The 288,358-nt window shown below is 38.7% G+C and overlaps 2 protein-coding genes and 1 pseudogene across 2 annotated transcripts in view; 1 reads left to right on the forward strand and 2 right to left on the reverse strand.

The window, feature by feature from the left end:
* Positions 1-47,878: 47,878 nt before the first annotated feature.
* Positions 47,879-163,546, reverse strand: NXPH2 (neurexophilin 2). The gene is made up of 2 exons (XM_063648455.1): positions 163,133-163,546; positions 47,879-50,393 (listed from the first exon to the last, which is right to left on the reverse strand). Exons 1-2 carry the CDS (start codon positions 163,181-163,183, stop codon positions 49,650-49,652), a joined length of 795 nt encoding a protein of 264 aa, XP_063504525.1. The 5' UTR covers positions 163,184-163,546; the 3' UTR covers positions 47,879-49,649.
* A 119,903-nt stretch (positions 163,547-283,449) lies between these two features.
* Positions 283,450-284,095, forward strand: LOC129031545 (transcriptional repressor protein YY1-like; annotated as a pseudogene).
* A 3,098-nt stretch (positions 284,096-287,193) lies between these two features.
* Positions 287,194-288,358, reverse strand: part of LOC129031546 (adenosylhomocysteinase-like) — a 1,562-nt gene continuing 397 nt past the window's right edge. Inside the window, 2 exon segments of the mRNA XM_054478117.1 lie at positions 287,194-288,152; positions 288,155-288,358. The exon segment at positions 288,155-288,358 is cut by the window's right edge and continues 397 nt beyond it. Coding sequence (XP_054334092.1) covers positions 287,194-288,152; positions 288,155-288,358 — 1,163 coding nt within the window.

A 288,358-nucleotide genomic window follows, 5' to 3' on the forward strand; every position in this document is an offset into this window, starting at 1 on the left:
CAATATCAGGGATAGGGTATGCAGGGTGGGGTGGGCAAAGCACCTGAGGGGTAAGGTATGAAGGTCAGCATATCTGGTTGCCATGGATATCTAGAATAATGGGCCATCTGGTGGTATGGCCAGCAGTAAGAAGACTGTAAATCAATTGTGTAGCATTCCTGCCCAAGGTAGGACACTCTACAAACTTGGTTCACAACTGTGGTTCCATCTTGGATCTCCTAAGGCTGGTTTCTGAAATTCTTTAAGTAACAAGTATGGTTAAACATTATGAGAGCACAGAAGAACAACATAGACTGGCTATTTTCTTTTCATGACTATTGATGGGTGTGTTAGTCTGTTCTCACACTGCTATAAAGAACTACCTGACACTGGGTAATTTATGAAGAAAGGAGGTTTAATTGACTCACAGTTCCACAAGCTATACAGGAAGCATGGTTGAGAGGACACAGGAAAGTTATAATCATGGCAGAAAGGTGAAAGGGAAACAAGCATGTCTTACCATGGTGGAGCAGGAGAGTGAAGAGGTAAGCATAACACACTTTTTTTTTTTTGAGATAGAGTCTCACTCTGTTGCCCAGTCTGGAGTGCAGTGGTGCGATCTTGACTCATTGCAACCTTCACCTCCCGGGTTCAAGAGATTCTCCTGCCTCAGCTTCCCGAGTAGCTGGGACTACAGATGAGTGCCAACATGTCTGGCTAATTTTTGTTTTTAGTAGACATGGAGTTTCGCCATGTTGGCCAGGCTGATCTCAAACTCCTGACCTCAGGTGATCCACCTACCTTGGCCTCCCTAAATGCTGGGATTACAAGTGTGAGCCACCACGCCTGGCTGGTGTCACACACATTTAAACCAATCAGATCTTGTGAGAAGTCACTATTGTGAGAATAGCAAGGGGAAAATCTGCCCCCATGATTCAATCACCTTCCACCATGTCCCTCCCCCAACATTAAGAATTACAATTCAACACGAGATGTGGCTGGGGACACACAGCCAAACCATATCAATGGGTATGGCATCAGTGAGGTAGTGGTGTGGGTTTGTGATCAGTGGGAAAGCATGAAAGAATGCTCAAGTGGGGGTGAGCTGAAGTCAAGCCCTACCTCTACTCAGTCTCATTACCAGCCTTAGGATTTGAACTCAGGTCTTCTTATTTCCATTGTTTTCCCTTGAAAAATTCCTTGGACAAAGTTCTTGTTGGTGACTTCTGCAGCTCTCTCTTTGCCTCATCCCAAGGACTCACACTTGCTTCTCACAGCAACTTAAGGGTCAGCTGGGATGATTCTATTCATGTGGGTCTTGCCTCCAGGCTCAGCCACCTTGATAGGCAATAGGGATGAACTGAAGACAATACATTATCTTTGATCTTAAGGGGAAACAGTGTAGGTGAGTTGTTAAATGGGTGTTTGACCTTAAGGGGAAACAGTGTAGGTGAGTTGTTAAATGGGTGTTAAATCAAGTTTAGCCTAAAGCTGCCTCCTTACATATTTTAAGTTTGGCCTAAAAATTTCTCTGTACATAGTGAACTATAACCTAAATGAAATTGTATGCAGACTATAGCCTACTCTTGTGCCAATCACTGAGTTTTGGCCAATCAAAGGTGGCCAACTGTTCAAACCGTGTTGAAAAAAAGGCAAATGCCAAGCTGCAACCAGTCTGGCTGTTTCTGTACCTCACTTCCCTTTTCTGTATGCTACTTTCCTTTTTCTGTCCATAAATCTTCCACATGACTACACTGGAGTCTCTGAGCCTACTCTGGCTCAGGAGGCTGCCTGATTTGCAAATTATTCTTTGCTCAATTAAACTCTGTTATACTTAATTCAGCAAAAGTTTTTCTTTTAACAGGGGAAGACCACAGATAGCCAGGGAAATGAAAAAATAAAGACATGGATTTTACAGAAAATTCTAATTTATCTGGTAACTGCCTGGGTCATGACTTTTGTGCCTTACTTCCAGGGCCTGGATATTTAGAGGGACAGAGCCAGGGCAAGCTATCCTTTTTCTATTCTGCCCCTCTCTGTTTTCACTTAACAACAGCTCTGAACCTCTTAAGACAGTGGCTCTCAAACTAGTTCCAAGGTTAAATTCTAACAGTGGCATGCATTTACATAAAAATTAAGTTAATTTATAGAATTTCCACAAACTAAAGTCTACCTCCCAAAGTGCTTTTTAAACTTTGATGTCTACCATTGCTTGCCTGTCACTGAGAGCTAACAGATGGCAAACCTAATGAATATATAGCAAAGGAATATTTATGCAAAACTTAGAAGCAACTGATCCTGCTCAGGTTTGCAGCTTGTTTCTTTGTGGACCCGTGGGCTCACAGGTTTATGCTGCATCCTTACAGTGCAGGCTGTCATAATTCACATAATAATAAAAAGAATAGCAATCTTTATGCTTATATATATGTAGAATATCTCTGTATTATTGCTAAGAAGCTTATAGTAGTGGTAGTGTCTGGGAAAGATAAAATGTCTTGGAGTAAGAGGTGGGAGAGAAACTGACTTTTTATTGTATATCTGTGTTTATGTGTTGACATTTTTATCATGTGCATCTCTTCAGTTTTCAAAGAAATTAAAATTGAAATACATGTGCTTTAAATATCTCGGTGCTGGTATCTCACTCCACAGATTCTGATTTAATTGGTCTGTGCTGTGATCTGGGCATTGGGGTTTTAAAAAACTCTTTACCGGCTGGGTGCAGTGGCTCACACCTGTAATCCCAACACTTTGGGAGGTTGAGGCAGACAGAGCACTTGAGCTCAGGAGTTCAAGACCAGCCTGGGCAAAAAATACCCATCTCTACAGAAAACTCAAAAATTAGCCAGGTATGATGGTGTGTGTCTGTATTCTCAGCTACTTTGGGGTTGAAATAGGAGAATTGCTTGAGCCCCAGAGGTGGAGGTTGCAGTGAGCTGAGACCGTGCCATTGCACTCCAGCTTGGGCAACGAGGTGAGGCCCTGAGGAAATTAGAATGTGCAGCCAAGACTAAGAATCATTGCTCCAAGTTATTATCAGAACTTTTCTGCTATCATATATTGATAATTGTAAATTGTGTATGGCAGGCATTCCTAGCTTTTTGAGAAGGGCCTCTTGAATGTCAAAAACATTCACAGTACCTTACACCAAAGCTGACACATATTTAGTGTGTGCTGATTGAGAAAATATCAAATGTCAGAAAGTTACTATGAATTAATCTCAACAAAATTGATGCGCATTTGGAAAATCATAGTATGTATATGCATATAGGTAGGAATCAATACCAATGCTCTCTATAGGTAATTCTCATACTTCTTATATAAGATTTGTACAAGGGTTTCTTGTAAAATCCTTGGTTTCCTAGAAGTTCACAGTCCACAAGGTAGAAACTACTGAATTTAGGAATTGCTTTTCCTGGACAAGACTGTAGAGAGACATTTTGACCTCCTGGGCAGTAGACAGCAAACAGTAAGCATTTTCCTAGTGTTGACTTAAATTCTGCTTGTTTCTTTGTTATTGTTTTATTTCAATTTCTACTCATGTGCCAATATTCCCCAGAACATAAACCCTACCTCTTCCCAATCTTATTATAAGACATGTCTAAATATGCAGCAGGCTTTTCTCTCTTGGTGACTTTCCTGGGGCTATAGGCTTTGTTTAGAATGATAGCAGAGAATAAATCCTGCTTCTTTCTGACCTAAGCCTCCCGCATCATGATGACACCCTGCTCAACCTAGCTTTAATGGAAATCATCTCTGCACCCTTTGTTCACATAGAGAGGTAACTAGCCCCTTAAATATTAGAAGCCAGCCTGACTTTTCTCTTTGAAGGTAAATATTAGGAAATCTCTTTGTTCCCTGGTGTTGGAGGTCGGTGGGGAGGGACTTAGTGGAGAGGCACTATGGGGAGCTTCTGAACTTCTTTTTGTAAAATAGCAGTATGAATATCAGACTCTTATCAACAGCTCATTAAAGACAAGAAAATTGCCAATCTCGAATGCTCCAAGCTTTGCCATCCCCAATTTTTTGTAGTCATGAATTACATTTACTCTTTTTTTTTCTTTTTAACCTCCAACCAATGATCAAGTTCCACTCAGCCAAAGTCTAAAGAGAACTATTAAGTATACTGTATTTGGCTTAGATATATCACCACGCCATAGTATGGTTTTTACTAAGCTGGCATGGTTTGCACGGTTGGCATGGTTTTTACTAAGCTATACACATCTTTCTGTCAGTCCTGAATACTATGGATTTTTGTCCTCCCTTGTGAATACCTGACTCTGCCTTAAAGTGAAAAACAACTAAAGAAACAGAAAAACACTTGACTCTTTGAATATGTAATAAATATAAGGTTCAAGTTCTACCCATTTTGCAAGCAAGTAAGATTCCAGGCATCAATCCACCTGTAGTAACTTTTACTTAATTGTATTTCAAAGGCATATAAGGTGAGAGTAGTAGCAGAAAAAAAGTTGGTCTCACCTAAATAGCCACATCATATCTAACAAATAATGCCAAAAGATTCTTCTAAGTCCACAAGAAAGATGGCTTGTTCTTCCAAAGAGCTTCTTCTTTGGTTTTTCCTTAGCCATCCTTGTGAAATTCTGTATCTATTTAATAAAGTTTTCTCTGCTTTATTTTTATATTCTTTCTAAACATGATCACAAAAGTAATATATGGTTATTTTAGAGCATTTGGGAAGAAAAATATATATTAAAAATACCTTAAAATCACCTATACAATTCAGAGAAAACCATTCAACATTTGGTTGAATTTCCTTTGCTTTTTTTCTCTATGTAAAGTATGTGTGTATTTACACAAATATATACATGAATTTATAAACAAAATAGGAATATACTGTGTACATACACGTTTTTGTATTGTGCCCTTTTCTCTTAAAATCTATTATGAGCATTTGTTTCCCCATTCCACACGCCCCCTTCTCCGTTCTTACATTCACTGCCCCAATTTCAGATCTCATTTCCTCTGTTCTGGCTTATTACAGCAGCCTCCCTACTGGTAGTTTTCTCAGTCCTCACTGAGAAATCCGTCCTCAATGGCTACTGTCAGAAGCATGATTCTACAATATGGCACTGATCACATCATTCTCCTATTTTAAAAGCCTTTCATATGTTGCCTCTCCCCACAAAGTAAATTCAAGTTCCCCTTTGTTTCCTCATGACCTTCCCCCGCTTACTCAGGCCTCTCAGTCACACCCAGTTGTGCTCTCCCTCCATATATTTTATGCTATTGCAGCATTTCTCAAAGTGTGGCTCACACCTGCTTCAGAACCACAGGAGAACGTTGAATAATGCAGTCTTAGGTCACACGCCAGGCACCCTGAATCAAAAACTCGAGGCATGGTCCCTGGACTCTGTATTTTTTTTTTCTTTTGAGACAGAATCTCACTCTGTCACCCAGGCTGGTGTGCAGTGGCTCCATCTTGGCTCACAGCAACCTCTGCCTCCTGGGTTCAAGCGGTTCTCCTGCCTCAGCCTCCCGAGTAGCTGGGACCACAGGCGTGCACTAACACGTCCAGCTAATTTTTGTATTTTAGTAGAAATGGGGTTTCACCATGTTGGCTAGGCTGGTCTAGAGCTCCTGACCTCAAGTGATCCGTCTGCCTCAGCCTCTCAAAGAGCTGGGATTACAGGCGTGAGCCACCGCGCCCGGCTGACTCTATTTTTAATAAGCTCTCCAAGTACTTTTTGAATATTCTAAAGCATGGAAACTTCTTTTCTAAGGCCACCTAAAAGAAAACACTAACATTGACTGTTTAAAGGCATTTCCCATCAATTATATACTTCATTTGATCCTCCCTGCATTGCTCTGATTTTGGTTATATCATTTATTCTACTCATTAAGCAGATGAGAAAACATGCAGATGATCAAAAGACAGTAAGAGATTTGTCCCATCCACATAACCAGTAAGGTCTGGAGATAAGATTCAAGTCTGCTTTTTCCAAATCCAGATTCCATGAGCTTTCACTTCTACAGTAACCAGCTTCCCACTTTGCTCTGTAAAGAGGGTGCTATGTGCTCTCTGGAAACATTTGATCATTCTTTAAAGGGGACACCACAGGTGCTCTTACCATACATATTTCCCTCTACACACCTTTCCAGTGCATGCGGTTGGCGAGCTTAACCTTAACCTTAGATACTTAACCTAAGATTCTCTGCCTAACATCTTTCTCTTGGCCTGAGCAAGGGTAGATTAGAAGTGCCAAGGAGTTGGTGACTGGAGCCAATGACAAATGGGAGCTGGGGGATAAATACTCCAGCTTCCTTGCCTGGAATGGAGTGAGAGGACACTGAGATTTGTGTTACATTTTCTTCCTAAGTTCCCAGGAGAGTTCACAGTGATGTATTGCTTGGTAAAACTTCCATTTATCTTCTTCCTTCCTCCCTGTCTCATATTCCCACTTTCCTCCCAAACTTCCTGGGATCACCTTCCAAGGAAACCACTTGAACTTATCCCAGACTCAAGGTCGGGCTCAGGGAGCTCAGTTTAAGACCAAGACCCAGCTTAAACAAGGATTTTGAATTTCAAAAGACAGAAACACAAATCACAATGATAACAATAACAACAACAAATATTAGTGCTCCCAGAGGTGAGAAGCCCAGGTATAGGCTTGGTTTCTGGTAGGGCCAGCTGAGTGGATGGGAAGAATATCAGTCTCTCTCTCTCTCTCTCTCTCTCTCTCCCCCTACACACACTTTCACTGAGAGGCTCTGGCTCTGTTTCCCTGCCCCTTCCCTCTCTCTCTTTTGTTTTTCTTTGTATAGATTTATGCTCAGTAATCGGTATTGTGCTAAGCCATGCTGGAGCCTGAAGCAAAAACAAAAATGATTCCCCATATACATCTTTTTATACATTTTTAATGGTTAAATTTTTTCCAGGACTAGATTTTAAAAATATTATTGATGAACTTACTGTAATTAACATCAAATGATAATAAATTCTGTTTTCAGTATATATAAAATATTTATACTTAAAAAATAGTACTACAAGTTTTACTATACCCACTTTTTAGTTTTTATAATATTTTTACAACTACTTTAATATTCTGGAAAAACTAATCACTGAGAAATATGGAAAAACATGTATATAGAAGGTTAATTTTTCCTTTAGCCTCAAGCTCCAGTGTGGCTTAGCATGACATTGTTATTTAAAATTTCAATATTTTGTTCATTATAGATTATTTTCATCACTTTTTATTTTTTAATGTCAAGTTAAGCTATTGTCTATCTTTATTTGAGAGTTTTTATTTTTTAATTGGCAGCCTCTTAAGTTTTGTGCCCAAGGCCAAGGCCTCACTTGCCTCACCTTATTCCCAAGCTGTGTGTCAGCTTAGAACTGAGGGTGGGACCCTTCTCCAGCACTCTTACTATTGCTGTTGTTAAATATCATGGAAGGACTCTGGCCCTGATTGGGTTCCATTTCTTGCCCTTCACCTAGTAACTGTTGTCAAGCAGACAAAACCCCATGATTTGCTGATACCTGATGTAGAGAAGATGCCATGATTGACAATCCCTCTGGCACCACAGGGAATGAGGTTGTAGCAGTTTTGTAAAGAACTAGAAAAATCATATGTTCACCACATGAAACCTTTCCAAATGACCCTTCTCATTTGTCTTCCCAAAAAATTTTATACATTATTAATTACTGTTAACATCACATTGTATTATATTTAGTTGTTTATTTATCTCGCTGCATTGATAGAATGTGAACTCCTCAAAGGTAAGATTTGAGGGGATGTGCTCAGAGGACTAAATGGGATAGGGTGTGTAGAGTGCTTAGCAGAGTACCTGACATAGAATGTATGCTTGATAAATATGAGCATTGTTATTACTCTTTTCTTCTTTAATTCTTGGCCCTTTGGCGTTATTTGTTGAATAAACAAATTGTTTTCATACAATATGTTTTTATCTGTGCAAGCTACAAGTCCTAGGCCTGGTGGTACATTTTTAAAAAATAAGTAAGTTACTCTTTGCTCATTACCGGATCAATAGAACCACCCACATCACTCTAATGGCAAAATCTCTCCTAATTAGCCCGTTTTCACTCTGCTGTAAGAACTGCCTGAGACTGGGTAATTCATAAAGAAAAAAGGTTAATTGACTCACAGTTTTGCATAGCTGGAGAGGCCTCACAACATTTACTATCATGGCGGAAGGGGAAGCAGGTGCGTCTTACATGGCAGCAGGCGAATGTGTGTGTGAAGGAGAAACTGTCAAACACTTATAAAACCATCAGATCTTGTGAAAACTCACTATCACAAGAACAGCATGGGAGAAACTGCCCCTATGATATAATCACCTCCCACTAGATCCCTCCCTTTACAAGTGGGGATTATGGGGATTACAATTTGAAATGAGATTTGGGTGGGGACAAAGAGCCAAACCATATCACTCTCCAGTGGTTGGGTTCTACTGCTAGCTTGGCCACTGTCTGTCTATCATTGGTTAGCAGCTTAGTCCTCTGCTGATGAGGCTATTGTAACCTCCCCGTAAGACTGTTGCTCCCAAATTCTCCTTCATGATATCTGGACACTCACAACTTAATTGGCATTAGGTAACCAAGGAGATGAGATCTCTCCCTATAAAATGATGTTTGAATTTTTTTGCATAGAGCTGGTTATTCCAATAAAAATATTTTATCCCAGGACTCACTCCTCTTTTTTTTTTTTTTTTTTTGACAGGGTCTTATTCTGTCACCCAGGCTGGAGTGCAATGGTGCATTCTCTGCTCATGTGCAAACTCTGCCTCCCAGGTTCAAATGATGCTGCTGCCTCAGCCTCCCAAGTAGCTGGGACTACAGGCACGTGCCACCACGCCTGGCTAATTTTTGTATTTTTTAAAAATAGAGATAGGGTTTTGGTATGTTGCCCAGGCTGGTCTCAAACTCCTGGACTCAAGTCATCCACCCACCTCGGCCAACCAAAGTGCTGGGATTACAGGTGTGAGCCACTGTCCCTGGCTGGACTCACTCCTTTTGAGGTGCAGACTTTTCTACATGGGGACCAGAATTATTTAAATGGTCATATCCGCTCATGACTTAAGTGTCCATTTATTCCCTTCCTTTTGAACTCTGTATTTAGCCCAACAGTCCTCAGAATACTCAACAGTGGATCCATTAACAGAGGTAATGACTAGCACATTGCACTAAGCCAATTTCCCAGTGGAATTAGGCATGCTTCATTCATGGGATTACTCCCTACACATCCAGGACCACCAGGCAATCCAGTGCCTGAGGCTACTCTCCTGGGGCCTAAGTGAGATGAAGACACTCTGAGTTTGCCTTTGAGAAATGCAGGCTGCATGCCATGACAAGTCCTGCTAACCATCTTCCCTCTCAAAGGCAGCTGTACTTTCTAGAATTTGCCATCCCTGGGGAACTCCCTTTAGTTTTCTTAGATGTATGATAAGTGAGGATATTTTAAAAATCAATTGTACTTCCATATACTAAAAGCAAACAATTAAAACTTGAATTTAAAAAATAATACCACTTAAGGTATAATAAAAATGGGAAAATATAAAATCCTTAGGGATAACTCAGATCAAAGGTGGATGATAATAATATATTGAAACATATAGAAGGAAACATAAAGAAGACCTAAATACATGGAGATGTGTGCTGTATTTATGGTACAGAAGAGTCATTATTGTTGAGAAGTCAGTTCTCACCAAATTGATCTATAAATTCAACACAATACCTTTCAAAATTCCAGCAAGCTTGTGTGTAGACATTTAAAAGCTGATTCTAAAATTCACATTGAAAGGCAACAGACCTAGAATGGCTGAAAGAATTTTGAGTTCTTAAACTCTGCAACTACAAAAGTTATTATAAAGCTACAGTAATTGAAATAGTGTGTGGTATTGGCACTATGATAGACAAATTAATCAATGGAACAAAATAGAGGGTAAAAGGATAGATCTAACACATATGGTCGACTGAACTTCAATAAATGTCAAAGACAATTAAGTGAGAAAAGATACTCTATTCAACACAGGGTGTTGAAATAATAAGATATCATATGCAAAAAGAAAAACCCATGCATATCTCATACATACACAAAAATTAACTTACAATGGATCAGAGACCAAAATGTAGAACCTACAACTATAATATATCTAGAAGAAGACACAGGTGATAATCTTTGTGAACTTGAATTGGAAAAGATTTTTAGATACACCAATAAAAGAATGACCCATAAAGAAAAAATAATGTTAAACTTCATCAAAATTAATAACTTTTAATCTTTGGAAGATACCATTAAGAGAACAAAAAGCTAAATCACAGACTGAAAGAAAACACTTGCATTTGAAAAGCATATATCTGGCTGGGCGCGATGATTCAGGCCTGTAATCCTAGCACTTTGGGAGGCCAAGGTGGGTGAATCCCTTGAGCCCAGGAATTTAAGACCAGCCTGGGTGACATGGTGAAATGTCATCCATACAAAAAACACAAAAAGTAGCCAGGCGTGGTGGTGCATGCCTGTAGTCCCAGCTACTCAGGAGGCTGAGGTGGGAGGATCACTTGAGTCCAGGAGGCCGAAGTTACAGTGAGCTGAGATGGTGCCACTGCACTCCAGCCTGGGTGACAGAGTGAAACCCTGTCTCAAAAAGGAAAAAAAGAACTAATAAAGAACCTGAATTCAGATATTCTCTATACAGCTGATTCTCATTATTCAAGGTAGTTATGTTCTATAAAGTCACCCCAAACATTGAATTACTGAATAATTGCTGCTAGGGGAAATACATGATTAGGTTCCTCTGAGCCTCTGGTCACGTCACAATTTTCATCACTGAATCAAAACATAACTTTGTTTTATATGTGATTTTGTTTAAACAAATTTTCTATTTAATACATATTGCTGATTCATTAACACTGAACTCACTGCTAACATCACCGTAACTCATGCCTGAATGAAGCTTATGGAAAATATGTATTTTCTCCATAAGGCACATGACAGCCTTCTTGTGATTAGGAACACTAGAGAGGACTTCAACACTAGGGTTAGAGGCCATTTAAAACAGTGACAACACTAACAGAAACCACAAAAATGCAAAAGACATGATGCAAGGTAGTCTGTGAAAAGGACACTTGCTTAGAGAGTACACGAGCTTAAACTAGAAGGCAGAGCACTGCCTTGTTCAACCTCAGCTGGGAGAGAATATGTGCCCAAGCCACACAAATTTTTTACCAGCCTATGCATGTCCATGAATGACTATGAATGTGCTGTAAGTACTGATTTTGAATTTACAAATACATTTAAGCAAGTAGGAACATTTGCAAATACAGAATCCACGCATAATGAGAAACGTATATTTACATTTAATAATAAGAAAACAACCACGTTTAAAAAAAGACGGCAAAATGTTTGAACAGACACTTCATTAAAGAAGACATATGGATGGCAAATAAGCACATGGTTATTTAACATTAGTCATTAGAAAAATGTAAATTGAAGCCAAAAATTTATACCATTACCTGTGTATTAGAAGAGTTAAGATTAAAAGGACTAATGAACTCATCAAGAAAGTGAAAAGACAACGTACAGAATAGCAGAAAAATTCACAAATCATATGTCTGAGAGAGTCCAGCACCTAGAATATATAAAAAAGATTACAGCTAAACCACAGAAAGGTTTTAAAAACCAAACTAAAAATGGGTCAATGACTTGAATAGACATTTCTCCAGAGAAGATACACAAATGGTTAACAAGCACATGAGAAGATGTTCAACATCATTATCCATTAGAGAAATACAAATCAAAATCACAATGAGATATGACTTCACATCCATGGAATGGCTATAGTTTTTAATGAAAAATAAGTGTTGGCAAAAATGATGAGAAGTTGGAATCCTTGCGCATTGCTGGTGGGAATGGAAAATGGTTCAGCCACTGTGGAAAACAACTTGACAGCTCCTGAAAAAGTCAAGCAGAATTACCACATGATCCAATTATTCTATTTACCAAAAAATATACCAAAAAAGATGGAAAACAACCATTTAAACAAATACTTACACATGAATGATTTATAGTAGCACTATTCACAGTAGCCAAATGTCCACTAATGGGTGAATGGAGAAACAAAATGTGGTATATCCATATAATGGAATATTACTAAGCTGTAAAAAGGAATGAAGGACTAATCCATGCTACAACTCAAAAACATTATGCTAAGTGATAGAAACCAGACACAAAAAGTCACATATTATATGATTATATTTCTATCAAACAATTAAAACAGGTAAATCCCCAGAATGACTTCCCCATGGGCATTGTGTTTCCTTTGAAGGTGATAAAAATACTTTGGAACCTAATAGAGTTGGTAGTCATGAATGTACTGATTCAGCATTGTGAATGTACTGAATGGTACTGAGCTGTACACTTTAAAATAGTTATGTTATTTTATGGCAATTTAATTTAAAGTAGAAAAGAAGAGATTGACCATACCGAGTATTGTCAAGAACATGGAAAAAGTGGAACTCTACAAAGCTAGTAGAAATGTAAAATGGTTCAACGACTTGGGAAAATTTGGCACTTTCTGAAAAAGTTAGATATTCATCTACCATATGATCCACTGGTTTCACTCCCAGATTTTTACTCAAGAGAAAATAAAATTTACTAAAGAGAAAATATAAGTCCATACAAAGGCTTATACCTAAATGTTCATGATGGGTTTACTTGAAATAGCCCCAAGCTGGAAGCAATCTAAATATTCATCAAGTGAATGGATAAACAAATTGTCTTATATCCATACAATGGAATATTACTCAGTATTCAAAAGGAATAAACTGTCAAAATATGCAATAACATGGATAAATCTCAAAATAATAATGCTGAATGAAAGAAGCTAGATAAAAAAGAGAACATATTTTTTATTCGAATTACATAAGTTTCTAGAAAATGCATATCAATCTATAGTATTGAAAACAGAAACCATGGTTATGGGTTGGGGGATGGGGATGGAAGATAGGAAACAGAGGGAAGAAAGATTAAAGGAGGAATAAGGAAAATTTGGGGGATGGTGAGTGTGTTCATTTCCCCTCCCTACCCCCACCCCCATTCATTTAGCAACATTTACTGGGTGCGTATACATACAATGTGGCATAAACTGTATTAGGCACAAGAAATACAATATTAAGTGTACATGATATCATTAAAATGAACTCAATGATTTAGAATTTCCCTTATGTCAATCATTGTTATTGGCACTTTATATGCATTATGCCATATAATTCTCACAATAACCTTATGAGGGAAGTACAATTATTCTACCCATCTTGCAGATGTAAAAAGTGAGGATAGGAGAAATTAAGTATTTTGCCTCTAAATTTACACTCTCAAAAGTGGTAAGGCAGGAATATGGACCCATATGTCCTAGAGCCTACAGTCTGTGCTTTTGGTATGGTCATTATCTTGATTGTGGGGATGGTTTCACCAGTGTATACATATGTTAAAAGTCATATTGTGCGCTTTAAACATATGCAGTTTATTTTATGCCAAGTTAACCTCAACAAGACTTTTTAAACCAACAAACAAAAAGACACACAGCATCTATCTCAGGGTATTTTAAACCAGACTTCTCTCTGCTTTTTAAAGGTTTTGATATTTCATATATACTATTGGCATACTAACTAATTCACTCAGTTCATTCCCCTTCCATTTATAGCAGGGCTCAACACAAACTATGCTATTCCTGAATATGTGTCTCAGGAGATCTGAGAGAGGAAACTCTCAAAACTGGGGATCACTGTCATTCTTCCTTGAATCATAAGAAAAGCCAAGTGCCACTGCTGCCTCCTTCTCTAAGAAGTAGTATTGGCCAGGCGCGGTGGCTCACGCCTGTAATCCCAGCACTTTGGGAGGCCGAGGAGGGCAGATCACAAGGTCAGAAGTTTGAGACCAGCCTGGCCAACATGGTGAAACCCCTGTCTCTACCAAAAATACAGAAGTTAGCCGGGCATGGTGGCACGCACCTATAATCCCAGCTACTCGGAAGGCTGAGGTAGGAAAATCACTTGAAACTGAAAGGCGGATGTGGCAGTGAGTTGAGATCACGCCACCGCACTCCAGCCTGGGTGAAAGAGCAAAACTCTGTCTCAAAAAAAAAAAAGTAGTATCTTGTATTCATAGAGCACTTTTCACTTTTTCAAATTCGTTAAAACATATTAAATTCACTGGTTCTCACAACTCTGAGGAAGTCTAAAGCAGTACCCCTCAAGTATGGTCTGCAGACGTTTACCAATCCACAACAAGGTAGGTATGAAAACAGAGAATGAAGGTACAGGAACTGTTAGAGCAATCTGAAAGAGCCATTTTGGATTTATTTAATTTGATAATGACAATTGGGGGCTTTATTTTATATGTTATTTTAATTTTACTTTTTCTATTATTTTCTCAAGTTATAAATTATTTTAATGAGAACTATATTACCTTCTATTTTGCAGAGTAATTGAATTGAATATTGACATAGAAAAACATGTAGTGCTCCAAAATGAATAGATTCTCTGTCTCTCTCTCCTCTCTCTCTTTAACGTATAAACCTTCTGAACTCCATATGGAAAAGATGTTTACTAACCCAGAAAGGAATAGTTGCTGTTTAATACAAAACGTCAACAGTGCTGCCTCTGACTTCAGACTATTGTGCTTTAATTTCTGCCTCTCCTACTTGCTAACTGTGATTTTGGGAAACTGTCTACTCTGTGGCTTTTTTATTAACTGTTAAGTAATAATAATATAATCTTCATCAATCCTCTCTTACAGGGTTTCTGTGAGTATATAAAAATTGTCTACAAGAGGACCTTGCACATAGTAGGCACTCAACATTAATTAATAATTTTAAAAAACAATTAGCCAAATCAGGAGTAAAATAAAACAACCCAGATTTTCTTATGTTAAAATGTTCCAATTATTTATGATTATTAATTTGAAAATGATCTTCTTAACAGCAGGGCTGTACCGTATCTCAATGGTGGGACTGTGCTCTATCACTCTTTGCAACCCTTGAATCCATGCTAGTACTTGGCATGCTGTCAGCACCTGATAAATATGACTGGAACACCCCTCGCCAAGAGCTGGCATGCCCGGCTCTTCTCAGTGCCCAGCCATCCAGTATCAACTTTCAAAGTCCTGGCCTCAGAGACTCATTCAGGCACCATCCAGTTAAAAAGCAGCTCATCATTCTCTGTCACTGTCTGGCCCATTACCTGATTTATTTTCCTCACATCTCTCATCGTCGCCTCAAATGATCTTTTCCATTATTTGTTTACTTATGTACTATTTTTTTCCTTCTTGCTAGAATATAAGGGTCATAGACTCAGGAAACCTGCTTGTATATTTATTTGTCGGATCATCACCTCAGGGCCCAATATAGTGTCAGGACCATAGTTCTGTAGCTTTTGTTTATTTTTTGTATTGTATTTTAAGAAAGTCTCAATTCACAGTTTAAAATTGAAAATTTAAAAACAGTAAAACACAAGTGTGGTCCTTCACCACGGATAGTTTGAGAGATGCTGGTTTAATGGGCTTATTCACTATTTCCACACATATATAAACTGAGCTGCAGGGACGTTCAGAAACATACCCAAAGGCTGATAAGGGTTGACAGCATAGAACCTGAATAAAATCCAGGGCCATGGACTCCTGGGCTCCTGTTCTGTGCTCTCCTCCTGCTGCTAAATCCCTTGCCTTTAGCAGGATAATACATTGAGCCTCTCAGGCTGTATAGATATGTGAGTTATTAATGTTTTTTATTGCAGGTGACCAGCAATGCGCCCCATTCTGAACATTTCCTGATACCAGTGCAACAGCTGACACCTCCGAAGTTGCGCTGAAGCAGTGGGGGGTTCTATTGCTGACTCTGTTGAACCAGGCCAGGATTTTCATTAGTACTGGATTTGCCTTGCTAAATAAACATGCTTATTTGGTTTTAATATATTAGGCTTTGCTATTCAGAACTAGATTAAATTGTCAATCATCTCCCCCATATTTCATGCTGTTTCCTCTGGGCAGGGGCATGTGTGATGTTACACATGTCTCGCCAATAAAACAGCCCTCTGGTTTGAAATCTGTTCAGGACATATAGCAAGATGTCAAATTAATTGTACCGACATAATGAGTTAGCACCAAATGCTAATTAAATATTGATGAAAGTCATCCTTTCAATTATCTTCATTATGGCCCCATGGTTTATGTTGGCATTAAGTGCTTGCAGTATGGGTACGTCTGGTAATTAGCTGTGTACTATAAAAAAAAACCCAAGTTATCGCCCTCCATATTAAAAGCACTTAGAAACCACTTGGAAAATGGAAACTCTGAAAAGAGGCAGCACTTTTTTTCTGAAATTGTTTGAAATTCTATGAATTCAGTATTTCCTATTTGTCTTGGGTACAAATTTCCTAAAGTACTAAATAGTTCTTGATTTATTTATTTATTTTTTAAACTGGGTGCATTAGAAGTCGGAGGGCCACTGAGGTTCTGGATGAACTCTGCTGATTCATGTTTTTTGCTACTCAGGTTAACTTTTGACATCTTCTTAAACACTTCTACTGCCTTTTACTTTTCTCCTGCCTGTAGACCAAATGGCTGCCTCTGGCAAATATGATCATTATTATCATCTAGTGAATTATGACTATGAAACTTCTCACAGCACAATCTCGGCACCACCAGCATTAGAATCATCAGGGTTAATAATTAATATGCAGATGCCTGGGGCCCCACGGGTGAACCAACAAAGGAGAAATCCAGAGATGCGGACAATAAAGTTTGTCTAGCAATATATAACTCAGTGCTTCTTTTTTTTTTTTTTTTTTTTTTTTGAGAGGGAGCCTCGCTCTGTCGCCTAGGCTGGAGTGCAGTGGCACCACCTTGGCTCACTGCAACCTCTGCCTCCCAGGTTCACGCCATTCTCCTGCCTCAGCCTCCCGAGTAGCTGGGACTACAGGTGCCCACCACCATGCCTGGCTAATTTTTTTTTTTTTTGTATTTTTAGTACAGACAGGGTTTCAATGTGTTAGCCAGGATGGTCTTGATCTCCCGACCTCGTGATCTGCCCGCCTCAGCCTCCCAAAGTGCTGGGATTACAGGTGTGAGCCACTGCGCCCAGGCAACTCAGTATCTTTAATCCTGGCTGAAAATTGGAATCAACCTGGGGTCTTTGAAGACATTCTGATTTAATATGTCTTAAGTGATGCTGGAGTATATATGTGTATGTGTGGAACATGTGCACACACAAACTCACACACACGCATGCAGGCACACTGTCTCTTTTTGGTGATTCTTTTGGCTTGGGTGGGGAATCACTATGGTAGGTTCTTTAGCAATAAGTGCAGGAATATTATTCAACCTTAAAAAGGAAGGACATGCCGACACATACTAAAACATAGGTGAAACTTGAGAACATTATGCTAAGTGAAATAAGCCAGTTACAAAAGACAAACACTATACAGTTCCACTTACATGAGGGACCCAGAGTCATCAAAGTCATAGAGACAGAGAGCAGAATGGTGGTGGCCAGGGATTGGGGGCAGAGGGAAATGGGGGATTTTTTGTTTAATGGGTACAGAGCTTCAGTTTTACAAGGTGAAAAGAGTTGTGAATATTGATGGGAGGTGATGGTTGTGCAATATTGTGAATGTATTCAACACCACTGAACTGTACATTTAAAAATGATTAAGATGATACATTTTACACTTTGCGTATTAGGCAAAAATAAAAAATAACTGAGAAAAATGAAAACAGTATATGCACTCTGCTATGCTGTCTGCTTGGAAGGAGGTTCTTCCTCGAGAGAGCCACGTGGCACATCCCTTCAGCTCCTTCAGATCTCAGTTCGAATGAGGCCATCTCACAGAAGCCTTCCCTGACCTCCCTGTAGAAAATGGCAGCACCCTCCACCTGACTCTGGGACTCCCTATGCCTCTACCATGTTATAGATTTCTTCTTAGCCCTTATGACCGTCTCAACTGTGCCTAAAACAGACCCCGTTACATAACAAGAACAAAATATTTCTTGAATGAATAAATAAATCATTTCATTTCACAATAATTCTGCAAGGTACATATTATTATCATTATTATAAAAATAATCTCAAAACATTTAACTGCAATCATGTTGTGGAGTGTGGACTTCAACTCAAGTGTGTGTCTGGCTCCAAATCTATGCTTTCTTCACTCATGATGCTCCTTCTTTGGTCTTCTAATTGCATCTTCCTTTGGCTGACACTCATATCCCCAAAGAAGGAGAGTTAGCTGACCAACCATGTGGGGGAGTTTGAGGGATCCCCAAAGGTAAATATGACCACCACCAACTCCTTCGCCTGTATGCCTTCAATGTTCAAATGCTTTTCACTTCAGATAGGCACAGATATCTTCTTATATAAGAGCAAGTCCACAGAAATGAACCAGATTTGCAGAATTTGGCATATAGAGATGAGAAATGAGGTAGGATTTGTTATCAGTGAGAACTGTTGACTGAGGAGTGAGGTAATGTCATCTCTTCTGAGGGTTATTCATCTAGATTGAGTTATGGTTGAAAAGAAGGAATGGACTGGAAAATTTCTGAAGGAAGTGTTCTTGATTCCTCTGAGGAGCCAGAACCTAGTCCCATTCCTGCCATGTATCAGTTGCCATGAAAATTTGAGATGGCTGCACCTTTGGCTGTGAGTTGATTTCCATCACACGCTGAAGGAAGGTGCTTGCTTGACAGGGTCCAAGTTTCCCCCAAATGTTGGGAAATTGTATCAGGATGGAAAAACAAATGGATCTGGGTGTGAAAAACTGTTTCATTAAGAAGACTTCTCCAAATAAGCCACCTAGAGAGGAATGTGATCAGCAATTATGCTGCAGAAGGACGAGTTGTGGGTCAATTCACAAGTTTGGGGAATCAGGCAGCGGGGGCAAGGGGTCTTTGCAATTCAAGTGTCCAAATTTCTCCTACCCTCCAGCATTGCAAGGTCAGAAACTCCACTCTGGGTGTTTGCTCTTCTAGGTTAAGTGTCACTCTCAAAATCTCCACTTTTAAACTATTAGCCCGTGGGATGGCACGAACACTATGGGATGATGAAAAGGGTGTCAGACTGGAGCAAGAATAGCTGAGTGACCTTTAAAAAGGTATTTAGGGGTTTTGTGTGTGCCTCGTTTTATTTATTTGTAAAAATGAGAGCCAAAACATTTGAATGGTGTAGGTTAGGGGCGATGTATAAAAAGTGACTGGCACACCAGACATGTGATTGATGCACATTTGGCAGTAGCTGCTTCTGTCATTGTTACACAAAGAGATGCCAGGGTATTTGGAGTTTGAAGGATAAAAACAAGGACTAAGTGTCATTCAGGGGAATTGAGACTCATGGAATTTTTCTCCATTGAAGAGATATATTCTGGTAAATGATTGCTGCCTGGAAAATTAGACCAGTTGGAGGTGTGTCATGCAGTTCTAAAAAGCAACCCTTACCTGGCCCGGCAAACAGGTGATGACCTATGCAATGTGAAAAATTCCTGCCAGAAGAGTTCCCTGCCCTCAAACCGCACTCCTCTATTCGTTGTTAGTGATGAACTTTTTTTCTGAGTGACAGTTAATATGCATCCTGTTAAAAATGTGAATACACTTATGTGCTGGGCATTTGCCTGCTTGTTTTCAGATGCATTCCTTTCAGCATGAAACAAGCTCAGGGGGAGAATCAGGTGCTGTTGGGACAACTCAGCATGGAGTCATGGAACATTATGAACTTGGAGTCTGGAAGCCCTGGGCACATATGATGAATCCTGACTATCAGTTATTGGCTGTGTGACTTTACACAAGTTACTTAACTTCTCTGAGCCTCAGTTTCCTCATCTGTATAATGGAGGTAACGAAATCCCCTTCCTAGGTTGTCATGAGCACTAAATGAAATAACATACAAACACACTAATACTGGCTGGTCTCCAGCAAAGGCTCATGTGAGGAGGCTGCTATCAGAATCACTTGCAACATGTGAAACGGCCTGGCAGAGACTCATAGTAAATGTTCCATAAATCTCATTAAAAAATTAATTTGATTCTATAGCTGTTTTATGTTTATTCATTGAGTTGAGACAGAAATAGGAGAAAAAGAGAGCATTAGAGAGAGTTGGTTCTGTTGATTAAGACTTCTGGCTTCAGACACAGACAAAAACATTCTGTATTTTGGTTATGGCTCTTGTTACTCCTGGACTCAAACTTCAAGTGGTTTCCGTCTTACTCAGAGATAAGCCAAAGATCTCACCTTGGTCTGCAAGTCCACGCATGATTTAGCCCAGGCCACTTCCTTAGCATCAACTCTTGCCACATTCCCCTTGCTCAATGCATTCCAGCTATGCTGGCCTTTGTGCTATTCCTAGAACAGAACAACGAATTGCGCCACAGGCTCTTTACAATTTTCAGTTCCGTCTGTCTGGACTACTCTTCCTCATCCCCATCTTTATGGCTAGATTCCTCACTTCACTCGGGTCTGTACTAAAACATCACCTCTACAGAGAGGCCTTCCTTGCTCACTATACGTAAAACAGCACTCTCTTTGCAGCACTCTCTCACCTCCTCTCCCTGCTCAATTTATCCTCCTAGGCTTTAGCTACAGCGTATGTCTGCTTATTTTATTATCCGCCTCCCCTTATTAGGAAGTAATCTCCATGGCTGGGTGTGGTGGCTCACGCCTGTAATCCTAGCACTTTGGGAGGTGAGGCGGGCAGATCACCTGAGGTCAGGGGTTCAAGACCAGCCTGGTCAATGTGGTGAAACCACATCTCTACTAAAAACACAAAATTAGCCGGGTGTGTTGGTGAATGCCTGTAATCCCAGCTACTTGGGAGGCTGAGGCAGGAGAATAGCTTGAACCCAGGAGGCAGACGGTGCAGTGAGCCAAGATTGCGCCACTGCACTCCAGCCTGGGCAACAAGAGTGAAACTCCGTCTCCAAAAAAAAAAAAAAGTAAACTCCATGAAAGCAGGGACTTTATGAGTTCACTCACGTATTTAGAAGAATACCAACACTTAGGAAATGATCCCTTAATATGTGTCGAATGAATTAACGAAGAAGGACAAGGGGTGAGAAGGGAAAGGGAACTGATATTGTTGAGCTCTTGCCCTTTGCTGGGTGATGTGCCAGGCTTCCTAACCACTCTGTAGGATAGTCATGTTCTCACCATTACACACATGGGCTCAAGACTCAGAAAATAAGTAGCTGCAACTGCAAAGTCAAAATGTCCAAAATTACAGTCATGATCTTCCCTTCAACCTGTCTTGCTTCCAGTGCAGCCTAACTCAGTGAATGGCAGTGTCCTCTTCCTCTTACCAGTTGCTCAAATCAGAAACATAGGCATCTTCCCCTGTGCACTCGCCACCCTCATTGCCTATATCTAATCCATCATGAAGTCTTATTGATTTTGCCTCCTAAATACCTCTCAAGTCCATCTGCTTCTCGTCATGTTTACGGTTAGCACTCTAAGTCAAGGAATCATTATTTGTCACTTGGATCTTGCAACAGCTTTTTAATTGACTCCCTTTTGTCATGATTGCCCCTCTAATAATTCATTCTTTTCAAAGAAACCTGAGCAATCATTACAAAATGCAGAACTGATTATGCCCTGCTCTCCTCTCTTGCTTAGATATTTTGATTATTTCCCATGTTCTTAGCATAACACCAAGGTCCTAGATTTGGTCCATCAGGCCAGGAACCATCTTCCTTTGCCTCCTTTCTACCAATTTCCACTCTGCTCACTAGGTACTGGCCATGCTGGTCCTATGACATGTTTTAATTTAATTTAATTTTCTATTTTTTAATTTTTATTTTTAGTAGAGACAAGGTCTTACTATGTTGCCTAGGCTGGTATCGAACTCCTGGCCTCAAGCAATCCTCCCATCTCAGCCTCCCAAAGCGCTGGGATTACAAGTGTGAGCCATCTCACCTGGCCCTTGTGCCATGTTTTTAAATATTCCAGGTACCTCCTCAGTTCTCCCAGCACATTCTCATCACCTTCATTCCCTGTCCAGCTGTGGTGAGTTAATTCCTCATCCTTTAGGTTTCAGATCAATTTATTTTGAAAGTGTTTCCTGATCCCACAGCCTAGACTGATGTGAACCATTATGGAACAAGTGGCTTCTCCTTCAGAAAGTTTATCACAATTGTAACCAAGGAATTGTAAAATTATGCCTGTCTTTCCTTCTACACTATAAGCTCCTTGAAATGGTGTCCTCTACATCTATCTTAAGGCTGTTTTTCCAGCACTTAGTGTAGTATTGCACAAAGAAAGCCCTTGGTAAATAGTGTTGAGTTAATGAATGTAGCCCCATTTTGAATGATGAACCCAATGAGGCTAGACCCTGGCTTCGAACCTAAGGCTGCGTGACTCCTAACTACCCCAGGGTTCTTTGCAAAGGTACCGAGGTGAAAGTGCTGCCAAGGGACTATAGCGCAGTGGAGGAGGGAAGTCCCAGCAGTCTGCAAAGTCCTGCCTGAAAGCAGGACCCAGGATGCACCTACGTGTGGGTCCAGTCCCAGACCAGGTGAATGCAAGTGCTGTGTTCTCCCCCCATCACCTGGCTCCTTGGCTGGTTTAGATTTTCATTACTGGGGTTCACTTTTGTTTTTTTCCTTCTGTCTACTTTTGCAGCCTTGACAGAATATCACCTTTCAGGAGATGAGCTGCCTTATTTTGAGCTGTTAATATAAGAGATGTGAAAGCTTAATTGATAGAGAGTGACGAGATAGGTGCTGCCGTACATCTGAAAATGAGGTGTGTGAAAAGAAATTGGATTTGTGGTGATGGTGACAGCTGAAACAGGGCTAGGCTGTTCAAGGACAGCTAGAATTCATTCATTCATTCATTCATTCATTCATACAGTGTCACTAGACACTGATATAATATGAAGTGTACAAGGAAAAAAAAGAAACATGTGACTTCATGGATCTTATGTGTTAGTGTGAGAGAGACAATAAACAAATAATAATTAAATACATAGCAACATTAGGTGATGGCAAACACTGAAGAAAAATAGATGAGAGGGATTGAAGTGGAGCTATATTTTTTTAGATGAGTCATCAGAGAAGGCCTCTTGAGGAGGTGACATTTAAGTAAAGATTTAATGAAGTAGGCCATATGAATACAGAAAGATTTCTAGCAGAAGAAATAAGTGGCACAGAAAGGAGTTTGGTTCATGCTTCAGTTACAGGAGGCTAAATGCTTTAATAAATACCACCCACCCCACCACCAAAACTCAGCAGCTTGACACAAAAGAAGTTTGTCCTTTGCTCACAGCAGGGACTAGTGTGGCTTAGTGTGGCAGGCACTAGTGTGGCTTAGTGGACGTGTGTCCATGTATTCCTCCAAACATCTAGGTGGCTCTACGGCCCTCTAGGATCTTGAGTCCTCTGCCAGATCTTCTGCATCTCATTGGCTGATGAGGGTGTTATAAATAAAGTTTCAGTGCCGCAAAAGAAATAGCACTCAAATATAAAATTTTCTTTTTTATTCTCAGCAAGGTAATGTACTTCTATAGAAGGGTGCACCCTTACAGATGGAGCAATGGTGAGCACACACTTGGACAAGGGAGGGGAAGGGGCTCTTATCCCTGATGCCTGCGGCCCCTGCTGCTGTGTCGTTCCCCTATTGGCTAGGGTTAGACTGTGCAGGCTAAACTAATTCCGATTGGCTAATTTAAAGAGAGTGACGATGTGAGTGGTTTGGCGGGAAAAGTGGTTATGGCAGAGCAGGTAATCGGAATGAGTCAGGGTGGAGCAGATAATTGGAACGAGTCAGAGTGGAGTAGGTAATCGGAATGAGTCAGGGTGGAGCAGGTAATGGAAAAATGTTGCTTTACGAGGAAGTTAAGTCTAAACGTAGAAGGCAGGCAAAGAATTGAACATACCGACATACTGACATACTGATTCTTTGAAGAGAAATTTAAAACTCATATCTAACAAGGGAAATGGATCATGTGGCGGTTTCTACCAGTTAGGTCTGCAAATGTTATGTGTCACTTCTGTTCTTATTCCACTGGCCGGAACTTAGTCACATGCTACACCTAACGGCAAGGAAGACTGAAATATGCAACCCGGCTGTGTGTCCAGTAGAAAGAGGATCGAGGCTTGGTAAGGTTACTCAATATTCTCAGGAGATACGAAACATATGCAAAAGGCCAGAATGACTGTTGCTGAGTGAATAAAAGATGAATTCAAGAGGTGGGCAAGTGCTAGGGCAGGTAAGGTCTTGAGGTCACGCTAGGGACTTTGTATTGTTTTCCTAAGTAAATTGGGATGCTACTGGAGGATTTTAAATAAAGTGATATGCTTAGATTTAAATATTTTAAAAACACCTTGAAATCTCTTTGGAGACTATCTTTTGGAGACTATGGCAATCTTTCATGGGAGAAATGATAGCATCGAGCAGATCATGGCTGTGGTGAAGTGCTGAGAAGTTTGATTTGGAAAATATTTTTGAGGGAAAAACCAACACAAGTTCTGTCAAATTGGATGTGGAGAATGAAAGAAAGAGAGGGAGAGGTATCAATGAACTGTGCTGTTTGTTGTAGGACCTAGGTAAATGGTTGTGTCATTTACTGAGATGGAGAAGAATAGAGAGGGTATGGAGACAGACATGAAGGAGTCTCTTCTAGACGTTTAGTTTATAAAGCCTACGAAGTAGCCAGCTGATGATATCAAGTGGGCAATTGGAGATGGGGAGCTCATAGTGGGAGAAAAGGGAGACTGGGGCTGGAGCAATACAGTGTGTAGTTATCAGTGTGTTGGTATATGAAACCAATAATAACAGACCACTGACAGTAGAGAAGAGAAGAATTTTGAGGGCCATGCCCAGGAGTATTCCAACATTTAAAGCTCAAATCGTAGGCTCGTGGACTCAGAAATAAAAAGGCTCTAAGAGGTTATGAGGTCCAACCCCTCGTTTTTTCAGCAATGAAATGAAAGCCCAAATGGTTAAACTGCTCATACAAGGTCAATTTGTGCTGCAGAATCAGGCAATAATCCAGACCCTTGGGTTACATGCCTGTTGCTTCTTAATCTATCTTATAATCAAAATAGTAATTCCTGGGATGAAGGATAAGAGAGGGAGGGGATCAATGGGCTAAGAGGAAAAGAGAGGAAAACAAACTGCTTGACCATCTGTTTGCCCTTCATCCTTGCAATAGGTGCAGAACACATACTATGTGAAGCGCACAGTTTTAGGTGACTTTTGTATTATTTCAACTACGAGGGGGAAGGGAGAGAACTAAACATCAGCCAATACTGCAGGAATATTGCAGGAAACACATTTCAGATTCAACTGAGGGAGAATATGATGAGTTCCTAAAAGACAAAGAAAACTCTCTCCATTGTCTTCATATTATAAAGCAGAAATTACTCTGTGTCTTCCCTTGTCTGAGGGCTCCGTATTTAGGGTATGGTTGGCGATGAAGGGAGGTGACGGCATGGCAAGAACATAAAGGAAGCCATGAGGGAGGTGAAAACAGGGAATATTGCATTGAGGGCAGGTCCCACCTAATCAAATGGGGAAGAGGTTAAATTTGGAGACTAAAAAATAACTACAGATGCCGGGCACGGTGGCTCATGCCTGTAATCCCAGCACTTTGGGAGGCCGAGGTGGGCGGATCATGAGGTCAAGAGATTGAGACCATTCTGGCCAACATGGTGAAACCTCGTCTCTACTGAAAATACAAAAATTAGTTGGGCGTAGTGGTGGGTGCCTGTAGTCCCAGCTACTTGGGAGGCTGAGGCAGGAGAATCACTTGAACCTGGGAGGCAGAGGTTATAGTGAGCTGAGGTTGCACCACTGCACTCCAGCCTGGAGATAGAGTGAGACTCCATCTAAATAAATAAATAAATGAACAACTACAAATAGTGATAAGATCAACAGTATACCAAGAAAATACTCAAGATGAGAAATAAAGTGCATGTAGTGGAGACAAAAATGAACCTCACCAGGGAGGAGAGGGAGAATATTCCTATCTGCTGCCTCTGATTATCGTCGTGGGTGAACCAGGCAATGGCAAATAATTTAACTCCATCCTTCCTTCTGGATTTGTGAATTGGCAATCTACTGCAGGGTGGAGTTTGCTCTTCCCCTTCATTTTTTTATTCATTTATATCAGCATGTACTCACAGGTTCTTATTTTACTCCAGGGGTTACAATATGTTACAGTCATTATTTAACACTCCAATTGGCCTGGACTTTGCCAAGGTGAGCCTCTTTAAGCTGGTTCCTGTGCCCCTTTGATATCCCCATCATTACTCTCTGGCACAAAATGTTTTCATTTCATTATGAATTTTTCATTCCAGGCCCTAGCCCTGGAGAGACCCATTTCTCCAAGAAGACTTGGTTTCTTTTAATGGAGAAAGATATTAAGAAACAAGATGTGACCTCCAGTGTTGTTTCTTCTAGAGTCTCTCATAGGGCAGTGCTAGGAAATCTATGTAAGTATGCACATATATACACCTGTATCTCTATCTGTCTATCTATCTATCTATCTATCTATCTATCTATCTATCTATCATCATCTATCAACTATCATCTATCTATCTATCTATCTATCATCTATCATCTATCATCTATCTATCATCTATCTATCTATCTATCTATCTATCTATCTATCTATCATCTATCTATCTGAAGTCAGTTTATCTATTATAAGCCAATTTAGTCCAGCACTATAAGGCTTATTAGCATTCTATTTTTCTTAATTGTAATTCCCTTATCTGACAATGAAAAACCAGACTCCAGTTATTCTCAAAATATTTATTCATTTGCTGAGTCTGCTGGCCACACCAGCTGAAAATAGGGTCCTGGATACGCTGGTGCCTCCCATCACAATTCCAGCCTCACTGAGTATAGGTACGCTGAGTATACGTTGAACCTGATGAAGGCGAAGGGGAAGGAGGAAGCCGCCTATTATTTGAGAAACTGTCATTGAAGGGGTTTCTCTCATGTGCTTCCAGCTATATCCTCCCTGCTTGTTTTTTCTGTTTTCTCCTCTATTGTCCACTTCCGTGGCTTGCAAGGCCATTTGTTGACTTTACTGTTACAATTGCCACAGGGTGAGCACAGCTTTGCTCTCAGAGCCAGTGTTGCTCAGCAAACCTGCAGCCCCAGGACACAGCACCCCATGGTCTCTGCTCTGCCCTCTTTCCACCTCTCACCCCAAGGCCACTCAGCCTAAGCTCAGAAGGACACGGATCCATCAGCTTCTGGCTCTCACCTTGCCCTGATGTCTCTCCCTTACTTTCATTAAACAACAAGGAAACACACCAACAAAACCACTTTTACTTGCTTCTGGGTCTTGTCTTATAATTGTAACTGTAATAGATTCATTGTCTGATGCACACAGCAAGTCAGTATGTGGAGACTCCGGGTTGTGGTAAGGAGATTTAATCACAGGACCGCTGCATGAGGGGAGGGGAGGAAACCTTAAGTCCATCTCCCTGAGGAATTTCAGGTTAGGGATTTAAGGGCTTTGGAGAGGGCCCAGTGTGCAGGTCCTTGATTAGTCAAGAGTGCAATGTGAAGTCACGGGGCAGGGAGATGAAGCAGCTGCATTCTCATGCTGCTCCGTTCCTCTGTGGGGGTCTTCAAACTGGTTGCTGGAACTCAGGGCCTGAAAAAACATCTTAAACCATCCTTAAAAAAACATCTTCTGGTTCTAACATCAGAGATCCCGTCTAAAGGAACAATGAGGATGCAAATCAATTCCTAAACAGTCTTATGACCCTAGTGTTAGAAATCCTACCTATAGGAACACTGGGGATGCAAATGGTCGTGTTTTTTTTTTAACTACCCCTGCCCCCCGCCCTTCGCTCCCCGCCTGCCACTACACCTGGCTAAATTTTTATATTTTTGATAGAGACAGGGTTTCCCCATGTTGCTCAGGTTGGTCTCGAACTCCTGAGCTTAAGTGATTTGCCCATCTCGGCCTCTCAAAGTACTAGGATTACAGGTGTGGGCTGCTGTGCCCAGTCACTACCTGACTTTTAGCAACAAGGAGGTGGGCCAGAGTGCAGCCTGATTAGTGCCTCATTATAGCTATATTTCTGTCCAGAACCTGGCATGCAATTCTTGTTAACCCTGTGGGGACAGTTTCACAATTCTAGTCATAGAGACTCAAACCTAGTCTGTTGACTGAGTGGGGAGCAATGCCTTTCTGCTCTTAGTCTCTTAGCTCCCCACTCAGGGCTTCCTCATCCACTACCACTCCTCTCTGAATAGCATCCTCATCCCCTCCCCTCCTCTTCCCTCTCCTCTCAATAACAAAGCTCATGCCAAGCAAACTAATGAATGTAAACAGATCCTGGAGGAAAAAAGGTGGAGCAAAGTCTTGTCTTGAACTCAGCCAACTCCAAGTCCCTATCTCCCTGATCTGATGTTCTTTTGCTGCTTTTAGCAACACCTAAAGAATAGGTTGGGTAACATCCCATAGCCATCAATGCCCCGTGGTACTCTGGAGAAAAGCACTCTGCTCCAGAGCTGGGCCAGATACCAAGTGATTCATGCAGAGCCAGGCTGAATGGAGAAACAAAGCTGTGGACTGAGGGGACCCCTTGGATCATACCATGAGATGTTCAGCTTCCATATCTCTTTAATTTATAGCACGGTTCTGAGTAATTCCTGTGTTTCAGACACAGTGCCAAATAGCAAAAATGTAGGAATGAATAGCAATAATCTTAATATTAGCAATAATAATAGTCTGTTTCCTCAATTTACTACCTAGATTAAGAGACAGAGAAATGAACAAGTAAATGCAATGTATTATATTTTGGGGGATGCCAGAGTTATGATGGAAACACAGAACAAAGGGAACCTGGCAGAGACGGTGAGGAAATGCTTTCAAGACAAGGTCATGGGCATTGGAAGGGGAGTAGAAGTTAGCCAGGCTCAGTATATGACAGAAACAAAGGCATTCAGGGGACAAAAACTCAACACTTGGAGGGGAGGCTTGTGTCAATTAGCAAAATGTCAAGAAACCAGCAGAATCGTGCACTGAGGGTCGGCCTGTACAGTACAAATTGGTACAGTCTCTCTTGAGGACAATTTATGTGTCAATAGTCTTGGTCTTTGACCCATTAATTCCACCTTTATAAATTTATGCTGAGGCAATAGTCAGAGAGGTAGAAAAAAACTTATGCACAAAAACTGTTTATCTCAGTATTATTTATAATAGCAACACATTAGAAATAACTTCTTTGCCTAAGAAAATTAGGGTGGCATAATCATGGAGTGGAACACTACTCCACAGTGGCTGTGAAGACTTTAAATGTAGTGTTTTAGCTCATGATTAAATTTGATGGGAAGTGTTCATATTTTGTTATTGTAGTACACAGTTGGTCGTTTTCCCAGCATTCAAGTCTCTGCTCCTTCTGCCAAAGTGACATCATCTTCCATTTCAGAAATTCAATCCTTCCCATGGTGAAGCAGTCATGGAATCTGGGAATAACAGACCCTGCTTCTCCCATCCCTCAGCTGCCAACCCGAGGGTGAGCTCTTATGGGTTTAAGCCCACTAGCTTACCCACTTCCTCACTGGGAAGAAGCACCTCTCCTAAGTGGGGCCATGAGAATGAAACTAAGGGCTTCTGTTTCATGATTTAGGGAGGTCTTCTCTTGATTCCCTTCTGGATGAAGTGGCATATAGATATTAAGTCTAAACCTGAGGTTAAATTAAGTTTAGCCTAAAGCTGACTCCTAAAGCTTTTAAGGTTGGCTTAAAGGTTTCTCTGTGTGTAGTGGATTGTGACCTAAATGGATGCTTAAACCGACTGCAAACTACTCTTGTGTCAGTCTCCAAGTTTTGGCCAATCAAAGGAGGCCAACTATTCAAACTGTGTTCTAATTAGGCAAACACCAACTATAACCCAGTCCGGCGATTCTATACCTCACTTCCATTTTCTGTACCTCACTTTCCTTTTTCTGTCCATAACTCTTCTTTTACCATGCGGTTACGCTGGAGCCTCTCTGAATCTATTCTGATCTGGGGAAACCTGATTCTTGAATCATTCTCTGCTCAATTAAACTCTGTTAAATTTAATTTGTCTAAGGCTTTTCTTTTAACACTGACAAGACTATTTTTTGCTTCTACAAATAATGAAGTGAGCCTGAGAATGAAGCCAACCGACGGAAAGGGCAAATGTGACAGAATTGCAGAAAAATTTAGCTGGATTCTTAAAACAGCCCTATTTCAGGGATTTTGTATTACATGAATTAAGAGATTTATTTGATGGTTTAAGCCAGTCTGATTTGGAATTTGGGTTACTTACATATGAGAACATCTTAGCTGACACAGTTAAGTGAAAATCGTAAATTGCAGTAAATGAAACTGCAAGTACACATAGATAATTTCCTATCTTTGTACACAATTTATTCCTTCAAATGTTTTTAGAAGTCAAATAATAGGGGAGGTGACAATTGGGCTGAAGTGGGAAGGTTTACTGTGAGTTGATGAAGGGACATGCAGAGGACAGTGTGAGGACAGAGGCGGGAAGGAGTTTGATGATTACCAGGGACTCAAAGACAACCAAGGTGGCCGAAGGGACTGAAGGTGGGGAGGTGGGGCCAAGTGAGCCTGGGAAAGTTGGGGATCAGACCAGGCACACATTGTCTTTTAAGCTAATTAAACACGAGTTGTCTTCATTCTAAGAGCAATGGCAAGTAAATAAAAGTTTTAAATAAGTGGGTAGGGGACCCAAAACTGGGACAGTATGAAAAGAGGATCAGATTTACATTTTGAAAGAGAAAGATCATTCCAGCTGCAGAGTGGAGAATGAATTCAAGGGGAGGGCAAAGACGGAATGAAGCAGACATGTAGGCTTACATCCCTGCACATAGGGTGGGTAATGGCCGGAGCACACGTGGTTAGTGGAGAGGGAGAGGTGTGGGTGAATGGAAAGCAAAAATCAATGAGACTGCCTGATGGATAGGATATAGGAGATGAGGGAGACTCCTCTGTCTGGGGTCTATAAGATTTAGAACTTATTATCAATAAATAGAAAAGATATGAAGTTTCATATGGTGAGATATTTTGACAAAATTCACATGGAGATCATAGACCACAGTGACACTGCAGCGGGCAGGGGGTGTGGGATGTGGTATAGGCCACAATGACTAGAGGAGATTCAGGGAGGAGCAGGGCCTTAAAGGAGTGGTGGAGTTTGGACAGGTGATGAAATTACGTGATTAAAATATTGAAGTGGATTTTTTGCTATCTTAAAGTAAGCAGAAACTATCTGTTATCTGAGGGTGACTGGAAAAGCCCAAGATTTCCTCCAGGCGAGAGAAAAGAAAACATGGTTCATAGATCAAGCAGGAGGGGAGTGACAGCAAGAATCAAGTTGGTTTCTGCTTGCACCCTATTGAGTCCAGTTCATTGAAAAATGGATTGCAGCCAGGCACAGTGGCTCATGCCTGTAACATCAACATGTTGGGAGGATGAGGCACGTGGATCACTTGAGCCCAGGACTTTGAGACCAGCCTGGGCAGCATAGCAAAACCCCATCTCTACAAAAAATACAAAAATTAGCTGGGCACGGTAATGTGTGCCTGTAGTCCCAGCAACTTGGGAGGCTGACTGGAGAGGATCACTTGAGCCTGGGAGTTTAAGGCTGCAGTGAGCAGAGACTGTGCTACTGCACTCCAGCCTGGGCAACAGAGTAAGACCCTATACTCCCCTAAACCCCCCCAAAAAATGGATTGCATGCCCAACTTTTGGCAGAGCTAGTTATCTGTGGGAATCTATACCCCAGGATTAGCAGCAAGTCCGTTGGAATTTCATCTAGAGCAAGGGTTGGCAAACGAAGGCCCAAGGGCCAAATCTGGCCCAAAGCCCACTTTTGTGAATGAGTTTTACTGGACCACAGCTCTGTCCATTCTTGAGTATCACCTAGAGCTGCTTTAGCTACAGTGGTAGGCTTGAGTTGTGACAGAGACTCTTTGGCTCACAAAGCAAAAAATATTTACTGTCTTGTCCTTTGAGAGGGAAATTTGCTGATCCTTAACCTAGAGATACTGAGGTACTACAAGTTTGCTTCCTAGTGCAACACAATTTTAGAGAGAGATATACTAATTTAAATGAAAAAAAAACTCAAAAAATTTTTATCGAACAATATTTGAGGAGTCACATAACAGGTATAGAAAGAAAGAAAAAAAAGAACTAATGAATATTTTACTCATATTTCTCCTATGGCAGTTAGCTACTACTCATTCAATCTCTCATTCACTCAATAATTATTTACTGAATGCATACTGTGTGCTAGGCACACGGCTAGATGTAGGTGATTAGCTAGGAAAACAAAACAAATCTCCTTTCCCCTTGGGGCTTTATTCTTGGGAGTGGGGAAGAAAAACAAGAAAAATGAAAGTAAAAATATGCAGAATGTAGATGGTGCTACAAACTGTGGGGAAAAATAGGGCAGGAAAGGAGGATAGATAATGGGGATGAGGATGGTATATTAGCCCATTCTTGCATTGCTATAAAGAAATACCTGAGACTGGGTAATTTATAAAGAAAAGAGATTTAATTGGCTCATGGTTCTGCAGGTTGTATAGGAAGCATGGCTTCTGAGGTGGCCTCTCGAAGCTTTTACTCATGGTGGAGGGCGAAGCAGGAGCTTGCGTGTTACATGGTAAAAGCAGGAGCAAGAGAGTCATGGAGTGGGGGTGAGGGGATGTGCCACACTCTTAAATAACCAGATCTCACGAGAACCCACTATTGCAAAGACAGCACCAAGCCATGAGGAATCCACCCCCCTGACCCAAACACCTCCCACCAGGCCCCACCTCCGGCACTGGGGATTACAATTCAACATGAGATTTGAGCAGGGACAAATATCCAAACTATATCAGATGGCTAGGGTGGCCTCACTTGATGAGAGAACATTAGAGCAGAGATTCAAAGAGGTGAAGGAGAGAGCCATGTGACTCTGGGGTAGAAGACTTCCACAGAGAGGACGGGAGGGCAAGTGTCCCAAGGCAGGGACATGCCTGCTAGGTTTGCAGAAGAGGAGGAGGTGAGTGGAGCTGTGGTAGAGCTGAAGGAAATGAGATTAGAGAAGTAGAGGGGTCAGATGGTGAGGATGACTGTAGGCACTTCGGCTTTTCCTCTGAATGAGAAAGTAGCCTTGTGACATTGTGGACAGTGGAGGAGCATGATCTGCCTTACATTCTGAAGGATCACTGCCTGCTGCTTGAAAATGGACTGTAAGAGGCCTGGATAGAGAATGAGAGCTGGTTAGGAGGCAATCATCCAGGCCAGAGGGGATGTGGTTTGGAATACAGGGATACAGTGTAAATGGTAGGTCCAAATAGGGCTCGTATTTGGATTGGATATGAGGTGTGAGAAAAAGAGCAGTAAAGTATGACTCAAAGTTTTGGGGGCTGAGCAAATGGAAAGATGACAGAAGCCAGTATATGAGCAGACTTTGGGTGGAGGATTAGAGTTTGAACTTGGACCTGTTCATGTTGAAATGCTTACTGTGAATCTACACGGAGATGATGAATAGACAGTGGGATGTATGGGTCTGGAGTTCAGGCGAGAGATCCTCTTTGTTTTAGCCCTGGACATAGCTGTTCAAGAAATTTGGGGAAACTAGAAGCCTTAGAAAGTTAAGATACCGTTGAACATGATGCACTCAAAGGCCTGCAGACTTAAGGACTATTTAAAACTTCTTTGAGCACCGAGAGGCACAAGCTTTCTTTCTTTTAATGAAACTGAATTTCGAAAATAGCTTAAAACTAGTTTTACCTAATTAATAAAAATGACTCAACAAATATGACAACAATACTCTATTGCCTGATTTTCTGGGGAAGACCTAGCTGACAATTTAGTGGGAAAACAAAAACAAGGAAACCAAAACAAAAACAAATTATAGCATATAAAAATATAGAGGGTCTTATAAAATGTGAAGCATATTATAAAATTTTCTACAAAAAATTAGAATAATACCTTGTGGAGAACCCGAGTGTGGCAGTTTTTATTGAAATGGGGGAAGAGTGAGATGGTTAGCAAAGACACCGTCCTGGTGAGTAATGTTTAGAAAACCATTTCCCAGTTGACATCTGAGAGGCACATTTCTCTCATACCTATGAATCTGGATTTTCTGTTCATTTTTTTTTTTTAATTGAATCCCAATAATGGTGCCTCACAATCTGAATAACACGCCTGGAGGGACACTATTTTCTTCCCGTCTGGTTTTCTCCATTTGCTGCTACTTCCCTCAAACCCATCCAAACTCTGCCTTCTTTGCCTTGCTTTGTCCCATGAGATTCTATTTATTTACTTATTTATATTTTGAGATTGAGTCTTGCTTTGTCACCCAGGCTGGAGTACAGTGGCATGATCTTGGCTCACTGTAACCTCCACCTCCCGGCTTCAAGCAATTCTCCTTCCTCAGCCTCCTGAGTACCTGGGTTTACAGATATATGCCACTACACCCAGCTAATTTTTTATTTTTAGTAGAGACAGGGTTTTGCCACGTTGGCCAGGCTGGTCTCAAACTCCTGACCTTATGTGATCCACCCACCTCAGCCTCCCAAAGTGCTGGGATTACAGGTGTGAGCCACCGTGCCCAGCCTTGTCCCATGAGATTCTGACCTCTACGTATTACACCTTGTGGTCTCCGTTGCTTATTGGCTCATGGTTGGATTGGTTAGTAGAAGTCACCAACAGATTAGAAGGCAGGAGGAGAGAAAAGTGGAGGTGTTTCTTCCTGTCTTTTCTCCTTGCTCCTAGCTAAGGTTCTGGTAGTGCAGGATGTGTTTTGAAATCGTTGATGGCTGCAGCTCTTGTCTGTCATCTCCTCTCCCATAGTTCCATCTCACTGAGCTTTTGTAACGCTGTTTCCTTCCTTTCTCCTTCAAGCCTGGGGTAGTGGGGACTTCCTATGGATGACTTCCCTGGATGACTCAACAACTCTTGGTAGTTACCCTACTCGTGCAATTCCTCTGTAAGTAGTCCCTTTATTAAATTTCTTTCAAAATACCTCTTCAGGGTATTATCTGTTCCTGCTGGAATACTGACCAACACATCAGCTAAGCTTTTAAAGAACCATTTGACAGGTGAACTCTTATTAATTTTACGATTATGGCCCTTAATGGATGCATCCAGAACATTGTGTCTCTACTGAACTAAACTAAACGTAAGTTATTGAGCACACCAGGGGTCACTTTAGTTAGTACTAGGGAGAAACAATGAACAAAAACAATGAAGGACCTGGCAGCGATGGCTCATGCCAGTAATCCCAACATTTTGGGAGGTTGACGTGGGTGGATCACTTGAGGTCAGGAGTTTGAGACCAGTCTGGCCAACATGGTAAAACCCTGTCTCAACAAAAAATAAAAAATTAGCCAGGTGTGTTGGCACATGCTTGTAATCCTAGCTACTCAAGAGGCTGAGGCAGGAGAATAATTGGAACCTGGGAGGCAGAGGTTGCAGTGAGCTGAGATCTCACCACTGCATTCCAGCCTTGGCAATAGAGTAAGACTCTGTCTCTAAATAAATAAATACAAACAAAAACAATGAGGAAGAAATCCACAATCTGAGGAAGCTGGAAGCCCAGTCCCTTGTTTATACAACTTATGTACCCATTATTTATCATTGCATCAACACTGTACCCTTACCCTGGCCAGATATCTCATAACTAAAGTTGTATCTCAAGTCAACATCTTGTATGTAGCACGTGGTCTTCAGACACAGCTATTCTGCCATGTTATAGTCATTACCATCTTATAAGAAAGTCAAGTAAAAATAATATTCAGTTATAATTATTTTTGGTTTCATTGACATGTCCTTGAACTAAGGTGCTAACACTCAGCATGGAACCCCCTATGCTGATACTCAAACAGAATCGGTATGAGAGTCAGTTTGAGAAGATTTGGGGATAAAAGAGTTAAGAATTTCCAATTGGGTAATACCAAGATGTGTTTTGAAATGTTCCCCTTGACTGTTTCTTACATAATTATATTATTTGTGAGTGAGTTAATTGCCTGATCTCCCTGCATCCCTCACTACTGTGAACAGAAAGATAATCATTTTTTATATGCAGTTGATAGGGTTTTATTATATTGAGTTAGAAAAGACCTGAACAAAAAACGCCTTCATGATTTTTGCCAAAAAGAAAGGCTGCCGTTTATTTCTTAACTACAGTTGTTATTTTTGGTAAATGTCCTCAATAAATAATCATTTGTTATTTGGCTTTATTGCCAAATAACTTTATTTACTTCCTTTGGCATACATTTTGGAAATAGTTTGTTTTGTAGAATACATCAGAAAATAGCCTTGCTGAAAGCTGGGCAATTGATGGGTGCTTTGTGAAGAGTTTTTTTGGGGAAGGGTAGCTATCTAGTTTCTTCTGCCTTAGAATGATTTTCAAGTCCAAACTATTCCAACTATGCTTTGTGCAATAAAATGTTGAGGACCCCAGTGCACACTATTCTATGTGTTGGTGTGAATTAAAAATAACCTCTGTTAAATGTTACTCACCTGCCTTTGATAGACTTGTCTCAACAGAATTTTCTTTCACATCATCAATTTATATGACTGTGCAAAATTCTGTTGCATAGAAGTGCCTCAATATTTTTAACAATTCTATCTGAAAACTTCAGTTGTTTCTAATATGTTTGTGTTAATACTGATGCTCCAGAGAATAGCCTTATCACTTAATCTTTACGCTTATCTATGACTGGCTTCTTAGCAGTGCAGGAGCTGGATCAAAGAATAAGCAAAGCCTGTATGGCTTTTGAAAATATTGCCAAATTCTCTTTGAGAAAGCGGACTATGAGAAAATTTGCTTTCTTCCATACCTTTCAACTTGGTCAATATTTTTAAAATTTTCAGTTTGTTAGGTGGAAAACAAACCTTCATTCGCATTAATTTGACAATAGTGACGGCAAAAGCTTTTCATATATTTACTAACCATTTATCTTCCTCACCCTTCCTTCCACCCTCCCTCTTGAGCTCTCTCCCTTCTTACTCCCTCCATCCTGTAATTTCTCCCTCCTCCCCTTCCTCCCCCCATCCATTCCTTCTTTCCTTTCTTCTTCCTTTGAATGACAGGCTCATGCTTGTGGTTCAACTGTAACTTGCTTCCCCAATATCCATCCCCCGCTTCTTTTTTAGTGAAAATACTTCAATTTTATTCAGGGATGTCATCTGTCAAATTAAATGACAACAACAACTGAATTTCTCAGCCTACCTTGCAGCTCGGGTTGGCCATATGGCACAGTTCTGGCTAATGAGAACTGGAAGTTGCCAAGAGGAACTTTGGGGAAAGCCCTTTAAAATGAGGGTGGATATGCCAGCTTGTTTCATTTTACTTTTGCCCTGTGTCTCTTCCTTCTGCCTGATATAAGACTGCATTTTTGCTGCAGGTTGTCACCATCAAGTGAGAAGGGGATAAAAGCCACCTGCTAAGGCTGGTACAGCAGGAAAAGCCTGGCCCCTGTCGGCAAGGCTACGTCATGATGCTTCCATAACAACTCCAGACAGCTTACCCCGAGACTTACATTACCTGCAAAAAATAAAAACTTCGTTAGGTTAAATCATCTCCTAAGTTGGGTTTTCTATTGGGTGGAGCTAATATAATGTTCTCTGTCTATATTATTGTGGAGAATATATTTGATTATTGACTAGAAGGGGTATTATAGACTTAAAGGGTATTAACACTGTATTTAATGAGTGTTGCCACTTTCCAGTTTTTCTTTTCTTTTTACCTTTTTTGTGGCCTGTTCTGATATTTTAAAAATTAGTTGTCAAATTTATTGGTCTTTTGTTTAATGGCTCCTGCTTTAGTGATGTATTTGGAAAGACCTTTTTTTGTTTCTTTGTTTGAGACAGAGTCTTGCTCTGTCACCCAGTCTGGAGTGAGGTGGCATTATCTCAGCTCACTGCAACCTCCGCCTCCCGGGCTCAAGCGATTCTCCTGCCTTAGCCTCCTGAGTAGCTGGGACTACAGGTGCACACCAACGCGCCGGGCTAATTTTGTATTTTTAGTAGAGATGGGGTTTCACCATATTGGCCAGACTGGTCTTGAACTCCTGACCTCATGATCTGCCTGCCTCGGCCTCTCAAAGTGCCGAGATTACAGGCATGGACCACCAGGCGAGGCCAGAAAGCCCTTTTATAAATTTATATGATTATTCATTTTTACTTATACAGGATTATTTAAAAAAATTTAGTTATCAAATATATCAGTCTTTTGTTTTATGGCTTCCACTTTAGTGTTGAATTTGGAAAGATCTTTAATAAATTTACATGATTATTTATTTATACTTTTATGTGATTATTCACTTACATTTTCCTTAAAAATTTGGTTTAATTTATTCATTTATTTATTTGTTTATTTATTTATTTATTTTGAGACAGTCTCGCTCTGTCGCCCAGGCTGGAGTGCAGTGGCGCAATCTCGGCTCACTACAAGCTCCGCCTCCCGGGTTCACGCCATTCTCCTGCCTCAGCCTTCCGAGTAGCTAATTTTTTGTATTTTTTTAAGTAGAGACGGGGTTTCACTGTGTTGGCCAGGATGGTCTCGATCTCCTGACCTCATGATCCGCCCGCCTCGGCCTCCCAAAGTGCTGGGATTACAAGCCTGAGCCACCGCGCCTGGCCTGGTTTTATTTTTTATATATACTAAACTAGAATGGCATATGCACTGACTCCCCTTCCCATATCCACGCAGACTCTGCTAATCGATTATGCCACTCATTCTTAGTGAGCATCAATGTAGGCTGCAAATCTATTTTTACAAGCCACTTTAAATGCTTTTCTTGGACAGATGGAGTGTAAGTAAATAAGCAGTTGTAGACCGATCTACTGTTATCTTTAATAATATTGGTAAAGCACCAGTGGGAGCAAACAACCTACTAATATTTCACAGGCTGGAAAAGAAGCTGAGAGGAAACCTTTTATTTTTTCTTTAATTGTGTAGCTTCCAGTCTAAACAGAAAGTCAGTACAATTCAGATGACAATATCCTTCAAATGACAAAATTACTGATCCACCTAAAGGAATCAGCAACAATTATTTAGACAGACACATACGCTTTTTTTTTTTTTTGACCTCTTAGTTTTACAATATAGGGTGGTGTTGGGTACTCTAAATGTTTATGGAGGATTGGCGCTTGCAGTATTCATAATAGTGTCAATTTAATTGGAAAGGCTTAAGGAAGAGATAACTTTTTCTTTGCAAAACAGCTCAGAAGTAGGAAGTAGTTATTCATGAGTTAAAAGCAATACAAGTCTTCAGGTAACAAAATGTTTTTCAGAAGGATGTGAGGAGCTAAAAGTAAGGGGAATATCAAGAGTAGACCCAGGAAATAAATTATCAAGAGCATGGTATTTGGGAGTGATGCAGATTTTTTCCTTGACTTTCAGTTTGGCCCATTCCCTTCATTCTCCCTCTTGTAACCTGCCGGCCTCCTATTTAACACGCCATATGCTGTTGCCTATTATGACTTTTCCTCTCGCTTTTTGCTTAAAATGGCAAACAAAGGGGCACTGCAGGTATAACTGCACATACAATTTAAAGGAAATATTTTTAAAAAATATGTATTCCATAGTTGCTTTCAAGGCTTAATTTATATTATTGGGTCCTGAAAGGAAATGCTTAGGCAACCTCTAAAACCTTCCTTCTAGTCTGCCACTTTGCTACTAACTGAAGATGAGTGGCTGGCTGCTCTGATGTTATCGATGGTGATACCACAACATAAAGTAGGAAGAAATAAATGGGAATGGGCTTTACTGGTTTAACCTCCAGAAGAATCATGGAACTAAGAAGACAGGTTGTGGGAGGGGATCAATAGTTGACAAATGAAAAGAGTCTCAGTCAGTTGGAAAGGGCATTTGTTTTCCCGTGACGTAGCAGAATAAATCACTTGTAGAATCCAACAACTCAGGATTGTCTTTTGCAAAATAACACTCTATGTTTTATGTTACCTAAAATCTTTGAGAACTATAGTGCAAAGTATTTTTCTACATTATATGACTGGGAAAGTAGAAGTACAACAATCCAAACTGATGCTAAAAGAGATGCAAATCTACTATTAATGTCATTATCCAGATGAAGTACTTACTGTAACACACAAAATTCATGAAATGATGCTAGGTAACATGGAATCTCTTTAGTAAAATATGATTCCTGTTTTATTGGAAGGGATTCATTTAAGTAAAGAAACTTCTAGCTTACTAGTAACATATGATCTCTATGCTCATTTTGAGAATTTTTTCTGAAATTGTTATGTTTCTGGAATTCTTCATGTAAATCAAATTTATGTTTGGCATTAGGACTCTTGATTGGCTGCATGTAACATAAGCCAATTTGAACTGCTTTTTTGGGTTATTCTACATTTTCCCTTCTTCTCCTAGTTTCCATCCATTCTCTGCTATTGGCAAGTGGTTGGTGTGTGGTTGGTGTCTGGCCACTCTCTTGCTCTATGCTCTGGAATGCTGAGCCCTGTGGACTCAGTCTCTTGGGTCATCATGTTGGTTGACTTCTGGTTGGGCTTGGCAGTGGGAAGCCTTGTCAAATTTGAGAGTAAGAAGAAAGAGAGATCTGGATCTTCCTTCTTTGCTCTCATTTGAGCAGTAACTACACTCCTTGATCATAGCTCCCACCAGGATGGACAGCCTTTTCTTCACACTCTTGTTCTTGCTGGCTCTCAGTGTACATTTTCTTCTCTTATCTTTGGCCTAACAATGGCAAGGGCCTTCAGCTGTTGCTAATCTATGGGCCCTTCACTGTATTTGTCAGCTGTTATTGTGACAACAAACAACTCCAACGTTTTGGTAGTTTAAAACAATAGGCATTAGTATTTTTCTCATGAAACATCAGAGCTGTGGATTTGGCTGTGGCCCAGGTTCAAGTGTCTTCTCATTCTGGATCCCAGGTTGAAAGAATATGATGTTCTGTTGGTATAGGCAAAAGCACAAGACAGAGCTCAGCTCAAACCCTACAATTGCATGTAAAGCTTCTACCTGGATAGGGAAAATGTCAAGTTCACTCACATTCAAATGGCCAAAGCATGTAACACAGTCAAACCCAAAGTCAAACAAGTGGGGATGTATACTTCTCCCACAGGAGTATTAGACCATTTGAGTGACCTTTGTTTTCTGTTAGGTGTCTGACTAATACAGTTATCTATAGAAAAAATATTTTTAAGGAAAGCTTATTACAATGATACATAGAGCTCCCTTGCTGCACCCAAAGGCAGAAATTGCAGCCAGCCTTCAGGAATGAACTGGAATGAGAGACTGGAGTACTTTCCGGTCTTGCCTTTTCTCCTCTCTGCTCCTTTCTGACTGTTTGCTTCCATTTTTCTCTTTTTGCAGGACAGTTTCACTTGCTTCTCTTACTTAGATTTTGGAAAACATTATGTCCAACATCTCGTAAGTGTAATGTTCCAAGATGAACTGTCTGTTGGTCTTCACTCTAAATTCACAGAGAAGGCTTCTGACTGGCCCAGTGTGGGTGAGATGCTCGTTCCCAGTGTTACAGACAGGGCACAATGGGCAAGGCCACACTGTACAAAGCAGCTGCAATGTAACATGGATTATGCTGACGTAAAATTAAAAGTAAAGAGCAAGATTATTGACCAGGTGCCCACCATGTCCAGACCTCTTTTTTGCCGTACGTTTTCCTTTGGTGATCGCTGTTTTGTTAAGCGGAATCTACTAAGTAAAATTGGAGTTTTTTGCTTTGCTTTTTTGTTAAGTGCAATATTTATTTTCTACCTAAAAGAAATCCGGACTTTGTAATATGAAGGCCCTTTTTTAAAGAAAAACCTTTGATTTTCTCTATGCAACACTCTAGGTCTAAATTTTCAATTTCTTTTAAATATGGATGGAAAGTAGACATCTCTCTGAAGGCAAGTGAGAAGTGTACCTGCAAATATGGATTTCAGCCTAGTAATGAAGATATTTGTTATGATATATGAGGTAATTTTGGAGGGAGAGATTTTGAATAAAAATAATGACATCTAATTATTTACATTGACCTTGATATGTTTATACAATATAAAAGTAATTGGTAGCAAAAAAATAATACTAAGAGTATTGTAGTTTAAAGTTCTTATCTTCCTTTACTGCTCATAATCTGTGTGATATAAACAACACTGTGAGACAGTTATTATAACTCCATTTTGCAGGTAAGTAAACTGAAACTCAAAGAGGTTGAATAACTGGCTTAAATTCATAGTGCTATTAAATGGCAGATTCAAGACATAAATCCAGGTTGGATTAACTCCAAAGACTGTGCTTATTTGTAAATTATCTAGGATGGTGGCCGACCAGAGTAGGCATCAATAAATATTAGCTTCTTTTCTCTGTAAAGTTTCTTTCACTTCTATAATGCTATGATTTGCATGATTCTTTCATAAAGTGAGTGGAGTGGGATTATGATAATGATAGGTTCTATTTGCCAAAATGGATGTCACAGGGACTCTGAGAATGAGTTGGTTTCCCAGATTCTATTGGGAGTGGGATCTGAGCTTAATCTTCCTAAAACAGATTTGTAATTGAAAAACTTTTTTTTTTTTTTTAATTTTCTTAGAGAAAGGGTCTTGCCCTGTCACTCAGGCTGGGGTGCAGTGGTGCAATCAGAGCTCACGGCAATCTTGAACTCCTGGGTTCAAGTGGTCCTCCTGCCTCAGCCTCCTAAGTAGCTAGGACTACAGGTGTGCACCACCACATCCAGCTAATTTGTTAATTTTTTTTTTTTTTTTGGTAGAGGTCTCACTATGTTGCTCAGGCTGGTCTGGAACTCTAGCTTCAATCAATACTTTTCCCTTGGTCTCCCAAAGTGCTGGGATTACAGGCATAAACAACCACCCCCAGCTTGTACTTTCTGTTTGACCCACCAAGTTTTGCAAAATTATGTTTCAGGGACTAGAATAATTATATTGGACTTCTCTTTATCCTAGGGTGGATAACAAGAAAGAAGGTAGAGGGCATCCCATTATTCACACAATCCTGGGGGTACCCCATTTGTGACTTCATATCCAGCCATGCACTATTTTCCACATAGTTTTCTCAGGAAGTGTTCTTAGTGTCTTTTTATTCTGGTCAAAAGTTTTAAATATCAGATATAATGTTGTGTTTATTACATTACCACATAGTACATGATTGCAACTCCGTAAAAACTCCATACACACAGACACACAGACACACACACACACAAAACTACATATATACACACAGATACACACACAAACACATCCATATATAAATAAAACTGAGAAGAAAAACATAGAACAAATATATTTAATTTATTAGTAATGGGATTATAGGTAGTATTTTTAAATCAAAAATTTTCTTTTTTTGACATTTAAAAGCTATTTATTTAAAGGAAACAATAATGAATTAGTGCATCACAATGCTTCAATTAGCCAGAATACACACAAAATGGAGCATCCCAGGCAATGGAAGGAAACATTTGTAATAATTTAAAATACCTCAAAAACCTACGCCTGTAATCCCAGCTACTCGGGAGGCTGAGGCAGAAGAATTGCTTGAACCTGGGAGACAGGGGTTACAGTGAGCTGAGATTGCACCACTGTACTCCAGTCTGAGTGATAGAGTGAGACTTCATCTCAAAATAAATAAATAAAAATAAAATACTTAAAAAACCTATAATTTAAAAATATATATATTTTTATTGATACCCGATCTTTGTACATGTTTATGGGGTACGTGTGATATTTTGTTACACGGATAGAATACATAACGATCAGGTCAGAATATTTACGGTATCACCTCGAGTATTTCCCATTCCTTTGGGCTGGGAACATTTCAAGTCCTCTCTTGTAGCTATTCCGAAATACATAATACACTGTTGTTAAGTATAGTCACCCTATCCTGCTATAGAACATTAAAACTTATTCCTTCTCTGTAACTGTATGTGTCCATTAACCAACCCCTCTCACCACCTCCAATATACCCTTTCCAGCCTCAGATACCTATCGAACTACATCTCTACCTTCATGAGATCAGCTTTTTTTTTTTTTAACTCCCACATACGAGTGAGAACAAAAAGCATACCAATTTATCTCTGCCAGGATAGACAAGAAATCTATACTCTGGCTTGTCTCTGGAGAAGGGCACAAGGTAGCTATGGAAAAGAAGTAGGAAGGAGGCCTTCCTCTGTATACCATTTTGGTACCTTTTGAATTAGAAATTAAAGTAGTGCATTACCAACAAAAAGAAAGATAGAAAAAAATGTATACTCATCTTCCTTGCCTTAGTACGGGAACTGGAATTAGCATGATTCTTGAATTTTTGTTTCCTTATCTTAAGAATTCTCCACATCTATTTTATATGGATCTTTTGGAAAACACACGTATTTAAGTAAACAACTTCCCTACATATCTTTCAATGCAGTTTAATACCATATATATGACACTTTTTAAGATAACAGCTTTATCTGGGCATTGTGAAACATTCAAAAAGTATAAAATATGGAGAACCTATATTTTAGGTGATGGAAAACGTAAAGAAGTATGAGTAACAGGGCAAACTCAAAGTTGTGCACATTAAATTATTACTGCAATGCCTAGCATAGACTCAAACACACAATTCAACTAGACAAAGATCAGAGTGTGCTAGAGTATATAGATAGAGAAGATTTTGTGCAATGTTGTTGTTAGGTCATGCCAAGCTGCAGTAACACATTCATCCTAATATTTTAATGATTAAAGAACAATGCAGTTGCTTATCTCTCATATAGCAGTCCAGGGTAGGTTTGGGGTTAGTTGAGTGACCTTTTTCCATTATCAGAAAAGTATTCAAACTGGGGATTTCTTTGTCTCTACCAATGTGTCCTCAGGGCATCTATCCCAGTCAGACGAAGGGAAAAGAACACAGAGAAGCATGGGAACATTCTTGGGTGAGTCTACTCCTAAAAATGCACACACCCTTTCCTCTCACACTCCACTAGCTGTGGCTCAGTAACAAGGCCACACCATACTACATGAGATGCAGGGCTAGCCACACAGTTGACCTTTCCATTGCAATAGAGAAGTAGAATGAATTTTGGTGGACAGCTGGGAGTTCCTATCCCAGATACGGAACATCAGTGATTTGGAGGAATAAAGAAGATGACGAATGGCTTTGCCCAGGCAGGAAAGACAGTAAGTATAACAAGACTGTTAAACCTAGCCAGGACTCCATTTCTTTAGCTGATAAAGAAAACTCATTCTAGATGTTTTCTAAAATTGTTTCTGGCTTTTAAATTTCTGTGCTTCTGAGAGCTAACATTCTGTGGGTATTGTGTTCAGCTGAAGCAAGGTGCTCATGTTTGAAATGGTGCAAAATAACTCTTACGATGTGGGTAGAGTGGGTCTTGAATAATCAGTGTATTGCACTGGAGATTTTTTAAAAAATCAAGCAACAGATATTGATCAAGTACCTACTTGTGATGGTTAATTTTAAGTGTCAACTTGACTGGGTGAAAGGATACCCATATAGCTGGTAAAACATTACTTCTAAGGGTGTGAGGGTGTTTCTGGAAGAGATGAGCATTTAAATCAGTAGACTGAGTAAAGAAGATCCACCCTCAGCAATATGGGTAGGCACCATCCTATCTAGTGAGGGCCTGGATAGAACACAAAGGTAAAGGAACAGCGAGTTTGCTCTCATTCTCTTGCTAAGCTGGGACGTCCATATTCTCCTGCCCTTGGATATTGGAACTCCTAGTCTAGGGCCTTTGACCTTGAACCATGAGCTTTCCTGGTTCTCCGGCTTACAGAGGGTATATGATTGAACTTCTTAGCCTCCATAATTGTGTGGGCCAATTCTCTCCATGTATGAGGATAACACATCTTCTTATACATTTTTCTACATGTCATATTGGTTCCATTTCTCTGGAGAACCCTAACATACTATACACTTTACCAGGTGCTGTGGAGGACACAAAAGAGTTAACTCATTATTTTAGAAAATAGATTAAGTACTACAGATGCACCTCAACACACGGGGTTACGTCCTGATAAACCCATTGTACGTTGAAAATCCTAAATTAAAAATGCATTTAATACACCTAATCTATCGATCGTCATAGCTCAGCCTAGCCTACCTTTAATGTGTTCAGACACATCAGCCTATAACTGGGTAAAATAATCTAACTCAAAGCCCATTTTATAATAATGTGGTGAATATTTCATGTCATTTATTGAGTACTTTACTGAAAGTGAAAAACAGAATGGTTGTACGAGTACTCAAAATGCTGTTTCTACTGAATGCATATGGCTGTTGCAACGTTGTAAAGTCAAAAAATTGTAAGTTGAACCATTGTATATCAGGGACTGTCTGTATTTATGGGACAGCTGAGTTGAATGTAGAGAAGGGAAGTTGAAGCAGAATGGGTTATGTTCCCAGGATTCCAGACCTCACAATACGGGGTAGGAGATTGGGGTGAAGATGAAATGATCTTTGAGTATCATCTACAAGACTTTTCTGAAGAAAAAATAATCTCTAATATGAACTTGTTTTCCTGATTTGTCTCTTGCAATTGGCAATATTAAGTTGTCATTTATTGAGAGTTCTGATTAATCAACATTGAGTTAACTTTAGTCTCCCTGCAAGTAAGAATGCATGACTCCATCCTCTATATTTTACAGGCCAGTTAATTAATTTAAAATTCTTTATGAGGTGAAATCAAACCTTTAGGCAATCAAGATATTCCCCAAAACATACCAATTCCTGTGAAAATATATACTCAAGTGCCATAATCACCTGAAAACTTCCCAATGTAGTGTTCTACTGCTGTTAATTCTTAGCCAGTCATATTGCTAATGTATTCCAGGACTCCTATCTTTGGATATAAGGATTTAACCTGACTTACTTTGGATTTATCCTGACTTACTTTTCTGTAGTTTCAGTTTTAAAAAAATTTGTGATCACAGATAAATTATTTTCCTAAATATTTTAGGGGGAGGTTATTTCCACCATTTTCAGGTTCAGTTTTGGCTACTGGGTCCTGTCTTGTTATAAATTCATTGCATTAATTTTTGCTGTCTTGAATACCTGTTTCAATTTACCTTTCTTATGTAACACAAGAGCTGGGACTAGGAGTCAGGAGAAATACATTTCAGTTGGGTTTGCCATTTACTAGCGGGCACATCATTACCCTCATGGGGACTTGGGTTTTCCTGTCTGTCAAATAAGAGGATTAAGAAGGTAGTGTAGGTTGCACTCTCTTTGAAATATTACTCTTCTATATGTTAATATGTGTATATGTTTAAAAGTTCCGTTGCTTTAGTTTTTAAACAGTTTGTGACTGAGTGCAAAATTAGCTTCCATGAATGTCTTTTTCCTCAATAGCAGTACTAAAGGGCAAAAAATGGTTTTGTAGAAATGTGTGTATTTGCATGCTTAAGTGGGCTCTGATTTATATTGTTCCAAGTACCATTACTGACAGTTAGGTATGCTTTGAAATGAAATTATGACTTAGAAATATATGTGGCATATATTCTACTCCAACTTACAAACAAGCTTATGGGAAACTTTAAAAAAATTCCACAAACCCTGCTAACATCTAAGAACTGTATAAATCGATTTACAGGTTTTTTTTTTTTTTTTTAGCATAGAAATAATGTTCATATCTCTCAACTTTTGAACATCAGATAGTTTTAAACCTCATTACTTCATGTCAAAACAATAATAATCATAATGGCAGCTCACAAGTAGAGTTCTTTCTTACTAGATGCCATGCTATGTACAAAATGTTTTATGTGAGTTATTCTTTTGCCCTACTTTAAAATCTCCACAGCCAAGATGCCTATTTAACATGTATCTAAGGGAAACCTTCTTGTTCAATTGGTATCACACACACACACATGCACAGAATAAGCCCTTGTGAGGAAAAGAAACAAGGAAAACAGAGTCTTTAAAAAATAACCACCCAGGATTAATGTGACAGATCTAGCAAATTCTTTTTATTTACATAGAAATGTGTACACATACTTTCTCTGTACACAGAAAATTCTAAGTATATATATACATATATGATTCCCACGTATTTTACAATAAATAATATTTTACTCTTGTTTCTAGGTGAAAATAAAAAGATGTCTCAAAATATTAATCACCAACCACAAAATTACAAAAACACGTGGTGAACTCAGAGCAAGAACTTCAAGCCTGTACTACCACACACTAAGCTTAGTACAATTTTTACAAAAGACAAAAATTGAACACTGCAGATATTACCGGTAAAAGGAAAGAAATGAAGATATAAAATAGAGAACAGAGCTCTTGGTTTTTTGAACAGTGTGGTAAGAGTATTTCTTGTTGGTTAGGACTTCTCTTCCTTTAGTCCTGAATTTAATGTTTTACTTTAATTAATATTTTACAGATAAGAAGGGAGAAAGAAGTTAACATCTATTGTAAAAAAAAGTGACCATTCCATGAGCGTCCTGAGTTCTAGAAGCCTTTTTCTTGGCCAACCAGACCCCTGTTTCTGTTCTAATTTAATGATCATTCAGTTCTACCATATAGGACTGCTATTCACCCCCACAGGGAAGATGAGAAGGGCACTGACTGTGAAGTGACATTAATTTGAAAGTCATTTCAAAAGTCTGGTAAGCCAGGTATCTTGGTTGTCAGCACTTAATAATTAGAAATGTTTAAATATAACTCTCTATTTCCACATAGAGTTTGATCTCTTATTCAAATATTAACTAAATGCAAGGAGAACTTAATCTGGGAGGCTAGAAATAATGAATCCATAATCCTGAAATTTCCTCCCTCTACTTCCCACTTTTGTTTTCTATTCTAGTCTAGGAAACAAGCACTTTCTCTCAACTTCAGAGCTGTTCTACACATGTGTAAAGAATCACACTATCAAATCAATTGAATAAAGCTCTAAGCTATAGGATGCATACAATTTTGTCATTTTTTGATTAATTCCACGGCATTTGAATTTATCAGAGGAGTCTAAAAGCATCATGATTTTTGTTATTGTTCAACAAACTTATTCTCAGATTTGCTTTCCCATTACATCAGTATTCAAACTCAGGGGGAATCATAAGAATGGTGACCAACACAGGGCTAAGTGCTTAAATCACATTCCACACAACTGTAGCTCAGATGATAAGGAACTTGGTTCCACTGTGGCACTGTAACTTCACACATGAATTTTGAAACACATTTTACCTTTTCTTCTCTCATATCAATAACAGCACAGATGGATGGGGGAAAAGATAGAAATATTAATAAAGAGTTCCAATGTCAAAAACACAATTCGTCTATCAAATACAATATTTTCCTTTACTGCATCTGCTATTTCTGCAGTAACCTTCCAAAACATATTTCAAAGGCAGGCTCATTTCAAGAGCAATGTTTATCACATGCATAACTTTGTTCCTTCTTGTCACATATTGCTATCATTGATGTTTCTTTCAGAGAAACAATAAGATTTCTAGAACTTAGTCATCTTGCATGAAAGTGATGGTTTCATAAACAGTTTAACTTTTTAGATAAAGGTACCTATGATAGAAACAAACAAATTTCACATTTAAAGATGTCTCTTTTTCTTTTTTTAAATTTGAAAACCTGATAGGGAACTATTGTGCACTGCCAGAAACAAAAGGGATCCTTTATCATAAAGAGCTGGGCTTGTTTCTTGGTCATTCTAATCAAATATATATGTATCCCTCATTTCCACCACAGCAGGAAGATCAGCCAGAAGATAAGTATGGGGTCTCACTATGGTAATTGTAGTCAGGGCACACCTTTTGCACGAGTTTATAATCAACACTGTAAAAGGCAATGTAAATGCAAATGACCTTGAAGGGCTTGGAGCACAACCAAGACACATGGCTCTGAGTCTGCTCCTGGTAGCAGATCTTGGATGGGTCAAAGTTGCACAGGGCGGTCTTTTTTGCCCGATCTGTTTTTTCATACTCAATGCGACAATTGAAAGATTTGGATTCCTTGGTCTCCAAGGTAGACTGGGGGGAAACTTCAAATTCCACCACCTTGGAGGGTGGTACCAAGCTCACTGAAACATTGCCCAGGCCTGTTGAATTATGTCGGAAATACACACTGAAGGTTCCATTTCCATGGTCAACAATTTTCCCTGTGATGAGGAGATTGAGTTTGACAGTTTTAATGTTGGAATGAAAGTCACCCCATCCAAACATTTTCTTAAATTTTCCTGTTTTTACTATTGGCCTCCGTTTAGTTCTTGCCAATGGCTCCCGAATCTCCGTGATGTTGGCCAGCCAATCCCAAAAGTTTTCCATGCTGTCTGCATACGCCATGGGGCCGGGCTTGGGCACCGGAGACTGTTTAACAAACAGGCGCAGGGGACTGATGATCCTTGAGTGCACCACGTTGCCGACCAACGTCCCTGGAGCATCTTTGTCTTCCCAATCCAGCCCCTCCGTGGCATGCACCACTTCCTTACTGTCACAAAATAGCTATTTGAAAAGAAGAAAGAGAAATAAACTTTAGATTAGTGCTGTGACTGCGCACTCAAACTGAAGTCAAAGCGCAAGGGAAATTCTTTCAACATTATTTAGATTCTTGTTCGACAGCATTTCACACACACAGCCGGGCTCAACAGTGTAACAAGATGAGCATGTAATTCAAGCAATGGAAAATTGTGAGTATGAAAATTAAAAATGGTGAGGTTAAGAACAAAGTATTTCATTTTAATGGGTTGATGTGGTTTTAGTCTCTGTTTCCTGATCTTCACAATTCTATTTTCCAGATTGGGGGAGGTAGTATATTTTGACTTCTCATTTGATATAATCATCAACTTGTCAACTCTTTTCTTTCAGGTGGAAGACAAAAATAGAGTGCTGAAGGTATCTACAAAGGAGCTAAAAACTGTGAATGATATTGATGTCTTTTGAGTATATTTGGAAACATTAAGGGGATTATTACGTTCAAAGGCTTATAACATGTAATTTCATAGCTGTTTATATAATTCCATCTCAAACTCTGTAACAAAAAAGGCACGTGATGAGGATTAGAAAGTTCTACAAAAAGTTTTAGTTGAAAAAATATAAGTAAAAATTTAGTTGCCTTTATAAAAACAGAAAGTAATGTAGAGAGGCATATTTTGAATTAATAGGTTGTATATGAGTTAATAAATTTTATTACAACTGAATTATATCCTAAAATAATTGCTAAGAAAATGTCATGTGCATGTGTTTTATGGGTTCCTCAGTATTTTGGTTCAAATCATAGCCACTGAAATGTAAGACTTTATTTGCATTTTATTTTTCTTTTTATTCTTTGTATAGTACAAGAGTCCCCATGTTTACTAAAAATAATTTAGTTAAGTAGATATGGATTTTGAGGGACAGAATCACTATATATGATGCTGTTGCATGGAGTGAATATTTATGGATGATTTATAAAAAGTCTGGAAAATAGAGGTTTCTAGTGGAAACACAGCCTCTTATCTCTAACGGCACAAACCACTCTTGTAATGATTCTATGGAAAACTGTCAGCATGATTAAATGGATGAGGAAAGAAGTGAGGCTTTGGTTATGTACTTTCTCTAGCCCTTTCAAACTTGGCAAAGCACTTGGTAAAAATGCTTTCAGATTATTCCCAAAATTATTGCTTTCAGTCCAATTTTGAAAATAAATGAAAGACATAGCCTGGATTATAAATACTGCATTTGACTAGATGGTATAGTTTGATAACACGAGGTTATCTATTGTATGTTCATAAAAGTTTAGAAGCTTAAATCCTAACAAGACTTTGTGAAAAGTGTTTCCACCTATGTCTAGTCCCCAAATCACTTTAAGAATCCAAGGACTCAAAATGTATAGATAGGTTTCTTTAAAATTATTTTTTGCTTTGGTAAGGATGGGAGGGTGCTACAACATATACTTCTCCCTTTGGTTAATTTCCTGGAAGCTTTTCTTCCGCTTTTCTGGAGTTTTAAAAAATTCAGAACAAATTGGTATGATGCATATTCTTACATTTTGAGAACCTAAATCCATATGGCCTCTTCTTAGGGGCTTATACACCCTGAATTGATACTCCTTTCTCTCTCCTGGTGTTGAAAGGCTGGCAGATTCCCCAGGGAAAGAGGGATCATTACTCTGGATTTCTGGCTCAAAGTATTTCTGATACTGTAACTACAGCTTTCTGATTTTGCACACTTTTTTTCTCTTTTATTGGTATATAATATTTTACATATTTATGGGGGTACACATGAGTATTTGATACATGCATAAAATGTGTAATGATTAAGTCAGAGTATTTAGGGTATACATCATCTCGAATATTTATCACTACTATGTATTGGGAATATTTCAAGTCCTCCCTTCAAACTACTTTAAAATATACAACACGTTGTTGCTAACTATAATGTAGTCACCCTACACTGCTGTTGAACGTCAGAACTTGTTTTATTTTATTTTAAAAAATGGGATTAATTTTTTTTTTTGGTAGAGATGGGGTCTCAGTTTGATGCCCAGGGGGTCTGAAGCTGCTGGCCTCAAGTGATCCTCCTGCCTCATCCTCCCTAAGTGTTGGGATTACAGGTATGAGCCACCGTGCCTGGACTAGAACTTATTTCTTCTATCTGACTGCGTTTGTACTCATCCATCAATCTCTCTTCATTTCCCCCATCCCACCCTCAAATGCTTCCCAACCTCTGGTACTATCAAAATTCTCTATTTCTATGAGATCAAGTTTTTTAGCTTTTACATATGGGTGAGAATATGTGTCTATCTTATTTCACTTAACATAATGACTTCCAGTTCCTTGAATACTATTTATTTATTTTTAGAGACAGGATATCACTCTGTCATCCAGGCTGGAGGCATAATCATAGCTCACTGCAACCTCAAACTCCTGGGCTAAAGTGATTCTCCCTCCTCAGCCTCCAGAATAGCTAGGAATATAGGTGCATACTACCATGCCTGGCTAATTTTTTTTCCTTTTTTTTCTTTTTTTTTTTTTAGACAGTCTTGCTCTATCGCCCAGGCTGGAGTGGAGTGGTGCAATCTCAGCTTACTACAATCTCCACCTCCAGGGTTTAAGAAATTCTTGCACATCAGCCTCCTGAGTAGCTGTGATTACAGGCATGCACCACCATGCCTGACTAATTTTTGTGTTTTTAGTGCAGACAGGGTCTCACCATGTTGGCCAGGCTGGTCTCAAACTCCTGGCCTCAAGTGATCTGCCTGCCTCGGCCTCCCAAAGTGTCATGATTACAGGTGTGAGCCACTGCTCGGCTTAATTTTTTATTTTTATACAGATGAGGTCTTGCTATGTTGCCCAGGTTGGTCTTGAACTCCAGCCTCAAGTGATCCTCCTACCTTGGCCTCTCAAAGTGTTGGGATTACAGGAGTGAACCATCATGTCCAGTCCTTTGAATACTCTTACTCATGATGTGTGCAAACTTCATTCCAATCATTTGGTAATAGCCCATGGAGGTCAACACCCAGACTCTGATTCCGACTTGTTTCCTGAGAATAGAGACAGCCTGGTCCAAGTGACCTGTCCCAGCATCTCTGCAGAAAGAGGGCCAAGGGTGCACGGGCAGATGAGAAGCTCTTGCTAATCAAGGTCCAATTTCTCTTCTGTGATCATGATTCTTGCTGCCAATAGTCTACTACCTATTTTTCACCTGTTTCCAGTATTTCATGAGATTTACCCTGCTTGGTAAATGCTTACAGACACACCTACCATTTGCAGAACATCTAGTTTACAAGAAGTGCTCCCTTACTTCCCAATCTCTACTCCCTGATTTGGTACAGCTTCTGAACTTCTTCTCTCACTCCCACCTTCCTTCTTCTACTTCATGCGATAGAGCCCTTCTGACATTTTCCCCTTTAAGCTTGCTTTTAAAAATATGTCTTGGTTCTTACCTTTATATATCATAATATCAACTACTTTATTACAAATACCGTGACACTTTATCAGCAGAACTAAAATACATTTTCATTCAAAAATATTTTTTCAACCACAAGTATAAAAATATTCTTTTATCAGCAGCAACATGCCCTCTTTTTCTTTAAAGTGCTTGTTTAATGCTGTATGTTCCCCTAAATTTTTTTCTGCCTGGTTCATTTTTCTTATTTTAGTGCTTTGCCCAATTTTCTCCTCACTTTCCTGTTACTGATGAACCCATAAGAATTGAGCCCATCATTCAACAACCAGTAAGTTTTGCAATCATGTAGTCTTAGCTGATCTTGGTGCACTTTCAAATACATGATAGGCACCGATACCTTAAGAGATCCTTCTCTTGTCCCTAGGACTTTCATTGTGATAGTTCTCAGATTACTCAATAATAATGATAATAGTAATAATAATAGCAATAGGACATTACTGAGACATTTTCAAAGATCTGAAAACTTTCCTGATAGCAGTTTATGTTGTAAGAGAACATGAACCAAATATATGTGACTCTCTTTAAAAAAATGAAAGTAGAAAACATTCTAAGCTTATCAAACAGATAAATTGAGTGTCATTATTTGCTTTTACAAAAGTTGTTTTCTTCTTTGGAAAAGGTTCCCTATATGAGAATTTGAAATGAAATTAGATTTCTAAAAAAAAGTCATTCTAACACACTACGGTTCATGTCCAAACCTGCTCAAAGAGCCCTTGATTTTAAGATTAGTCAATATAATAAAAATAATAAAATTTAGCTAATAGCAAAGATATATAATGTTTCTCTCTTCCAGTGACAGCATTCACTGGCAGTACCTTAGGTAAAAAGTACATATATATACATATATGTGTATATATATACATAAATCTATATAAAAGCACTTTTTTTAAAATTTGGCTTTCCTTAGCACATCATATTTCTAGCTTGTTTTGACAACAACATTAGTCAAGTTGGAAAAAGTGTGTACAACCTCATCCGTTTATTACTTTAAAATACACGGACAGTTCTCACAAGTGCTGACTTCCAAATCTAAACCCAAATCTCAAAAAGCTATCTGACAGTGATTTACCAGTAGAAGAATATAATTTAAAGGGCAAATATATTTCTCTATGTCTTTAAACAGATGACAATTTTATCTCCCCTGCTAACTTTCAGCCTTGGTGTAACTTGTTCAGCCTTCCTCTTGTTATAAATCATCCCTTTATAACATCAGTATTGAGAGCTCAGGCACCCTTTTCTACACCAGGTCTACCTAGATGGTTATATGACCCAAGTCCCCAGTCCACATGCTCAACATGAAGATCTAATCAGAAGATTGGAGGCTGATGAGCCACAAGCCTGCCCACCTCCCCACTGCTTACCCATATATTCCCAATAGGGAAGCAGCCTGATATGATGTTTCCATCATATCAGAGCATAGGATTTATTGCCTAATGGCATTGTCACCCCTTGCTCAAGTGTATGACCTGAACCTCAGTTTTCTCACCTATATCTCCTTTGCTGTTTGGCTGTAAGGACTAAAAGAATGGACGGAAATTACTGGGCCTATTTCTTGGCAAAAGGCATTCGATGACTGATGGCTCTTCCATGGTCCAATGGATAATCTTGTGCCTCCTACTCAAGAAGTGTCTCCAAAGGTTTCTGTGAATTCTCAAGCCTCCAGGAAACTGATTAGTGGTTAATTGAGCAACTTGTTCAGTGCCATGTGATAAATTAATGACCAAGTAGAAATCAACCCACTCAACCCCAGAACATCAATCAAATGTTTCCCTATGTTTCTAGTCTTACTGGCATCTGAGTCACATCCAAATCCCAGGTGAGCTCTCTTTGCCAACAAAATGTGTTTATAGATCTTTGATTCCAATCTACTACATGAATCAGCAAAGGGAGCTGAGAATATAAAGTGTCTGGCAGGTGCCCTCATTCCTGAACAGACAATTTCTGTGATACAACATGCTGGGAGAAGAATGTAGGTGGTTCTGAATCTGTTGGTAATCCACTCTGTCCAAGGCAAGATTGTTAAATGTTATCTACAAAACACGTAGCTGTATATTCCTGGTTACTTTTGTATTTGCTGGGGCTCTTCGTGCTAATTTCAGTATCCCTGCTGTCTTTTCCCCCATCATATTATAATAATAATGCAAAAACATTTAACCTCAAGCATAAAATGGAGTTTTACAAAGGGGAAGAAAGAAAAATTGCTGTGCTTTATCTGTTTGAACATTCCTTGATTTCAACACATTTATCAAAGCTTAAGTAATTTATGTCTTGGCAGGGTGTATCAGTTTCACAAAGCACACACATTAGCTCGATACAATGATATCATATTAGCTTTTTCTGCATCTTACAGAAGAGCTCAAAAAGATTAATAAATGCAGAAGCCTTCATCAATTAAATGAAGCAGGTGGAAGGAAGGGAGTAGAGGAATAAGACTGTATTTCATTTTGGTTCTTTTGTTTTTAGGGGGGAAAAGCTGACAGGTTCAAATCATTCATCATAACAAGCTAAAGTTGAATTTTACTGATAATTAAATGCATTTTTTCCCAAGAGGCAGAGAAGCTGCAATGAATTTTATAGTAGCAGATGTGAGAACTGTCACAAATTATGGAAATAATTTATAAACTAAAAAGCATCTTCCTCTGCAAACATTATATCAGAAGAGACTTTTAAAACTGTATTCACTATATATTTTTTAATAAACATTTTTATTTTGGAATAATTTTAGTTTACAGAAAAGCTGCATAATACAGAGTTCCCATAGACCCTGCACCCAGACACTGCACTCAGTATCCCGTACCGTTAACATCTAACACTATAGTATATTTGCCACAACTATTAAACCAATATTGATACATTATTACTAACTAAAGTCCATACTTTAATTGGATCTCCTTAGTTTTTCTTTAATGTCTTTTATTTGCTCCAGCATCCCGTGCAGGATCCCACATTAAATTTGGTCATCACCAATCCTTAGGTTACAAAGATTCTCAACTTGTCTTGGTTAGAAGTTTCTCAGACTTTCCTTGTTTCAGATGAACTTAAATGTTTTCTGAAGTACTTGGCAGATATTTTGTAGAATACCCTTCAATTTGGTTTTATTCTATATTTTTCTCATGATTACACTAGGGTTAGGGGTTTTGAGGAGGAAATACACAGAGGTAAAGTGCGGCTTTCATCACTCCCTCTCAAGGGTACATGCTAAGCAACTTGTCACTGTGACATGGCACTGTGATGTTAATCTTGATCTGGCTGAGGTAGAGCAAATGTATTTTTTTAAGGTTTTGTTTTCAGAATTCTCGTAAGTGTTGCAGATTGTTGTTATCATAACCTTAGTTGAAATTACCTTTAATTCAGTGGCACTTGGTTTAGGATTTTTTTTTAAGTCAGGAACTCCAAAATTTCAATTTATAACTCTTTACAGTATCACTGAATTATCTAAAATAACCTCAGAGTTGTTTAGGAATTTACAGACTATTTCTAAATTATTCTGGCAATTTTATGTGTTATTAATGTGTCTGTCATCACCATTATTCATATCACTATTTTATTTTTATTTAATATTAATTCCTTAAAAATTGCACCCACTTTGATAGTTGATAGCTCTATAAAAAAGAGCTTATTCTATGAATATCTTATATAGAATTAGAATTACTTGCTGACTACATTAGAATCAAGTATCCCTTCTCAGTTTAGAAGCCTGCCCATTTTACTTTATTCTACACATCCAGTGAGAAAGGATCAGTCTTTAGGTGCAGCTTTCTTTGTAGGTCAACTTGTTTATCAAAGGGAAGGGAGCTAGTGAAAGAAAACATCACTAAGGATGATTCTATATGTAGAGCTCTGGGTGGTGCAGGGACACAAATGCTACTTGGTTTCCTCTGGGTTCTATGACAGTCAGATATTTTCCACATTTATAGGATAACCCTTTCCTACAGGTTCATCATGGTGACAGCTCCGCTTCTTCTCCGGAACTGTATGTTGGGCTGAATCCTGAACAGCAAGGGGAAAAGATTTCTCCACACTCACTGAATAATGAAAACTAAACAAAAAACATTCAAAACTTTGAGCTTCTGGGGTTCAAATTCCATTTAATATAAATCATGCCTTTATCAGAACAGTCCTAATAGGTGGTACTTTTGTTACTTACAGAGACACCAAGGGAAGAGATATTGCCACCACCCTTGCTGTCCTAGGCCAGTGATTAACAAGTCTAAATGACACGTTTACTAGCACATATTGACTCTTCACCTACGTGGCTCCGGGGGAGTAGCAGAGGCCTGATTTTTTTTTTTTTTTGGTGACAGAGTCTCGCTCTGTCGCCCAGGCTGGAGGGCAGTGGCGCGATCTCGGCTCACTGGAAGCTCCACTTCCCGGGTTCACACCATTCTCCTGTCTCAGACTCCCGAGTAGCTGGGTTTACAGGCATTCGCCACCACGCCTGGCTAATTTTCTGTTTTTACTAGAGACGAGGTTTCTCCATGTTGTTCAGGCTGGTCTCAAACTCCAGACCTCAGGTGATCCACCTGCCTCGGCCTCCCAAAGTGTTGGGATTACAGGCGTGAGCCACTGCGCCGGGCCGAGGCCTGAATATATGCCCTTTCTGACTCAGCAAGAAGAGACTAGGTGATATTAACACACCCTATTTAAGAAAATGGAAAGCGTAAATCAGTTTAGAAATATTTCCACAAAAATACTATTTTATTTTTGCAGGATTAAGCTTATTGCTTCACTGATTTTGCCTATACCTGCAATCACAGGAATGCTATTGTATTCTAACATTGTACTGGCTAATCACTGGACTGAGAAGAAAAAGTGGAGTGTCCCAATCAAATCAGTGCATTGCAGAAAAAAATCTGTCACTGCATCCTCCAGTGGCTGAATTTACCCAATCAGAAAAATTGTCCCAAGAGCAAAGAAATGAATAAGAAAAGGAGGGGCAATGAAGTCAATCAGGACAAGCAGGGAAGAGCAAGAGACAGGAACAGAAGTGCTTTGATTTATTAGAAGGATTTGGCGTCAGGAGCATAAAAATGGATAATGGGTGCTGTAACTTAACCATCCCAGCACACTGTGCAAGCCACATTCCCTCTCTGAGCTTGGTTTTCTTAATAGTAAAATGGTAAAAAGCACAAGATAGGGTTGCACTTCAAAGAGATGAAGGAGGCTGCAAAGTGGAAAGTGAATTAGAGCGAGGCTGGTCTACAGGCAGGAATACTTGTAAGGAGGCGAATACTGCACCACAGAGAAGTGAGGAGACCCTCAACCAGGTTCACAAATGTATGCGTTCATTTTTTTAAACACTTATTTGACACACACTTTTCAAACACATTTCAGGAGCCCGCATTTGTGCTGTAGGCACTGAGAGTACACTGCTGAGCAGGACAGACACAGGTCCTGTCTTCAGACAATTTGCAGACAGCAAGGGGGTGAAGCAATTCACCTCGTCATAGTTCTCATAAGGTCCCATCTCTTGTTCTCTCTCTCTATATTTATACATCTCAGTATATCAGAAGGTGGAAATGCTAAATCTAATTAAGGGAACAGGGTAAGCAACAGGGCAGGGAGTGAACAGAATTAAGCAATTAATATCTTTATTTGGAAGAGTGAAATGAAATCCAGGACTCACTGGTTGACAGTTGATAAAGAATGAATTTGTGACAAGAAAACCAATTGATCTTGGAATTTATACTCCTTTATATCTGGTTCCAAATTGTATATTGATTTGTTTATAATTACTAATGAGAGTGTGATAACATTGTAAGACAACAGTTATATTTTTTTCCTAGTGAAAGGCTAACTTGGTGACTATTTTCATGACCATAAACAGGCTCCGATGTTCAGTCTTTGCTGAATTCCTGACTTGCAGCTACCAGCTACAGTGCTTGGAAGCGGTGACCTCAGCAGGTCTGGCCTTTCACCTTTCTACCTCCAAAGAGCTTTTGAAGGTGCATAAGATGCAGTCTTGGGTTCTGGGACAGTCAGCCCTTTGTCATGATTATGCTATAGCCTTCTTCTATATAATCAATATAGTATGTATTAGTGCTACTTGATAATTAGGTAACTATGCTCTGGATTAAAAAGAATACTCTGAAACAATATAGAGTTGTCTTTATGTTTATAGGTGTGTTAAAAATATGCTAACAGACAATAAATGTAGATAACATCCACAGTTTTCACAGGGATTACTGATTGTTCTAAATGAAAGGCAAAGCAAAACAACCTAATTTCCCCCGATAATCATAAAATTGAAGAGGCATCTATAAGAGAATGTTTTCAGATTTATGTGTTTATACTCAATATAAAGTATTATGCCTTTACTGGTTTAATACGAAGCACTTGCTATAACACATATAATACACAATGCATAGATTGCATAGATCACCTACCACTAAGAAGGAATGTTGTAACTATTTTATAGTACGTAGTCCTCTACTTATCAAAGAAGAAAATTTTGACTTTCCAGGACTAAGCTGAATGAGCTGAATACTCCAAATGTGTGGATTTGCAGCAAGCTGGGAGAGAAAGTTGGCTTTTCCTTGATAACAGGACTGGCATATGCTACTAGAGAAAATTTCATACAGATCAGTACAAATATTTTTTTAAAGGCAGCTGGCTTATCGGTCTTGGATACCCTATAAGTATTTATTATTGTTTCAGAATGATGACCATTGGTAAGTGCAAGTTTGGAAGAATAAGTGGTTTTCTGAATGGATTTGTTCATGGTGTTGTAACGATGGGAATCTATATTGGTGGTCATTAATGATTTCACTGGGGTTATTAATTTAAGTCAAGAACCCCAAAGTGACCACTATTATACAATCTAGAGGTGGCTTACAGATCCCTTTGCACTTGAAGAATTATAGAACCAGTAATAAAAGTGGTTCAAAGCCTCATTTGGGTTGCTTACATATAGCTTATATAGTTAGATTGCTTTGACAGTACTGTCCTATATCCTGCAGCTGAAACTAAAATGACAAGCTGCTCAGCAGAAAAAAGAACAACAGAAAAAAACCCAAAACCCTGTCATGATCAATTTCATCGGCATCCCATTTGAATATAACAAAGAAAATATATAATTAATGATCAAATTCAGCATACCATTAAATTTATTGCTTGTAAACAAATCTTGGAAAGCATTTCTCTGGGTAGAAATTTTGCAGAATGTCAACCCTGCTGACAAAACAGGAACATGCATCTGCCGGACAGCATACAATGCTGTATTGATGATTAGTAGTATGGCTTGCCCTAGAGTCATATTTCTGGTGCTCCATTACAGAACTGTCACAGTAGATTAAAAGAAGAATGACAAAAAAGGAATGAAAAATGGTAGACTCAAACATATATCAATGTACTAATTGTACCTATTAATATTTTGTGGCATAATGTGGCATTATTCCAAAATTCATTTTGTAAGTTGAAAAACAAATGATTGCTTAGGAGAAGAAAGCTAAACAGTGGACATCCTTTCTGCTGAGAGTGGCAAATTCATTTTACCTTCCAGATATCTTTTAATAGCTACCCTTTACGTTATTCTAAATTGATACAGGAACTAACAGGAAACATAAATGTGAAGACAGAAATCTTAGCAGTAAGAGCCAAAAAAACTAGATTGCAATGCTTGGCAGTAGTTTTATTGCTAAGGTTAAATATGGCAATTCTTATTTTATCTTGATGACAGTAATCTGAAAAATCAGTGACACAAACCTCTGCAAAAAATTCAGTACACACACACATGCATGCACGCATGCCTACACACACTAGACACACAGAAATATCATGTATGCATGCACACACCATAGTTCTCTGTAAACATTTAGGAGGATAGTGTCAAAGAAAACTTAGATTTTATTTTGTATTAGAAAGCTGAATTAACAGAGCTCTTTAACAAATTATGAACGGGCTGGAAAAAAATGTTAAAGATGCTTTGTTGGAAGGCGCTGCTACATATGATATGGCTGTGTGTCCTGAGTTAAAAAGGGTCAGATCACAGTCTCAATACAAGTTTTGCGAAGTCAAACAAGGTATTCTTTTGATAATCTAGTAGATTGAAACACTCCTTTTGTTGCTAAGGAGTAAGTGACTCAGCATGGCAAGTGGCACTGTCCACTTTCATCATTCAAGTTTTCAATGAGAGACATGAGCTTCACATGATGGGAACACATATATACTTCTGAAATATAATGGCCTGGGAGAGACAACACGAATCTGTGTCTTGACTGCTAAAAGTTGGCGTTTAAAAAGGAAAGTTGCAATGGAGGGAAGAACAGTCAAGTGAGGAGTAGTAATGCCAGATTATTCTATTTCCATGCCATTTTAGGCAGAGTTTCAATGAGGGACAAGGAGACGTATACAGGGGAGGAAGAAGACACAGGTGGTGTGGGTTTGGAAAAGTGACTTTGTGTATGCTTTGTATTTTACCATCAAATCCATTTAATATTTCAGTCTTCAGGTACCATTAATTTGGCAATTAGCACATACTCACTGTGATGGTGAGTCTTATGTGTCCACTTGCCTAGGCTATAGCATCCAGTTAACCAAACACTAATCTAGGTCTTACCATGAAGGGATTTTGTAGATATGATTTGTATCTACAATCTGTCCACTTTTTGTTGTTGTTGTGTTTGTTCATGATGTTAGCATTTATTTATTGGTTACATTCTTTCACCAAACATGACATTTGTTAATTTAAAATAAATTTTCCAACTGTCTTAGATACATAGTACAGTATTTCACTTAAATGTAAATATTCACAGTGTATTGGGGATTTTTACAAGATCCTACATAAATATGCTACTTCATTATGATCCAATATAAATATGTTTTTTAAGTTCAGCAACAGTTTGCAAACTATAAAATATCTATCCACTAAAAATATAAATGCCTATTACTTGTGCATTTGAAACTGATAATTGTGTTAAAGGTATTTTTGCAATAATCATTCCTGACATTTCTAATGAGAATTACAGAGCCTTCACAAATAACCTCATTTGATTCTTACATCTACTTTGTGAGGTATGTAGGGCAGGAAATAGCCTTAGAGAGGTTAAGTGGCTTGTCTAAGGTCCAAGTATTGAAAGGCAGCAATAAATCTAGGAATCCGGTCTTTGTATAAGGCCATTGTACTTTCTATAGTAATACTCTAATGGACTCAACACCAAAAACAAACAAAACAAAACAAAAAGTCAAACAAAAAAAACCTGATTAATATATTTGCCTTATAAATAAAAAACAATTTTTCTCATTATAAAGTAAAAAGTTTATTCTAGAAAGTGAAACTAAGAAAACAGAAAAATTAAAGTCTGATAACTGTTAACATTTTAATATTTAATTCATATTTTCTCTCTAATATAAATGATCCATATTTTATATATAATCTTTAATTATTTTTAAGAACAATATACTGTATTTAGTTGCATAATAGGTCAAATGCTCTGGAAAAAAGATCTTGCAATCACTACAAGTAAAATCTAAATCCAAATCAGGGTCAATTTTATCTAGACCTCCTCCCTAAATCCTGGATGACACTTTCCTGTTTCAGCATTTGCCATCCAAGTCCAGACCAGAAGGAACTGGGACTGTTCCGGGCAGGAGCAAGCTCATTGTCCTCTGGACCTGCTGGGGTGGCTGCCCTGCCCTCTTAGCCCAAGAATCCCCTTTACATCCATGGCTCTGCCCTCAGAGTCATGCTTCCTTCATTTCTTTCCTTCTCTGTCCCTATCACTCCAGGCTGGCAATATTACTGGCAGTATAAAATTCTCAAAACTTTTTCAGTCTCTTGTGAAATTCACGGGAGTTTAACCCATCAACAACAGAGCCCTCCGCACATCTTCGCTGGATACCTGCATCTCTATTCCTGGTTTCTGCTGACATGACAGATTGCATCCATGTGTCTTTGGAAAAAGTTTCCCAGCCATATCTTTGGTGTCTTCTCCAGACCAATCAGTTGATTTTAAGTTAAAAAGATTATTCTTGATTATTGGGGTTGGCCTTATCCAATCAGTTAGAATGCCTTAAAAGCAAAACTAAGGTTTCTCTGAAAAAGATGAAATTGTGCCTCAAGATGGCAGCATCAATTCCTGCCCAAGAATTCCCAGCTTGCTGATCTGCCTATGGATTTTGAACTTGCCAGTCCCTGTAATCATGTGAGCCAATTCCTTGAAATACAGCTCTTGAGATATCTACCTCTCTGTCTTACTGGTTCTGTATCTCTGGAGAGCCTGTTTGATTTTAATAGATATGCTCATGTGTAAATATCTTACTTTCATAACTCAATTACGCCTGTTGCTTTCTTGTATCCTCCACAGAACCTAGTTACAGATTCACCTTGACTTACCATGGGGTTATGTCCCAATAAACTCAATTTAAGTTGAAAATATCATAAATTGAAAATGCATTTAATACGCTTAACCTACTAATCGTCAGAGCTTAGCCTAATGTACCTTAAATGTGCTCAGAACTCTTACTTTAGTTGGGCAACTATAGTTGGGCAAAATCCTCTCACACAAAGCTTATTTTATAATAAAGTGTTGAATATCTTATGTAATTTATTGATGTTCTACTAAATGCTTATTGCTTTCATACCACTACAAAGTTGAAAAATCTTAAGTTGAACCAAAGTAAGCTGGGGAAAACCTATATAGGGTTACTTGATGGTGACTTAATCACAGGTTTGGACTTAGGGCCAAGTGTCTCTCCATGCTGCTCCCAGAGTAAACCATCAAAGTATAGGTCACCATCCTTGCCACATTGTTTATTATTATCATTTTTGTTTTTTGACTTGGTTCTTCCTCTTGTATATTCCTTGATGGCTGCTACCTGATCTTATTTATCGTATGTCTCTAGCCCCTCTTATGGTGTCTGATTTACAATAAGTACCTAATAAAAATTGAAAAAATAAATCTGACTGGAAATGTGTAACTTTCTGGACCTCTCACAACTTTTTATTTCCTTAGACCACTTTGGGAAACGTTTTAAATCCTAATTAAAACTTAATCAATAAAGCAGTCAACCAGGAAATATAATGGAAATGAGGGGCATCTTTCCTGGAGTCTGGAATTATTTGTTAAGGAGATAAAAATCAAAGCCTTTTCTACTTCTCTGGTGATCTCCTGGTGGGGTCTTCTTTCTCTTCTCTGCCACCAGCAACCTCTTCCCATACCTGTCTCAGAAGTCCTGGAAAAGGTTCAACAGGACTGTCCTGGAATTAAGAGATGGTCCAGACCACAGGAAGAGGCAGTCTCTCTCTTGCCATCATTTCATGTTAAGCTCCACCCATTAGGAATTTGGCCCAGTAAATTTTCTAAAATGCAAATTTAGCTGTGAGATGTCTTTTTTTTTCTGTCTTTCAAAAAAACCTGCTTTATTGAGGTATGATTGATGCACAAAAAGTTGTACATATTTTTATTTATTTATTTATTTATTATACTTTAAGTTCTAGGGTACATGCGTACAATGTGCAAGTTTGTTACATATGTATACATGTGTCATGTTGGTGTGCTGCATCCATTAACTCGTCATTTACATTAGGTATATCTCTTAATGCTATCCCTCCCCACTCCCCCCACCCCACGACAGGCCCCAGTGTGTGCTGTTCCCCTTCCTATGTCCAAGTGTTCTCATTGTTCAGTTCCCACCTATGAGTGAGAACATGCAGTGTTTGGTTTTTTGTCCTTGCAATAGTGTGCTGAGAATGATGGTTTCCAGCTTCATCCATGTCCCTACAAAGGACATGAACTCATCACTTTTTATGGCTGCATAGTATTCCATGGTGTATATGTGCCACATTTTCTTAATCCAGTCTATCATCAATGGACATTTGGGTTGGTTCCAAGCCTTTGCTATTGTGAATAGTGCTGCAATAAACATACGTGTGCATGTGTCTTTATAGCATCATTATTTATAATTCTTTGGGTATATACCCAGTAATGGGATGGCTGAGTCAAATGGTATTTCTAGTTCTAGACTTTGAGGAATCGCCACACTGTCTTCCACAATGGTTGAACTAGTTTACAGTCCCACCAACAGTGTAAAAGTGTTCCTATTTCTCCACATCCTCTCCAGCACCTGGTATTTCCTGACTTTTTAAAGATCACCTTTCTAACTGGTGTGAGATGGTATCCCATTGTGGTTTTGATTTGCATTTCGCTGATGGACAGTGATGATGAGCCTTTCTTCATGTGTCTTTTGGCTGCATAAATGTCTTCTTTTGAGAAGTGTCTGTTCATATCCTTTGCCCACTTTTTGATGGGGTTATTTTTTTCTTGTTAATTTGTTTGAGTTCTTTTTAGATTCTGGATATTAGCCCTTTGTCAGATGAGTAGATTGCAAAAATTTTCTCCCATTCTGTAGGTTGCCTGATTCACTCTGATGGTAGCTTCTTTTGCTGTGCAGAAGCTGTTTAGTGTAATTAGATCACATTTGTCAATTTTGGCTTTTGTTGCCATTGCTTTAAGTCTGTAATCCATCTTGAATTAATTTTTGTATAAGGGATCCAGTTTCAGCTTTCTATGTATGGCTAGCCAGTTTTCCCAGCACCATGTATTAAATAGGGAATCCTTTCCCCATTTCCTGTTTTTGTCAGGTTTGTCAAAGATCAGATGGTTGTAGATATGTGGTATTATTTCTGAGGGCTCTGTTCTGTTCCATTGGTCTATATCTCTGTTTTGGTACCAGTACCATGCGGTTTTGGTTACTGTAGCCTTGTAGTATAGTTTGAAGTCAGGTAGCATGATGCCTCCAGCTTTGTTCTTTTGGCTTAGGATTGACTTGGCAATGCGGGCCCTTTTTTGGTTCCATATGAACTTTAAAGTAGTTTTTCCCAGTTCTGTGAAGAAAGTCATTGGTAGCTTGATGGGGATGGCATTGAATCTATAAATTACCTTGGGCAGTATGGCCATTTTCACGATATTGATTCTTCCTACCCATGAGCATGGAATGTTCTTCCATTTGTTTGTGCTGGAGATGGAGATTGTGCCCAGGCTGGAGTGCAATGGCAAAATCTCAGGTCACTGCAACCTCCGCCTCCTGGGTTCAAGCCATTCTCCTGCTTCAGCCTCCTGAATAGCTGGGATTACAGGCATGTGCCACCATGCCTGACTAACTTTTTGTATTTTTTAGTAGAGACGGGGTTTCACCGTGTTGCCCAGGCTGGTCTTGAACTCCTGAGCTCAAGCAATCCACCTGCCTCAACCTCCAAAAGTGCTAGGATTACAGGTGTGAGCCACCATGCCCGGATGAGGCATCTTTTTTTAAAGTCTTTACCTAGCTCCCTGTTACCTAGAGCAGTGGTTACAAACTCAGCAGTGGGACCCTTTCTCCACTAAAGTACACTTTTGTAGAATTCCATTATATACAAAAGATACCAGTACCATTTATTAATGCATTATATATGAGTTCAGATGTGTAACAACTATTATTAAAAGTTTCATGAATGACAGCAATAAGGATCTTATGACAAAAATGAAACTTGAAATCAGAATTTACAGATGATCATTGCAGTCATATCAGCTTCAAAACAGTTCATGGCAGCATTTCATACATAAAGTGTCTCTTGACATCCTGATAGACTTGGTCACCACCGCCCCCTCAACCCCCAGCCCAAACCTCCTTTGTACTCCTATAGCAGCACCTGAACTGGTTTGTGTCCTTTCACTAGACTGAACTCCTTAAAGATAGGGACATTTTCTTATTCTCTGTTGTGTTTCCAATGCCTTGGACAATAAAGCACACATGTTTAATAAATATGTTTCTGAAAATGTGTAAGCTTCCCCACTAAGCTCCAATGCCATTTCAATACTAATTTTATGACTTGGTTAAATTTTCCCCTGGAATTTTTTGTATTGTCATTTCTCCCTGAAATTTCCTGGAGGTTTTATGAATTGGAAAATTATTCTTTGCATGTACCCAAATGACCATATCATGTTTCTAAATTATTGGGCATCAAAGCCATGAAGTTTAATTGACTGTGATTTTTTAGGGAACCTGAAGAGAAGGGCCATGCTTGAAGAAGGAACAAGGTGAGAAGCTGCAAAACATTCCTGATGGGGTCCTACCAGCTCTAGCCCTTGGAGACTCAAATATAATCTCAGACTCCTGGCCCCAGAGGAGGAGAGTGGTTGGGTTTGGTGGAGGGGCTTGGTCAGATGCAAGCACGGTTCTGGAAAATAAAGGCTGTGACCCTCATTAACAGGGTAGGGGAGAGAAAGACTACTGGGAGGAGTGTCCTCCAGTGTACACGGGACAATTAGCACAGCATCCACTAAATTGCCAAGGAGGGAGCAAGCTTTTCCAGGAGCGCCCATGTTGAGGTAAAGTACCAAGGAAGAAATTATTCAGATCAGTCCCAGTTTTATAGGGAAATCTGATTATTTCAGACTACAAGTGTTCTGGACCTAAATCACTTAGGAAAATGCTTCATTTCTCATTGTACTGCATTTGGCTTTTATAGGCAAATTTAGCCATCTATTAAATAAGCTGGAATACTTAACATCTAGTGGAATAGCCCCAGTGTGTTACTGGGGAGGGAGAAGCAACAAATGATTCATTAGGTCTTTATGTACAGAGAAATATCAAGACATGAACTTATTGACTTGCTGATTAAACAGTTCACTTTGATGCTCCCTGAACAATTATTATATACAGATCACACTGGCAACATCTCCTAAAAGGAAGAACTTGTGGTGGAACAAATGGGCCTGTATATGCAGGAAGTAGCTTGAGGGGGTGGCAGAGGGAGGAAGTGGTCAGAAAGTAAAGTTATCCAGAAACTCAGAGACAATCTTGAAATGTAAACTTCCCCTTAACAATGTCTGTCCCTTACACGATAATAAGGTCATTTGTGCTGATTTCCTTTCTGATTTTCCTCCTGCAAACATTTTCTACTCCCTTGGCACATGCCTCATCCTTCCCACCTATGTGTCTCTGTCTGCCTTCCCCCATTGGCTCAACCCAGAGCCTCAAGTTCTTCTTGATACCTCCCTCGTTTTCACTCTTGAATTCATCACTAATTTGTATATTCTATCTCCAAATCCATTTTATATTTGTGTACCTCTGTTCCCCCATTGTCAACATGACCTCTCTCCTGGGTACCTTCAGAAATGCTCATGTCCCATCTCGCGCTTTCGACCTGCTTCACACGCAGCATCCAGAGTGACCTTTATATACACAGGCCATGTCCCTCCACTGTTCACCCTCCTCAGTGCATTCCATTGCACTGATAATAGAATTCAGACTCATTAAATGGTTAAGAAGGTGCTTCTAGAGATGGCTCTTTCTGGCTGTCCAATGCATAATCCACTCAGTGCTATGTACTCACTGTCTTTGACTTTCTCTCAAAAAACTCAGAAATTGAAGAAAAAAAAAGCAAAACTCAGAAAACTTTGCTCATGGCTCTCTTAAGACACATTAATGTTTGGGCTTGTTTCACCATCTCTCACTAGACTGCAAGTTACTTACAGTGTCCTGTAACATCCATTTCACACATATTTGGGGGGCACCCCCATATTTCAGGTACTATGTTGGGCACTAGGATACAATGGTGAGTAAGAAAGGTTCTTACTCTATGGAGGGTAGTGTCTAGAGGAGACCAACAGAAACCTTGTAAACAAATACATTCAGAAAATAAATAGAAACCATGGAAAGTGCAGAGAATAAACCCAATACGAGATGCACCAGAGAATAGGTGGGGCCCTTTAGATTGGGTGGCCAAAGAAGACCATCTTGAGAAGGTGACATTTAAGCTCACACAGGGATAGTTAGCCGGAGCTCGCCATCACAACAAGGGAGGAGTGTTGTGGGCAGAGAGGCAGTATGTGAGGAGCCTTCTAGTCAGGGAAAGTGTGGTGAATTCTGAGAATTGCATGAGGCTAGTGTGGAGAAAGGGCACAAGGTGATTTTGGAGAAGTGGGCAGGGGTAAGAACATTTGGATTATCAAGGTGAGTGTCTCACTTGAAGGAAACAATTAATAGGTACTGTTGGGTTTCCAGGAGGTGACTCTATTCCAACTGCAAAATTCTTCAACTTACAAAATCAATGCCCTTAAAATTAAGAGAGAGTCTAGAATTGAAGTCTCCACATTCTCAGTTGAGCATTCTATCTAGTATCAATATAGGGTGTTAAGTACCAACAATTCCATATCATCTGAAAATGACTGATGACTGGCGCATCTTCTATCATGCACAGATTGAATGTGAGAGACATATATTAATTGACAGTCTTTTATCAGCATGTGTGAATGCTTCTGATAGTTTTCCTGAGTCTATCTTCATTCTAAAAGCAAATATTTCTCTGTGCCTGAATGCTGCCTCTTCCCTATTCTCCCTTTGCCTAATTAGCCCCTTATGTTTTCTGCATCAGGGAAGTTATTCCTCACATGTATAATTTTCTGGTACATGCACTCTTGGAACCTGAGCGACAAGGTAAGAAGAAAGACCACACGTGGAGGCCCTGAAATACATGGAGATGGAAAGGGGCCCAGATGAGTGCAAACTGCCAGCCATCCCTTCCGAGGACCCAAGTATGTGAGCAAAACCATCTTGAGCCCTCCAGATCAGTTCAGCTGTCAGGTGAGTACCACTGAGCAATCCCAGTCAATGCCCTTTCCAAAAGCAGAAGCGGAAGAACCAGCCAACTAAGCCCTATCCAAAGTTCAGACCCATAACATCATAAGATATAATAAAATGGTTGTTGCTTTAAGACATCAAATTTTATGGTTAATAACATAACCAAAATATAGAGGGTGTGTGTAACTCTATGAAATGAGGTGATAGCATAGTAGCTACAATGTACAGGTGCTAAAGAGGTAATCAGAGCTTTGCCCTATAGATGAGGTTGTCTGAATGTGGAATGACCTGCAGAATTAGCCTGCAGAGTTCAGCTATGAGTCATTGTGATTTAAGGAGCTCCCACAAAGCCCGGGATCTGCCTAAATTCTGCTTCCAAGATTTCATGGTTCCTGTTGAGGCAGATTCTTGAAAAATCCAGACCCAATCCCTGAGCTTTCCTGAAAGCTGTCACACTGTCACTGCTGGTATGAATTTCACAAGATATGAAGGTCATGTTTATACCACCAAAACATCAATGCTTGTTTATCATCAGCCACTGCAGTTCTGGTCATTTTTTATATTTCAACAATATTCAATATATGTGTAAGGGAAGCTTTAAAACAAGCCTCAAATGATAAGCAACCCTCTCTCTGTTTTGTTTTGCCTAAAAATTCTTATCAGTCTTGGGTCTTCACCAGGTACCTTTTTGCCGTGAAGAGAATTCTTGAAGATTAATCCTAAGTGTCCACTAAAGATGAAAATGATGGAGCAAGTAGTGTTAATGTGGGCCAAGAGAAAGCAGATGAAATTAATAACTGTTAGTTTTAATTTATTTAATAAGTTCACAACAGGCATCATTCTTATGCACAGCATATTTGGTCTTTAGATATCTCTCACTTCTCATCTGACTATGACCTGATTTTAAAACGTGTGTGCCTCAAAATACCTGGAGATTTCTAATATTTATAAAGAAATCACATAAATAGCAGAGGATAGCAGAGGAGAAAGCAGTTAGAAGAGGCCTGGCTGTTCTCACTCCTCAATTCATCACTAATTCTTATACTCTGTCTCCAAATCTAAGCTCAGTCAGTTGTCAGAATCTCAAGAAAGCCTTTTGTTCATATAAATTAAACTTTTTTCATTTCATTTTACAACACATGTAAGTTATAGTTCCATTTCATGCATACTTTTTTAAAAGAAGATTCAAACAAGCTATTAATGGATTTCTAACCTTTAAAAACACTCTGATTTCCTCTTTTCCATATTACTTATTTCTTAATGCCTTTGCTTGACTTTTCTTCATGGTTTGCTCCATGAATGTGTTGTGCTCCTCATGCTTTACCTCTCAACATAACTGAAACACTTAGGAGTGGCCATCTGTTCTGGCCATCATTGTCAGTTACAAGAAGGCTAAAGAATGTAACTGCTGATCCCCCATTTCCTTACCGACTACATACTTACAAGAGAGAACTTGCATTGTGAAAGCATGGGAGTCCCTCCATTACCTGCCTTTGGTCAGATTGAAAACATAAGCTAAGACTTATGTTTAGGAGTAGGTTGGTTTGGGTATGGAAAAGATCAACCCATATGTTCTGTCATGTGAGCCATCAGAATTAGCGATTAACTTCTGAGACAGATGATGAGAATGAAGAACAGGATATTCAGAACCCACAAGTCTGATTGCCAAGCTTTATTGTGTGAATTTCTGCAGTATCCTCCATGAATTACTGGTAAAAGGTTGCCATATAAATTATAGATTCTTGATGGTGACCATGTCTTGATTTTTTTTTTCATCAAAGATGTGACTCTCTAGAAGCAGTAAACTATAAGAGAGCTGTGTTGGTGTACCTGCAGGGATGTCCAGCATTAGCCAGGTGAGATTCACAGTGGTTCACTGTAGGTCTGAGGATGGAGACAGTAAGTAGGTAAACTGTGGCTTGGGAAAAGGATGAGATTTCTAACCATGAGGACTGCCTATCAACAGAACAGCCTGCTCCAGCCTGCTCCACCTATGACAGTGTTATGGGTTGAATTGTGTTCTCAAAAAGATATGTTGAAGTCTGTTAAAGCAAAATTAAAATGAAAACCGGGCCTGAAAAATTCCTGGGCAAACAAAACCTGGTAGGCTTTAAAAATAGCCTTCATCTTGCTTAAGCTGCAAACATGAGTAAAACTTGGGTCATTTCTGGTAGATGCTCGTGTTAAAGAAAAACGAAACTTAACCTGAAACTTAACCTCAGCCAATCAAGAGCAGCCAACTAAAATATATAATTATATGATAGAGGACTTTCCATCAAGGTAAAACAAAAAAGGCGATTTTAAAAAACTGTAACCAGCCAAATAATTGCTTTGTCTTATTTCCATATTCACCTGGTAAATATTTTCCTCTAATGCTTCCTCAGTGGAGCACTATACCTCTTTTGGTTTGATGCCTCCCAACTGAGGAACTGCTGTTTACACAAATTAACTCTAAATTTTTATTTTGCCTCGGATTTTTCTTTCAACAAATCCTAAACCCGGGTACCTGTGATCGTGACCTTATTTGGAAACAGGGTCTTTGCAGATGTAATCAAGATAGTTATTATGGTAGACCCTAATCCAATTTGACCGGTATCTTTATAAGAGAAGAGAAGCACAAAGGTAGACACCATTGACTCTGTGAAGACAGAGACAATCTCTGAAGATGGAGTCAGAGATTGGAGTTAGGCTGCCACAAACCAAGGAACATTTGGGGCTACCAGAAGCTGGAAGAGGAGAGGAAGAACCCTGGCCTAGAGGCTTCAGAGACGTCATGGCCCTGCCAACACCTGGATTTCAAACTCATAGCTTGCAGCCTATGAGGGAATTTCTGTTGTTTTAAGCCACTGGAATGTGGTTTGTAGTATAGATGGTCTCTGACTTATGATGGTTCAACTTACAATTTTATGATTTTCTGACTTTATGATGGTGTGAAAGTGACACACATTCAACAGAATATCAATAAGTTACACAAGCTATTCAACTAGTCAGCCACACAATCACAAAGGTAAGCAACAGATATTCTAGAATGCATTGCTCCCAGATTATTTTGCAGGCTATTGCAAGTGTTTGGAGCAGGTGTGAGAATCATAGAGTGTACTACATACACCTAGATGTATAGCCTACTACACACCTAGGCTATGTGGTATGTAGTAACTGTTGCTGTACTGAATATGGTAGGCAATTGTAACACAACGGTAAGGATTCATGTATCTAAACATGTCTAAACATAGAAAAGGGACAGTAAAAGTATGGTATTATAATCCTACAGGACAACCATCATATATGCAGTTCACTGTTGACTAAAATGGTACTATGTGGTGCATGACTATATCATTGCCTGGTGAGAAAAGTAAGTTGCATAAATAGGAAATCCAAGAATACCAAGGGAAAAGAATTCCAAATTGATATTAGTGGCTAGATGAAAGACTGATAAACAAAAATGGTTTTCTAAATTTTAATATTAAGTGTTAAAATGTAGTTTGAAAAAGATACTGTTCATGGTAGCAACATAAATTTTAACATATGTAGGAATAGCCTTAGCAAGAAAGTTTAGCATTTCTATGAGTAAATTTATAAAACTCTGCTGAGAGGAACAAAGGTCTACACTAAATGAAGACACCAGGTGCTTGCTTGGGAAGAATGAATAATGTGAAGATATTACTTCTGCCCAATAATGTGAAGATATTACTTCTGCCCAAATAAATCTATATATTCATGTATTTTGATTCAAAAACTCCACAAATATTTTTGAGAGTAAAAATGATTTTTATTCAGAAATAAAAGAATAATATTAAATATTTCTTGAAATCACAAACCTGACTAGTGAGGTTAAAATGAAAAAATAAACTGATAAACTATTCGATATAAACATGAAGAAAAAGCTTCGTTGCTTTGTCAGATAAAGAGATTTTACATGTTATCAAGAAAAGATGTAAAAATCAAAATGGGAACATAGGCAAAGGAAAAAAAACCCACACAATTCATAGACAAGATATACAAATAGCCAATGAATACTGTGGTAAGCAGATAAGTATCCATTTAAAAATAATGACAAGGCCAGGCATAGTGGCTCACACTTATAGTCCTCCACTGTGAGAAGTTGAGGTGGGAGGATCCCTTGAGGACTGGAGTTCAAGGCTGCAGTGAGCTACGATTGCACCATTGCACTCCAGCTTAAGCAACAGAGGAAGACCCTGTCTCTAAAAATAAATAAATAAATAAATTGAAACATATTTTCTGACAATTAAGTTGGCATAGATATATATATATATTTTTAATAAAACAGTCAGTGTTGAAGGTTGGGAAAGTGCCTGGAAGAATAAACAAGTACAATCTTCCCAGAGAAAAATGCAGGCACATGAACCAGTATCCTTAAAAAGTATGATACCGTTGAACCCAGTGTACCATGTCTAGGAATTTACCTTAAGGGAAAAATTATGTTCTGGTATATGGAAATAGATATAACTCAATGGAATAGAATAGAGAATCCAGAAATAAACCCACATATTTCAACAGCTTTTTATCTGACAAAGGTCTTATATCTAAAATATAATAAAGAACACATCCAACTTAATAATAATTGAAGACATACCACTCCATGTCAAAAAATGGGAAAAATAATTGAGCCAAAGAAAATACATTTCACTAAAAATATACACATGGCCCATATGCTCATTATAAAGTGCTCCATCTCATTAGTCATCAGCGAAATGAGACTTAAAACCACATGAGCTAGCACTCCATACCCACTAGAATGGCTAAAATTAAAAAGACTGGCAGTATCAAATGGTGGTAAAGACATAGATTAACTAAAATTCCTGTACATTGTTGGTTGGAAAATAAAATGTAAAAAGAAACTTTGGAAGGCCATCTGGCAGTTTTGTATAACATTAAAGATACACGTTTACTAAGACCCAGCACTTTTACTTCTAGGTATTTATCCAAGAGAAATGAGTATATATGTCTAAGCAAAGACTTTTACACAAAAATGTATAGCAGCTTTATTTGTAATAGTTCCAAACTGAAACACCCAAATGTCCAAATAATGAACCATCAAATATAGATAATTAAATAATGGATAATCAAATAGAAACTAATGGATAATTAAATTGAAAATAAAAATAGTAAACCTATTAGATAAAAAAGTAATTGTAGAGAAAACATAAATAGGTAATTTCATATAATTAAATAGTACTCAGAATAAAGATAAAAACTGATAACATGCAACAACATGAATGAATCTCAAAAAGATCTCAGAAAATAAGAGTATATGTGGCATAATTCCATTTATATGAAACTCTAGAATAGGCAAAACTCATCTATAGGCAGATCAGCGGTTGCCTTTGATCAAGGGGTTGGTGGTGTTGACTACAAAGGGACTTAAGAGAACTTCTTGAAGACATGAAAGAGTTCTAAATTTTGATTCTGGTGGTGGTTATACATGTGTATACGTTTGTTAAAACTTTTGAAAATGATTTAAATAATAAATCAAGATGGTTTATTATACTGTATGTAAATTATACCTTTTAGAAGCTTATTAAAAATTTGAAATAAATGATGCCCAGAATTTATGTACTAGTCTGTTAATTATAGCATTATTCATAATGGTAAGAATATGCATTTAATGGAAGTATTAAAAAATAATTTATATGGGTATCCATTAAAATTATATAAGTAAAGACTATTTAATAATGTGAAAAATAAAATACTATAAGTGGGGAAAAGTGATATACGTTTGTAAAAAATAGTTTATATACAGATTTAAAATTATTGGCAGGAAATATACAATTCATTAACGGGTTGTCTCAGGATAATAAATTATTGGTATTTCTTATTTTCTTCCTTGTACTTATCTCTGTTTCATTTTCTACATTAAACACACTTTTTTTAAATTTGGAAAAATAATGCAATATGTTTGAGAAAAACAAAATAAAAATAATAAACTAATAGATAAATCATCACTAGAGAAAATATAAATGAATAATATTAACATTTAATAAAAAGTTCAACATTACTACTAATTAAATAAGTACATAAACAATAGATACTTTTGTGATTAACAAATTAGCAAATATGAAATATATGAAAACAACAAATATTTTTTCAGAATGAAATACCTACTGCTTGAAAGGCTATTTCACTTTGTTATGACAATATAAATTAGTAAAGCATTTCTGGAAAACAATTTATAACATGCACAAAAAACCTTAAAGTTCTTCACTCTTTTGATGTAATAATTGTACTTCTGAAATGTCCTTAGGAAATTTTTCCTCAATACCAATGGTGACGAATGCACAATGATGTTCACTACAATGTTATTTATACTTTGATAAACTGCAAACAACCAAAATCTCTCAAATTTGAAGAAAATTTTTAAGTGATTTTAATACATTTACTTAAGAACTTATTATCCAGTATTTTTAAATGATATGGGTTTTAATAATATGGGGAATACTCGTTTCTTTAATGTTAGGTTAAAATAGTTACAAAATTATATATAAAGTACTATTTCAAGTATACTGTATATCAAAATGAATGGAAAAAAGTTAGAATGAATATCCTAAAGTACATATAGGTTATGACTGGGCAGAAAGGTTTCTCATAATTTTCCCTTTATTTTTAATGCACTTCCCTATTTTGAAAGAAGTCAATAATAAACAGGTATAAATTTAATAACGTCTTCCAGTAAGACTCAGGAACTAAAATATTCCCAGATGAAGGTGAACAGATTCAGGTAACTTGCTATTTAATGTAGAATCAGGACCAGGCGTGGTGACTCAGGCCTGTAATCTCAGCACTGTGGGAGGCCAAGACGGGAGGATCCTTTGAGCCCAGGAGTTCAAGGTCAGCCTGGGCAAGATGGCGAAACTCGTCTTTACAAAAAATTTACAAATTAGCCGGGTGTAGTGGTGAGTGCCTGTGGTTCCAGCTACTTGGGAGTTGGAGGCAGGAGGATTGCCTGAGCCCAGGAATTAGAAGGGGCAGTAAGCTATGATCACGCCACTGTACTCCAGCCTGGGAGACAAAGAGAGATTGCATCTCTAAAGTAAAGAAAGAAAGAAAGTCGAATTATTTAGTCTTCAAGTTTCTGGCGAAATTGAAAAGGGTAATGAATTTTGGGACTCAAAGTACTTTGATGCCTGGACAGTAAATAATTAGGCATTTAACAAATTTAGTTTCGTATATTGGATTCTTAGCATACCAGGGACATGATGGTTAATAAATGCTCATTAAACTAAATAGAAATGAAAAAATTATTGAAAATGTATATGAATGTATGTATGTACATAAACATATATACACACATACACAACATAAAGCAATCTCCCCACTTGATGTATAATATAATATGTAACAAAGTTTCAACTATATATGTAGAGAAAATTGGAATGAGTACAAACCCATTTTGCAGTTGTCAATAAAGTACAAACCTTAATCTTTGGGAAGCAGAACAAATAAAATTGTCTATGGAAATGAAAGTGCTGTCCTATAGCCCAGGGAGAAAAGAGCAAAGAGGAAGGCTTTTTTCCTCCCTTATCCAATCACGGCTGACCCCAGGGTAGAGCTGTGAAAATAGAGAAAGTAAAGAAACAATGCAATGTAGATTACCAGTCTATGCCTTGTGAATAATTCATTAAGAATCATCGTTAATTGAGTAGGGGGAAAGGCAAGACGTTTCCCTCTGGCTTCCTGTGCTGCTCTCTGTGAAAGCAGCATCCGGCAAATGGGATGGTAGAGATGGCCTAGGGGCAGCGGTGAGACTCGATGAATAGGGTTAAAGAAGCAAATGGGTTAATGCGGGTAGCCTAAGGCGGACATGGGAGTGAGGGCAGGCCTTGCTGGACCAGGCTTCTGAGAAGGATGGATGCTAGCACAAGGGGCACATTTTCTGCAAGGAATAGGCTGAGTCAGAGCTTTGGGTAAGAACTTTCCTATTTGATCCCAGCCAGTTTCCTGCTGGGGTGCAAAGCATCAGCTGTGAAAACATGTTCATGAGTATTTTCTTGTTAATAGCAATCTTTAATTCAAAAGATGGAAAGTAAATCTATTTTGGCTGCAGGACGCCAACACAGATTAGGATATAAGTTGAGGCTTGTGTGTTAATATGCCTCCCTCAATGCACGTTCAATGTAATAATATAACATTGTTCCATTCAGGTGCTGAATACATCCTTGTGCTGGGCTGTGCTGTTTGAGGGCGTCACAAAATTCTGTTTTCCTATTTCCCAGTAAGCCATGTAAGGCAAGTGATAATATCCTCATGTTGCAGATGAGAGATCAGGGCACAGAGAGTTTAAGCAACGAATTCAAGTTCCCTGAGCAAGTGAACCCTGGAAAATAAGCAGAGCCCAAGTCCCCAAATCCCTTTATTATCCCTACAGCAATGCATCTAATAGCCCATTTTAATCCAGCATTCAAACCATTTTTAACATTATCTACAGCTTTTCCTTTAATTGAATAGGCTGTATAATAACGAAGCCTTTAGGAAAATACATATTTAGCACTATAAACATTTAGAAAATAAACCTTAACAGTTCAACAATTCTTTTCACCTATCGACATCTGGTTTTGAAAATTTCTACTGTGCTGAAACAGTTTATGATATTACTAACAATTACTGCTGGGTATCAAGCCACATAAATATTTAATGATACCATTAATTTCTGAAAGAAAAAAGAGAATTTTCACATTAGGTTTAAATGAATATGGAATTTATTTCCCCATATTTTGCACTGATATTTAATTTGAAGTTCTTGAATTGAGGCTTCATGTCTGTGATTGATGAGAATTTCTCATGGCTCTTTAGGCCTCTCTGTTCACCTTTAAATATGGGCTTTCTTCTCCCTCATGCAAGACATAAAAATGGGAATGTCCAACTCTATCAGACCAGCACCTGCTGACCATCCGTCTGTTGGACTTCTTAATGTCCTCCCTCCTGCTTGTTTCTTGAATGCCTGAGAGATTTCGCTTTACATTTGCTAAGACTGGTTCATTAAAATACTAATTTTAAACTGTAATTATCTGTTGGTTCGTATCGGTGGTTGAACCACAGTGGCGCTGATATCTTCTAACTGCAGGAGAATTTCACATCTGTTCTCATCCCCTGGAGTCTTGAGCAAGACGTGGTGCTGGAAAGGAGGCAGTTTGAAAGAGATGTAGAAAACAGCGTTTTAAGAAAAGCGACAAAGGCAGGCAGGAAGAATTATAAATATGGTAAATAGACTCAATTGTAAAACTATTCATGATAATACCTTCTGGGGAAAAAAGCAAAAGCAATCAAATAGGAAGCATGCCAGGTAACAGTGCTGTTGTCAGGTTGGGAGGATCTTAACCGTGCAGTAGCTCATCTAATTCTAGGAGCGTTTGCAATCTGCTGGCCCAACTGGGTGAGAAGTGGGGTGGGGTGGGTTATACCTTGTTCTACGATAAAGGTCAAGGATGTCTTTAGCCTGGTGTGGTATCAGCCAGCCTAGGGAATGCCCATTGGTTGGCAGAACTGAATGCAATTATCTGATGTAAGCCATAAATAAGTGAGAAGAAAATCAAAAAGCAAACTGAGAAAAACAGAGTGGGTTTTAGAAAAGAAATAGGAATACAAAGATGGATAGGAAGGAAGAAGAAAGCAAGGGGGAGAACACACACACCCTAGGGAGAAGCAGCCATATTTTTTGAGCACCAACTACACACAAGGTACTGTAGAAGGAAGGATAAAAAAAGGGCTGTTCACTGAAGGTTTATTGTATGCTTGGTGATTTGCTTCTTTGGGTCAGGTGGGTATCATCTGCAGCGTGCAGATGAGGAGATTGCGGTTTGGCGGGATCAGATTCTGACTTTGAGACCCTGGTTGTCTAATTACTTACTCTATGTCTTTTTCATTATATGATGTTGCTTTTTAATATTTCAGGGAGATGCAGAAATGAATAAGACACACATCCTTCCTTTAAAGAGCTCAAGGTCTTAGTACAAATCATAAAGCAGTGTCATCCATATGCTACAGAAACTTGCCTCATTCATCTGGGGCTCTGGCCTGCATACAGAATCTCCGCTTTGGTAGGTGGGGAGACTCTAGATAACATTTTATTTCCAGGTGAACACCACCCACACAGGCAGTTGGCTTTCACAAGAATCAGGCCCTGTCACTGCCTATCATAGGAGAGGTCGGTTACTCCGGTTTAAGGCAAAGCTAGTGTGGAGGAATATCGGGAGAATTCTCTGCAACACAGAGGCCACTTTATCATTTTCCAGAGACTGTTTCTTTTTATTTCCTTCCCCTTCCTTTATTTCCTTTTTTCCTCCTTTTCTTCTTCCTTTCTCTTTCCTTCTTTCTTTCTTACAGGGTCTCTCTCTGTCTCCCAGGCTGGAGTACAGTGGCACAATGATAGCTCACTGTAATCTCAAACTCCTGGGTGCAAATGTTCCTCCTGCCTCAGCCTTCTGAGGAGCTGGATCTACAGACACACGCCACCACCCCTAGCTAAATATTTAAAATTTTTTGTAGAGACAGGAAGTCTTGCTATTTTGCCCAGGCTAGTCTTGAACTCTTGGCCCAAGTGATCCTCTCACCTTGGCTTCCCAAAGTGCTGGGATTTCAGGCATGAGCAAAAGCATCTGGCCTGTTTCTTTTTCTGTTAGTGTATTCCATACTTAGGTCCTGACTTGAATAAAACTATAAATTTGTCCCATAGCCTCTTCTCACCTCATGGCTTCCACCCCTACCCAACCACCATCAGAAGAAACTACAAAAGATTCAAAATTTTTCTTGAGTTACCTTCCCACTCTCCCAACCCCCACAACAATAAGCTGCATAAATTAACTTGAAGAGAGAAAATGATAGAAATAGAGTAACAAATGAAGCCAGAGGGACCAACATTTCTTAGACAGAGAGTGTTCAATGCTTCAAATACAGTACAAAATGTTGCTGCCTCTGTCTACACTGGATGTGAGAACTAAATTGCCAGGTGCTAAGAACAACAACGACAACAACAAAAAGTGAAAGATTTTTAAATCTTTGAGCAAACAAATAAGCTTTAACAATGGCCAAAGCAAAGAGAAGATAGGGAAGTTTAGGAAGAAGGAAGGGAAAAAGAACTTCTCTATTCTGAGTGTAGAAGGAGGTGAAGCAAATGAATGTTAAATCAAACTTAATGAGAACTAAATCAAAGGATGTTCTATTGACAAATTAATTTGGAAATCATTTAAGAAAAATTGTGCTTTGGCTTTTATTTATGTCTGCTGGAGTGAATGGGCCATGTTCTCTCCCCTGTATTAAATAGCAAGTATTTAACCCAGGAACTTAAAGTCCATTTTTCTTTTATATCCTCAGGACCCAGTGACTGAACTGCTAATAATTTAGCTAATGGAGTAAAACCTAATGCTTCGAGTGTTGAAGCAGGGAAATAAAAATTCAAGATTTCCTGTAGATATGGGATGCATAATATTTAATGCTTCAGAGATCATCAGTAAAAGAAAATATTAAAGCCATACATACCCTCTGAGAGTCTAACTAATGAACGTCTCCCAGCTGTTGTTGAAAAGTCAGCAGCAGCATCAGTACTGATTTCAAGACAAAGCACAGCTGACAGATGTTTGAAGGGATAAATCAGGCTGTACAAGGATTAAAATAATAAGTCCCCAGGGCCTTCTAAAGGCAGAGGTGCCACAGTAAACTATTTCCAGCCACTTGAGTACAAGTGAAATATGCATCCTGGGGGTCATTATCCAGCAACCCATGAGGCATTGGAGAGGTTGGCATATTACTAAAGCCTAGCACAGGTTCTAACCACACTGAGCTTTAAGTAAGGAGAGCTTTTACTGTTACTTCTTTGTTTTAAGGGAGTCTCAAGGATTCTAATTCAGTCACAATGTTTGGGACATAACGTGACTAAATGTGAACTTGGTCAATAAAATGAAACATAACAACAGTGATTATGCATGTACATGTTAACCTATGCTTAGCATGTAATACAGTTATTACTAAAATGTATGATAAATAACCTCCTAACTGAGAAACATGCACTTCTTGAGAACTCATCATGTGTCTACTCCTGTTTATCCTTTAGCAAGGCAGGTTAGGCAGGATCTTATTTAAAACATAAGAGGTTAGTCCTCTTTCCAAACTTAGGCAACCCCTGACATTCACAGGCTTTTCCTGCACCACCAGCCTGGACATGACTTTATTATATCACTTGCTAAATTACATTGTAATGATTTGAACGTATGTGAATTACATTCCCTTGCCCATACCCGAATGTGAACCTATTGAGGACAAAACCTATATCTGAGTCAGCTTTTGTCTCACAGACCCTTGACAATGCCTGGGATACAGGATATTTGATAAAGGTCTAGCCTCTTCCTATGTGCTTTGGGAGCACCCGAACTATATGTTAATGTTCCTGACTAAAATATGTCCTCAAGCTATTAAAATATAAAATACAAGTAGATATACTGTCTTTATACAACTTCTATGGAAGGTAATGACTGACAGATAACCCAGGCTCTGTAAGCCAGAGGCTGGTCCCTCCAGCTTTGTGTTAGAATCACTGCCCCTTAAAGCCTTAAAGAAGCACAGCCTACAAACTATCAGCAGTTCAAGATGGCTACTTTTGTGTTTGGAAACTTTTATAGCAAGTTGATATTAGAACACGATTTAATCATGTGATTGTGCATGTTATAAAAGCATCAGATTGGCACCTAAACAGCAGCTGGTTATTTATACAGACAGTTTGAGAAACACAATCCTAGAAAGCTTTATGCCATCTCAGACCAATTAAATCAGAAGGAGGGGAACTGGGAGCCTGCACATCTTCAAGGTATTTAGCTCCTTTAGAAGATTCTACTGTAGTGATATTTTAGGGGTTTCTTTTTTGTTGCTTTTAGAGACAGGGACTTGCTCTCTCACCAAGGCTGCAGTGCAGTGGCACAATCATGTCTCGCTGCAGCTTGAACTCCTCGGCTCAAGTGATCCTCTTGCCTTAGCCTCTTAGGTAGCTGGGACTATAGGTGTGCACCACCACGCCCAGCTAATTTTTTTTTTTTTTTTGAGATGGAGTTTCATTCTTATCATCCAGGCTGGAGTGCAATGGCACAATCTTGGCTCACTGCAACCTCTGCCTCCAGGGTTCAAGCGATTCTCCTGCCTCAACTTCCCAAGTGGCTGAGATTACAGGTGTCCACCACTATGCCCGGCTAATTTTTGAATTTTTTTAGTAGAGACAGGGTTTCACCATGTTGGCCAGGCTAGTCTCGAACTCCTGACCTCAGGTGATCTGCCTGCCTCAGCCTCCCAAAGTGTTGGGATAACAGGTGTGAGCCACCACAGTTGGTCTTACAACATTTTTTTGTAGAGATGGAGTCTTGATATGTTGCTCAGGCTGGTTTCCAACTCCTGGCCTCAAGCAGTCTTCCCATCATGGCCTCTCAGAGTGTTGAGATTACAGGCATCAGCCACCATGCCTGGCCAATAATATTATTAACAATAAACATTAAGATCCTTTTTTTCTTCTTGATTTGAGACATGGAATTCTCATATTAAGTATACGTATATTTTAAGTCATGTCTGAGACATTTTGAGACAATAAATAATCATTCTTTTTAAAAAGAAAGCTTTTTATAGGAAAGATGAAACAATAACATGTAGTACTATGCTTATTTTGGCAGTCTAAAGACCCAGACTGTCATCTGTCTAATCCCTCTTAGTAGATTTTGCTCAGTCACTGATTTTGGTGCTGCCATTACAATTAGCAGAAAGTTCCCATTATCTAATTGAATTCCCTGAATTTATTCTACACTATCACTGCCAAGTTGGTCATCCTGCCTGTCTTTGAACGTGGTGTGACAGGGAGCTAAATATCTCCCAAGGGAACCTATTTCATCTTTAAATTCTCTATTAAAATTCTTGTTTCTACTGAGCTGAAATCTGTCTGCCTAGAACTTTATTCAGTGGTTCTCGTTCTCTCTCTCTTTCTGAGTCTTACAGAACAAGCTCAGTGATTCTTCCATAAAATCAACATTCATATAGCTGAGGATGTTTGTATTACTGAGTAAGCCCCTCTTCGGACCAAATGCCTCCACTTTTTAATCAAAAACCATTCTTCAATTCTCATAACCATCCTGGTGACTTCACTCTGATTGTGATCCTGTTCCTTCAAATTCCCCATAAAAATGTAATACAATCAATGAATTCCAGAAACATTTATTAAATCCTTACAATGTGAGAAGGATGCAAAGTTGAAAACCAGGATTTCTGCTCTATATGTGTTTACAGTTTTATGTATCAGAGTGTTTTAAGGGAAAACAATCTGTGCCTGTGGTCTGACCATTACAGAACATACTATGTGTATTAATAAAAAGATAACAAATATTTACTAAGAATTTTCTCTGTGCGTGTTATCTCATTTAGACCTCACAACAATCCTGAGAGGCAGGTGTTATTATACTATCCTTATTTTACAGCTGAGGAAACTGATGCTTAAGGAATTAAGTTGGCAGTGTAAGCAAGAGAGTAGCAGAGCTGCTGTAGTCTGTATTAAATGACATGCTCTAGAAAAGTTAAGAAGTTGTTTAAGGATGTTAACCAATTGGCCAGATTAACCAACGTTCTCCATTGGCTCTTGCTGATGCCGAAGTATCCCGAATGCACACAGCTGGTGGGCTGTTCTCTAGGATCTATCCAATTATTTTGAATTTTATGTGAGATAGCTGTTTGTCCCCATCCTGCTTATGCCAGTTATATTTGTCATTTTAATTACGTAACTTAATAAAGTATTAGATAGGCTGATGAATATGAATGAGAAAAAAGTTGTCCTTTATATGAAAATTAAGGCCAGGTGTGGTGGTTCATGCCTGTAATCCCAGCACTTTTGGAGGCCAAAGCGGGAAGATTGCTTGAAGTCAGGAGTTTGAGAACAGCCTGGGCAACATAGAAAGACTTCATTTTTTTTTTTTTTTTTTTTTTTTTTTTTTTAAGTAGCCAGGTGTGGTAGCATGTACCTGAAGTCCCAGCTACTCAGGAGGCGGAGGCTGGAGGATCACTTGAGCCCAGGTGGTTGAGGTTATAGTGAGCTATGATCACACCATTGCATTCCAGCCTAGGTAACACAGTGAGACCCTGTCTCTAAAATAAAATAAAACAAAGAAAAAAAAGTTAAGGTGAATGATTAGAGAAACTTGTTGCTGCAGATGGGTCTTTTAAAAAATTGCTGTTCAATAAGTGAGAGCAAGAAAACTATTAAAAGAAAAGGAAAAATGTAAAAATTCTAGAAAGATTTAGATTGATTGGAAGATGTCTTTACTTGCCCCGTGACCAAAAAAGAAAAAAAAGAACAAGAAGAAGAAACAACAGCTAGGAATCTTCTTAGATGATTCACTATGGGTGAGTTTTATTTAAATGACAAACTTCAGTCAGGGGATTCGTCTTCCGAAGGACGATATTCCACATATTGTTATAAGCAATCGGAATACACATCAAAAAAATTAGAACAAAGGCCAGCCACAAACTCCAGATATGGCCATATCAATGTGTACTTGATATACCCTCAAAGGAAAAGGTTTGATTCTACATCAAATAATTTGTGAAAGAATGAGCCTTCAGCATTTAAGTTTAAAAGTTTCATGTATGTTGGATATTTTTATGAATCACTTGTGGCCTAATCTGGGGGGAGAAAAGTTTCTACTATGCTGAGATTTGGAGCTGGGATCTAAAACTGGGTTGTCTGACCCCAAAGAGCATTTGCTTGACATCTGTGTGTACTGCCTCCAAATGCTTTATGCTATCACTTTCCTCTTACTAAATACCACAGTCTATTAATACAGTCTAGGGTTGCATAAGCATTCTGGGAAGCTTATGCACATTTGGAAAGCTTTTGCCATATTGATGACTCACAACTTTAGTTTATTTTCAACTAAAACTTTTCCATACTTGCTAACCATATATCCTTTATCTTCTGGTGGTGGTGTTCTTTTTGTATCCAAGTGCCAGGTCTTAAAATTATCCCTTGTAACTTTCTTCTCTGTGGATTTGGCCCATCATTCTAGCCTGCTGAGATCCTTTTGAATCCTGTCAGCCAACAGGTCCCTCTCTCTCTAAGCCTCATGTCATTAGCTAATTTAATAAGTAAGACTTGTGTCTGCCCTTTTAAAATCTGACCTTGTCAGAAGACTCCCTGGACAGTCAAGCTGATTACTACAGATACTCCCTCCATTTCTCTCTTACTGAAATAATTTGTGATGGCAGTCACAAATCTGACTGTCCCAAGATGCCAGGGATGTCTCCTCTTATAGAGCCTCATGTGTGGCACTGTGCTTGTCTTGTCCATAACTGCACCTACCCGACTACACACGGCATTTAATAAATGTGTTTAAATCACAGAATTTCATTGTTTTTCTGGCATGGGACAACAGGAAAGCCTATCTGGAAAAACAACAATAACAATAAGACAGCTGCTACTTTCCTCAGCCATCACACATGCTACCCACTTCACAACTATCTCCCTGGCCATGAACTTGAACTTGAGAGAAAAATGAGCATCGATGAATGACGATGTTTTAGAAAGTATCTGAACATACGATTGAGCTGGCACTATTTTGTACATCAGGATTTGAATATTGCAAAGGACTGTATTGATTGCCTAAATCTAAAAATAATTTCATTAATGGAAGAAGATGTAATGTGATTTAATATGCAAATTAACACTGCATTCACTGAAAACTATTAAACCAGCTCATTCAGCAATTTGAATGAACATTGCTAATACATTTCCAGAGTTTTCTTTTTCCTCTTCAATCATACTGAAAACTCTTGAAAGACAACAAATGTCTTTTAGTTCTGAATACTCTATATAGCAGTCTAGAAATAGGCCAAGCTAATGTGAGGTATAGTGCTTATTATTCTTTGAATGTTGTTCTAAGTTAAGGAGACAAGTTGCAGAAAAGTTAACTACTGTGAACTGGAAAACCTCCAATTAAGTAGTTGGATTCCAACCTCTCCTTGACTCACAGGCTGGAGGACATTTATCAAAGCATAGGGACATCGAGACTGAAAACAAGGGCTGATTTAGACAACAAAAGCTCTGATTCACTCTCTGCATGTTGACAAAATATACTCTATACCCACAAACTTAAGCTGTGTCCATGCACACACAAACCACTCTGAAACAAAAACAAGTGAGCATTTAAATTTAGACCAATTATGACAGCAAAAGCTGTGTTCTTTGGCATTCTACCAAACAAAAAGCTTCAGAAACCAGCACTTCAAATACTCCCCTGGTCCACACATGTATTCTAGCAGCAGGGACTGGCAATGGAGCTAATTCCAATCAACGAGGAAGCTATTTAGGTCCCACAAGGCTGACTCTGAGAGTCGCTGGGGGATGCTGGGGTGCTGGCTCCACTCGTGATGGTACAACAGCCCCTTCTATCCTCTCAGGGAAACAGGGGCAGATGCCCAGGGGAGGCTCACACTGCACTTTCTGTCCCATCCTAAATCCTACAGCAGCCTTCACAGTTTCTCTTTTTATAATTTTATTTTATTTTGGTGAAATAGAGATAACAAAATTTGTCATCTTAACCATTATTAACAGACTTTATTTTTTAGAGCAGTTTTGAGTCCACAGCAAAATTAAGCAGCCAAGTACAGAGATTTCCCATATACCCCTGCTCCCCTCCCCACCCACAGCTGCCTCATTACCACCTTTCCCCACACCAGTGTGGTGCATTTGTTACAATCAATCCTGCATTGACACATAACTACCACCTAAAGTCCATGTTTATATTAGGGTTCACTCTTGCTGAACCCTATGGGTTTTGACAAATGTATAATGACATGCACCCACCATTATAGAAGCATACTAAATAGTTTCACTGCCCTAAAAATCCTCTGTGCTTTGCCTATTCATCCCATCCTCTCCCCAACCCCTAAGTCTTTTACTGTCTCCCTAGTTTTGCCTTGCCCAGAATATCATCTAATTGGAATCAGCAAGTACTCTTTTCAGATCAGTATCTTAGTATTTCACTTAGTATTGTACATTTAAAGTTTTTCCATGTCTTTTCATGGTTTAATCATTTCTTTCACCTGCGGAATAATATTCCATTGCCTGGATTTACCACAATTTATTTATCCATTCACCTACTGAAGGATATCTTGGCTGCTTCCAAATTTTAACCCCTCTTATGTGTACAGTTCAGTGCCATTACTTGCATTCACAATATTGTGCAACCATCACAACTGTCTATTTCTCAAACTATTCCATCACTTCAAAAAGGAACTCTGTTAAACATCAAGCAATAACTCCCATTCCTCCCAGCCCCTGGTGACTTACTTTCTGTCTCTATGCATTTACTTATTATTTAATATTTCATGTTAGTGGACTCATACAATATTTGTCCTTTTGTGTCTGGCTTGTATCACTTAGCATGATGTTTTCAGGTTTGTCCATGCCGTAAATATATCAGAACTCCATTCCTTTTTACTGCTAAATAACATTTAATTGTATGTACGTACCACGTTTTGTTTATTCATCATCTCTTGATGAATACTTGGGTTGTTCCCACCTTTGGCAACTGTGAATAATGCTGTAAGGAAGATTGGTATAAAAGTATTTGCTTGAGTCCCTGTTTTCAATTCTTTTGGATATATATCCAGGAGAGGAATTACTGAGTTATATGGTAATTCTATGTTTAGCTTTTAGAGAAACCGCCAAACTTTTTTCAGCAACTCCACTATTTTACATTCCCACCAACAACACACAAGGGTTCCAGTTTGCAGCTTCTCTTAAACCCAAGCAGAGTAGTTAGTTCAAACGAAGGTTATCTTGAAGTTACCTGGCCTATTGATTAGCTGGCATCCTTCCTCCACCATAGACTCTATGAGATAAATTTTACTATAAGCTATTATAATTTACCACTCTCAGGCCTACATTTCTCCATTAGTTTCCCTCACTAAGACTTCTGTTTCTATGCTCTGGACCTCATTGATCTCCTAACATAACCTTGATTCACTCACCCTCTGTTTCCCACCCTGCTGAAGCAGTCCAACACACCTCTGACTCCCTAACTCATCTAAACCACCCATGTCAAACACTTTACCCAAGCCAGCTTCTCCGACTTCCTCAGTCTCTGCCTGACCTTCCTTGGGCCACTCAGCATCTGTGCTAACGTCCTCCCTGCTCCTTGGTTCACAGTCATCTTGCTGCCATCTTCCTGGAGCCGGATCCCCACTTAAAATGAGGTGAGATGCTCCCTTTGACTCTCATATTGCAAAATGTTATCACTGCACCATTCTATTTAAAAATCTCACCCAGAGGAGGAAAGCTCACTAATTAATGGACACTTTAATGGAATTTCCTTCCCGTTTTTATCACTTTTTTTTTTTTTTTGAGATGGAGTCTCACTCTGTCACCTAGGCTGGAGTGCAATGGCGCCATCTTGGCTCACTGCAACCTCCACCTCCCAGGTTCAAGAGATTCTCCTGCCTCAGCCTCCGGAGTAGCTGGGATTACAGGCACCCACCACCACGCCCGGCTAATTTTTGTATTTTTAGTAGAGACAGGGTTTCACCATGTTAGTCAGGCCGGTCTTGAACTCCTGACCTCAAGCAATCCACCCACCTCAGCCTCCCAAAGTGCTGGGATTACAGGCGTGAGCCACCGCGCCCGGCCCCTGTCGCTCTTATACCTTCCTTTCATTCATCCATTTGCCTCCATCCTACTTGATCTCTTGGCTATCTCATGACAACAGCTTGCAAACCTGTGTCTGCCTCTAAATTGTATTTGAATTGAATCCATCTTTGGTTGCAGTATCATATACAGTGCAGATTCTTTTACTCAAACCTATCAATTGTTCTTCAGTTCCTACTCAATGATTCAAAAGGATGATTCTAGCAGTTCAGGCCTCCCACAAAAGCCCAGTCCACCTTTTCCATGATATCTCCTAACAGACATCTCCCCTCCAGCTCCTGACTGCCCATGCTGGGCACATCCCTTTGTGTCTGGCTCATGATATGGCCTTTGTGGTTCTCATTTACACTGTTCTTTGCTTAATGAACTTCTACGTTTTGTTCAAGGATAATGTTTCCATGATCACTGTAGCTAGAAGTAAAATGAAGATCCTCTGCTGGTCTGGCACAGTTTGTACCATTTGGCTTATGTTTAGTCGATCTGAAGAGCAACCAGTTAGCTTGGGGTGTCACTAGAAGAGGGCAGATGGCTGGTTGCCAAATGGTCTCATAGCAGGGCACCTTGGAACATTCACCAAGGCCAGTATCTGATCTTCAGTTTAGTAGGCTGAGGCACTTAACTTTGAGCAGCACATCCTGGGCGGAATTGCCTCTCAGGAATAAATACACATCACATCAGCTCATGGAACTGATGTGTGTGTGTGCACGCACATCGCAGAATGCCACTAAGTTAGTTAATTTACAGCGACAGCTAGAACCTTCATGGATGGAAGTCTGTGCATTACATGAGTAAAACAGTCTCTCCCCAATGGATAGGCCTAAACTAGAAGCCAATTTAGAATCAGAATTTTTAGTGAGTGTGGAATCAAACCAAACTGCTGGCTTGATGAGTCAAAACAGGAATTTCTCTGTCACAGAGGCTGAACTGCTCATAACCTTAGGCCAAAGATCATTTCCTGTTTCTGGACTTCGGAGTTCTCTCCTCTCTGGGTTGACCACATGTTGACTCAGTTTTACTCAGAATGGTGAACAATACAATCATCACAACATTGCCCCCCACCTTGGGATACTAAGGAGCCTTCAAGTGCAGTTTTGCTTTCCCCAAATTCTGTGGCAGCACAGTATCTTTGGTTTATCCCCTGACCAAATTCAGCCACTAAATATGTCTAAGTATACCTGCTTGATTTAACTCCCAGAAGGCAATGCTTCCTTCCCCTCACCCCCTTCCTATGTTCTTGAGAGTTACTTTACTGTTCCACAAAGCACTGGCTACTGTGCCTCTGACCACAAACTCCACTGCACTATGAACACTTGGGTTCAGCTCTTATCTTCATGTGTGAATGGAAAACTCCAGGAAGACTAGACCAAGGCCTTATACGATGGTCTATGCCACACATGGCCTAGCACACAGCAGGTGTTCAGCCAATATTATTGAGAAAAGGAGCAAACAGGGGCTGTATTAGTAAATACTTGTGATAAATTCCTTCCAATTCTTTCTTCTCTCAGCTATATCTAACACTGGTGATGGTCTTCACATGATTTTTAAGTGTTGGTTATTCAAGAAAATCTTCTGAATGAAGAAATAAACTAAATTAATTATCCAAAGCTTCCAGGTCTTCAGTAATTGACTATAGACAAACAGTCCTTGCTAAGTCCCAAGGGGCCTCCTTCTGGGAGAAGCCTGAATTGAAAGGCCATTCAGGATCTGCTTCCCCCCTGCCGGTGGTTCTTCTGACATGGATCTGCAACTGGACTCTTGCCAGCTGCCCTTTGGATTTGGGTCTGACCTCCCTTGATTCAAGCACTGAGTCTCAGCAGTCACAGGACAGCATGCTGAATTTTCTAGGAGGATTTGTTGTTGACCCAAATGGTCTGAAGAGGGACCTTTGTACATTGGGAGTGACAGATTATTTGTTCCCCCAGCCATCTTTAGAAGCTTCCAAAGGAAGGGAGACAAGATAAAAGCCCAGTGTATTTCGCTCAGAGCTTTGCTGCATGGTGTTGGGTTATCCAGTGTGCTCAGGATTCATCTCCTGATTTCAGTGAGGGAAATAAAATGAATATAGGAAAGGAAAACATGATATATGTAAAACCCTTTCTAAAGCTGGCTTTAACAGCACTTAAAGTCAACTGTAGAAAACATTCTGGGTGTGTGCGTGTGTGTTTTAATTGCAAATTGGTATGCAAAATCTCTGTTTGCTCGGATCTCCAGAGACTGCATCATGATGTGTGTTCTGTGATGAGGCCATGGGACCAGGCAATAGAACTGAGACAGGACAGCAGGGACGAGGGGAGCTTCTCCAGCCTTTTGTTTCACGCCAAGTCACAATGTACTCATCAGGGGAATCCAATGTGTTTCTTATCAAATCTTTCTATTTTCAGCGTAAATTACTGAACAATCCTCCAGATACTGATTTTTATCTGCTTGCTAGATAAATATTAGTTCCTATTGGCACATTCCTATTCAGTGCACCACTCACAAGTTATGTAAACAAAGAAACAAACCAAAAAGCAAAAAAAAAAAAAAAAAAAAAAATTTCACTACAACCAATAAAACAAAACAGAAAAAATCAGCAAGAAGAGTTTCTTTCTTTTTTCTTATTATCATAAAAGTGTAGCAGCTTAAATATATGTCCTAATACAATAAATCACCCATTTGTATGGTTATTATTGGTTATTTCAGTTCTCAAAATTCATACTAGAATAAATTAAATTTATTTTCTATCTCTGCTTCTCTCTTGCTGTAGGTATGTGCATACATAGGGGCAGAGGGCATGCTAAGCAAAAGAGCAAATAAAATCTCAGCATAAGATCCTTACAAGTAGGTATATTTTGTATTATTGGCTCCCTATTTAAAAAATATTTATTCGTATTTTCATTAATTCCACAAATATTTATTAAGCTCCTGTCCTATATCCCACTTAATAATGGATATATCTTTTTAAGCTAAATTTCATATCCTGAATATCTTTGAATTACTAGAAATGGGGTAACTTTTCTCATTAATTAGAAGACTTCCAATTTCCACACCTTAGGAAGAACCTTAAAGTCTTTTAAAGGTTTTATTCAACGAATGACTGCTGGACTCCTCTATCTAACACAGAGACAGGAAGCAGGCAGGCTGTGTTCGCTTCCCTACAAATTGGAAATAACACACATTTCTATTACTGGTCTGATAAAAAAAAAATCCAAGAAAAAAGGTACTGAAGATCCAAGTCCACCTTCTGGGATAATGGTATTGATTTCGTTGAATTACTTTGCTCCACTATATCCTTATAGCAAATTATCTAATTTGTTTCAATGGATTCATGCAAAAGAACACAAGAACAAAAAGTCCAGTGCCTGAAAGAAATTAGACTATGCACCTAAACAACTTGAATTCATGTCAAATAATATAACATATAATGGCATAATATGTGTATATGTATTTTCCAGAACTGACAAATGACATTAATGTACAGATGATAATTCAGCAAGAATGACTAAAAGAATTTCATGAGTAGACACATTATCGTAAATTTCCTGAACATCAATGGGAAGGTGGAAAAGTAAAACTTAGAAGTGAAATTTAAAGCAAAATATGGGTTAATCATGAGTGATGGATGCATTGGTGTTCTGTCAACTCTAGGTACTCTCATCTGAGCATGCTGAAAAGAATTCTGTTTCATTGTAGATTCACTACAGTCACTTTGTTTTTTACTTGAATCCCTGGATATTTACTATAATTGACTATAAGCTAATAGCTCTCTTGGCACAATATTTATTATCTATTAAGTGAGTTTAGAGTTTGATTTTTCACTACCAACTCAATATTTAAAAAGCAGAGATTATTTTATACTGGATACATACAACTATTTAGCTCAGTTATTTAGAGTAGAGTTTCTCAACCTTGGCTGCAACTTACAATTATTTGGGGGGAATTTTTTGAGCCCTTCCTCTAGATTTGTCATAATGTGTGCCATACATCAGATTTTTAAATAAATGTATTGAATATAACAAACATCACAATAGCAGGGTGAATTATAACAAAGTGAACATAACCCTGCTTACCAGGGTAAATAAACCAGGGTTTGTTTACCAAGTGCTTTCTCCTCTGAATTGGAGGGGAGAACACCTCTGTGTCACTGGTCGGGCATGTGGACAGGTGGGTTTCCCAGGAGGGCACACTGACTAGAAGCAGACAGGAGGCTGGGAATCCTTACAATAGCCAAAGGAGATCCTTATTCTGGTAGTAGAGGGCTTTCCTGTTTCTACTTCTGGACAAAGCTGTTTCCTTTATATTTTCCCTCTAGAGGTCCAGAGTCACCTAAATCTCCATTTCTTTTCCCTCCCAGGTCCAGGACGTTTACTAGAATCCCTTCCCTGTCTCATCAGCCACCTCTTCAACAGAGAAGAGGTCTTGAATTTTATACCAAGGGCAGGAACTCTCCATGCCAGCTATATAGTAGCCTCTGTGTCCTGGGGTGGGGTGAGGGCTAGGGAAATAGCTGGAGCAGCTATTCTAAAGTTAATTCTTACATATCTTGGCAATTGCCTGATGATCTACTTTTGTCTTTGTCCTTGTTGACTTTGTACTTGGAGTTTCTTTGGAAGCTTCTTTGGAAGTTGAGAAAAACTGCTATTATCTCTGGTGTTTCTGGTTTTAGTTTTTCTTATTCTGATTTCTCTCTCCAAAATTTCCTTACACTTCATAGCATACCTAACTCCATTTTTTAAAATAGCAACATTATGTTGCATTATCTTTATATGGATATATCTTTTTATTATTTCTTGAAACCATGATGTTACGGTCTGCATGTTTATATCCCCCTAAAATGGATGGTAGTAGGAGACGGGGCCTCGGGGAGGAAACTAGGTTTAGATGAGAGCATGAAGGTGGAGTCCCAAGGGTGAAACTAGTGCTCTTATAAAAAGAGAAAGACTAGTGCTCCCTCTCTCTGCAATATGAGGATTCATTGAGAACACGGCCATCTGCAAAGCAGGAAGAATACTCTCACCATACACTGAATCTGCTGGCACCTTAATCTCAAACTTTCCAATCTCCAGAACTGTGAGCAATAAACATCTGTTGTTTCCAGAACTGTGAGCAATAAACATCTGTTGTTTAAGCCGCTCAGTTTGTGGTATTGTTGTTACAGCAGCCTGAGATGACTAAGACAACAGGTATTCGGTCCTTTTCTAGATACCTATCCCTGTTATCCTGAATAGCCCCTTATGATTGGTTCCACCAAATTGACTGACGTAACTATTGTTTCTGCTCATAAAACACAGTGAAAAGCAGCATGACCCAGTGGAAAAAATACTGGGTTTAAGGTTTTGAGGTGATGGTTCTAGTTCCCACCCTGGAATAAACTTGTTAAGAAAGTATGATCAAATCACCTTGTCTTTCTGGGGCTGCTTCCTCATGTTTAAAATTGAGGGGCAATTCGCTGGTATTTACCAAAATTAATAACACACTTAACTTTTGAGCCCACAATTCCTCTCTCAAGAATTTATCTTGCAGGTATAACTGCACATGTTTGAAATGACAGATGGATAAGATTATTCACTACAGAATTAAAAGAAAGAATTCTTTGGTGTGATATTTGGAACTCATGTATTTCAACTCAACAGAGAAATAGTGAAATAACAATGATCTATCACACAATGGAGTGCTATGAAGCTGTAAAAAAGAAGGAAGGAGCTTTTTATATACTGATAAGGAAAAATACGCAGGATATGTTATCAAACGACCAAAGACAAGGTGAAGAAGAATGTACATAATCATACACCTACCCTATGACCCCATAGCCACATTCCTATGGCTTTATCCCACATGAGAATCACCTGGAGAACGTTTAACAGTATTGATGATATGGCATCTCAAGGCAACTGTCTTAGTCTGTTTTGGCTATAACAAAATACCATAAACTGGGTAACTTATAAACAACAGAAACATCTCACAGTTCTGGAAGTGGGAAAATCCATGATCAAAGTGCCAGCTGATTTGGTGTCTAGAAAGTGCCTGTTTTCTGGTTCACAAATGGTGCCTTCTTGCTCTATCCTCACATGGTGAAAAGGGAAAAGCACTTCTCTTGGAAAAAGGTCACTAAACCCTTTTGTGATGGTTCTAATCAACTCCCAAAGCCTCTTCCTCTTAATGTCATCACCTTGGGAGTTAGAATTTCAATGTATGAATTTTGGGGAGACAGAAACATCCAGATCACAGCAGCAACCTGTATGCTTCAGAAATATGAACAAAAGATCAAAAGAAATTTGAGGAATCAAATGGATCCTAAATAACCCTAAAAATTCTAAATGTTATCAACAGAAATGTAAGGAATCAAACGTATCAAAAACAACTCTAAAAATTCTAAATATTATCCTTAGAAAGATTAGGAAGGCAATTGTACCTGCAAAACAAGTCAAGAAAGAGATTTTTGGAAATTAAAATAAGATTGCTGAAATTAAAGTCATTAGACCTCTCAAACATTATAATAGAGTTGAAAATCAAGTTATTGATCTAGAAGCTCAAGCAAAGAAATTTCCAACAACCAAAACCAAAAACGCCATAAGAAATAAAAGAGAAAGTAAAAACATAAAGAATGGGTTCATGAAGTTAAATAGTTGACTAAAAAAAGTTCTAAGAGATGAGAAAAGATAGGAAAGAGGATGGAGGAGAGAATAATAATAATAAATAATGAAATGAAAATATCCTAGGTTTAAGAAAAATTAGGTCATTCATATTGAAGTCCTCACCAAGGCTAAGTGAGTTTGATGGGGAAAAGACACATACTTAAACTTTACATACTGTTGAAATTAGTGAAAAGACAATTTAAAAAATTTCTAATGAGAGAGAAAAAAATGGGGCCACCTATAAAGGAAGGAGAGTTAACAACAGATTTCCCTTCAGCAACAGTGGACACTAAAACTCAAAGAAGCAAAGATTGTGAAAAAACAAACAAACAAACAAAACCCTCTCTGGGATAATGACGATGAGTTTAGAATTCCATATTGAAACTACAATTTTTATGTAATATTTTCAGTCATACAAGTTTTAGAAAGCTTGTTGCCCTCACAAGCTCTCCAAAAACATTACTCAAAAAGGCTCTCCAGCAGAACAAATGAGAAAGAAATATATTGAAAAAGAGTATATGAGTCAGAAAGGTAGCAGCTGAATATGACTTGAAAAGGGAGAAAACTAAAAGGAAATGAAAAGAGAAGCCACTGGACCTTGATGCCTAGGGCATTATCCTATGAGTGGCTAAAGATAAGTGTCTTAATGATATATTTAATTCTCTATAAATCCAATAGCATAACTTGGTTCTGTAGTAAATATTTATAAGAGCATAATCCCATTAATGCCTTTTAAAGTTGGTTCAAAAGCTTTGAATTAACCTATAGACTACACATGGAATACATACATAATCATAGTCCCAGAACAGCAGATAAAGGGAAGTAGAGGAGACGGGAGACACAGTCTCACTAGAGTGTAGAGTTTCTAAATCTAGAAGTCAATAGCTACTCTCTAAAGTTGGGGGGTGGGGGAGGAAGAGGAAAATGTAATTTAAATTGTAATGATAACCCTAGGAAAATCTACAACACAAAAACACTTTTTTATTTTTATTCCTGGGGAGAGAATTAGAGATACAGTAAGAAGGACAGCTTAACTTTTCATTTTTGATTAACAAGCTCGTTTATTAATAAAAGATTACTTAAATAACTCAAAGTAGAGCTATATAATGGAATACTGTGTGGTCTTTGGAAAGAATGAGATATGTCTATACATATTTTTGTGGAAGATTATCCACAATTATATATACTTAATGTAAAAAAAAAAAGAATTTGCAAAACAGAGTATCATCCCTATTAAGGTAAGAAAATTCTTTATATGTCTGTGTGCATGTATATAAGTAAATGCATTTAAAAAGTATCAGAAAGGAGAAGCTACAGGTTGAGGGTACAGGGGAAGAAAGGAGTCTTTCAGAATTTACTTTTTAAGCTTCTGAATTGTTTTACTGTTTGTAATAAGTAAATATAATACATAATATGTAAATATTACTTTTAAATAACTTTCATACTTTTTAATTACAAAGGTAATTTTCTTAAAAAGTAAAAAAAGCAAGTATATGAATGTATAGTGTTACTTTCTTCATTTAAAACTTTAAATGAGCTGGGAGCTATGGCTCATGCCTGTAATCCCAGCACTTTGGGAGGCCAAGGTGGGAAGATTGCTTGAGCCCAGGAGTTCGAGACTAGACTGGAGTCTGGGTAACATGGCAAGACCTCATCCCCTCAAAAACCACAAAACTTTGAATGTTTAAATATATTATTAAAATTAGTCTTTATTTTTTCATAGCCAAATAATGCCAGTGTTATTTATTAAAGTATTTCCCATGGAATGGAAACACTCTCATTTTCATATTGTAACATCCCAGATGTACTTATATATGTTTCTTGGTTTGATTCTATCCCACTACTCTATTTGCTTTTTCTTGTGCAAATAGCTTTTTATAAAAAAATTATTACATTAACTTTAAAGCAAATTTCAATATATGGTACTACATGTACCACCTCATTATTCTTTTTCCCTCATACATTCTTGGGAATTCTTGCATTTATGTTTCCATATGAACATTCAAATCATTCAATCCAGTATAAAAAACAAATCTATTGAAATGTTCTGGGATTAGATGAAACATGCAGTTTTAAGGTAAAAAAAGAAAAAAACAACAACAAAAAACAGAGGCTATATGGTTAGATCAGCAGAGGTCAATCGCCACCACTGGAAGGACAATGCAAAGTAGGTCTCGTACTGATGGTATGAAGAACAAAAGCAATGACTGGGAGAGAGTCTTGTCTTCTTACATACAATCCTCAGTAACAGAAAACAAGTATGCTTGTAAACTTTCTCACAGGCCATGACGAAACATGAGTATTTACAGACAGCAGTGTTCGCTGACCAGGGTCATTATAAACTGAACAAACAAACTTCGGTGAAGAGCAGGCATTTCTTCGGCTGCTCTGAAGGGGTGGTGAGAGGCAAGGCCACGTAGTCAAGAGTGAGGGCTGACTGCCCCAGGACTGCTGGTGTGAAGAAGTAACTGACAGTCATAAATTAAATCTATTTATGTAACTGCAAAATGGATGACCAGGTCACTGAGGCACTGCAGCTACAAAGAGAGAGAAAAGGCTCTGACAGTGAGGAGTGTGCAGCTCTTTGGAGGAACTGTAATCCTAGGTGCAGAGGAGCCATGGCAGCACAGGGGGCCGGCTCCACCCGCACTGGCACTGTGGCAAGAAAATACGGTTCAGATCCCTGTTCTCCCACTTTCTAGTTATAGGATCTTGGTGTCTCTGAGCTTCAGTTCCTTTATCTGTAAAACATAGATAAATGCTTCTGAGTAGAGCTGTTGTGAACATTAAACCAGATACAAAGCCCTTTGGACAAAGCCTGACAAATTGGAGTCTCTCAAGAGATGCTAGATATTAATGATAATCCAAAATGCAAAACAGATGGAAATAGGGCAGAGAAGGTAGTATTTAAGAGTGCCTGAAGTAGAAGAAAGTGTGTAAACGTGAAACTGAAGGACGCATGCAGGGCATTATTAAATACTTTTGTATTGTGAAATTAAAAGTTGCCAGAGGGGCTGAGTGTGGTGGCTCAGGCCGTAATCCCAGAGCTTTGGGAGGCCGAGGTGGGTGGATCACAAGGTCAGGAGTTCGAGACCATCCTGACCAAAATGGTGAAACCCCCATCTCTACTAAAAATGCAAAAATTAGCCGGATGTGGTGGCATGCACCTGTAATCCCAGCTACTTAGGAAGCTGAGGCAGGAGAATCGCTTGAACCCGGGAGGCAGAAGTTGCAGTGAGCCGAGATTGCACCATTGCGCTCCAAGCTGGAGACAGAGCGAGACTCCGTCTGAAAAAAAAAAAATTGCCAGAAGTGGGGAAAGCTGAGCCAGCCAGAAGGCTGAGAGGAACACAGGAATCCAATTAGAAAGAGTCTATATGCTAGGTCATGAAATCATGATTTTATATTATAGAAGTTTTTATTTTTTTAATGGAGCAAAATAATAAGATTCATGTTTTATAAAGACCCTCCTGACAACAATATCGAGGATGTACTGGAGGAATTTGGAGGTAGGGCTGTGTGGTAAAACTGTAGGTAGGAGGATCATTTTATTTTATTTTTAAGTCACAATGGAAGAGATATGATGTATGTAGGGGAAAAAACTAACTTAGAAAAAGAATATGTTTAATAGCTACAGAGGAGACACAAACTATGGGAGTTAACGAATCACCCTTGCTAGGCTCAGCCTTGCTTTCTTACCTTTCTTCTCTCTCTCGGCAGACCTAAAACTGATAAAGCTTTAAACCTCTCCAGGCTGAGTAACCTTGTTAGCAAGTGGGATAATGCCTGTAAGGTTGCAGGATTTAGATGCAGCAGGTAGATATGAAAGTGTAGTGTGCTTTGAGTATTCTGTCTTTATTGAATTTGCAGACCTACAATAGCAATGGATGGAGCATGGCTATTTTTGCTTCAAAGTCAGTTGCTTGATTCAGTAGAAAGAGCACCGACTACAGTCAGACTGTGGGTTGAATGCTAGCTGCTCTATTTACGCTATAAGTAGGTAAATTAATTTCTCTCAGAAAGTCAGTCTCATCTGTTAGTGTCTCTCTCATGAAATTCACTAGTAGAAGTAGACAGAACAACAATAAACAAATACATATTAAAGAATGCTACTGGTGGTAAAGAGCAAAGTGAACAAGAGCATAGAAAGTAACTGAGAACTGCTTTTTATTTAAGGTGGTCAAGAAAGGAATCCATGAGAAGGTCATATTTAAACACACATTTGCAGAAAGTGAGAAAATAAGCTTTGAATACATTTTGGAAAAAGAGAATTCAATGCCTAGAAAACAGCAAATGCAAATGCCCTACGGCAGAAGAAAGCTGGCCTTGGGGGAAGGAAAATCAAGGAAGTATGTGTAGTTGGAGTGGAGCCTGAGCAGGGCAGCATGAAGACTCACCCAGTAAGCATTGGCAAATGTCCAGGCCAGGATTTCCTCCAACTGACCAGAGGAATAGGAAGCTGTCCTGGGCAGAGCAGAGGCACCATCTAACTGGCTTGAAGATCCCTAGGACTACAGTGTTGAGTGCAGACTGTAGGGGGCAGTGGGAGGAGAGATCTTCCAATAGTTAAGGAGTTCCTGCAATGATTCCAGTTGAACAACGAAGAAGAACCAGTCTAGGCTAGTAGGTGGAAGAGCTGTGTGGTGGTTATATTCTAGATAACGTTTAGAAGGTGGTGCTGATAGTATGTGCCGATGGATTGCCAACGTGTGATCTTTGCTCAAGAGATTTTGGCTGGTCTTGTAAGAATAAAACAAAGTAAATAAAGTGCCTATAATTACTCAAAAACATCATTTCTTTCCACCTTCCTTTGAGGTTCTTTGGCCTCTGTAGCTCAGGCCTCTGCAAGTGCTCAGCATATGCAGAATCTGGTCAAGAGTGGCACTGGGTGATTTTTCAGCCATTGCCTATTGCCTGCTGTGTCCTTGTCTACTTGTTTTCTGGGTGAACAAAAACAAAAAGGTTAAGTACCACATTATTTTATATCTATCGCCAGGGCAAGCAAAAGCAAAAACTGCTTGAGACGAGATATTTTCTTTCCCACAACAAGACTGAGGAGATTTATTGTAGGGTTTCACATTAAAGCAAAGCTAAGCAACACAAAGAGACAAGCAAGCAAGTGAGCAGACAGACAAACCGGGTCCATCTCTCAAAGCTCAAAGCCCTCATCCAAGGAACTTTAATGAACCCTTGAAAAGCAAACAGCAGTGGCAGAGGATTTAGTTTCAGGAGGGGGAAATTTTAAAAAAATTCATTGGAGATTATACATACTGGAAAATGAATGAAAAATCATGGTTGAGTGTATTTAGCAGAATACTTGGCATTTGAGGGGAAAAAATCAGCCCATTTGGCTCAAACCTATCCCTGAAATCTAGTTCTTAATGATTACGCCATGAGGACACTCTTCTCTGAGTGAAGTTTTTGTTAAGCCAACTGTGAGGGGAGCAGTCTTGGTTCTTCCTAATGCCCTGCTTTCCCAAGTTCTATCTCCATGTGGAACGCTTGCCTTAGTCTTTTCTAGGGTGGGCATCTCACAGGCTCCCTGGCTTTACTTCATAAAGGGAAACTGATATGTATTGGGCCTCGCCTCCTGTCAGGACCTTGGTACTCAGTGGAATTGTCACAGTACCATTGTAGGTGGAGTATCATTATTTCCGCTTCTCAGAGGTGGTGCTGGAGAGAAGCTGGGCCACTCGCCCACACCTCACAGCTGTTACTTCATGACAGCAGGGTGCAGCTGAGCTGCCATGGATTCCAGGCTTTTTGGCCTCCCCTAGCCTTCCTCCCAGCACATTCTCCATTGCTAACTGGTATTTTACACTGACTTCCCCCGGATTATTTCACCATTGCTCCTAAACCATTCAGGTCATAATTTCTTTTCTTTTTTTTTTTTTAACTTTTATTTTAAGCTCAGAGATACATGTTCAGGTTTGTTACATAGATACACTTATGTCATAGGGATTTATTGTACAGATTATTTCATCACCCAGGTATTAAGCCTGGTATCCATTAGTTATTTTTCCTGATTCTCTTCCTCCTCCCACCCTCCACTCTCTGAAAGGCCTCAGTGTGTGTTGTTCCCCTCTACGTGTCCCCGGCTTCTCATCATTTAGTTCCCACTTATAAGTGAAAGCATGTGGTATTTGGTTTTCTGTTCCTGTGTTAGTTCCAGCTCCATCCATGTCCCTGCAAAGGCATGTCATGGTTTCTCAATACTTTTATCAGGAACAGTTGTAGGCAGAACATTCTATCAACTTTAGGGAATGTTGCACCCATTTAGCATGACTCTGTTTTCTGCCAGTCAGTATCATGTCTTCAGAGACTGCAGGATGTGATGAGGCTACCGGAAGTAATGAACTCAGGTCTGATCACCAAACCACTGCTGTCGAATGGGGTGATTGTATGTGTGTGTGTGCATGCTTGTGTGCTTACAAACAATGCAAATAGCCTAATCCCTTTGTGGGGCAGAGCTCAGCAGGTCATTGTTCACTGCTGGATGCCTGTTCTTTTCATCCTAACCGTTTTTCCCCTGGAATTATTTATTATTTCTTCCTTTAAGAAAAGAATAGCCTCACAGGGTGTTGACGACACTGCGTAGCTCATAATATATGACTGCTTCAGTGCAAAGGAGATGTGGCGAAACAGTGAAACTCTGCTCCTCATAATTGTGTGTATATGTGTGTGTTTTCTTGTCCAAATGTGTCTGTTAGTAGCTCAAGAAGATAAATGTTATTAATCAATTAGTTAATTAAACAAACAGCAACGGAGTGCTTATTCTGCAACATGCTTTACGCTCCATGCTCTCTTTGAAACTAGGCACTCATACACAATAAATACCATTACGCACAGTGGAAAATCAGTCTGTGAGTGGAAGAGGCTATGCCAATGGCGACATTTGCTGTGTGCTCTGATTGCTACTGAGCTCTCCCTTATTCTGGTGCTCCACAATTATGGACAACTCAGTATTTTCTGCATTAACAAATGGGAACAGTGAGAAAGATAAACCAAAACATAGCACGATTAAAACAAATCTATATTTGCTTTTAAATGTAGTCTCAAATATAAACAAAGATTGTTTACTTCATAGAAGAGTTAGGACAGTTAGTTATTGGAATACTTTATCCTACTACTTTAATCCTCTGTGAGTTTTAAAATGTGCAGTTATTGAAGTAATTCATTACAAATATTTACAAAGTAGTTGATGTTTAACTTTTTCAGCTGATGCTTTATGTTAAATGGACACTGAGCTTGCATTCCAAAATAGATAAGACAAACTCATACATTTATCTACCCTCTGAACCCAGATCTTCCCTTACATTGCATTTTACTCAGATCTATACCAATCTGTAATAGATGTGAGCTTCTTGGGGAAGGATTGAGAAAGGAGGTGAATCCATAAAGTTAGGATTTCTCACACGAGTGTTGGATTCGATAAATAATTTTTGGCTTAAAGGCAAGTCATTCATTAACAGAAGCTAAAATCATGGTTTCATGAACGAAACCGTTTTCTTCACAGTTTTAATTCAAGGTTGGGACAAAAAGATGTTGTAGACTTATGTTACATAATATTTGGCATTGTGGATGCACCGATTTTTATTCTTAAGTTTATCCCATATTCATCCCACCAAACTATTTATATAATTGTTCTTTGTATTTCAAAATCATCTTCTGATGATGAATTATGTTTTCCAGCTTCAGTGATCAGTGGCTTTATCTAACAGTCTCCCTGTGCTTATTTTCCCCTGCATAAAAAATCCATTTACTGTGCGTAAAGAATTTTCAAATGCACAGGTAAGAAGTATTATCATTGTTCCAGTAATGTCATTCACATTATCTCCATTTATATTCTTGTTTCAGGATGTAAGAATATGTCTCTGTGCTGCAATTCTTTAACTATATCTGGATATTCTAGATTTTTGCATACTGACTTTTTCTCTTCAGCATTCATAACACCTCCCAAAGTGTGGCCAACTTAGAGGCTTTTTGTTTTGTTTTGTTTTTGTTTTGAGATGGAGTCCTGCTTTGTTGCCCACGCTGGAGTGCAGTGGCACAGTCTCAGCTCACTGCAACCTCCATCTCCTAGGTTCAAGCAATTCGCCTGCCTTGGCCTCCTCAGTAGCTGGGATTACAGGTGCCTGCCACCATGCCCAGCTAATTTTTTCATATTTTTAGTAGAGATGGGATTTCACCACGTTGGCCAGGCTGGTCTTGAACTCCTGACCTGAAGTGATCTGCCCGCCTCAGCCTCCCAAAGTGCTGGGATTACAGGCGTGAGCCACCGGGTCGGCCTGCCAACTTAGAGTTTAATTAATATAATGTTGATTTATTTCCTCTTAGGTTGTTAACCAATATGCAGAAATTGTGTTACTATACTTTCCTTAGGATTTCTAGATTAAAAATATTCAATCTATAGTGAACTAAATTGCTTAATTTGCATCTTTTTTGGAAAACAGTAAAAAAAGAAACACACACACACACACACACCCTCCAACATAGCACCAAAGGCCAAATTTTATCAGTTGAGTCAATGAGATGTGTGTGTTTTTTTAAAAATAGGCTTTATTTTACAGAGCACTTTTGAGTTTACAGCAAAATTGAGCAGCAAGCATAGAGGTTTCTTCCACACATGCACAGCCTCCCCCATTGTCAGCATCCTGCACCTCAGTGGTACATTTGTTACACGAGTTGACCCAACATTGACACATCATTATCACCTGAAGTTCACGGCATTTATTAGAGTGAACATTAGGGTTTACTTCTGGTATTGTACATTCTATGGGTTTGGACAAACGTATAGTAACATGTATCCACCATTATAGTATCATACAGAATAGTTTGACTGCCTTAAAAATCCTCTGTCCTCTCTCTATTCATCCCTCCCTCCCTGCTCACCCCAGGCAGCCACTGATCTTTTCACATGCATTTTCTAGATGCCGTATAGTTGGAATCATATAGTAGAATGTAGCCTTTTCAGATTGGCTCTTTCACTTAGTAATATGCATTTAAGGTTCTTCCAAGTCTTTTCATAACTTGATGGTTCATTTTTTTAAAGTACTGAATAATATTCCATTGTCTGGATGTGCCACAGTTTATTTATCCACTCACCCACCAAAGGACATCTTGATTGCTTCTGAGTTTGGGCAATTATGGATAAAGCTGAATCCATGCTCAGGTTTTTGTGTGCACATAAGTTTTCAACTTATCTGGATAAATATCAAGGAGCACGGTTGCCAGACTGTCTTCAAAGTGGCTAAACCATTTTGTATTCCCCCAGCAACAAATGAAAATTCCTATTGTTCAACATCCTTGCCAGGATTTAGTGTCAGCATTTTGGATTATGGGCATTCTAATAGGTATGTAGTGGTATCTCACTGTTTTTTTTTTTTTTTTTTTTGCAATTTCCTAATTACATATGGTGTGCAGCATCTTTTCATATACTTATTTACCATCTGCATATCTTCTTTGGTGAGGTGTTTGTTAAGGTCTTTGGCTCACATTAAAATCTGGTTGTTTGTTTTCCTATTGTTGGATTTTATAAAATCTTTGTATATTCTGGATAATAGTCCTTTATCGGTGCGGGGGGCAGGGTGGGGGGGTTCTTTTGCAAACATTTTCTCCCAGTCTGTGGCTTGTCTTCTCCTTTTCTTGACACTGTGTTTTACAAACCATTTTTAATTTTAATAAAATCCAGCTTAATGAGGCATGTTTTCATAATATTTGACCAAAATAAATATGTGCCCACTTTATTAACTCTTATTTTCATGAGTGTGTGCACCTTGCCAATCTTTCAGAAGACAAAGGCAGACATTACTCCATGAATGAAAATATAAAGTAGTTGGAGGCTTGAGGTTCTAGTGTCAGGCTGCCAGGGTTCCAATCCTGGCTCCCATATTTCCTAGGTATGTGACCTTGGGTAAGTTTCATAATGTCTCTGCTATGGACTACACTGTGTTCCCTCCAAATTCATATATTGAAGCCCTTGCCTTCAATGTGACTGTGTTTGAAGATAGAGCCCTTAAGGAAATAAGAGGTGAAATGAGGTCTTAAGAGAAGAAGACACCAGAGTGCGCTCTCTCTCTCTCTCTTTGTCTCTCTTCTCTCTGTCTCTCTCTTTGAGCATGCAGAGGATCATATGAAGACACAGAGAGAAGATGGCCACTTGTGAGCCAAAGAAAGAGGCTTCACCAGAAATCAACCCTACTAGGACTCTGATTCTGGACTTTCAGCATCCAGAACTGTGAGAAAATACATTTTTATTTCTTTAAGCCACTTAATATGTGGCTTTTCTTATGGCAGCCCTAGAAGACCAATATAATTTCTAAAACTGAGTTTTCCATCTTCCATGTATAACAATAACGTGTCTGATAAGGACTATTTGGATTAAGAAGAATGGCATTTAAATGATTTGGCATAGGACTTGTCATATAGAAAGATCTTGATGAATGTTAGCTATTATTTTCTTAATAAGAGGGTGCTTACTGTACCGGCATTCAAACAGAAGGCTTTTTACCTGAAACACATTCTTCCTTAAGGCATAAATAATGCTTATAAATGTGTCTGTAGTTTTTTAAATTCCTATATGAAAATACTGCCAGAACATCAATGTAGATGCATTTATTCTCTGATAAAAATGTTTGACATTATGTAGACAGCAAGTTATGCATAATAAATAAAGCAAAAATTATAGATTAAAATGGCACACATCAGTAAAATATCCAGATGTGCCCTTACAAAGTATTTGCATGACTTCTGTTTTCATTGTCTAGTCTAAATGTTGGGAATCATGCAAACACAGTCAAAGTTTTGCTAAGGGCTTATGCTACTTCCTAGTACACTAAGGCCTTAAACCTTAATAAGGTCTTTTAGGAATCTAATCAATTTTCTACGGTCAAATAGATTAGGATTTTGCTTCTATTTCTTTTCATACATATTAGCCCAATTATTAGATAAGATTTTCTGGGGAAAGTCATAGATTACAATGTATGGTTCCATTCTCCCAAGCTATTCAGAATTCTCCTGAGGTTTTGCCAATTATTTCATTAGAGAATAAGTTATTCCTATTGTCTTAAAAATCAAATATATTTCGTTTTTTAAAAAATGAGATTGATATTGAATTCTGCTTATAGCTGTATTCTTTCCTAGAAGTAAAAATAGTTCTAATATCTCCCCAAGTATTTTCTTGGACAAATTCGATTTACTTGTTCCTTAAAAGAAGTGACATTTCTTTTATAAAATGAGATAGGTAGTCAAACAGGTCTATCTTTTCTTTTTTTCATTAGAAGCACAGTTTTCAGTACGTGCTTGCATACTAAGTCTATACCTTTAAATGAGGGGAGAAAGTAGAGGGCTTAGAAGACTTTGAGGTAAGTTTCTTTTGTCTTTGATGCTTCCAGATAATTTACTTCTACTTTCCTTGTCCTAATGGAAAAATGTCGATAATAATAAAGGAAACTTTTCTACCTCTGGTTTAGTATTTGAGGGGAGATTTGCTAAACTCCATTTGAGGAAAGTTCAAAAGTTCTTACCTGTCCAAAAAAAATCTTTTGATCTACATTACTCTTCCTGTCCCAATATTTTCTCGAGTTTTTCTCACCCCAGTAAATAACACCATGAGTTTCTCAAGCCAGAAGCCCAGTAATGATCCCTCATACCTTCAGTTCCCTCCATATTCACATTCAATTCTTCATCAAGCCTTGTCAGTTTTACCTTCAAGCCCTATTTGGTGCCCACCTATGACTTTATTTTCATTGCCACTACCTTTAGCCAGGCCAACAACTTTGTTCACCCAAATTGCTCAGTTAGCCTCCTAAGCATCCACTTGGCTTCCCACTGTCTCTTCCTCAACAGCTTTAGTGCCTAATACAGTTTGGCTGTGTCCCCACCCAAATCTCATCTTGAATTGTAGTTCCCATAATCTCCACATGTCATAGGAGGGACCCAGTAGGAGGTAATTGAATCACGGAGGTGGTTTCCCTCATGCTAGTCTCATAATAGTGAGAAACTTCTCATGAGATCTGATGGTTTTATAAGGGGCTTTCCCCTTTACTGGGCTCTCATTCTTCTCTCTCCTGCCACCTTGTGAAGAAGGATGTGTTTGCTTCCCCTTCAGCCTTGATTGTAAGTTTCCTGAGGCCTCTCCAGCCCTATGAAACTGTGAGGCAATTAAACCTCTTTCCTTCATAAATTACCCAGTCTTGGGTATGTCCTTATAGCAGTGTAAGAACAGACTAATACAGCGCCTTTAAAAAATAGAAATCAAAATGTTGCTTTCCTATTTAGCCTTCTAAAATCTTCCTGCTGCATTTAGAACACAATCTGAATTTTTTGCTATGGCCAAAATGTTCTCAAATCATGAATCTCCGCCTACCTTCTTAACATTACTTCTTTCCACAGCAGCACACTTTCCACGGAAGCACACCATTTTTGAGCTACATTGGCCTTTTAGTTTCTCAAGCTGCCAAGCTCCTTCCAACATGTTGCAGCTTTCAAACATGGCCCTGTATCTTTTGACACTCCTCTCTTGAAGGGCTTATGATTCCCCTGTTTCAATCCGTGTGGGTTTATGTCTTCTTTGGTCAATAGCGTGCTTCTGAAGTGATGTTACATGGATGTTTTTGTCTGCTCGGGCTGCTGTAACAAATACCACAGACTGGGAGGCTTAAACAACAGACATTGTCTCACAGTCCTAGAGGTTAAAAGTCCAAGATCAACGTGTCAGTAGGTTTGGTTTCTTCTGAGGCCTCTCTCCTTGGCTTGCAGATGACCATCTTTTTGCCGTGTCCTCAGTATGGTCATCCCTTGGTCTGTATTGTCTGTGTCACATAATTGCTTCCTCTTACAAGAACACTAGTCATATTGGACTAGGGCCTGCCCATATGACATATGACTTTTTAACCTAATTTCCCCCACCTCACCCTTTTTTTTTCTTTAAAAAGAAACAAAGTTTTCCTCTGTCACCTAGGCTGGAATGCAGTGGTGCAATCATAGCTCACTGCAGCCTTCAACTCCTGACCTCAAGTGATTCTCCAGTCACAGCCTCCCAAGTAATTGGGATTATAGGTGTAAACCTTTGCACCTTACCCTAAATTACCTTTTTAAAGGCCCTATCTCCAAATATAGTCACATTTGAGGTCCTGGAGGTTAGGACTTCAACATATGAATTTTGGGGGCACAATTCAGCCCATAGCACTTCTGAGGTGTGGTTATAAATGGCCAGGCATCATATCTTGTTTACTCTTGAAGCCCTGGGCTGCTTGGTAAGAAATATAACTACACTGAGGCACCATGCTATGAGGCAGCCCAGGGCAGAGACCATTTGTATAGATGCTCAGCATGATGGCCCCAGTTGAGCCTAGCCTTCAAGTCATGCTAGCACAAGAGCCAGACATAAGCAAAGTTCTAATAACTCTAGATGATTTCAGCCCCTTGCCTTCCAAGTTACTCAGATGTTAAAAGTCTGTTTTCTCAGTGGATGCTCTGTAAAATGTGAAACAGAGAAAAGCCATTTCTCTTGCATTCTGTCCCAATTCCTGACCACAAAACCCATGAGCACAGCAAATTGGTTGCTGTTTTACGCCACTGGGTCTGGAGTGGTTTGTAATACAACAATAGCTAACTATAACTCCATCTCGGGTCTTCACAGAGGCTCTTTGCTCTCCCTGGTATCCTCTTCCCATGCCCTTTGTTGTCATTCTTCACATTTTGCCTTAAACATCACCTCCTTAGACAGGCCTCCTCTGACTGCCAATGTAGTTTCCCCTTTCATTGTCTTACAGGTCCCTGTTCCTCTCCTTCAGAGCTTCCCTAAATATTTATCATTATTTACTTCTTTTTATTTATTCAGTTTCTGCTGCCTCCATTGTGCTGCTTGCTTTTTTAGAGCTGGAACCACTTTTCTTTTGTTCACCCTGCATAGGATGTGCTCTACGTGCTCATAATAAGAGGCTGTGGAATATCTGTTGAATAAATAAATGACTATGAGTTCAGTATTGCTGTGTTCTTGTTAGAAAAAAAATCACTGACAGCAAACTGATAGGATTTAGGAAAAGCTCAGTCAAACTTAAACAATACGCTTTTATTGTGTACCTGATCTTGCCAGCTCTAATCTAGTAGCTGACAATGCAGTGATGACCCAGGAAACCCAAATGTATAAATAGATCCTCTAGAGAAGAACATAGTGGCAACTCACAAATAATCCTCTGTTTGTCATCATCTCTCTGGGCTTTGACAATTTAAGGTAAGAGTTATGATTAATATAATGATTGGGCTAAAAATACTAATCCCTTGGTAGATAGGGCAGAGTTTCCAAGTTCACCAGGAAATACCATGCTGAGCTTTAATCTGTGAACACTCAAGATGATCAGTTTTAGCAAACTGGGATAGATCTTCTAAAGACTGGGGAGGTCAACCTGCAGACAGGACTGGAGGCCCCAAAGACAGGAATGAAGACCAAGGATCCAAGATCAGCATTCATTTATAGAGCAAGTAGGGCCACTGGACCAGCACAAGCGGGAGAGAGTAGAACGGCCCTAATCAAGTCCAGCTTCTTCACAATCCCTGAGAGTCACCTTCTTTTGAAATAATATGTTTTGGGGCCCAAAAGTTTTGTGGTGGTTTCTAGCATATTCTGTCATTATTCACAAGATATACATTGCCTGAACCTTTGATCCATATGCATGCACTTCTGCCAAAATCTGTAAATTATCTCTGCATAGGCTTCTATATAGGTGGGCAGGTGTGTATGGATAAGTGGATTAAGAGGAAACAGAAACAACGAAACAGTGACTAATGTGGCAACACAGGTTAAGGAACTGGCTTACTGCTCCAAGATACCTTGATTTAAATCCACAGTATGTCAAGTTGAAAATGGGAAACTATGGACAACATTGCTTTGCAAGTTTGCTGATCTCATACGCAATGTGTCAACAGGAGGGCTCTGTGATTAAGGATGTAATCATCTTGGGCAATCAAAGATGTTTTTTGAATCCGGTAGAGAAAACTGGCCTATGGAAAGTCATAGAGAAGAGGAGAAAGTCAGGAAGCTCTCCTGGTGACTGGTCACACATCCAGCACTGGAAGAGAGTATGAGATGCATCTGGGCCTTTTAAAAGGCACCAGCATGGTCAGGTAAGGAGGACAAGTAGAAACACTGATGTGTGAGATTGCAAAGGAGGGGATTCTTTTCAGGAGATGATCTCCTCTGAAATCTGTCAATGTCAGCCTCGGGCTGTGCACTTCCTTCCAAGTAAGGTGAGATTTCAGGCTCTCTCAGGCATGTTGACTGAGGCTTCATTCCTGTGCCTAAAATCTCTGCTGTGCTGGACCTGCTGTTCTCCCGACTTGTCACCTTGGCTTTACAAGACATGCTAAGGTTTTTTTTTTTCTTCTTCTTCTCCTTCTTTGTCTAGGATCTTTTAAGTGTTCCTCCTGCCAATATTCTGATTCTAATCTGTGGCTTTGACCTGTGATTCTGGAGTCCTCATAACTGGCTCTTGGTAATTCTTAACACTGTAGCTCTTCCTGGTTCCATTCCTCATTCTTTCTATTCCACTTTTAGAGGTCTGCTCACCAGTGCTGATTAAGCACATTATGGCACATTTGACCTAAAGCCAAAACTTCTAGATTAAAAGAAAAAATTCAGAGGCAAATCACAAATATTTGGTATTCTATAAAATAAACTTCCAAGCAATTGAATATATTTCCCTCATTTTCATGTAGCTGCTGTGACTTCTTCCTTGTAAATCATCTCTTGCTCTGTTTGACATGCACAAATCCTTCAAATGCCTTATATAGTTCTTTTTTCTGAACACTTGAGAAAAGTGAACTTACCAAAGTAATTTGTGTTGTATGGTTTTTCTTGTACATCCATCCCATATGTACAGTCTATAATGAAATGACCTGAAGGAGAAATTCCCTTGAAGCTGTTCTTTCTATTGAATAAAAAGTTTCTGAGATTCTCTAGTATGAATGGTTTAGTGATAAGTGTATTTAAAGAAATCAAGATAAACAAAAGGCCACTTTGTTAACTGAGAGTAACTCAGAAAGAACGGATGCGAAGTTACACATATTAAGAAACATCTGAATTTAAATAGGGGATGAATGAAGATCTGGATATTTTATTTCCGTGTAAACCTAGAGGAAAGCCATTAACCAGATCTTCAAGTGACTCAAAACTGGGAGAGATAGTTAATATTTCAGGTAATATAACAAAGAGCCAAAAGGATCTTGAAAGGCAAGAAGAAAAGAGTTTAAATGAATGGAGAGACATGTGAAGTCTTGCACTTAAACTTAGAGAAAAATTCTTCAGAAATTGTGATTTTACGTGAAAATATATCTGTATGTTGAATTGTCCTCTAGCTACAATTATTAATAACAAGGGATATGACACATAAGAAAGCTCTCACAACGTTCGGCTGCATTAAAAGTACAGACTATAGGGGACCATCAAAGGAGGCTACTGTACCCATGGGGCTCAGACTGCATCCTGATATTCAGACTTGATTCTAAAGATGACATTGAGTAATACATTATTTCCTGAAGACGGTGACCTGCATCTGCAAGTGTCCTGAAAACAAAGTCAGGGATAGTGGAAAGATTTGCAACTACATCAGGAAAAGAAAAGATGTAGGGAAAAATGTGAATGTTCATTGTAAATACTTGAAGAAATGTCAAGCAAAAGAAGAATAAGCCTGAGCACGGTGGCTCACACATGTAATCCCAGCACTTTGGGAGGCCAAGGCAGGTGGATCACCTTTTCAGTAGTTCAAGACCTGTCTGGCCAACATGGTGAAAGCTCATCTCTATTAAAAATGCAAAAATTAGCCAGGTGTGTTGGTGGGTGCCTGTAATCACCTACTCAGGAGGTTGAGGCAGGAGAATTGTTTGAACCTGGTAGGAGGAGGTTGCAGTGAGTCAAGATCCCACCACTGCATTACAGCCTGGGTGATAGAAGAAGACTCTGTCACAAAAAAGAATGAGATATTCGAGGCGGCTGTAAAGGGCAGGTCTAGAATGCACAGAAGTCACTGAGAAGCAGGATTTACTTTGGAGATATTCAATTCAATGAGTCTGACTATCTGTAATATTCTGAACCTTGGGGTTACAAAGATAAATAAAGCTGAATTTCTGTTGTCTCATTCATAATTTAGAGCGAAAGGTGATGAGGTAAACACAGTAACTATTAAATGTGACAGGTGGTAGAAGGGAAGAAATGGTCAAGCCAGGGAAAGCTTTAGGGAGAAGGGCATACTTGAGCTGAATTTTAAAAACGAATACCTCCTTGTAGAAGGATGGAATGTGAAATAGAGAGGGTGATCCTGAAGATGGGAATGCTAGCTATAAAGGTGATAGCAATAAGCCAGAGGGAGACCACAGTAGTGATGAGAGATTTTGAAGAGGCAGAACAAACAAGACTTGGTGGCTGATGGGGTATGGTAAGTGGGGTGAAGAAAGTATGAAACCAGAGTGATTCCCAAGATTTGTGCTTTTGTGCTCAGATGGCTGATAGAACCATTTGCAAAGAGATGCAATACGGTGAGCATGGATAAGAGGAGAGGAGAGAGAATTCAGTGTAGGGTAAACTGAGCTCACAGTGGCTCAGAAACATCTTGATAAAGATGTAGAATGAGGAGATACAAATCAGAAAACTGGTCAAGGGCCAGGGATGTAGATTTAGGGGTCACCAGTCCATAAGTAGTAATTAAAATCTTAATCTGGGGTGTGACCAAACAGGAAGAAGGTGAAGTCAGTAGTTGAGGTTAGGCAGAAAGGCAGTTATATTAGGTAATAAGCATAGATAGAAATGGTGCTATTCTGGCAAGTCCATGACAATGGATGCCCCTGAACTTGGGGATGTTGGTTTTTATGAGTTATGAGGTAATCAGCCTCCTATAATTCCATGAATATGAAACAGCTGAACTATGAGACTGATTCTTGTAGGAGTTTTATGGTTGGGATTCTATGATGGTGTTGTATTAATCTGTTTTCATGCTGCTGATAAAGACATACCTAAGACTGGGAAGAAAAAGAGGTTTAATGGACTCACAGTTTCACATGGTTTGGGGAGGCCTCACAGTCATAGTGGAAGGCAAGGAGGAGCAAGTCATATCTTACATGGATGGCAGCAGGCAAAAAGACAGTGAGAGCCAAGCAAAAGAGGTTTTCCCTCATAAAACCATCAGAACTCATGAGACTTATTCACTATCACAAGAACAGTATGGAAGAAACTGCCCCCATGATTCAATTATCTCCCACTGGGTCTCTCCCACAACACAAGGGAATTATGGGAGCTCCAATTCGAGATGAGATTTGGGAAGGGACACAGCCAAACCATATCATTCTTCACCTGGCCCCTCCAAATCTCATGTCCTCACATTTCAAAACCAAGCATGTTCTTCCCAAAAGTCCCCCAAAGTCTTAACTCATTTCAGCATTAACTTAAAAGCCCACAGTCTAAAGTCTCATCCAAGACAAAGCAAGTCCCTTCTGCCTATGAACCTGTAAAATCAAAAGCAACTTAGTTACTTCCTAGATACAATGGGTGGTACAGGCATTGGGTAGATACAGCCATTCCAAATGGGAGAAATTGACCAAAACGAAGGGGCTACCAGCCCCATGCAAGTCAAAAATCCAGCAAGGCAGTCACATCTTAAAGCTCCAAAATGATCTCCTTTGAATCTATGTCTCACCTCCAGATCACACATGCAAGAGGTGGGTTCCCATTGTCTTGGGCAGTTCTGCCCCTGTGGCTCGGCAGGGTACAGCCTCCCTCCCAGCTGCTTTCACGATCTGGCATTGAGTGTCTGTGGCTTTTCCAGGTGCACAGTGCAAGCTGCCAGTGGATCTATCATTCTGGGGTCTGGTGGAGAGTGGCCCTCTTCTCACAGCTACACTAGGTGGTGTCCCAGTTGGGACTCTGTGTGGGGGCTCCCATCTCACACTTCCCTTCTGCACTTCCCTAGCAGAGGTTCTCCATGAGGGCCCCACCCTTGCAGCAAACTTCTGCCTGGGCATCCAAGGATTTCCATACATCCTCTGAAATATAGGCAGAGGTTTCCAAACCTCAATTTTTGACTTCTGGGCACTTGTAGGCTCAACACCATGTGGAAGCTGCTCAGTCTTGGGGCTTGCACCCTGTGAAGCCAAGGTCCTCACTCTACATTTGACCCTTTCAGCCACAGCTGGAGCAGTTAGAATGCAGGGCACCAAGTCCCTAGGCTGTACGCAGCATGGGGTCCCCTGGTCTGGCCCATGAAAGCGTTTTTTCCTCCCAGGCTTCTAGGCCTGTGAAGGGAGGGGCTGCCATGAAGACCTCTGACATTCCCTGGAGACATTTTTCCCATTGTCTTGGAGATTAACATTTGGCTCCAGGTTACTCATGCAAATTTCTGCAGCCAGCTTGAATGTCTCCTCCAAAAATGAGATTTCTTTTCTATCACATTGTCAGGCTGCAAATTTTCCAAACTTGTATGCTGTTTCCCTTTTAAAACTGAATCCTTTAACAGCATCCGAGTCACATCTTGAATGCTTTGCTGCTTAGAAATTTCTTCTGCCAGATAACCTAAATCATCTCTCAAGTTCGAAGTTCCACAAATCTCTGTGGCAGGGGCAAAATGCCACCAGCCTCTTTGCTGAAACATAACAAGAGTCACCTTGGCTCCAGTTCCCAACAAGTTCCTCATTTTCATCTGAGACCACCTCAGCCTGGACTTTATTGTCCATATCCCTATCAGTATTTTGGGCATAGCCATTCAACAAGTCTCTAGGAAGTTCCAAACTTTCCCACATTTTCCTGTCTTCTTCTGAGCCCTCCAAACTGTTCCAACCTCTGCCTGTTACCCAGTTCCAAAGTTGCTTCCACATTTTCAGGTATCTTTTTAGGGGCATCCTACTCTTGGTACCAATTTAGTGTATTGGTCTGTTTTCATGCTGATAAAGACATATCCAAGACTGGAAAGAAAAAGAGGTTTAATAGACTCACAGTTCTACATAGCTGGGGAGACCTCACAATCATGGCGAAAGGCAAGGAGGAGCAAGTCACATCTTACATGGATGGCAGCAGGCAAAAAGAGAGTGAGAGCCAAGTGAAAGGAGTTTCCCCTTATAAACCATCAGATCTTGTGAGACTTATTCACTATCATGAGAACAGTATGAAAGAAACTGCACCCATGATTCAATTATCTCCATCTGGGTTCCTCCCACAACACAAGAGAATTATGGGAGCTACAATTCAAGATGAGACTTGGGTGGGGACATAGCCTAACCATATAAGGTGTCCTTGCTTTTCACTTCCTTATGTCTCCAGTACCCACGCATTTTCACATTTATTTCAGAGTTGGTGTCTTTCTGGAATGTCTCAGCCTCTCTGGGTCATTCTCTCCCAAGTCAAGAGCAGCATCTTTGGATTATGCAGAGTTGGATGCTCCCTCCAGCTCTTGAAATGGCCAATATCCTCATCAGTATCTATAAAATACATGATTTTCAGGCAACTAAAAAAGTGGAGAGTTTCTTTGAATCATTACATAGTGTGCCATCCTTTGGAAGACATTGCCAGTCTTACTATATGGTAAATACCTCAGTGATCAACACGACGGAGTTGACTCATTGCCTTGTTAAACAGAACACCTTCATTTTTTTTAAATTATACTTTAAGTTTTAGGGTACATGTGCACAACGTGCAGGTTAGTTACATATGTATACATGTGCCATGTTGGTGTGCTGCACCCATTAACTCGTCATTTAACATTAGGTATATATCTCCTAATGCTATCCCTCCCCCCTCCCGCCACCCCACAACAGGCCCCAGTGTGTGATGTTCCCCTTCCTGTGTCCATGTGTTCTCATTGTTCAATTCCCACCTATGAACACCTTCATTTTCATACATAGAAACAGTCTAGTGTAAAGGAAAGAAAGCAGAGTTTAAATTAAGATTTGAGTTCTATATCTGACTTTATTACTTTCTAAAATTTATTTTCTTCATCTGTAAAATGGGAATAATATACAGCTCATGGAGGTGTACTGGTAATTAAATAAAATGATGAAGAGAGAAAACACTTGGTATAACAAATGACACTTGGTGGACTCATCCCCCAAATGGAAATCACTATTTATAATTTTATTTTGGAAAACATTTTCATCTCCCCTTATTGTGTGCAAAAATCTTTATCTAGCCTTTAGAGATATACCTATTACATCAATCCACTAGGATAAAAGATTTAAAGCAAAAAAATTTGTGATAATTCAAAGGATTTTTATGGCACTGATAAATGGGTCTTTTGTTCAGTATAGATTTCCTCAATCACTTCAATGCTCATTATAGAAGCACCTCTGTTCTATTCTCTCTTTTACAGTTTTGTTCCTACAACAAAGGAAATCAAAGCACTCAAGTTCAATGTGATGCAGTGCAACTCTGATCTAACTACACTGAAACAAAGAGTCAGAACCAAGGGGACTGCCTGAATTTGCTCCCCTTGCTCTGCCTGGTTAATGCCACATGCAGAAAATATGTTATCGCTCATGCCACATGTACCGCAGCATCAAAGGGCACAAAATCGGATGATTGGGAACTTTGTCTCTCATCAGCTTCTTTGGAGATGGACAGGCCTGTAAGACCTTGTCTGCATGCAACTCACACAGACTCAATAGACTGCACAATGGAAGTTAACAAGCCCTGAAAGAAATGTTGGCTGCAATAATTAACGAAGTCCTGGGAAACAGAGTTATTTGTTTTGAGAGGGGAAACTTCTAAATACAATGGGTTAAAATCCAGCATGGATGTAGGATGATGAATGCGTGTACATATTATTGCTTCCACGGGAAATGTTTTACTGCCTGAAAGCAGAAATTATCAAGTATTGAATCAATAATAAAAAAATAACAACACCTTTCAACAACACAATAATAATAATGATAATGAGCTTTTATTCAACCAAGTAATCACTGAATTCCACATTAGATTAATATACTAGGAGGTTCCGGGAAGAGAAGGAGAACGAGGGCCACAGCCCCAGTATGAATGAAACCATTGGACATATATAAGCAACCACAGGATTTAAAACCAAAATTATAAGTACACACATACATTCAGAAGAGGGAGGGATAGTTACTAGTTGGGATGATCAGGAAAGGCTTCATATGAGAAGCAGCAATGAAATGCAGTGAGGAGCTATTTTGGAAATAGAATATGGAATGAGCTAAGGTGTGGAGGGCGTAGAACAGGAGGACGGGAATGAGAGAGGGAAGAAATGGCAAGAGGTCCTGCATACCTGTCACATGGGCACCACAGGGGGATCACGGGAGGCAAGGCTGGTGGGACATGGTGGGGGCAGGTTACTGAGGGACTTAGATGCCAGGTTGAGGATGTTTGACTTTCCTCTGCAGTTTAGTTGATGGAAGCCATCTGCTCTCAAGCAAGGAAATAACATCTGATCAAAGGGGCTGTGCAAGCTTAACCCAGCAATAGTGAAGCTATCTCAGGTTCATTTTTTGGAATGAAGTAAGGTCTGTATGGTTTATTTCATGAAACAAAAAATAAACATAAGCAAGCAACAAGATAGTGGCATTAGAAAATCAGTGGAATTAGAAAGAGAAGAGGAAAAAAAATAGAAGTAGGGAGACCAGACAGAAAGCAGGTGGGAGGATACAGTTCTTGACCCTGGAAATTTGGATATATAGACTTTGAATTGTTTCCATAATAGCTGTGGTAATTTTGCCCTCATCCCTCTATCTCCACTCTCTATAATCCTCTTAAGCACAATGGCGCCAGTTTTCACAGTGGCGTTCCATATACCCAGAAAAGACACATGCAGACTGGCCCATGCTGGGGTCAAGATCACACTGGAACATTAGGGCCACAAGGCCACCAATGACCTGGCCACAGGAGATCCTGACAATGATGATGGAGTAGAAAAGGGTGAGGCTAGTGTAGAGTTTAGTAACTGGGCCTTAGGTAACTTAGGAAGAGAGGGCTGTAGAACTGTTTATGTCTGTCCTTTGAAAAAAAGAGTTAACAACATGAAGTAAAGTATCATTTTTCATCTTTCTGGCTGGAGGTGCTCTGAAATGGTGCTCTGTTTTTTCTGTTTCCTCTCTTAATTTGCCACACAGGTGTCCACTTGTTCTTGAACTTTGCTTGTTTGCTTGCACACCTTTCCAGAAGTTTACCAAAATGTGGTGAGGGGTTCTAGTCACCCTGAAATGAATCCGCTAATTAATTTTATCTAGGGTATATGGCTTAGTCCAATTAAGTTACAAAGCCAGTCACGTCAGAATAAATCAACCATATTGTTACATAACTCTTTTTAATAAACAGAGTTATAATTATATGAAGGCAATTCTGAGGATGCCATATGCTACAACGCAGGGAACCTAATTTATTTCATTGATTTGGAGAGACAAACTCACTCATGTGTAATAACTTTTATCATCCAAGATTTTAATTCTTATTGCGTTGTAAAGTTTAAAGTCTCCTGCTTGCTTTATAGATCACAGTAAGAATTAGTTTGCAATGGGGCTTGTGGGAGAAAAGAGGGTATGTATTAGGTATGAAATGGTATGCATGAAGCCACGCTGTAAACTCTGCCACAGAAATATGGGGGAAAAGTGCTGATTCTTCCTGCCCTTTTGAACAGCCAATACAGTAGAGATGTGTGTGGGGGTTGGGGGTGGGGTGGGAAAAATACATCTTGAAATAGATGCTTGAAGTGGAGAACCATACTGGGACAATCCCCTTGCTTCCCACCTCCCTCCACATTTTCCTGGCAAGTAATAGGTGCTATATAAACTCCTGGTAAAAATGACTTATTTTAAAATATAACAGAAATTCCACTTAACAGATCTGAGAAAGGGAATGAAAACACCTTTGTCTGTCAACTTGGCCTGATTCTCTCCGAATGCTGTTGACTTTTCAGCTTTGTTGAGGATGGGACCAGGGAAGCATGCAGGGGCGTTAGTCTATGGCAGCATAATGTTCAGTTACTGTCTCTGGCCAAGCGATTGCTGGCAGAGCTGTGGGCATCACTGGCCCAAGAGACTCACACACACTCATTCATTCAGCCACTTAGACAGGAGGAACTCAGAAATGCGGGTGGAAGAATGTTCTTGAGAGCTCCTGTGGCTGACCTTTCTTTGAAGAGATTTTAGAGAAGCTAGAAAAACAGGAAATCATCCTCCACGTTTTCTCCCTCATATTTCTTGCTAATGAGTTCTAGAATTGTTTAGTCCAAAAATCCCAGTGATTTTGGGGAAAGATGCACAAGCTGATATCTCATTTAGGGATGTAATTTCCCTGTCTGCAGAAGTAGTTCTACTCATAAATCCTATTTTGAAATAACCTAGAGGCAAATATTACTAGAACAAAATAATGTATATTAAAGCAGCAAAAGTGGCAGAAATTGACGTGAAAGCAAGGTACTTAGTGGATTACATACTTTCTGCAGTGGTTACAACTAATCCTATTCTGGGCTGCTGCTTGAAATAACGAGATATCACCTACATTTGCTTCTATTTCCTTCCTGCCCTTACATAATTAATTAGATGCCAAATTGACAGAAGTAGAGGATCCCCAAAGCACAGAAAGACCTGTATTGCATTCATTTGGGGGCATTAATGGGGAAAATGTTATTAATAGCATGGTAAAATGCACTATTGCTAATTCACAGTTACAACTTCCACAAAATTGAGCATATTGCTCTCTATTTAGTGGGCTTGCAAAGTCAATTCCATGCCATCATTACCTCATGATTCTAGCCAACTGTCAGCATTCCAAATGAAAGAGATCAACACAAAATTTGGACCAGATTGAATGAATTCATTACCAGGGTATTAATCCCAGGAATAATGAGTCTTGGGCTCAGATACAGATTGTTTTATTGATCTTCCAAAGCTCCAGATCTGGGGTGTCCGGCAGCCTCATCGTGTGAGATGCCTCAGAGCTAACTCTTGACTCTATCTTCAGGGCTCTTTACTGTCATGAGGGGTTGGAGCTGCAAAGGAGTATGGGTTTCTTCTGGAATCTACATGGGTTCAAATACTGAGGAATCCTGGAATAAAGTGAGACCTTTTTAACACATCATATTTGGAAATACGCCCCGGAACTATTTGGAAATAATGGAGCATATTTGGAAAAAATAGGTTGCTTTTGACTAATGGAGAGATGGATTTGGGTCTTATGGGAATGTATCAGAATGTATTTCTGACAGGAATTTTCTCACTAATATTTCTGTGGAATGTTCATTTCAAAAACCCTGGTATGACTGTGGAGTCAGAGAAGAGGAGAAGAGTGTCCGGTAACAGCAGCAGATCCCATGATGTATGAAAGTGACAGGTGTACAGGACACCAGTAGGGCAAATGAATGAGCAAGCAAGTCTCCTGCTTGGCTGAAACTGTATCCATTCCTAGCAAGCAGGCATCTGCCCTTGCTGTTGGGCCCAGAACAAGTCAGCTTTATTTGATGAACCCAAATAAAAAGAAATATTGACCTAATTTATATCCTAACTGTAGTTTTGCAAAGTCAACAAAGTGCTTTTGAAGCTCAGCTTCCATAGGTATCCAGGAGGTCTAGAGACTGACCTTGAAAACAATGGAGTACATCACAATAGAGATATGGTCGTGATTAAAAATAACAACAAATATTGATTGGTCTCGGATATGGCAACCACAAACAGCAACAACATTTTTATCCTACATTTTCGCTTCTAAATCCATGTGTATTGGTATAATTTAGTGAGATCATTTCTTATATGCAGGACTATTCCCTCTGATAAACAGTTGTAGCTCACATTTCAAAGAAAAAATAGCCAAAAGAAAGCAATCACAAATGTATTTCAAGAGAGGTATGCTACTGTCAAAATAGTTCTTTTGCTTGCTTGTAACAAAGGCAGTTAGCCTGCATTAATTACATACAAGAAGAAATGGATTTACATACACCACAAGTTATCTCTGCAAGTCACAGTCACCTGAGCGGGATCCACCTTAGCAAAAAAAAGACTGAAATTAATGTCCATTAACTGGCGAATGTATAAATAAACTGTGGTACATCCATACAATGAAATGCGATTCAGTTATTTTTAAAATGAAGTACTGATACCTGCTACAATACGAATGAACCTTGAAAACATTATGGTAAGTGAAAGAAGCCAGTTAATTCAACTACATATTGTGTGATTCCATTTACATGAAGTGTCCAGCATAGACAAATCCATAGAGAAGTAAATTAGGGGTTGCCTAGGACTGGAGAGAGAGCAGGTAGGAGATGAAGAGTGACTGCTAATGGGTATGGGGTTTCTTTTTGGCAGACGAAATGTTTTAAGACTAGATAGCAGTGATGATGACACACCTGTGAATATACTGAAACCCACAGAATAAGACACTTTGAAAGAGTGAATTTTATGGCTTATGAATTGTATCTCAATGAAGCTGTTATAAAAATGATGGAAGTAGCCAGGCGTGGTGGCTCATGCCTGTAATCCCAGCACTTTGGGAGGTTGAGGTGGGCAGATCACCTGAGGTCAGGAGTTCAAGACTAGCCTGGCCAAGATGGTGAAACCCCATCTCTATTAAAAGTACAAAAATTAGTCAGGCACGGTGGCATGCACCTGTAGTCGCAGCTACTGGAGAGGCTGAGGCAGGAGGATTCCTTGAAACCAGGAGGTGGGGGTTGCAGTGAGCCGAGATTGCGCCACTGTGCTCCAGCCTGGGTGATAGAGTGAGACTCCATCTCAAAAAAATAAATAAATAAATAAAAAAGACAGACGCTATCCTGTTATTTTCATTAACTTACTATTTTACTTTGTCTTTAAATATCCTACTCTCTTACTCACTTTAAGAACATTACTCCATCCTCATTATTAGTAGAGGGGTGATTTGGCCAGAAAAAAATTATATGTGTTTTCAGTAGGTATAATGTTATATGGATTTGTCTATTACACTGTACTTTCCTTTTTAAGAATGTTGTCTGCATAAATAAAGTAGGTGACAGTATGTTTCCTCTTACAAGTATAGATAAATAGTCCGTGAAACTGATGATTGGATCCATAATGGATATGTTTTCTGTCAAAATAAATAAAAGTGAAAACAAAAAAGACAAGGCTTTTCCAGAGGGAGGGAATGAGAGAGAATAGTAATGCATTGTTACCTTTGGTTCTAGCCTGACTACTTCACATTATTCCTTAAAAAAAAAAACAAAAAACTGGCTGTTCCATTAGTACCCAAAGGCATCTTTTGGACCAATATTTTATTTGATCAGATCAATGTTTTGACACTGGGTAGGTGTCCATCTGATCCCAGCCTCTCTACAGTTACTGATGCATTTAATCTGCTATTTAATCTACTATCTTCCGTATGTCTCCCTCCTCCAGGTGCTCCAAGCCTTCTTCCTCTTCTTGAGCCTCTCTTACTTTATGGACCTGCTTGAACATGCTTCCTAGTCACTCTCTCTCAGGCACTGGTCCTTAAGGTCTGCTTTCTCCCACTGTGTGATGAATAGAACTCTTCCTGGCCCCACCATGTAAGGACCACGAATCAAGCTCACTTCTTCCCTGCCTAGGCAAAGGATCTCTGAGTGTAGACAGCTGCTTCCAGAGGACTTTTCCTATCTCCATGCCCACATGCTGTGGAAAATGATGTGGGGAATGTTCCTGGAGAGTGCAGGACTCTTAGCCACGCAGCCTTTAGGTGCAAGTACAGAAATGTGCGCCCAGCTGTCAGCTCTCCATGTGTGGCTGGCAAAGCAAAGGAAACAGCTGCAGCTGCTGCAATGATGAAAACACGACCTGATTTCCATCACTCCTCTGTGACTGCTGCCCCTAAGACCAACCCTCTCAAGCTGCCCTGCTTGTTTTCTTGGTTGCAGCTGTAGCTGGGCATGCCAGGTGCCCAGCTTACTGGGAAAACTGAATGCATAATGCTTTTCATCTTAATGCTACAAAGGAGAAGTAGAGTGAGGGCCATTCCCTGAAACAGGACCAATAGGTTGTAGGATTTGAACCATATATTAACAAATTGCTCTCTTAAGTAGTTTTACCAATTTACACTCTCACCAGCAGTGCATAAGTGTCAACTTGCCTACCTTCTCTCAAAGACATAATGGATATGGAATAGAATCTTTTTGCTAGTGACTATTAGTGAGTTAAGCAAGCTAATTGTGTATTGGCCACTTAAGTTACCACTTCGGTGCAATGCCTATGCACATCTTTTTCTTCTTTTTTTTGGGGGGGGGGGTGTTGTTTGCATGTTTTTCTTTATAGTTCTAAAATCTTATACAAAAAGTTAATTGTATAATACCTTCTAATAACAGAAAAGTAGAGAAACATGAAAGAGCATCAAGAAGAGAATCAATAAATAAATTGTGGCATAGTTATATACTGGTACATGTTATAGCAATAAAAATGAAAGACATTATGTTTCAAAATGGAAAAATCTTGGAAACATAATGTTGGGTTAAACAAACATTTGCAAATGCCAGGCACATCTACCCAACAATTTCAGGACAGCTGTTACCTATGGAGTGAGAATGAGAGGAATTCAATTATAGGGTGGGGGAGAAGAAGCAGGAAGGTGGTTTAATTATATCTCTAATGTTTTATTTAAGAAATTTGATATGGCCCATAAGTACAAAATGATTAAAGAGTCATAACTCCACTGGGTGATAACATGGCTGGTGGCCTAGTCCACCAAGAGATGGTCAAAATAGCCATCCACAGATTCTGGAATTCTGGTGGCAGTGCTGATAGTCATGGGGATAGGAGACAAGGAAGGTGGCAGCACATGGGGGAATTCGTCATCCCGTATGGAAGTTGTCTGAATGGACTAGGTTGGCACCTTAAGCCCATTCTAGGAAGGTGTTAGGGGATGCTGCACATTGAGCCTGCAATAGCAGCCAAGCACACCAAATTCTCAATTTTCAATTTTACATAATAGAGATGCCCCTGGGTACCTATGGAGACTTCTTCACGGCCCCCATCAATCCCTCTGTTATCCGCCTGTGCTTGTTCCCCACTGGGACCTCAAGAAAGGACAAGCTATTCAGTAGAGGTGCAACTTGTGTCCTGTGAAGGGGCAGTTCACTTTGCCTCCAGGCACCGGGGGACAGGACTGCAACTGAGAACCTCCCTTGGGGAGGAACTGGCCAAGGCTTTCCATGCTCCCTCGTTGTGCCTGGCTCCAGCCAGACAGAGGATGAATGGTGACCTGTATCTGACTTTAGGGTTAGTCTGTGACAGACCTCAGGGCAACAGGAAGCTTTGGTGGGCAAGCCCTTCTTGGTAGGCCCAGCTTCCCCAAAATGCCCCAATGAATGAGGATATTGTCAGTCCTCCAGGAAGCTAATATTTGTTGTAAATGGAATGCCAAATTGAGCACATGGGAAGACATCCAAAAGACTAGTGCTCTCTCTTGCTCATAACCTACTCACCTTGGCCTCTCTTACTTAAAGCTCCAAGACCCCACTATCACTGAACAAATTCCTACCATCAATTTCACATGAGAATTCTGCTGTTGGTGTTGTCTACCCCACAGAAGGTCCCACTGCCACCACATACTGCCTTTCATTTTCTTTTTCTCAAATAAATTTCCTACAAAGAAAGGATTTTGAAGCGGAAGACAGCAAAACGGAAGTGACTGTATGATAAATGCAGTGCCTGGCCCTGATCCTGAAAAGAGGGTACCCTTGTTTTTTCTAAATCTTGCAAGAAGCTTCTTTTTAAATATGTAGATAACAACCAAAAGCAAGGTTTCATCAAATACATTATATTCCCCTCCCACCTAAGGTTAAATACTCTGCTATGAAGATAAATCTCAAGATATTTGAACATTCTCCTATTGATGGACGTTTAGGTCCTTCCTAATTATTTGCTATCATACGTAGTGCTGTGATGAACATTCATGCATGTTTATCATGCATCCTGAGGGTGGACAAAAGTTGACAATTCAGTTCTTATTAAGCTTGAAGGAGATCAGGCAGGGAAAGAAAATTGATGCCCTTGCTCAGTGAACCTTGCTGGATGTCAGGTGTTCTGGGGCTGGTAGTTGCTAGGCACATTGCTTGAGGGGGACTGGATATTTGGATAAGAAGTCAGAGAGGTACCTGCCCTCATTCTGGGTCTGTGCTTTGACACTAACTGGATGGAACACTGAAGGTCCAACTGGAAAGCTGAATGTAATCCCAAAGGCTGTGAAGGGGCCCCATGTGGTACACTTGGCCCCTGATTGTGACCTGTCCCCTCCCGTGGCTGTCAGACCCTCATGGTATTAATGGATATCTCTGGAAAATGGCACCCTTTCAACATTGGAGGCTCTGCTATTCCCTGGCTGGATCTATGAAGAGTGGGTGTCAAAAAGGGGGCCGTAAGTCTCACTATGCATACGTGGTAGTGTACTTTAGGATCTTTTATCCAAATTCAGTCACTCTGGCTGGGCCTATCCTTCCTGTTACAAAGGCCTGAGAAGGACTGGGGGAGTCCCATCTCTTCTTGAAATCCACTAGCCTGACCACAGAAGATGTTTTCCAAGGACTCATAAAACCCATTGAGGGATATCAACCGTCTCTCCAGAATTTGTCTACACTGCCTCCCTTCTCTCCAATTTCAGTTTGCTGCTTCTATCTACCTTGCCTCAGCTCTATTTTCTCCTCCATACCTTCCCTAGAGGCTCTCACCTTCAGGCTGTCTTTGCTCTGATCACTATTTCTGGACTTATTTCTCCAGGATGATTTTAACATCTTCCCTCTGACATGGCTTTTGATGCTAAGTGAGTGGGTCTAGAATTTAGCTATGGGTCCCTTTATCAGCTTTGCCATTTACCGGGGTAAATTACTTCACATATTCATTTATCTAGTGTTTCACAGATGTTGTCATGTGGGAGGCACTGTGCTAGGTGCAAGTAACACTGCCATGTGTCACGAAGGAAAAAGGACAATGAGCAATTAAAGTTTGCTTAAGCTCTCTAGCCTCAGTTTCTAATCTGGAACACAGAAAGGAGACAGTTATATCTATCTCGATTGACTTGGTGAGGACTGCTGTAAGGCTTTCAGTAGTGTTTGAGAATGAAAGCTCGTTAGATGTTAACTCGATATCATCATTTGTATCTTCTGCAGGTCAGCATTGCAATGAGGCATCCTGTTGCCCAACAAGGCCACTTTCTAGGCTGTTTCTCCATCATGGTCCAATCTGGGACAATTATAGGACAAGAATAGAGTACAAATAACAAATGATGTGCAAAAAATGTGGTAGTGCCTGGAACAATTTATTGCTGAAATGGATAGAAATAGATTAGAAATAAAGAATGCCTGCATCTGAGATTCTCTCTCTCTTTTCCCCTCTCTCTTTTACATGCACACACACACATACACACATGCACACACATACAGTAATACCATGGAAGCTGTATTTATTAGAGAAGAAGAAATTGTCATATTTAAATAGTAAAAGAAGAAGCTTCTACTTACTATTAGGTTAACTTTTAGAAACCAAAGATGGCACATTATTGCAAAGCTAAGAAAAAGATGAATCAGTGTACAAAGCAGAGCACCTGAAGTTAGACTAAAAAAGACATTAAAAAATAAATTATGCATTGTGATCAGCAAGCTTAAGGGATGCTCTGATTATATAATAAAAAGAATCAAAGAAAAGCAGTTTTTCATTTTGGCTTTTTCACTACTACTCTTACCAAAAGGACACAATTTCTTATTACTTTAGTTCATCCAATCCTAAAGTTTTAGGTTTCATTATGGCTTTTATTTCACTAGTGATATTGTTAGGCAAATTTCACCTTGAATTTTAATCTTCACGTGTTGAGGGAGGAACCTGGTGGCAGGTGACTGGATCATGGGGGCAGTTTCCCCCATGCTATTATCATGATAGTGAGTGAGTTCTCAGGAGGTCTAATGGTTTTGTAAGTTTTTGGCAAGTTCCTCCTTTGCTCGCTCTTCTCTCTCCTGCTGCCTTGTGAAGAAAGACATGTTTGCTTCCCCTTCCACCATGATTGTAAGTTTTCTGAGGCCTCTCTAGCCATGTGGAACTTTGAGTCAATTAAACTTCTTTCCTTTATAAATTACCCAGTCTTGGGCAGTATCTTTATGGCAGTGTGAGAATGGACCAATACAACCAGTAAAGTTATTATTAATGATAATACCTTACATTAATGATATACCTTTATGTTGATAAAATTCCTTTTATATACATTATCTTTGATTATTGATATGTTTTAAACATTTTCCAGTAATGGATCCCAAATGTACAAAATGTTCAGTTAAATTTTTATTTAAAATAATAATTTAATACAAGTTCAAGAATTAAGACGTTTTCTTTATGCTTTATCTTTCATCTGCCTCTTTATCCAAGCAGAATTATTAGTGTAAAAATAAAATACAGATATTCAAGGTTTTGAAGATAGTTGCAGAAAAAAGGTAATTTTAAATCACAAATAGTTAAGAATACAATTTATAATGTCAGAATAAAATAATAAATTTCACTGACATGAAATATTTCTCTTATAAAAACACCACAACCTAGATTTTGTTCTTTTAAGAGATAAAATTTAAATGAGCAAATATTCTTCTACAAACTTAAGACCAATGCAAGTGTTTCCTAGTAGCTGAATAAAACAAGTGTGTTGCTTATTAAAAGGGACTGTTTCATTTTTCATTTCAAATGATGCTTAGAAGTCAGGTTGAAGCCAGGAACCTGGGGCCACAGGTGTCCAGTCTCAAATAAGACAAAGAAAATAGCATAGTAGGCATTTCACTGATTAGAAAACATGTCAATTTAAACATCGTTTTCTTCTCTGTCTTAACAGAAAATACACAAGGGATACACACACAATGATGTTCAGGGTGACAGGAGCCTTCTATAGGATAAAAATAATAATGCAGATTTTTTTTACTTCCGAAATACAAGTCTTCTTTATTCTTTTCCATGATGAAGATTGAAATGATGCTTCTTTTATAGCTCACCATACACTATGCTCAAAGAAGCATTTTTGTGAATGTAAAAATTGTATTCTGGTTTTAATAACTCTCATGAAGTAAATAGAGTAAGTAACCTGGAATATATGCAAATAATTTCATTCTAAACATTAATACATAGTCCAAATATATACTGGGGAATAAGCAAATGAAGGATTAAGTAATTCATCATTTTGGGGTACTAAAATAAAAAAAAAATCTCATGAAATTTTAAAACAAGTATTTATCTAGTAAATAGCCAAATTGTAGAGTTATAAACAACATCAGCAAGTAGAGCTGTAAATGTGAACCAGCAGATTGAAATCTCATTCGTCTAGTTATTTATTCAGCAAATATTTATTGAGTGCTGCTACAGCCCAGGAACTATGCCTAGGTATTAGAGACACAAAGGTGAGTAAGACCCAGTCCCTACCTATGAAGGTCTTGCAGATAAGTGAATGATGGCAAATCTGCTGGACAAAAAATCACTTTAAAAATTAAATTACAAGTAAAAAGAGATGTATACACAGTCTCAGTAACTTCAAGACAACAACAACAACAACCATAAAAATCTAAATAGTACAGGCTTGATATGGGTAGGATCTGTGTCCTCACCAAATCTCATATCGAATTGTAATCCTCAGTGTTGGAGGTGGGACCTGGTAGGAGGTGATTGGCTCTTGTTTGGATATTTCCATGTCTGGCTTCTTCATTTCACTCTGGGCTCAGATCAAATGCCAAGTCATCTAGGCCTTCTCTTGCCACCCTCTATAAAGCTGTGCTCTCCTGCTCAACCCCACATCCCCGCCCCACCCCCACCCCATCTATTTCTCATTACCGTATGTTTCCTGCATAGCATCCTTTACTGCCCAACAGTCTCCTAGTGACTTACTGCTATTTTCTATCTCTCTGCTAGAATATATGCTCATGAGAGCAAGCAACTAGTTGTCAAATGAACCAGAATATCTTGACACAGAAGGTACTTGGCAAAAACATTTGTGCATGGAATCAGTGAGCAGTACAGATCACACTCTGAGATCCAGCCACCCACAGAAACCCAGATAAGAAAGATAATATTTAGGGAAGATAATTTTAAGAGCAAGGTAACTATATACTTCTCTCAGTTGTTTAATATATCCTCAACTTAAAATTTGGAATGTATTCCAAAATACATGAACTACATTATAACATCATCTCAAATAGCTATGTGCTTTGAATTGCCTTTTATTATTATGGCTTCAATCTGTTAGTCATATTTTATGAGAAACAACCATACAAATTTTATTTCCATATTGGCTGTGAAACTATTGTGAACAATTTTTTCCTTTTACCTCCTTAAAATATCCTAATAAATCCATTCAGACTTTGTAACAAGGGAAAGTTTTGCCTCTCTGAGAAACTGGTATGTTCCCTCTTCAAAGGAGACGTATAATATAATCATATTTCCTTATTTTTCTTGGCCACCAGATAAAATAGTGTCAGCTTTCATGATGAATTATAATAACTGTATTAACCTTTATGGTTAAAGTATTTGTTTATTCCTTCATAATTCTGTTTAGATTTTTTAAAATTAATTTTATCGTATTTTTTCCAGGGTGTCTTCAATTCGTATTTGAAAGATTGTAAGTAATACCGAATTTAAATTGTAATGGTAAGCCTTAAATGTAATACTCAAAGTGCTCAATACTGAACTGAGTAACAGACATTGCTGAGACTGTGGAGAGATAACTCTAGGAATATTTGAGATGCTTAAATTACTTTGAGTTTGGTTTCAAAAATACATTGAACTATGAAATAGAGGCCCAAAAGGATAAGAAATAAATTTTGAGAATAAAGCAATAAAGAATGATTTAATTTTAGCTAACAACATTATTAAAGGCCTCCTGTTATCTAACAATGCGATAAGGCAACGTAAAGAGAGAAAGTCCACATATGATTTCTTTTACACTCAAATCTTATTTACTAGGCCCAGGATTCTGACAAATCCCTCATTTTCTCCCAGCATCAGACTCCTCATCCCTAGATTGAAAGAAAAACACTGTCCCAGTGGGGTTGTGACGGGGATTGAATGAGATAATAAAACTCAGGCATCCAGTACAGTTCTTGGCACAAAATTAATAACGGAGAATTCAGGAGAGGGCCTCTTATCTGATGCCTTTAGGTCTGGCACTGGGCCAGTTCAAAAGAGACAGCTACGTCTGAGACATGTACAACCTTATACATCATACACTGTCTTATACATTTTAAACATACTTTTAATGTCAGAACAGTTTTAAGTTTGCATAAAATTGTCAAGAAAGCAGAGTTCCCATATACACCACACCTAATTTCCCTAGTTTCAACATCTTATATTAGTATTGTATATTTGATATTATTAATAAACCAATATTGGTATATTATTATGAACTGAAGCCCATACTTTGTTCAGATTTCCTCAGTTCTCTCCTAAGGTCTTTTCCTGTTCCGGGATCCCATTCAGGTACGCATTCCATTTAGCTGTCACGTCTCCTTGACTCCTCTTGGCTGTGGCAGTTTCTCAGACTTTCTTTGTTTCCGACGACCTTAGCAGTTTTGAGGAATGCTGGTCAGGTTTTTAAAGAATGTGCTACAAGTGGAACTTGTCTGATGTTTTTCCCATAATCAGACTGGGATTACATGTTTGGGGGAGGAATACTACGTAGACAACATGCTGTTTTTCATCCACTATATTACGGATATATAAAATCAACATCACATTACAGTTAATTTTAACCTTGATCATCTGGATAAGGTATGGCTGTCAGCTTTCTCCATTACAAATTTATGTTTCCTCTTTTCATACGGTATTATCTCGAAGGAAGTTATTATGCACAGCCCATGCTTAAGTTATGTTTCCCCTCCTTGAGGGTGAAGTATCTATATAAACCATTTGGAATCCTTCTGCATGGGAAATTTGTTTATTATTCCTCATTTGTTTATTCAATAATTCATATCAGTAAGGATACATGGTTATTGATTTTATACTTTGGGTTATAATCTAATATTAATTTACTCTGTTGTTCACATTGCCCCAGGTTTGACCACTGAGGGTTCTTTCAGTTGGCTCCTGTGTCCTTGTGACACTAAGGGTTTGCCTGCGTTTTGTGTTGATAATTTTGTTTTTGAGCATCTCCTTACTTTCTGGCACTACAAGACACTCTAGGACCATGTTGTATATTTCCTGCCCAGGTTCTAGAATCAGTCATTTCTCCAAGAAGCCTTAATTCTTTTCTTGTATGAAAAATGGTATTAGAAACCAAAATCTGGTTTCTAGGCATGCTCATTGCTACTGGAGTGTTTTGTTTTCAGGCCCTCTCAGCTGGTAAGAGCAAGACAATATATATGTGTATGCTAACTTGTAAATATATACATATATCTATAAATATTTTTATGTGCAACCATGTATATCTACATTAAACTAAAACTGAGTGTCTACGGATGTCTCCAACTCTAATTCATTACCAAATAGATCACTGTAGCCTTCTCCCCTTGATATCTGTAAATTCCAGCTTCAGAGTGAGAAATCTAGCTCCCACTGTACACCATACATTGACTTAATTGATCTATTCCAGTATTGATGTATTGTGACACAAGAATTGTTAACCTACAACTCCATGGAAAATAACTTTATTAACTAGAGTACAGGGCTTATATACAGTTTCTTGCTGTTAGTTTTACAGACTCCACTCATCATTCATATATACAATTACTTAGATCAGGAAACATCACCCCCTCCCTATCCTCTTCAGTGAGGTTATTTCAATTTTTTTTTTTTTTTTTGAGGTGGGATCTTGCTGTGTTGCCAGTCTGGACTCACACTCCTGGGCTCCAGTGATTCCCTCCCATCCCAGCCTCCCAAATACCTGGGACTACAGTTTCAAATAATTTTAATACAATTAGGCTATTTTGTCATATTTTGTATTTCATCCTAAAATCCCCCAGCCTCTTTATTGATTTTTTAAGTTTACATATGTAAGGATTCAGTCGCCACACTGGAAAATTGTATGGACTTTAACAAATGCATAGCATCACATATCCACCATTAGAGTATCATACAGAATAGTTTCACCAGACTAAAATACAGCCTGTCCTTCACTATCCAAACCTTCCCCTTTCCTCTGAACCTTTGGCAACCACGGATCTTTTTACCATCTCTATAGCTTTACCTTTTCCAGAATGTCACATAATTGAAATTAGAAAGTGAGTGGTCTTTTAGACTGGCTTCTTTTACTCAGCAGTGTGCAGTAAAGGTTCATTCATACATTTTCATGGTTTGGTAGCTCAAATTGTTTTTATCACTGAATAGTATTTCATTGTATGAACATACCATGGCTTGTTTATCTGTTTAACTATAGAAGCACAGCTTGTGTGCTTCCAGTTCTTTGTGATTATAAATAAAGCTGCTGCTATAAACATTTGCATGCTGACATTTTTTGTGGAAATAAGTTTTCAAACCTATTGGGTAAATATCTAGGAGTTCAATTGCTGGGTCATATGATAAAAATACATTTAGCTTCATAAGAAGCTGTCAAACTGTCTTCCAAATATTACAGTCAAGCTGTATTCCAAAATTGCAATACAATTTTGTGTTTTGATCAGCAATGAATGAGAGTTCCTGTTGCTTTGCAGCCTAATCAGTAATTGGTATTGTTAGATTTTGGGGGATTTTAGGCATTCTTATGTGTATTGTGGTATCTTCTAGTTGTTTCAATGTTCAATCACGAATGACAAATGATGTTAAGCATCTTTACATATGTTTATGTGTTATCTGTACATCTTCTATGATTAGGTATCAGATCTTTTGGCCATCTTTAAATTGTTTTTTACCATTGAGTTCTAAGAATTCTTTGTATATGTTGCATACAAGTTCTTTATCAGATATATATTCAGCATATATATCTCAGTATGTGGCTTATCTTTTCATTCTTTTAATAGTGCTTTCACTGAGAAGTTTTTAATTACAATAAGGTTCAAGCTGTCAATTTTTTCTTTCGCAAAGTGTGCCTCTATATGACCCAAGATCACATAGATTTTCTCCTATGGTTCTTTTCTAGGAGTTTTGTAGTTTTGCATTTTAAATTTATGTCTATGGTCTGTTTTGAATTACTGCTGTGAAAGGTGTAAGTTTTATGTCTACATACATATGTTGCATATGAATGACCAACTATTCCAGCATCATTTGTTGAAAAGGCTATACTTTCTCCATTGAATTGCCTTTGTTCCTTTGTCAAAAATCAACTGACTATACTTGTGCAGGTCTGTTTCTTAGTTCTCTTTTTTGCACCATTGATCTATGTGTCTATATTTGTTTTTTTTAACTAATACCATGGTGTCTTGAGTACTACAGCCTAATAGTAAGTCTTAAAATCAGGTAATGTAAGCCCTTCAGTTTTGTTTCTCAGTATTATGTTGGATATTCTAGGTATTGGACTTTCTATAAAAATTTTAGAGCCAGTTTGCAATATCTGCAAAATATCCTGCTTGAATTTAAATTGGTATTGCATTGACTCTGTTGATCAAGTTAGGGATAAATGACATTTTAACAATATTGAGTTTTCCAATTCACAAACATGCACTGGCTCTCCATTTATTTAGATTTTTTTTGTTTTCTTTCATCAGTGTCTTGTAGTTTTTCACATATAGATCATGTACATGTTTTATAAGATTTATACTTAAATATTTCAATATTTTTTGATGCCATTGTAAAATTGGATGTTTTAGATTTCAAATTCCAGTTGTTCTTTACTGGTATATAGGAAGCAAATGAACTTACTAACCTTGTATAATCAGACCTTGCCATACTCACTTACTCATTCCAGGAGTTTTTATTGTTTTTGTTATTGATTCTTTGGGATTTTTCTACTTATTCAATAATGTAATATTTATTAATTAAATGAATATTTGTTAATTAATCTTTATGTAATCAGTTTTATTTCTTCCTTTCTAATATGAACACCATTAATTTTGTTTTCTTGTCTTATTGAACTAGCTAGAACTTCCAATATAAATCTTTTTCATTTTGATGAAAACATATAATGCCAATCTTTCACTGTTAGGCCAAGATATTTTTCCTGCAGAATGGGTGTTATGTGTTATATTTCTTGCAGAAACCACACTTACTCTAAGATTTTTCAGTGCCAATTCTTTTAAGCACCCCCAAAATGGACACATTTGCAAAGAAATCTAGGTGCAGAATTTGCTTAAAATTTTAGGATTTTTTTTTTGCCTTTTTATGTTTCAAATGCCTTGGTCATGCTAATTTCCCAGCTATTTAAAAAAGTAGCTTTTACTTAAGCTTTCAAAAGTGTTTAACTGAATTTTTATGAATGAAAATCTCTTTCTCTTGGGAAACAATTTTTATCAATCCACAATAATAATTAATTAAATTATAGAATCACAATAACAAGTGGAGGTGGCATAAATATGTTGGATACAAAAGAACACGGATATAATAATAGCAACTCTACTGGTAGAAGCAGAAGTTTTCGCTCATGGCCTCAAACTCTGTTTCCACAAGGCTAATTAGTATATTTGACAGGGGAATCAAAGCCACTAGTTAAGGTGGCAAATCAGTTAAGTGGACTAAGAGGTAATGTATTGTATTAAATTATAGCCTTAATTTTGGACCAATGAACGAATGAAGCAATATTCAGTGGATATGTGACTTACTCATTCTAATAACTAACTAAACTCTCACTCTAAGCAAAGTAACATAACACTGTCTTTTTTATTTTGTGGAAATGTGACCATCTATACAATCTGAAGTAGTATGACTTTAATAAAAAAGATTTAAAATAGGTTTAAATCTATCACAATGCAAGGCTACCTGGGAAAGGAAACCAGCAGTTTAGAAGAATTGTATTGAGCACTTTACATAGAGATTTCCATTAATTTAAGCATACTATAAAGTTCTTCAGGGCAAGAAATATGCTTCCCATTTCCTCATGTTTCCTACAACAATGGCCTTGTAATGGTAGGAAATATTGGCTAGGCTGAACTACATTTCTCAGAATTTCCTTCTATGCTGGGTTAGATGGGCCATGAGAGAGATTCTTGTGAGATGTGGAAGGGGTAAGGAAGAAGACACACACGTGCTGCTGCCAATCTGCTGCATGAACATGAAGCAGCAGCAGGCCCATAATGATTCCACCTTCCCTTGGATCCTCCTCCACTTTCTCTGACATCTGGGTCAGGTGTGTGCGTAACTCTCTGAGGAAGGGCCCTAGCTTCAGTAGGATACCCTTGTAACCAAGGTCAGAGTTAACCAGAGCTGACCTAGGTTTCTGTCCGTCTTTGTGGCGTTTCCGTTTATGCTTGTCAGTTCTTGCCTGCTTGTGATTTCCCCTTCCTGACTGCCTGCCCTGTGGAATTCATGCTGCAGCATGAGACACAGAGACAACAGGCTTACAGAGACTGATTACCCAGCCTCCAAGTTGTGTAAGGCCAACCATCCCCATAATAAATCTATTTATGTGTATGCACACACAGATAAAAATACCTCACTCTCTTATATGTGTGTGTGTGTGTGTGCATGTGTGTATGTATGCGTATGTATGTATATGTGTGTGTGTTTATCTATCTATCTATCTATCTGTCTATCTCCCACTGGTTCCACTTGCTTGGTTGAACCCTGACTGATACACACCTTAATGAATTTTCTACCAAAGTAACGTTCCTGAGGGATGGGAATGCTGGCCTGAAAATCATTATTAAGATGTGGCTTTCAACAAGCTCTGAGAATGAGAGATGGGAGAAGCACAAGGATGAATGAACCAAAGATGAACATGTTAAGACTCTCAAATAGACTCATGCTTTTAGAGAAATTTCTATCATCTTCTAAATCCACAGACTAAATCTCATAAAAGGCCAAAACCCTTTTATGATAGAAACTCTAGAAAAATGAAAAATCATCACTGGATAATACTGCACCTCTTTTGACAAAGCTGATTGCTGATTTTAAATATTATTTCCTAGAGTCTATCTATAATACTATTAAATAGTATTACGGAGGATCTACCCAGGGTCCTAGGACACCTCTGCCTGAATTCTGCTCTGGCACCAAGGATCACATTCCTCTATTCTTGAGAAAATTCTGTAGAATCACAGAATTTTAGGTCTAAGCATAACTGAAAGTTCATATCCTGTCTCCTTATTTACAGGGAAGTAATTGAGCGTTCATTACATTTTGACTTGCTCAAGGTCAACTAACTAATGGACAGGAAGAACGAAGACTAAAGCTGAATTTCCTGCTCCCAATCCAGTGTTCCACTCACAATAGTGTTTCTCTGCATGCCTCACGTCTCCACCTGCTCCCACCATGGGACTTCCTGATGAAACATACCCTGCTTAACCATCATATGTCTTTAGTTTGTCAAGTTATATGCTTGCATTTGCAAATTTCCAGCTCTCAAAATTGAAAGACTCAAGATTAGAGACTGTGGCCTGGTGGATCTTGTCCCTGACTGGTTGACCATGTCTGGAGAAATCTGATGTCATCAGAATGTACTTAACACCAGTTGTACCTCACCAAAAACACCAGCAAAAAGTTTGCTCACAAGTGGTCCCAAGCCACTCCATTCTTCTGAAAAATGAGAGAGAGCTGGTTGAATCTCTACATCACAATATGCTTATGTCATGAAAGTGTTTCCTCTGGATACCTTGACAGATATAAAACTTACCGTCGCAGGTCCTGAGGCAATTTTGCAGCCACCTACCCCAGTTATAAAGCAATTTGTGACCAGGTATGCTGGGGGAGGAATAGATTGACATTTGAACACTCTTTTTAACTTCTTTTGAACTTCAAAAGACTCTGGTGCATCATTTTTCAGGACATTAAAAAAATTTCTTTCCTTTTTTCCATTTTTTTAACCAACACATCTTTTGCACAATGATTCACAACTGCCCTTGATAGTGGGTGTTTTTATTAAGGTGGCACATTTCACAAAATGTTTTCGTATCCTTTATGAAGGCAGTGTGATATTTCAAATAGCAAAAGCTTATGATAGTGGCTTAAAGAGGCATGGATTCAAGAAACAAGAAGTCCTGAAGTGAGCAGGCTAGTGGTGGCACAGAGGGTCCACAATGCCCTCTGTGCCACCAGGCTTTGCCCATCACTATTCTCTGCTCTTGGTCCATGCTTGGTCCAAGAGAGAGGTAGCTCTTGGTCCATGCTTCCTCCCTCATGTTCACAGGATGGCTGCTTCACCCCCTAGCTACAAGTCTACATTCCAGGTGGGAAGGCGGGAAATGGGCAAAGTACCAAGGACAGAAAGATTGCCAGCCCAGTTTATCATTATTCTAATTTTTTTTAAAAAAAGTGTTTCCCAGAAATAACGCTCAGCAAATTTCCACTTGTATATCACCAGCCACACCTATCTTATTAGTCATCCTGGAATTTTACAGAAGACAAAGAGGGTATGGATAGAGATTGTGACAACTACTGCCACAGACTCCTATGCCACCCTTTCTCTTTTTTCTTTTTTCTTTTTCTTTTTCTTTTTTTTTTTTTGAGACGGAGTCTTGCTCTGTGGTCCAGGCTGCAGTGCAGTAGCATGATCTCAGCTCACTGCAACCTCCGCCTCCCAGGTTCACACCACTCTCCTGCCTCAGCCTCCCGCGTAGCTGGGACTATAGGCGCCCGCCACCATGCCCGGCTAATTTTTTGTATTTTTAGTAGAGATGGGATTTCACTGTGTTAGCCAGGATGGTCTCGATCTCCTGACCTCGTGATCTGCCCACCTTGGCCTCCCAAAGTGCTGGGATTACAGGCGTGAGCCACCGCGCCCGGCTGCCACCCTTTTTCTATAAAGTGTTTAAGAATCATTCTGAATAAGGCTTCAAATTCAAAACCTACTTCTAGAATTTTTATTTTAAATAAAAAAATTAAAGCTTATTAAATTCATTCATCCCAAAGAAGTGGGAAAATTAACAAACCCAACTCTACATCAGACAAATGCCCATATATATAGGGTGACAGAACAATAAGATAAATAGGCTACCTCCCCCCGACTACCAATGAGCAATAAGACACTCATCTACAAACCATCTCCATTGCTCTCTGTTGTATACGAATCTGTCCCCATGCTCAATGTCTGCTTAACTTTTGAGATCTCTCAGCCTGACCCTTTGAAACAACAACAACAACAAAAAACCCCACGTTAGAAACATGCTTCCTAACAGCAAAATTCTGGGAAGATATATATAGAACAGAGAAAACCATATCTCATCCACTGCACGGAGCTCCCTGCTTTGGAGCGAAAATGCTGTCAGGGTCCTGAATAAATCATCTATCATCAAAAATCATAATGTGTCTAGAGGATTTTCTAAAAGCAAGTAGAACCAGCTCCCTTTAGGCTAGTGTTTCTCAAAGTGTCATCTCATCTCAAAAACTGCATTAAAAGTCCTTAGATGATGCTTAAAAATTAAAATCAGGTTCCTGGCACCACCTTAAACCCATGGTATCTATCTCCCAGGCAGAAACCCAAGAATCTGCATTTTTAGAAACTATCCCAGATCACTGCATACTAAAAGTTGTGAACTGCTTTCTTAGATTAAAATACCAGACTCATGGACGGAGTGAACAGGCTGGCAGAGTTCCTAGTCAAACCAGGTGTGGATTCTCTGAAGTCAAATGCTGGTGGGAGAACAATAATTTCAACTCCAGATAGAAAGTGAGCTCAGAGGAAAAGCTTGAGCTCCCTTGGCCGAGCAAACATCCCCGGCAAGAGCAGGCACCTGATTAAACCCAGGGTCTGCAAGTACACTCCTCCAGCTGATTAATAACCCTGCCAGGTAAGCATCTATCCTGTAGGGATTTTCAGGGTGCCAGAGTTTGCTCTGCCTGAAGCTCAGCAGGCCGTAAAGATCCAAAGATTTTGTCAAAACCTATTGCCACCATCTGCCCCCACCCTCATCTCCATTTGAGCATATCCAGTCCACCTCAATTCTCCCCTACCTAGGCTCTGCCTAACTTCAACTAATTCTTTCACCAGTGCATTCTCTGAAGGGTCCCATTACTAACCCCTACATCAAATGTTTCATCTGATCTATGTCATCTGATCTCATGAATCATCAATGGCTGTCAACTACTCTAGCAATGGGGCAAATCTGATGACCACTTCTCTGGTCAGGTCCCCAATAGTCAGGGGCCAGGACACACTCCTAGTCACATTTATGCATCAGAACTTTTCAATGTCATTTGGCTACATTTCTTTATGGGTTTGAGATTCCTTTGACTTACTAATGCATCTGCTGTGCCTCCTGTTGGTTTCAAGCAAGAAGCTGAAGAATGTTCTGTTGCACAGAAAGGAGTGCTATTTCCGAGAGAGGATGCAGAAAATCCGAAGGGGGTTTCTGTGCCACTTGAAGCTAAGGAAGCTGGTTTGGGCTTTAGTACCCAAGTACACCTTCTCCCACCCCCAAAGTTCACTAAAATAAAGTTGGGAAAGTGGTTTTTCTGGCCCCTTGCAGATATAAGAATATTTAACTTTCAAAGATTCTGGTTGAAGTACATATCTAAAGCAAAATATGTTTTATCTTATGCATCCAAAAGGCAGGCGTCCAAAGCTAACCGTTTAAAGTACTGATCAGTGTTCAGGAAGGATGTCAAGGGAGTAATGCTAAACACACAAAAACATCATATTTCAAAGAGTATAGAGTCACAAAGGCAGAAGTCTTAGATTAGGCTGGTTAAAATCGAGTAACATAAGAACGACTGAAACTTAGATAAGTTTGTGGGTTCTCAGAGAAAGAGCTTAGCAGGAATTTCTGTTGGAAAATATACTAAGCAGATTCAGAACTGAATGTGAGTGAGGGAGAAAGGAGCAGGTGTGAGGACAAAAATCACAGGTTTTGTTTCTGTTATGACACTTCTAGCTTGTCCCTGATATATCTGGAGATGAGAGGTTAAAATACACTTTATTACATTATCAACAGTGGTCAGCTTGAGGTCACAGGCATCCACATTTGTTCTTTCTCCAGATTTTGCACCAATACTAGCACATCACTTGCCATGGTTCAGACATTACCCAGAAGCTCTAGCATCCCAAAATTTTTAATAAAAATATTCAAAGCTCTCATTAATAGCATTCAAAGATCACAGCCCTTGCCCACTGCTGGCACTAATATATTACTGCTCTTCCATTGCAGGCATTTCATTTAATAATATCTTGGGCACAGTTGCTTTGGTTCCACCTCATTTCAATATAAATCCAAAGAAAAACAAAATAAAATATTATGGAAGGAATGTGCTTAATGACTTGGTCACATGCCTTCACCATATCAATTCTGGTCTACTAACTAAATATGGTACAAAAGATGAGAAGGGTTTATTACACCCTAATATTTTTCTTGTTCAAAACCCAGAAGTCAAGTTGTTCTTGGATGAAAATGCAAGTCTCTTCTCTGACAGCCTAAGATGGAATGTTGTGGATGACAGCCCAAGATAGGATGCCTTCATCAAATGGAGACAGTGGGCTGTGTCTGGCTTAAACCAGAACAGTCTGCAGATGACACTCTTCAACTGAAAGTAGATCTGTCCCCTTTATCTACTGGAAAGAAGCTTGCTTAGTATAATGAGAAGAGGAGCTATTCCATACAGACCAAGCTTGGCTCCTTAAGCCAGACCACACTTATGTATTAATATATGCATAATTATGTTTCATTGTATCTACTTTCATATGCAGGAGAGCTTATTACAAATAAGTTACAGTGCTTATACGTAGGTGAAGTGATGACCGCTAAAATCATATCTGGTCTTCCAAAAACTTTAAAGTTTAAATCATGAAATAATCACTTTAATTGAGACTAAAATAAAAATCTGATACATGATGATTGGAATTTGAAAAGACAGTAAATTAAGCTATACTAAGAAAGTGTCCTTAGCATATAAATATCAGCAAATTAAACCTATTACCTCATCATAAAAATCATAAATCAATGAAGTAAGGAGATCAATGGAGGAAAGCACTAAAATATCAGAATAAACAAAAAATCAGAAATTTTGATCATAAATTTTAAATTATTGACTGCCTAAATCCTTATTTTCATAATATTTTTCTATCAAAGAACTGAATCTAAACTTTAGAAATAATATTTTTAATATATTAATTAATTATTCCTCTAATTATAAAAATACATTTAAAAAATAGTACACAGCATATTGTAGTAGAAACAAGTGAGTCTGTAATAAATATTATAAAGTCTTAAAATGTGGATGTTGTTGACTGAATATCAAACTTTTGTGGCTATATGTATTTACTTCCAAAGGGCAAACAATGGAATCAACCACTTCTCTGGCTACTGAGCATATCCTTTCTTTGTCCTAGTAGAGAAAACAGTTAAGCTTGAGAGAATCAGGTAGAGAAAGCAACAGTCTATTTTAGTACAGTGCTTTTTTTTGTTTGTTTGTTTGTTTGTTTTTTGGTGTTTTTTTTATTATTATTACTATTATTATTATTATACTTTAGGCTCTATGGTACATGTGCGCAACGTGCAGGTAAGTTACATATGTATACATGTGCCATGCTGGTGCGCTGCACCCACCAACTCGTCATCTAGCATTAGGTATATCTCCCAATGCTATCCCTCCCCCCTCCCCCCACCCCACAACAGTCCCTGAAGTCTGATGTTCCCCTTCCTGTGTCCATGTGTTTTCATTGTTCAATTCCCACCTATGAGTGAGAATATGCGGTGTTTGGTTTTTTGTTCTTGTGATAGTTTACTGAGAATGATGATTTCCAATTTCATCCATGTCCCTACAAAGGACACGAACTCATCATTTTTTATGGCTACATAGTATTCCATGGTGTATATGTGCCACATTTTCTTAATCCAGTCTATCATTGTTGGACATTTGGGTTGGTTCCAAGTCTTTGCTATTGTGAATAATGCTGCAATAAACATACGTGTGCATGTGTCTTTATAGCAGCATGATTTATCGTCCTTTGGGTATATACCCAGTAATGGGATGGCTGGGTCAAATGGAATTTCTAGTTCTAGATCCCTGAGGAATCGCCACACTGACTTCCACAAGGGTTGAACTAGTTTACAGTCCCACCAACAGTGTAAAAGTGTTCCTATTTCTCCACATCCTCTCCAGCACCTGTTGTTTCCTGACTTTTTAATGATTGCCATTCTAACTGGTGTGAGATGGTATCTCATTGTGGTTTTCATTTGCATTTCTCTGATGGCCAGTGATGGTGAGCATTTTTTCATGTGTTTTTTGGCTGCATAAATGTCTTCTTTTGAGAAGTGTCTGTTCATGTCCTTCGCCCACTTTTTGATGGGGTTGTTTGTTTTTTTCTTGTAAATTTGTTGGAGTTCATTGTAGATTCTGGATATTAGCCCTTTGTCAGACGAGTAGGTTGCGAAAATTTTCTCCCATTTTGTAGGTTGCCTGTTCACTCTGATGGTAGTTTCCTTTGCTGTGCAGAAGCTCTTGAGTTTAATTAGATCCCATTTGTCAATTTTGGCTTTAGTTGCCATTGCTTTTGGTGTTTTAGACATGAAGTCCTTGCCCATGCCAATGTCCTGAATGGTAATGCCTAGGTTTTCTTCTAGGGTTTTTATGGTTTTAGGTCTAACATTTAAGTCTTTAATCCATCTTGAATTGATTTTTGTATAAGGTGTAAGGAAGGGATCCAGTTTCTGCTTTCTACATATGGCTAGCCAGTTTTCCCAGCACCATTTATTAAATAGGGAATCCTTTCCCCATTTCTTGTTTTTGTCAGGTTTGTCAAAGATCAGATACTTGTAGATATGTGGCATTATTTCTGACGGCTCTGTTCTGTTCCATTGATCTATATCTCTGTTTTGGTACCAGTACCATGCTGTTTTGGTTACTGTAGCCTTGTAGTATAGTTTGAAGTCAGGTAGTGTGATGCCTCCAGCTTTGTTCTTTTGGCTTAGGATTGACTTGGTGATGCGGGCTCTTTTTTGGTTCCATATGAACTTTAAAGTAGTTTTTTCCAATTCTGTGAAGAAAGTCATTGGTAACTTGATGGGGATGGCATTGAATCTGTAAATTACCTTGGGAAGGATGGCCATTTTCATGATATTGATTCTTCCTACCCATGAGCATGGAATGTTCTTCCATTTGTTTGTATCCTCTTTTATTTCCTTGAGCAGTGGTTTGTAGTTCTCCTTGAAGAGGTCCTTCACATCCCTTGTAAGTTGGATTCCTAGGTATTTTATTCTCTTTGAAGCAATTGTGAATGGGAGTTCACTCATGATTTGGCTCTCTGTTTGTCTGTTATTGATGTATAAGAATGCTTGTGATTTTTGCACATTGATTTTGTATCCTGAGACTTTGCTAAAGTTGCTTATCAGCTTAAGGAGATTTTGGGCTGAGACAATGGGGTTTTCTAGATATACTATCATGTCATCTGCAAACAGGGACAATTTGACTTCCTCTTTTCCTACTTGAATACCCTTGATTTCCTTCTCCTGCCTAATTGCCCTGGCCAGAACTTCCAACACTATGTTGAATAGAAGTGGTGAGAGAGGGCATCCCTGTCTTGTGCCAGTTTTCAAAGGGAATGCTTCCAGTTTTTGCCCATTCAGTATGATATTGGCTGTGGGTTTGTCATAAATAGCTCTTATTATTTTGAGATACGTCCCATGAATACCTAATTTATTGAGAGTTTTTAGCATGAAGGGTTGTTGAATTTTGTCAAAGGCATTTTCTGCATCTATTGAGATAATCATGTGGTTTTTGTCTTTGGTTCTGTTTATATGCTGGATTACATTTATTGATTTGCTTATATTGAACCAGCCTTGCATCCCAGGGATGAAGCCCACTTGATCATGGTGGATAAGCTTTTTGATGTGCTGCTGGATTCTGTTTGCCAGTATTTTATTGAGGACTTTTGCATCAATGTTCATCAAGGATATTGGTCTAAAATTCTCTTTTTTTGTTGTGTCTCTGCCAGGCTTTGGTATCAGGATGATGCTGGCCTCATAAAATGAGTTAGGGAGGATTCCCTCTTTTTCTATTGATTGGAATAGTTTCAGAAGGAATGGTACCAGCTCCTCCTTGTACCTCTGGTAGAATTCGGCTGTGAACCCATCTGGTCCTGGACTTTTTTTGGTTGGTAAGCTATTGATTATTGCCACAATTTCAGCTCCTGTTATTGGTCTATTCAGAGATTCAACTTCTTCCTGGTTTAGTCTTGGGAGGGTGTATGTGTCCAGGAATTTATCCATTTCTTCTAGATTTTCTAGTTTATTTGCGTAGAGGTGCTTGTAATATTCTCTGATGGTAGTTTGTATTTCTGTGGGATTGGTGGTGATATCCCCTTTATCATTTTTTATTGCATCGATTTGATTCTTCTCTCTTTTTTTCTTTATTAGTCTTGCTAGCGGTCTATCAATTTTGTTCATCCTTTCAAAAAACCAGCTCCTGGATTCATTAATTTTTTGAAGGGTTTTATGTGTCTCTATTTCCTTCAGTTCTGCTCTGATTTTAGTTATTTCTTGCCTTCTGCTAGCTTTTGAATGTGTTTGCTCTTGCTTTTCTCGTTCTTTTAATTGTGATGTTAGGGTGTCAATTTTGGATCTTTCCTGCTTTCTCTTGTGGGCATTTAGTGCTATCAATTTCCCTCTACACACTGCTTTGAATGCATCCCAGAGATTCTGGTATGTTGTGTCTTGGTTCTCGCTGGTTTCAAAGAGCATCTTTATTTCTGCCTTCATTTCGTTGTGTACCCAGTAGTCATTCAGGAGCAGGTTATTCAGTTTCCATGTAGTTGAGCGGTTTTGAGTGAGATTCTTAATCCTGAGTTCTAGCTTGATTGCACTGTGATCTGAGAGAGAGTTTGTTATAATTTCTGTTCTTTTACATTTATTGAGGAGAGCTTTATTTCCAAGTATATGGTCAATTTTGGAATAGGTGTGGTGTGGTGCTGAAAAAAATGTATATTCTGTTAGTACAGTGCTTTAACTGAAGTGTAGAAGTCTTGTCCCAAAGGATCTTTATGACCATACTGTAAGGAAAGGAAATAAACTCAGAGCTCCAAAACAAAGGGGTTTCGGGCACACTTTGAAGGAAATCAGTGACACTGAACCAGCAGACTGAGGGATTAGATGGCATATGCCAACCCAAAGTTTTTCCTTGTAATCTTTTACAGGTAGTTTTCCAGGGGCTCTGAAGCATAACCTGTCAAGGGAGTTACTGAGTGATTTCTCTCAATAGTCCATTCATTCATCCATTCAAGCATTTATCTCATGCTTACTATGAGGATGGCTGTGATATTGCAGAGACTGACACCCACATTCTTTGTATTCATAGATTTCACTTGAGCTAAGTGAAATACACAAAGATGTGCACCCACAACTACAATACCATGAGATAAATGCTACAGTGGACTTATGCACTTAGTGTGCAGCAGACCACAGAGAAATACTTAAAATACCTTTGGGGAGAGGTCTGCAAATGCTGGAAAACCCTCTCATGACCTAAGGCATTCCTCTTCCTGAGTCACTGGGCAGTCTTTCCCTTTGTGCTGGCTTATATTCCACCCTCCAAAAGAATCAGGAACTCACAAAGCCAAGGGATACTTAAGAGAAAATCTGATCCAGGGGTCTCCAAACCTGGCTGGGCCCCAGTATCACCTGGTGCTTTGGCTCCAGCCCAGAGACACTGATGTAGCATGCCTAAATGTTCTGAAAATGCTTTCTTGCTACGGCTGTTGTAGCTGGCCCATGGACCAGCATTTGGGAATCACTGAATCCAATCATCTCAATTTGCAGAAGGAAGAATTTAGAGGAAATTAACATCCACAGAATTAAAATGACTTCAGCAAATTAGTGTTATAGGCACATTAGGACAGCAATCATGAAACACCTGGCAAAGGAATTTTTAGTGCAAATATTTTCAAAAAATATTCCCAAGCCTTCTGATGTAAATCATATATAATAGGACTATCTATCTATCCATCTATCTATCTATCTATCTATCTATCTATCTATGTATCTATCTATCTGTCTATCTATCTATCCATCTATCTATGATGGTCACAAATTATATAATTGGTAAGAAAACTTCAAGAAAATGAAGTTTAGTAAAGGTACTTGTTGCAATGAGCTACAAATTAGCTTTGCTCTTCTCTGTAGGAGAGTTATAAATGAAAACACTGAATTGAAACTCTCATTCTTAAAGATATTTATTTTATCAGGAAGAAATAATTGGCCCCTAAAAATATTTTCTGAGGAAAAGCTTAGCATAGTGCCATGACTGCTGTAGACACTTAAAACTATTGAGTGGATGAATAAAAATATGAATGCAAGTATTAACAAAAAATGTTTTTCTATGGTCATTTCCTATATTAGCCTTTGATAGAAGCTAAGAATACATTGGTAAAGAAGGGCTTGACTTATTCAGGGGTGTGTACAGAGAATGGTAGTAGCATAATTAGGTCTATAACTTTCAAGGCAAAGACAATCAAATGAAAAACGCAGCCTTTTGTGTAGTGAGAAAGTTCAATAAGAGAGTATTATTTGTGTGCCCGCATGTGTACATGTATAAAGACAGGCACAGGAATGTGCTGGCCTGTGCAGGGTGCTCCAACACACTCACTGTGAAGGGTACAGAAGCCTATGTGCAAGTTCATTCTCCATATATACAAAGGGATCAAGCAGCAGCCCAGCTGTGTTCCACTGTGGTTCTCTGACTTGATCACAATAAGTAAGGTCAATATTTATGCATAGTTAAAATTTTGTGAAAATATATTTCAAATTTTAACACCACCAGGGATTCTGTTTATGTTTCTATTACCATGTTTATCTCTGGAGGTTAACATGCAGCTTTCATAGGATATCTTCATAGATACATTTTTTAAAAACTAAGAATTGCCTTAAAGGAAAAACTTAACTAAAAATGCATTCCAATATAGAAGAAAATGATTCATGCCATTTATAAAAATAGAGTAACTCACAGTTTACATTTCAGTAAACTTGAAAAATCTCCAATTTTTCAATAAAAAGGAAATGCAACCTAGCTCCTAAGAATGGAATGTAATAGCTGTAAGCTGCTTTTCATCTCAAAAACATTGAATCAAATTTTACACTCACAATCACTGCGCTCGTTTTCATATCAAAAATATAACCTGGGTTTGTGATAAACTCTTTGAAGAGTGTAATCCTACTATATTTTAATTGTAACAAATTTGCATGTCAAGTGTGATGTAGTTCACGTTTTTATTAACCAACCAATATTTGTGATTGCCAATTTCAATTTTATTTGATGTCTTCTACAAAGTAATTTTTTTCTCATTACTTCATTTTAAAATATGGAAATTAGAAGCCTTTACTAAAACTTTCAGAGCCAGCCCTAACAACTGATAATATCTGAACCTGACACAAAACGAAATGTGTGACAGTGTCTAGTAGGAAAGGAAATCTTGTCCAGGCAAGGAATATCGGGGGAACATTCATCATTTATACCATCAAAAAGGAAAATTTGTCCAACAGAGATGTGTGCACTGGGCACAGTGCCTGACAGAGTTGGCACTCAGAGATATTGGTTGAATTGAACTGAACCAAAGGAAATTTGTCTGAATTAGAAAAACTAAAATGTTAAGAAAGAAACTAGGTCTACACAAAATGCTGACCCCCTTCCTAACAGTTCAAAGACAAAGCATTTAGTTGAGAGAGGCTGAAGCGGTCACTTGGTTCAGCTTCTCGCATAGCCAGAAATCACCTATGGCAGGTTTCTCACCCACTCCAGGTCTCAACTGGGCTGTTTTTGCTCCCCAGGGGACATTTGTCAATGTCTGGAGACTTTTTTTGGTTGTACAAGTGGGAGAAGGTGCTACTCGCATTTGGGTGGGAGCCAGATGTGTTATTAAGCATCCTACAATGCACAGGATGGCTCCCAACAACGAGAAACTATTTGGCTCAAAATGACAACAGTTCTGAGGTTGATACACCCTGCCCTACAGCATGATCCAGCAGATGGCCTCTGCTTTCCCACTTCCAGAAGTCAACTCATGGCCACAGGAGCACGACTTTACCACTGCTGGACAGCTCTCCCTGCTGAAAAGACCAACTTCATTTTGAAATTTATGGAGTAATAAACATTTATCAAAAGCACTATGGAAAAAGAAGCATATTTTGAGGTCAAATACAAACACAAAATATACATTAAGGTCAAAATGCTTTTTCCACGTGCTAATTTTAAACTCATTTTCTAATTTATTTAAATTGTAGAAGAAATGAAAGCACAAAGTAAACAAAGATGCATACTGGATTTTTGTTGATTGTGTCATTTTTAATTCTTCCAGTATTTGACAACTTTTAAGACTTTGCGTCTATTTCTTAATTTATTAATATTAGATGGCTTCTATTAACTTCTTACTATGTAAGATAAGGAACCTGGCATGCTTGCCCTCTTTTACCTCTTGTATCCCCTTCACCTCCAAATTTTTATGATTTTAGTTCATCAATATTTATTATATTATACTCTGTTCTTAAGCAATATCTAAATCTTTCATGCTTTGAATATAAATCCATTTCAAAAACAGCAAACTAATAAGTAGCTCTTATAAAGCTGATACAACTTCAGTGGAACCCCCCGTAGAGTCACAGTGTGGCCTGACCACAGAAGGAAATGGAACCCCATGCTTTCCCAGGACCAGAGACTGAGTCACACTCAGACTGGAGTGCGACTGTGTGCTTCGTCATCCCTTTGCTCTATCTCTCTCTTGCTTTGCAGCACCTCTTTGAGGATTTCCCCAAATGGAGAGAGCAGTAGCTCCCCTGAGACCCTTGCATGCCCCAAATACTACTTTTTTTATTTTGAGTTCTGAGATCCATGTGCAGAACATGCAGGTGTGTTACATAGGTATACATGTGCCATGGTGGTTTGCTGCACCTAATCATTTTTACCTTCTCTAATTTTTTCCTCTTCTGTCCTTCATACTTGATTGATAATTTGACTATTGATTCAATATCTCCTACCCTACAAACTGTAAAGATATAATTTTGTTGTTAATAAGATATAATTTTTTTTCCTAAGTAATCTCTCTTGTTTTTCTGAAAGCTTTTAGAATTTTCAGATTTTTCATTTGAGTGTGGAAATTTCACCAGTTTGTTATTTTTAAGTCAGGCTATTCAACACTGTGTCTTTGACCATGTCCTTCCTCTCATTGCCTCTGTCCTCTCTTTCTGGAGCTCTTCATTGGATTTTCTGGATTTATCCTCTGTGTCTCTTCACACTTCTCTCATATTTTCCATTTTGGTCTTTTTGCTCTCTTCCATGGCTATACCTTGTAGTTCACCAGTATGTTCTTTATTATCTCTATTATTTTCAGCCTTCTCCTTCACTTTTTATTTTGTCAGTTATAAATTTCGTTTCTAATAATTATTTATTGTTCCCCAGTTGATCTTTTTTCATAGCAACCTGTTTTTATTTTCAGGATACAATATCTTTTTGACTCTCTGAGAATACTAACTGGGCATTTTAAAAGTTGTAATTAGTTCCTTGTATTATTGCTTGCCTCCAAGGTAAGTTGTTCTGTTTTCCCTTTGTCCTTTTTTTCCTGATGATTTCTCTTAAGTGTCTGGTGATCTCTGGTTATCTATGACTATTTAGAGTGGGGATCATGTGGATTAATATGAACAGCTGGAATGGGTCTTCTCTGTAGTTGTTTGGGTCTCTTTCTCTAATAGAGTTCCTTCTTTAGTGAGAGTGCTAATCACAAGTTTTCTAAGGGGAACATCTAGTGTGGATTCCCTAGGATATGCAGAACTGTTCGTCAAAGTGCCCTGCCCTTCTCAAGCTAAGACGTATGACCCAAGCCAACCAGGCTTTCTTAACCAGAATATAGCATCTTAAATGAAGTGAAGCAAGGATTGTAGAGACAGGGAAAAAAATGGTTGCCATTTATTCATTATCTTGGCTAATTGACAATTTCCTGACAAACCCTGGATTCTGTTCTAGACATGCCTGGTTCATACCCTTTCTGTGAGCTGCCCCATTTTAATAATTTCTTCTCTGCTTAAGTTAGTCAGAGTCAGTTTCTGTTGCTTGTGCACAAACACCCTAAGTTAATAGAGATGGAAAGGAAACTGACATTTGTTAAGCTAATGTTATGGGCCAGGTATTTTACATTTTTTGTAAGTAATCAGCAAAACCCTCTGAGATAGCTATAACTACCATTATTTTATAAGGAAAGAAACTGAGATTTAGTAGATTTATTAGCTTGTCCAAGATGCCAGAGGAAGCACCAGAATCCAAGCCAGTCTGACATCAAAACCTACGCTTTTCCCTCCACTCTGAAATATTCATGGAGCATTGAACATACAGGCCCCGCCGCAGTAAAGAGTATGTGATAAATATTGGAGGAGAGATTTAAGGCTGGGAAAGCCAGGAAGAAGAATTTAGACTCACTGTGTTCAGAAAAAGAGAATCGCAATCTCACTCTTAATAGTGTAGTGGTATAGTAAATCAAAGGAGAATTTAAGAAAGATGATTCTGTGATATGTGGGATGAATTAAAAAGGCTCATGTTGGAATAAGATACACCAGTGAGGAGGCTGTGATAGTGATGACACGGCTGGGGATGGAGAGGAAGAGAGTTTACAATGGGATTTGGAAAGAAATTTCATAGGATTGTGTGACTGAATGGTTATTATAGGGGATGAGGAAAGATGAGCCAAAAATGACTACAAGATTTCCCGTTGCAATAAAGGAAGCTGAAAGAATGCATGCACTTGCCTCCCTCCAAAAATCCCAGTGAAATGAACTAGAAATGCAAAAACAAGAATAAATGCATAAGGCTGCTAGAAAGAGAAAAGGATGCCAAAAGAGTCCATAAAATCAGAATTCCCAGAAGACACAAAGAAGAGTAAATCAAAATAATGGAAAAGCTAAGCATGCTGAGCAGCCTGTAACCAAATAAAGGCAAAGGAGAACCACACCTGGGCAGAACACTGAAGTTTTTTCCCCATGTGCACCCAATTCCCACCACCCAGCTTAGTGCAGCAGGAGTTGGGCGCGAAGCAGGCACCAAGGCAGCTACCAGGAGGCTCCCCTAAGCACAAAGCTGGTGGGGTTTTGGATGCTCACCCCTTACCCTGAGGCTCCATTCAGTTTGGACCTCTTAGTAACTTATCTATGAAATTTGCCCCTGAAGTCTTCTATTTATGCTGTTAAACATAGGAAGAAAATGAAGGCACTCCCCTAGCTACCATTCTTACAAAACAATTAATATAATACAAACTTGAGGGCAAAACAGGGCTCAAATTCACAGTGTGCAGTAAGTTTTTAAAAATTAAGGTAATAGTATATATAATTTTATGTGAAACAAATGTAAGGATACACAAACATGCATAATTTTAAAGTTAATAAAAGGGATTCAAGAAGGGTTGGTTGAGGAAAACCTGAGTGGCAAGTAGTCATAAAGGAAATAAAAAGTTTATAAAAGACTTCTTTTCCCAAAACAAAAAGGCCCAAATGGATTAGAATGATTCCCAACAAACTGCCAAAGAAAAAGCAATTCTCAAATATTTTAACTCTTCCCAGAAGTGAGGGGGAAAATATAGAAGTCTTTTTAATTCTAATCCCACCATAATCTTTATACAAAAATCTGGCATGTTTCACTTTAGTTATATTTCACTTATGAATATAGCCACTGTTTCTAAAAAAATGCTAAAAACACATACATAAAATAAAAATAAAAATTAACAAATAATAAACTTCATACTTAGTAAAGTTTATGTTAAAGTTGGAAACATGAGAACATGCTTAATTTCAGAATAATTCAATAATATTTTGAAGGTTCTATACAGTTCGCTAGGAGAATAAATTTTAATATGAGACATAATGTTCAATAAAAAGAGTCAAATATAAGATTATTTGCAGATGATATGATTGTCTAGACATAAAATCCAGGGGAATCAAATAAAAAATATTACAACTAATAATCGAGTTCAGAAATAGAACAGATACAAACATAAACATACAAAAATAAATAGTTTTCCTTACATTCCAGCAAAAACCAATTTTAAAATGTCAGCCATAAAAAAGATATCCATAACAACCTCATAATGTACAAAATATTCAGGAATAATAAAGAACAATTGTGTGTGAGCAATATTAAAAAGAAACTATAAAATTTAAAGGCTGTAAAAAACTGAAACATAGGAAATTATTTAAAAAGGCAATTCACAAAGTAAGAAATACAAATTGTTATTAAATATGAAAACATGCTTTATATTCCTAATAAGTAATACAGTATACAATACATGTTAAAAACAATGAAGTACTTTTCTTTAATAGATTGCCAAATTTTTTTTTTAAATACCAACATTCAGGTAGCGTGATACAGGCATGCACATACAATGTAATACCTTATATTGGTACAACCATTTCAGAAAATGTTTATAATCATCAAAATTCAATATATACATTCTCAATATTGAACCAACATTTTCAATTCTAGGAATTTGTGTTACAGGTATACTTACAACCATATTAAAGTATTCAAAACTATTTAAATATTAATTAGAAACTGATTAATATATTATGGCATATCAATGCCATGAAATACTGTGAATCTTTAAAAGTATAAGTTGCTCTATCAAAGTAGCCAAAGTATACTATTGCATTAAAAACGCTTATTACAGAACATGGTACTGCGCATGATATAATTATTATAAAAGCATACATATCCATAATACCTGGAAAGACATACATTAAACTATTAATAATGCCCTGAGTATAAGGTATGAGGTGGCAGAAAGCAGGCAGGGGTGAGGGTGGCTACTTAAAGAAATTCTGAGTATTACTAAAAAAAAAAAAAATTAAACAGAAATCTTAGGTGGAGTTCCCCCAGAAGAACAGGCTGAAGCAACTATTTGAGGGCTATTGATTTAAAACAGGAGCACTTCCAGGGAAGCCTGCTAAGGGAGCACGGCAGCTGGTGAGAGAATGGGAAAAAGACATGGAAATGCGTGATCTCAGGCAAAGTCTTGCAGAGGGTAGCTTCAGCCTGCTCCTGCAGGGATGACCCAGATTATCTGTTTCACCTCAGTTATACCTGGGAGCTGTCCAGAGTCGGGGCGAGGGAGCTGGGCTTTCATACTCTGACATCTGTCAGTCATTAGTCAAGAGCTTTCCAGGGGAAGTGAATGGCACCTGTGGCTCTGAGTGCATTCTGGCAAAGTGCCTCCCCAAAAGAAATCTGGGTGGAGAACCAATAACATCCACTACAATATTACTTTTATAATAAAATACATATTTTCATTAAAAGAAAGAAAAAGAGAGCAAAAGCCATGTGCTACTAGTAAAGTAAAATTATATATTAATACTCTCAAATTCTACACAAGTCTGGGCACCTACTAGACAGGTTCCCACACCCACCTGCTTGTCCTCATATTCCTACCTGTCCACTAGAAAACCAGAGTTTAGCAGCCTGTGAACCCACACTTTCTCTCTCCTTTTTATCTTTTCCATCTGGAGTGGTATAGGTGAGATCCTGAGAAGTTAGAGGAACTCTCAAAACCTCTGCTGATCCTAACTGGAGCCACATTACTTGGCTACTAACTTAACATGAAAACGGCATTAAAGCTGAGACCCTTGGCAACTAGGCTCCATGAGGTTAAATTCTATTTATTTATTTATTTATTTATTTAGAGACAGAGTTTCACTCTTGTTGCCCAAGCTGGAGTGCAATGGCACGATCTCGGCTCAACGCAACCTCTGCCTCTTGGGTTCAAGCAATTCTCCCGCCTCAGCCTCCCAAGTAGCTGGGATTACAGGCATACGCCACCATGCCCGGCTAATTTTGTATTTTTTAGTAGAGACAGGGTTTCTCCATGTTGGTCAGGCTGGTCTCGAACTCCCGACCTCAGGTGATCTGTGCACCTCAACCTCTCAAAATGCTGGGATTACAGGGGTGAGCCACCGCGCCCGGCCCATGAGGTTAAATTCTAAATAGAACTCCAGATTAAAGAAACGCCCCAAGAATTCATTTGTTCTATTCAACTTCGACTTTAGGGCAAAGCTAAGATGAATGAGTTGAGGTTTCTAGCTCAGTGGTCACTGAGCAGAGTGGGATGTTTCCTAGAAATGTCCCTCAAGTCCATCATTCTAGGTGTCAGTGATGAGTACCTAGAAAGACAGGACTCATCATCAAAGTGGACGATTGAAGTTTACAATCTCTGCAGTCTACAGTCTGTCTCTGAAACCTGTGGTGTGCTTTTGTTGCTTCACCTGTAAAATGGATGCAATAACTATCGTTCTACTTACTTTTCAGAGCTGATGCACAGATTAACCATGAAAGAATTTTATAAACCATGTAGTGCTTTACATCCTGTCACTTGTCTTAGCACAAAGGCTCCAAACATTAAAAATGGGACGGTGGTGACTTCAAGATCTAAATCCATGAATGTTGGAAGGCACTTGTTCAGCACAGATGTGTGTGGCCTTGCACATGTTGAGTGTGAGTTAATAGTAAAACATCCAAGTAAAACAGAACAGTAAATTATGGAGACACCGACTTGGAGCCTGAGCAACAGGGTAGGAACTGAGATACAAGCTGGAGAGTCAACAACACAGGAGCAACAGGTAAATTCGAGACTACGGAAAACACGCTTTTGAAAACTTCATCTTTTTTTCCATTTTCATAGCCACATTCCTCAAGCCAATCCCAATCGTCTCCTGTTTGAACTATCCAAGTGCAAAACTTCATTAATACATATTCGTGTTATCATTACTACAAAATGTGAAATGATGCTTTATGGTCCCTAGTCATTTATTGTATGCATTATCTATTGAAAAGATCATACAGATTTTCATACTAATCAACCACTTTCAGTAGTTGTCTACACACACAAATGAGGAATGGAATTTGGGAATAGAAATCACCTGTGTTTTTAACAGCCATACTACATATGTGTTCTTTCCCTTTGAATAATATACATTATTTCTTAAATTACCGTTTTGGGTGAATAAATATACCTGCTATATAACTTAAATTGATGAGATTTAAAAATTATCATTATATATTATAAAGCTTGAAAATAATAATCTTGCATATTCTTGCATGAAAAGACTTACACAATTTATGTAAATTTTGTTTTTAATGACCTTAGAATCACTTTATGTGGCAAAAAAGCAGCAATATCTCAAAGTCAAGTTTCATTTGTAGAGACATTTACGTGTTTACAGTTGGATTGAATCCCAGGACTAGTTAGTCTTTCTGTTTCACTTGGATTTTCTCCTAAGGTTAGGACCATTGGCAATTTTCTCCATCTTTGGTAGGTCTCACATGCCAGTTTTTTGTTTGTTTTATTTTTAAAATTTTGTAACATTTACATGTGAACTCCTGAAACCATTGCAGTTAGTTAAAAGTATTTCTGATTTAAATAGACTGTATTCTATTCAGGCATACAAAAGTCACTTGCTAGTTTTCTGGTTGAAGAACAGTATTAATCTGTAATGTTGTTTATCTTAATAATTAGAATTTAACTGAGAGTCAATTTTCCGTTTATTTAAATTGATGCAACGACTAGATGTTAGTTTACAATTTTAAATGGTATGGGGGAAGAAAATCCCTGAATGCACCATTTTAATTTACCGTTTTATTGATTTTGCTGATTATATGTTAAATAAGTGCTCATCAATTCTCTGCCTAGTTTTACTAAATTTTCCTTTTCCATAAGCACAGATCTAGTAATCCATCTTGTAGTGTTTTAAATCTACTTCTAAGTATATACATCACTTGTGATGTGGTTAACAGCATAAAATACATGTGAAATTTATATTTAAAACAATTACATTTATATGTAACATATATGTACAGTAACTAAAGATGTAAATCATAAGAAGAAAAATTCAGAACCCCTGTTACAATATGTTAAAAAAGGAGAGATGTTAAAAACAAATCTTTATCTACTTTGTCATTAACGACTTCATTTTATAGATGAAAGTTCTCAGGCTGTTAAACAAACTGCCCAAGACACATACACACTCACAGGTGCGCACGTGCACACATACACACACACTCACACACTTGGACCAACTCTATTTTGTTGACTGCTATGTTTTCACTGCTTGCTCTAGTGTCAGTGTAAAGTCTGGATCAAAACAGATAGTGAACAAATATTTGTTGAATATTCGACTTACCGGAAATAGACTCCAAGTCTTTTGACATGAAATTCATTGTTCTTTCTAAAACATGAATGGAAACATTTAAAATATCCTTCTCTATCTTCTAGTCTTACTGGGAGAATAGAATGTGATAATTGTGTGAAAGAAACTTAAAATTATGTAAGTCTATGGAAATCTAAGTCAGCGTTATTATCATTATAGTTTAAGTTTATAAAATGTCTCATTTCTCTTACCATTTAAGAAAGGAAAAATTAGCTAGAATGGCAATTTAGTATACGTGCTGCTGAAGTGAGCACAAGAATGGCAATTTTGGATACAACTATTTGATCTTTGTGAATGATCTGACTAGGAAAAAGAAAAATCTTTCCTACAGCATTTGGGTTTCAATAATGGAAATTTCATTTTTAATGGTAATTCTATAAGGAAAGATAATTCCTTATTATACACCAATCTTACAGCATAATGAACCAAACACTTGTTTGAGAGTTTTAATCTAGATTTTCATAAGTTAAAAATAACATAAAATAGAAGTTTTCAGTCAATCACGTCTTAAAATTCTTTCTTTAATATGAAAATTTATACTACAACTTATACTGTAAATTGCTTTAGATTCCTTTTTTATTTAGCAGGATTTTGAAATAAAGAATAGAGTTGTCATCAATACCACTAATCAAATCACAGCTAATAAAAAATGCATTAGTAAATAAAGACTTATAAAAGGGCACCTGATTTTGGCATAATTAAAAATACTTATGATGAAATAGTGTTAGAAAATCTTACGGCACTACAATATATATGTTAACTGGGAAAAGGTTATCTAAAATCATTTAAACATATCCCAACTTAAATTATAACCAGTGTGGAAGTCAAAACCATAGGATTGTGCCTGCTAATTTAGTTACAAAGTCAATAATACAGAAATTAGTCTGTTAAATCACTATCCTGCATACTATAAGGATACCTAGAGAGCAACCTCATATGGGGAGCACTCAAAATCATTTGGAGCAATTTTTTAAAGCCGTTTTGAAATAATTTACTTCCAAATCAAGATATTAAATGCCAGCTTCTAACCAGCAATAATGCTTATGGCTAAGATAGAAATGAGATTCTTTACAGAAACGCTGACACAGCCTTAACTGTAAGCACTTGAGTGTGCAGCTATAATTCTTTTTTCAAATCTTTCCCAGTAAAGCTTCAGGTAAAAGAGTCCGCAGAATATGTAAACAGTAAGAGACAGTCTAGAGCTTTTACAAAATCACAAACCTGTGACACATTTATATTCATCTTTGATTGCTACCACTAAATGACTAAATCATTCAAGGTGTATTGATTAGCTCTTTAATAGATAAAAGGTGGGCAATGTCTTATATAAACCAACATTTCTTAATACATTTGATTGGCAAGAACTACACATTTTAAGCTGACAATGTAAACCTCTAAAAGATTTTTCAAAAAAGCTTTCTGCCTTGTTTAGCATTCCAATTATTAATCAAAAACCATAAAAAAGAAAAAAATTACAAAAAAATACGGAACAAAGATTAAGAACGCTCTTCTTTTCCATTTGGAAACTAAACGATAAAATATTTTCCCAAGCAGTCAGTTTTCTGTATGGAAGGCATTTAAAACTGGACCAGATAACATAATATCAGAATAAACCAAGGGAATACAACTTGTACTGGGAGGTGGGTGACTGGAACCAAGGATTTAATTGTCTAATCTTAATTTTCATTTTTTAAAATGTCTAAAATAATGATGCTTATAATGAGCAGTTAATTTTAATGCACAGCCAACTCTAAGTCATCACAATGATATAGTGGTGGTTTTTTTTTTCTCTCCTCATTGTCATATAGCCAACAGAGGACTATTCATCCGGCACTGGAAAATACTATTTTGATGTTTATTGATCAAGGCTGTATAAGGAAAATTGTCATTTTTGAATGGAAGATAGTAAAGAGTTATCAATTCTTGTAAGTACAGAAGAAGAAATAAATAGAATCATCAGACTAAACAAATATTAAAATTATTAGTTTTAACGTAAGTACCCTTAATAAATTATGTGACACTAAAAGGATGAACCTAAAATTTTACCATCCTTCATCACAAGGATCTGATTTTATAGGATTCTAAAAATTTGCCAACTTACATTGCTTTTAACTAATATTTTATTTTGTAAACTCAGCATTGTATCACAGTAAAACAAGTTGAAATGTGTAAGAAACTGATTTTTTAAATCAGCCCTAAATTTTATCTTAAACATTAGCTAATCATTCATTTAAATTAAAATTTATTCTTTTTATAATCTTCTTTTTACTTAAAGGCAAAAAATCACACTTATTACCAGTTACAAATCATCATGCAAATCTGTAAACAGTTGACATCTGGTGAAGTCTTTACCTTGTATCATGATGAAACAACACTCATTTTGTTATAATATTCATTTCAAATGCTAATTTTTTCTTCATTAGATGGCAGAAAAGATATAACATGCTCTTAATATTCTTTATAAGAGTATGTTGCTGAATAAGAATTTTTAAAAAAGGAATACGTTCAAGATGGATATTTAAATCTTGCAAATAGTAATCCCATTAATTAGCTATAGCAATCTGTCTGTTAAAAGCACTATACACAGGCCAGGAAAATTGGGCAAGGACAGGTAAGAGACATACATTCTTCCTAGGCTACCTGCAGTATTTATCAATTCTGCTTACTGTTTTCTTAGAAGTTTTAAATATCACATAAACAGGTAAAAAAATTCTCGTTATTGTGACTGTATTATATATATGTGTATATTATATATGTTTTATATAACCATAATTAGTGACTTATTTGGGCTCAACTCCCTATGACTGCTTTCAGAAACAAACAGGTAATTTTCATATCACTAAATGTTCAATATGCACAAATGAATCTATTATTCCTTTAAAATATTTAATATTTTTTAAAAGTATGTTCTTCAGGCTGGCAGTGCAGATAGAAAAGTAAAATCCAATCTCGACAATAAGGTAACTTCACTCCTCCCCCACCAAAAGATTAAAAACACAAAACAAAAAAAGCCTATGTCAGCAAAGGGCAGATTTTTTTTAGTACATATGCTTCCTAGAAAAGTAAAAGACTAGTTTCATATCTAGAAAACATTTTATCCCCTTGCTGTTAGGATTTAACAAAGAAGTTCAATATCAGCTGAAAAAGGTAGAACAAAACTATGAGCCATCCAAATGAGCAAATCATGATCTGTCCTTTTTGAGACCTACTGGAGTGGGGCATATGGTGGGACTGGGGAATATTTCAATTTAGATCTGCTCAGCCACTCTGTTTTCCTTTCACATTCTAACCCCCTTGTGTTATAAGGCTGGCAACAGCTCTAAGAATGTGGAGAATGTAAACAGCCTTTTATTGTCCGAAGGGATGGCAGCGTAAGGAATGTGTGCTTATCAACAGGGCTGCAGCTCCCCACCTCACTTACCATGATAAAGTGCTCCAGGAGAAAAACATTACAACCCAAGCACAATCCCAAAATGGATTAGAATTTGACATAAGCTTTTTTTAAAAGCGAATCAATCAATCCATGCTGCAATATTAGAATCTAGCTCTTAAGGAGGGCATATAATCTCTTCAAGATATATTTCCTATTCCTTATTGACTATGGTGGTGTGGAAAAAGAAATCTAACATTTCCAATATAGGAGCTGGGAGGAGAACTTTTCCCCGACACGTGCCCAAATATATTTTCTCATCTTTAAGAGCCTATCACACTGCTTACGAAGCAGATAGACAGTTCATGTTTATTAAATGCAAAATTAATGAACTAAGATTCGTGAAGATATTCTGAAGACCCCACATAAATACCTGATTTCCCCAGGCTTTTCCTTACACACACCATACAAAAGCTGCTTTGTTAGATCACCTTTTATTAGAATCCAGACTAAAAAATTTTAAAGCAAGGGATATTAAAGATTAATGTGGCATATATTTTGGATTCATAATGCCTAAGATTTAAAATGTATTTTAACATGGAGTATTGTAGACAGCCAGTATGTGATGGCTCATTCAAGGATATTTGGGCATACCATCGCATTTTCTTCTTGATGCCATTGAAGAATTTCTGAGTTAACGCTGTGCAGGTGAAGCTAATCTCCACCGTAACAAGCATGGACCACGGGCATCTCAGTGGTCTCTCCAACTTTTAGAGTTCCTTCCACCCTCAGAACTTGCAAAGTGCCTCTGCCTTAACAATATCATACATATCATAAACTTTCAAAGTTACTTGATTTTCCCCAATAGGAAAAGAAAGAGACAAAGAGAACGAGAGAGAGAGCGAGCGAGAGACAAGAGATTGTCATCTTCTAAGTGCTTGGGCAAAGTCAAGTATGAGGACCAAAGAAACTATGGCATCAGGAGAAAGCCCTCTTAATAGCACCGTAATAAGGCAAGAGCTAAGTGACCAGAAGAAATCCATCACAGAGGCTGACCCAGCCAAAGCACTCCCCTTCTGTAATTTTACTTTAAAAGTTTCTTCTTGAAGGTCTTACTTTGGTTTTCCCTTAACTATAATTAGCCATGCATACAGAATATAGGCGTATATCAGGAGGAGGAGAGCGTGGCGCCTTGCGGGAAGAGCGAAGAGAGTGACAACGCGAACCCCAAACCACATTTTAATACGTTTCTTATTCCTCAGCGCCCCCGACCCACCCAGACCAGGCGGGAGAGGTCTCCCTGAAAAGACAGCTTCGAGATGCCCGAGAGGGGGCTCCTGCGCGGAGCTGGACATGAAAGTTACATCTTGTGTCCCCAGCTGGCAGAAAACCCCATCCCAGTCCCTAGCGCCAGACAGAAAACGAAGAGAAATCCAAGCTGTCCCCCAAATCCGTATTTTTGCCTAAGTTTTCTCCCAGCAAGGCGCCACTACCTGGCTCTGAGAACGAGGATGCACGCACTATGCTGTGCTTTGGAAGAAGTGTCTGTGTGCATCTGGGCAAAACACCACGTGAAAAATAAACGCCACCAAGCCTCTCAAACTGTGAACTGGAGGAAGGTCTTTCTGCCCCTTCTCATCCTATCAATTTACCTTCCATCCTCTCCTTGACCGCTTATCAATAAACCGCTTCCTTCTCCCGGACCTACTTCCCGGCCACCTTCTTCCTACTTTACCCCAGCACTCAAGTCCCAACCCGTGATAAGCCCCTCAGTCGCCTCTAGATCCCTTCTATTCCGTTCTTCAATTCTTCCCTTTCGACCTCTAAGGCAACCCGAAACTCCTTGCCCTCCGCGCGCCCCCAACCCTATTTCCCAAGCAGGCCCAGGCTGGGCTCCAAGTCAGCCGCCTGCGCGGTTTTCCCGCCGAAACGTGTCCCCGGCGCGTGGGGCGGCGCGCGGGCCGGGCACTCACCAGCTGCAGCAAGCCGGGGACCACCACGAGGGGCAGCGGCCGCAGGCGCATGGTGCAGGCTGGCGCGGCTTCTCAGGAGCTGCGCGCCCTCGCCTGCGTCTCGCGCATCTCCACTTCGCGGGGCAGGACTGAGGACGCCAGGGACACAGCGCGGCGCTTCCCTCCCGGAATCCGAGCGCTGCGCCGTGCCGCGCAGCTCTGGCCGGGTGGGCGGGCAGGGAAGGGGGAGGGTGGGAGGACCGGAGGTGCCTCTCCCGGCCCCCCGCGCGCCCCTCCTCGTAGGGGGCCGGCAAAGAGCGTGCGGGGCCGCTGGAGCTCCGATACGCGGCTGGGGGCTTCAGTCGCGCCTTGGACTCTCCCGCTTGGCCGGGCTCGGGGTGAGCGCGGGGGGCGCCTGCGGGAGGGAGGCGGCGGCTCTGGCGCTTGGGTGATGGGTTCAGCGCGAGGCTGCTCTCCAGATCCGATCCCGCCGGGCGGATGCCTGGCCGAGCTGAGCACGCCTGGCCGGCAGGTGCCCCAGAGCCCCGAGAGGCCGGATGCCTCCTCCCACCCCCGCCCAGCAGAAGGCCGGTCCGAGAGGCTCCACTGTGCCAAGCGCCCTGCCCACTGACTGGCTCTCGCTTTGGCTGGGGAGATTGGGGATGGGGGAAGGAAAGGTTCTCCCTGGGTGGCTGCAAGAAGGAGTGCGCCCGCCTGGAGAGCGCCCAGAGAGTTTAGGAGGGGAAGGCGATTGCAGAGTCCTGGGGCGGGGCGTGGGGGCTGCGAACGGAAAGGCTGGGGCGGGGAGGTGAGGCTGGAGCCCAGGACGCCCTGGGAGAGTGCCCTACTCTGCCGCAGCGCCAAGCTCGCAGAGCTGCGGGTAAGGGGTACAAAGTGCGCCTGGTGCGGCTGGAAGGATTTCTGGGGTTGGGGAGTAATGGGGACCTCGAGGGACCAGGAGCAGAACTGTGAGAAACGGAGCTAGGTGATGTCCGGTTTACTCCGGTTTGGGGATGGTATAGACAGCTAGGTGTCCTGAAGACAGACGGAGTTGTTCCCAGACCTTCTGCCAGGGCTTTGGAGAAGCAGAATAAAGACAGGATACCCCACCGCAGCCTCCGACTTCAGAAATATCGGAGAGGGGTATCTTTGAGGCCGGGCGAAGCTGCGAACCTGATGCCTGTGAGTCTCGACCTCCGTGTTAACAACTCTCCATTGGAGAGATCCTTAACCTTTTACAATCTTTGTGCTGGACACTCGAGTGGAAAAATCAAAGGCAATGGGGCTCACAGACTTGCAGTTTTTACAGTAGATCAGAGTTTAGGCGTCATTCGTCACTCCTTTATTGAACAGGTGGGAAACCTAAGGTCCAGAGAGATACATTCACTTCTCCAAGGATGAGACTTCAGGCAGTTGCTCCGACAGAATACGCAAGGCGACTGCTTCTTACCTCTAGAAACGCAAAGCTCTTAGAGAAGAAAACCATGTTGAAGCAAGGGGTGGAACTGCAATTGATTTCTAGGCTTTAGAAAATAAAACACAACAAAAAGCACAGATTGGGTTGTAATTTTTGGACACACACACAAAAAAAGTTTCCCTCTCCTCTGCTTACCACCCCCACCCCAAAATACAAATGAAGGAGGGTTGTTAAATCTTAGCGGTTGAAGCAGAGCAGCCTTGTTCCTAGGTTTCAAAGGCAAGAGGATTGCTTTGACTAGGGCGAAGTCCTACTATTCCTTTCACTGAGTGTGCCAAGATTGTGCAGATAGGGAGGGAGGTTATTCCAGAGTGTTCTGGGATCCCAGTGTGAATTTGAGAGTGTGTTGTCCTTGAGCCTGCAGGTAGGGTGTCTTTCCAGTACAACTCCATTCCCTGTAGGGAGGGAGAGTGGCAAGCAAGGGGCATGCATTCTCCCTAAACCCTTTCTAAGCCTGACTGGGGGTTCCATGGCAAAGGATGCACCAGCTCTATCCCATTTCTGCTTGATCTCAGACTTTCCTTTTGCCTTGCAACAGACTCAAAAACAAAACCACTATTTGCATATCCAAATCTATATCTCACCCATTCCACTCCTCATCCCTGCAAAAATTCCCTCTTTACCAAGGCTTAGAGCCCTGTTCTATCAGTTCTAGTAAATTATTCTGTCCTAAAAGCACAAATAAGAGGATTTCAAAAACGAAGGGTCTCTATTGGTTGATGTTGCCCAACTTTGGGTCCCTGGATAGGGCTGCATCTTACAGACAACCTTTTCGAAACAAAACGGACATAATAGGAAGGGTTTTGCAGAAACAGAGGAACCCCTTTCTGAAGAGGTACAGCTGGAAGGGGAGACAGGCTAACCGCTTTGCAAGAGGCACTACCTCATTTAGACTTGGTGTCTCTGCCTGAGCTCAGCTGACTCATCTATAGAGCCAGAAGGTGAGGTCCTGTCTCCATTTGGTACTTCGGTAGTTTGCAATTCTGCTGCCACAGGCTTTGTAAATGAGGAGGGCATGATTTAACACATTATTGAAATAAATAACAAAGTTGTTTAATTACTGGAATAGTTCACTTTTTTCCTTCAATTTGTTCATATTTCTTACATCATTTCTGTTGAGAAACTACATAAAGTTTAAAAATGGAACCTAAACTCAGACATGTGCCCTAGTAACACAAAGTATTCTTACAAAGAAACATGCTGAGGGATGTTGAATTCCAAGTTAAAAGGTAAAAAACACTAGCGAACTTTCATGCCCCAGTGATCAGGCCAGGGAAAAGAGAAGCCTAACAGCCCCACTAACCTAAGTCTGGCATTACTGTGTTTATTTATAAAATAACTGCTGATCTTTCTGGATTCCTCCTGAATTTTGCTGTACAGACTACAGTAAAGAGAAAGAAAGAATGGAAAGAAGAAAGGGAGAGATGGAGAAGAAAAGGATGAAGAGAGGCAGAAAAATAGAAGTATTTAAGACATTGTCCTCCAGCAGCATGCAGTCTGAGAAATATGCAATAAACAAAACACAGTAGACAATACAGCAAAATATAAGTGCTGTTTAGTACAGCTGGAGAAAGGAAAGATCATTGTAGGCCAGCATGAATGCTTCTTGGAAGAGGCGAAACGTGAGTTTGCTCAGCTTCCAAGAATGGCCAGGATTAGTCTACATGGGAGAAAATGGAGGAGATCATTCTGTATGGGAGAAACAGAATGAGCAAAGGCAGAGTGGAGGGTTTTTATAGGGCATAATTGAGGGATGAATGATAAGCAGCCCAGACTGGCTGAAGAAAGTATGTTGAGGAAAAGTGAGAAGAAAGTTAGGTTATGGGCTGCACTATAGAGATCTGGGAATGCCAAGCTAAACAGTTTAGATGTAATCTGCCGGAAATTATGGAGTCGTAAACCTTTTTTGGAGTAAACAAATCATGCATAAAGAGGCATGAAGATATAGAGGTGGAATGAGGAGATGTTTGTGGTAGTTGGAAAGAAAGGAATAGAGGAATAGGGAGATGTGGGTACAAGAGCAACAGTGAACAGTGAACTGTGAACAGGAACTGAACTTGGGGTTTGAATATTTTCAAACTTTTCTAGCATAGTAGAGGAGTGTTTTTTTGTTGTTGTTGTTTTAACCACTTTTTCTCTTTTCCAGTCTATTTAACAACTAGAGAATCAGATCAGTGCTTTCTCATTTTGCAAGGTAGTCTTCACAGTGTGAGGGGAAAGAGAATTTTTTTTTTTTCTCATACAAACCCGTAGTAGAAAGTGGGACCTACCAAATTTTACTGCTACGGAGTCCAATTGTAGTCTTTTAAAAGCAAAGAACATATCTAGGGTTATGTTCAATGCTTTGAGATCAAATTTGTCAACTTATGGCTCGTCCAGACCATTAATTTTTTCCGGTGCTTTCCCTCTGTACTTAACTTTCTCATGCTGTACTGTTCATTAGTATCATTACCAGAAAGTGGAGAAGGAAATAGTATACATTTCAGAGTTTCAAGTGAATATTAGATAGTGTTCAACTTTCTCACTTTACAGTTAAGAAAACAGGCCTGAAAAGTTCTGTGACTTGCATCAAGTCACCTAGAGATGCATGGGCAGATCTGCGAATTGATTCAAAGGCCTGAGATTATCAGTGCACTGCCTGTTCCAGTTCATTACTCTGCCTCAGGTATTTTCCAATTGGCCAGCAGTTACAAAAGTTTTGATGTAGTCAACAAATGAACCTCTAGCTAACAATAGATGTGACAATGATCTATGAATGCTAAAAGCCTCAGGGTCTACCTTATAATCAGGAAAACAGGTTTGACTATAAGGAGCCTGAAGCATTGATCTGGCAGTAATTTTAAAAGGGTATGAGGGAAAGGGAATGATATGGCGTGAGGCTACTGTGCAGCCCTCAGACTCAGGATTCCAGAACATGGTAGCATTTCCCAAGGATAGGGGAAATTCTCAGGAAGGCTTCCAGCTTCTTAGACCTCTGCAATAGGAAGCTGGTGGGGTTTTTGGTAACAATTCTTAACAACTATTATAAAATCCCATTGAGTGGTCACTCTTTCTTTAGGAATTGAGTCACTTATTTAATAAAATATGATGCTGTATTGTATTGAATCTCAACACTGATTGCATAATAGAATCACATGGAACTTCAAACATCACTGAGGGTGGGCTTGAACATTGATATTTTTCACCCAGGATATTTCAACATACAGCCATGGTTGGGCACTACTACTGTACCAGGAACTTGTGTTTCTTTTCTCCACCCTCTCTCTATCCTTCCCTTCCTTCCTGCCTTTCTTCCATCCTCTACAGAATTATAGCCCTAATTGTTGGAATACACTAAGGCTTTAACCGACTATCATTAGGACCTATTTACTTTCTTGATTCTGTAGGACCTTCTCAGGCAACAACTGGACATTTTCTTTGTAAATATTTAGCATGATTGGAGGATTTATAAAGTTTTATTGCATAAATTTATCATTTGTTTCAGGTTTAAACACAATTAACTGATCTGTAGTTAAAGTGTTTTCTCCCAACCTTTGGTGGCTGCAACACTACCTCTTCATTATCTCTTCACTTGGATGCTGGAAGGAGGTAACAGGAGTGTGTTGGTAGTTGATGCAACTATCAGTAGTCAAGAGGAGAGGCTAGAGGGGAAGGGAGGCAGGCAGGATCCCAGCAGGCCCTGTGATGAAAGGGCACCTGGGTCAAGAGAACATCACTCAAGACTGACAAGGCAGCAAAGAGCATCTTCCTGGGTGCCAATATTGCATCTCTACCAAATCAGAATGATTTGGTAAATGACTGATAAACCTGTCATTATCTTTCCATGGGTAGATTTGGTAAATGACTGATAAACCTGTCATTATCTTTCCATGGGTAGATAGAGATAAACCTGTCATTATTGTTCCGTGTGTGTTCCCATGCATTGTCCACAGACGCATGATTATTTAACTGAATAATCACCTTGTCTACTTGTACATCAAATATGACAGCTTTCATTACAAAGGAATTATTTAACCTGCCTCAAATGTTGCTTCATATATGGAGCGAAGGCAGGGGAACAGACCCATGGAAGGTTAGAATTGGAACATCTTGTTCAACCTCCTCAGTTTGTAGATGAAGAAACTGAGGCCCAGAGAGAGAAAGTGATATCCCCAAAGTCACACAGCCAGATTGTGGCAGATCAAGACTAGGCCCCAGAATTAGTGCCTCTTTGGACTATGGTAAGCTTACTCTGTGGGGTAGCCCAGAGCTCTGAGTTGCCTATTTCCTGTACCAAGATGATTATGAAAGGACAATGAGGGGAACACACATTTACAAAATATCATCTTAGTTAACCAAATGCAAATTTCCCAATTTGAGAATACTTAGAGTTCCTAAGAAGGGGAAGACAGAGACCTGGGATGAAAAGAGATTGGAGTAAATGCCATTGCCCCTCTAACCCCCACAATTTCTCATCATGAATGAATAAAGCACTATTGGTTGCAAGTGCCCACACACAGCTCAAACAAGTCAAACAACTACAACAGAGGAAATTTAATAGTCTATGTGAATAGGAAGTTCAGTGGCTGAAAGTAGTTTTAGGCAATTTAAACCAAATTTTAAAATTCTTGAGCAGGATACTGGGCCAGCCATTCTGAGTTTGTGTGTAATTCCCTTAAAGTGGGCTGGGTGTGGCAGCTGGAGAAGGCTTGATGTTAGACCCTGGAGAGCAGAGAACAAAAACCTAACTCCTAGAAACTAATTTGTATAAGAGCCTGAACCCCCATCACCTCTTGACATGGTCTTTCCTGGTTCAGGTGCCTATAGCTTTTCTTTGCTAGGTCTCTAACTGAATGACTCTCATCTTCTAACTTCTTATCCCACATTTCTGTATTTGCCTGGTTCCTTAACACTCATCACCTTATTAAATGTAGAGCCATACTTGCTGTAGCAGATGAACTGAGGTTGTAACATGTGGATGATGGTTCAAGTATCACATATGCAGCTCTCTTTACTATTCTTACCGCCAAAGGAACATGAAGTTGCTCCCTGTGCAACAAGGATGTCACCACTTGTCAAAACATAAGCAGCAGCTATGTTAAACCAGCAGGTTTAAAAACACCAGGGCACTATCCACCAGCTTTAGGTAATTATGATTTATTTTAGTTTGTTTGTTTATAGCCAGGTTCTTAGTAATTTAAACACTGCATTCTGAAATGCATGTGACTTTTTCACTGTGCCCTTTAGCGGGATGAATGAGTCCTGCCTTTTGAGTCTTCTTCATTGTTTTTGTGAAATGCAATGGCACGGTGTTCTTCATGGTCTCTCCAGACCTCAGCATTACTGTTCAAGTGCTGCTTTCATGTGTTATTTAAATCTGTGTCAACTGTGTGGTACCTTCCCACATTCAAACAGAAGTTGTGTTAGGAAACAAGTCAGCTAATTTTCCTACTCTGATAAAGTACAGGTTTACATTAACAGGCTACTAGGATTTGGTTTAAAAAAAAAAATCCCAATTTCTAATCATTGGGGACTTCTATTTTCCTCCTCAGCTGATCTAAAATGAACTTGTCTGGTGTTTCCCTGGCAAAGTAGTAATCACGCTGAGATTTTTTTTCACTATATTTATTGGAATATCTTGGGTGCTATCTACTGGCCAAATGTGGCATTGCCTTATAAAAGGTGAACAGGCAAATTGCCATAGATCTTTTAAAGATAATTTTGTGTGGGGGCTGAATATATGCCATAGGTTTTAGCACACTTGGGACCTGCCTTCTTGGACAATATCACTTCCAGACATTGCTCATTGCCTTTGAGATTGGGGGATCACTTGATCAGAAGTCACACAAGTTGTAATATAAGTGAAATATAATGGGTAGGCAGGTTCCTGCTTGTCCTTCCTTGAAATGATTGACTATAAATAGCTTAAATCTAATTTGCACTTTGCTGAGCAATGTGAATGGATAAAAATGTGACAAATTTCAAATGAGCTTAGCTATATAGATTCAATCAATAATCCTGTGTCTTCATGTGTACATAAAGGAAAATAAGTTTCTTATAACTATAAGATTCTTTATAGTTATTTTGCACTTAATACTAGGTAGAAGGTACATGCCAATTGATAGTATTGGTCAAAATACTTGAAAACAAACACATAAATAATATTCAGTATAAGGTAAACTCATCCAATTTATGCTAACCAAATCATATTCTTTCCCCAGGAGTTTTTCTTTTTAAGCATCTTGTAATTTACCCAGAGGAGTACCTTATGCTTTAATCAGATTTGCAGAAAGGAACATATCAGGAGAAAACACGAAACAGTGAGAAACTGAGAGTTTAAGCCAAGTGAGATGGGAGACATAGTCAAAGAGCAGAGGGATCTTACTTACTGTAGCAAAATGAGCAGTTGTCCCATTTAGGACAAATAGCTGTAAGGGAAAAGCCAAGGACATAAGATCAATATTGATCATTGGGAGGTAATGAAGAGAAAAGCCCAATATGTCAACATTAACTTAGGTGAAAATCTAGATTATAAGGCTGTACTTAACAGGAACTTAATGCAGGCATATAGATTTAACAATATACCAGAAAATAAAATGCCCTATCTTGATTTCTAAAGTTATTAAAATGCAACTTATGCCTTTAACTCAATTATTCCAAACTGCTTATTCAGTCATTTGGTGTTATTTTTGCCAGATCATTCTTACTTCAGGTTGTATTCTATTTCAGATTGTAATTTTTGAAATTGAATATCCTGATTCTGGGACTGTATAATATATTTAACTTATTCACTTTTCTGTATATTATTGAATAATGATAGATGTAAACATTTTGATTGAAATGAGAAAGACCATAAATTAAAATATTCAACTATCATTTTAATCCATTCTGTTTTGGCAGTGGAATATTTTTTAAAGTTATGTTTGTAGGTGGAAGTAGGAATTTTACTTACACTTATTTTCATTTTTGTTTTAAATTTTTTTCTTCAACTTTTAAGTACAGAGGTACATGTGCAGGATGTGCAGGTTTGTTACATAGGTAAACCTGTGCCATGGTGGTTTGCTGCACCTATCAACCCATCACCTACATATTAAGCCTAGCATCCATTGGCTACTCTTCCTGATCCTCGCTCTCCCTCCACTCCCAGCCCAGGCAGTCCCCAGTGTGTGTTGTTCCCTTTCATGTATCCATGTGTTCTCATCATTCAGCTCTTACTTGTAAGTAGGAACACATAGTGTTTAGTTTTCTGTTCCTGCATTAGTTTGCTGAAGATAATGGCTTCCAGGTCCATCCATGCCCTTGCAAAATATATGATCTTGTTCCTTATTATGGCTGAATAGTATACCATGGTGTATATGCACCGCATTTTCTTTATCCAGTCTACCATTGATGGGCATTTGTGTTGATTCCATGTCTTTGCTATTGTGAATAGTGCTGTAGTGAACATAACGTGTGCATGCATCTTTATAACAGAACAATTTATAATCCTTTGGGTATATAAAGAGTAATGGAATTGCTGGGTCAAATGATATTTCTGCCCCTGCGTCTTTGAGAAATCACCATGCTGTCTTCCACAATGGTTGAACTAATTTAAACTCCCACCAAAAGTGTAAATGCATTCCTTTTTTTCCACAACCTTGCCAGCATCTGCTGTTTTTTTGACTTTGATAAAAGCCATCCTGACTGGTGTGAGATGGTATCTTATTTTGGTTTTGATTTGCATTTCTTTAATGAGCAGTGATGTTGAGCTTTTTTGTATATGTTTACTGGCTGCATGTAGGTCTTCTTTTGAGAAGTGTCTGTTCATGTCGTTTGCCCACTTTTTACTAGGCAATGTTTAATGTTTGTTTTCTTCTTGTAAATTTATTTAAGTTCCTTGTAGACTCTGAATATTAGACCTTTGACAGATGAATAGATTGTAAAAATTTTCTCTCATTCTGTAGGTTGTCTGTTTACTCTGATAATAGTTTCTTTTGCTGTGCAGATGCTTTTTAGTTTAATTAGATCCCATTTGTCAATTTTTGCTTTTGTTGCAATTGCTTTTGACATTTTCATCATGAAATTTTTGCCCGTACCTAGTTCCTGAATGGTATTACCTAGATTTTCTTAAAGGGTTTTTATAGATTTGGGTTTTAAATTTAAGTATTCCTTTTTTTTTCTTTTTTTGAGATAGAATCTCACTCTGTTGCCCAAGCTGGAGGGCAGTAGGGCAATATTAGCTCACTGCAAACTCTGCCTCCCAGGTTCAAGTGATTCTCCTATCTTAGCTCCCAAGTAGCTGGTATTATAGGTGTGTGCCACCATGCCCAGCTAATTTTTGTATTTTTAGTAGAGACAAGGTTTCACCATGTTGGCCAGGCTGATCTTGAACTCCTGACTTCAGGTGATTCACCTGCCTCGGCCTCCCAAAGTGCTGGGATTACAGGTGTAAGGCACCATGCCTGGCCTACATTTAAGTCTTTAATCCATCTTGGTTAATTTTTGTATGTGGTGTAAGGAAGGAGTCCAGTTTCAATTTTCTACACACCACTTCTCCCAGCACCATTTATTAAATAAGGAATCCTCTCCCCATGGTTTGTTTTTGTCAGATTTGCTGAAGATCAGATGGTTGTAGGTGTGTGGTCTTATTTCTGAGTTCTCTATTCTGTTCCATTGGTCTACGTGTCTTTTCTTGTAACAATACCATGCTGTTTTGGTTACCATAACATTGTAGTATTGTTTGAAGTCAGGTAGCACGATGCTTCCAACTTTGTTCTTTTTGCTTAGGGTTGTCTTGGCTATTCAAGTTCTTTTTTTGTTCCATATGAATTTTAAAATAGTTTTTTTCTAATTCTGTGACAAATGTCAATGGAAGTTTAATGGGAATAGCATTAAATCTATAAATTACTTTGGGCAGTATGCTCTTTTTTATGATATTGATTCTGTCTATCCATGAGTATGGAATGTTTTCCCATTTGTTTGTGTCATCTCTGGTTTCTTTGAGCAGCAGTTTGTAGTTCTCCTTGAAGACAGCCTTCACTTCCCTTGTTAGCTGTATTCCTAGGCATTTTACTCTTTTTGTAGCAATTGCAAATGGGAGTTCATTCATGATTTGGCTCTCTGCTTGCCTGTTATTGGTGTACAGGAATGCTAGAGATTTTAGCACATTGATTTTCTATCCTGAGACTTTGCTGAAGTTGCTTATCAGTTTAAGAAGCTGATATGATGGGGTTTTCTAGATATAAGATTATGTCATCTGTAAACAGAGATAATTTGACTCCCTGTCTTCCTATTTGAGTACCCTCTATTTCTTTCTCTTGCCAGAACTTCCAATGCTGTGTTGAATGGGAGTGGTGAGAGCTGTCACCCTAGTCTTGTGCCAGTTTTCAAAGAGAATGCTTCCAGCTTTTGCCCATTCAGTATGAGATTGGTTGTGAATTTGTCATATACACCTCTTATTATTTTGAGGTGTGTTCCTTCAGTTTATTGAGGAGTTTTTAACATGAAGGGATATTGAATTTTATCAAAGGCCTTTTCTGCATCTATTGAGGTAATCACGAGGTTTTTGCATTTAGTTCTGTTTATGTGATGAATCACATTTATTGATTTGCGTATGTTGAACTAACCTTGCATCCTGGGGATGAAGCGAACTTGATTATGGTGGATAAGCTTTTTGATGTGCAGCTGGATTCAGTTTGCCAATATTTTATTGAGGATTTTTGCATTGATGTTCATCAAGGGTATTGGCCTGAAGTTTTTCTTTTTTGTTGTATCTCTGCCAGGTTTTTGGTATCAGGATGATACTGGCCTCACAAAATTAGTTAGGGAGGAGTCCCTCCTTTTCAATTTTTTGGAATAGTTTCAGTAGAACTGTACCGGCTCTTCTTTTTACTTCTGGTAGAATTCAGCTGCGAATCCCTCTGGTGCTGGGTTTTTTTTTTTTTTTTTTTTTTTTTGGTTGGTAAGCTATTTATTACTGCCTCAATTTCAGAACTCATTATTGGTTTATTCAGGGATTCAGTTTCTTCCTGAGTCAGTGTTGGGAGGGTGTGTGTGTCCAGGAATTTGTCCATTTCTTCTAGATTTTCTAGATTTTGTGCATAGAGGTGTCTATAGTATTCTCTGATGATTGTATTTCTGTGGGGTCAGTGGTGATATTCCCCTCTATCATTCCTGATTGTGTTTATTTGATTCTTTTCTCTTCTTTATTAGTCTAGCTAGTGGTCTATTTTATTATTTTTTTTGAAAAACCAGCTTCTGGATTCGTTGATTTTTTTTGAAGGGTTTTGTGTGTGTGTGTGTGTGTGTGTGTGTGTGTGTGTCTCAGTCTCCTTCAGTTCAGCTCTGATCTTGATGATTTCTTGTCTTCTGTTAGCTTTGGAGTTTGTTTGCTCTTGGCCTTCTAGTTCTTTTATTTGAGATGTTAGGTTGTCACCTTGAGATCTTTCTAGCTTTTTGATGTGGGCATTTAGTGCTTTAAATTTCTCTCTTAACACTGTTTTAGATGTGTCCTAGAGATTCTGGTATGTTGTCTCTTCGTTCTCATTGGTTTCAAGTAACTTCTTCATTTCTGCCTTAATTTCATGATTTACCCAAGAGTCATTCAGGAGCAGGTTGTTGAATTCCCATGTAGTTGTGTGGTTTTGAGTAAATTTCTTAATCTGGAGTTTTAATTTGATTGCACTGTGGTCTGAGAGACTGTTTGTTTTTATTTCCGTCCTTTTGCATTTACTGAGGAGTGTTTTACTTTCGATTGTGTGATCAATTTTAGAGTAAGTGCCATGTGGTGATGAAAAGAATGTGTATTCTGTTGTTTTGGGGTGGGGAGTTCTATAGATATCTATCAGGTCCACTTGATCGAAAGCTGAGTTCAGGTCATGAATATTTTTGTTAATTTTCTGTCTTGATGATTTGTCTAAGATTGTCATTGGGACATTAAATTCTCCAGCCATTATTGTGTGAGAGTCTAAGTCTAACTTCTTTGTAGGTTTCTAAGAACTTGCTGTATGAATCTGAGTGCTCCTGTATTGGGTGCATATTTATTTAGAATAGTTAACTCTTCTTGTTGAATTGAACCCTTTACCATTATGTAATGCCCCTCTTTGTCTTTTGTGATGTTTGTTGGCTTAAAGTCTATTTTGACAGAAACTAGGATTACAAACCCTGCTTTTCTCTGCTTTCCATTTGCCTGGTAAATTTTTCTGCATTCCTTAATTTTGAATCTATGTGTGTCTTTGCATGTGAGATGGGTCTCTGAAGACAGCATACCAATAGGTCTTGGCTCTTTATCCAGATTACCATTCTGTGTCTTTTAATTGGGGCATTTAGCTCATTCACATTTAAGGTTAGTATTGTTATGTGTGAATTTGATCCCATCATCATGATGCTAACTGGTTATTTTGCAGACTTGTTTATGTGGTTGCTTCATAGTGTCACTGGTCTGTGTATTTCAGTGTGTTTCTGTAGCGATGGTAATGGTTTTTTCTTTACATATTTAGTGTTTCCTTCAGCAGCTCTTGCAAGGCAGGCCCAGTGATGATGAGTTCCCTTACCATGTGCTTGTCTGAAAAGGATCTTATTTCTCCTTCACTTATGAAGCTTAGTTTGGCCAGATATGAAATTCTGGGTTGGAGATTCTTTTCTTTAAGAATGTTGAATATTGGTCTCCAATCTCTTCTGGTTTGCAGAGTTTCCACTGAGAGGTCCACTGTTAGTCTGATGTGTTTCCCTTTGTTGGTGACCTGGCCTTTCTCTCTGGCTGCCCTTAACATTTTTTATTTCCTTTTGACCTTGGAGAATCTGACAATTATTTGTCTTGGGGTTGATCTTCTCATGGAGTATCCTACTGGGGTTCTCTGGATTTCCTGAATTTGAGTGTTGGCCTGTCTTGCTAGGTGGGGAAGTTCTCCTGGATGATATCATGAAGTATGTTTTCCAACTTGATTCCATTGTCTCTTTCAGGTACTCCAATCAGTCTTAGGTTTGGTCTCTTTATATAATACCATAGTTCTCAGAGGTTTTGGTCATTCCTTTTTATTCTTTTTTCTCTCTTCTTGTCTGCCTGTCTTATTTTAGAAACATAGTCTTCAAGCTTTGGGATTCTTTCCTCTACTTGGTCTTATTCTGCTATTAATGCTTGTAATTGCATTGTGAAGTTCTTGTATTGTGTTTTTTAGCTCCATCAGGTTGGTTATGTTCCTTTTTAAACTGGCTATTCTGACTATCAGCTCCTGCATTGTTTTATCATGATTCTTAGCTTCTTGGCATTGGGTTACAACATGCTCTTTTAGCTCAGTGAAGTTCATCATTACCCACCTTCTGAAACCTATTTCTGTCAATTCAGCCATCTCAGCCTCAATCCAGTTCTGTGGTCTTTCTGGAGAGGTGTTGCAGTCATTTAGAAGAGAAGAGGGACTCTGGCCTTTTGAGTTTTCAGCATTTTTGAATTGATTCTTTCTAGTGTTTGTGGGTTTATCTACATTTAATCTTTGAGGTTGCTTCCCTTTGAATGGTGTTTTATGGGGTCTTTTTGTTGTTGCTGTTGTTTTCTCTTAGTTTGTTTTTCTTTTAACCTTCAGGCCACTCTTTGTAGGGCTGCTGCAGTTTGCTGGGGTCTCTTTCAGATCCTGGTTGCCTCGGTTTTTCCCATACCTGGTGATATCACAAGTGAAGCCTGCAAAATAGGAAAGATGGCAGTCTGCTCCTTCCTTTGGAAGCTCCATTCCAGGGAGGGACTGACTTGTTGCTGGCCCAAATGTGCCTGTAGGAGGTGGCTGGAGATCCCTGTTGGGAGATCTCACCCAGGCAGGAGGAACAGGATCGGGGACCTGCTTAAAAAAGCAATCTGGCTCCTTTTTGATAGAGCAGGTGTGCTGCATTAGGGGGAACCCTTCCTTGTCCGGACCATTTGTATTCTTCAAAGCTTGCAGGCTGGAATGGTTGAGTCTACCAAACCACAGAGATAGTGGCCGCCCCTCTCCTCGGGAGATCTGTCCAGAGAGATCAGCACTCTGTCCACAGAACCCTGACTGGAGTGGCTGAAGGCCCCGAGGGGAGATCCCACCCAGAGCCTCACTTGCTGAGGCTCCACACAGCTCAGTGTATTGGACCCAAGGCCCTGGTGGCGTGGGCTCCCAAGGAGATCTCCTGACTCACAGGCTGCAAAGATCTGTGGGAATGGATCAGGGTCGCGCTTAAAGAAGCAGTCTGGCCACAATCTGGCAAAGCAGCTTCACTGTGTTGTGGGGACTCTTCCTCATCCAAACCATTTTTATTCTTCAAAGCTGGCAGGCTGCAATGGCTGAGTCTACCAAACTGCAGACATGGTGGCTGCCCCTCCCCTAAATAACTTGGTCCTGTCTCAGGCAGACTCCAGCCTGTTGCCATTGGCTGGCTAAAATTCCAAGCCAGTGAGTCTTAACTTGTGAGGTGCCATAGAAATGGGGCCCACAGAATGACAGTGCTTGGCTCCCTGGATTCAGCCTCCTTCCTAAGGGTATGTACACATGGATCTCCCACCTTGCAAGGGATCCTGGGGCCAGAATATGTAAAACTCCCAGGTCTCTGTGTGTGCCTAAGCAGCTGCTCTGCTGAGGCTCCACACAGCTCTGTGTATTGGACCCAAGGCCCTGGTGACATGGCCTCCCAATGGGATCTCCTGATTCACAGGTTGTAAAGATCTGTGGGAGAAGCATAGTTTCTGGGGCACAGTGACATAATCACTCACCACTTCCCTTGGCTGGGGGTGGGGGTTCCTTTGGCTCAGTGCTGCTCCTGGGTGGACTGTCACCTCCACCCCACTTTTCTTTGTTCTCCATGGGTCGAGTTATTTGCCTAGTCAGTCCCAATGTGAGAACGTGTATATTTCAGCTGAGGGTGCTGAATTCACTCACCACTTTCATTCACTGTCTGTGATTGCTGTGGACTTCAGCTGCTTCTAATTGGCCATCTTACGCTTATTTTTTTATTTTTTATTGTTCCTAAATTGAACTCTTTATTTTTTTACACTTCAGGTGCTGTATGTATACTATCACATATAACCAATACAACAATTTTATAAGGTAGGTATTAGCTGAAATTTACAATGACAAAGATAAAGAATAGAGAAATGGAGGTAAGGGCAAGATGGCTAAATAGGAACAGCTCCTGTCTGCAGCTCCAGGCGAGATCAACACAGAAAGCGGGCGTTTCTGTATTTCCAACTGAGGTACCTGGTTCATCTCACTGGGACTGGTTAGACAGTAGATGCAGCCCACGGAGGGTGAGCAGAAGCAGGGTGGGGTGTTTCCTCACCCTGTAAGTGCAAGGGGTTGGGGAACTCCGTCCCCTAGCCAAGGGAAGCCATGAGGTACTGTGCCCTAAGAAACAGTGCTATCTAGCCCAGATACTACACTTTTCCCACTGTCTTCACATCCCGCAGACCAGAAGATTTCCTCGGGTGCCTATACCACAAGGGTCCTGGGTTTCAAGCACAAAACTGGGTGGCCACTTGGGCAGACACCGAACTAGCTGCGGGAGTTTTTTTTCATACCCCAATGGTACCAGCAAGATGGAACCATTCACTCCCTGGAAAGGGGCTGAAACCAGGGAGCCAAGTTGTCTTGCTCAGTGGATCCCAACCCCAGATAACCCAGCAAGCTAAGATCCACTGGCTTGAAATTCTCGCTGCCAGCACAACAGTCTGAAGTCTACCTGGGATGTTTGGGCTTGGTAGGAGGAAGGGAATCTGCCATTATTGAGGCTTGAATAGGTGGTTTGCCCCTCATAGTGTACACAAAGTGGCAAGGAAGTTGGAACTGGGTGAAGCCCACCGCAGCTCAGCAAAGCTGCTGTAGCCAGACTGCCTCTCTAGATTCTTCCTCTCTGGGCAGGACATCTCTGAAAGAAAGGCAGCAACCCCAGTCAGGAGCTTATAGCTAAAATTTCCATCTCCCTGGGACAGAGCACATGGGGGAAGTGGTGGCTGTAGGCATACCTTCAGCAGACTTAAACATTCCTGCCTGCTGGCTCTGAAGAGAGCAGCAGATTTCCCAAAACAGCACTCAAGCTCCACTAACGGACAGACTGCCTCCTCAAGTGGGTCCTTGACCCCTGTGCCTCCTGACAGGGAGACACCTCCCAGCAGGGGTCTACAGACACCTCATACAGGAGAGCTCTGGCTGGCATTTGGTGGGTGCCCCTCTGGGATGAAGCTTCCAGGGGAAGGAGCAGGCAACAATCTTTGCTGTTTTGCAGCCTTTACTGGTGATATCCAGGCAAACAGGGTCTGGAGTGGACCTCCAGAACTCCAACAGACCTGCAGAAGAGGGGCCTGACTGTTAGAAGGAAAACTAACAAATGGAAAGCAATAGCATCAATGTCAACAAAAAGGACTGCAAAAACCCCATCCAAAAGTCACCAACATCAAAGACCAAAGTTATATAAATCCATGAAGAGGAGGAAAAACCAGCGCAAAAAGGCTGAAAATGCCAAAATCCAGAATGCCTCTTCTCCTCCAAAGGATCATAACTCCTCACCACCACGGGAACAAAACTGGATGGAGAATGAGTGTGACGAATTGACAGAAGTAGGCTTCAGAAGGTGGGTAATAACAAGCTCCTCCAACCTAAAGGAGCATGTTCTAACCCAATCCAAGGAAGCCATGAACCTTGATAAAAGATGACAGGAATAACCAGTTTAGAGAAGAACATAAATTACCTGATGGAGCTGAAAAACATAGCACGAGAACTTCATGAAGCATACACAAGTATAAATAGCCAAATCGATCAAGTAGGAGAAAGGATATCAGAGATTGAAGACCAACTTAATAAAATAAAACGTGAAGGCAAGATTAGAGAAAAAAGAATGAAAAGGAATGAACAAAGCCTCCAAGAAATATGGGACTGTGTGAAAAGACAAAACCTACATTTGATAAATGTACCCGAAAGTGACAGGGAGAATGGAACCAAGTTGGAAAACTCTTCAGGATATTATCCAGGAGAACTTTCCCAACCTAGCAAGACAGGCCAATATTAAATTCAGGAAATACAGAGAAAACCACAAAGATATGCCCCGAGAAGAGTAATCCCAAGACGCATAATCGTCTGATTCACCAAGGTTGAAATGAAGGAAAAAACGTTAAGGGCAGCCAGAAAGAAAGGTCAGGTTTCTCACAAAGGGAAGCCCATCAGACTAACAGTGGATCTCTCTGCAAAAACCCTATAAGTCAGAAGAGACTGGGGGCAAATATTCAACATTCTTAAAGAAAATAGTTTTCAACCCAGAATTTCATATCCAGCCAAACTAAGCTTCATAAGAGGAGAAATAAAATACTTTATAGAAAAGCAAATGCTGAGGGATTTTGTCACCCCAGGCCTGCCTTACAAGAGCTCCTGAAGGAAGCACTAAACATGGAAAAGAACAACCAGTACCAGCCACTGGAAAAACATACCAAATTGTAAAGACCCTCAATGCTATGAAGAAACTGCGTCAACTAATGGGCAAAATAACTGGCATCATAATGACAGGATCAAATTCACACATAACAATATTAACCTTAAATGTAAATGGGCTAAATGCCCCAATTAATAGACACAGACTGGCAAATTGGATAAAGAGTCAAGACCCATTGTTGTGCTGTATTCAGGAGACCCATCTCACATGCAAAGACACACTGAGGCTAAAAATAAAGGGGTGGAGGAAGATTTACCAAGCAAATGGAAAGCAAAAAAAAAGCAGGGGTTGCAATTCTAGTCTCTGATAAAACAAAATTTAAATGAACGAAGACCAAAAAAGACAAAGAAGGATATTACATAATGGTATAGGGATCAATGCAACAAGAAGAGCTAACTATCCTAAATATTTATTCACCCAGTGCAGGACCACCAAGATTCATAAAGCAAGTTCTTAGAGACCCACAAGAAGACTGAGACTCCCACATAATAATAGTGGGAGACTTTAATACCCCACTGTCAATATTGGACAGATCAATGAGACAGAAAATTAACAAGGATATTCGGGACTTGAATTAAGCTGTGGACCAAGTGGACCTAATAGACATCTACAGAACTCTCCACCCCAAATCAACGGAATATATATTCTTCTCAACACTACATAGCACTTATTCTAAAATCGACCACATACTTGGAAGTAAAACACTCCTCCGCAAATGCAAAATAATGGAAATCATAGCAAACAGTCTCTCAGACCACAGTGCAATCAAATCAGGACTCAAGATTAACAAACTCACTCAAAACTGCACAACTACATAGAAAATGAAAAACCTGTTCCTGAATGACTACTGAGTAAATAGCAAAATAGGCAGAAATAAATAAGCTCTTTGAAAGCAAAGAGAACAAAGACACAATGTACCAGAATCTCTGGAACACAGCTAAAGCGGTGTTTAGAGGGAAATTTATAGCACTAAATGCCCACATGAGAAAGTGGGAAAGATAAAAATCGGTATCTTAACATCACAATTAAAAGAATTAGAGAAGCAAGAGCAAACAAATTCAAAAGATAGCAGAAGACAAGAAATTATTAAGATCAGAGCAGAACTGAAGAAGATAGGGACACAAAAAACCCTTCAAAAAATCAATGAATCTCAGAGCTGGTTCTTTGAAAAGATTAACAAAATAGACTGCTAGCCAGACTAATAAAAAGAAAGAAGAGCAGAATCAAATAGACACAATAAAAAAATGATAAAGGGGATATCACCACTGATCCCACATAAATACAAACTACTATCAGAGAATACTAAAAATACCTCTAAACAAATCAACTAGAAAATCGAGACAAAATGGATAAGTTTCTGGACACATGCACCCCCCAAGACTAAACCAGGAAGAAGTTGAATCCCTGAATGGACCAATAGCAAGTTCTAAAATTGAGGCAGTAATTAACAGCCTACCAACCAAAAAGAAAGCCCAGGACCAGACAGAGTCACAGCCGAATTCTACCAGAGGTATAAAGAGGAGCTGGTAGCATTCCTTCTGAAACTATTCCAAACAATAGAAACAAAGGAGCTCCTCCCTAACTCATTTTATGAGGCCAGCACCATCCTGATACCAAAACCTGGCAGAGATACAACAAAAAAAGAATATTTCAGGACAACATCCCTGACGAACATCAATGTGAAAATCCTAAATAAAATACTGGCAAACCAAATCCAGCAGCACATTATAAAGCTTATCCACCACAATCAGGTTGCCTTTATCCCTGAGATGCAAAGGTGGTTCAACATATGCAAATCAATAAATGTAATCCATCACATAAACAGAACCAATGACAAAAACCACATGATTGTCTCAATAGATGCAGAAAAGGCCTTTGATAAAATTCAACACCCCTTCATGCTAAAAACACTCAATAAACTAGGTATTGATGGAACATATCTCAAAATAATAAGAGCTGTTTATAACAAACCCACAGCCAACATCATACTGAATGAGCAAAAGCTGGAAGCATTCCCTTTGAAAACTGGCACAAGACAAGGTTGTCCTCTCTACCACTCCTATTCAACGTAGTATTGAAAGTTCTGGCCAGGGCAATCAGGGAAGAGAAAGAAATAAAGGGTATTCAAACAGGAAGAGAGGAAGTCAAATCATATCTTTTTGCAGATGACATGATTGTATATTTAGAAAACCCCATTGTCTCAGCCCCAAAACTCCTTAAGCTGATAAGCAACTTCAGCAAAGTCTCAGGATAAAAAATCAGTGTGCAAAAATCACAAGTGTTCCTATACACCAATAATAGAAAGCCAAATCATAAGTGAACTCCCATTCACAATTGCTACAAAGAGAATGAAATACCTAGGAATACAACTTATAAAAGATGTGAAGGACCTCTTCAAGGAGAACTACAAACCACTGCTCAAGGAAATAAGAGAGGACACAAACAAATGGAAAAACTTTCCATACTTATGGATAGGTAGAATCGCTATCATGAAAATGATGATACTGCCCAAAGTAATTTATAGATTCAGTGCTATTCCTGTCAAGATACCAGTGACTTTCTTCACAGAATTAGAAAAAACTACTTTAAATTTCATGTGGAACCCAAAAAGAGCCTGTATAGCTGAGACAATCCTAAGCAAAAAGAACAAAGCTGGAGGCATCACACTACCTGACTTCAAACTATACTACAAGACTACAGTAACCAAAACAGCATGACACTGGTATCAAAACAGTTAATATAGACGAATGGAACAGAACAGAGGTATCAGAAATAATACCACATATCAACAACCATCTCATCTTTGACAAACCTGACAAAAACAAGCAATGGGGAAAGGATTCCCTATTTAATGAATGGTGTTGGGAAAACTGGCTTGCCATATGCAGAAAACTGAAACTGGACCGCTTCCTTACACCTTTTACAAAAATTAGCTCATTGTATTAAAGATTTAAACATAACACCTAAAACCATAAAAACCCTAGAAGAAAACCTAGGCAATACCATTCAGGACATAGGCATGGGCAAACACTTTATGACTAAAACACCAAAAGCAATTGCAATGAAAGCCAAAATTGACAAATGAGATCTAATTAAACTAAAAAGCTTCTGCACAGAAAAAAGAAAAATAAAAAACTATCATCAGAGTGAATAGGCAACCTACAGAATGGGAGAAAATTTTTGCAATCTATCCATCTGACAAAGGGCTAATATCCAGAGTATACAAGGAACTTAAACAAATTTACAAGAAAAAAACAAACAACCCCATCAAAAAGTGGGCAAAGGATACGAACAGACATTTCTCAAAAGAAGACATTTATGTGGCCAACAAACATATGAAAAAAAGCTCATCATCACTGGTCATAAGAGAAATGCAAATCAAAACCACAGTGAGGTACCATCTCATACCAGTTAGAATGGCAATCATTAAAAAGTCAGGAAACAACAGGTGCTGGAGAGGATGTGGAGAAATAGGAATGCTTTTACACTGTTGGTGGGAGTGTAAAATAGTTCAACCATTGTGGAAGACAGTGTGGTGATTCCTCAAGGATCTAGAACTAGAAATATGATTTGACCAAGCAATCATATTACTGGATATATACCCAAAGGATTATAAATCATTTTACTATAATGACACATGCACATATATGTTTATTGCAGCACTACTCACAATGGCAAAGACCTGGAACCAACCCAAATGTCCATCAATAATAGACTGGATAAAGAAAATGTGGCACATATACACCATAGAGTACTATGCAGCCATAAAAAAGAATGAGTTCCTGTCCTTTGCAGGGACATGGATGAAGCTGGAAACCATCATTCTCAGCAACCTAGCACAGGAACAGAAAACCAAACACCACATGTTCTCTCTCATAAGTGGGAGTTGAACAGTGAGAACATATGGGCACAGGGAGGGAAACATCACACACTGGGGCCTGTTGGGGTGTCGGGTGCAAGGGGAGGGATAGCATTAGGAGACATACCTAATGTAGATGATGGGTTGATGGGTGCAGCATACCACCGTGGCACATGTATACCTATGTAACAAACCTGCATGTTCTGCACATGTATCCCAGAACTTAAAGTACAATAATAATAATAATAATAATGAAAGAATAGAGAAATGAAGCATTTTCCCCAAGATCACTTAGCTATCGTATGATAGGACCAGGATTTGGACTCAAACTCTAGAACTTTCTCTCCTAAGCATTGCACAGCATTGTCTCAGACTGTACCGCTGTTTGCATCTTATGAATAACACTCCAGATCTTTCCAAACATCTCTTCATATTTCTTTTACTGCGACTGCAGAAATGGGGTGGGGAAAGTAGCATGTAAGGTGATGCTTCTAAAGAAGGGGAGTGTGTGTGTGTGTGTGTGAGAGAGAGAGAGAGTTAGGAGAGAGAGATTGAGAGAGAGAAAGCGAGAGAGAAAGCGAGAGAAAGAGAGAGAGAGAGAAATCTGGCACAATGTCTGACACTGAGTGGGAATCCTCCCAGTGCTTGTTAAGTCTTAATATAAGATATGTTGTATTTCTTTATTTCACTCATGACTCCAGTGATGGGTTTCTCTGTGTAACCTCATCAAACTGGGACCCACATTTCCCAATATATTTTTCCATGTATAGCTGGGTTAGAATTGACCAATGTGGAACTCACATGAGATCTGATCTAGCCGGCAGAAGCTCTATAGCAGCCATTCTGCTTTAAAAAGTCTTCTCAATCTGTGGTAATAGATGGCCCCAGAGTGAACCCAGCAGCTCCACCCTGTCCTCCCTCTCCGTCCCATCTGTTTATTTTCCCTACTGCTGTCCCTGCTGGCCAAGGCTACCCCAGGCCCACCTCTAGATGCTGGGTGGTGGATCCACAGGGATAGTAAACGCACAGATGCAACACCCTCCCATGGATTACTCCTTCCTGACCCTGCTGGGCCTTTCAGAACATCCTGAGAGCTCCAGTTTTTCACCTGTGCCAGTGCTGCACCAAGAACAATTGGTGACCCCTCACAGATGCTTCAACTCCCCCTTCGAATTTTCACTTCCTCAGCCACTGCCATAATTGCATAATGTCTAATTTCTAACAGAAAAATCCCCAGTAACTCATAGTAGCCCTGCTTCCCTAACTGAACTTTGACTGGCATAATCTCCAAATTTTATCCTCCCTCTTTTAAATTAAGTTACAGATGAGGTCTCACTATGTTGCCCAGGGTAAAGTGCAGTGGCTATTCACAAGTGCATGACAGCCTGAAACTCCTGGGCTGAGCTCAAGCAATCCTCTTGCTCAAGCCTCCTGAGTAGCTGAGACTACAGGCTCATGCCATCCTGCCAGGTTATACTCTCTTTCATTTACAGCTTAAAATTGGTCATACTGATCATAATTGGTCAGTAAGCACTGAGTCCCTCAGTCCCCTTAATGTCAATTGCCTGATCTTTTGGGCTTAAATGCCTTCCTCTAGGGTGACTATGCCTCTTTCTGGTATGTAATGGAATAAATATTACCACAGGAGCATTTCTTGACTTTCCCTTTATTTGCCTGCGAAAGAGGATTCTGCCTGGATGTACTAATTGTTTCCCCCTCTTTCCCTCCTTAAGACAAGTCCTACCTTATCAGATTTCTTGGTGGGCTTTAATGGTGGTAATTCAAGTGTAAGTGGAGAGTGAAGTGAAACAAAAAGAAAGGAGGTAGTGAGGGTTCCAGAAGCTGTAAAGGAGAGAGGCTGGGCGCGGTGGCGATCGCTCACTCCTGTAATCACAGCACTTTGAGAGGTTGAGGCTTGTATTAGTCAGGGTTCTCTAAAGGGATGAAACTAATAGGATAGATGAATATATGAAGGTGAGTTTATTAGGAGAATTGACTTACACGATCACAAGGTGAAGTCCCACAATAGGCAGTCTGTAAACTGAGGAGGCAGCCAGACCAATTCCCAAAACCTCATAGGGCAGCCTTCAGTCTGTGGCCAAACGCCCAAGAGTCCCTGGCAAATCACTGGTGTAAGTTCATGAGTACAAAAGCTGAAGAACTTGGAATCTGATGTTCTAGGGCAGGAAGCATCCAGTAGGGAGAAAGATGGAGACCAGAAGACTCAGCCAGTCTACTGTTTCCATGCCTGCTTTTAGGCTAGTAGCTGATTAGATGGTGCCCACCCAGATTGAGGGTGAGTCTGTCTCTCCTAGTCCACTGACTCAAATGTTAATCTCCTTTGGCAACACCCTCACAGACACACCCAGGAACAATACTTTGCATCATTCAACCCAATCTAGTTGACACTAGTGTTAACCATTGCAAGGCAGAAGGAGTTTGGAACCAGCCTGGGAAACAAGCAGGCCCCCATTTCTACGAAAAAATTATTATAATAAATTTAAATTTAAAAATATATCAAAAAACAAAAAAAGAAGAGAGAAGTAGAAGAAGTTTTAGTATAAATGCAGTGGAAAAGAAAAAGAAGATTCTAAAAAATATTGTACAGTCTATACATGCTTTTCATGGTATTCAAAAAATTAGAAATCTAAGTCATTTTGAAATTAGTTTTAGTTGCATGGATTGGGTTCTTCAAATTGTGGCCCCTCTCTGGGACTTATCCATGTAGACTCTGGTTTTGAAAAGGTTACAGGCCAGGCGTGGTGGCTCATGCCTGTAATCCCAGCACTTTGGGAGGCCAAGGCCGGAGGATCACTTGAGGTTGGGAATTTGAGACTAGCCTGATCAACATGGAGAAATCCCGTCTCTACTAAAAATCCAAAATTAGTCAGGCATAGTGGCGCATGCCTGTAATTCCAGCTACTCAGGAGGCTGAGGCAGGAGGATTGCTTGAAGGCAATCGCTGGGAGGCAGAGGTTGCAGTGAGCTGAGATCATGCCATTGCACTCCAGCCTGGGCAACAAGAGTGAAAAACCATCTCAAAAAAAAAAAAAGAAAAGAAAAGGTTACATATATATACATATATATATATAGGGGTCATGCCTATAAGACAGTCTCTGAATAGACCGCAAAAACAATTAATCTAAACCTCTCAAATTCCTCATGATTTCAACGCTTTTTATGACTCCAAATTAATCTTTTACGTATTACACAAAGTGCAGACGCTGATATCCAACATGAATAAGTTTTTCTCAAAGTATATTATTTTATGAAACAAGCTTCAGGGAAAGTTAAAATATTTACATTAAGGAAAAATTGAGTTCAACTAGGTTTGGAAAACATGAGACAAAAGAAAGTTGAACATATTGGTTTATTCAAGAACTATTTAAATTTCTTAATTCTTTTTTCTGGGAACTTTTGAGAGCCTCTTTTGGGAGTAGCATGATCCAAAATATATTCGTAGGATCACAAAAGAGAAACACATAGTAGCCACGTCTTCCTGCACAGAGAAGAAATTGAGCAGGGTCACAGGTAAAGTCAAATGTATCTGGATTTTTGTCTCTTCATTGATCATCCAGAAGAAATAATGGGGAGCAAATCATGACATATACAATAAATATATACAATTTTTGTTTGTCAGTGTTGTGAACTGGGTCAGACTTATGCATTTGACCTGGTAAGAGACAGATCAGCTTTTACCCCTTAATTCTGGTTAGCATATTTCTGATTAAAGAAAATTAAAATCAGCATGAAATAGAAGAAGTCTTGTTTTAGCTTTCTGAAATAAATACTTTGCATACAGTAAAATTCTCTCTTTGCTATGTACAGTGTCATGGTTTTATGCAAATGCATAGGTATGTATCACATAGAACAGTTCTAATTCCCTCACAATTTTCTTATGCTGTCCCTTTTTAAGCCCATCCCCACAACCCCAAACCCTGATAACCACTGATTTATTTTCCATCCTAATAGTTTTTCCTTTCCCTGAATATCAAAAATCATGTAGCCTTTGGAATCTGATCTCTTTCACTTAGCAAAATGCCTTTAAACTTCATCCATGTATTAAATAGTTGCATGAATCAGTAGGTACTTCCTATATTGTATTTTATAGATGTTTTAGAGTTCGTTTATCCATTTTCCTGTTGAAGAACATGTAGGTTCTTTCCAGTTTTTGGTAATTACAAATAAAGTAGTGTGAACCTAGATTTTTCAACTCACTTGAATAAATAGCTATTAGTGGGACCACTGGGTTATGTGAAAAGTGTATGTTTAACTGTTTTCCAAAGTGTCTGTACTATTGTGAATTCCTACCAGAAATGTTTGAGAGCTGCAGTTGCTCCATGTCCTCACTCATATTTGATATTGTCAGATTTTTAAAATTCTAAACCACTTATTTCTCAGGGAGTAGATGTTAAGTCTTCTCACCACAAAAATGATAAATACGTTCTCATACTTATCATACGCATATGTGAATTAGCTTGTTTGAGCCATTCCACAACATATACATGTTTCAAAACATCATGTTGTACACAATAAATGTATACAATTTTTATTTGTCAATTAAAGAATAAAACACAGATTTAAACTATTTTAATACATGTATAATGGCATGTCATTGTGTATTTAATTTGCATTTCCCTAGAGACTAATGATGCTGAGCATATATGTGTGCACAAATTTGCCATCCATATATATATGTATATATGTATATATATGTATATATATATGTGTGTATATATATGTGTATATATATGTGTATATATATATATATATATATATACATATATATACACACATAGAGAGAGAGAGAGAGAGAGAAGGCCTTGCTCTGCTGCCCAGGATGAAGTGTAGTGTTTTGATCATGGCTTACTGCATATCCAACCTCCCAGGCTCAATCGATCCTCCACTTCAGCCTCCTGAGTAGCTGGGACTACAGGTGCATGCCACCATACCTGGCTACGTTTCATATTTCTTGTGGAGATGGTGTCTTATTATGTTGTTCAGGCGGGTCTGGAGCTCCTGGGCTCAAGCAACTGAGACCACCCATTTCGGTCTCTCAAAGTGTTGGGATTACAGGTGTGAGTCACCACACCCACCTGCCATCCATATATCTTCTTTGCTAAAGTGTCTGTTCAAATGTTTCACCTATTTTTTAATTGTGGTGCTTGGTTTTTTTATTATTGAGTTTGAGAGTATTTATATACTCTTGGTACATGCCTTTTATCAGATATGTGATTTACATATTTTCTCCTATTCTGTGGGTTGTCTGTAAATTCTCTCAACAGTGTCTTTTGTGGAGCTAGAGCTTAAAACTTTGATAGAGTCCAGTTAATCAATATTTTCTTTAATGGTGTATGCTTTTGGTATTGTATCTAAAAACACATTGACAAAACCAGTGCAACACAGGTATCACCTAGAAGATACTGCCTTTACTTTTACATGATACCTTTAGGTCTATAGCCATTTGGAGGTTTTTTGTTTTTTCTTCTTCTTTTTCCCATAGGGATGTCCAATTATTCCAGCATCATTTGTTGAGAAGGTTTTCTCCACTGAATTGCCTTTGAATCTTTATCAAAAATCAGTTAACTATTTGTGTAGATCTATTTCTGGGCTTTCTATTCTGTTTAATTGATCTGTGTATCTATCCTTTTGACAATACAGGATCGACTTGATTACTGTAGCTTTATAAGAATAAGTCTTACAGTTGGGTAATGTGAGGATTCTGACTTTGTTCTTTTTCAGAATTTTGGAATTACCTATTTCAGTTCCTTTGCCTTTCCATGTAAAGTTTGGAATAAGCATGTCAATATCTACAAACAAAATCTTTCTGTTATTTATATTTGGATTTCATTTTGAATCTATAGATCAAACTATGTAAAAATGATGGAGGATGGAATTTTAAGGAGTTTTGATAATAATTCTTAGACTACAACAACAAAGAAACAAACAAAAACCCAAACCTTAATGGCTCCTTCCTATTAGAAGATAAAGTATAAACTCCCCAGCCTGATATTCAAATTTCTTTGTTATTTAGCAACATCCTGTTTTTTTTCCAGCCTTATCTTTTATAATTTCTAAACCTAGATTGGCACCTCCAGTGAAAGCAAATCACTGTTCCTTCTCATGTCCATTAATTCACATACCGTGGCCTTCTCATGTCCATTAATTCACTCCATTGCCCCCTCCACAATCCTGTTTCTCCCTTTATTTCTAGTCAAATTCATTTTCTTTTTTAATTTTAAAATAGTAATTGGCAAATATTGTATATATTCAACATGTGCAATGTGATAATGTGAGATATATGTGTATATATGTATATATTTATACATTGTGTAATGATTACCACAATAAAATTAATTAACACATTCATAACCTTCCATACTGTACAGTAGATCCCCGGAACTAGTTTATATTATAATTGAAAGTTTGTACCCTTTGACAAACATCTTCCCATTTTCCTCACCCTCCAGCCACTGGCACCCATTATTTTCCTTTCTGCTTCTGTGAGTTCAAATTAAATCCATTTTCAAGGCTTACCTCAACTGAAACTTTCCCTGGTTTATCCAACCGCCAGTTGTCTCCTGCTTTCTGAATTACTTCCATAGATATTGTGAGGACGACTCATTAGATTCTTGTCAAACATTTGGGTGTATTTTTAGTATCATCTTTATCTGAAAAATGTCTTAACAGAAGTATCACCTGATAAATTCCTTCAAGATAGAGGCTGTATTTATGTTCTTTTCCATCTGTACAGGATATAGAGTATGCAATGCACATAACTGACATTCCTAAGAATTAATTAATTAGAATGAACTTTCAATGTTTGAAACATTAATAATAAAATATTAAGATTTCCAATATAATTACAAATTTAAATATTTAACCTGGGAAGTATTTCTATGTGGATAGGGCCCTTTATGTAGTTGATCTCTATAGTTCTAAATTCTCTTTCTTTTTTCCCTCACTCCTCTTCATTGTCCCCACTCTTGGCATCTGGGTGGGCTCACATGTATTCATCTGGTATTTGGGGGTCCCCTGTGTGAGATCCTCTATGTAATGCCAAATTTCTTGGGGCTTTGCTTACTTCGTTCCTCTGATCAAACATTTTCTCTCAGCTGTACCATGTCCTCAAAGGACACTTTCTTTCTAAATGATGTGTGGAGATCAGAAAGAGAAAAGGGATTTTGATCTGATGGATTCATCTTTGATGATACACTAACAGAATTCAGGTTAGGAATTTTTAGTGAAAAGTGCATGGTCTTTGAAGTCAGATAGGTCTATATTCAAATCGTCTACCAGATACCATCTTTGTGACCTTGGATGAATTGCAAAGTTTAAATAAGAGCACATATAGCATTTTTAGAATGTGGAGGGAAGCAGCGGGTAGCACAACACACTTTAGTTCCTTTGCCCCGATCTTCCTATGATCTTTCCCTAAAAATACAGTAAGTGCTATCATTTATTTAACATTTTCTGTATGCCAGACACAGTACTAAGTGATTTACACACATTTCCTCATAATCTTTACAGCAATCTAACTTTTTAGTATTACTGTGCCATTTTCACAAGAACAAGCAAGGACTTAAAGAGCTCTTTGTAAGGTCATAAAATGAGAAAGCAGTGAAGCTGATATTTGACCTGCAGTCTGATTGCTTCTAAAACCTAGGCTCTTAGTAACTATACCATGCCTTGCTAATTATATACACTGTGTCTTCTTAGAAATTTCATGGTGTGAGGTCAGAAATGAGGGACATTCAACATCTAGAAAACTTTGGGAGATATAGTTTAAGTTGCAAGGATTTTTCATATGGTCCTTCAGACGCTGCTGCAAGACACAGTTGCTTATAACCCCATTTGTAATTTATTAAATATATCTTATTTGGGCAAAATATATTCATGTATTCTCAGCACTCTGTGGGACTTCTTCCACTGGACTCCATGTAGCCAATTAACCAAGAAGCACTGTGAAGTCGTTCATAACACTGTTGATGGTGTTAATTCCATTGACTCTTTAAATATGACCAACTTGGTTAGCAAGAAGTCCATCCTTCTTCTGAGGTCTTGAGTCATTCTCTGTGGGGTTCTCTAGTTGTGATGGAGTTGGAAATGGTAGAAAGGACTTGGCTATTGACAGTCAGAGCTGCTGTGTGCACATCTGCAGCTGTCCTTTTCTGGGTTCTGTTGCCTTCAGTGACGATTGCTGCTGTACCTTCCAGGGGATGCTTCCCTTGAAGCGGCTGAGTGATCAGTCTTCTCTGAAGGGTCAGCCTCTAGGGCCTGGCTCCTTCTGTGGCCAGGAGGGAAATGAAGTTTGCTTCTTGTGACCAACTTTCACTGGAGATTTTTAGAGAAACCCAGTGTGAGCTCTAATGACATGGCTTTGTCCTTCTTCTCCTCCTTCTTGTTTTTCTCCTCATACATCTTTTCAAATTCAACTTTATTTTCCTCAAAGTTATACATGGTTTAAAAAACTTAATTGTTATGTAAGATTTATTATGAAAAGCAGTAGTCCTCTGCTTACCTCCTACCCAGTTACAGACTAGGACCTCATAATCAAGCACTTCAATCTACTTCATCTGATTCCTTTTGTATTTATTCTTACTTTTAAATCTTCTGTTTCTAATTTCAGTATTTTCCTCTATTTCTGCTTTCTGTTTTTTCTTTTTCTTTTTTTGAAACAGAGTCTCTCTCTGTTACCCAGGCTGAGTGGCGTGATCTCAGCTCACTGCAACCTTTGCCTCGTGGGTTCAAGTGATTCTCCTGCCTTAGCCTCCTGAATAGCTGGAATTACGGACGTACACCACCATTCCTTACTAATTTTTGTATATTTATAGTGACCAGGTTTCACTATGTTGTCCAGGCTGGTCTCAAACTCCTGACCTCAAGGGATCTGCCTACCTCAGCCTTCCAAAGTGTTGGGATTACAGGTATAAGCCACCATGCCCAGCCCTATTTCTGTTTTCTATTTCTAATTTTTCCCATTCCCATTTTCCTAAATATAATGATCTTGCCATCGTTCAGTTTTTCTGCAGCAGCCATTTTCTACTGGCTTTCTAATATGGAAAAGAAGGCTAAAATTTTCTTTCATTATTTCTCATCCTCTTACCCTGTTAATATAGTTGCATGAAAACCTTGGCTAGACATTTAATTTTTACAATATTATGACAACTACAAATAATTTTCATGGTTAAGCTATATGAATGACTGTGATTACTTTTCCTTTCCTACACATTTTGTTTTTCCTAGAATTAATAAATGCTTCATAATATACTATGGGTAGTCCAACCACAAACTTTCTCTGAATTATTTAAATATTCTCCCTGTACAAAGACAATTGGAGCCCTTCATCTTCATCTTCTTGGGGATTTCTCTCCTGAAGGCTTCTGACCTGCTCCAATCTGCTCTGGTTCTGTTATCTTCACCACTGTCAGAGTGTATTCCGGGATCTCTCTTCGCCTCTTTCTTAAATTGGTCTTTCTGTTTCTTGCATGCCATGGATTCTCTTTTCTTGATTTACTCTCCAATGTTAATGAGAGTAAATCATTTCCCTTCAGTAGCTTCTTGAGAAGATGTGCATGTTAGGTAAAATATTGGTGACACTGAATACCTGAAAGGCTTTTTTTTTTTTAATTTTTTAAACCATCACAATGCATTGATAGTTTGAGTGTAGCTGTTTAAGTTGTAAATCATTAATCATTTCCCCTAAACATTTTGAAGGTATCGGTCTATTAACTTTGAGCTATCTGTGTTGTCGTTGAAACTTTTTTTAATTTGTGACTTCTTATTTTGGCTTGCATTCCCTGAGTCCTTTAAATTGTTCTACTTGTCTCTAGCATTTCATGATGTTATGCCTTTCATGTGGGTTTATGCTTACTGACTATGCTGAGCACCCAATAGGCTCTTTTACGTGGGAAACACACCATTTAGTGCTGGGAAGTTTTGTTGAGTTGCTTATTTTATTATTTTCTTCCTTCTTTTTCTCCTTCTTTCTTTCCTTCCTTCCTTCCTTCCTTCCTCCCTCCCTCCCTCCCTTGTTTCCTTCCTTCCTGCCTTCCTCTCACTTTCTGAAAGGCTCATTATTCAGATCTTGTTCCTCCTAGACTCATTTTATCTTCTTACCTTTTAGTTCTATATTTTACCTTCCTACATTTTTCCTTCACTCTTTGAAAGATTTTTAAAATTTTGTCTTCCAAACCTTCTATTAAATTTTTGGTCATGTTATGCTGTTACATTGAAAGAGCTATTATCTGTTTCAATTTATTGATGAAATAACCTTTTCTCATTTTTCTGATAATATGATTGCGATTTTTGGAATTATCTTCTTCCTGTAGCATTTTTTTTTTTCCCAAATTGCTTTGTTTTTGTAAGCTTTGGTCTCAGTCTTTCATGTTAAGCATTATTCCTAACGGTAGAGTGGTCTGTGCCTGTCTGCTTATGTTAAAGAATGGGTCACTGAAAAGTTCATTGTAACCATTGTGTGTGTGGGTGTCAACTCTGAGCTTCACTGAAAGTTGATTGGCCTTCATCATTTTCTTGGAGAACCCAAAGGTCAAAACCTTTAGCACTTTTCTCTTGTTCTGATCAGAATACTCAGAGAAGAATCTTCCAATCTCTACCTTGGAATCTACAAGCCTTGCATCCATAGTTTGTAGTACAGTTGACTGGCGATACATGCCTGGAAGGAATGCTGTCAAAATTCAGTATGTGAACTTTCACTTGATCTGTTTGTGTTAATTCTGCATTTCCAGTCTTCTAGGATGTCTAATATTCTCCAGTCCAGAGATTCTGTTTTGTAGTTTCGGGAGTGAGGAAGGGAAATTTGCCCATCTATTTGAAGCTGGGGAGAGGATTTTGGGAACATTTATTTCTTAAGCAGACTTTCAATTGATCTTCCTGTTTCTGATTACAGCTGAAACCATCTTTTCCTGAGGCTTTTCTGGGTCCTACAAATCTAGTTTCCTCTCAGCCATAACACAATTGGCTTAGGATTCAGCTTTCTTAAGTCTGCTAAGGCAGTTATTACAAGTCCTTCTGTTTTTTCCAATTTGTGTTTTTAATCCTCTTCCTTCTCATTATTTTTGACTTTGTGGCTTTAATCTTTAAATTAAAAAAATTAAAGATTTCATTTACGGTTGTCTTACTGGGATTTTAGGAAGTAGCAGAATTAAATGTATGTGTTCTGTGTACCATTTAAAACTGGAAATCACTTTTTTTTCCTGCTTTGCACCCACTTCTCAGCTGAACCTGGTCACCCAGCTTCCTTTGAGTCCCAAATCAGCTGCTTTGTGTGACCCACGCTGCCAGACACTTTCATTCATCCCACTGTCTTAGGACTCCATTGTTTCTCTCAAGTTGGTCCACGTCTGAACCCTAATGAAGCACTGGGTTCTCTTCCATTCCCTCAAGGTTCTTGGGTCTACGCACCTCCCGAGAGGTGGCTGGTCTCTGTTTTCAGTTCTCTAAGCATTTTTTGATCTGTAAAATCTCCTTGTAATTCCATCCTTAGAGGCTCCCAGAACAGCAAATAAAGTCTGCCCAGGGTACACAGAAGACAAAGCAGCCCCAAAGGATCTCATGTGCACTCAGCCAAAATACTATTGGATAATTTTCATATGTGATGTCTTTATAATTATTGGGATTATTATTTACAATCCTAGAAATTTATTTCTCACTTAGCCACATTTCTTCCTTTAATTTTTTTCTATAGTTTTTAGAATAAAGAGATTTTCTAATGCTGCCCTTTTATTTCTGGTCAATACCTCATTTTCTAAATAATTACACTTTTTAAATATAATTTTGGCACCTTATCATATTTATATACTATTTTAGAAATAGGTATCCATCCTTTTACTTTTGGGAGTATGGTTTCCTTACATAAAGCATTGGTTTTGCTTTTAAAGTTTATTAATATTATTATAATTATGAAACTGATGTGTATTCATTGTAAAAGACGAAGTTCAAGGAAGTTAAGTAATTTGCCAGTAGTCATCCATTTAACTAATGTCAAACACGGTATTCTCAACCACATCCTTGCTATTAACTACTCTGCTATACTACATTTTATTAACCCAAACTGTCTTTTGCAATAAAAGAGCCATATAATTGGTAGTTATATAAAAATGATGATAAAAATCCATCAAAGTTATTTTCTTTTAGTCTTACTGACATTCAAGTTCCAAGTTTATTATAGTATTAGCCAGTATTTTATCAGAAATAGTTAACTTGTTTATGAATTAATTCAACATTCAACAGATATTCTGCAAGCACCTACAATGTACCAGATTCTGTGCTAAGTGTTGGGCAGTCCCTGGTAGAAAAAATAATTGTAGAGTAAGAATTTTTTTTCCCTTTTTGGGTTTTACATACTGGCTTATCTTCACCTTCTCTGCTTATGAGAGAGATTCTTAATGCCAAGAGCTTTGATGAGTTCTTACCATGTTATGTCCTATAGCAGTGACATTGGGAGGCAATTAGTTTTTCAGCCTTCCAAGTCTTACAAGCTCACAGTAGGCATCCTACCAGCAGGTGGTGTTATAAATTACCAGCTAGATCTGCCTTAGAAAATCAAACAGATACCTTAAATCAACAAGTTTTTGGCTGATTTCCAGCTGTAACAGGATTTGCTCCAAATCATTCTCTGTAGGTACCAGTGAAAAATCAATGGGCAACTCACGGAATATGTGATGAGGGAAAAGGCATAAGTTGAAAATAAACAAAAAACCCAATATTTAGTAGAAAAATAAACCAACCATTTGTAATACTATTTATATTTATGAATCAATGCACCATCTCGATTGTCAATGTATTGCGTTTCCCTAAAAAAACTAAAATAACAAGCTGCTTCTGAGTTCAGTGCATGCTGGCCCGAGGACATGAGGAAGCTTAGTTTGTGTTGTGCTTTTATAGTTTTGGCACCAGGGGGCATGGGCTTCTCCAGGGTAAACATGGTCTTTCTTACATTATTTGTGAAGCAATAACAGAAACGGATGTCTGTAATACTTTTTTTCTTATGTGTTACAGTTATATTTCACTCAGATATCAGCATTTGGGGAAGTTGCCTTGAAGCAGTAATTTGTGACTCCGGCTGGACCTCTGAATCATTTGTGGAGGGTCTGAAAACTTCAGGTGCCAGGGCTCTTGGATACTCTGGAAAGCTCCACACGCAAGTGATTCTGTCAGGCAGTCGGAACTGAGGCAGCATGAGCCTGACCACAGGGAGCTACAACAGGGCTTCCAGGGCTCCCTGGGAGTTGGATGAAGGCTGAACTAGGCACAAGGTCCAGGTCAAGAGGACAAAAATAGGGATCCCAGTTGACAATGGGAATGCAGGAAAAGGATACAAATGCCTTTAGCAAATGACTAAAGTGTTGATTTAGAATATCTTTTTAAAAAGGTCTAAGCCCATGCTGTCCAATAAACACAGGAGGCATTTATGCAATTCTAAATTTTCCAATAGGTGCATTAAAAAAGATGACAACACAGGCAGAATTCATGTTAATAATATATTTAAACTCAATGTATCGTATATGTTATCAGTTTAGAACCTAATCAGTATGAAAAATTATTGATGAGAAATTTTACATTCTTTTTTCCTGCTAAGTCTTTGAAATCTAGTGTGCATTTTTTGTTGGCAATGTATCTCAGTTTGAACTTACCTCATTTCAGGTGCTTAGAAGTTGAAAGTCGTGATTGGCTTCCATATTGGACTGCTCAGATCTAGATGAACAATTGTTCTAAATCCATTGGGAAGCAAGTGGTAGAGCTCCCAAAGCAAAACAACAACAAACAAACAAACAAACAAAAAACCAAACAACAACAAAAAAAGTCAGAGCTAGAGTTAGAGGGTTTTTATGGGAAGTTTTCAGCGATCTAGGCCTTAGGGAAGATGTTTTGGAGATTTATGACTTTAATAACAAGTGAAATCACCGAGAAAATTGGTGGATGAAAAGGGAGTCCAATCACTGTGGAAGTGGGCAGTAGAGAAGAAACAATTGGAGAAGAAAATTAGAAATTTAAGAAAGAGAATAACCAGTGAGAGTTGAGCATTCGCTACACACCAGGCACTTTTCGATGTGCTTAATATACTTCCTTGTTGAGTATTTGCAGAACTCCTGTAAGTTAGATTGGGGCCACAGTGTATGACTGATTATGATGTGAGTGGTGGGTGTCCTGTGAAATTTTGCAATGTGGTGATCTCGAGGTTAGTACCATTATCAACCCCATTTTACAGATGAAGAAACAAGGCCTTCTTTTCGTTTGCTTCACTTTGGTATACCTTCTCTCCTTGTCTTCTGTTGTCTGTTCTGCAGTGATCTGCCTTTGCTGTCATTTCTCTCTCATTTGAATTGTTGTTTTCCCATTTAGAGGAAAAGAGAGAAAGTAGAATACTAGATTCCCCATTTTTAATCACTGCTTCCTGGCTTTCAAACTGTTCACACTTCGTACTTTGACTTAAATCTGATGATGCTCCTGATATGGTTTGGCTCTGTGTCCCCACCTAAATCTCATCTTGTAGCTCCCATAATTCCCGCGTGTTGTAGGAGGGACCCGGTGGGAGGTGATTCAATTATGGGAGGGGGTCTTTCCCATGTTGTACTCGTCATAGTGAATGGGTCTCACGAGATCTGATGGTTTTAAAAACGGGAGTTTCTCTGCTCAAGCTCTCTCTTTGCCTGCTGCCATCCATGTGAGGTGTAACTTGATCCTCCTTGTTTTCCACCATGATTGTAAGGCCTCCCCAGCCATGTGAAACTGTAAGTCCAGTAAACCTCTTTCTTGTGTAAATTGCCCAGTCTTGGGTATGTCTTTATCAGCAGCACGAAAACAGGCTAATACAGCTCCATCTTGCTGCACTGCCCTAGCACAGGACTTATTACTAAGACCAACAGTTATCAATGACTTTTTAGACCCCAAAACCCCAACAAGAAAATAACAGCAATAAGAAAAGCCCAAGCAAATAAAACCAGATATCTCTACTTTATATTGTAAAGACAGTTAACATTTTTTTTCTTCTGAAGCAAAACAGAGTCTTCAGGATTCTCTTTTTAAGCATTGTAGGTGGTTAATACTAGCTCAAACTACAGCATAAAGGGAAAGAGAGATACTGTGCTTTAAGATAGGATTTGGGAATGCATTAATAGAAAGTTATTTTAGTGCTAGTACACTCTGTTCTGCTAATTCCTAAGTAGTCTCTTAAACTCTAATTTAGAGATAAAAGAATAGGATTCCTTTATACAACCTTGCGTTATCAGATGACAAGCTGTGTATGTTTTGAAGGGCATGTCACAGCCATCTCCACTAAACACATTCTCCTAGATCATAGGGCTCTCTCAAAGTATGCTATATGTTCCTGAGTTACTGCATGTAATCAATGGACTTTGTTGGGTCATTCTGGAGAAACACACCAAGAAGGAATACAAGTTTGTATTTGTATGTTAAACAATGGAGAATTTAGAGGCTGGGTGTGATGTCTGTCTCCTGCCTGTAATCCCAGTACTTTGGGAGGCTGAGGTGGGATAATAACTTGAAGCCAGAGGTTTGAGACCAACCTTGGCAATAGCAAGACCAAGACCCTGCTTCTACAAAATAAAAACAAAAGTAAAAATATTAGCCTGGTATGATGGCACATACCTGTAGTCCTAGCTATTTGGAAGGCTGAGGCAAGAGGATTGCTTGAGCCCAGGTGTCTGAGGCTGCATTAAACTATGATTGCACCACTGCCCTCCAGCCTGGGTGACAGAGTGAGACACTTAGCTCTTAAATTTTTTTTTTTTTTAAATGTATTTTTAAAAATGGAGAACATAGAGAAATAAAGAGAAACTTAAGCTTCTGAAAATACTGGGGGCTGGGAGGAGGAAACAAGAATTTCTTCTGATTATGCTATAGTTACTTTTAAAGTCTATAAAGCAAATTTAAAGTTGCCTTGTATTATCTGTCCATGGTGCAAGCCAATGATTCTTTTAGGACTTGAATCCCTAATGTACAAAGGATGCCAATAATGCCAGAATTACAGGACGGCAATGAGGATTAGAAATAATGTGTTAGGAACATGTGCTATATCACATGTGCTGAATGGTACATCACAGTTCTGGAATGCAGCCGTGGCCAATGGGATTTTGTTTTCTGTTTCTTTTTTTAACACAAAAGTTTTAAATGTAGTTAGGCAATAGTAGGGAAATGTACAAAAAAATATGTTCTATATTAAGTGCAAAATGAGAGGTATGGCTAAGACGTGAGAAGAGAGAGAAAGCTATGATTTGATTTGGTTGATGTGTATCTCCCTCCTTAGTCTGTAAGCTGCTTGAGGGTGGAGCCCTGTTCTGTTTTTGCTCACCATTGCATCCCCAGCACCTGACGCAGGGCCTGGCTCATGGTAGATGTTCAATAATTACATTTGTACAATGATACAAAGTGGTCATTCATAAAGTACCAGTTATGCATTCCCCCTCCTCTCGGTGCTTTAATAATGCAAGCTAGGTAGAGTGGCCAAGGAAACCCAGGGAGGCTTCATGGAGGAAACAATCTTTGAAGAATTTATAGAGCCAGAGCTGGTGGCAGAAGGGCATTTCATGCATGAACAAACTTGCAAGGGTTAGAATTGTACTGTGTGTAGAGGTGATACTGAATAAACCAATTTCACCAGAGGTGATTTATTTTAATATTTATGAAGAAATAAGACTGATGGATATTTGGGATAAATTTCAGAGAGCCTTGAGTGCCAAGCTTGTTTTTCTAGCTAAGTGCAGTGGGAATTTCAAAAATACCCCTTTGAAACTGCTCTAATCAACAACTTCTCAAACCCTAGAAGCCACTAGACATGTAGGAAAAATATCCCCCCAAGGATTCCTCTGTCCTCATTCACATTGTGAGACAATTGCTGAGGGTCTGTAAGCAGAGATGCAGTGATGCTGCCTGTTTTGCATGGCCTGAGGCCAGGAAATCTCTCTGCCCAGCTGGGGAGCCCTAGTCAGAACAGGTTGCCTTTAAATGCACAATCAAAGCCAGGTCAAATGTGTTTCAGAACAGACTGAGAAATGTGAAGCCAAATATGATAAATTGTGGTGAGTAGATGGCTGTGACAGAATTTGGCTCTGCGTGCTTCCCCACACATCGTTTTGGGAGTGGTTTGCTTGTTGATTGTTGCGTGCATTTTGAAAGCAGAACTTTGGCTCATGCTACAAATATGGCCAATAACTCTTCCACGTATGCCACATGATTCCCCTGACAGCAAGGAGGTGCCAATTAACATAAGCATTGGTATTGCCTGGACTGGTCACAATTAGGTGCGATCCAATTTCTGTGATATTAACTGGAAATAACTCAATTGCCCCCTCACCTCCTCTAATTCACTTTTTCAATTTCCTTTTTATTTCTGTGCTGTGCTTTGTGATCCTGAGTTTTCTTCTAGGTACCAAGTGATTCCACATTCTCTCCACTTTGAATCCTTTTTTTGTCATTTTAAAATCAAAACTTAATTTACTTGCACAAGTGCCTAGAGTAACTATGTGCGGATTGTAGAACTTGATTTTGAGGTAGAATATTCTGACTTTCTATTATATCCAGACTTTGATTGGATTTTCATGCAAAACTAAATACAAGATATTTAATATGCTCAAAATACAAAATGCTTGGAGGACATTTCAGTTTCAGTGACATTTCAGAGTGTGTCCTGAAGAATTGTATTTCATGTTATTGAAAAAATATTTTTTGTGTAAGAAAAGTTGTTCTGGGATAGCTGAATTCATAGACCTGGCGTCTACCTTCCTAACAGCTGGAAGTCTCTGGCAAATGTACTTTTGGATCATTAGAAGTATTTAAATATACAATGATTCTAGATCTTGGCTAAGCTTCTCTCTTCCTCCCAAGAATAAATTGATATATTGGACAGCTGCTACTCTTTTGATAGTAGGATTTAAAATTATGCAACATTTTAAAAGCAGAGAGAAAGAGAATGATACGTAATAAAAAAGAAAGCTTTAAGAACACAGAAACAGGGGGGAGGAGCCAAGATGGCCGAATAGGAACAGCTCCGGTCTACAGCTCACAGCGTGAGCGATGCAGAAGATGGGTGATTTCTGCATTTCCATCTGAGGTACCGTGTTCATCTCACTAGGGAGTGCCAGACAGTGGGCGCAGGTCAGTGGGTGAGTGCACTGTGCGCCAGCCGAAGCAGGGGCGAGGCATTGCCTCACTCAGGAAGCACAAGGGGTCAGGGAGTTCCCTTTCCAGGGGTGACAGATGGCACCTGGAAAATCGGGCCACTCCCACCCGAATACTGTGCTTTTCCGATGGGCTTAGGAAACGATGCCCCAGGAGAGTATAGCCCGCACCTTGCTCAGAGGGTCCTACGCCCACGGAGTCTCGCTGATTGCTAGCACAGCAGTCTGAGATCAAATAGCAAGTCGGCAGCGAGGCTGGGGGAGGGGCACCCGCCATTGCCCAGGCTCGCTTAGGTAAACAAAGCAGCCTGGAAGCTTGAACTGGGTGGAGCCCACCACAGCTCAAGGAGGCCTGCCTGCCTCTGTAGGCTCCACCTCTGGGGGCAGGGCACAGACAAACAAAAAGACAGCAGTAACCTCTGCAGACTTAAATGTCCCTGTCTGACAGCTTTGAGGAGAGCAGTGGTTCTCCCAGCACGCAGCTGGAGATCTGAGAACATGCAGACTGCCTCCTCAAGTGGGTCCCTGACCCCTGACCCCCGAGCAGCCTAACTGGGAGGCACCCCCCAGCAGGGGCAGACTGACACCTCACACGGCCGGCCAGGTACTCCAACAGACCTGCAGCTGAGGGTCCTGTCTGTTAGAAGGAAAACTAACAGAAAGGACATCCACACCAAAAACCCATCTGTACATCACCATCATCAAAGACCAAAAGTAGATAAAACCACAAAGATGGGGAAAAAACAGAGCAGAAAAACTGGAAACTCTAAATAGCAGAGTACCTCTCCTCCTCCAAAGGAATGCAGTTCCTCACCAGCAAAGGAACAAAGCTGGACGGAGAATGACTTTGACGAGCTGAGAGAAGAAGGCTTCAGACGATCAAATTACTCCGAGCTACGGGAGGATATTCAAACCAAAGGCAAAGAAGTTGAAAACTTTGAAAAAAATTTAGAAGAATGTATAACTAGAATAACCAATACAGAGAAGTGCTTAAAGGAGCTGATGGAGCTGAAAACCAAGGCTCAAGAACTACGTGAAGAATGCAGAAGCCTCAGGAGCCGATACGATCAAATGGAAGAAAGGGGATCAGCCCTGGAACATGAATGAATGAAATGAAGCGAGAAGGGAAGTTTAGAGAAAAAAGAATAAAAAGAAATGAGCAAAGCCTCCAAGAAATGTGGGACTATGTGAAAAGACCAAATCTACGTCTGATTGGTGTACCTGAAAGTGACGGGGAGAATGGAAACAAGTTGGAAAACACTCTGCAGGATATTATCCAGGAGAACTTCCCCAATCTAGCAAGGCAGGCCAACATTCAGATTCAGGAAATACAGAGAATGCCACAAAGATACTCCTCGAGAAGAGCAACTCCAAGACACATAATTGTCAGATTCACCAAAGTTGAAATGAAGGAAAAAATGTTAAGGGCAGCCAGAGAGAAAGGTCGGGTTACCATCAAAGGGAAGCCCATCAGACTAACAGTGGATCTCTCGGCACAAACCCTACAAGCCAGAAGAGAGTGGGGGCCAATATTCAACATTCTTAAAGAAAAGAATTTTCAACCCAGAATTTCATATCCAGCCAAACTAAGCTTCATAAGTGAAGGAGAAATAAAATCCTTTACAGACAAGCAAATGCTGAGAGATTTTGTCACCACCAGGCCTGCCCTAAAAGAGCTCCTGAAGGAAGCGCTAAACATGGAAAGGCACAACCAGTACCAGCCACTGCAAAATCATGCCAAAATGTAAAGACCATCGAGACTAGGAAGAGACTGCATCAACTAACAAGCAAAAGAACCAGCTAACATCATAATGACAGGATCAAATTCACACATAACAATATTAACTTTAAATGTAAATGGACTAAATTCTCCAATTGAAAGACACAGACTGGCAAATTGGATAAAGACTCAAGACCCATCAGTGTGCTGTATTCAGGAAACCCATCTCACATGCAGAGACACACATAGGCTCAAAATAAAAGGATGGAGGAAGATCTACCAAGCAAATGGAAAACAAAAAAAGGCAGGGGTTGCAATCCTAGTCTCTGATAAAACAGACTTTAAACCAACAAAGATCAAAAGAGACAAAGAAGGCCATTACATAATGGTAAAGGGATTAATTCAACAAGAAGAGCTAACTATCCTAAATATATATGCACCCAATACAGGAGCACCCAGATTCATAAAGCAAGACCTGAGTGACCTACAAAGAGACTTAGACTCCCACACGTTAATAATGGGAGACTTTAACACCCCACTGTCAACATTAGACAGATCAACGAGACAGAAAGTCAACAAAGATACCCAGGAATTGAACTCAGCTCTGCACCAAGCAGACCTAATAGACATCTACAGAACTCTCCACCCCAAATCAACAGAATATACATTTTTTTCAGCACCACACCACACCTATTCCAAAATTGACCACATACTTGGAAGTAAAGCTCTCCTCAATAAATGTAAAAGAACAGAAATTATAACAAACTATCTCTCAGATCACAGTGCAATCAAGCTAGAACTCAGGATTAAGAATCTCACTCAAAACCGCTCAACTACATGGAAACTGAACAACCTGCTCTTGAATGACTACTGGGTACATAACAAAATGAAGGCAGAAATAAAGATGTTCTTTGAAACCAATGAGAACCAAGACACAACATACCGGAATCTCTAGGATGCATTCAAAGCAGTGTGTAGAGGGAAATTTATAGCACTAAATGCCCACAAGAGAAAGCAGGAAAGATCCAAAATTGACACCCTAACATGACAATTAAAAGAACTAGAAAAGCAAGAGCAAACACATTCAAAAGCTAGCAGAAGGCAAGAAATAACTAAAATCAGAGCAGAACTGAAGGAAATAGAGACACAAAAAACCCTTCAAAAAATTAATGAATCCAGGAGCTGGTTTTTTGAAAGGATCAACAAAATTGATAGACCGCTAGCAAGATTAATAAAGAAAAAAAGAGAGAAGAATCAAATAGATGCAATAAAAAATGATAAAGGGGATATCACCACCGATCCCACAGAAATACAAACTACCATCAGAGAATATTACAAACACCTCTATGCAAATAAACTAGAAAATCTAGAAGAAATGGATAAATTCCTCAACACATACACCCTCCCAAGACTAAACCAGGAAGAAGTTGAATCTCTGAATAGACCAATAACAGGAGCTGAAATTGTGGCAATAATCAATAGCTTACCAACCAAAAAAAGTCCAGGACCAGATGGGTTCACAGCCGAATTCTACCAGAGGTACAAGGAGGAGCTGGTACCATTCCTTCTGAAACTATTCCAATCAATAGAAAAAGAGGGAATCCTCCCTAACTCATTTTATGAGGCCAGCATCATCCTGATACCAAAGCCTGGCAGAGACACAACCAAAAAAGAGAATTTTAAACCAATATCCTTGATGAACATTGATGCAAAAATCCTCAATAAAATACTGGCAAACAGAATCCAGCAGCACATCAAAAAGCTTATCCACCATGATCAAGTGGGCTTCATCCCTGGGATGCAAGGCTGGTTCAATATACGCAAATCAATAAATGTAATCCAGCATGTAAACAGAACCAAAGACAAAAACCACATGATTATCTCAATAGATGCAGAAAAGGCCTTTGACAAAATTCAACAACCCTTCATGCTAAAAACTCTCAATAAATTAGGTATTGATGGGATGTATCTCAAAATAGTAAGAGCTATCTATGACAAGCCCACAGCCAATATCATACTGAATGGGCAAAAATTGGAAGCATTCCCTTTGAAAACTGGCACAAGACAGGGATGCCCTCTCTCACCACTTCTATTCAACATAGTGTTGGAAGTTCCGACCAGGGCAATTAGGCAGGAGAAGGAAATCAAGGGTATTCAATTAGGAAAAGAGGAAGTCAAATTGTCCCTGTTTGCAGATGACATGATTGTATATCTAGAAAACCCCATTGTCTCAGCCCAAAATCTCCTTAAGCTGATAAGCAACTTCAGCAAAGTCTCAGGATACAAAATCAATGTACAAAAATCACAAGCATTCTTATACATCAATAACAGACAAACAGAGAGCCAAATCATGAGTGAACTCCCATTCACAATTGCTTCAAAGAGAATAAAATACCTAGGAATCCAACTTACAAGGGATGTGAAGGACCTCTTCAAGGAGAACTACAAACCACTGTTCAAGGAAATAAAAGAGGATACAAACAAATGGAAGGACATTCCATGCTCATGGGTAGGAAGAATCAATATCGTGAAAATGGCCATCCTTCCCAAGGTAATTTATAGATTCAATGCCATCCCCATCAAGCTACCAATGACTTTCTTCACAGAATTGGAAAAAACTACTTTAAAGTTCATATGGAACCAAAAAAGAGCCCGCATTGCCAAGTCAATCCTAAGCCAAAAGAACAAAGCTGGAGGCATCACACTACCTGACTTCAAACTATACTACAAGGCTACAGTAACCAAAACAGCATGGTACTGGTACCAAAACAGAGATATAGATCAATGGAACAGAACAGAGCCCTCAGAAATAATGCCACATATCTACAACTATCTGATCTTTGACAAACCTGACAAAAACAAGAAATGGGGAAAGGATTCCCTATTTAATAAATGGTGCTGGGAAAACTGGCTAGCCATATGTAGAAAGCTGAAACTGGATCCCTTCCTTACACCTTATACAAAAATCAATTCAAGATGGATTAAAGACTTAAATGTTAGACCTAAAACCATAAAAACCCTAGAAGAAAACCTAGGCATTACCATTCAGGACATAGGCATGGGCAAGGACTTCATGTCTAAAACACCAAAAGCAATGGCAACAAAAGCCAAAATTGACAAATGGGATCTAATTAAACTCAAGAGCTTCTGCACAGCAAAGGAAACTACCATCAGAGTGAACAGGCAACCTACAAAATGGGAGAAAATTTTCGCAACCTACTCGTCTGACAAAGGGCTAATATCCAGAATCTACAATGAACTCCAACAAATTTGCAAGAAAAAAACAGACAACCCCATCAAAAAGTGGGCAAAGGACATGAACAGACAATTCTCAAAAGAAGACATTTATGCAGCCAAAAAACACATGAAAAAATGCTCACCATCACTGGCCATCAGAGAAATGCAAATCAAAACCACAATGAGATACCATCTCACACCAGTTAGAATGGCAATCATTAAAAAGTCAGGAAACAACAGATGCTGGAGAGGATGTGGAGAAATAGGAACACTTTTACACTGTTGGTGGGACTGTAAACTAGTTCAATCCTTGTGGAAGTCAGTGTGGCGATTCCTCAGGGATCTAGAACTAGAAATTCCATTCGACCCAGCCATCCCATTACTGGGTATATACCCAAAGGACTATAAATCATGCTGCTATAAAGACACATGCACACGTATGTTTATTGTGGCACTATTCACAATAGCAAAGACTTGGAACCAACCCAAATGTCCAACAATGATAGACTGGATTAAGCAAATGTGGCACATATACACCATGGAATACTATGCAGCCATAAAAAATGATGAGTTCATGTCCTTTGTAGGGACATGGATGAAATTGGAAATCATCATTCTCAGTAAACTATCGCAAGAACAAAAAACCAAACACCGCATATTCTCACTCATAGGTGGGAATTGAACAATGAGAACACATGGACACAGGAAGGGGAACATCACACTTCGAGGACTATTGTGGGGTGGAGGGAGGGGGGAGGGATAACATTGGGAGATATACCTAATGCTAGATGACGAGTTAGTGGGTGCAGCGCACCAGCATGGCACATGTATACATATGTAACTTACTTGCACATTGCGCACATGTACCATAAAACCTAAAGTATAATAATAATAATAATAATAAAAAAGAACACAGAAACAAATATTAAAGACTATAAAAGAGAAGGAATAAACTTCAAAACAATGTTTAGAATATCTAGGTTTTTTTAGTGTGAGATTACTTATACAATTGCTTATATTTGTGATTGTTCTCAGGAATAACTTTTATTTTTTATGTTCTTTACAGTATGTTTTTATTTTAAAATTAGAAAAATATAATATTAGGTAAGTCATTAGATCTGTAAAATCCTGTTAGGTTTGGCAATGTTACATTAGTGCTTTTCTGTACTGATGAAGTTGGTGGCCCTGCACCAAGCTATAACTAATCATGGACAGATAGCCCAGGCCAAGTCATTTAATCTTTCTGAACCAAAGATTCATTATCTAGAATCACCTGGAGCTGTGCTGTCCAACATGGTAGACACTGGTCACATGTGGCTCTTGAGCACTTGAAGTGTGTCATATCTAAACTGAGGTATGTTGCGTAAGATGCACATTGGATTTTGAAGACTTATAAAAAATGTAAAATAATGTATTGATAATTGTTTTTACATTGCTTGCATGTTGAAATAATATGTTGGATATAATGAATTACATAATTATATTTAGAAAAACAACTTTACCTGTTTCTTTTTAACTTTTTAACATGGCTACTAAAAAATTTAAATTTACAAATGTGAATTGTGTTTTATTTCTGTTGGACAGCATTAATCTAGATGATGCAGGTGTTAACTTAACGACCTCTAAAATCCTTCTCACTTAACTCCTCTAGGAATCTGGAGTATATAAACAATGTATCAAGGTATGATAGGATGAGGATAGAACATATATGTCTTGGGGTTGGTGTGAAGGTAATTCATGAAGTTAGTTTCAGTGAATAGGAATAATATAATTTCACACAGGTGCTTGAAACCATCTGAGAAAAATGTTTGAAAAAATTTAAAGAAAATGATGGGGAAATGTAGAAAAAAAAGATTATTGTCTTGGAGGACATTATGCTGAGTGAAATGAGTTAGGCACAGGAGGACAAATATAGCGTGATGTTATGAGGAATCTTAAACAGTTTAACTCATAGAAGCAGAAAGTGGAATGGTGTTTGCCTGGGCCTGGGACCAGAAATGGGGAGGTATTGGTCAAAGGGTACAAAGCGTCAGTTAGAAAGGAGGAATAAGTTCTGGAAATCTATTGTACAGCATAATGACTGTAGGTAATAATAATGTATCTTTGAAAATTGCTAAGAGGGTAGATCTTAAATGTTCTGGTCACACAAAAAAATGATATGTATGTGAGGTGACAGATATGCTGTAATAACATAAAGCTAATGCTTTACTTAAATATTTCCCAATGTGTATATATTTCAAAACATCACATTTTATACCAGAAATATAATTTGTATCTGTCAATTATACCTTAATAAAGAAAAAAATGAGATGAAATAAAATATTTTTTAAATGAGTAGTGACATCTCGTATCTAATGTAGTAGATACTCTCTTACCTGAATTCTATTTGATTAATTAATATTTTTTCTGTAAGGCATATAACACTGGCTGAAGCTCACAAATGCACTACTTATTTCTTTCATGGCTTATCAGGTGCCCAGGCAATTATGCACCTACCAATTGATTCAAGTACTTACAGGGACATTTGTCTCAATTCTCCAACCTGTTTATGCCAGCTGTATTGGTTGTAATGATTATTATTATTTTGACACAAGGTCTCACTCTGTCACCCAGGCTGGAGTACAGTTGCATGATCTCAGCTCACTGTAACCTCTGTCTCCTGGGCTCAAGGGATCCTCCCACCTCAGCCTCCAAAGTAGCTGGGAGTACAGCCTCATGCAACCGAGCCCAGTCAATTTTTGTATTTTTTATTTGGAGAGATGGGTTTCCCCATGTTGTTCAGGTTGGTCTCAAACTCCTGGGCTCAAGTGATCCACCCACCTGAGCTTCCCAAAGTGCTGGGATTCAGGTGTAAGCCACCATGCCCAGCCATTATAATTATTTAACTTAATAAAATACTAAGTAGTTGATAAAATAGAAATGTGAAAATATCATTGTTGTTTCTATGAAAAATCAGTTTAGTGTTTTTAAATCAGTAAAGCCAAGTTGTTAAATCATGCTGTAAAATTCTGTCTAGTTTTGGGGAGAACTACAAAAGTCTACAAGGATCCCATACTCAGTTTGTTTTACAATCTTATTAAGCTCTATGAAGAAAGTGGAAATTATAGACAATGTAGTATTTGGTGGTTTATGTAAGAATGGCAATGACTGCTCTTTGCCCCTACATCAAAAGATAATGCATATATTTACTTTTATACATATTGAGATACACATTTAATGTGTATATATTACATTATATAATTCCCTGCTATGACCATTTTTAGAATGTGACTACATAGTGTGTCTGACTATGTTGGATAAGATGTCTTCTAAAGCAGTATTGAGTTGCACTCCCCTTGACTCTCTATTTTTATAAATGATAACACCTCCACCTCAACCTTCTTATTCTCCCAGGCATAAGCCTGTGGTATTTTCCATGATTCTGTCATGCTGTAGACTAAACTTGTAATTCTTGAGACAAGAATGCATTCTATCCACAATCCAGCCTCAGGGTAACTCAACAGCTTCATCCTTACTACCCTGTTCAGGATCTGTGTGCTCCAGCCAAACTGAACTAATCACCAGTGATGCGTACAACCTGCAATTTCCTATCTTGGCTCGTCATGCTTTCTCTGGCTAGAATATTCTTGTTTTTTTTTTTTTAAACCAGGGTTCTTCCACTTATCAGCTGTGTAATTTTGAAAACCATATCCATCGTATCTGGTGGGGCTGTTTTGGGAAAGAATGAGATAATACACCTGAGACACCTAGTACAGTACCTGGTATGTAGTGGTGTTAATCAGTTTTACCATTTTTTCTTTTTTGATGGGGATTTCCAATTGGAATCAATTTTCTCCTTAACTCCTTTAGCATTTTACCTGTACTTCTTTAATGACTCTTAGATTTTAACCTAATTTCATTTGTTAATGTACAATTTGTATCTCACTTAGTGTGGCAGAGATTGCTAGTTTCTTATCCCAATATCTTTTTTCCTCCCTCACTTCTTAACAATGAAACCCCACATTATTCAGGAAGTAGTTTTTCCAGCGAAGGGGTATAATCAAAACCCCCTTTTGCTGTAACTGGTCATTTGACTAGGTTCTCTCCAAAGATTCATAAGCAAAAACATTGTGTGAGACACCTGGGAGTCTCCATAAAAGCTCAGAGATGAACCATTATTTGCTGCTTCTTCATTTGTGCTCCCTGCAATGCAGATAATGGCTAAAATACACCAGCCATTTTGTACCAGAAAATGATATTGAAATTAATTTTGGTTACAACACAAGCATTTTGGTTTTGCTCATATGCAAATGAATTTTATCTTGATAGATTGTTAGACTCTTGCAGAAAAATTCTTGGTCCAACTCACCTTTGTACATCTAACAGCATTGTTTCTCTAATGATCTGTGACTAATTTATTAGAGATGCACACTTTTGTAAAATAAATAAATACGTAAGACATACAAAATGTAAGTGCCCATTTTTTATTATTAGGCTTTATTATTAGGTTTATTAGTAGGTTTTATTATTAGGTTTAAATGTGTATCTCAATATGTATAAAATCATTAGGAGTGATTTCAGCAGATGGTAGAATAAGTTTCTCAGCTTCTTTCTCCCGAACAGAAGTGCCACTAGTAAGTATTCACAGACAAGCATGCCATCCTGAATAATCCAGAAGCTGGAAGAGAGGCAGAGACACCCCCTTGGACCACAAAACTGAGAAAAACCACAATCTGATTAATGGTAGGAGGCACAGACCTCTTCCACCACCACAACCCGTCCCCCAAGCTGGCAGAGCACCACACGCAAAGAATGCACCTGGAGCCACAGTTTCTACAGTGGGAAAGGGGAACTAAACGTGAACATTTGGCTTCCCTACCAATCTAGGAACCTTTGCAGCAGGCCCACTCCTATCTCATTTCAAGGGAAGCGCTGGGAGTGGTGGCCGGATTGAATCACCTGGAGTCGATTAGAGACAAAGAATAGGGGTGGGGCTCACAGCCATCAGCACACAGATCTTGGTAGCTCCCCTTCAGTGCAGTCAGCTGAGGCACCACACCATAGAAAGCAGCCAGTGGTCCACAGGTCCACAGATCTTCCAGGACTGAGTTCCTAGCCACCTTTCCCACATAGCTGGGGTGCTTTTGTCGAGACTTTCCCAGACCTATCATACACTACAGGACTGAATTAAGTTCTAGTGCTTACATTAAATCTTCCCCAGATCTTGAAACAACTGCAAGTCAACAACTAAGTTCAGGTGCAGCAATGAAGTTCCAGTATTTACATAGTTATCCCCAGAACAGAAAGCAACTGGGGATCAGAGATTAAGTTCTGGTATGGTAATTACATTCTGAGGCTCACATTAAGCCTTCCTCAGATTGAGAAATAACTGCAGGTCAGCGATTAAATTCCAGTGTCAAATAGTAAAGATCTAACACCATCAGGCTGGGTGCAGTGGCTCACGCCTGTAATCCCAACACTTTGGGAGGCCTAGGTGGGCGAATCACCTGATGTCAGGAGTTCAAGACCAGCCTGGCCAATATAGTGAAACCCTGTCTCTACTAAAAATACAAAAAAATTAGCCGGGTGCCCGATGGGTGGAGGTTGCAGTGAGCTGAGATCACACCACTGCATTCCAGCCCGGGCAACAAGAGCGAAAACTCTGTCTCAAAAAAAAAAAAAAAAAAAAAAAAACTAACACCACCAAAGAACACATACAAAGTCTGGAAGAGTTGGCCTTCAAATCAGCAAGCATCAATGCAAGGACACAAAGAATACGAAGAATCAGGGAAATATAACCCTACCCCCCCAAAACTCCAAAACAATAGCACAATGAATAAAAACTCCAGTAATAAACCTAGACAAAAAGGAGAATTATAAAATGACTGGCAAAGAATTCACAATAATCCCCTTTAAAACTCCTGAGAAATTACAAATATAGATAGAAGATTAAATTTGAAAAACAATTCATGAACAAAAGGAGAAGTTTGACAAAAAAAGAAACATTAAAAAAAGAAAGCCCAGAAACAGACTCTAATAACTGAACTAGTTATAGACTATAATAACTGAACTAGTTAATAAGAAACCTTCATATAATAAAATTTTCTGAAAAAGAGAGAGAAAAAAACTAGTAAGCTTAAAGAAATAATGGCTAAAAATTTCCCAAATCTGGGAAAAGACAACATCCAGGTACAGGAAACTCAGAGGTTGCCAATCAAATAGAGTTAACAGGAAAAATTAAAGTTTAATAAATTTAATTAGAAAAAAAACGGAAAAAATGAAGATGTAAAACCATATTCATGGTTGTTTAAGAGTGTGTGTACAAAATGATTAACATAGAGAATCACTATTGTACTCCTATCTTTTGGTCATTCTGCAATATAATTAAACAAAAGGTCATGAGGAAAAGAGCGATTCCATATACTAGACATGTTTACTTTGAATGAACAGCATGTATACCAACATTTAGGTTTTTAATGTGATGAATAATCTTGCTTGTTAATTTATTTAATCCAAGGATAGGATTAATAGCATTGCTATTTTCAGGGAATAATGTACAGTAGACTATTGATGGCAGTGGAAGCAGGGATTTTAAAGCACTTATTTCATTTCCATTCCCACTTTCTACTTCACTTATCCATAGGGCAGCTTTGCTGTTGCCTGCATCTTGGTGTAGTTAAAAACGTGGGCTCCAGAACCAGTCTCTCTGGGTTCACATCTTAGTTCGCTATTTACTAAATATCATGCATTGGGCAAGTTATTTAGATGATCTGTATCTCATTTTCTTTGTGAACAAAATGGGGTTGATAAATCTCTATAGAGTTGTTGTGAGGGTTAAGTTGATACATGGAAAGTGTTTCATAAGTACTCCCAAATTGTTAGCAACCATTTACCAGAGACCAAAGGTGGGAAACAGTGTTTGACAGCATCAGAGAAAAAGATGGACAGGAACAACAAGCTGTTTGTTATAAAGCTCCTCCAGTATGGTGAGCTTTATGAACCATCTGCCGTGGCGGTGCAAGCAAGGGGAAAGCCTTCCTTCCTCCAGCCTTGCCATGCACTTGCTGGCCCGTACAAGAACCCTGCTGAGGTCAACCGTCCCTCAGAAAAGGGCAGTGCTGGGGCCTGGGAGTGCCTGCAGACCCTGGACCATCTTCAGACCCCTTTCTAGCTCCATTTTACTGCATTCGCCAAGAAAACTTCTGGTTTTACTTTCCTTTCCCTAAGAATTTTATTGATTGATTGATTGTAGAAATGGGATCTTGCTATTGTTGCCCAGGCTGATCTTGAACTCCTGGGCTAAAGCCACTCCCCTGCCTCCACTTCCCAAAGTGCTGGGATTGCAGGAATGAGCCACTGCACCTGGCCCATCTCGGACATTTAAAAATATTATTTGTTCCTTGCTGAGCCTTAAACACTATAGATCCTTTTTTTTTTTTCAGGACTTTTCATCTTCTGTTTAGATTGCCATTGCATTCCCAGACGTGGGTGGTGAGAGGCTAACTTTGGAGCTCTGACAAGTGGTGAGCTTCTCATTTACTCTTGCAGCCCAGCTGAGCCCTCTCCATACTGGCCATATGCCTGCTCCCTTCCTGCTCTCCTGGGCCTCTAGCTAGTCTCTACCTGTCTGATCTGAGCCCTAAACCCCCCCCTCTGGTCTCTCTTCCTGACTCCCTATATGTATGCGTGTTTCCAGAACCTTTCCTCTCCTGGTAAGTGATAGTAGAGAATCATCCAGCTAAATACAGATTTTCCATGTCTGCTGGATAAGATAGAAGATTGAATTTGAAAAACAATTCATGAACACAATGTTTCCTAATAAATAATAGCTAAAATGTGTTGAGAGAAAGCAGATTAAATATCTTATAGTCTTATAAGTTAATTCTTATCATCAGAACTATGTGACAGTGCAGTAATCAAGGCTTAATGAGCTTGAGCAATTTGTACAAAGTTAAACAGTTAATGGTGTGGAGTGGATTCAAGCTCTCTTTGGTGGCTGCAAAACCCACTGTCAGGTCAGCAGGTTCTGCTGCCTCAGCCAATCACTCGATACCTGGTGAGATGTTCTTACCTTCCTTTGATCCCCACCACAGCCCTATAAAGGCAGCTGAGAAGGGCCCATTATTGCTATTTTACAAGTGAGAAAATTGAGGGCCAAAAAAGACGGCATCAGAGAAGGGGAAAGAAGTGGCCTCCAGACCTCCTAGCAATGAGACTCCAGGGCTCTTGCTATTTCAAGGAAAATTGATGAGATTCTGCCCACAAAGTGTGGTAAGTGGGTGAAGCTCTGTCTCCTGTGTTGACTGGTCAGCCAACTTTGTGATGGCTGGAAGCCCTGCATCCTATCATCTGTGAGGTATGTTTAATATCGCTACTGGTAACAAATTGATCTGTGGGAAGTGTTTAAGCCTAAGCTCTTCCCCCAAGCACTTCCCCCAGATTTAGTTTATTTAAATCTAGTTTTTGTCCCCTACTAACCGGTAAAGAGTATTCGAATTTGTAAGTGTTCCTTTTACAGCTTTCCAAATGAACCAGCCAGCATGTAAGAAGTATGTTTTCCTTTTATTTGCTATTTGTAATATTATAGTTTTCACTCTCAGCGCCCATTGGCAGATGCACAGGGATGTTTAGAGATGTATTTGTCACTTGGGTTGGACTTGGCTTACATACCCAGCTCAGCTCCTGTATCAGGGACTCACCACTCACTGTTCATCACTGTTCACTATGCTCAGCAGAAATGAAGCCGCATGTTGACTGGAACAGTAGCTCTATGCTGCCATCTTCTGGAATTCTAGAGAAGATGCTTTTCCTGTGTAGTTACTAGAAAATACTTTTAAGTAGAATTTAACAGAGACCTAGACAAACAGAAAAAAACTCAAAACATGATAGATGCTTGTACACTGAAGAAGGAAGCCCGAGAAGATTATTTCAAAACCAGAATGACTGTAAATAAAAGTAATGAAGTTATGCTATACTTTCATTTTCTTTTCAGCATTTACTATACTTGCTGTTATAAATTTTGGATTGAAATCAAATACCTGCTGTAGTATCGAATCAGACAGGGGTTGAGCATTATCTCCTGAAGATGTGCAATTTTCTTCTTGGCTAAAGCCAATTTATGACTAAGAAAGGCAATAGGGAACAATTCTCCCAGGATTCCATAGACAAAGATCACAGGAAAAGGGAACTTCTGAGATAAAATGGCATTTGTAATCCCTAAGAATGGCTCCAAAAACACGGTGCTTGCTATAAATCAAGATTTATTTTATCTCTTGAATCTACAGAGATTTCAGAACAAAGGACTTAAAAATATTTTCCAAATCCAAGGTGACAAAAATGTTAAGCATTTTGGGGATCCTTGTGTTTTGAGGCTCAAACCTCAAATAACTGAAATCAATGTAGCCAGAATTTCAATTTTTAAATATATTTGAAATGGCATCAAATTATAAAAAGTGAAACATTCAGAAATCTTGCTATAAAAGTAATTGTAACTGCTATTTCTTTTCCTTGGCTTTAGGTTAAATGTCAGCTCCCCAAGGAAGCCTTCTCCAACTGCTGGCAGACGCCAAGCTCCCTGCTTCGCTTGTTGCTCTCTGCCTTTATAACATTGAACACAGCTGTCTGTGATTAAATATTTATTTGTGTAATATTTAGTCAATTCCTCCCCTTCTCTCCTCAAACATGTTTGTTCTCCATGTCTGTCAGAGAAGAGATATTCAATAATTATTTGCTTAATGAATTAATGGCCTTTTGGTGTATGTCCTGGGGTCAGTATTTCTCAGCTTCAATCCCTCATAACTTCCTCATCCACAACTACTGACAATTTGAGTATCTCTGCCAAATCCAAATTCTCTAATTTAGTTATATTCAGCATACTCCTAAAGTATGTACTCAGACGGAAAGTGGGCTCTTTCAAGTTCAAAGAATTCTGATCATAAGGGTTGAAGTATCAGGGTTTCTCAGATAAACAAAAGTCCAAAGAACTAAAGCATCCCATTCTCCAAGTAATTTAGTTTTCAATGTCATTAAGCAGACACTATTCCCTGTGATTAATACCATAATATCTCAGCCTCGGCTAACAAATCAGTGTTAGGTTGCTGTCAGATTCCACTAAGAACTATGTGCATCTTCACTTGTCTAAGGTGCTGCTGGGTCCATCCATCTATCATAAAGAATCTTTGCCATTTAAGGAGTGATGTCGAGGCCGAGGTGGGTGGATCACCTGAGGTCAGGAGTCCGAGGCCAGCCTAGCCAACATGGTGAAACCCTGTCTCTACTAAAAATACAAAACATTAGCTGGGCGTGGTGGTGCGCCTGTAATCTCAGCTACTCCGGAGGCTGAGGTAGGAGAATAGCTTGAACCCGGGAGGCAGAGGTTGCAGTGAGCCAAGAGCTCACCATTGCACTCCAGCCTGGGCACAACAGCAAAACTCTGTCTCAAAAAAAAAAAAAAAAAAAAAAAAAAAGAAAGAAAAAAAGAAAAAGAAAAAAAGAAGTGATGTCATTTGAAGCAGCATCCAGAGTCCCTCTGAAAATCCACTTTACACCGACAAGACACAATTCCACATGTTAAAACCAGTGCAATTACTCATCCTTTTCAGTGTAATAAGCTGCTAATGCTTCATCCTGCTACTGGAGCCCCAGTCTTGTTAGGGCAGGGGGCCCTCTGCTGGGGACATGCCTAGGTCACTGCTTCAAGGCTGATGATCAGGCTGAGTCTGTGTGTCCCTCTCACTCAGCTTCTGCAAGCACTGCCATTGGAGAACTGAGAGGACATCGATTGTGGTTGTAGAGCAAGGTTTACCTTTGCTTCTGAATAGCATGGTGTGTTTGAAACCTCATGTAAAATAGGTCCAGAAACTCTCAGACTTTGTTTAAAAGTGCATTCTCATATTTGTCTGGTTTCACGTTTGATTTTCAGGTTTTACTGAAGTGAGCTGGTTGGGTTGTTTTCTGACTCTCTAGCAGGAAAAATGAAATGAAGTTGCTCTCTAAATAAACTTTTCTACTTATACAGCCATCACTTTTCGACCTATCAAGTCCCCTACAGGTAACACGCTTGAGCCTATTGATGTGGTGCTATTCTCTAAGTTTCCAAAGCTTAAAGAATACCGGATAGCTAGGACCACTTTAAAGTCCGAAGTTAAGAAGTGGTTAGGCTATGATTTTGTGAATTTGCACTGAAAACATTGCCTAAGAGAAGAAAAAGAACAAAGAGTGCAGGCAGAGCAGAATAGTGTTTCATAGAGTTTTTGCATGTTCACTGATTTTGGTTTTGTTTTGTTTTGCTTTTCTGAGGAATGAAATAATCCCATTTGTAAAAAATGTTGCAAGGTCATTGTTTACTAAATCTTAGTTTACCAGATAGTTGTTTCACCAATGCAGTTTAGATTATTGGAGTGTGGTCTCACATTGCTGTCTTCTTTTCCAATATCGTAGCAAGGGCTAGCAATTCCCTCATCAGGACCCGTACTTTTATGTTTTTCCTGCTCAGTGGAGAACCAAAGACAACTAACAAATTGAACTGCTTTACTTACTCTTGTAATAGACAATTGGGCTTTTATAAGCATTGTTTGAAGTCCTTGTTTCTGGAAACTCTGCTACTGAAAATGTTGTTATTATCCAAGTCTGATGTGATCAAGATAGCAAATGCCTGGCCAAGAACACAGACAGGTTGGCCTAGTTCAAGGAACATTAGATGGGAGGAACTTAGGCCTAGAACAGTCTGTTGATGTGAGATACAAAGCATATCTGACATTAGGTAAAAGAAAAAACCTTCTTTAAATTATGATTAATGCAAAATGAGCTATAATATGGATGTCATAATGCATCACTAGCAGGAAAAATTTTAATGCCAATAAAACTCACTGCAGTGGATCATATAAGTGCAGTGTATGGGATGTGTCAGGGGTGTACAATGTACAAGGGAGAAGGTACTCTGAACCTTGATTTCTAGATTCAGTTAGATAGAAACAGCCCTAGGCAGGGTGGAATAGACTGGTGGTTTCCCTTCTCTCATATTAATAAGGTATTAGCTGAGCACTTGCCATCTGCAACCAAAAATCCATTTTTAACATTTCCTGCAGCTAGTTGTGTTACATGACCAAGTGCTGGCCAATGAAACAGGAGCAGAAGTGAGGGAAAATTCTGGGTCAAACATATAAAAGTAAGGTGCTCACTTAATTCGGGTCCTTTTTCCCTCTTCCCACCAGCAGAGATGCAGGCGTGATGGTGGGAGTTAGAGAAAGGTATATGGTGGGAAGCATAGCAACACGAGAGAAGGGGCCTGCATTCCTGAAGATCATGGGGCCACCAAGTCAGCCCTGGGCCACCCAGTTGGACTTTTAATGACAAATAAAATATCTTTGAAAACCGCTGTGCTTTTGAGTTTCGCCTCTCCCCATTATTGTGCATATCCTAACCGATATAGGTGGACAATATTTTATCATGGTATCTTATCTTATTGGAAATAGTACTAGTATTTAGAGGGTATAATTGCATAAAGGTTAATGGTGCAGGAAAAACCTATATTCAATTCCAGGTTCCATCCCCTGCTTTCCAGTAAACTTGAGCAAAGAATTAAAATTTGCTGTGCCTCAGTTTATCTCATTTGAGAAATGAGGATAATAGTGCTTAATTTACAGGATTTCTTTTGGATCAATGAAGTAATATGAGAAAACTGCTCCACACACAATAACTATCTGATCAATATTTGCTATTATTACTATTTTCAACTTCTTTTGTAATGACTATCACACATGCCTGGTTATACAATTTGGTCTCTCCAGTATAGGTGCCCTCTCTACATAGCTGATTCCCATCTTAAACGAAAAGATTAACATTCCAATATTTAAATCAATCACTTGTTAGTTTGAACCACCATGTAAAACAATTAAGCTTTAGAGTCTCCTGCAAAGACTAGAATCAGTCCAGAAACTAGGTGCTTTTGGTTTTTTGTTTGTTTGTTTTTTTTTGAGACAGAGTGTCTTGGCTCACCACAGTCTTGGCTCACTCACCTCGATCTCGGCTCACTGCAGTCTCCATCTCCCAGGTTCAAATGATTCTCATGCCTCAGACTCCAGAGTAGCAGGGATTATATGCGCATGGCACCATGCCTGGCTAATTTTTGTATTTTTAGTAGAGACGGATTTTTGCCACATTGGCCAGGCTGGTCTTGAACTCCTGACCTCAAGTGATCTGACCACCTCGGCCTCCCAAAGTGCTGGGATTACAGGCGTGAGCCACCGCGCCTTGCCCTAGGTGCTTTTTTGAATGTGAACCTATGATTTTGTGATTAAGCAATGAAACCAAAAAGATAACAATAATAAAATTAATAAATAGTAAGTAAAATTGATTGAGGATTTTATGTGCCAGGCTTTGTACTAAGTCTTTTAAATGTGTAACTTCCTACAATCTTTACTACAACTGCATAACATGGGCATTATTATACTACTTTTAAGAATGACAGAAAATGAAGACAGTTTAGTTATGTTTCTTGCCCCATAACACATAATCATTAAGGATTAGATGTGGAATTCAAATTCAATTATCATTATTGTTTTGTTTTAACTCCAAAGCCTACTTATTTTCTATTAATTTACCCTCTCTCCTTGAACTCTGGTTGAATGAAGCATGCAGTCTATATCCGTGGTTTTTGTTCAACATATTTGGGTAAATACACATTTCCCACTTTTATGTTCCTTAGAGATCTAGAGATTGAGTTTAGGTTTATTATTTCCCTTGTTTATTAAGTACAGTTACATGCTGTTCTACAGTGTTTTAGTCATTGATGGACCACATACAACAGTGGTCCCATAGAGTTATAATGAAGCTGAAAAATTTCTATTGCATATATGAAGCAATGCATTACTCACATGTTGGTTGTGATTGCTCACCTGTTTGTGGTGATGCTGGTGTAAACAAACCTACTGCATTGCCAGTCATATAAAATTATAGTACATACAATTACATACAGTACATACTACTTGATAATGACAATGAATGACTGTGTTACTGTTTTACATATTTATTATACTATACTTTTAATTGTTATTTTGCAATGTACTCTTCTACCTATAAAAAAATGTTTACTGTAGAGCAGTATGCCCGGTTACACCAGCAGAAGCCTCATACATATTGTATTTACTACATTTGTTGATTGCATAATTTTCTCTTGTACTTGATGTGAGCATTACTTCAAAAGAATAAAAAAGATAAATTAAAACAATTAAAAAGTTCATAAAGTAAAAAACTTACAGGGAACTAAGATTAATTTGTTATTGAAGAAAGAAATGAAAAAAGGTAAGTTTGGTGCAACTTGTGTGCAATATTTATAAAGTCTTCAGTAGTATACAGTAATATTCTAGGCATTTACATTCACTCAGTACTCACTTACTGACTCACCCAGAGCAACTTCCAGCTCTGCAAGCTCCATCCATAAAAAAGGTCATGCAGGTATACCGTTTAAAAAAATCTTTTGTACTGCATTTTTACTGACCTTTTCTATGTTTAGATAAGTTTAGATACACAAATCCTTGCCATTGTGTTACAATTGACTACAGTATTCGTACAGTAACATGCTGTACAGGTTTGTAGCCTAGGAGCAATTTAGCCTACGTGTGTTAGGCTATACCATCTAGGTTTGTGTATGTACACTCCATGATGTTCATACAATGATGAAGTCACCTAATGATGCATTTCTCAGAATGTATCCCCATCATTAAGCAATGTGTGACTGTGTACCAGTTTTTTTTTTTCCATAATGAAAACACTTTAACTTGGGATTCTAGTTAGATTAAGAAAGTCTGCTTTTTCTTTAAATATTGTAGATGACAGGTTGATTTTTTTGGACATCATACCGTATATTTAGGATATATAATGAGATAAGTGGTATACTAATAGCAAAGAGAAACAAACAAAGTGGCAAGTTACTTCTAAACTCTAGGCCTCAGTTTCCCCACTTGAAAAAATAAATCTGTTGGGCCAGATCATTACTAGCTCTTCTAACTATAAATATCATTATTTAAATAGAACTTTTTCTTTTTCTTTCCTTCCTCTCAACTTTCCACCTACCCTCCCTCCTTCCTTCCTTCTTTCCCTAAATTAGTCATATTAAAATACTTTACTTAGCTTTAATCATCCTGAGCAGACCATCTGCTTCTGTATTTTATCAAAAAGCAGAATTTGATCATAGCTGTTATAGAAGAACATTTACATTATTTATATTATAAGCAAATGAGTCTGACATTTATACCACTGTGGCCTAAATTCTCCTAAATCTTGTCTTATATGTGAAATGCGTATGATGTGTAAAGTTTTAGAAAGCTCTTAAGAAGGTTTTCACAGCTGAACAGTCTCTTTGATCTTCTCAAGACTTCAAAGCTGCAAGTATAGAATGCATTAATATTTCTTAAGTTCTGAATATGATTCACAGGTAATTCAAATTTAGTCTCAGAATTTTGGTATGATCATTGAGTGATGTGTATATCAAGTGAACACCATTAATGCAAAGCACCAAATCTGTGTTAATCCTACAAATATTTAGTTTTTGTACAGGATTAGGAAAAGACTCTCCTTGTAGTATCAGCTTTGGAAAATATGACAAATGTAAATCTATGTTTAGACTGGTCAGTGTCATTTGAAAAGTGATTTTTTCTTTGTATTGCAGTGATTTTAATTTATTTACCTAATTTCATAGACAGATATAATTCTATTTGGTGTATTTAATTCTCTTCACTTAGAGAATACGAATTTACCAAATGCCAGTTCTGAGCAGAATCTTTTACAAGATGCTATATATATTTTGGCAACTGTAGTGGGTGCAGGTGAAGGGAGAAGATTGCCAAAAGAAAAAGAATTTATCAACTCTGTCTTCCAAGTTCTTATAGGAGATGGAGAGAAAAGTCATATGGCACGCAAAATGGCAGAAAATATTACAAAAAACACATAAGCATGTGCAAAATAAACATAAGTATTTTACAGATATAAATGAGTCAACATTCATTTGTGACTTGGATTTTCAAAAGATACAGGAAGAAGGAAAGAGAGGAAGAGAGAGTGAGAAAGGGAAGAAGGGAGAATGAACTGCAGTGGTTATTTATGGCATGATCATATCACACTACAGCCTCAAACTCCTGGGCTCAAGTGATTCCCCTGCCTCAGCCTTTCGAGTAGCTGGAACTAAAGGCACATGCCACCACTCCAGGCTTCTTCCATTTCTTTATCCTTAGAGTGATTTTACATTTATGTTGAAATTTATAAATCCATTAATTTCAAGCATCTTTGGACCTTATACATCCAGTACTAAAAGCATTTTTGATGTGCTGAAAAATATTTGGAAAACAAAGTTAATGAAGAATCTAACAGACTGTTAAAATATGCTAAACAAATGAATATGTTGGTGATTCATTGTTTGAGTTAATTTTCTGCAGGAATCAATATGATAGCAGCATACAAGTCTGAATGTACTTCTGCAGATTGATGCTTTGTTCTTTAGGTTGGTGAGAGAATAAAGGCATGAACATTGCCCGGGGTGTGTGTGTGTGTGTGTGTGTGTGTGCGTGTACATACATGGGCCATCACTAATGTGAACAGACCAGGGACATCGGTCACATTGGTCAAAGAGGAGAGGACAGAGCAATCTTAAATTGGTAGACAAGTAGGTGTTGGTGGACTTATTTTTGAAAGTCTCCTCATATTTCCTACAGTATAATTTTCTCGTTTTTGGCAGCCACTGTCATAGATCTTTTTTAGTTTTCGATTTTCTGGTTTTTTTTTTTGGCGACTTTATCCACTCTAGTAACGACATTTTTAACATGCTAGCAAGTTAGGACTAGGGAGTGAAAGCTGGATGGAAGACAGAATTTGCACAGTAATTTTTTGGATTAAACATGCTTTTGAAAAGAGAAGGAAGAAGGAACTAGTATTCGTAAGTTATTTTTTTCATACTGGCTATTTCTTCCATTTAAACAAATGGAAAGCTTTATCTTCCCGACATTGGGAACCCCAGCAGTGTTTCCTAGATCCTGTCTGTCAATCGTATCCACAGACCTTCTTCACGACATCTGCATCTTGATGTAAAATCTAAGCCCCGGGGGCTGGGAATCAGAAACAAATAGCAGCAGACTTTGCTCAGCGATTTTTTTCCTCAAATAATTTCAACTAAGGTTCAATTGCACAGCAGACAGTCACTCTGAGCTCCTGCTCCTGCTGGGTCAAAAGCACGAGAAAGTGCTAAGGGCAACACTTGGCATGTAAGTCATATGTAGGGAGGGCAAGATGACAGGGAGAGTTTTCCTCTGTATTTTTGCACTCTTGAGAGGCACAAGAAAGAATCTTTTAATAGAGTTGATGTTAGTCCAACAGTTTGGCCAGTCATTTTATGTATTTGTTCCCAGAGTTTATGAAATAAGACAATCTTTGACAGCCATTAGGCAGCTGATTTTTTAAAAAATTAAAGGGCTTATTTCTGCCCTTTCATTTTTTGGTTGATATGGCTATTTTCGCCAATGGAAAAGCTCTGACGATATCCTTGTATTTTTACAACTGAATGAAAAGAAAGGAAATGGAATTAAATAATGGTTATTTAATCAGCTCTAAGCATTCAAAAACGTAAACTATTTTCATGATACATTGACTTTTTTTTTTGCACTTTTTATGAAGATGTTTAGTCTTCTGTGTTCATGCCCCATTGACCCTAACAGGAAGGTAACAACATACTTTTATTTGTAGATATTATAGACAGGTTGGCCGGGAGAAGGGAAAATAACAATGGAAAAAGAAGGCAGGACTATATTTTGGCTAAGTTTTGACATTTATATTTCAGTGAAATTTATTACTATTGACTTGATTGAGGAATAACTTACACACAACACAAGGTACTCACTTTAAGTGTATAATTTGATGAGTTTTGATAAATGTATACACCTATATAACCATCACTGCAGTCAAGGTGCAGAATGTTTTAATCATCATGATAGATTCCTTTGCCCATTCCAAATCAACTCCTTTCACACCTTAGGTCCTAAGCCATCATTGATCCGCCTTCTGTCCTTATAGGTTAGATTTGTCTTTTCCAGAGGTCCAAACAAACATAAACCTAGAGTGTATGCTGTTTTGAGTCTGGTTGCTTTCACTCCACATAATAATTTTAAGTTTTATTCACATTCCATGTATTTGTAGTTTGGTCCTTCTTATATGCCATTGTATAGATATAGCATAATTTGTTTATTTACTTGTTTATAGACATTTGGGTTGCATCCAGTTAGAGATAGTATGAATTAAGGTTGTATGAACATTTGTGTACAAGTCTCTTCATGGACATACAGTGTCATTTCTCTTGTGTAAATACCTAGAACCTAGTAGTGGAATGGCTGGATCATTTTGTAGGTGTTTGTGTATCCTTTAAAGAAATTGCCAAACTATTTTTTAAAGTGGTTGGGTCATTTTACATTCCTACCAGCAGAGATTAGAGTTTGAGTTGCTTCACATCCTTATCAATATTTGGTATAGTCAGACTTTTTAATTTTAGCTATTCTTATAGGTATATAGTGAAACATAATTACGGTTAAAGTGTGCATTTTCCTGTTGAATAATGGGGATAAGCATGTTTTCATGTCCTTAATGACTACTGTAATTTCTTATTTTGTGAAGTGTCTATTGAAATATTTTTGTATCTTTAAATATGTTATTTATTTTCTTATAAAGATGTACGATTTCTTCACATATTTTAGATAAAAGTATTTTGTCAGATATATACATGCTGTGAACACTTGCTCAGTTTCTGACTTGCCTTTTTTAAAAAATGGTGTCTTTTAGAAGAGCAAACATTCAAATTTTGATCAAATTCAATAAATCATTTTTTCTTATATGCATTGTGTTTTTTGTACCTAGGAAATCCTTGCCTATCTCATAATCATATTTTCTCTTGTATTTTCTTTTAGAAGTCTCATAATCTTAACTGTTACAAACAGATCGATGATCTATTTGAATTAATTTTATGTATAGTATAAGGTCAATATCAATATCAATATCAATATCTGTATCAATATCCAGTGGTTCCCACATAATTTATGGAAAAAGATGCTCCTTTTTCCATTAGCAATTTATAAAAAATTAATGTGTAGATCTATTTCTGAATTACTGATTCTGTTCCATGGATGTGTATGTCTGTTTTTACATCAATATGACACTGTCTTGATTACTGTAACTTTACTGGGAATTAGGAGTCCTTCAACTTTGTACTTAAGAAAAAATAGTTTGGCTATTCTAGCTCCTTTGTGTTTCAATTATATTTTGGACTTGGCTTGTTGGTTTGTGCAAAAATGTGTGATGGGATTTTGATGGGGACTGCAGTGACGGCAATATGAACTCATCCAATCCACGAAAATCATGTGTACTTCTTCATTTATTTAGGTCTTCTTTAATTTTTTTTTTAACTAGGGGTGTGGTTTTAGTAGTTTTCACATATTTGTTAAATTTATCCTTAAATGTTTCATGTTTTTAAATGCTAATATAAATTGAATTATTAATTTAATTTTAAACTCAATGATTTCACTGCTAGTTTATATAAATGCAGTTGATCTTTGTTTATTGATCTTGTTTCCTGCAACCTTGTCAAAGTCACTTATTAATTCTAGTATCTTTTTGTAAATTTCTTAGGATATTCTTCACACACTATTATGTTGTCTGAGAATAAAGATGGTTTTATTTTTCCTTTCCAATTTTTATACCTTTATTTCATTTTATTCTTTTATTACATTGACTGGATATTCTAGGGAATAGAAGGAGTTGAATAAAAGGAGTGAGAGGAAGCATTCTTTTTAAATTTCTGATCTTAAGAGTAAAACATGTAGTCTTTTAACATTAAATATGATATTAGCTATAGGTTTCTTTCAAATAAACTTTGAGAAAATTTCCTTCTATTCTTTGCTTGAAAGGATACTTATTATGTTACATTTTGCATGCCTATAAATCGCAGGAATATTTTTCAATAAAATACATGCATATGTAATATACTCCTACATAGATTTGTAGTATTTTAAATATGTTAAAAAATAAAAATGTAAAGTAAACAAGGTATATTATCAATTTAAGCAATTAATAGTTCTGCACATTCAAAAATGTGAAACAAATCTCTCTAAAACTGAACTCTGAAAGAGATCTTCTCAGTGAGGAGGGAGTCCTGAATGACCCCATCAGATTCTGTTTTTCTAAGACTGGCTCTTTTTCTTTGAATAAGGCCATCACCACCATTACCACCACCGCTATCGATATGACCACCTTCTTCACCACACTACCCTGCTGGGTCTCAAGACATTCACTCTTTTGACACTCACAAGATAAAAATCATTCTTCTCTTTATTTTGCCTTTGTGAAAATCTGAGGTTGGCTGGAAGTCTTTATAAAGCCTCATGAAATAACAAGATAGAGTGGTAATGAAATCAACACAGGGTCATTAATAAAGACTAGGCTTCTTCCAGGACACCTTTACTTGATCCCTCCTTTCTTAACCTCAGTGCTGCTTCTTGATGAAGACTGCCATCTTAACACTTTTCAACCCAAATCTGTCTCCAAGACACGTTAGCCTTTCCCAGACAGAAAGGGAGAGGTTTCCTCTCTGTGTTTTCTCCTTCTCAAGGCCAAGTTCAGGCTGAAGGATGAGTCTCTTTCTTAGGAAGGTGAGATTGTGATTGACCTTCCTCTGTGGTGGGATGTCCACAACAGATTCTCATAGTGGGAGTTTGACAGTGGCAGGCCCAGAATCTTTGCTACTCTCAATAGCCATAGTTTTCAAATAATAATTCATATGCACCACAAACAGCAGAGTTAGTTCACTTTTAATATTATGAGCAATTTTAGAATGGAATCTGTTTTCAAAATTTCTTCTCTTATACATGGAACAATTCAAATTGTTTTATTCACTTGTGGTCAGGTAGAAGACACAATCTAGATAAGAATAACAAAGTATCAGGTTCATTTTTTTTTTCCCTCAGTCAAGAATGAAGTGAGGGAATGGATGGATGAGTGTCCTGGGAATCTAACAAAGCAGACAGAGCAAATGCAGGCTGTTTCCTCCACAGGAGCTTTATTTTCATGGGGTTCAGGCTTGTTGAGAACCTTGAGGACTCAATTCTTTCAAATACGGTTAAAATTAAACCCATTTTATGCCATTGTTATTTTTTATTATTTGCATTAGCAGATGGTTGTGCAATAATGAATTTACAAATAAGCATTATCCATTTAAATTTGGGAGAAATGAACATTTAGTACATACTAAAATATTTATGTAATTCATATAATTTATCTCAATAAGAAAAGTTCTTTGTAGTTGTAAGAAGCTCAAGAAAGAAACTATCAGGGAATGACTTAAATAGACTTTGATAAATCAATTTATAAATTATTCCCAGGCAGAGCTGGCTCTTATTTGCTTGGGAGTTTATTTATCTTACTTATCTGAAGTTACAGCCAACAGGACTACAGAATTGAATGACCCCTAATGTTTCTCTGCATGGAGGCCATGCCTGTGGCTGTACACAGATGGACCAGCTTCCTCTTTGCAGCAAGTACAGAATAGTTTAACAGGGTAATTATTTGTAAAGGGATGCTAGGCAAGTCTTCTCATTTTATAGCCACTTCATGTAAGGCTTTTATCTCTTTTGCTTATTGTCTATCTAAAGCTTTTGCTCAAGGACTCTTGATTTATGTGAACTTTTTAATAATAATGATTCTAATGATAAATAACATTTATTGAGAATTTCTTAAGTCCTAGGCACCTTGAATAAGTTATTCTGTTCAATTCTCACAGCAATCTATGAAGCATATTCTTTATTATTGTTAACAGGAACATATACTTCTCAAACAGGAAACAGATGTAGAGAGGATAAGTAACTTGTCTCCGATGCCCAGCAAGTGGTGAACCTGGGATTGGGCCTAACGGTTCAACACTAGCGCCTATGCTTGTAGCTGTGACACCACACCGTGTGTGCCAAACAAAGGGCTCCGAGAGTCCCCAATTCATCCAAAATCAGGATGATCATTATTTCCAAATTAGCAGAGTAAATTATTGGAATTGTAGTGTTAAAGTATATACTATCGTAGAACTAGACATGAAATAATACTTCCTGGGTAGACTCTGCCCTGTCACAACCTGTGGCTTTCCAGGCAATGCCTTTCCATGGACAACTGTCTGTGTCATGATTTTCTTTTGTTCTTTCCATGTTCAGGTGGTTTATTTCTATACAGATATTGGACTCAAGCAAAACCCTCTATAAACATGGAAAAAGAAAAAAAAGGCACTTGTCTTTGATATAAAACATTTAAAACTAGTGATTTTTGAGCTTTGGACATGGAGAGCCAAGTCTCTGTGCAAGGCTTTTTAGAGGATGACATGGTACCTTGGGTTCATTCTCATACCCTCCACCACTCCCTGTTTCTTATGGATGTTATCAGTAAGAAGAGTTGGGGGATCAGCCATTCCACCTGAGCATAATTTCTGAAAACTATTTTAAATTTATTTTTTTTTCAGACCATAAGGTGCATAGCAAAGGTAGTCAAAAGGTAGCAAATTTTAAAAAAATGCTTGCTTCCTTTAGTGGTAAAATTTGGCATTGTTTCTGGTTAGCAATGCTAACAAAACACTTTGTGAATATCTCTCTCTTGGAGTCAGACTTGACAAGAAACTGGAATCCTCTGAAATGGACGTTATGTGTCCAACAAACCCACCTAACATTTTGCCTATCAATAGGCTCTTTTAACAATTGACGTTATGACAGAACTCAGGAGCTCAAACTAGAGGGAAATAGAGAAATTGGTCCTGAAAAGTATTTAAATGTCTTATTTCTCTGGGGTCCAGGGTGAAGCCAATTGTCCTTTGTTTGCCCATATGCCTTCTCTCCCTCCTCTGGAGTGTCCCTTCTGTATTAGTCAGGGGTCTCCAGAGAAACAGAGCCAATTAGGCATAAATATATATACAGATTTATTATAAAGAATTGGCTCATGCAACTGTGGAGGCTGACCAGTTTAAAAACTGCTGGATAGCATGGCAGGCTGGAGAACTAGGAGGGCTGATGTTTTGGTTCAAGTCCAAAGGCAGTCTGCTATAGAACTGGAAAGAGCTGATGTTGCAGATGAAATCCAAAGGCAGCCTGCTGGAGGATTCTCACTCAGGACAGGACACTCTTTTTATCCTATTTAGGCCTTCAACTACTTGGATGAGGTCCACCCACATTTTCTGGCACAATTTGCTTTCCTCAAAATCCACTCATTTAAATGTTAATCTCATTCAAAAACACCCTCACAGAAATACCCTGAATATTGTTTGACTAAATATCTGGACACCCTCTGGCCCAGCTAAGCTGACAAATATAATCAACTATCCTATCTTTTAAGGCAGAGGGATACCCTCACTTGGCAGTACTTAGATCATCAAGCCAAACACACAACAGCTACAAAACCACATGTTCATGCATTTTCTCAAGAAAAAACCCTTCAGTCAACATTGCCTGCTCTCCTCTATCTGGGCTCATATGATGTTTATCCTGTCTTCCCTGCCCTGTGCAGGATGATAAATCAGATTATGACTGATTGCTCTGCTCTGGACACTGCTTTTGGTGCCCTTTAATGACACTAATCCCCTCATTTGCTTTGTTGTTCTGTACGTTTTTGAGGTTTTAAGGCAGACGCTTACATCCAGAGTCCCCTGATGAAGGCAGGGATACAGAATGAGGAGATGGGCTGCTGTTAGCACAGAGGGATTTACAGATGCCTTATCAAATAACTTCTTAGGGCTAACGTTCCTTATCACAAGGAGATAAGCCGTAGGAGGTTTGGATATAGCTATCTGGGATCCTTGCCCGTATCCCAACTTCCTTTTTTTTGCTCCTACTTAGTAAGAATTCTAATGTCTGCTGGAGGATTGTTATTCAATGTAGGCACGATTGAAAGTAGAAACCATTTTTCTCCCATATTCCTGTTTCCAATTTTATACACCTACGTATGTTGTTCCAGCCTGCTTCCTAGTCCATCCCTTTTGTGCAGTTCTTGCCTTTCTAAAACCCTGATCTGCAGGGGTTAGAAAACCAGGAACTGCACGAAAGGGATGGCATCCCATTAGATCATGTGATCCTCCAGGCTCCAGTCATAGCCCTTCCTCTGCCCTCATTAACATACATCTCTCCTGTGCCCTTCCTTCAAAGTACTGCCTCCTATATGGGCCACTGGCAAATTGATTTAAAATTAAGTGTTAATGGCATGTAGCAGCTCTGCTTCCCTTCTTAAATAATGTTCACATATTACGTCTGCCACCAACTTGGCTTCTCCTGTTTGCATCTATATGTCTTTTCTTTTTTTTTTTTAATGTTAGGAAGTGTATTACCTTTGGTTTTGGATAAAATCTCTACCAGTGTCCTTTTCATTCAATGTAATTTAACACACATCTTTTGAGTGCTGAAAGCATTTCAGCCACCACTTTACTGGGGCTATTTGAAACTTGAAGATGAGGAAACAAAACTATGCCATCAGGAAGCTTTCAATCGAAAGGGAAGGACAGATGTGTATGTACAAATCTATACTTTGGAGAAAGGTTTAGTGCCGTATTAAGTTACAAATTGCTTTGAGAGCTCTGAAGAAGGAGTGATTAATTCCAGCTGGGACGAAAGCTCCAGTTTTACATGTTCAATTTACTAGTGCTTAAGGTATGAAAATATATCTGCCAAATAAAGCTATGCCTATTGCAGAAATACTACCTTTTCTTTTTTTTTTTTTAACTGAAAGTTTTTTTTTCTTTTTATTATTATTATTATTATTATTATTATTATACTTTAGGCTCTATGGTACATGTCCTTTTCATACACTTCATATGCAATTGCACTGCTCAGTAGTTTAGAAAGACACAGCCTTCAGTCCTCTGTGGCTAAAAATGGTCCCCACAACTTTGTCAGTAGTTCATACTAGGTTTTTCAGGTTATCTCTCCTGCTTAAACAACAACAACAACAACAACAACAACAATATGCTGGGGTAGCACCCACCAATAAAAGCAAACCCACTTCTTTTAAAACATTGACAAGCTGAAAAGAGAGTGGAGAGCTGCCAGACCACTTTGAGAAGATAATCAGAATCAAATACATAAGCAGAATATTTGAACACCAAAGGCATTTTTCTTGGGGGCATTTGCCTATGCTGCATACTTGGGGTTTATTTGCAACCTTGTGGGACAAGACATACAGAAGCCAAGGCCCACAATCTTTCCATGAGGGGTGGGACTCCTAAAAGACACCCACCCCCAACATTGAGCTGGGATGACTAAGGCTTTTACCCTCAGGATGAAGTATGGACAAAAACTAAACCCATTACCATGATTGCCTGATAAAATGCAGGTTACCCAGTTAAGTTCAACTTTCAGCTACACAAGGAAAAATTTTTTTTAGTGTATTGCTCCATGCAATATTTGTGATATTTTGGTACTTTAAAAATGATTTGTTATTAATCCGAAATTCAAATTTAACTAGGTAAACTTTATTTGTGTATGCTGATTGTACCCACTACCAGATCCCACACCTTGAACTGCAAAGCAGGCTACCCTGCTTTGAGTAGAGCAGAAGAAAAACAGAAGAAATAAAATCACCACTAGGATTTTGTAGCCATATCCTACATTACTGGGGTTGGTTACGTAACTTCTATCCATGAACTTGGATAATATTCCGGGGTACCCAGCTACCTGGCAGATGCAAGCACAATATCTCACTAGGGAAGAACATAGTCAATGTGGATCACGGGGAACCCTCACAAATAATCATTCAAGAGCAATAATTCTCAAGCTTTCAAAGATAATCAGGCACACAAAGAAACAAGGCAGCATGAACAAGAACCAAAAGAAACAACAGGTATAAAATAGCCAGATGCAGAATTCAAATATTAAAATTACCATTCACAGATTTTAAACAACTCAGCTCACTATATTTTAAAAAATTGATGTTGTTTAACATATCTTCAAGGTAACTTAGCAGATTTGGAGAAAAAAGAACCAAATCCAACTTTTATAAACAAAAAAATACTATAACTCAAAATAAAAGCTGTAAAACAGATAGCAGATTGGACTTAGCAGAAAAGACAATTTATAAAAAGGAAATCAGGTTAGAAGTTATACAAATATAGCACAAACCCCATGTGTGTTATTTACGTATATTATCATCAATGTAACTCTCAAAATATGGAGACAAATTGGAAACAAAGTCATCCCTTCCCCCCCAAATAACATAATTTTAATAAAACTGATTTGTAGTAGAGTTATTTTAGCAACAGAGATCAAAAAATGCATGAGGCAACATTTTTAGGAAGTTAAGGGCAAAATTATTATTTTTGAGTTGTGTAATTCTGGACCTAAAATAACCAGGAGAATCTACTGAAACCTATTAGAAATAATATGAGATTGCATGAAAGTGGTTGGTTTCTACTGATATATCTTAAAAACCAAGATTGTTTTGTTGCGCTTTCTTTTTGATACAGGGTCCTCACTCAGTCACGCAGGCTGGAGTGCAGTGGCACCATCATGGCTCACTGCAGCCTCCACCTCCTGCGCCTACTTGATCCTCCCACCTCAGCTTCCTGAGTAGCTGGGACCACAGGCACATGCCACCATACCTGTGTAAAAACAAACAAATAAAAACACAAGAGTTTTTAATTTTTAAATTTCTTTGTAGAGATGAGGTCTCACTATGTTGCCTAGGCATTTCTTGAACTCTTGGGCTCAAGAGATCCTCCCACTTTGGCTCCCCAAATTGCTGGGACTACAGGTTCACACCACTGTGCTCAGCCCCAAGATTTTTTAGTAGATTCAAAATAAACAATTAGAAAACATTATATAATATGTATACTTACATAATTAATATATTTGTTAGAACAACATATGAGAATGACTTAGCTTCATACATTTCATAATTTTGGATGAAATCCCAGCACTTTGGGAGGCTGAGGCAGGTGAATCACTTGAGGTCAGGAGTTTGAAACCAGTCTGGCTAACATGGCAAAACTCTAGCTCTACTAAAAATACAAAAATTAGCTGGGCGTGGTGGTGCATGCCTGTAATCCCAGCTACTCAGCAGGGAAGCTGGGGCAAGAGAATCACTTGAGCCTGGGAGGTGGAGGTGGCAGTGAGCTAAGATTGCACCACTGCACTTTAGCCTGGGCAACGGAGCAAGACTCAGTCTCAAAAAAAAAAAAAAAAAAAAAAAAATTCTTAATACTAGGTATAAAACCTTAGGTTTAAAATATTAGATATAAAAGTTTTCTTGCTTAAGTAGGACCAAAGCCATTTCTAGGATTGAGGAGTCAAGGAAGCTAACTAAAACCTAATATCCTGGCTTCTTTTCTTCTCGACATTATAATACCTATCATGAGTGCCCTCCTTTTCCTAGAGTGAATTACGAGTGAGCCAAGGTCCTGATTCCCTCAGCCCTTGGTGGCTGGTCAGAGACTACGCTGTCCAGAGACCCCCCAGGTCTTTGGCTTCTGGCTGTAAACAGCCTCAACTCTTTATGCAGTGTGCTTTATAAATATAGTGATTTTCAATGTGTCTCACGGCCTCCAAAAGATTGGGAATCATGTCTTATGAAAAATAAAAGTGAACCAGGATAATTACGTAGCTTAATTTTAAAAAGGTTTATCAGTCCAGTGCCACACTAACTAATATCTGAATCATGGGGAAATTATTTAAAAATGACAGACTTGCCAAGCGTGGTGGCTCATGCCTGTAATCCTAGCACTTTGGGTGGCCGAGGGGGGTGGATTGCCTGAGCTCAGGAGTTCGAGACCAGCCTGGGCAAAACGGTGAAACCCCGTCTCTACTAAAATACAAAATATACATATATAAGCTGGGTGTGGCGTCATGTGCCTATAATCCCAGTTACTTGGGAGGCTGAGACGGAAGAATTGCTTGAACCAGGGAGGCAGAGGTTGCAGTGAGCCAAGATCGTGTCATTGCACTCCAGCCTGAGCAACAGAGCGAGACTCTGTCTAAAAAAAAAAAAAAAGACAGATTTGGTTCCATCCAGGGATCAAAGGACTGAAGAGGGCTAAGAATTCTTTTGCTTTAGAAACTTCTTAGGGTATTCAATGCCCCATCAAGCAAGCTGAGTACTCCTTCTCTTTTTTTTTTTTCGAGACAGAGTCTCACTCTGTCACCTAAGCTGGAGGGCAGTCGTGCAAACATATCTCACTGCAGCCTCCAACTCCTGACCTTAAGCCATTCTTCCCCTTTGGTCTCCCAAAGCACTGGGATTACAGGCTGAATACTCTTGAATTCAACTACCTGAAAGTAAATTTCCACCAGATCTTACCCAAGAATGAGATCATATCCATTTTTAATCTGAAAAGAACCATAAAGCTATTTTGAAAGGTATTTTTCCAGAGCACTCAAGTGAGCATTTTACTTGAATGAGACATTAAATCAAGTCCCTCTGCTTAAATAGTCTTGTTCAGGAAGGGGTTAAATGTTATATTCATTTGTTTTCCAAACAAAACCCCTGGTTTGGGTGTCTCAGCCAGTAGAGCTGCATGCTGGTGGCAGTGCAGATAGCCAAAGCTGTGTGCAGGCTATCACGGGAAGAGTAATCTTATGGTCTTCCCCTGCAAGTGTGCGTGTCCCTGCAAATGTGAGTCTCCAGCACAGCAAAGTTCCTCTGAAATTTGATTTACTGCCACTCTGTGTGTGAGTTCCTTTATGGCATGGGAAGGTACATGCTCATGGATTTCTAATGGCAAGATTAAAAAGCTATTTACTTTTGCAGGCATGGTATGATATTAATGATCAGTATCTGAGATCTGGCATTGCTTTCTGTGGATAGGTAGCATTTCTTAAAATAATGAAAACTTAATCCAAATTCCATAAAAACACGAAATTTTATTTTTCTTCTATTTTCTAATATATCGAGGGCTCTACTCAAAATCATTTCCATATGTGACATCTCTGACTTCAGCCCACACTGATTTCTTCCTACTCCAGGACGGGCTGACCGTGAGCCGCTTGTACACTTTATACCTCTAGGGGGTGCTGTTTACATAATATATTTTGTATATGATACTTCCGTATTTATTATACACACATGCCCACTACAGATATCAGTAAGATATTCTGTGGAAGCGGTAAAATTTTCTAATGTGCACAAAAGCAAAATATGGACTAGCGGTGGGGCTGCCTTATCCTGACTTTTTATAGTACTTACACTGTGGATAGCAGGATACCATAATAAATTGTTTATTTAAAATCACTACATTTGTATGTTTCCTTCACATTGTATGAGTGTGTGGGTTTCTCTTATTAGAAGCTTACATTACACATCTGTGTTTCCTTGTGGCACGAATAAAGGTGGAGGTGTAGTATGATGTCAACGAAACTGAGTTAAGTTAAACTGTTAAACTGAGTCATGGGTGCACAGAATATTAATGACGGCAGAAGCATTTGCAGTGCTCAAGCATCCGCTTCAGGACGTTTTGACTGACACCAACCAACATGAGGAATTGTTAGGATAGTATTTTTACTGTATTATTTTGCCTTATACTTACAAAACAATGTATATTTAATTTTTTTGACTTTGATCCACGCCCCCCAACCGGGAATTTAATAATAAGAGCATATTTCTTACATTTGGGACAGTTTATAAGCTGATATGTCAGTTAGGGATTACTTTTAGCTCTATATAGCAGAAATCCCATTACAGTAGTTTAATAAAATAGGAATTCATTTTTCTCATGTCCTCTGGTCTGGGAGGTAGGCAGTTCATGGCTGCTCAGCTGTTTAGGGAATGAGACTCCTTTTCTATTTCTGCTCTGTCATCTTGAGCACGTTGATTTTGCTCGCATGGTTGCAATATGGCAGCTGCAGCACTGAGTGTCAAACTGCAATTCATACAGTGAAATAAGAAAAAAAAAGCATAAAATGAGTTGACCGTTTCTGAAAAAGTGTTCCTGAAATTCCCTCTCAAAATCTTTTGCTGAAGTTCCATTTGTCAGGACTACGTTATATGGTCAACTCTCTTCTGAGAGATTTTTAGAAAGTGAATTTTTTTTTTTTTAAATTAGACATATTGGAATTCTGCTAGGAAGAAAGAAAGGGAAAATGCTGAAGAGACTGAAGAGACATTGTCTGCCATACCTAATATTGTCATTTTTAATGTATTTTTATGATGTCATTTGGGCTTATCTTCCAGACCACATTTAAATGGTTGGACTAGAGACCTGTTCACTGGGAACTTGCATGACTGGGAGGTGACTGAGCTGGGACAAAAAAGTGAGCCTAACCGTGGGATGGTTTTGGGAGTTAAAACGTAAGTGCAGAAGCCCCTTTGCAGGCCAGTTCAGGGAACTGTCAGAAAGCATCACGTCTACCTATCACATACCCTCAACTGCTCACTTCGGTGATGGGAAGATCCAGATCTTATGGCAGTTTCCCACATTCCACTTGCTTTTCAGCTTCAGCCAAGGAGGTGATGGGATTTGTAGCTGATGCAAGGTAGCTACTGGAAATCAAGACAGTTTGAGCCTGGCTCCCCTGCTTACGAGACATGTAAAAGCTTCTTTTAGTACACATACATTATAATCACTTTATTTTTACCTAGGCAAATAATATTTGCCTTATTTTTTCATTTTATTTTTAACTTTCTGTTATGGAAAATTTTAAATAAATACAAAAGGAGAGAGAGAATAGAATAAACCTCTATGTGCACATCGCTCAGCATCAACAATTACTAACTCATGTCTGATTTTGTTTCATATATAGCAATGCCCATTCCTTTCCCAAGATTATTTTGAAGCAAGTTGTACTATTTTTTAATAAATATTATTTTATCTCTAAAATATCAGGCTTTTGTGTGTGTGTGTGTGTGTGTGTGTGTGTGTGTGTGTGTGTGATGGAGTATCGCTCTGTTGCCCATGCTGGAGTACAGTGGCGTGATCTCGGCTCACTGAAAGCTCTGCTTCCTGAGTTCAAGTGATTCTCCTGCCTCAGCCTCCTGAGTAGCTGGGACTACAGGCTCCCACCACCATGCCCGGCTAATTTTTGTATTTTTAGCAGAGACAGGGTTTCACCATATTGTCCAGGCTGGTCTCGAACTCCTGACCATGTGATCTGTCTGCCTCAGCCTCCCAATGTGCTGGGATTACAGCCACCGCGCCTGGCCAAATATAAGGCTTTTTATGCAGCCTGTGTTTAGAGTTCTCTATTGTCAAATTTTGTCCAGGTTCTTTGAATAAAGATCCAAATGAGAAACGTACATTCTAATTCATTGCTACATCTTTTATCTATTTTTAATCTACAAGGTCCCCTCCCCCTTTGTTTCTCTCTTGCAGTTTATTTGTTGAAAAATCCAAGTTTAGCAGCATTTCTTGTATTCTGCGTTTTGCTGTCTGCATCTCTGTGTTGTCATTGAGCAAGTTTCTCTGTTTTCTGTATCCTGCAACTTGATTGTTAGAACTAAAAGCTTAATCAGATTTATGTTCACATTTATTGATGTTTGTTTTGAAGAAAATGGATTTGCAATGATCAATGATCATTTTTTCCAACATAAAACATTCTTTGCAGATGACATCTTTATAACTCAATGTCAGAGAAAAATACTTTGGATTCCACTGTTGACCTAAGTGTCCATTAATGAATGAATGGTTAAAGAAAATGTGGTATACATACATAATAAAATATTATTCAGCCATAAAAAAGAACTAAAATCCTGTCATTTGCAACAACATGGATGGAACTGGAGGACATTAAATGAAATAAGCGAAGTGCAAAATGGCAAATATCACATGTTCTCATTCGTATGTTGGAACCAAAAAAAATTGAACTCATGGAAATAGAGAATTCAATGTTGATTAGTAGAGGCTAGGAAGGGTAGTGGGAGCAAAATACAGTTAGAGAGGATGAATAAGATCTAGTATTTGTTAGCATAATAGGGTGACTACAGTTAACAGTAATTTATTGTATATTTAAAAATAACTAAAAGAATGGAGTTGCAATGTTCCTAATACAAATAAATGATAAATATTTAAGGTGATGAATATCCCCAATTACCCTGATTTGATCCTTATGCATTTTATGCTTGTTTCAAAACATTATATGTATCCCATAAATATATACAACTATTATGTACCCACAAAAACAAAACTTTAAAATACTTAAGAAAATACTTTGAAGGAAAGGGCAGATATCTTAATTCTCAAGCAGTGTGAAACTTAAAGTTTGTACAGTTCAACTTTACTGCTGGGTTTAATTTTATTCTGTCATACTCAACAGATATTTTCAGAACAAACATTATTGTAATCAAATTTTATTTTCCCATCTCTCGGTTTGATTTAGGAATTCTTGACCCATTATGACCACTAATGCCAGGAAGTTCTAATTTTGTTTGTATCATTTTATTATAGTTAGCTGTATTTTTTCTATTAACTAATTTAGCCTATACTTAGATATAATTAATTCAGATTGAATTCAAAGAAGGTTACTCTCAATACATTAAAAAAATCCCAGCACTTTGGGAGGCCGAGGCAGACAAATCACGAGGTCAAGAGATCAAGACCATCCTGGCCAACATGGTGAAACCCCATCTCTACTAAAAATACAAAAAAATTAGCTGGCGTGGCAGCAGGCGCTTGTAGTCCTAGCTACTTAGGAGGCTGAGGCAGGAGAATCACTTGAACCTGGGAGGCAGAGGTTGCAGCAGTGAGCCGAGATCGCACCACTGCACTCCAGCCTGATGACGGAGCGAGACTCCATCTCAAAAAAAAAAAAAAAAAAAAAAAATTCTGCATTAGATATTATTGACACATCATTTAATTTTATATAAACAAACTTTACAAATATTTCTCCATATTAAGCATAAATAAGGGTTCTTCTCACTTGCTTAAATCAGAATTACTTGTAAGAATCCAACTGTATGCAAAGTTGGCTTTAAATTGGGTTATTCTCTTAAAACTTTCCTTTTGGGTACTCAGTTCTTTCCATTGCTGACCTATTTTTTCCCTATACATAGTGAAAAGGTCAGTGTGATCAAGATTTAGGTCTAAATTATCATAAATTATGAATTTATGAGTTCTCAACTCATCCAAATTACTTATACTTAGATATCTTAAAATGACAAATACATGTAATTTTTTTCCAGTTACAATTTGGGCCACTTTATGGTGGTAGTCTGCAAACTTTTTAAAAAAAGATAGAATGTTTTAAAGTTTTATTTTATTTGAGGTAGATATTTGGTAAAAGGCCTCTATATAAAAAAATTAACTAAGGCAGAGCAGCTGCCCTTGAAGTAGTGAGTAGAAGCCTGGCGCTCTGCCCCCATAGACTCCTCTTGTCCCTCTGTTACTACTCTGATCACCTCACATAAATTCTAAATCTTATTGGAGACCATTTGAAAATAATGCCTTAAGAGGTCCCTGAGCTCCATACTTCTCCATTATTTATGGAGGGCCGCTGTGCTGAATATAAGAAGGGAATAAATAGTATAGTTGGAGATGTTGGTGATCGGGTCGGCCGATGAGACAGTAAAGTGCTTAAGGCTTTCTGGTTTTCTCTCAGTCCTGCTTTTCCTTCTGAATGTTTTCTTTACAGGAATAAGGAAACCTAACAGTGATACCTGGTTTTTAACTTCAGCTCTAGAGTTAATTATGAAATGTAAATTTGAGCTTGTAAATCTTCTGAGATATTTTATGTAAATTTCAAAATTAGTTGTGATTCAGAAATTCTTGTTTAATGAAATGTTTTGAATGCTCTTTAATGAATTCATCCTGTAATGATCTAGAGAAAAACTCTATAACCTATTTATCACTGTGCATTGTGGGTTTAAATACGGAGTCTTTTGGTCAGCAGGCCCAAATTAAATTAAGCAACCTTTCTAATTAAGACAGAAATGCACAGTACTTCATGTAGTCGGTGAATTATAAATGAAAAAGGATATTTAAGTTTAGAGTTCATCATCTAAAAGTGAATTGGTAAACTTGGATTCCTCACAACTTGAATTTAATATATTTTGGATTCAGGCCTTCTTTATTTTCACAGCTACTCACCTTTCTTTCCTTTTATAATTTCTCACTTGTCTATGATTTCCTCTTCTCTAATTTATCCATAATACCTATTTCTAATAAACTTTGCCTTTAGTTCACAGGATTCTTACATAGGACTCTTTTTAGCTCCCTATAGACAACTATATTAAATTTAAACTCTTAGTCCAACATTCAAGTCTATGTCAATTGGCCCTACATACAGATCTTAGCTTCCCTTATCATGGACCTACTCTTCCATCTAGGCTGACATTCTTAGTGTTCCAGAGGTGAAAGTCAAAACTTTTAACAATCGTTGTAGCATGGGAATTGTTAGATACTAGAACAGACACTAGTCATAAGGTTAGATCATTCCTAGAGTTTCTAAGAAGCTGGGGTGGCCCAAGCATCAGGGCAATGGCTGGATATACCAAACAGACCGGAAGTCTTTCAGTATTTTAACAACTGGTGCAGTGAATACCATTAGCCAGTTCAAGGATTGCCTCAGTTTAAAAGAGTTGTGTCTTCCTGGGATGATCCATATTCAATGACAGATGGATGTGGGGGTTTAGTTCTAGACACCCCATGGGGTTGGCTAAAGCTGTCATTTGTTGCTGAATCACACTTTTTTTCTTCTGCCCAATCCTGCTTCCTTCCCTTTTATTGCGTAAGTGTGATATCAAGGCTCCCCACAGTGAATGACCTGCCTGCTAACTGCCATCTCACACTCTGCACCTCAGGAAACAGCCTGATACAACTGGTGTGTGGCAACACCATGTCTACATATTATTTGGGCTGAATAGGATCCTGTGCATGCTTTTTAAAGTAAAGAGTAGTATAAGAAATAGGTGCTCAATGAATATTTGTTGAGGGAAAGCTTCATTCTCTTAAAATAAACACCTTTGTAAGAAAGCAGCTTCCTATTTTGTTGTCTGGTGATAACTAAATTGTCTTCCTACTAGTCTTTCTAACTTTGTGCTTCTTGCAGAAGGCAATCTAAGATTGAAGACCCTAGTAACATGATTAGGTGTGGTTATTCATGGCTACAGACAGCAGCTGCTGTCATGTAATCAAACATTTTATTCTTGAGAATTCTCCCAGTTGAGAATTTAGGGAGAACTAACAATTCTGGCATTTTAGCTTACTCACATTAAGTTGTGTACATTCTGTCATGGGGTAAATGCATGTATTCTGGAAGACATGTTCATTGGCATTATCAAGTTTTTTTTTCTAATATGAAAAAATGAAGTACAATCTGGCTGAGTTTTAAAGAAGTGGGGAGATATTATTTAAGCAGAGTTCTTCTCTGGAGGATCTGGTCTTTATGGAATATGACTTAAAAAGATTCTGAGCACTCAGGTTATAGCAGAGAACAACCAGCTTTGGGGAATCATGGGAAGGAGTGCAAGAGGGGAAGAAATGAGTTGAAAACAGCAGTCACTTGGTTATAAATTTGCTGAGGACCAGCCTAGGGTGTGGGTATAGATTGAGAGTCTTAGTAAATAATTAAAAGAAATAGGAATATGTGATCCGAGCCTGGAAGAATAGGAATCATCAGGGCCAGCTTCATGAGCACGTGGACTCAAAAGAATTCCACACTCAGAAGGGTTCCATGTTCAGAAGGGCTCCATGATGGGTTTAATGTTCTTCTGTCACCATCTTGAAATTATTAATGACATTTTTATAAGCAGCTCCATATTTTCCTTCTGTACTGCCCACCCCCCAACATTGTGTAGGTGGTGTTAGATGTAATATTATAGCATCAGGTCTGCTCTGTGGGAAGGAGTGAGACTCTGTCTCTGATGGACAAAGGCCATCAGAGCCACAGTCATCCCCGGCACACATTCAAATGTCTACTGGTATGGCAATTAAATACCTACTCAAAGACCTGGACTGTCTCCTGCCAACAGGCTGTTATAATTTAATCCATAATTTTTCATCAGAAAAATGAGATGGGAAACTGCAGAAAGCCTAGCTTTTCTTCACTTAAGGGTGCCAAGGAAAACAAGTAAAGCTTTAATCTGTGTTGTCAAAACACAGGAGTATATCTCTGCTTCTCTTTAAGCAAAGAACATCAACTTTTTTTTCAGGAGATGGCCAAATGCCATTTTTTTTAAATAATCAAAAGCAAAATATGTTAAGCTTACACTATTTCTACTCCTCTTTCTTTCTCATATTCTAAAAACACCTCTCTGCCTCCTCTCTGATGCACTGGGGTTATGGGGACACTGTGCTGTTGGGGCCACTCCTGGCTCTCTGGATGCCTGGTCCTGCCCTGGATGCTCATGGAGAACTGTTTCCACAGTGTGAGTTTATAATATCTCACCTCTCTTCAGCACTTCAAGTGCTATGTTTTCAAACTATCTAATAAATGCTTCTTGAATTGAACTGGAGCACGTTCATAAACATTTTAAGAGTCTGAACTTTCAGGAGAAACTCATCTAAGTTATGCTCAAATTACAGCCAAGGTCTATAAAGCAGCAACATTTTCAGACTCCAAAATCATTTATGATTTGCCATCAGCCTATGAAATAGTATTCTGATAATTTAAAGCCCATCTGTCTTTTATTCCTTGGGGCCTTTGAACTTTTTAAAAATGCCTGGAGTTTCTGTTCGATGACTTTATACTTCAGTATTAAAAGGCTATATTTTACTTCAGGCCCACTGGGAAGGGAGAGATTCTACTTCTTGTAATTGTCCCAGCATCTTCATTTGGATATATATTTTTTTCCTGATGAAAAAATGGAGAAAATGAGTCTCTTAACATTTGCCAAGGTGGCTTCTTCTTAGAGGATGTTGGTTATATGATAAAGATAAGGCAAGAGAGGCTGCTCTCATTCTTTCTTTAAAGAACATGATTGATGCTTATCATTTATAGGCCCCTAGAAATAAAGAAAAGTAGAAAAAATTATTTATTGATAGTTTGATCTTCTGGTTACCTAAACATTGTTGATCTTTTGGTAGTTTTATTTTCAGTTCTTTTTTACCTCTTGCATAGCTTATCATTTTTATTAGCTACTTTTGATTATGGTCTCTATATATGAATTCTGTGTCCTATTCTTTTTATTTGTCACTGAAGCATAAATGTTTTCATATTATAAATTATGCAATTTATATTATGAAATTTATATATATGAAATATATATGAAACAAATATTAATATATATGAAAATATATACAAAAATATGAAATTTACATATATGAATATAATATGAAAATTATATTATATTATCAAATTCATTAGGTTGATTTTCCAAGGTTATTATCCATGTCTCTATTGTTGGACACTTAAGTTAGTCCAAAATTTTGCCATTATAAATAATTCCTCACTAATATACTTTTTTATAAAGTATTTTTTGCCTTCTCAACACATTTCAAGTAACTAGCTAAGAATTGATCCCCCCAAATGATAATTATTGTGAGAAAGAATGCTGGCATTTTAATTGGTTGATATCTTTCTTTGTATTTATTTATTTTTTTAGAGATAAGGTCTTGTTCTGGAGCCCAGGTACCATTATTGGTCACTGCAGTCTCTAACCCCTGGGCACAAGGGATGCTTCTGCCTCAGCTGCCTGAATAGCTGGGATTACTGGCATCCACCACCCAGCCCAGCTAATTTTTTATTTAAAAATTTTTTTGTAGAAAGACGGTCTTGCTTTTTTCGCTCAGGTTGGCCTCGAAATCCTGATTTCAAGCAATCCTCCTACCTCAGCCTCCCGAAGTGCTGGGACTGCAGATATGAGCCACCGTGCTTGGCCTAGTTAATGTCATTTACACTCATTGTCACATTGCAGTATTGTTGATTTACATTTCCAACTATAAAATATGAAAATATCCCCTTTATAGAACACTCTTCAATTTTGAATATAATTTTTAAGTTTTGCAATTTGGTAGGTAAAAAGTGAATAATCAAACAACAAAAAACCAAAAATCCCACCAAAAGCTGAATTATGTTTACATTTTCAATAAATGCAACTTCTTACAGCATTATGCAACTCAGTTCTTTTGGTTTGAAAACTGACATTTGTCTCTATGGAGTAGAGAGGATCTGAAAAGAAGCATTGAAGAATGAGTAAAAAGTGAACCCTCAGTGGTCCTTTGCACTTTTTAGGTGGTTAGAAAATATTGTTTATTGCTGCTTCCTCCAAATCTCCCAGTCCATGGTAGTTGTGGTAGCTTGCCTGCAAAATGGCTGCCATGAATTCCTCCCATTCCTGTATATGCTTACTATTCTCCCATTAAGAGGTGGAAACTATTTCTCCATCATCTTAAAGATGGCTGGCTTCTGATTGCTGTGACCAATATAATATAGCAGAAATGATGCTAGACCAGCTCCAGGCCTAGACTCTAAGAGGACTGGCAGTTTTCTGCCTTGTTCTCTTGGAGTGCATGCTCCAGTGGAAGCCAGCTGACTATAAAAAGTCCAAGTGTCCTGAGTACCCTGACTGTCCTGCCTCATGTAGAGAAGTCCATGCTTGACAGGTAGGAGAGAGTAATGGAGAGATGCCGATCTGGCACACCTCTCTCAGCTATTCCAGGCCATGCACTAGACATGTGAGAGTAGAAACCTCAAGTGACTCCTGCCTCAGCTGCCATCTGAATGCCTCTGCGTGAGATGCCAAATGAGGGTCATCCCATAGATCCCCATCAATCCTCATAACTATGTGAGATAATAGCAAAATGATTCTTATTTTAAGTTCCTAGATTCTGGTGAGATTTGTTGTACATGCATAGGTAAATAGAACAGAAATCAAGGCAAAATAATAAAGGGTGTAAACCAAGTGTCATCACCCTCAGCAATTTCACGTAGCTTCTCCTGCTGTGGAATTTGACCATAAAACATATCCATTACTGGCCGGGTGTGGTGGCTTACGCCTCTATTCCCAGCACTTTGGGAGGTTGAGGAGGGCGGATCACTTGAAGTCAGGAATTTGAGACCAGCCTGGCCAACATGGTGAAACCCTATCTCTACTAAAAATATATAAAAATTAGCCAGGCATGGTAGCACATGCCAGTAGTCCCAGCTACTTGGGAGGCAGAGGCAGGAGAATCTCTTGAGCCCAGGAGGCAGAGGTTGCAGTGAGCCGAGATTGTGCCACTGCACTCCAGCTTTGGTGACAGAGTGAGACTCCATCTTAAAAAAAAAAAATCCATTGCCTTTTTAAAATTGATTAAACTTGCTTTCAGAACTATCGGGGATTAGATAATTATATGAGTAATATCTCAAACTGGTTTCTGTTCCAGTGACATATTTTAAAACAAATCCAAACCTTTCTCTCAAAAGAGCTTAATTCTAATGATGTGATGAGACACATCTACCAGTGGAGGCTGTGGAAGACAGGATGGAAGGAATATTAAGGTCCATGTTTATAGAGAAATGTTCTAGTCCTATTCCATGTAATTTTTATGGGACTGTCATCTTAGTAGACCATAGGAATGGACGTATGTTCTAAGCTTGGTCAATCATTAAAACTGATCACCCAAGAGTGATTGGTGTAAGTGACAGGCACATAACCCATGCATATCAGAATCCTTTTCTTAAATTCTTACAAGAATACATGAAAGAAAATAAGCTCTTTTTATTTTCCCTACTGGAGTTGCTAAATCCAGATCAGGAAAGCCTGAATTATCTGACTGACATCAACCCTACCTGCAAGGAAGAAGCTTGCCTCTTGTAAGAAAGAAGAAAAGACCAAAAAAAAAAAAAATACTTGGAATTAGCACTGATAGATATAAATAAAAAGTCATGATGAATAATTTGTACTCCTGAATCCAGTTGTGCCTGAAGTGATTACCCCTTGACTTCCAAACTTTAATAGTTAATACATCCTTTTTCCTCTTTAAGCTAGTTTCAGTATGGTTTTTGTTACTGGCAATCAATAAAGTCCAGGCTTATACACTAATGCATCTAATTACGTCAACGGGATTTGCCTTTTAAAAAAAAGTTTTGTGAGACACACATGATGAATAATTTTTCTCACTATTTATATTGTAGGTAGCAACATTGATTAGATAAGTTGCAGTTTCAGCCATTTTTCGGCCATTACTATTGTAATTTCACACGTATCTCTGAAATCCAAAAAAAGTATTAGAATAAATGAAATAGAAATTCAGGTAGGTATAAGACAGCAAGAAAGACCACAGAAACAGATTCCTTGTGTGATGGGTGAACGTTTAAGACAGAATAGAAATTCGAAAACGTGACTCACTGAAGCAAAGTCTAGTTGTTTTCCAATGGCAGGTTAAAGATGGCACTGAATGTTTTTCCATAGGAAATTCTATGATAAAAATTCATGCTTCATAAAGATTGAGATGGCAAAAATAAGCACCACAGATGTGGAGAGAGGTAGGTAGAACTATAGGCAGGCTATTTCTCTATCCAGAGTTAAAGTGACAAGGGCGATGACAAGGGTGATGGCAGTGGGATAGGAAAGTTAGGAATGGGAGAGTAATAACAAAGGAAGAATTGACAGAACTTGGTGAATAATTTTTTTTTTTTTTTGAGATGGAGTAGAGTGCAGTGGTGCGATCTCAGCTCACTGCAAGCTCTGCCTCCCGGGTTCAAGTGATTCTCCTGCCTCAGCCTCCAGAGTAGCAGGGATTACAGGTGCATACCACCACACTCAGCTAATTGTTATATTTTTAATAGAGACGGGGTTTCACCATATTGATCAGGCTGGTCTTGAACTCCTGACCTCATGATCTACCTGCCTTGGCCTTTCAAAGTGCTGGGATTACAGATGTGAGCCACCGCGCCTAGCCTGGTGAATGATGTTTTTATAGGGATACATAACACTTTCTGCTTTCTTGTGGAGGGAGGCATCATTCTGGAGACATGTCATGTTTGAGTTATTGTGTCCTAGAAACTGGTCAAATTCTAGGTAGAGATTAGTTTGTCCTTCATTGGTCTGAGGCAGGTGATCCCACATTAAATTTCACGCTAACCTGCTCTATGCCAGGACCACATCATTTAGCATCAGGGTTACCTAGTTGATCACACTGAAAAATGTATTTCCATTTCTCTGCCAACAGTTGTGAACATATTTTAATTGCAGCATGAAATCATTTTGCAACATTTCAACAAGGCAATTAAGTACCCCTTGAAACGCAATACTGAAAGAAACACATGGGAGGAAGCCACTAACTCTTGATCAGCAAATGTTCCAATTTCTAGGGATGGTTTTGATGGGGCTACTAAAACCCTCTTCTTCTCTCTAAACCACCTCTGTATCAGTTAAGAGAGGTGGACAATTGAATCAACTTGGTAGAAAATTAATACTTTTCTCCCTATCCCACCTCCTATGCCTATTTCGATCCCCATAAAATTCTGAATGTACGTTCCTCTCCTGGACCAGAAACATTGCAGCCGATGTGAGTTTAAATCATGATAGGAGGTAGACAGAGAAAAATAAAAGCAAGCGTGTGTCTTTGTGTGTTGGTGTGTGTGTGTGTGTGTGTGTGTGTGTGTGTGTGTATTTTCCAGGAGATACCTGAAGAATGCAATAGGCAAGCAATAACCATGACATTCAATCAGGGATCTAGAAGCTTACCAACTGTTTGTACTGATGTCCAGAATTCAGTGTTAAGACTTTGTCTGAAACTTGTCTGTAAGAATGTGATGGGAGAAATGCATGGTGCTTCTGCAAAACTATACCTTGTGAAGATAAAAGCAAATGATTACCAACCTGAGGATCAAGAAATCAAAGCCAGCTAATACAAAAAGAAAGAAGAAAGTACAAGTTACAGGCATACCTTGAAGACCACTGCAGTTAAGTGAATATCACTATAAAGCAAATGACATGAATTTGTTTGATTTTCCAGTGCATACAAAAGTTATGTTTACACCATACTGTAGTCTGTTAAGTATGCAATAGCATTATGTCTAAAACAAAACAATTTACTTGCCTTAATTTAAAAATAATTTATTGCTAAAAAATGCTGATAATCTGTTGAGCCTTCTGCAAGTCATAATCTTTTCGCCGATAGAGGGTCTTTCCTCAACGTTGATGGCTTCTGATGGATCAGGATGATGGTTGTTGAAGACTGAGGTGGCCATGGCAGCTTCTTAAAATAAGACAACAATGAAGTTTGCCACATTGACTGACTCTTTTGTGAAAGATTTCTCTGTAGCATGCAATGTTGTTTAATAATATTTTACCCACAGTAGAACTTTCAAAATTGGAGTGGACCCTCTCAAACTCTGCCACTGCTTTTTCAATTAAATTGATGGAATATGCTAATCTTTTGTTGTCATTTTAACAATGTTCAAGCATCTTCATCAGGAGTAGATTTCATCTCCAGAAACCATTTTCTTTTTTCATCCATAAGAAGCAAATCTTCATCTGTTCAAGTTTTACTGTGAGATTGCTGCAATTCAATAATATCTTCAGGCTCCACATCTAATTCTAGTGGTCTTGTGACTTTCATGAAAACTGCAGTTACTTTTGCTACTGAAAGAAGTCTTGAATCCCTCAAAGTCATCCATGAGGGTTTGAATCAACTTCTTCCAAACTTCTGTTAATGTTGATATTTTGATCTCCTCCCATGAATCATGAATGTTCTTCATAGCATCTAAAATAGTGAATCCTTTTTCAATATACTTTGCTCAGATCCAGCAGAGGAATCATTACCTATGGCAGCTATAGGCTTATGAAATGTATTTCTTAAATAATCAGACTTAAAAGTCAAAATACTCCTTAATCCATGGGCTACAGATGCATATTGTGGTAGCAGGCATGAAAACAACATTAATACCCTTGTACATCTCCATCAGAGCTCTTGGGTAAACAGCTATATTGTCAGTGAGCAGGAACATTTTGAAAGGAATCTCCTTTCCTGAGGAGTAAGTCTCAAAAGTGGGCTTAAAATATTCAGTAAACTGTACTATAAACAGATGTGCTGTCATCCAGGCTTTGTTGTTTCTTTGTAGAGCACAGAGAGTAGATCTGACCTCATTCTTAAAGGCCCTAAGCTTTTCTGAATGATAACAGCATTGGCTTCAACTTAAGGTCACTAGCTGAATTAGACCCAAAAGTCAGTTTTCTCCTTTGAAACCTTAAAGCCAGGCATTAACTTCTCATCTGTAGCTATGAAAGTCGTAGATAGCATCTCTTCCTGTAGAAGGCTGTTTCATCTATGTTAAAAATCTGTTTAACATAGCCACCTTCATCTATTATCTCAGTGAGATCTTCTGAATAACTTGCTGTGGATTCTCCATCAGAACTTGCTGCTTCACCTTGAATCTCATGAACTAACCTCTGCTAGCTTTCACCTTTTCTTCTGCAGCTTCCTCACCTCTCTCAGCCTTCATGGAATTTGAGAGAGTTGGGGGTCTTCTTCTGGATTGGGCTTTGGCTTAAGAGAATGTTGTGGCTGTTTTTTTATGTGATCTTTTATATAGATCACTCAAACTTTCTCCATGTCAGCAAAAGGGCTGTTTTGCTTTCTTATTATTTGTGTGTTTACTGGCATAGCACTTTTAATTTTCTTCAAGAACTTTTCCTTTGTGTTGGGGAAACCAGCTCCACACCACCCAGTGGGTACCCCTGAGGCCAGCGGAGACAAAGAAGTTAGAAAGAGACAGAGTAAGTGTTTAAAAGGTGGGGCCAGGGGACCGGAGCGTTGGAGACATGCTCACGGCCCGGAGCTCTCGGGGCCCAGAGCTCTCAGGGCCCAGAGCTCTCAGGGCCCAGAGCTCTCAGGCTCCGCCGAATTTATTGGTTTACAAGCTCTTTGTTCTTAGGGCAGATGGGAGGGGGAGGAAGGGATGAGGAAAGGATTAATCAGAGAAGGAGAACTCGCGGGTCATTCAATAAGATGTATAGCAGTGGCGGTTTCTGTGAATTTCCTCGAGCAAAGGCATGTCCAAACTACTTAAGATCTTTAACTTATCGGGACTGAAATGGGTGGGAGCAGGTTTCAGGAGGAGCCAAGATGTTTGATTATACTCCACTGCTTCAAGGGAGTGTTTTCTCCCTGAGAAACCTGTGGAATGCCACGGAGCGGTTATGCTCTCGGAGCATAAAGACATGAAGACAATAAGGAGGCTTTTCTCCTCAGAGGCCACCCATGGCTCCCCATGGGTGTCTCACACAGGGGAGACCAACTCATCTGGCACCCCAGATACACTCTTTGTCACACTTTGCATTCTCAGCTTGGTTAACTGGCCCAAGAGAGGCCTAGCTCTTGTCACATCTCAGCTTTTGACATGCCTTCCTCACTAAACTTCATCACTTCTAGCTGTTGATTTAAAATGAGACACCTGGGACTCTTTCTTCAATTTGAACACTTAGGCCATTGTAGGGTTATTAATTGGCCTAATTTCAATATTGTGTCCCAGGAAATAGGTAGGCCCAAGTGGTGGGAGAGAGATGGGGGAACTGCTTATCAGTGGAGCAGCCAGAACACATACAACATTTATCAATGTTGTATGTTTATCAACATTTATCAATGTTGTATGTTTATCAACATTTATCAATGTTGTATGTTTATCAACATTTATCAATTAAGTTTGAGATTTTATATGGATGTGGTTTATGGTGCCCTGAAACAATTACTGTAGTCACATCAAAGATCACAGACCACCACAGCAGATATAACAAGAATGAAATAGTTTGAAATAGTGTGAGAATTACTACAGGTGACAAAGAGGAGACAAAGTGAGCACATGTTGTTGGAAAAATGGAGCTGATAGGTTTGCTCAATGCAAGGTTGCCATAAACCCTCAATTTGTAAAAAACACAATATCTATGAAGGGCAATAAGTGAAGCTCAATAAAGGAAGGTATGCCTCTATCTGATGAGGAAGACGTCTTGACAAGATGATGCTTTTCCATCTGTGTGCTCTCTTTTTAGCATGTCATGGGTGGAGCTTGCCTGGCAGGCAGGCAAGCACAGTTGAATAAACTTAAAAGTTCAGTCTCAAAATGAGTGCAAATAGTTATTAGAGTGAATATATCCACAATTTTTAATTTTCATTCCTTCAAACAGCTCCTTCTTTAGCTTCTACCATGTCAGTAAATGGAATTTCATTCTTGTACTTTCTCAGACCAAAAATCCTAGAGTCAACCCTCACTTCTCTTTTATTCTCACATTCTACACTCAATCCATATCAAATCCTGTTGACTTTATCCTCAAAATACATGTATAATATGAGCCCTGACTCCAATGCTCTAGTCTGATCCTTCTCCTTGGATGATAACCTCTTGAGGCAGGAGCATTCTAAGTCATCTTCCTGCTTTCACTCTTGTCCCTTTCAGTCTAATCTGTACGATCAACAGTATTTTATCCAACAGTATTTTATCCCACTATAGTTCTCTTCCTAGCACTGATCAGCATGTGAAACGTATCTCTTTCTCTCTCTTTCTGTGTGTGTGTGTGTGTGTGTGTGTGTGTATATGTGTGTCTTACGCATATTTTGTAGCCTGTCTCTCTCACTAAAATGTAAACTCACAAAAGCAGAAATTTTATCTGTTTCGTTCCTTGGCATATCTGCCTAGCACACTAAAAATTAGTGCTCAATGAATACGTTTGGATGAATGAATGAACCTATGCTTATATCTGCACATTATCTTATCCGCTTTCTGCATCACCTCTCCACTTCTATTTCAGTTGGTGCTTTCTAGCATTAAAGGACCGTTAGGGAACAAACCAAATGCCTACTGTGTGCCAGGCTATGAAAAACAATATATAATGTACTGGTCTAATTGAGGGAAAAAGACATAAGGAAATGAGGATAAAAGTTCAAGAATGCATAAATGTCAAGGAAGTGAAAGAAAGACTAACTACTTATCTTCCTGGAGAAGGCTATTATGGGTCAAGGAAAACTTCCTCAAAATGGAATCTGGACTGAAGAAGGAGGTCACCTATCTAGGTAAAGGATATTATAGGTAATAAAAATGCTACACTCTGCTGGGTGCGGTGGCTCACACCTGTAATCCCAGCACTTTGGGAGGTCAAGGTGGGCAGATCACGAGGTCAGGAGTTCGAGACTAGCCTGACCAACATGGTGAAACCCCATCTCTACTAAAAATATAAAAATTAGCCAGGCATGGTGGTGTGCTCATGTAATCCCAGCTACTCAGGAGGCTGAGGCAGGAGAATTGCTTGAACCCGGGAATCAGAGATTGCAGTGAGCTGAGATCATGCCACTACTCTCCAGCCTGGGTGACAGAGCAAGACTCCATCTCAAAAAAAAAATAAATAAATAAAATAAAAATTCTACACTCTTATGGCCATTCCTAGGCTACTAGAAAAATGGTTCCTAGTCATAGGTATGTAGGGAGAATTCCCAGCTTCCAGATCGATTTCCTTGAGAACTTGTTTGCAGGTTGTAGCAGGGGAGCACAGCTACTCATATACCCTTGACTGAAGAGCAGTCCTCCTCTATCGAGGATGGTCATCCTCTTCAATGAAGCATACAGCTTTGGGAGGGATGCACATGGAGTGGTGAGGGAGGAAGGGGACACCTGCTTAGCCAGCCAGATCAGCTGAATCAACCTTGGCAATCAATGGGGTGACAGATGTTCCAGCCAGATTGCCCTCATACCCTAAAATAGATTTCCCAAGCTGCAAGAGGTAAACACCACCAAGTCTGTATTATTTATAAAAAGTTTTGGAAAAATACAATTCAGCTGACAGTATATTGTTCTTTGTGTAGATCATTAGATTTTATACTCCTGTTGGCTGAGTTCTAATTAAATCCTAGGAAAAGAATCTTCCCTCTCTCAGTTTAAGAAAAAATCCCATATAAAGGCAGTGATAGAAATAAACTTTCATTGTAGTTGATTCAAATTTTAAAAGTTATTTAGCTTTATGAAATACAACCACATACATCTTATGTAAACATAGATAAACCATTGGGCTCCATTCTTTGTTAGAAGAGAAAAAGTATACACAGCTATTTTTGATATGTGGATTTTTTAAGCTACAAATTTTAAAATATATGAATTGGTACAGTTGTATAGAATTTAAAAATGGAATCAGCTACAATTAATTATGAATGCAAATCTGCATGTATTTATAAATATGCATAGTGATATTCTTCACAAAATCTGAAAATATTAAAGGTGTTTATATAGTATATGAGCCAGTAACATTTTCTACTCTTAGAGATTAAGTTATATGGTACATGGTATTATCTCTTTCAATTCTAAATTTCCACCAATTAACAGTATTTGGCATAAGGTAGATTCTTAATAAGTAGTAGTTTGATTTTGAGTGACAATAGATGTTTTCAAATCACATATGAAATGCATTTTTTGTTGTTGTTGTTGTAGTTTTTTTTTAGATGGAGTCTCGCTCTGTTGCCACACTAAAGTGCAGTGGCGTGAACTTGGCTCACTGCAACCTCTGCCTCCCAGGTTCAAACGATTCTTCTGACTCAGCCTCCCAAGTAGCCGGGATTACAGGCTTGTGCCACCACGCCTGGCTAATTTTTGTATTTTTAGTAGAGATGAGGTTTCACCATGTTGGCCAGGCTGGTCTCAAACTCCTGACTTCAGGTGATCCACCCACCTCTGCCTCCCAAAGTGCTGGAATTACAGTCGTGAGCCACCAAGCCCGACATGAAAGGCATTTTGTAATTGTCTAGTAGGCAGTTACATTGCATGTATTATTGAGAGGCTACTATGATTGCCTCTGATTCATAAATGAGAGGACAAAAACATAAAGAAACAGATCAGCATTCGCTCAGACCACCAGCAAGTTAACAACAACAAGATCACATTTAGAGATTTTTTGTTTGTCATGGATATCTGTTAACACTTACCCCCACTTCATCCTGTGGATAATAAACTTAATTCCATTTCACAGATATGCAGAATGAGACCCAGGGCAATTACTATGGTCTGAGGATAAACGGATAATTAATGGAATGAGGCAGGGCGGTGGGGCAACAGTATTGTTCTTCTGATGTGGATGTTATTCTCCTTTCTTTTGACGCAGATTGCATCTTTTGACAAAGGATATTTCTCCCTTTATTCCATCTTCCCTTTCTTTTATCCTTCCTAATAATTAGTATTCTATATTATCTGAGGATGTGGGCTGCAGCTGACTGGAGACATTATTACTTTCTTACTCCTAGGCATAAACTGAGTAAATGGGGAGTTTTACTTACTGGGTTCAGAATTTTAGTTTGGAATGATTAAAACAATGATTCGGAGGTGGATGGTGGTGATGCTTGCCCAACAATGCAAATATACTAAATGCTACCAAACTGTACACTTAAAAATGGTTAAAATGGTAGATGAATAAGCTATGGAGATCTAGTGTATAGTATGTTGATTATAGTTAATAATAATGTATTGCATACTTGAATTTGCTAAGAAAGCAGATCTTAAGTTTTCTCACCACAAAAAAGGTAACTGTGTGTGGTGATAGATATGTTAATTAGCTTGATTATGGCCATCATTTTACGATTTATACATATATCAAATCATCACATTATATACCTTGAATTCATATGATTTCTATTTGTCAATTATACCTTATTAAAGCTGAGTAAAATGGTTAAAATGGTAAATTTTACCTTATGTTTACTACAATAAAAATATATGCCATTATAAAAGGAACCTATTTTTATGTTCAAAACTCTATATTACAAAGACCAGCAGATAAATCCTTAAATGCTGAAAAATTTACTTTTCAATCAAACATAAGGGTATATCTGTCATAATAGAGACAGAGACTAGGGTTGTGTCCAATATTATTTTAGCTATTAGTTCCAAGTTCTGTTCCAACCATTCAATGGCCAGTGAGTGGAATTAAAATAGCATGTTCTCTGGAGGAAGGAAGAGCTGCAGCTGCAATTGAATGTGCATGGGGAAAGATACTTAGGTTTGCTTTTTTCTTAACTGGTTGATTTTTATTTTATTTCTCTTATTCCTGAATCCCAGTTTCAAGAGAAAAATGCAGTATGCACCTTGTCTTCCCTTTCTCAGATTGGACCTTTGACCAGTGCAGCAGTCATTAACCCTCTAGCCATTCCTTTCAAGGAAGAACCTGGAGTGGGTTCTTACAGTGGCAATGTCAATAATCACAAGAGAGTTTCAACCCATCCTGCATCTTTGATTTTTTATTCAGTTGGAACTGAACATAAAAGACTGATCTTTCCAAAGTCATTTTGTGACAGGGAAAAGAATCAGTTGCTTTTGGTTTTATAAATGCAGCGTAAAATAAAGTAATACCTCCAGCCTTCTTCCTTGCAATCTGCTTTCCACATCTTTCCTCCACATTCTTTCTAAAATGCATATTGGCTTATATAATCTATTCATTTCTGGTAGATGGAGTCCAAATTTATCACCACAGGCTGTAAGTTCCTTCCTGCCCTGGACTCCTCATGCCCAGCTTAAGCTCTCGTGACTGCCACCATAAGGTCTCCTGCGCTCCAGGGATGCTCAATGTGGCACAGTTTCCAAAGGTGTCTTACTTCCTGAAGCTTCCACTTGGCCTTTGTAAATGCCATTTCCTCTGTGTTGGGTACATGGCCTCCTCTATTATGCAACTCAAGTGTGATCTCCTCTGGGGGGCCAACCTGAGCACTCCAAGAAGAATCAGACACATCCTCCTCAGTGGTATCACATCATCTTATAGTACTTACAACATTGCTGTCATTTGATGATGTGTCAGTTTCCCCTGATGGAAAATAGAGAATTTTCTACTTATCTCATCAGATACATTGACTGGCACACTTCAGTAGTATTTTTTGAATGAATAAATGAACAATGAGTACATTTCCCATAGGCTGATTCTTTAATAAAAGTAGAACCAGCACAGTTATTATGGGCATCTCATTGTCAAATAGGAAGAATGAAAACTAAAAGATGCTGATCCAAGTCTTAATAATTATAGCAAATGCGATGGCATTCATCACCTCTTCAACAGATTTTTATAGAGTGTTTGCCATTTACTGGTTTAACCAGTCACCACTTCTGTGACAGCTGGGCTTTCTACATCTAGATTAAATAAATAACTGAGGGAATACAGGCTCAGTCTTAAGCGTGTATCACTATTCTTAAGTTTATAGTAGAAAGTCAGGTAATCATGTTACAAAAACAGTTTTCTGATTTCTGAAATAGCAGCTTTGGAAAAAAGTGATTTTCTTTCTTATTTGTGTAAATTTGAATTGGCTACTTGTACTCCCAAGGGTATTGCTCAATTATACTAACCTACTTAATAGGATTGTATTGATTTGCACTAGCCTGAAACAAATTTCATTACCTTCTCAGACTCTCTGGTCTGAGCATTTCAGCAATTCTGAGAATTTTAGCAACAGGCACTGTTTGTTTTTCTCTTGGTCTGGTTGAATTTCTTTAAGGGCAAAGACTTTTGAATAGTTTGCAGATTTGTATAACGTTAAAGTTGGGAAGAGTCCATTGTAACCATCTTTGCTCAGTGCTCTCATTTTAAGGATAGGGCTCTGAGAGCAAGGTGGGTTAAGGAACTTGCTAAAAGTCACAAAACCAGCTAGTGGCAGACATCGTTTAGGGTTCTGGTTTCCTTTCTGTAAGGCCAGTGTTATATTCTTTACCCTGCACTGCCTCTCACAATGAGTTATGACTTTATGTATTCAATCCAGGGCAGTGCAAGTACATGCAGCCATGTGTACATTGAAGGTTTTCAAATTATATCTTCAAAATTGAAGTTAGTTTAAGCACAGGCTTTGAATTTATTCACCAGTTAGAAAAATAGATGTATGTGATATTCTCAACCCACTGAACCATAATCTTTCTACAAAATACTAATGAAATACACAGTGTGATCCAGCTTCTCATTTCTCTCTTCCCCCTGTGAACCCTCCTTCCATCTGCAGAACTCCATTTGAAGGCGGTGGCATGCATATAGCCTCTTCCAAATAACCTTCATTAAAGAATGTGCAAGACAGAGATCCCTTTGCCCTGGCAGCATCGACAAAATGATTTAAGAATAAAAATCCATGTCATAGGAGAGTTGAAATCAAATAGGAAAAATTTCATGAAAGTTTAAAAAATTATCTTCTAGAAAGAGAGCTAAAAGAAAATGAATACACTAATATGTACAATTTTAGTTGATAGATAAAATGTAAAGCCTACAATATTCCAATGCAAAGGAGAAGACCGTAGCTGAGCAGAGACTCTCAAAGACCCAGCTCATTGGAATTAGGAACAGTTTGAGTTTAATTGGTAGGGAAGGGAAAACAGCAGTGCATGAGAAGAGTAGGATGGTAGGGAGTCCCAGGAGAGAGCTCCAGAGCTAAGATTGCACCTCATGTGCTGAATAACCTAAGCCCTCAGTAAGGCTATGCCACCGGCTGTGAGCCTGAATTCAGGAGATCTGTGGTCCAGGAGAGGTACTTACGTTTTATTCGGCTCTGCGTATTTCATCTGCAAAATACTGGGGCAAAATCAAACAACCTTATAGCATGTGCATTCTGGGCTTGTGGAGATCTTGCTTTCTCTGAGTTCATACTACCAAAAAACCTAATAAAAGAAAATATGTGGGAAGTGTTGCTTTTACTCATTCCTAGTTGTGGACTGTTCTCTGCCCTCTGTATATCTTGGCCTGATGGACAGGTGATGACTGGGAATCCCAAAGAAGGGTCTAGATTAGTCTCACTTTTTCTCCATCCCATGGATGATCTAATGAAGCCCTTCTTCAGCTGTGATGTGGAGCTTAGTTGATGTCTTCTCAGGACTAGCAAGTCAAACTGCCCTTATTGAAATATGGAGTACACCACTTACCAGCTACGGGCCTTGGACAAGTCTTTATGGGCCATTTAAGGGAAGCAATTTACAATTATGAAGACTTCTGCTTTCATAGATGACTAAAGGTCACTTACTGGTAACCACCCAGTATGTTATTAAGAGCTACCAACCTTTCATCTTAGTTGAAAACTGCTCCATTGCTAGTATTTACCGAGGCCCAGACTTCAAGACTGCTAAGATCCTTGTTGCAACAATTCTGGACACAGACACATATGCAGAAAGTGAAATGGTCTCAGATATTAGTGGGGCAGCAACAGTATTGGCTAGCCCCAGTGGTCGTTTTCAAGGGCTAGTCTTATTTTGTGTTATAAATTACCATTACATCATGAACATTTAGTTCCTATGTAGTTAATCCTTCAGTGTATGTGCCTAAACTAAGTTTCATATGTATTTGCATTGTTGTTCTCCCATACCCAAATTTCTTTTTTTAAAAATTATTTTTAGTTCTGGGGTGCATGTGCAGGATTTGCAGGTTTGTTACAAAGGTAAACATGTGCCACAGTGGTTTACTGCACCTATCAACCCATCACCTAAGTATTAAGCCCAGGATACATTAGCCATCCTTTCTAATACTCTCCCTCCCCTGACCCTACCCCCTGACAGGCCCCAGACTGTGTCTTTCCCTTCCCCATGTCCATGTGATCCCATCATTCAGCTCCCACTTATAAGTGAGAGCATACAGAGTTTGTTTTTCTGTTCCTGCATTAGTTTGCTGAGGATAATGGCTTCCAGTGTCATCCGTGTTCCTGCAAAGGACATGATCTCATTCCTTTTTATGGCTGCATAATATTCCATGGTGTATATGTGTTACATTTTCTTTATCCAATCTATCATTGTTGGGCATTTGGGTTGATTCCACATCCTTGCTGTTGTGAATAGTATTTTAATGAACATACGTGTGCATGTATCTTTATAATAGAATGATTTATATGCCTTTGGGTATATACTCCATAATGAAATTTCTGGGTCAAATGGTATTTCTGGTTCTAGTTCTTCAGGAATCGCCACAGCTTCTTCCACAATGGTTGAACTAATTTACATTCTCACCAACAGTGTAAAAGTGTTCCTAGTTCTCCACAACCTCGTCAGCATCTGTTGTTTCTTGACTTTTTAATAATGGCCATTCGTGACTGGTGTGAGATTGTATCTCATTGTGGTTTTGATTTGCATTTCTCTAATGATCAGTGATGTTGAGATTTTTTTCATATGTTTGTTGGCTGCATGAATGACTTCTTTTGAGAAGTGTCTGTTCATGTCATTTACCCAATTTTTAATGGGGTTATTTTTTTCTTGTAAATTTGTTTGAGTTCCTTGTAGATTCTGGATATTAGACCTTGGTTGGATGGGTAGATTGCAAAGATTTTCTCCCATTCTGTAGGTTGCCTGTTCACTCTGATGACAGTTTCTTTTGCTGTGCAGAAGCTCTTCAGTTTAATTAGATCCCATTTGTCAACCATACCCAAATTTCTAAAGCAAACGTATTCACAATGCTTTTTATAATTTGCTTCTATAGCTCATTGGCAATGAGCTGCCTGTGAATACCTCTGCAACATAGTATTGCTAAAAGAAAGACTTTAGACATTTTCAAATTTAACAGAGTTTAATTGCGCAAAGAACGATCCTTTGCAAATCAAGCAACCTCTCCCACCAACCCCTGTTCCCCCTCTTCCTTCCTTTCTCCAGAGAATAAACTCAGTGATTTCTGTGCCACTTCGTTGTTGGAGAGGATTTAAGGACAGAAAAAGGAAAGTGAGGTGCTGAAAAGAGAAGTGAGGTACAGAAACAGCTGGATTAGTTACAGCTTGGCACTTGCCTTATTTGAACAGGGTTTGAATAGTTGGCTGTCTGTGATTGGCTGAAGCTCAGTGATTACTAGAGTAGGTCATAATTTGTTTACACATCTAAATAGGCTATAGAGAAATCTTTAGGCTGAACTTTAAATATGTAAGGGGAAGCTTTAGGTTAAACTTAACACTATCAAGGTAAGTCTTATAAAATTATTCAGCTAGTTTTAAGTTCAGAGATCATTGTTATTCATAGAAGATCAGTGTTTATATTACTACACTCGCTTTAAATAAAAGAAGGGCAATTTCTTCCTTTTTTTGGTAAAGGATTGGATAGAAAATATTTTAGGTTTTGCAGGTCATATGGCATCTACCACCACTATTCAACTTTGATGGTTTAGTGCAAAACCCACGTGGACAATACAAAAACACATGGAGGTGGCTATTTTAAAATTGAAACTTTATTTACAAAATCAGATGGTGAGCCAATCAGGCCTACAGACTGTAGTTTGATGACCCTGTTTAAAAAAGTAAGTGATGAGTAATTTGTGCAATGTCCTCTGAAATTCTTTTTCATGCAATTTTCTTGGTCACTGGAATGTGAAAATGAGTTCAGAATTGGATCAGTTTGTCCTTGCCCTATATGAGTCAGCTATATTAAAAAAAAATTGAGAACCACTAGTATACAAAAGGCAGGTTAGAGGTATTAGTGTTCTACAAATGGTCAACTTCATTTTTTAACCTGAGTGTTAGAGGCTGTGACTTGTAAAACCAATGAAAACATTTCTTTATGTATTTTTGTGGGGGAGCCACAAATAAAGGGATGGGAATGCAGCATACTAGGCTAAATTATACTCAAATATCTGTTTATCAAAATGGAACAAGGCACTCAAAAATAATGACGAAATTTCTTAAAGGAATTGCATTTTAAATAAAGATGAAACTACATGAATTCTGTGGGCAAGAGATTGGATTAAAAACTAATAAAAAAAAACCAAAAAAACCTAATGTGCATCTTTAAAATGAGAATAGGGCAGAAATATTTATTTTATTAATATAATATGATTTTTAAAAGAGAACATTTCTAGTTTGTAACCTATACTTAAACCTTAAGTATATAAAATTGTAGGTTTTACACTATAGACATGAAAATATAAATCATATGATATTACTAGTCACTTAGTGTTGCTTTAAATAGAAATAAATGCAAGCTGTTATGCTACCTAATGTTAGGTCTTATATTAAGAAAAACACAGTATCTAATTTTGGTCAGCATAAAATGGTTTTCACCTTGAACAACATTTATTTATAATTGATATAATAAATTAGAAAATGACTTTTTAGAAATTTCAGCGAAGGTTAAAATTAACAGAATAATAAGAGTCACATTTCTGGTTAAAATGTGAAACAGAAAAGTTTGAGTAAATATATTTAGAAGTGTCTCTTAAAAGTAAAAAAATTGTTTTATAGAATAAGTTTTTTTAACTACAATATATTTGCAAGCACCTTCCAAAAGTCTTTATTATCTTCAGCAATCAGGTAAAAATTTAGTTATGAGCAAAATGCAGCCCTTATGGTGATTTTTCACAATAGCTGTTTTTAAAGTAATACTGTAGTTTTGCTAGGCTAGCAAATTACCTTACATGCATTGCACATTATGTATATCCCACGGGAATTTTCCTACCAATTAGTGGAGAGAGTACAAGCCTAGTGCATGTATCAATAACAATTTAGGCCCTCTCTTCTAGTTGAGGCCTGCAGTTCCAGAGACCCCAGTGATAAACAACTTAGTCTGGGAGAAACTATAACACACCTGTACTTCAGCCAACGAATGAGACAACGTCAAAAACACCCACCAAATTCTTCCCAGTGTAATGAATCGTTACAAAAAGGCTTTACCTTATTTTCTATGTAACATATACATGTCAGTTATCCAATTTTTGCTTATGTCAGGCATTGCAGATTTTTTTTGTTTTAAAGTAAAAATTAGTGATTTAACTACGCTCCTAAACAAAATTTGTTATATGTTTATATACTCACTGCAGTCTGCTTAAGGTTATTATCCTTGGTTCTTTGTTTGTTTGAACATCTCTTTATCCTGTACTAATACATGTTTTGAAAGTTTCAAGTGCCTTGGTAGAAATTGTCTAAAAACAGGAAGAATACTTAAAAAGCTTTTGTTTATGCATTTCTCATAAGCAATTATGAAACAAAGTGCTTATAGTATATGATGTCAGAATTTAGTAATTTAGTCTTTATTCTTGATTTACTCTTTCCTAATCAAGTCTGTGTATACAAAAAGTGGTGGATCTTTGCTCTCACATTGTGACTACAAGCAAATTTTCTCTGCCCTGAGTGTTTTAGCATTGAGTCTGCAGCACACGCATTTAGCCTCACATTTTGCCACTACCCAATTTTGTCCAGTTTTGTTTTATGCATGTTAGTTTTATTACTTCAATTTATTAGCGAGTGTTTTTAAAAGTAAGAATCAAATCTGAGATGTTTTTAGCATCTCTCAGCATATTTAGCATAATGCCAGCCTCATAGAAAACATTAAAGACCTATTTGTTGATTGACAGTAATCTAAACGTAGTCAACATTTCTAATCCATGTCTGCTTATGTGCCACTGGACAAAGATAGATCATCAGCTTAGCAAAGAACCAAATAGAAATCAGGTTGGTTGACACAACTGGGTCAAATTTAAAATTTTGAATTTGACAGATTTAAATAGCTCTACTCCTACTCATCATAATTCCTCATGATATGTTTAGATTGAAGAGAGCACCTCTTCTCTCTCTCTCTCTCTCTCTTTTTATTCCCATTCTTTATTCAGGTCTAAATCTTGGCTTAATGATTGAGAAAAGACCATTCTTTCTCAAACCTTCACTGATAAAACCTCTCTCTCTTGATAACAATGGCCGAAAAAAATGGAAGGATCTGGCCTGTGATATCTGATAATTACTTCGGGTTATAAGAAAGAAGGCTTTATTTTTTACCTTAGTTTATCATTTAATTATTTCCCTGTCGTAGTGCACATCTGATAATTTAGCTTGTCTGGTACCTCTTAATCCAGCTAACGGAGTTCCCATTGTCGTTTTGTGAAATGTTTCTTCCATATTCTCAAGACTAAAATTTTTCTTCTTCTTTACTCCATAAGTAGGCTCATGACCCAGGCCTGGTCAACCAGAATGCCAGTTATTGGGTAGGGATAAAGCATAGATTTTTTTGTCCAATGAGAAACTGGCTTGGGTCTTCTGCTTGAACCATTGGGAGAGAAAAGATTTCTTTCTGGCAGGGCTGTTGAGGTGGAGGATTATATGCCTGGGTTAGCTTGTCACCTTTGTCAACACATGGGAAGATGTTTTCCAAAAATTAGTTAACACCAAAGAAAGAAGAATCGAGAAATAGCAAGAAACAGATTTTATGTGACTTAGTTTGAACACTTTGCAATATTAGTAATAAACTCCCTTTTTAGCTGAGGCCTGTTTGAGTTGAATTTTTGTTATTCAAAACTGAAATAGTTCTGCCTAATTCATGTGCATGAAAAGAAACTCTTTCTCATAAAAATAAGCTACTATGTCTTGGTTTAATGTTTTTTTCCTATTACGTTAAAAGTAACAGATTTATCCTGTCCAGCACTATAATGGGTGGGATAGAATTGGTGATTAGAAGTTCACATTTTGTTGCATGGCCTAGTTTTAACAAGCCTGAGTATTAGGTTTAATATTCCTAACACTAACAAGGTCTGCTACACCAGGTGTAACAATTGCTTGATGCTCAGTTTTATTTCCAAGATACTATGAATAAATTTACTACATTAAAAAGAATATGAAACCAATGGTTTGTTTCCTTACTAAAAGATTTTAATTTATTTATTTTATTTTTAATTTTACTTTAAGTTTCAGAATATATGTGGAGAATGTGTAGATTTGTTACATAGGTATATATGTGCCATGGTGGTTTGCTGCACCTATCAACCCGTCATCTAGGTTTTAAGCCTCGCATGCATCAGGTATTTGTCCTAATGCTCTCCCTCCCCTTGTACCCCAGCCCCCAACAGGCCCCGGTATGTGATGTTCTCCTCCCTGTGTCCATGTGTTCTCACTGTTCATCTCCCTGCAAAGGACATGATCTCATTCTTTTTTATGGCTGCATAGTTTTCCATGGTGTATATGTGCCACATTTTCTTTATCCAGTTAAAAGGATTTTTAAATGTGGACATAATTTGTGAGTATAGCAGTGTTGCCTAAACATGTTTACCCTTCAGTGCAATGGCTGTGCAAATTCTCATCACCTGGAGTAACTACCGATAGTTTAAATAGATCAGTATTTTTTACTGGCTCAGTGCTGCAGGAGGATAGAAGAGGATGTGCTAGTGGCAGCAATGACTAAACACTTGGTCTCATTACACTTTCAGTTTTCTGTGTTTGCAGAAGGCCAGGTACTTTTCATCAAAACAGTGAAGTTAAATGAAAATGTATTACACCAAGAGGCTTACTTTCTAGAAGGAATTTCTAGAAAGAGATTCTGTGGAATAGTAAATAATATAGAAAAAACTAAGGGAAGGGTATTATAAAGAATTACCAAAAGTACGTTTATGCAGTTCTAAAGAGAGACAAATATAACTAGGTGATAAGAGTTATATTTGAAATACAATCTGAATCACACAGGACATTTAAAATTTTCTAGTAGCCATGCTAAAAATAGCAAAAGAGGGAAATTAACTTTGTAACATATTGTATTTTACCTACTGTATCCAACTCTATTAGTCTGTTTTCATGCTGCTGATAAAGACATACCCAAAACTGGGACATTTATAAGGAAAAAGAGGTTTAATGGACTCACAGTTCCACGCGGCTGGGGAGGCCTCACAATCATGATGGAAAATGAAAGGCACCTCTCACACAGTGGCAGATAAGAGAAGGGAACTTGTGCAGGGAAACTCCCCTTCATAAAACCATCAGATCTTGTGAGGCTTACTCACTATTGTGAGAATAGCATGGGAAAGACCCGCCCCTGTGATTCAGTTACCTCCCACTGGGTCCCTCCCACAACACATGGGAATCATGGGAGCTACAATTTAAGATGAGATTTGGGTGGGGACACAGCCAAACCATATTACCAACATATCATCCTTTCAACATGAAATTAATATAAAAATTGAGATACTTTACATTTCTTTTCATGTTTGGTTGTCAATATTCAGCATGCATTTTGTAGTTACAGCAAATCTCTAGCCACATGGTAATAGTCACATGGTCTAATAGTTACTGTAATGGACAGAGCTGCATTAGAGAATGAGGAAAGATAAAATTCATCCTAGCTAGTTTCTGAACTTTAAATTTCTACCTTAAAAAGGAGAGCTAGGGGGCACATCTTTATAGCTACCCTCTCACCAACTCTAATCTTAACCTTAACTCTAGCCCAGCCTTTACCTTGCTTCCTGCCTCAGGAATGAAAGGTAGTCAGCGCATTTTGATGAATTATTATGCATCAAAATGTTATCAAGAAACAGATGGCACCCAAAGTGCATAAATTAAGGAAAATTTAATAAAATAGTTGTTTACAAAACTATGTTGCCAGGGTGAATAGAAACCACAGGGGATAGTGTGATACCCAAGGAATTTAAAATAAGTGAGACTTTACCACCTCAAGCCTGAAGGGAAATGGGAGGAAGTAATCTGCAGAATATGGAGAGGGCAAGTCATGTGTGGAGGGCCACATGATAGGAGCTACATCCTTCAGTTAGAGGACATTGCCCATCCATGGTAACACTGAGGAGACAGCGGGAAAACTAAACCTCAGGCTCCACTTTCTGCTCCCTCTCCAATCTCTGGTGGTTATTCCCATTGAGCAAGCCCACCTGAATGCCGGAGGCAAGGCAGCCCGTGGATGCAGCCTGCATAGTCAGTTGCTGGAGCACAGCAGGTGGGGAAGTACGATCTGGAGGGGAAAATTAAACACATCCAGAACAATTGCCAGCTTGAGGAAATTAAGAAGCAGCAAAGCAAAATCATTGATAGAATACAAAATTAATGAGGCCTCGAAAAGAGTAAAAAAGAAAACACTAAAAGTATGTGTTTTCTTAATCTTCTGGCACTTTGGCATCTTATGGTTTGTTCCCTGTCTTAAATAGTGTGTCAAGGTCAATAATTTTGAAACTAAGGCCCACAGGTGGGTTTCAGGGGACCCAGAAACTCTTTGAAATGATGTAGAATACTGTGTATATATGGTGTTTTTTCCCCGTGAGCAAAATCCATGGCTTCCCATAAATTCTTGGTTGTGGGAGCTTAAGAAACACCAGTGATAGAGAGCAGAACATAAAGCTGTCCAAATTGCTGAACATTACCCAGGGGTAGTAGGGTCAGCAATTTTCATGGGTTGAAGGCTGCAAAACTGACCTTGATTTATTAGGAAACTGAGCCTGGAAGAAATTCATTGGGAACTTGGGAAGCAGGATAGGGAAGGCAAAGGAAGCAAACAAGGGTGTGACTTCAGGCAGCATCCTGAGAAGAGTGGCTTCTGCCTGGCCTGACTCTTAGGGGGAACTCTGGAGTGTAAGCTACAGTTGTCATTTGTCATGTCTAAGGGCTACCCAGAAGATGTGAATTTCTGAGCAATTTTGGCTTTTTGTACAAGAGGCCTAGCTGCTTTGGTAGCCCAAGGGCTGTACTCTGAAGAGCCTGAGATGCTGGCAGTAGGAAGGAAAAGGTCACCAAAACTGGCAAAGGACCACATAGACTAGGTAAGGGGTATCTGACAGTGACCACAAAACCAGTTCATTTGGTGCCACTGGTGGTGGAGACGAGTGGCAGGTAATTAGTTTTTTAAGGCATGCAGAACTCAGTTTCTCATCACTGAGCCAAAACATGCATATTATGCCGTGAGAACTGGATAGTTGAGCCAGGGTTCCACCAGATGCCTACAGCCACTGAGTAATAGATCCCTGCTTTTTACCCCCATGGAAAAGTCCCAGAGCTTTTTCCAATGCATAGCCTTGCAGTGGTAGCATCTCATGGTTCTCTAAGTTATCAAATACAACATGTACAAAAAGTCATGTGTTGCATCCTCACTCAAATTCTGGTCCCAGCCTCAATCCACTCAGTCACCGAGTAATCACAATCAACACAAAATGTTAAGCTATTTCAAACCATTGCTCTTCTTCTGATTCCCACTACCCTGCTCTTAGTCTCTTCCTTTCTCATATAATGACCATAATAATAATACAAAGATGATGATGATGATAGAAACTTATTAAGCACTTATTCTATGTAGCCACAAGCTAAGTATTTTATGTGGATTGCCTAATTTAAATAAACCACATTGTAATTTTGATAGGATTATTATTTTCATTTTATAGCAGATAACACAAGCTTAGTGAGTTTAATTAGTATTCCCAGGTCACAGAACTGATAGTATGAATCCAGCCTTGCTGATTCCAGAGCTCGCAAACTCTGTAGTCTTGATTTTCCTTGTAATATTACGTTTATATCTTCCATAACTCTTATTCCGTTTGATTCCAGGTGTGAAGATCATCTCTTCCCTTGCTCTGTCGAGTTGTCTATTTCCTCTTCTGGTAATGGAACAACTCTTCCACTTTAGGGACTCCTCTCCATTCCTAGACCATGTTGTGCAGGTAAAGAAGCTCTTCCCAAGCTCTCTTCCCTTTATGGAAGGTCAGGGCATGTGATCTAAGCTGGTTAACGACAACCCTTTTCTGAAATATTTGTTGGAACCATTTGTAAAGAAGCATTTTCTCCATGAAAGACTGAGGATACACATACAAACCTGCAGCTGTGGAGGGGCCATTTTTGACACCTTGAGAAGAAATCACATCTGAGAATAAAGGCAACACAGAGGAAAAGGGATCAAGGACATTGCTAGAGTCCTGATGACATTGTTTAAGCACCTGTTTCCAATCACCTGGGGTATCAGTTTTTATTATCAATAAATTCTGTCCCACCTCCCAACACACAAAATTTTTGTTTTTTACTTTTGGCTGAAATTAATTTGCTAACTTGAAATTTAAACTACATAATTATATTTAGATTTTCTTTCCTTGTCTGTCACTTCCCCTAGAATGTGAGTTTCTTGAGGACAAAGACAGTGTCTTAGTTCACATACTCTATGTGCTTAGTATAGACTCTGCCATGCAAAAGTTTCTCATGTTGCTTGTGTCAAATTGAGTAGTTTGGGACCAACACAAACAAGAAATTACTCTGATATGAGGTGGGAAAAATTACCAGGGAAACCAATGATAACTTCTGTTAGGTAACATAGCTTCAATGGGCAGATTTCCTTGTCAGACATACTCAAATGTCTTCTGAGCATCTGGGGACATGCTGCATGCATGGCACAAAAAACACATGTATTTGTGGCTGGTTTTCCTGGCAGGCAAGGACTCCTTAGGTATCCCTGGGTGCTCTGATGAACACCCCACTTTCCTTGTAATGTTAGTAAGCAATGCCAACCTCTCCCCTACATGGCCGGGGGCACAGGGGTTGCTGTTATCTCTGGTTACTTGGATTGAAGCAATTGTCTAGGTTTCTCTGGAAAGATAGAGATCAATAGCAGCCACATGGTGAAGAACATTATCCCATTTTGCCTCCTCAGTGGGACCTAAAGATTGGTAGTTTCAACACTTCTGGTTTTTATGTGTGAATCTATTGTCAGCATCTCTAGTCTTCAGCAAAACCAGCCTTCCAGCAATTACAGCTGAGCTGCATGTGTGTGCCTCTTCATATGCACCTGGGGACCCTTTCCCTCCAAATTCTCACTCAGTCATTTAAGTCAAAGGCACTTAGTTCCTCTTGAGTGCCATTCCCATGTCAGTTAGAAATAAGCATACTGCTCAAATTCCGCGCAGCATATGGCAAAATGAGAGTCTGGTCCAGGCTTAGGGAAGGGAGGACTAAGCCAGAATGGGAGGTGTTATGGTTATCTGACTGAGAGTATTTTTCTGGTGTTGTTATTCACATTATTTTTATTCTAAACTATGAAATTATATTCCCTGTAACGTAACTGTGTAGCTGTGGAGTCTTCAGTTGAGCATGTCTGTGTATTCATAGCTAGCTCTATGTGTAGGTAGATTAAATGCCTATGTTACATAGCTTATGTTAAAATGCAAAATTACAGCCAGTGTATTATGGCCCACAAGATTCCCAATTCTATAGAAACTCTTCTTTATTAATATTGTTGCCACCATAAAGTCTAGTTAATTGCAGCTCAATATGCTAACTAAGAAACGTGGTCATTTGAATCACTTCTTTAGATTTGGTACAACACTGGAAATATGTTTTATCCTGGGATCACTGCCTTAAGAGGAACATTTATAAAAGGAGGTGAATTCAGAACAGAGTTAAACCAGAGTATTTCAGATGCAGCCTGATGGAACAAATAAAACAATACAAAATAACAAGGACAACAAAGGAAAGTTTGGGGGAAATGTGGTGTTTGTCTTCAGGTAACTGAAGGACAATTGCAGAAAAGAAATACCACTTGTTTGAAATATCACTTGTTCTTATCATCATCATAGGGCAGAGTAGTGATCAGGTAGACGCATCATGAAGGCAGATTTCAGCTAGACACAGGAAAGAGACAGTCTGCTATTGAATTGGTTTGCTTTTGGTTGTAGGAGATTTCGCTAGCTAGCTAGAAATCAGCTAGCTAGAAGTTGGATGATAATTTGGTAGAGGAGTGGTGTGGCAGTGACAGCTCAAGGCTTCCCCAGTATCCATTCTCCTCTTCTTTCTTACCAATAGGATCTGGGAGGTTGTTTCAAATGAAAAGGTACATTTCCCAACTCCCCTTGAAGACACATGTTATCAATAGGGTATAAGGAGCACTTATTGGATGGAGTTTCTGGTAAAGGCTTTTTGCCCTTCCGCTCTCTCTTCTGGCTTCCTCCTGGGAATGCAGATGTGCAGGCTGTAGCTCCAGCTGTATTTAGGATGAGAATGATGACATGACCTTGAGAATGAAAGAGACACATTTGGTGTGGTGGAGCAGAAATACAGAAGCGGACTCAGTCCCTAATGGCCAAGTCAGACTGGACTGCCTATGTCCTTTTGTACATAACCAGCAGCCTAATGCAATTCCTATCAGATACATGTGTCAACCACCTAGTCCTGTGGTGTCTTTGAATTTTAAGCATCTATGGATTTAAGAATACGTCACTGTACTTCTACCTATTATCTTTATAACCTACTCCCTAGAAAAATTAAAATATCAGAAGATACAATGTGAAAATAATATTGAGATAATACACTAATGTATTTTTATTCTAAATTGTCTCCGGGGCCTAAATGTCCTGTGACATTTACTCAAGCACAATTATTCATTTATTTGCTTCAGGGACATCGCAAGCAAAGAGGTCATTGCTCACTCTAGTTACAAATTGGCATTTTATGTATCCCAACTAGACAGTGTCTTCAAAGCAAGACTTTATTGAGAGAGAAGAGAGTTTTCTAAATTCCAAAAGCATCCTTCTCCTAATAAGAACCAAGCGTGCCTGACTCAGATAATAGAGCTTTTATGTAAGTCACAGAATACAGAAGGAGAAGGAGAGGGTATAATAAAATGAAAGTGCCCTTTTCCCCAGTAATGAAAAGGAAGGTCATAGGCTCTCTATGCTGGTAGAATAATCTGTAGAGATGGGAGAGATGAAAATAAATGTTGACTTTAGTTCTACAGCTCCCCATGGAGCCAATTCTCCTGAAGTGGGATTAAGGAAGAAATCTAGGTAAGTTAGGAACAGTCTGAGAACTGCAGTGCTGGTGTCCCTCAGAGAAGGTCTCTTTTCAGGCCAGCTGCTGAGGCAAACAAGATACAGAAATAGAGAGCAAAACTGGCAGAGGGAAGGGCCTAGAGAGAGTCTTAAACCATCTGCCAGTTCCTTAAGAACCCTGCAAGCTTACACAAATGCCCCATATGCTTCAGGCTGGGTAGGTACATTAACGCTGGGAGGCCTGTAATTTGTACCAGCAAGGCACCAAGGTGAGCACATTACCTGTTCCTTGCATTTGGACTTCATTTTGGGGTGGGGGAAGAAATATCTTGAGAATCACAACAAAACGATCTTGATCTTTCAATTGAATATTCACCCGAAGAATCTATTTTTAAACTGGAAGGAATCAGGATACCTTTAATTGTCAAATCTAAGTGTGTCTCAGCATATCCGTCAGGGTTTGATCAGGACTTATGAAATCGTGGGAGTAATCTGACAAGGCTTTTTCATTTATGCCAGGTGGTGGCCCAAAGTGACTATGGGTCAGCTACTCTGGCAATAAAGAGGGAGATCAGAACATAAAGTTGCAAAGAGCAAAGACAAACTGGAATCTCCAAGAACCAACTGGAACTCATGAGGACAAAGTAGAACCTGCATCTCTCTGTCCCCATTTCCAGTGTGCATGACGTTGATGGCCTGCAGAAGGAGCTGGTGCCTTCGCCATAAAAGTGACACACATCCAGCCTAGCACTTGGAGGAGTAGGAGGAGGATATCTGACAGGAGATGGAGATGCTGAGACCTGGCTGATATTCCCACCAACAAGTGAGCTACTGCCATAGGAGCCAAACTCCCAAGTATAAACATGTCTGCTCTTCTTCCTCCACCTTCCAACTCTCATGAATATTTCTTGTGAGCAACCACAACCCAGAACCACACAGGAAAGGATCTACTGGCAAACATAATTCCCACATGACTCAAGTGACACGGGTCAGAGCCACAATAATTAGTAATAATTATTCCAGAATATCATAAAGTTTGTTTCAGAAAAAAGTTAAGACATTTAGCATATCCGAGTTGAAATGTGTATATTTCAACCTACTCCATAAAATTTGTTTATCGGATTGTTTATTGGAAAGTAAGGCTCTTAGGGAACAGGGACAGCTCAGGAAATGTTTGGTAATTTGGAGAAATCTTTGGAATGTGGTGTGGTCCTGGATAAGGCACGAATAAGATGATGTCAAAGTGGCTCCTCATGGAAGGTACCAGCAGAGAAAATGATGCACATGGAGGCCAACGTGATACAAACAACTGCCTTCCAGCGTCCTCTAGGACTGGAAAAATATTTGTATGCGAAACCTTGACCCCACTTTCTTAGCTATATACAATAGGAATGAAAGTAGGTGAGACAATGACTACAGCTTCTTTTAAGCCATCTTCTATTGCAGAGCTTGAGGCTTCTGCCTTTTCCCCGCTCCTAGGAGGATGAAGGGAAGTACATAGGGATCTTTGCGATGAAGGTGGTCATTTATAGAACTACAAGGCACTGTTTTGATCATGGAACAACATGTATTTTAAAATAACTCTCATCTGGACTGTCCATACTGACAGGCTCATCCAGTTTACTGATACATCAATCTTTTATTTCCTTAAATAGTTTTGAACAAACTTCAGGATTGTTCCTTTTAAAAATAGAAGCACTCCAATAATAAAAATGAGTTTCCCAGTTCATTTCCAGCCCTCCTTGATTAAAATGCCCTTTCTTGCTTGTATGGACCACTGGCCTTCTCATGCCAGATACCCACAAAGGACCTGGGCGGACTTGGTTGTTTCCTCATCTACATAATATGTTCTGGTATTCAGCTCCGGCTAAAATGTAACTTTTTAAAATGTCTGTGCAAGTCTGGAGGAGGTAAGGAAAGTTGCAGGGGTTTAGTTAAGTGTCTCTGGAGGCATTTATGATTAATATATATGTGTGCTGGGTGGGAGTGGGATAGAGCAAGTGTGGGCTGGTCCTTCAACAGAGACCTGCATTTGCTACATCATGTCCTTTCAACCAGAAGCATTTCTGCCCAGGACCATTAGAGGCTTTGACATCAGACTGGGCACCTGGCCCTCTTCCAATATGGCAAGCACACTGACATAGTCTCCTGACGATCTTTCCTCCCTTCCATCTGTCAGGATGGCCCTGATTCACTCCCCAGCCACTTGGCCCTTTCTCTTTTGACGTAGGTTCTAGGCAGGGGTGAATTTAGAGGAAAAAGTTCACAGAACCATACCCATTGTATCCCTTAACATTTTTTTTGCAAGTTTCGTGGCTTTTAAAAAAATCCTTTTAGTTGGTGTCATAGGCTCAAATTTTGGTTCATTAACTCAGACAACTTTCTCTGGGTTTTCTACTCCAGCTTCCTCAGTTTTTTTATCTGCTTGGCAAATTGCTACTTGCTCACTGAGAATTATTTCTCTGAGTTGTACCTTTCCAACTCTTGTCTCCAAGCTCCTGAAAAAGCTAATGAGCACTGATACTTGGATTTTAACACTAGACATTTGCCACAGAGCTAATGCAAAATGCATGGCATGTGTCCAATATCAGAAAGTGAGGAGTTGCAGCATGAGAGGAAAAAGGAAGTGCTTTCTTTATTCTGTGCAACGTAATTATCTAGAGATTTGCTTTTAAAGACACAGCTAAACCTTACGAAAAACCAGCTGTCATCAGGATGAACTTGGAGGAGAATTGACTCATGACCATGTAGTAGGTGTCTTGGAAACCATGTGGAAATTCATCGGTGATCAAGGAGAAATTATAAAAAGAAAGTTTACATACATTAGACATAGTCAGCTTAATTGCTTGACAGACGGAGAATCTGTACTCCTAACCCAATTTATAAATTTTAATTTGTCTTTTCTGAAAGACATGTATTTCAGATCTCGGTGAAGAAGATTGTGATGGGCATATGAGCTGCACCATGCCTTTTATTTGATAACATTTCAAAGTGGACTTGATAGATAACTTCTGAATGTTCCAAATCCTCTCACCCTTTTTTACCCACCTCTATGATTCGTATGGGCCACATCAGTGGGTGACTTCCACTGGTCTGACTTTCAGCTGAGTTAGGCCAATAGGGAGTTCCAAGAGGAGATTGGAGAGGGGAGAGAGAGGTCATATTATTTCCTTCCTTGGTTCCTTCCTTCAAGGTCACCTTAGGTTGGCTGTAACTTTTGATCTCTCACAGTGATTCACTCTGCAATTCTTTGTTCCTCCTCATCCCAGAAACTGGCCTTCCTTAAACCCTAAAGATTTTGGAGGTGATAACAAATCAGCTGCTACTAAGCCTTCAGTTACAGTGCTATTTCTTGTGATTTCTCTACACCTTCAATTCTGTAAACAGTTTTATTTTAAAATGTACACTGCTATTATCCCATTATGAGTGTGTCATCTGTGTACCATTGGGACCCCAACTAATACATATATTGCAAAAAAATGAATTCTATTAATAAAAGTTTTGTGTATTAGAAATTTTGATTAGTGTAACTATATTCTGTTTATTTATTTATTTAAGACAGGGTCTCACTCTGTCACCCAGGCTGGAGTGAAGTGGCACAACTATGGTTCACTGCACCCTTGAACTTGTGGGCTCAAGTGAGCCTCCTGCCTCAGCCTTCTGAGTAGCTAAAACTATGGGCATGTTGGCACCATGCTCAGTTAATTTTTTTAATTTTTATTTTTTATAGAGACAAAGTCTTGCTATGTTGTCCAGGCTGGTTTCAAGCCCCTGGCCTCAAGCCACCTTGACCTCCCAAAGCACTGCAATTACAGGTATGAGCCACCACACCCAAAGTAAAAAATATGTACCTAATCAATCGTGACATTGGGTGATGGAATATTGCAGTGATTAAGAACAAACCCAAGAACCAGCCCACCTGGTTGTGACTCCTATAAGCTTGTGGTAAAACTTCAATTAGTTTATCTATGTAAATGTCTGGCATTTAATGAGCAACATGTAAGTACAAGTTATTAGTGTTACTACAACTACTATGTTTTTAAAAAAGAAATTTTACAGAGGGTTAGGAAGACTTTATTGGGAGTTTCTCTTTGTAAATACATGTTATCAAGAAAAAGCATCATACAGTTAACAATGGGAAACATTGATTAAGAGTTTGCTGTGCCAGGCATTGTGTTATTAGGTATCCAGCAAAACTATATGCAGACTTCTGCCCTTAAGAAGCTTAGTCGAGTTTAATAAAACGGAAAAAACATCATACAAAATGAAAAGACATGAAAGGAGTTAGGATCTGATGACAGGAAACTCTCTCTCTCCATCTATCTGCTTACTTACCTAATATGGTCTGAATGTTTGTGTTCTTCCAAAATTTATGTTGAAACTTAATCTCTAATGCAATAGTATGAAGAGGTGGTGCCTTTGGAGAGTGATAGGTCATGAGGGCTCTACTCTCATGAGGTTATTGCCATTGAAGAAGAGGTTTGAGGGTGCTTGTTTGCTCCTCTGCCATGCAAGGATACAGAAGGCACCATCTATGAGGAACAGGCCCTCACCAGACACTGAATCTGCGGGCACCTTGATCTCGGACTTCCCAGCTTTAGAACTGTGAACAATAATTTCTGTTGTTTCTAAGTTATGCAGTCAAAGGTATGCTTTTATAGCAGTCTGAACAGACTCAGATACTATCTGACTGTCTATCATGTATCTGCAGATTTATTATAGGGCTTTTATCTTACACAACTGTAAGGATTGGCTAAATGATCATTGGAAAGCTGGTTCTTCTTGTTGGGATACTGAAGTCTGAACATGGGCAGTCAGAAATGGAAGATGGATGTGAAGTGAGGGAAGCAAGGACAAACTAGAACTGGTGAAAATGAGAGCAAACCTACAGCAATGGGCTGGAACCTGCATCATTCTCTCACCACCTCCATCTAAGCTCCATCCTTTACAGTGGGAGAGTGTCCTGGAAGAGAGTCTGGTGCCCTTTGCCATGAAGCTAAACACACCCTGACCAAGGAGTTAGAGAAGCTGAAAAGCATCTGAAAGGAGCTTGAATTGCGATGGGCTTAGGTGCTGCCCCATGCCAAAAAAATGAGCCAGCAGATAAGCAACTATGTGCCTGAGTTGAGAAATTATCTTTTGGCCTACTCTGACTTTTCCCTGTGTGAAAAGCAGTAGAGCCTCTACATGCCTTCTGCCTTCAGTCACTTGCAGAAGATTTCTTGTGGCCCATGCTCATCAGAAGCCATGCTATCAAGTGTATTCTGGGACATACAGTGCCAGCTTCACCAAATTCACACAAAACAAATACACCAAGAGGAGTTAGACAGATTTATAGGATTCTAGAGATGGAAAAAATGAATTGAAGAAATGGAAATCAAAACCACACTGAGATACCATCTCACGCCAGTTAGAATGGTGATCATTAAAAAGTCAGAGAAAAACAGATACTGGAGAGGATGTGGAGAAATAGGAACGCTTTTACACTGATGGTGGGAGTGTTAATTAGTTCAACCATTGTGGAAGACAGTGTAGCAGTTCCTCAAGGATCTAGCACTAGAAATACCATTTGACCCAGCAATCCCATTACGGGGTATATACTCAAAAGATTATAAATCATTCTGCTATAAAGACACATGCACACGTATGTTTATTGCAGCACGATTCACAATAGCAATACTTGGAACCAATCCAAATGCCTATCAATGTTAGACTGGATAAAGTAAATGTGATATATATACAGCATGGAATCTATGCAGCCATAAAAAAGAATGCATTCATGTCCTTTGCAGGGACATGGATGAAACTGGAAACCATTATTCTCAGCAAACTAACACAGGAACAGAAAACCAAACACAGCATGTTCTCACTCATAAGTGGGAGTTGAACAATGAGAATATATGGGCATAGGGAGGGGAACATCACACATTGGGGCCTGTTGTGAGGTGGAGAGTTAGGGGAGGGATAGCATTAGGAGAGATACCTAATGGAGATGACAGGTTGATGGGTGCAGCAAACCACCATGGCACATGTATACCTATGTAACAAACCTGCATGTTCTGCATATGTATCCCAGAACTTAATGTATAATTTAAAAAAATATTGTGCTTCTTTTTCTCAAATGAGCAATTTATATTTCTAAGAATCTTCAATCTCAGCTTGGGGTCTGCAGAGAGTCCTGTTTTGTATATGTAACACTAATAATATTATTTTTGGCTACCTCTGATTTCAAAATGACTGGATCCAAACTAGCCATATCATAAACTTTGATATATTATCAACTATAATTATTAGCAGTAATATTCTATCATTGGAATCCTACATATAATAGAAGTATAGGTTAAAAAATAGTAGACGAGAAGGCTCCTTGTTTAGACTCTTAGCATGTATGTATCAAGAGCATGTACATATCACATTTGAGAGAAGTGAAATGTAGATTAAGAGAAAAGTGTATACTAATATACAGTCTGAGCCTGCTTGCAAGTTACATTAGTAATAATACTCTTCAAAGAGCAAGAGAAGATTATTAGATATATCAAATATTAAAATATCAGCTAGAGAAGCTAAGGCAAGTATCAACAAAACAAAATATAAAGCTGTAAAAATAGAAGACATTCAGTTATCAAAAACATGAAGAAAACAGGCAGATGGATCAACTCAAAGTATTGGTAGTCATTTTGAAAGAGAGAAATAGAGATGTAAAAAACCCTGTAAGATGGAAACAAAATAAGTAAGTCAAAAAACCGAGATACATTTATATGGGTTGACCTATAATACATGCCATTAAATGACAAAAGCAAGGTACAGATAATGCATTCTTTCAAGATACTAGTTACTGGGAGTTGACTCATTTAATACTCAAAGCACTCTATAAAGTAGATATTATTATTATTCACATTTTACAAGTGAGGAAACAGAGGCTGCATTCCTTGAATAGGTCACCTAAGTAGTAAGCAATAGCACTAGGATGCTCATTCAGGCTGTATTTTTCCAGAAGTGATGCTTTTAATGCTGTTTGCTTCGTTTTTAAGCAAATATGCTTACAGGTACACAGACTATTTCTGAAACTTTATATATGAAAACAGTAACAGAATTTGCTTCCAGATAGAGAAGGACTAAGGACTAGCAGTCTAAGGTAGGAGAGACATTTACATTTCTCCATATAGTCTTCTGTATTTTTGATTTATTACTTTTTTTGTCACGTGCATATAAGTTTTTCAGTAACACTGTAAAACATAACTAAAATGAAAAAGAAAATAAACTAAGAAGGGAAACTCTGCATTTACCCGTGCTGACTCTCTTTTTTACAGCTCCCCTTTCCTTTTGTTTCTTCAATTTAGTTTATTGTTCTATGACTTCTCCCTTATGCCTCTGACTCTGATCTGATCCCTCCTGTGCTGGTATCCAATGGACATATCAGGCCTCATTGGAATCATTTGTTAGCACGTGCTGTCCTACATCATCAACTTCTTGAGAACAGGGGCCTTGTCTCATTCATGTTGGATTTTTAGTGCCTACCTCTGTATCTGGCCAAGAGCAGGCACTTGTTAAGTTTGTATTGAAAGGACCAAAATCAATGTCAAAGATCTGGAAGTTTAAAAAAGGTAAACCTGATCTTCAGTCTCTCAGGAGTACTTACTTATGCAATAGTATTATCTGGTTTGTGATCAGCTGTACACATAGTTCCTTTGAGTTGACTTACACAACAGAGAACTGGGCCAGGTTTCGGTAAGACACTTACTACCCTATAAAATATCGGGACAAAAATTCATCAACAGATTCTTCCTAAACTGACCTCTAGAGGAAATAGACCTAGGCATGGCCAGTAAGAAGTTTTTTACATTAATAGTTACGTTTGGGGGTTTAAATTATCAGAGAAAATATATTATTTCTTTCTTACTGTACATTTCTTTCCAAAAATTATCCTACCCTTTTAGTAACTCCATTTGCATAAGCCTATACATTAAAATAGGATGAGACGGAAAGGATAGAATCTAAAACAGGAAAGCAGGGAAGTATTATGTAAGAAATGTTCTCGAAGGTTTTTACTCACAGGTTAGAAGTTGATAGACTTAGGGATTAAAACGTTTTTACTAAGCTTCAGGAAATAGAACTGAGACAAAGAATGATACCATGAGCTATATATACAGTTTCTATGGGTGGGAAACATCATACTGCCACATTTGTTTAATTAAAAAATATGGTAAGTAGAGTGTTATACAAGATTTGGGAAAGACAATAGTAAGAATGGGAAAGCCACAGTTACAAAGAACAGAAGTTATGAGTAAAGGAGGAAAGGGACAAATCATTTTCAAATTATTTCAAAGGATTTTCAAATTATTTCAAATATTTCAAAGGATAGCTAATGTACTGAACTATGTAAATACTTAAAAGAGTACACAAAAAGATAACTAAAAAGTTAAATAATAAAATGATTGAAAAAGAATATAATGGAAACAAAATGTGTGTATATATTGCTTGAGAACAGAAGGATTATAAATACAGACACCATTCTCATTACAAAACCTGTGAGGATCAAATGTTACACTTCAGTATTTTGAAACATAAGGACTATAAAGATTTATTTTTATTAAAATAACAGCATTGAACATATTGTCATCAAAACTATCTTAATCTATGAAAACATGGTAGAAGTGTAAAGAGGTCATCTCAAGTTGAAAATTACTGATTGAATCTTTCTGTGTAAAAATTGGGCATTGTTTCTAAAGAAAAAGTACCTTTTAATAAAAAGATTCCAAAGTTCAGATGAAAGAAAATGGTTTATTTATTTAAGATTTTTTTCTTTGTTGACTTCCAGAGTGTTTTTTTTTCTTTACAAAAGACAGACTATACAGGTAAACATTAGAAAAAGATTGGCATCGAGAAAAGTGAAAAAAAAAAAACAAACAAAAAAACACCCTGAAAGAGAATGAATGTTATAAAAAAAACTTCAGATTGGCAGGTCACACTGATAGAAAAACTCACTTCATATGCAATTGTAGAGTGCCTATGATAAAAGTGATTGAATTCTAGGTGCTAGAGGAACAGCAATAAGGAGAACAAACATCTCTACTCTCATGGAGTTTATAGTTAGTGGTGAGAGATGGTGATAAAGACAAAGAAATTCAAGCAGGAAGGAGCTAGGGAGATACTGGTTGGTTGTGCAATTTGTAATAAGATATTTGGAGCCTATCTCCGTAAGATGACACTTGAACAAAGACAGAAGAAGTGAGGGACCAAATCTTGTGACTCTCTGGAGAAAGACCATTCCAGCTGGTGAGAAGATGGAGATCCTGTTTGGAATGTTTGAGTAATGCCTAGGGGCCACAATGGCTAGCAGAGAGTGAAGGAAGAGGATGAGAGCAGATGAGATTCAAAGACCAACAACTCCAAACTGAGAATAAAGGTTTTATTTCTGGGCATCCTTCCTCCAAATTTTAAGATAACAGCTCTTCATTGCTCTTTATGTGTCATGTTAGAGAGAACCATGAGGAGAATTAATCAGAGGGCACTTGTGAATGATATGTATTAGGTGTGTAACCTTTTGTGACAATTACCTCTTTTGAGCTGAGCTTGACACAATGCCTTACCTACTCCCATGATGCTGATGTGCATCATAAAACAAAAAGTCATACCTGTCGACCTCCACTACATTCCCAATGAGAATGTGGGGTCTCTCTACACATAGGCAGAAGGATGAGGAATGGTGCCAGTTACTTGTAAAGTCATGGTTCAATATCCAGGAGTTGAAATTTTTCCAAAACATTTTTTGCAGCTCTATTCTACCGTGTAAGATATCTTCTAAATTTCTGAGGTTAATTCCATTTTTGATTCAATACTTTGTTTTTATTAGGCACATAAAGATCAAGAATAAAAGGGTAATGAGATTAAATCTTTTTAGTTGTTTTTGTTTGGGTTTTCCAGTGACTCCCAAATACAAGGCTCAAAATTTGGATACACAGAGAACTGAAATATGTCATTTTGTGTATTGGTTAGTATCTTTTTCTGTCTGTTTTAAATCCTCCACATGTTGAACCATGCCAATATTATCCAGGCTAGATTATAAATCCCTTCTAATCAGAGACTATGCTTGTCTAAATCTCTCTGTAGCAACATTTGTTAGTGATCATAGTTATCAAAAAGTTATCTCTATGTACACAGAAAGCCATGCCATTTCACCAGCTCAGTAAACCATAGAGCCTTCCACAAATAGCTTTGAGCCCCAAGGCCAGTTCAACTATTGGTTAATGCAAATAAGCATAGCAAATGTTTCTGCTCTGCCTCAGTAACCTCAATCCCATTTGAAACAGAGTTATGTATTATGGCATTACTAGGCAGACCCCTTCAAGCAAGGCAGGATCTGTATGCAGTTACAGAATGTTCAAATTGGTTTCTCTTTAAATAGAGGAAGGTTTGGGTTTGCTGATCAAATCAATTAGAGTATTTTTCCCTAGTTCACTCACAGAAGGGGAAATTGCCTTTTCAAACATTGGAGAAAAACAAGGACCCCAGACAAAAGGTCCGAAGAGTTTAGATATACACATCTGGGGAATCGGCCTGGGGCCTATTTGTATGAAGAATATCTACTCATAGCTTGATCTATTTATCTATCTCAAATTTTTGATCACTTTATTGAAGTATAATTTATATACAGTAAAATGCACAGATTATGAGAACCCTTAGATTACTTTTGACAAATGTATACACCCACAATATCAGCACCCTATTCAAGACATACAGTACTTCCGTCATCTCAAAATGTCTCTTGCATCCCTCTTTGCAGGAAATTCCCATATCCCCTTTTCTGAGACAGTCTGATTACTGTTACCATAGCTTCATTTTTCCTATTCTAGATCTTTATAAAAATTAAGCTTCCTTCCTCACAGTTGGCCACCTCCTTGCCTGCCACCGCAGCTGAGGAGCCCAGGCCACCGGATGGGACTTCTGTTTACCCTCTGCATGGGTACAGATGGCTCGGAGATGCTGGCTGAGATCCCGGAGCTGCAGTAGATCTAGCTGGACATCATCCTGGTGAAGACCATTGAGACCATGATGGTGGGCGAGGAGGAGGACAATGACAATGAAGACGGTGGCAGGGGTGGCCATAGGCATAGCGTGTGGCCACCCACACCATCTGGCCAGGATCTGCTGCAGCCATTCCTCACGATGACCTCACCCAGGTTCACCACAACCAGGAGGTGATCCTGGTGCAGGCATGCCAGGAGGTGGTGGGTGGCGACGACTTGGATGGAGAAAAAGATACTCATCCTGGTGCCAGAGCTGGCCAGCGGAGACCACCACCACCACCTCGAGCAGGCCCTGGTCACCATGGTGGGGGCTGGCAAGGGTGGATGTGGCATCATCTTGGGCAACAAGAAGTGGGGGCAGAAGCGGGTGCAGATCAGGAACCTGGAGGGCAATTTATCTGTCTCCATGTGGTACTCGGATGAAAACAAAAAGATGTTAACCATAAAATAGTGGTTGAGAAACAGATCACTGGAGAGAACTCACCTACTAATTATTCAGAGTATATGATAGGAAAGAAACTTCCTCCTGGAGGAATACCTGGCATTGACATCTCAGATGCCAAAAAACTGCAGAATTCGCCAGAACGAAGCCAAGAAAAATTTAAAAGATGATGCCCCATGAACAATAGCTGGCCCTCACCAAGGCTGCACGAAGATGTTCAAGGATAACTGACACGAGAAAACATCTGCACGCCCACCGTCGTGGAGTCCACTTCTGCACCGAATGTAGAAGAGCTTTTGTTGAGAGCTCAAAACTAAAACCACACCAACTGATTCACACTGGAGAGAAGCTGTTTCAGTTCACATTTGAAGACCCTGGGAAATGCTTTTCACTGGACTTCAATTTTCACACACATAAATTTTAAAAAGGCTTTAAAAGATGCTTTATCTTGCTCTCTAATCTTGTTTCAAAAACATGGTTTTTTTGTAAAGTGTGTTCCCAACAGGACAACTCTTAGATGCAAAAGACAATTCTTTATACAGCAGTGCTAAAAATGGGACTTCTGTTTACATGCTTGCAAGTATGAAGCTCGTTTGTTGTTTATAATTTTTAAAATTTTTTTTAAGTGTGCATATTATACACTTTTTGAAGATATGCTTAGTAATGCTATGTGTGATTTTTCTGGAGGTTGATACTTCTGCTTGCAGTAGATTTTCTTTGAAAGAATGGGCAGTTGCATGCATGCTTCAAAAATATTTTCCTGTAAAAAAAGTTATATAGGATTTGTTTGCTATCTGAATTTTGGTTATATTCTTTGATGTTAATACATTTTGTATAATTGTATCATATAGCTGTATGGAGTCATGTAGTATCAAATATTAGATGTGATTTAATAATGTTCATTTAAATCCATTTTAGTCACGTTTTTCCCAGAAAATACTGCTGGATGCTGATGTTCAGTGTAATTTCTTTGCCTGTTCAGTTACTGAAAGTGGCACTCAGTTATAGAAATGCTGTACCTTTTAAAACCTGTTGTGCACATTCCATGTAACAAAAAGGGCAACAATAAAATAGCCATCCTAAAGAAAGAATATGGCAGAACAAGCTCTGTAAGCACAGTCTTATTTTCTTTTGTTGTCCAGAATACTTATAATTCTTGAGTCTCCCAGAAATTGGAAGCTAAATAAAGCATCTTCTTTCCTTTATTTTGAACTCAGTTACAATGATTTGTTATTAAAGTGATGCATAGATATTTTAATACTAAAAATAATTATATAGTATGTACCCTTGTATCAAGTTTTGTTTGCTGTACAGAATGCTTTTGAGATACAGCTAGACTATTGTATTTATGCATAGGTTTTTATTTATCTATTTATTTATTTATTTATTTATTTTACTAGTTTTGTTTTGCCATTCATGACTTGATGGGTATTTGGGTTGTACCCAATTTGGGGCTGTTATGAATAAAGTTGCTATAAATACTTATGTATACATCTTTGTGTGAACATAAGTTTTCATTTCTCCTGAGCAAATTCTTAGGGGTAGGTTGCTGACTCATGTAGGAAGTATATATTTAACTTTCTAAGAAAATGGTAAACTGTTTCCTAAAGTAGTTGTGTGTTTTACATTGTCTACAGAAGCATAGAAGAGCTCTAGTTTACTATGCATCTGCTCTGGCACTTCGTATTGTCACTCTCAAATTTTAGCTCTTTTAATATGCATAGAGTTTTCTTTTGATGTTTGAATTTTCATATTTCTAGTGACTAATGAGTTTGAGTATCCTTTAACATCTTTACTGGCTATCTGAATATTTTTATGGTGAAGTATTTGTCCGAGTCTTCTGTTCATTTTTAAGCTTGTTGGTTATTTTTACTATTGAAGTCTAGCAGATTAAAAAAAAATGTGTTTTCGATACAAGTTCTTTGTTGTACATATGTACTAAGAATGTTTTATTCCAAACAATGGTTTGCCTTTTGAGGCACAAAATTTTAAAATTTGATGAAATTTATCAATATGGTTAGTGTTTTCTGTTGAATAAATATTTGTAATTTTTTAGAGAAGATAATTTCCTGTATTTTCTTCTAGATAATTTAAATTTATAGTTTCTATATTTAGGTATTTTATCCACTTGGCAGGGATATAATTTTCATGTATAATATGAAACGGGGGGGTGAAGCTCATTTTTTTCCCATACGAATATACAGTTGTTCTAGCACCATTTGTTAAAAATATTTTTTTTCCTGAATATTATCTTGGAGTTTTGTTGAAAATCAACTGATCCTATGTATGTGGTTCTAGTTCTAGAGCATATTCTATTCAGTTGATTTTTTTTTATTCGTATGCCTATACCACTTTTTTTTTTAAACTATTGTAGCTACAGATCAAGTCTTAGAATAAGCTACTGTATCTCCATCAACTTTTTCCAGATTGTTTTAACTCTGAGTTTTTTTGAATTTCTAAAAATGAATTAGAATCAGCTGGTCATTTTGTAGAAACATTTCTGTAGGATTTTGTCTGGCATTGTTTCTGAGTTTATATAGCTATCTGGAGATGAATAAAATATTAATACTGAGAGTTTCAATTCAATTGTTTAGGTCTTCTTAAATTTCTCTCAATATTCTTATAATTTTAGCATACAGGTTCTATAGATTTTTATTGAAGTAATTTCTATCAATATTGTAATAATAATAGGATGCTATCACAAATAGTATTTGAATTTTGTGCAAGTGTAAATGGTATTTTAAAGAAGTTTATTTTCCAGTTTTTAAGTGATTAGCATATAGGACCATAGATAATTTTTGGACTTTTTAGCTTCTGATCTCTCTAATTTTGTTTATTAATTCTAATAATTTATTTGATATGTATTTTATGAATATCTATGTAGTCAAACTACATGCAAATAATGAAAGTTTTTGCTTCTTCCTTTCCAGTCTTCATACCTTTTTTCTTATCTATTGCTCTGGTATAAAGAGATACAGAAATGGTAAGAGCAGAATTTTTTTTCCCCACCAAGATTTTTATTTACCCACCTTTCTTCTTTCTATTAACATTATAAACATTGTAGGCCAAATTATTCTCTTTTTGACCCAGGGTTGCGATAGGAACCATCAGGTTACAAAGTGGTGGCAGATCTCTGCCTGCTTTTATGTTTTTATGGCCCCTCTCAACCTCTGGCTGTCACTTCTCTGTTCTTTCTCAGTTGCCCCTTAACAGTCTATTCCAATCCCTGTAAAACAGGGACTAAAAGTACTAACCTCATTGTTATGAGTTTTAAGAGAAGGACCAGCACTAAGCCAGGCTCTCAGGAAAATTCAAACAACAGATCCTCTTTGCCCTTCAATATAGCTCCTTCTCATCTGTCGTGGGCTGAGGAACCACTGGACCTGTCAACCAAGCACACAGGTATAAGTCCACAGACCAGGTGAAGGCCTAGATGGCAAAATACATGGGCTTTGTGACTCCACTACTGACTTTGAGACTAAGGAATGACTGACTTAGTGAACAGTTCCAACACCACCAAGCTCATGGTTCCCTGTGGCTGGGACTTCCATCACCACCCTGGCTTGAGGAGGGGCCTCTCAGTTCCCGCTGCCACTCTTGGAACAGTATGAGGGCTGCAGCAGAAGCCAAAAACTGAGTGACCGGCCCCAGAGAGTTGATGGGGGACACTGACAAACCAATCACAAAGTTGGTGCCGTTTGCTCTTAGGGAGGAGAGGCGGGGCCTGGGCATGGACAGCGGCTGAAAGGTGAAGCGCAGACCGGGTTCCCAGTAGTGGTAGTGATCTGGCTTGAAGGGGCAGTAACAAGACATGCCCAGGTACTGGGCCTGCTTCTCAGTCAGCTTGGTCAACTTCATGTTCAGCTTTCCCAGGTGGGCTTCAGCCACTGACTCATCCAGCTTCTTGGGCAGGAAGTGAACCCTAACAGTGTACTTGTCTGGGTGGGTCCGCAGCTGGATCTGCGCTATCACCTGGCTGGTGAAGGAGTTACTCATCACGAAGCTGGGGTGACCGATGGCACAAGCCAGGTTAACCAGCCAACCCTCAGCCAGCAGGATGGTGCAGCGCCCATTTTTCAGCCGGTACGGGTTCACCTGCAGCTTGATGTTCACCTTCTCCACAGTGTTCTTGTTGAGCCACTTGACATCCATCTCCACATCAAAGTATCCAGTGTTACATACAATGGCATCATCCTTCATCTCCTCAAAGTGCTGGCCAAGGATGATGTCAACACAACCTGTGGTGGTGACAAAGACGTGGCCCTCCTGACAGGCCTCATCCATGGTAGTCATCTCATAGCCCTCCATGGCAGCCTGCAGTGACTTGATGGGGTCAATCTTGGTGATGATGATGCTGGCCCTGAAACCCCGCAGGGCCTGGGCACAGCTGTTGCCCACATCGCCATAGCCTGCTACCACCACTACCTTGCTGGCAATCATCACGTCTGTGGCCTGCTTGATACCATCTATGAGGGGCTCCCACAGCCATAGAGGTTGTCAAACTTGCTCTTGGTGGCAGAGTCATTGACATCAATGGCAGGCACTTTCAGGATCCCATTGGCCATCATCTTGTACAGGTTGTGGACCCCGATCGTGGTCTCTTCGGATATACCTCGGAAGCTCGGCAGGAGCTGCGGGTACTCGGTGTGGATGAGGTTGTTGAGGTCGCCCCTCTCTTCCAGAATCA

This window comes from Pongo pygmaeus, chromosome 11, assembly GCF_028885625.2.
Source record: "Pongo pygmaeus isolate AG05252 chromosome 11, NHGRI_mPonPyg2-v2.0_pri, whole genome shotgun sequence".
NCBI classification, from domain to species: Eukaryota; Metazoa; Chordata; class Mammalia; order Primates; family Hominidae; genus Pongo; species Pongo pygmaeus.

Coding starts and splice junctions, on each gene's coding strand:
- NXPH2 (XM_063648455.1), bottom strand. CDS start 163,183: ATGCGCCTGCGGCCGCTGCCCCTCGTGGTGGTCCCCGGCTTGCTGCAG. Junction 50,394..163,132: donor TCCCCGGCTTGCTGCAGCTG/GTGAGTGCCCGG, acceptor CTTTTCAAATAG/CTATTTTGTGACAGTAAGGA.